Genomic DNA, 288358 nt, shown 5'->3' on the forward strand with positions numbered 1-288358 from the left:
CTTAAACTTAAAAGAAAGGATGAAAAAAATAGTGAATTTTGAACCAATCCTCCTTGTGTGGAAGAAGACTAAAAGTGGGGCGGAAATGTAGGAGCTTAGAAATGAAACATATCTGGGGGCCATTAATGGATTGAAGAGGTAAAACATTAACTCACAACTCTCTTCAATCTTGTTTTCCCTCCCGCCCTGTGAAAAGTGAAAATATGTTACTCGTAAACTTAAAAGCAAGGATGAAAAAAATAGTGAATTTTGAACAAGAGATCTGAGGTGTGTGTACTCCTCCCTATGTGGAAGAAGAATGCAGCCAGGTTAGAAATGAAACATACCTGGGCGCCATTAATGGATTGAAGATCCAATGGTGGGGGATCTGAGGTGTGTGTACTCCTCCCTGTGTGGAAGAAGACTAAAAGTGGGGTGGAAGTGCAGCGAGGTTAGAGATGAAACATACCTGGGGACCATTAATGGATTGAAGATCCAATGGTGGGTGGGTTGGAAATGCACCGAGGTTAGAAATGAAACATACCTGGGGGCCATTAATGGATTGAAGATCCAATGGTGGGGTACTTGGGGGCCATTAATGGATTGAAAATACAACGGTGGGGTTCCATATCAGTCTGCTACTGGTAAAAACTTAATTCACAACACTCTTCAATCTCGTTTTCCCTCTGGCCTTGTGAAAGGTGAAAATATTCTACTCTTAAACTTAAAAGAAAGGATGAAAAAAATAGTGAAATTTGAAACAGTCCTCCTTGTGTGGAAGAAGACTAAAAGTGGGGTGGAAATGTAGTGAGGTTAGAAATGAAACATACCTGGGCGCCATTAATGGATTGAAGATCCAATGGTGGGGTTCAATATTAGTCTGTTACTGGTAAAACTTTAATTCACAACTCTCTTCAATCTCGTTTTCCCTCCCGCCCTCTGAAAAGTAAAAATATGTTGCTCGTAAACTTAAAAGCAAGGATGAAAAAAATAGTGAATTTTGAACCAGAGATTTGAGGTGTGTGTACTCCTATCTGTGTGGAAGAAGACTAAAATTGGGGTGTAAATGTAGCGAGGTTAGAAATGAAACATACCTGGGCACCATTAATGGATTGAAGATCTAATGGTGGGGTTCGATATCAAACTGCTAGTGTTAAAACCTTAATTCACAACTCTCTTCAATCTCGTTTTCCCTCCTGCCCTGTGAAAAGTGAAAGTATGCTAGTTTTTCCTCCCTCTGCCTTATGAAAAGTGAAAATTTAATTCACAACTCTCTTCAATCTCGTTTTCCCTCCCACCCTATGAAAAGTGAAAATATCTACTAGTTTTCTCTCCGCCCTATGAAAAGTGAAAATATACTACTTGTTTTAGAAAGTAAATGAAGATTGGAATTAGGAGGGCTTTGTTACATCAAAATTAAGGCTTAATTTTTTCAAAAATGTTAAAATTTCCCTCCCTAAAAAACAATAAATACAATATTTATAGAGTATTGGGTAGATGTGTAGGTGTAATGTAAGTATGTAAACAATTCTAAATTTGGGCTTAGTTAAAGAATAATAGTAATAATAATAATAAAAGTGAAAATATACTACTTGTTTTAGAAAGTAAATGAAGATTGGAATTAGGAGGGCTTTGTTACATCAAAATTAACGCTGAATTTTTTCAAAAATGTTAAAATTTCCCTCCCTAAAAAACAATAAATACAATATTTATAGAGTATAGAGTAGATGTGTAGGTGTAATGTAAGTATGTAAACAATTCTAAATTTGGGCTTAGTTAAATAATAATAGTAATAATAATAATAAAAGTCAAAAGTATGGAGATGAGTGCAAAAATCTAAATGTTGGCTCAATTAATAATAAAAATAATAAAATTCATTTTTTTATATTTTGATTTTGTCATTAACTTGTGAATAGGTTTTGTTACAATACCATGAGCCAATACCATGGCTTATAAATACCTCAAGCCCAAAAACCATAACTTATTTTACAACCAAAATATTTTATAACAATATGACAAGATTCTTAACCATGGATATTCACCCCCCACTTTACAGTGGATATTATTAACTTGTAAAAAATTGGTTTTGTTATAATACATGGGCCAATACTATGGCTTATCAATACCACATGCTCTAAAAACATAACTTATTTCACAAGCGAAATATTTTATAACAATATGAAAATATTCTTAACCATGGATATTCATTCTCACTTTACCCTGGATATTATTAACTTGGAAATAGACTTTGTTACAATACCATAGGCCAATACCATGGCTTATCAATATCACGTGCCCAAAAAACACAACTTATTTCAAAATCAAAATATTTTATAAGAATATGACAAGATTCTTAATCATGGATATTCACCCCCGCTTTTTCATTGATATTATGAACTTGTGAATAGGCTTTGTTACAATAGCATGGGCTAATACCATGGCTTATCAATACCACATGCCAAAAAATCATATATTATTTTACAATCTAAATATTTTATAACAATATGACAATATTTTTAACCATCGATATTCACCCCCACTTTACCATGGATATTATTAACTTGTAAATAGGCTTTGTTACAGTACCATGGGCCAATAGCATGCCTTATCAATATCACATGCCCAAAAAACATAACTTATTTCACAATAAAAATATTTTAATTTTATTTTATTTTATAACATGTTTTATTTGAAGCTAATATGAAAAGGGTTGTAATTAGTTTTGAGATATATATAAACCCTCTATACTCACAACTACTAAAATTATTCCCATATAAATTAAATTAAGGTTTTAATAAAATTAAAAATGAGAATACTTTTGTATTTAAAGAAGCGAAATCTATATAATACAAATATTAGTAAGAACCAACATATATCTATCTTAACTAAGCATCCAAGTGATAATAGCAAGCAAAGTGAAGGGAAGAGAGGGGGAGGGAGATAGTGACAAACATGGAGGCTGGAGAGAGAGAGGGGGAGAGAGAGTGAGAGAGTGATGGGGAAAGACAAAGAGAAGGAGGTAGGAAGAGAGAGAGGGGAGAGAAAGAAGAAGAGAGTGGGGAAGAGAGATATGGAGTTGGAGGGGGAGGGAGAGATATGGAGTTGGAGGGGGAAATAGAGGGAGGAAAGAACTAAGGCATAGGGAGATAGAGGTGGAGAGAGAGGGAGGAAAGAACTAAGGCATAGGGAGATAGAGGTGGAGAGAGAGAGAGAGAGAAGAGAGGAGGGGAGAGAGAGAATAGGTGGGGATAAAGATAGGGAGAGAAGGGAAAGAGAGAGAGATGGAGGCATAAAGATGGAGGGGAGAAAGAGAGAGATGAAGTTAGAGGGGGAGAGAGAGGGAAGGAAGAAGAAAGACATAGAGGAAGAAACGTAGAGAGAGAGGGAGTGACAAGGGAGCGATGGAGAGAGGAGAGATAGAGGGAAGAGAGAGAGGCAGAGAGGAAGAGGGAGGGAGAGAGAGTGTGTATGTGTGGGGGGTGAGAGAGGGAGAGGGAATAAGAAAGAGACACATAGATACAAATATAGATATTATATAGTATTATATAACCATCCTAGATCCATCTTAACTTGGATCTATCAAGCGCTAAAAAATAGGTTTGCACTTCGAGAGATTGGATCCCTCTCGGCACTAGATAGATCCAGGTTAAGATGGATCTAGGCTGGCTTAATAAGTTTGTAGTTGTATTTGATAAACTAACACTTTTTTTATGGTTGTGTTTGAAAACAATTTTTCCATATTTGGTGTATTTATCATAATAATAATAATCTAATTTTAATTTAAGTTTAAGCTTACCTTTTTTATGCAATGATTTTGTTGTTAGTTTATAGAGATAGACATGTTATACTTTTGGAATTTGAAAAGGAAACATATGCTCTTAACTTGGTTGTATTGAAAACATTTAAGTGTAAGAAAGAAACATGCCCTCTTAACTTGGTTGTATTAAAAACATAAGTGTTCTTGTACACTCGATGGGTGCAAACAAGAGAGAGTATATGGTAAGTGGATTAAATAGTTGAAAACAAATGTTAGTTAAGGAGAAAGTTACAAAAATCTAACAAATAGGCTAGCGTTAGGATATTACTGTTTTGGGACATCTAAAGTTGAAGGTACATTTTATGGAGGTGTAGTCTAAGCCCTTGGGTGTAGGGAAAATATTATGGGTATCTTGGACTTTTAGTGTGTGCTAGTGGTGTCAACTAGTGGTGGAGTGTCCAACCAATGAGCAGGCAAACCTTTTCATTTACAAGGTTGGCACCAATCAAGTATTCTCCCTCTCTACCCAAATCTAAGATGAGGAGTGTGCATAATGGACTTATTATTGTAACAAATTGCAAATATTTGATTATCTTTAAGTTCAGGGGCTTGAAGTGGTTGCCTCAACTTACAAATCTTTAAAGGAACTATGTGTTTTTCAATTAAACCCTTGTGGTCAAGGAGCTTCAAAAGAGGAAGACCTTATGGCTATTTTTAAGGGGGTGTAATGACCCTCGTCTTGTGGTAAATATGTAGATATGATGCTAATGGTCCTGATCTTAGTACATTCAAGTAATTAATGTAAACGTTTTCCTATCACCTTGCATTGTGTAAATATGATAAATATTTTGTGGTTACCCTTATGTACATGTTGAAGTTCCACTTGCATGATTATGGGAAACACTTCTCAGTTATCCTTGTGTACATGGGGAAGATCATAATTACTCTATGCGATAAAAACACCTAGTAATATTTTCACACTAAACACTATACAATAAACTTAACCCTAATATCTTAGTGAAGAACAAGTAACTAGCTAGACTCTGGAAGGGTTTTTGGACTGACTGTTAGTGAAACTCATTACAGTTAGGTGTGCTAATGTGTGGTGAGTGTTAGTGAGTGCTAAGGAAACACAAGGGAGCACTAGGTCAAAATGCATGGAAATGAATGAATAAGAGTGTGTGACAAGGAGTGTCAGTGAGTTCCAGGTGTGGTAAGAGGGGAGTGACATGGTATGTTAAGAAACGCTAAGTCATTCTAGCGTTCCAGAGAGACATGCAGCCAATATGTGCTAAGTGCCAAGGTGTGCCAAATAGTGCTAGGAAGTGTTAGGGAGTGTTAGGGAAACACAAGGGAGCACTAGGTGAAAATAATGCATGCAAATGAACGATTAAGAGTTTGTGACAAGAAGTGTCAATGATTTCAGGGTGTGCTAAGGAGGGAGTGACAAGGTATGCTAGGTAGTGCTAAGGCATTCTAGAGGCCAGGGAAACATGACAAGATGTGTTAGGTGCTAAGGTGTGCCAATGCATGCCAGGGAGAGTTATGGAGTGTCAGGGAAAAACAAGGGAGAACTAGTTTCAAATGCATGGAAATGAATGAATAAGAGTGCATGACAGGGATTGTCAGCGAATTCTAGGTGTGCTAAGGAGGGAGTGACAAGGTATGCTAGGTAGTTCCAAGGAATGCTAGAGTGCCAGGGTGACATGCCAAGATGTGCCAAGTCCTAGGGTGTGCCAATGTGTGTCAGGGAGTGCCATGAGAACACAAGGGAGAACTAGTTCAAATTGCATGGAAATGAATAGATAAGAGTGTGTGATAGGGAGTGTCAGCAAGTTCCAATTGTTTTAAACAAAGTCTTTCGGTAGAAATCACATGAGAGAATTCGTGTCAGCCAAAAAATTCTCTCATGTGATTTCTACTGAAAGACTTTGTTTAATTCATTATGGATAACAGAAGCTTGAATATAGAAAGTTCCAATTGTGTTAAGGAGGGAGCGACAAGGGTATATGCTAGGAAGTGCCAAGACATGCTAGAGTGTCAGGGCATGTTAGGGAGTGGTAGGGTCTATTAGGGAGTGGAAAATCATGCCAAGGAATGCAGGGATGATAATGTGTGCCATGTAGTGCCAATGGATTGTTATATGTGCCAAATGTTATGGAATGTGAAGATGTAAATTATGTTGCTTAGTTGTTTTATGGGCATTGTTGGATGTGAGCCTTGACTTGGTAACTTGTTAAGTGGGATGAGTTAATATTGGACATGAGAAGCCTAAGATGATTTATAGTACATTAGGGGAACAAGGCATAGTCTAGTTGTAGTAGATGTAACTTGGTAAAGTTGTTGTAGTCGATGCAGGACTTGGTTGGGTTCCTAAGTCTAAAAGAAAATAAGGGTAGTTATGAGGGAATGATAATTAAGGAGTGCCATGGCATGCCAAGGAATGAAAAGGCATGTTGACATATGCCAGGTAGTGTCAATGCATGTAAAGGAGTGTTTGGGAGTGTCAAGGAATCATAAGGGAGAACTAGGTCAAAGTGCACGGAAATGAATGAATAAGAGATTATGCCATGGAGTGTCAGTGTATTCTAGGTGTCCCATGGACGAAGTGTGTTAGGAGAATTTCATATTAGGACTTGTAGGAGGAAATCCTACGATTGTGATAAGAGGATGGAAAAAACAGTTTGAGACAAAGGGAGACTTTGGTCTAGGCACAACACTATTTTTTCAATGACTTGGTTGGGTTCCCAAGTCACAAAAAAAGTAAGGTTATCTATGAGGGCATGGAAACTAGGGAGTGCCAAGGTGTGCAGGGAATTTCAAGAAGTGCTAACACATGTTATAAAGTTCCAAGGAATGTTAGGCATGTCAAGACATGCCAAGTGTTGAGGCATGCCTATGTGTAATAGGTTTTAGGATGTGGCACCAACACGTGCTAGGGGTTGCCAAGGAAACACAAGGGAGGAATCGTTTCAATTACATGTAAATGAATGAATGTGCGTGGGAATGTTAACAAGTTATAGGTGTGCTAAGGAGGGAGTGACAACGTATGATAAGTAGTGCCAATAGATGATAGAGTGCTACGAAATCCTACTAGGATGTGACAAGTGCCATGGTGTGCCAATGTGTGCCAAGGAGTGTTAGGGAGTGTTAGGGAAACACAAGGGAGCACTAGGTCATAATGCATGGAAATGAAGGAAAAAGAGTGTGTGGAATGGAGTGTTAGTGAGTTCCAAGTGTGTTAAGGAGGAGTTACAAGGCATGCTTGGTAATGCTAAGGAATGCTAGAGTTCTATGGCGACATGCGGCCAATATGTGCCAACGCGTGTAAGGAAGTGTTAGCTGGGAGTGCCAGGGAAACACAAGGGAGAACTATGTCAAAATGAATGGAAATGAACAAATAAGATTTTGTGATTAGAAGTTTCAGTGAGTTCTAGGTGTGCTAAGGACAAATTGACAAGATATGCTAGGCAGTCTTAAGGCATGCTAGAGGCTAGGGTGATATGCCAAGATGTCATAGGTGCTAGGGTGTAACAACACGTGTTAAGGAGTGCTAAGAAAACACAAGGGAGAACTAGGTAAAAATGCATGGAAATGAATGAATAATAGTTTGTGACCAAGAGTGTCAGTGATGTCTAGGTGTGCTAAGGAGAGAGTGACAAGGTATACTATGTAGTGCCAAGGAATGCTAGAGTGTTAAGGCGGTAGGCCAAGATGTGTCAGGTGCTAGGGTAGGCTAGGGAGTGTTAGGGAGTGTCAAGGAAACATAAGGAAGCACTAGTTCAAAATTCATGGAAATTAACGAATAAGAGTGTGTGAGAGGGAGTTTCAATGAGTTCTAGGTGTGTTAAGGAGGGAGTGACAAGGTTATATACTAGGAAATGCCAAGGTATGCTAAACTACCAAGGCATGTCAGAAAGTGCCATGATGTGCTAGGTAGTGTCAAACCATGCCAAGGAATGTAGGGGATGTTAACGCATGCCACATAGTGCCAAGGCATTCTAAGACATTTCAGGTGCTATGGAATGTCAAGATGTAAATTGTGTTGCTTAAATGTTTTAGACCAAGGTTGGATGTGATGAGACTTGTCTTGGTAACTTGTTAAGTGGGATGAGTGAGATTGTACATGATTACCCTAAGATGAGTTACAAGTAGTTCTTAGGTGAACAAGGCATATGTTGAATTTCCATGACACATGAGAATCTGGGTTTGGCCTTAAGAATTTTTTATGTGAACACACTCAAGTGCCACAACACATCTACTATGAAGAACGAAATCTTCCACGAAAGAAAAAGTAATGGATTGAATGCACATAGTTTAGGGTCTGCGCATCTTCATATGTTAATGCTTATTATTGTGATATACAATAGCCATTTATATGTCTGGTGTAAGACTTCTCTGGAGATTTCTATCCAACAAGAACATCTCCGTGGTAAAAGGTGTACTGTCAGAGGTTGCTCCATCAAAAATAGCAACCAAAAGGGAACTTACTGTGCACACAGATGAAGAATTAAGAATATCGTTATCTATGAGTGTTGATGTGGAGGTATGGGACAAAATTACACAGGCAGCGAACCTTTTTGTTCAACCAATCAAGATCTAAAAAGGAAAATGTGTGATTATATATACATGTGTGATAGTATTTGGAGAAATGCCAACCTAACCCACAAATTTGTTGACATTTTGTTGGAGCTGACCTATAATTGTTCCTAAATTTAATATGCAAATATGCTTCCTTAGCTAAGGCTGAGAATTAATAACTAGGGAAGTGCTCCTTTTAACTGTGCATGCAAAAACTAAATAAAGCAAAGAGTTTCGCTACTCCATGTGCCAGAATGAATCCACTGCCTAAGGTAAGTGCTTTTCCCAGAACAAGATATTAAGGGCTCAGAAAATTTGTTGCTTCCTTCAAGAGAGGTGTATGCCAAACAGAACTAAGCTATCATGCACTATCCTCCAAATTCATTCACCTTTAACAGAAATCTTATGCCCATAAAAAGACAAGAGACCAATATCCAACATAATTCGCTGACCATTTAGAGACCCTTGTGCTCAAACAACGAGATAATAAGGGAATGTCAACAAGGGTGGAATATTTCACCACCGAAATTGACAAGAGATAGAAGGGGTCAAAAACTATCAGACCTAATGCTCAAGAACAAATGAATTAATCCACACTTGGTGATCCAAAATGAATTCAATCCTTCTTTATTTATAGATTTTCCAAAGGGGTTTCATATTCTTAAGTGATTGAGTAAACCTTACTCCAAACCCCAAATTTGGGTTTTTTAATAAGACTTCAACCAATCACCTTCCGAATAAATAAATTTAAATAATAATAAAAATTAACAAAAATTGAATTCATAATGTTAAATTATGGATAAGAAACATAATTTTTTGGTCAAAAGAAAACTAATATGTAGTCAAAGGCAAAATTGAATGTGTAATACCATGTTTGTAGCAGGTATAATAATAAAATAAAGTAAAATAAAAAAACACTAGAACACAAAAACATAAAATATTGAAATTATATTTTTAAATAATTCATAATATTAAGTCCATAGGGTCTTGGATAGACGTGATCGGGTGCTCTGTTAAGGCACTCCTTGATGTGAAGTTACCAATTCAATTCCCTGCCCCAATCGGGGTGATATATTGGACATGATGAAGATGTAATCCCACCAAGCTTACAAAAAACAAAATCATAATATTAAAATAAAATTCTTTCATTTTATTTTTTTGGTAAGTTAAATTTGTATTTGCTCAAAAATCATAATACAATAGAGTCATCGCCGAGTTCAAAATATTGTTGGTCTCAATTTTCCACAAGGTAAACGAGATCTATTGACTGATAGTCTATAAGCAAAGATAACAAACTTAATGTATCTGGGTCTGATCACAAAAAATATTGTTAGGTGTTGAACTACAAAATAAAGCATCATGACAATATATAGAAATAACATAAATTCAAGTATCAAAAGAAGTCATAGGAGCAGGATCTTGAATGTTGGTATTGACGACTGGAGCATAAGGATTAAGCTCACGTTGAAGGTGGCTTTCAAGATGCGCAAACAAGCATCCAAGCAAGCTAATCAAGTACGTTGATATCGTTGCACCCAAGTTATCTCATTCAGGAAGGAGATGATTTTGCTTCGATATTTGTGCTTCTCCTTCAAGACATGTCCCAAAAGAGTTTTCATCTGCCAATGGAGGGTGATGGAATTCAAATACTGATTTTGTCTTTCCCTTGTGTGATCGGTCTTAAGAATCCAGATGGACACCTCTTCCAAAATCTTAGAATCAGAATATGCTTAGCGATCATTTGAGGTCCAAGTTTCTTGCTAGTGAGTTTCATCTCGAATGTCAAGCATAATGACAGAATGGAAGATTAAAATTCTTGCCTGGGCTTGTGGCTAGCTTTGCTGACCCCAACCACCACTGCCCTAGCCACCTCCGCCCCTGCCACTGAGCATGCACTACCGAGGCATTGTGAACCAAAAGTTACAGAGATGGACGAGAGTGAGAATACTCCCCAAGAGCAGACTGGATAAGATGCAAAGAGGGGAAAAGCTAAGGTAGAGCCAAGTCGCCTTCGAAGGACCAAACACAACAAGGCCAGAAGGAGCCTACCAGGGAAATTCACCTGCACACCAAAATAGACCAAGGCACAAAACATAGAACACCGTTGGTGGGATGAAGACACCCACCAAACACCACGTCAAAACAAAGAAGAGAAAAACATAGAACAAGAGTAAAGAGGAAGGCCAATACCTAGAGGAAACAATCACAAAATCTCTGAACATAATAGGAGATAACCATTGTGCACTGAGATGATCCTCCAACTGTATTCCCCTCCCGAGCTAGACTAAATTGCTACATAACATCTCCTGAATGCATTGGAGCAATAACGTCACATACCAAACCCCCATCTAGGGACACAAGCAAGCCACTAAAATTATCCACGATCGAGAGAATTCTTGCTCGCTTACAAATGTAGACCACTGGCCCTACGTCCCAGGGAATCAACAATTCAATTGCATAAAAAATCCATGAGTCTCCATTAGGAGAATTTTGAGGTCTAAAATGGGTCTCCTAAGGAAAACAATAAAATAAAACACATGATTTTTTAAAGAAAAGGAAAGGAAACTACTTTTTTTATTGTATTTTTTTACTCAACTCCTTGTAGGTTCCCACTCAAATTTCAACAGTAAACACCTGTTGGATGCAGGAATAATTTTACATGCATCGAGTACCCACTCAACAAACTTTTGAGTAGATCCATTGTCTAAAAATATGAAAATATGTGAAAAAAGTGTGTTGAATTTATTTCCACATCCAATAGGTTTCTACTCTTGAAATTTGAGTGAACCTGCAAGGAGATAAGTCGAAAATAGAATAAAAAAATAGTTTAATTCTTTTCCCTCCAAAATATTCCTCATGGGGATGACATCACCATATTGAATGCTATTGGTTCTTTTAAAGTTAATTTTGTTCGTACATATTTTGTTTTGAGGTCCATTTTTTACCTCAAAATTCCCCTAGTGAGCAACTGCTCAACATGCAAGTAACCAAGAGTGGGTTGACTCCCTTGAGATTGGAAAGCAAGCAATCTCATCAGAATGGGAGGTGGCCGCACTACGTCACTAACTCTTTAGCTCCACAAGTCGACGACCCCAATGCATCAAAAAGTAGTATGTCATGCCATTGTCTCACAAAATTACCATCTTCCTCTTAATAGGGCCTAACTGAGTGCCAAAGCAAAAATCTTACTAGTAGCAGGGAGAACAACCCGAACTAGAATATATAATCGCCTTCCACATACCAATGCATAGAGCAAACAAGTTCAGGGAAAATGTTCATCATATATAATAAAATTAACACCACATACATTCACATGAGACAAGCAAGCCATACCACCCACTATTAAATGCTGATAACAACATAATAGCAAACACCCTCAACACTCATTTCTGCCTAACACATCACCCAATCAAAAGTTTTACATTATTTTTTAATATTAATTTAAGAACCTTTTATTATAATTTACATTACTAAAATAAGTTCTTTCCAATTACATTATCATTATTATTTTTTAAACACACGCGACTGCATGAGAAAACAACTCTCTTAATTTGTAGCATTTGTCATTTCTCCTTTCGAATATTAATGTCTGTCTTTTTCAATGATCCTCGGACTTTGTGTTGGCTTTATACGCAGGTTCTACTCATTATGCTCCTCGTGGCTGTTTTTTTTTTTCCGAAGGTGGCAAAACCTATCAAACTCAGGTGTCAAACCAACAGTGAGGACAGCCATCTCTGGCTGCTATCCGCGAATGTCGGTTTGACTCATCACCGTTATCAAGGAAAACCACGCCACCTGTAATAACCCGCTGGTGGTCCGTAAGGGAGCAGGCTTTCACTCCTGCCAGATGCCTCTGGGTCTTGGGCCGTTAACCTGTTTCCTTACGTCCGAGGAAGACGAGCTCTTAGCCAAGCAGAAGCAGTTTTACGGCATACTCCAGGCCGATCGTGGCTGTTAATGCCATTCCGTTAAATCTTTTTGGATTTATATAAAGATTTTTTAATGAAAAAATTTAAAATTTTATTATGATGTTAATTTTTGAGATTTAAATATATTTAAATAAAATAAATTGTTATTAAAAAGTGTTATATAAATAAATAGAATAATAATAATTTAAGATCAAAAATATTAATTAAAATGAAATTAAGTAAAGTCTTTCGGTAGAAATCACATAAGAGAAATATTTGACCGACACATTTCGAACCAAGTGTGGTTCATCATCAGAGGATTAGATTGAACCAAGTGTGGTTTATCATCACAGGACCAGATGAAGAGGCAGACCATGGCAAAGGCTTAAACAAGAGCAATGTAGAGACATAATTTCAAGTAACCACTATATTTGAACAATAATATTTAAATTAGGATATTAATTTATTAATATATTAAAAACAAATATTATTCAGTAACGACTATATTAAATGGCTAGTTTTTTAAAAAAATATTTAAATAATGATATTATTTCATTAATTTATTAAAAATATTAATAGGTAACGACTATATTAAATGGCTAGTTTTTTTAAAAATAATATTTAAATTAATTTATTAAAACCAAATATTACTAGATAATGATATTAGTTGATTAATTTATTAAAAATATTAATATGTCACGGCTAGTTTTTGAAAAATAATATTTAAATTAATTTATTAAAACCAAATATTACTAGTTTTTGTGTGATATTAGTTTATTACTTTATTAAAAACAAATATTAATAAGTAACCGCTATATTAAACAACTAGTCTTTGAGAACTAATATTAAAAAAACAAGAAAAACAAAAAACTTTAAAGGAGGGGAGTCAAAAATTAAAAAAACGAATCAACCCAAGATCATTTGATAAATAATTAATGGAAAAATAAAACAAAAATATACACAAGTCAAAAGAAATATATATATAAATAAATAAAAATATAAACATATATATATATATATACCCAAAGAAAAGTAATCAATAAATAATAAATAAAACAGGGTCAACAATAAAATATGAGGCTCAAACCCATTAAACAAATAACAAAAATACTAAAAAGAGTTAAGAACGAATAGGATGATAAAATACATAAAAACACGAAAGATAAAGAAAATAAACTCTAATGAAGAATAAATGAACAACAAATACTATAAAAAGGGCGCCAATACCTACATAGATAAACAAACAAACAAAATAAGTCACAAAAAGAAGCCTAAAAAACTAGGAGGACAAGACAAGGACCCAACTTCTACCAATATTCCAACCATCATCTCTATTCAAATTAAATGAAATTATTTTTTATCATGTGAAAATGAGGTAAGGAAAAATATTGGAAACATAAATATGATGGTAAAGATGGGAGAAACATAAAATATACTAGATAAACCATAAGAAGATGAGGGTGAAAGTGAAAATATAAGTAAATTGCAAGAAATATTGAATACAATATAAATGATGGTGAGAGTGAAATTAGGAGTGGAGACGGGGACAATATAAATATTTCAGAGAAAAAAAGCTTCATAGATTATATTAAGTCAATATAAAAAACCATGATAGGATACAAAAAAGTGTAGCTTGTGAAGCCACGAATCAAAACCATCACTAGACGGAAACATGAGGAGCAAATGTGCATAAAAGCATCTAGAACAGATGACACATAGTTATATCAGAATGAGAGGAGAGCAGGATGAACCATATAACAAAACATCTAGAACCGGTCCCAGATTCAAAGCAATAAAGCATAAGAAAGCATATGCTGATAGAAGCTTGTTGCACCATATCCATCATATATACTGAGGACAAAAAACGCCACAGCCATAAGACGAGCCCAAACTATTTGGGCAGCGTTTTTGGGAGTGAGTCAAAAATTGCAATAATATTATGCAGGATGGACTTATAGGGGATCTTTGAGTCTTTGAAAATTTTGTGATTTCTCCATTTCCATGCGCACCATAACATAATGACGATGAGAGAACGCCTAGGCTCCCTTTGCCTGCACCACCATTCGAAAGCTGCACGGATAGAAACAAAAACAACATGAGGAAAACCAAAAGAGATGGCCAGGTCATACCAGATTTGCTGAGAGGATTTGCATTGGAAGAACATGTGAAGATTAGACTCCTCATCTGCTTCACACATCGAACACCTGCTTGGGCCATGCCAGCTTCTTTTCCTCAAGTTGTCCCATGTCAGGTTCTTATTGTTAAACACTAACCATGAGAAAAGAATCATCTTAAGAGGGCAACCCGATTTCCAAAGAACCGTCGGAAATTTTGAGCTTGTAGGCGAAACCTTTGAAGAAATAATATCAGAATAAATATCTTTTACTTGTGTTATCGCATGATCATTGGACAAGGACCATGCTAGGTGGTCATTTGGCCCTCCACGGTGAATCCCGCTTGCCACTAGAGCATCTTTGACATTGTTCCAAGATGAACTCAATTCGACTGGCAAGCTGATATCAGAGGCATCCTTCCATAAGGGTGTAAGGCCGCTCCAGTCAGAAATGAGCTTGTCCCATGTAAAATAACCAATTCTGTGAAAGGAAAAAATGAGGTTGTCTGGAATGGAAATGCTTCCCCGACAGCATGCAATAGGATCCAAACCAATTATGATATTGTTTCCAGAAAAAATCCTCCACTTTAGATTCTTCAAGAAATATTTCTCGACCTTCCTAAGACTGAGCCATATGGCAGATCCTTGTTTAGTTCCAATTGCTCTTGTCCTGAACCAATATTCCAGACTTTTGCCTTTCATATATTTTTGTTTTACCGTAACACTCCATGGCCCATCCCCAAAAATCCCTCTCTAGAGCAATTTACATAAAAGGGCCTTCCCAAAAGCCTTCAGATCCATCAAACCCCATCCCCCGAGATGCTTAGGCAATGAAATAAAGTCCATTTTGGAGAGATGGAATTTACTCTGTTCAGATTTTCCACCCCAAATAAAATTTGCCGTGATCTTGGTCATCTTTTTAGTAATGCTTGCTGGAAGGACAAATAAATGAGCCCAAAAGACCGCCAACTGCAGTAAAACAGATTGAGAAAGGACGACTCTGCCTGCCAAGGATAGACATCTATGTTCCCATGCCGATATCTTTTTATAGAATCTTTCTATCAGCCATTGCCAATCATTCCTTGAGTAAGCTTTAGCTTTGAGATGAAAACCTAAATATTTGAGGCCTTCCTTGATCGATCTTGACTCAATCCCAAAAAGCTGAGAAATCCAATTCACCATTTCCATATTGGTATCATTGTGATAGAGAAAAGATTTTGCTTTGTTAATAAGAAGCCTAGAGGCTCTTTGGAATCTTTCGAGGACATCCTTTAAACATGTCCATGATGTTCTGCATAACATTGCAAATAAGAGGATATCATCAACAAAGAGGTTGGTGAAATATGAAGTTGTGCCTGCAAATCTTAATAGGTTTGCAATTGTTTTCGGCGACCACTTTATTAATGTGGATGCTTAGGGATTTCATGGCCAGAATGAATAAAAGAGGCGAAAAGGGGCATCCCTGACGCAAGCCACTCTCTGCTTGAAAAAACTGAGAGGGAATACCATTGATAATAACCGCATAGTTGACATTCACTACGCAACCCATGATCCATCGGATGGAGTTTGATCTCAAACCAATCTTTACCAAAATACTTTCAATAAACCCCTAATCTAAGCAGTCGTAAGCTTTGCAAGTCAATTTTCATGATGGCCGCTTCTGTATTTTGAGAAGACATAGTGAATAGGCACTCCTAAGTATTAGCCACAGCATCCAGAATATTGCAGCCCTTCAGAAAAGCGTGTTGGTTCCTAGATAAAAAGGAGGCCAGTGTTCCTTTAATTCTTTCAGCAATAACCTTTGTGATGATTTTGAAAGAGATATTGCATAAGGATATCGATCTAAAATCATGAAAAGATTCTGGCACACCCTTTTTTGGGATTAGGGCAATCAATGTGGAAGAAGTGATATGGTGTATGTTACCAGTCATCCTAGACGCTTCCACCATCCTTAGAAGATCCTGTTTAATGAGGTCGAAAAAGTGGATGAAGAATTCAATTGTCCAGCCATCCAGGCCCGGGCTCTTATCTTTCTTGAAGGACTTCATAATTCCGAGTAGCTCATCTTCTGTGATTGGCTGGAACAAGGCCTCATTCTTCTCATCATCAAACATCTGAGGAACCAAATCAATACCCCATAGAATGTCCCGAAAGGCAATATCTTTCCTTCTGCTGTATTGTTTCTTGAAATGACTGACAGCCTCCTTTGTGATGTCATCTTGAGATACCGCGAGACCTCCATTTCCATCCCTTATCTTCCATATGGAGTTTTTGTCACGTCTGGCATTTGCATAGTTATGAAAAAACTTAGTGTTTTTGTCGCCTTCCTGGAGCCATAAGGCCCTGCTTTTAAGCCTCCAAAAAGATTCCTCTTGCTTCAAAAATTTAAATTTTTTCCTTTCAAGCTCTCTTATGCTACATTTCATGCTGAAAGAGCACGAGTTTGCATCTGATAATTTCAAAAGGCTATCCAATTCCTGTTGGACTGTCTGAAGTTTCTGCCTATCTTTCTCCCTTTTTTGAATTTGCCATTTCTTCACTAGCTTTCTCATTGCTGCCATCTTATCTCTGAATGTTAAAAACGGGGGGAGCTTAGCCTTTGTTGTTAGCTCTTTCCATGCATTGGAAATGTATTCATTAAATGTTGGGTCCTGTAAAAGAATTATGTTAAACTTGAAGGGATATCCCCTTCTGAAGCCCTTTTCCGGCCATGATAAGAGAATAGGTCTGTGATCCGATATAAGTACATTATCCAGTGCTGAAAAAGGCATGCCCATCTTATCTATAATGCTGATGTGTACTAGGAACCGATCAATCCTTTTAGCAATATAGGCCTTATAAGTTCTGCCATTAACCCATGTCGGCTTCATTTCCGAAGGAACGATATCCACCAAATTTTTATTTAGAAGCTCAAGCTTTATGATATCAGCAAGCGGGTCCTTTTTCTTCCCGAATCCCCAGCATTCTTCCGAACTCAATGTTACATTTAAATCGCCTGCAATTAAGAGATGTTCAATATCAAAGATATCTGATGAGAAATTTTTTTCCCAAAAAGGAGCTCTATTTTTATAAGGCGCATAAATGTTTAAGATATTAATAGGAAGATCTATGCCCCTGATGGATGCCGAAATGATGATCCTAGCAAAACATTTATATGCTTTTGATATTCGCCTAGGATCCCATAGAGTTGCCAGACCTCCTAACAATGCTCGAGCCTCTGTAGCCACTATATACCAAGATGGAAGCATTTTCCTGAAGTAAGAAATGGTGGCTTCGCGACTGTGCATAGTTTCTTAGATAAGAATTCTTCCCGGCCTGGAAGAGTAGAAGAAATTCTTTAGCATTAGAAATTTGGGGTCAACGCTAAGACCTCTGATATTCATAGAGATAATAAAAGTCATTTGGAGGATTCCCCAGCCGCGCTTGCTCTAAGAGGTTGTTTCATCTAATATTTCTTTTCAATTTTATTTTGAAATTTATGTTTTATTCAACATTTTTTAATAAGAATTATTAAAAGACATTGAGATAAACTTTAATTTAGATACATGATTTACATAAGTAATTTGAAACCAATGGACATGGTCATAATGGAGTATGTATCAATGACCATCTACAGAATTATGATCTTGTAGCTTTTGAACAAAATGCTATAATATCTATAGTATTCCACTTGTATAGTCATCGATACTAACCTAACAAAAACTAAATTTTACAAAACTTCCACTATTTTTGCCTCTACCACCAAAGTTCACCTTGATTTAACCTTGACCCCAAGTTAGCCATGTGATCAACCTTGGAGTTGTTTGATGTGAGTACATGGAGATATTTCTTCTTAGGGATAAATTGATACAATTGATAAATCTACTTGAAAATATGACTCAACTTTGTATTTGAGGGGAGAGATCCTAAATATAAATTATATTCAATGAATCACCAAAAACAATCACATCTTAAATTCCCATATTCACAATTTGCCTCAAACCCTAATATAAGGCATAGGCTTCAACAACGTTGTTGGAAGTGTGACCTAAACCCCAAGCATGCTTATGTTCTTCTTGATTCTCAGGGCAAAAAATTACCCCCTGACCAACCCCCTCCAGCCACCCGTTTTACCCAACATTCTCTCCATATTTTACCTTATTTTTTTCTCTTATATACTAAGAAACTAGCCTAGGTTCATCTTAACTCCAGATCTATCAAGCGCCGAGAGGGATCAAATCTCTCGAGGTGCAAACCTCTTTTTTTTAGTGCAAAACTTGTGGAAAGGTTTGCACCTCGAGAGATTTGATCCCTCTCGGATCTTGATAAATTCAGAGTTAAGATGGATCTAGGTTGGTTTCAATCGTGGGCGACGACAAAAAAGTATGTGGAAAATATAATTAATTTGCTCATATTAAATATATTTAACATGTCTAAGTTTATATATTATGACAATACAAATGTTGAATACAAATTTATAATATTTAATGTTCAAAAATGCAAATAATAATAAGAATTTAGTCGATGAGAAAATAGATTACAATGTTATTGTTCTCAATCGCTCTTCTTCCGCTTTTCTTGATGTCACACCTGCTACTCTTTCCATCTTTGCATACCGATTATTATTCTCCTTGTTGTGTATTTTCTTTTATTCTTTGTTTCGTCTTTCTTTCTCTATATGCTCTTTGATGTTTTCTATGACATTCTCCTATCTTATTCTTCTTGTAAACTTGTCATTTCTAGTGCCTTTATTTGGTCTTCATGCTCTTCATTTGTCATATCCTCTAGATTGTTTTGTTGATTTTCTCTTTGTTGTGCATTTTCTTCTATTCTTTATTGCACCTTTCTTTCTCTATATGTTCTTTGATGTTGTATATGACGTTCTCTTCTCTCTTCTTCTTCTTGTACACTTGTCACTATTCTTGGTTGTGCATTTTCTTCTATTCTTTATTGCGTCTTTCTTTGTCGATGTGCTCTTTGATATTATCTTTTATGTTCTCTTCTCTCTTCTTCTTGCGCAATTGTCATTTTTGGTGATTTTCTATATCGACTTGTGCTGACTCGTTCTTCATGTTCTTTAATTGTCACTGGTTGTGACTTTTTTTGTTCATATATTCCTTGATATTCTCTTTGATATGCTTGATTATTTTCTCTTTGTTCTTCATTTTTCTTTTTTCTTCTATCTTCTCTTTGTTCATCATACATTTCTTCCAAATTTTCCATTTTTCGTTGTTGTTGTTGCCTAACACGTTCATGTGCCTACGTTCTTATATCATCAACATGCACATTATCCATCTCGTTTTTATGAGAGGATATGGAAAAGTCAATTACTATAACATAGAAATCAATGCATTGTCACAAATAATTATTTTTTTAATATCCACTAAAATCAATGCTTAAATCCATGCATTTAATTTAGAAACAACATAATGCTGAAATTAATACATTTAATTAAGATGATAAATATTTCTAAACGATTTAGAAAACAACAATACCATGGGCCAATACTGAGAAGAGAAAGATAAAGAGAGGGAGGAAGAGAAGGAGAGGAGGGAAGACAATCATAATACGATGGGCTAATACCCTGGGCCATCTATGCTTTTGATTATGATGTTATGGATCTAGGCTTTTAGTTATTATGTTACAATACCATGGCTTACCAATACCACATGCCCAAAAACCATAAACCATAACTTCCTTTAAATCAATTCATTTATTTTAGATGTTAAATATTTTTAAAAGATTTATAAATCATCATAATGTTGAAATCAATGCATTTAATTTAAATGTTGAGTGATCGATGCTGCCCCTGTTAGGGTTTCTGGACAAAAATCCCACCGCTCCTTCCCTCAGCGTCCTCGGCCTCTCTGACCTGCGACGCTGCTGATCTCCTCACCATGGTCAAGCCGTTCGGAGGGGTGGGCTCTGCCCCCCCTCCCTCATCAGATCGCTCTCCTAACAAGTCAGAGAATGCAGAAATGCCAGTCGATCACGGCCCTGACCCAACTAATGGCCCTCATTCAGATCCTGATAACAACAACAATGGAAAAGCTGCTGCAGGTCAGACGACAGCCCCAGACAAAGGAATAGACTAGAATACACTGACGTCACGGCCAAAAGCATTCTATGCAACATGCATTCCTAAATCTGCAGAGCGAATAAAAATAGATCTTCCCAGTGATCGAATCAATGCCCAGATCCAATACATGAGTGATCATGCACTCATAGGCAAGTTCCTCGAATTTTGGCCAACTAAAAAAGCCTTGCATGGCTGGATAGCCTCCAAATGGAAACCTAAGGGTCAAGTCTCTCTGCAGCTAGGACCCAAAGGTTTTTCATTGCTATCTTCACCTGCCTCGAAGATAAAACTCATATATTCGAAGGAGGGTCATATTTCTTCAACTCTGCAGGCCTATATCTTCGGGAATGGAAATCAAGGTTCAATCCAGACAAAGAGGACTTCTCCTGGGCTCCGGTATGGATACGCCTGTATTCTCTTCCAGTGGAATATTGGAATGAGGAAACATTAAAGGACATTGGAAACAACCTAGGAGCCTTCATCAAAGTAGCTGAGGAAACCAAATACCGTAGATACACCTCCTATGCAAGGATCTGCGTTCACATGCATCTCGCCAAAGAACTCACGGATTCGGTAAGTTTATTTCATGATGATTATGAATGGGTACAAACTATAGACTATGAGCACATACCTTTTCGTTGCAGAAGATGCCACGAGCATGGCCATCTTTTTAGGGATTTCCCTATGAATCTTCAATCGAAAGCATCAGCATCAGAGACAAGTAAAGACGCTGAAGGATTCACGAGAGTTCCTAGCCGTAGAAAGCATACCAAGAAACATGCAGTAGCTCCAGAAAATCCCAAGAAACCTGAAACTCGCAATAGCTTTGGAATCTTGTCTTCTCCAATCTTCACGGAGGATCATACTCTCTTCCCATCTTCAGATCCCTCCCCCTCCACCTCTGTGGCCCCCCCCCCCCCACATCCTTCCGCCACGCCTTCTAAGTCCACTCATATCAGCACTCCTGCCTCAACCTCTACTGACAAAATTTTCGCCTCAGAAATAGCCATACAATCTTCAGCCATGGAGGTGGACGCTTCTTTAGCCCACGACAGCAATAAAAGGATAGATGAGGAGGAACAGGACAAACTATCACTCATGGAAGAAGAACCAGAAGGTGAAGATCTAACAGGTCTGGACCTACTCAAATTGGAAGCAGCGTGTCTACAGAAAGATTTCAGTGAAATTCCCCCAAAGGAGATTGAAAGACTTGAAGGAGTTCTGATCAAAGCACAACAAAATAAATATCTCGGCATTCAAGCAGGTAGCCCTTGGGATGGTAAAAAAATTTTGAAAGACATGAAAAAATGAGGGCGCAAAACGGATTTGCAAAGGACTATCATTATTGGAGAAATGCTGGTGGATTCTGGAGAATTCCCCAAGCTGACCAAGTTCTATAAAGCTCTTCCCCATGGTTCCTCATGAAGTTAATCTCATGGAATGTGCGAGGGCTTAACAACCTTGCAAAACATAGAATGCTAAAAAAAATGATTCAGCAAGAAAGGCCCTCACTAGTCTTTCTACAAGAAACCAAAGGTAATAGCACCGCTCTGGAGAAAATTCTAAACAAAGTTTGGACAGGTTGTCGCTCAGTCTCTGTGGATGCATCAGGTGCTTCTAGAGGACTGGCAATCCTATGGAACCCTCAAATCCTCTCCCTTCAAGATTTCCATGCCTCTCACTTTTTCATTTCTGCTACCTTCCACCTCATAGGTACAAGCATCCATGGTCTTCTCACCAATGTGTATTTTCCTCAAGATCTTCAAAAAAAGCTGGATTTGCTGAACTCTCTTATAGCTCTCAGCGCCGGCAGAAGCCATCCTCTATGGATAAGTGGCGGAGACTACAACATTATTACGACGCTGGAGGAAAAATCCGGAGGCCGAGCAAGACTGGAAGGAGACAGCATTGGCTTTAAAGACTTCATATCAAGCAATCAGCTCATGGATCTTCAGACCTCAAACCGTATGTTTACCTGGACCAACAAACGAAGAGGAACTCAGCACATAGCCTCCAGACTTGATCGTTTCCTCCTATCGAATAATGCCATCCATCTAGGCGGAGACTTCCGTGCTTCTATTCTGCCTCAAGCAGGATCAGATCATTGGCCTATAATGCTTAAGTGGACGCGTCCAGAGTAAAAAAGCAACAGACCATTCCGCTTCGAATCCTTCTGGTTCTCCCATCCAAACTTCCAAGATGTGGTAATAGCTGCCTAGAAATCCTTCACTCCCCCTACAGGAGCCAAGATGTTTCAATTTCAACAAAAGTTAAAACATCTCAAGCAAGTGCTGAAAACCTGGAATCGCACTCAGTTTGGCAACATATTCGATCAAAGAAAAGCGTTGGAGCAGCAAATGAATACGCTACAACAGTGTATCATTTCAGAGGGTCAAAAGGACGAATATGCACAACAAGAACAGATTCTCCTAAATCAGATTGAAACTCGCAGGCAGCATGAAGAGACTCTCTGGCAACAAAAATCTAGGATCAGATGGCTCAGGGACGGGGAGAAAAATACTAAGTTCTTTCACAGGTCAACCATTCAAAGGAGAATGCACAATAACATCGCCTTCATCAACAATCAACAAGGGGAACGCCTGGAGAGGCATGAAGACATAGTACAAGAATTCCAAGAACACTTCCAGGACACTCTTAGAGAACCGTCGGGCAGCATAAATCAGGCCATACAAAATATAGTGTAGCACATTCCTAAAATCATTAATGAGGATCACAACAACAGACTTCTCCAGCCTATCTCTCTGCGGGAGGTGGAGGAGGCAATGGCCCAACTCAAGGATGGTAAGGCACCCGGTCCTGATGGATTCACAGCCAACTTCTTTCATGCTTTCTGGGAGCTCATTAAAAAAGAGGTTTGGGAGCTAGTGGATGAATCTCGGTCAATGCATTGGGTGCTCCCCTCCCTAAACACGACCTTCATAGCACTCGTTGCCAAAATGGAAGAATCCAAGACTCCTGACAAATATAGACCAATTTCATTATGTAATGTCATCTATAAGCTTATATCTAAAGTAGTGGCGAACAAACTCAAACCTCTTCTCCCTCTTCTTATCTCGCCAGAGCAGACAGGATATGTAGAAGGGCGCTAGATTCTGGATGGCATCATTCTCTCCCACGAAGTAATCCACTCACTCAAGATATTGAAAAAACCAGGTATGATTCTCAAGCTAGATCTCTCCAAAGCTTTCGATAAACTCAGCTGGACTTATATCAAACACATCTTGTTAGCATTCGGCTTCAATGCTACCTGGACTCGCTGGATAATGAATCTCATCTCCTCCCCCTGCTTCTCCATCCTTCTCAATGGATCCCCCTCCCCTCCTTTTCAACCTTCTCGGGGTATTCGTCAAGGAGATCCTCTTTCCCCCTTCATTTTTGTTCTCATGGCTGAGTGGCTAAGCCGCCTTCTTCATTCTGCTTCTTCTTCACATTCCTTAAAGGGCATTACATTGCATGGCCAGTCCCCTATCACTCACCAACAATTTGTGGACGATAATATGCTTTTTGGTCACCCATCAGTTCAAGAAGCCTCTGCCTTCAAATTCCTGCTCAATCTTTTTTCAGAAGCCTCTGGCACGACCATTAATGCCTCCAAATCCCAGCTCTTTTTCTTCCACACTCCTGTTCTCACTCAGAGGAACATTGCCAGGATTCTGGGTTTCTCAATACCAAGCTTCCGTCGAAATATCTAGGAGCTCCCCTATTTGACTCGACTATCAAACATGCCTCTTGGAGGACCCTCCTTGACAACTTAGAAACTAGGCTCTCTTCCTGGACTTTCCGCTCCCTCAATATTGCCAGCAGGATCATCCTCATCAAATCTATTCTTCAAGCCATGCCTATATATTTGTTCTCAATTTTAACTGCCCCCAAATGGGTTATCAAGAATATTCGCAATCTACAAAGAAATTTCCTTTGGGGCTTATTTGGCCACAACAGGAAATGGGCTCTGGTCAAATGGACAGAAGTTTGTCTTCCGAAATCAATAGGGGGACTAGGCCTGAGGGATCCCCTACACAGCAACAACATCATGGGGGCGCGCATATGGTGGAATTGGATCTCTAAACCGCACACTCCCTGGGGTCGTCTCTGGCAGGCCAAATATGCTCCAGGCAGTTCAAAAAAGGAGTTAATCCATTTTAGCCCAACCACTCATGGCTCGCTAATATGGAATGCTGCCAAGACACATAGTGATTTTGTCCAAGCACACAACTTCTGGGAAATTCACTCATGCACCACTGCGAGATTCTGGGAAGATTCCTGGCAACAACTTCCCAAACTTGCCTCTCTCTTCAACAAACCCAAGTGGCAAGCAACCATGTAGCAAACTGCACAAATTCATGTTCATCAATTCTGGCAGCAACAATCTCCCCAAAGCTTTCATCAATGGAAACCGGCAAACACTTGGCAGGTCAATTGGCAGGAGGAAACCTATGAATAGATTGACCAAGAGCTCAATCTCAGGAAAATCAAACTCTTTGATCAAAAAGACCGCCTGAGATGGGGCTACACTACCAAGGGTATGTTCACTACTAAAGAAGCATACCAAATCCTTCATCACCCCATCCAGTTAATAAAAGATCAAGTCTGGCAACCAAAAATATGGCCTAACGTCTCCACATTCCTTTGGCTTCTCAGCAAAAAAAGAATCCTCACATGGGACAACTTACAAAAACGAGGATTTATCGGGCCTTCTAGATGCTCCAACTGCAATCTTCACTCAGAGGACACTAATCATCTTTTGGATACTTGCCCTCTAGCAGCTCAAATTTGGGAGAGAACAGCACAGTGTAACAGAAGAACAGGCAGAAAATAAGGAGATATAGTAAACACTATCAAAACCTAGCCACGGAAGCCTTTCCAAAGTCCTTTTCTCAACGCTCTCTGGTACCTTTTACTGGGTTTCGTCTATTGGATAATCTGGAAGGAAAGAAACAACAGGATCTTCAAAAATCACAGTTCACCTTTGGACACTCTTTGGCTTTTACTCAAGCAGAATCTTCAAGAAACTCTAGCTCTCAGTAAATGGCAAGACTCAGATATGCCAGTCTCCCCTCAGGAACGACTCATTCTTGCCAACTGGAATTTAGATCTCACCTCCATAGATCTCATCAAGGCCAATAATTTTATCCACTCTGAGTCTGCACACTCTTGGTCTCCACCGATCATCCACCCCCATAAGCTGAACTTCGACGGAGCGGCCAAGGGTAATCCTGGGCCGGCTGGATATGGGGGCATCATGAGGAATACTGAGGGTTTTGTTTTGCATATGTATCACGGTTCGATGGGACGAGATACTAACAACGCAGCTGAGATTGAAGGTTTATGGCAGGGGTTATGCGCAGCAGAAACAGAGAACTTATTCCCTTTAGAGGTTGAGGGGGACTCTCAAATTCTCATAGAAGCTGTCATCCGGATACAATCAGGATCCTCAGCTGCGAAGATAGCTTCGAGTTGGAAGCTAATCAGTAGACTAGAACAAATTGAAGAATGGCTCAAAATCCCTCGCAGCATTTCCTTCAAGCATATCTGGCGTACAACCAACAAGGTTGCAGATAGACTGGCTAATCAAGGGGCCAATCAGCAGCTCCCCTTCTTCTCTGGTCCGTTGAATTGTTCCAATGATTCACAACTCAAAATCGACTGCACTCTTCTGGTGCAACAGGACCTATCCCTCCCGGATCCGGGTGTCTGACGGTATAGGAGGCACATGGCCAAAGGTATGGTTGAGCGCGTGGTTTAACTTCAATGCCACACACCTTCACGCAGCTCTGGTCATTAATCTGCCTCTGCTCCAGCTTAATGTGACTTTAATGTTGCCTGTACATTCACCTACGCTGGTTAATTTCTTGATCATGGCACTTTCAACTCGCCATAATCGCGCTTATTCTCTCCGCTCTGGCTCCTCCTCCATTGCAGTTGCAACGACGCGTTCTCAGCCTCTCTCAGAAGTTAACCGGGCTCTGGTTTGTTGGCGGAGCTTCTGGCTTTGCCTTCAAGCCATCCTCTACCTCCCCTGCTCCGTAGTCCACCTTCCGCTCGTTGCCCTGAGCTCTGAAGCCAAGTTTGTAATTTTCCTTCTCTGCTTCCGCTGCCTTCTTTGAAGCCAGGATTATCACACCCTTCCAGCCATGCCGAAATTACGACAGCGAATGAGTTGCAAAAGGGGCAGCTCGCGCGTGCAAATTGGGCGCCAGGCCGCCTCCTCCCTGATAGACTCTTCAACCTCATGCCCGGACCTTCGTTCAGACAGGTACCCTGCTACTCGGAGTGGACGGGGTAGGGGCAGAGGCTTACAGATAACAACTTCGAGCTCCTTCCAATCCATTACAAACGCCGCTCATCTTCGCTTCCCCTGCAGTCACGGCTCCTCCTCCTTTATGGCCACGGTTACAATCGAGATGAGCGAGCTCAATTCAGGTCAAGGGGCTGGTTCCTTCAGAGTGACTTCAGATAGGCAGGCGGAAGAAGAACCAAGCCCCATCCAAACAAACCTCGATCAGAGCAAAGCCTCAGGTTCTGGTAAAGGTAAAGCTCCTCAAAGTATGAAGCTTCAGGAGAGCTCCTCTGATGATGACGAAGACTACAAATATGCATGCCGCATCACCAAGGAGCTGCCTGACACCTCTCCTGATGCTTAAGCGGGTTGGTTCTTTCTGGCTTTCATGGATTTTTGCCAGCTCGAGAAGGTTCACTCATCACTATCTTAGATATGTTAACAAATGCATTAGCTCACACTGCTAGTTTTTCACACGAAAGGGGCATTCTTCCAGCCTACATCTTCCAATTTTGGTCGAAGTCACAGTCACCTCTGTTTACAGTTATGGGTTGTCGTGTAGCGGTTCACAGCTACCAAGTCTACTTTTACTGTCTGGGTTGTCGTATAGCTCTGGTTTATTTCTCAATTCCAAGTTTTGGCTGTCGTATAGTCCAGGTCTATCTAAGTACTATTATGGGGGTTTCTGTATTTTTTCCTCACTCATGAACAGGCTCTCCACAGTTCTTAAGGGCACTACTCTGCTGCACTTCAGCATACAGATATGCCTTGTTTGTAATCATGCCGCAATTTTGGGCTAGCTCAACGAGGTCACGGCCTCGGTGTAAAGTATTTTTGTATTAATATAGAAGTAGCCTTTTTCAAAAAAAAATAAAAAACATAACGCTGAACTCAATGCATTTAATTTAGCTGTTAAATATTTTTAAAAGATTTAGAAAACAATATAATGTTGAAATAAATGCGTTTAATTTAGATGTTAGCTATTTCTAAAAGATTTAGAAAACAACATAATGTTGAAATCAATGCATTTATTTTAGATGTTAAATATTTCTAAAAGATTTAGAAAACAACATAATGTTGAAATCAATGCATTTATTTTAGATATTAAATATTTCTAAAAGATTAAAACTAATTTAAAGAAGATTAAAAACTAATTTAAAATCTAATTTACTAAGGATAAAAAACTAAATTTAAGAAGTTAATTTACTAAAGATTAAAAACTAATTTATAAAAGAAGTTAATTTACTAAAGATTAAAAACTAATTTATAATTTATTTATTTTTTCTAAAGCCAACATTAAACAAAAACATTATTTTTTTTAGACTATTGTTTTTTCAAACCATTATTTATTTAATAAAATTAATAAGTTCTCTCTTTGATATGTTATATGAGATCAAGATATTGGCATTGCTTGTGAATACCGCTAAAAATGTATTCAAGTTAATGTATCTCTGTCCTCCTATCTCTGTCTCAGTGTTTTTTTGTCTTAGCAGTGAATTGTAAGAATAGTATATGACAGACTCTTTTATAGTTAGTAAAAAGATACTCCTTTGAAAATGGGAAACGTCATATAAAGAGACACCCGTCCATTTGAAATTTTATTAAATGCTTAATTTTATTTTAAATTTAGTTTAAATTTCTAAATGTGTAAAGTGTAGCTAATATTTATTTTTTTTGACAGAAATGAGTAGGTTGATGTATTAATTCTTGGCTCGAAAGCCGTATTTCAGTTTACATAGAGATGCACAGTGATCAGATTTCTCTTCTATCAGGATCCATTTGGTTTCCCCTCCACTGAGCTTGCGTTTTTTACTAGCTGCAGTTCTTACAACTTTATCTATCTTTCCTAGACTGCTAATACAGACAAACTGCTTCATTAAAAGACAATAAAACATTTTAAACAGACTGATTTAAGGTATGGGGTCCCAGCTTTCCTCTCCATCTCTTAGGAGCGTTCCAGGAGGGAGAAACACCGCTTTGTTGGCTTCTGCATCGACTTCTTTATTATTTTCTCTCTTAACATGCAGGAACTCCAGATTCTGGAAAGTGTTTATCAGAACTCTAATTCTGCTGAGGAGTCTTGCTAATCTTAAATCTGATGGAGAGGTTTTATCCACCATGACCTTAATTATGGACTGAGAGTCTTCAAAGATGATTGCATCTTTGATGCCCAGAGAGGTGAGCATCTTGAGTCCTTGAAGGAGGGCCAAGGCTTCAGCTTGGATGCTGGAGTTGAAGCCCACTCCCCAGGCATATCTAGATTCGATTCTGCCATCTGCATTTTTAATGACCCCACCAGCTCCAGAATTGCCGGGATTGCCCTTTGCAGCTCCGTCAAAGAACATAATTTTTCTTACCTTTATTTCGCATAATTCATCGAGTTCTTCAGTATTGAGGCGGATTTGCCATTGCTTTAGGGGAGAAGGAGGCCTGATTTTGTCAACGAATTGGAGGCCCAGAGAATTTCCCCAAGCTGCGTCTTGATCACTGAGGCCTTCTCTGTCCATCTAATCTCCCATACAGTCCTTCAGGTGGCTTTTGATTTTGATCCAGATCATTGCAGGGTCACTCTTTTTGTCATTAAATATCCTATTGTTTCGTTCCAACCAAATGTGCCAACATATGATTTTTGGTAGAGCGAGCCAGGCTGTTTTAATCTGCTGGTTCTGAGTGCCACCAGGATACCTGTGTAACCAATTAGCAAACATATCTGAGCAATGATTGGGCGAGGTAAATTCAGCATTCAGGGGACTTAACGCCGCCTTCCAGAGAACAGATGCGAAATTACATGAAAGCATCAGATGGGCGGCTGATTCTTCATAGATTTCGCACAGAGAGCAGCGCGAGGGACCATTGACTCCTCTTTTGCGCAATCTGTCTTCCGTCAGGATCCTATGATGACCAAGAAGCCAACAGAAAATGTCAATCTTGGGGATCGTAGGATGGGACCAAATCCCCTGCCAGGGTCTCGGGTCAGGCGGCGCGTTTGGTTTCTGAGTGAGCTGCTTATATCCCTGCGAGACAGTATACTTGCCTGGGATCGATCCCCAACCTCGTGTATCTGCCTTGTTGATATTAAGAGGTGCTTTGCCTTTTAGATGATTAAGGAGATTGGAATAGTCTTTAGACAGGTGCGATGGCACCTCAATGTTTCTCCAGCGCTGCCAATTGTTGCTTTCCCACTGTGATAAATCCCACAGTGTTTTGACTCCAGCGATGTCCATCCACTCTTTTAGCAGGGTCAGAGAATAGTCATCCATAATGGGGTCGCTGCCCATAATGTGGTCCTCCCAAATGTTAATACGTTTCCCGTTTCCAGGGATCCAATGCATGTGTTGTTTGATTAAAGCAGAGGCTCTGTCACACAGTTTATGGATCATAGTTCCAGAGGAGGTGATAGGATTGTCAAGACAGTGGTTTCTCTGCCCACGGAAGTACTTTTTCCACAACACAAGCTGAGCCCAGCCTGGATTTGACGCGATTATCCTCCATAGTAGCTTTGTGCTGAAGGCAATATTTTGTTTGTTTATGTTCTTGAAATGCAGACCCCCTTCCATTTTGGGCAGGGAGATTGTTTCCCAGCTTATTAAAGGAATTCTCTTCTCATTAGCTTTCCCTCCTTTCCAGAAAAAATTCCTGATATACTCCTCAATTTTCCTTGTGATGCCAAGAGGAGGCATCATCATTGCAGCCTGATAGATAGGAAGACTATTTAGTACAACTTTTATTAGCACAGTCTTACCTGCTAGGTTGAGCTAGTTGTAACCCCAGGAACAGATTTTTGACTTGATTTTTTCCAGCAGAGGCAACCAGTCTTTGCTGAGGGCTCTTTTTTGGAAGATAGGGAGTCCCAGGAATTTGAAGGATGACCAGGCAAAGGAGGCTGCAAAACCAAAACAGTTAGAAATGTCTTGGATCGTTCTGGCCTTTATATTCTAGCAGTAGATGTGACATTTGCATTTATTGAGATTACTTCCTGAGTCCTCACAATAGTCATCCAGCACTTCCTTGAAATTTTTTGCTGAAGGAAGGGAGGCAGCGCCCAGGAGAAGAGTATCATCTGCGAACAGAGCATGATTTATACTTTTGACGCCTCTTGCGATGTTTATTCCCATTATTTCTTGATCAGCCTGCTTTTTGTTCAAGAGGAAACTAAGGACGGAGGTTTGGAACACGAAGAGCAAGGGTGATAAAGGGCACCCTTGCCTCAACCCTCTGGAGGCCTTGAAAAAGACTGTGGCCCTTCCATTCACCAAAGGGGCGATCCAAGGCTCACTGATACAAGCCTTGATCCAGGTGATGAACCTGGGACCAAACCCAAATTTGTGCAAGACATCCAGCAGAAACCTGTGCCTTACCCTATCAAAGGCACTTTCAAGGTCTAATTTGACCACCATGCCTTTCTCTTTCCGGGTCAAGCTTGAGTGGATTGCCTCTTGGACAAGGATAAAGTTGTCCACAATATATCTTCCCTGAATGAAGCCTCCCTGATTCTCTGGAATGATGGATGGAAGAATAGATTTCAACCTATTGGCAATCACTTTTGTTATCAGCTTGTAACCTATGTTACAAAGGGAGATAGGGTGAAATCTGGAGAAAGTGTTGGCTCCTTTTTCCTTAGGGATAAGGGCTAAGAAAGCCAAGTTGGTACCTCCTCCTATTTTCTGGCAAGCTTGAGATTTCCGAACCATTCTGCATAGATCTTTTTCCACAATCTGCCAGCAAGTTTGCAAGAATCTGGCAGTGAAACCATCTGGGCCCGGAGCCTTGTCGGGCTCCATGGAAAAAAGGGAAGCTTTAATTTCCTCATTAGTGACATCTGCTTCCAATAATTGATTCTTTCTGGCTGAAATCAAAACTAGTACCTCATTCACTAAGGATGACATCTGCCCCTGGTCCTCTTTTTCACTATACAGGCTTTTGAAATGACGGAAGGCGGCATTTTTTATGCTTTGGATATCTCTATGGGTGTTATTCTCTTCCTTAATTTCAGAGATGGAGTTAAAATTTTTACGAGCCTGGGATTGCTTGTGAAAGAAAGCAGAGTTCCTGTCTCCTGCCTTGAGCCAAAGCCTGCGAGATTTGACCCTCCAATACTCTTCCTCGGCCAAGCTTGCTTTTAGTAGCTTTTGCTGGAGCTCAGCTTCCTTATCCAAGACTTCCTTTGTGATCACTTCATTTTCCGCATTCAACTGATGGATCTCTAGGCATTTTTGAATCTTTTTCCTTTCCATTGCTGGATTGGGAAGGGATTTAGCCCAAGTTTTCAGTGCAGCCTTCACTCTCCTGAGCTTTTCTTCCCAAACGAAGAAGGCTGAGCCGTTGACAGGCTGCTTCCATGTATTTTGTACTAGCTGCATGAAGGTCTGCTCCTTGACCCACAGGGGGCTGAATTTAAAAGGAATGGGGCCTTGATCCATATGGGCCACGAGGTCTAGCTTGATGGGCCTGTGATCAGACACACTGCAAGGGAGGATGTGCATTCTAGATTCTAAACCAAGAAGAAGAAAAGAACTTTGAACAAAAAATCTGTCTAACCTTGCAGCAATGTGACCCGGGCCGAGTCTTTTATTGGACCAGGTGTATTTTCCCGATGAGGGTTTGATGTCGATCATGTCCCAATCCTGAAGCAAGTCCTCCACCCATTCGCACGCCGGATCCCTTACTATGCTTCCTCCGTGTTTTTCGGCCAAGGATAAGGTGAGGTTTAGATCTTCGGCAATGATGATATTTTCCAGAGCTTCAGAATCTGCCAATCCTCTAATGGATTCCCAGCAGAACTTTTTCTCTCCAGCGCTGACTGGAGCATACACATTAATAAGGAAAAGGGTCTCATCTGAGCCCACATGCTTCAGCTTTGTGAACAACCAGTGAGAGTTGGCGATCTCTTGAACCTTCGTGATTGGTTTGTGTTCCATAAAGTTCCCAGGCCTCCTGAGGCACCCCGGGCTGAGACAACTTTCCCTTCACTTCTTTTCCATAAATTTTTGCCTTTGTGGAGGAAGGCCTTATCCTCCATTTTAGTCTTCTGGATGAGGAGTATGTCAGGAGAATCGGATCTTATTAGACTTTTAATGGCTTCTTCTTTTATTTTGCTCCCCGTACCCTCCGAACTTTGCCCATCCTCAGTCTCTTCTGAGGGTATCTCTTTCGTTATGACTGTATTTTTTTCGGCTTGCTTTGACTCCGGCGGGGGCTCATTGTGAGATGGTCCTTCATTTTGTATCTTTGTTCCTTGAGAGTTTTTTGTTACTGAACTTAATTGAATAAACTTATTTCCTTGATCCTCCATGTGAGGGTTTTGAAGCCCTGAGCCGTTCTGTGGGGCTTTGGTATTGTTATTGTCGGATCTTGGAGCTTTGTTTTTGGCTCTTTTAACCTGAGTCCATCCTTCCTCCTTACCCTTCTCTGTATCACTGTTCTTCGGACAACCTCTAGCAAAGTGGCCGTAGACGTGGCATTTCCTGCACTTAAACGGGAGCTGCTCATAGTCTAGTTTTTGGACATGCGACCAGCTGCCCACTTTAATCTTTATCGCCTCCGGCAGACCGATCTCCAGATCAACTTCAACACAGATTCTAGCGCAGTCGAATTGATCTTTGTTGTTGGCGCGGTCAATGAATTTGCCTAGGGTATTTCCGATGTGCATGAGGGATTCCCAGTTCCAGCAATGCATTGGCAGATTTGGCAAACGAACCCACACAGGGACGGCTGAGGGGACGTCCACTGTTGGATCGAAATCAGGCGTCCATTTGTTCAGATACAGCCCTTGAGGGCCCATGAAATAAGGGCCATTGCGGAATATCAGCTCCTTGTCTTCTTTTTCAGCGAATTCAAACAGGAAGAAACCCTTCCCCAGAAAATACGAGGTAACTCTACTCTTAATGAGTGGCGCCCAGTTCCTTGCGACCCAAATCTATGTGGATTTGGGAGAGGGCCAGAGCCTAGTGAACTGTCCAACCAATGCACGCTCAGCAAGAGAGAGGGCAACCTGGATCGGCTTCTCGGGAGGAAGCGAGATCTCAGGGATGTCATCCAAGCGTTTTACAAATTTCGCTGCCTCAGTCGTTTTCTTTTTAGGAAGGGATCTCAGCAGGCTGACAAAAGCCTCGGCTTCAGAAGGGGCCGCAGGAGGCTCCATTGGATCAAATTTTTGCTCGTTCCAGCCGAGCTCAACCTTGAGCAGCGGGCATAGCCCCCAGATCAGCTCAGATCGATCGAGGGGCTGGATCCAGCACACCAAAGAAAGGGACTGCGTCGCGCAGAGGGCCGAGGTGGCGGATCAGCAGTCGCCAACCCTAGATCGCAGCACACACACTAATAACATTCCCGTAAAGTGTAGCTAATATTAATTTATATTAAAATAAAAAATATTTGAAACTTATATCTCATCTTTTACAGTTAAAATTAATTAAAATTTGAAAATCAATAACTACACTTCCCCCCTACCAAAAAGTGAACAAAATAAGAACTCATCTTCCAGGATTCACTTTTTAATAAGGTCATATTTTATCTTTTCAATGAAAATTGTTTTAATAAAAAAAATCACTAATAAACTAAATAACTTAAAAATTAAATAACAATTATGTTTTTTTATTTATCATTCTCCACTATTTTTAAATATATTACAGTCTTAAACTTTAACATTATAATGCACATATGTACACGCAGTATAATTATTTATATCCATTTGAATTTCTCCCCAGCTATTCATTCGAAAATTCAATTTACTGTGGAGTTATTTTTACCAAAAATTCAATTTACCAAAAATTTCGTGGAGTTAAATTGAGAATTTTTTTGGTAATTTGGTAAATATCAGATCACTAGTTTATAGAGAGATCACTAGTTTAAAAAGAAAGATACATATGAAAATTTTAATGGTCAAATAAGATCACTAGTTTATAAAGCAAAAACATTTGGAAATTTGAAAGACCAAACAATTATAATGCACATATATACACCTAGTATAATAATTATTTATATCCATTTGAATTTCTTCCCAACTATTCGTTCGAAAATTCAATTTACCGTGGAGTTATCTTTACCAAAAATTTTGTGGAGTTAAACTGAGGTTTTTTTTTTTTTTTTTTGTAATTTGGTAAATATCAGATACTTATGAGCTCGATTAAATATAATTTAACTATTATTTTTGTTGTAGTAATATTATTATTTTCACTACACTCACTCATCTAACAATATAACATATCACAGGTAACACTCACCCATTTAACGCTCTCACATCCACCCTAAACTAGGTTATGCTCTCACATCCACCCTAAATTGGGTTGTAGAGCGCCTCTCCGCACAATAATAGGAAGAAAAATCGAATTGAGAATGAAACCTGCAACACTCAAGTGAAGAGCACCTGAGGCTGCCATAGCTTTGCATTCGTTAATTAGAGCAATCACACATACACAAATGTAATGGTTACATTATGTTCGGGAGATCACAACGATCTCCTAGAAAATAGGATATAAATCTAAACTTAGAAAACAATCAAAACAACCTTTCTCCATTATTTCTAAGTTTTCCCCTTAATGTGGAAAGGATTAATATCAACAACATTTTCACAAGTATTAATATTCAATAAAAAAGTCTTTAGACTGTATCTTCTCTCTAATAAAATGAAACTAAGCATCAACATGCTTTGTCCTTGCATGAAAAATTGGATTATTTTCCAACTTCAACGAGCTCTGGTTTTCACATTTGATAATTGTAGTCTTCTTTTGTTCTTCTCTAACATCTTGAAGAATTATCCTCAACCAAACAACTTCACAAGTTGATGCACACAAAGCTTTATATCTGGCCTCAGTAGATGACAAAGATACAATAGGTTTCTCCATGAAACAATCTCGGATCCAATACTGAATGCATAACCTGTAGTAGTCTTTTATCATCTGGATTACCAACTACTTTGAATCTGAGTAACCTATCAGCTCAACATCAAATGGACCAGTGTATTTAAGACCAAAATCAATTGTTCATTTAAGATACTTGAGTACTTCTTTTGCTACACTCCAATGGATTTCGAGAGGTCTTGCCATAAATTGACTTAACACACTAACAAAGTATGTTGAATCAGGTCTGGTTGTAGTAACATAATTCAAACTTCCCACCGTTTGTCTATAGAAAGTACCATCTACCTCCTTTGAGCTATCATGAAATGCAGTTTCACATTTTGTTGCATTGGAACAAAAGCAGCTTTGCACTGATCCATATTAAACCTTTTAAGTACTTCTCTGACATACTTACCCTGATTAACAAAAGTCTGGCTTGCATCTCTCTACACTTCAAGACCTAGACAATAATGTAACTCACCGAGATCTTTCATTTAAAATACTTGTGACATCTACACCTTAATTTCATCAATCAGTTTGACTAAATTTCTTGTAATAATTAGGTCATCAACATACAAAGAAATCAATACTACATGCCCCATTTCATCAAATTGTTATACAAATTTGGATCACTTTGACTCCTCATAAAACCCTGCTGAAGAAAGAAGGAATCAATCTTCTCATACCATGACCTAGGTGCCTGCTTTATCCCATACAAGGCTTTCTTTAATATGTAAACTAAATGTTCCTACCCCTTTTTCACAAACCCTTTAGGTTGTGTCAAATACACTTCCTCCTTTAAATCACCATTCAGAAAAAGCAAATTTTACATCTAGTTGGTGCAAATTCCAATGGTACTTTGTAGCTAATGCAATTAACAATCTAATGGTATTTAATTTAGCTACAGGTGCAAATGTTTCTGCATAATCAATGCCCTCCTTTTGTGAGTACCCTTTTGCCACCAATCTAGCTTTATATTTATCTATACTGCCATCTGCTTTAAACTTAGGTTTGTACAACCATTTACATTCTATGGGCTCATTTCATTTAGGTAGTTCAGTCAATCCCCGTGTTTTATTTTTAATTATAGATTCATATTCTTCCTCCATTACTTTTCTCCACTCTTCGTGTTCATTAGCTTCGTTAAAACTCATGGGTTTCATGACATTCAAAACACTACTCATCAGTGCATAGTCCTTATACCTTTCACGTAGTTGAATATGCCGAGTAGATCTCGTTCTCACTTCACTATTTTCACCTATGTTTTCTGAAAGTACTTCTCCACTTCTGATTGGGCTCTGACTATAGGTGATGTCTATATCACTGGATTCTTCCTCAAGCTTTTGCTACTCACTATATTATGCTTTTGCTTCTAGTTTATTGTCTTCAACTTCAGGAAGAATGTGCCATCTTTCATAATTGTTATCCTTATTTCCTTCATCTTCCTGCTCATGGAAAATTACATCTCTACTTGCAAACACTTTATGAGTAGAGGGATCAAACATTTTATAAGCTTTAAATTATGAACAATATCCTACAAAAATACATTTGATACCTTTAGCATCAAGTTTCTTTATGTTCTCCTTCAGAATATGTGCAAAGGTCTTACACCCAAATACCCTCAAATGATGAATTGTTGGTTTAAAACATACAAGGCTTCGAATGGGGTCTTAATATCAATATACCTTTTTGGACTTTTGTTCTTTAAATAAACAGCAGTACTAATGGATTTTGCCCAAAAAGCATTTGAGAGGTTCTTACCTTTGATCATACTCCGTGCACACTCCACCAATGTTTTGTTTTTCCTTTTTGCAACACCGTTTTGCTGTGGAGTGTAGGGTACTGTAAATTGTTGCACTATTCCATGATCCTTGCAATACTTGATGAAGTTCCCAAACCTGTATTCTCCCCCTTGATCTGAATGCAAAATCTTTATGAACTTCCCTGTCTACTTCTCTACCATGTTTTTGAATTCTTTGAAATACTAAAAAACATCACTCTTTTTCTTGAGGAAGTACACCCAAGTGTACCTTGTGCAATCATCAATAAACAATAGAAAATAATAGGCACCTCCTAGGGATCTGGTCTGCATGGGTCCACAAACATCATAATGCACAAGTTCTAATACATCTCTTTTTCTCCTATCAGAATTAGAGGGGAATTCATCTCTGTGAATTTTTCCTAATGCACAACCTTCACAAGCAGCATATTCATTCTTTAACATAGGGAGTCCTTCAACCATATTTTGTTTCTGCAGCAACAATAAATCATGATAATTGATGTGACCATACCTCTGATGCCAAAGACTTTCTGTTGACATAGTTGTAGAAGTCAGTGCTTGATGACTTTTGCTGGTAACATCAAGCTTGTATAGGCCTCCAACTCTAACTCCTGAAGCAACAAGTTTGCAGTGATCCAACAAATATTTCACTATGCAATGTGTTTTGAAGAATTCAACCTTCAGATTATGATTTGTAATTGTAGACACAAAGATCAATTTTTTCTTGATCCTAGGCACATACATAACATTATGGATGCACCTGATACTGCCATTTGGTAAAGTCATAGGTATATCTCCATATCCCATGATCTTATACACATGATCATCTCCAAGGTAGATGTTTCCACCATTGCTTATTTCCTTGAAGTTTTCGTACCAGTCCTTATTGCATGTCATATGAATCGAAGCTCCAGAGTCCACAAACCATGTATTAGCATCATCCGTTTCAACAACCAACGCGACATTAGACACAAACAACTTAAGATTTTTGAGATCAGAATTCAGGGCTTCTCCTGCAAAATGTCCTGATTGTCTTCTATGTTTATGCCTAAATTCATCATTTTTCTTCTTATAACAGTCTCTGGCAAGATGCCCACTTCTACCGCAGTAGAAACATTTTATTTAAAAATCATTTCTAACAGACGAAATACCTTTATTTGGTTTTGGAAATGGCCTTTTTTGGGATAGACTCCCACCTTTACTTCCTCCTCCTTGTTTCTCTTTGAAGAACTTCTTCTTTGCCATAAGTGCTAAGTTTGGATTTTGAGGCCTCAAATTATTGCACCTCTCTTCTTCTTGCATCAATATACCAGCCAATTCCTCAAAATTTGGTGCTTTCTCTCTTGCTACAAGGCCTGTAATAAACATCTGATAGTTCTCTAACATCCCATTTAACGTAATTGTTACCAGATTAGTACTAGGTACTGATTCTCCTATATCTCCCAACTTATTGTTCAAAACTTTGATTTTTGAAACAAAGGCATTTACATATTCATTTTCTTCCATTTTAATATACAAGAACTTAATTTTCAAAAAGAGGTCTTGATTTGTATTTTTGGTTTCATATAATTCCATTAGTGCAATTCAGGTTTCACTAGATGTCTTGCAGTCACGAATATGAGGGATTATATTATCTTTAACAAACATTCTTAGTAATACCTTTTCTTTGTTCTCCTGCTTCTCCCAGTCTTGAATTGATGTAGTTTTCGCACCTGCAATAGGTTTTGCTTCTTCTCCCTTTGTGATGGTCCAAGCACCATAGCCTTCCAGCAGTGTCTGCAGCTTGAATTTCTAATTAACATAATTGGATCCGTCCAATTTATTGGCCTCATTCAGGTATGTCTCTACAAGGGGATTAGCCATCTTGACAAAAAATCCCAATTTCCAACAACGCCCAACTTCTTACTTCACAAGCACCACCAGTAGCTCCACGAATCCCTGATTGATAGATCCACGACTCCAACAACGGCCAGGCTCCACAACTTCAAACAAAAAACCAAATGAAGCTCAAGCTAGTTAAAAAATCCACAAAAATGGATTTACGCACTTTTCCTTAATAAATGCTGCCCAAATATGTGCATTCTTTCTTCATAAAAACTACACAATTGCACACTTTTCCTTAATAGAACTTGCACAGATCTGCTCACTTTTTCTTAAGAAAAGCTGCACAATCTACCAAATTTGCACACTGTATAATTAACTGAGGGTGCGCATGTCGGCTCTGACCTTTCTTTGCTAAACAAATCACAACTCGACTCGCCTCCACTGATCTACACCAAGATCCATTGTGCTCCAAATAGTGACTCGATCCTCAAACAAACAATGCAACCTTCCAATGTGATCACGCTGCTCCACGCATAAAGATGACAGATCTTGATTATGCCAGCAAATCTTCACACCTGCACTCACTAGCAGTGGGGGCTCCACACTCACAAGTCTCTCTCAACCACAAAGGCTTACCACATCAATCTCAACCACAAGGGCTCAAATCAACTCTGATGCTCTAATAACAACTAAAAAATAATAGGAAGACAAATCGAATTGAGAATGAAACCCGCAACACTCAGGTGAGGAGCACCTGAAGCTGCAACAACGCTGCATTCATTAATTAGAGCAATCACACATACACAAATATAATGGTTATTGTTAGGGTCAAGAGAAATAAATATAACAAACATTCAAACCAAGTACACCATGATTTACCTGGAAAACCCAATTGGGGAAAAACCAACCAACAATAGCTCTATTATTGTCCTTGGCTAAAACACAACCAAACCGATCAACACCATGAGCTTTCACCACTCAACCATGGCTCACTACAATGGAGAATCCTCTAGCCTTTTAATGGCTTCAAATACATGTAATACCATGAGCTTATTACCATGGGTCACCAATACCAGGTGCCCAAAAAACCACAACTGTTAACCATAATTGTTGACACAACCTCAACTCCATCACAAGGTCAAGTTTATCTAACAATCCCCCCTTTCAACTTGACTTTGGGTTTTTCTTAGCCAAATCTAGCCAAACAACCCAAGTGAGCTAGCCACCACTCACTTCTAGCCCTACCAAGTCACCGTCAAGGTATTTAAGAATTTCACATGTTGTCCTAGCTCAACATGCTTTATCATACCATCACATGTGTCCCCATATCACCTAAGTGGACATTCAGACTTTACCAGTGATTTAATGGGGTACACATGCCTAATCAGGTTTTACAATCATATGCCCATTTACATGACAATTTTTGAACTCCATTAATTTTTTTTAGTTATTATTGTTATCCTGGGTTTAAGCCAACATTCTCTCGTTCCACATTCTTTTCCATACCAAAATTTCAAGCATGTTCTTCCTCTTGAAATTTTTACGACCTCGCTGCGCCACCCCCCCCCCCCACCCCCAACACATATAATTTTCACTTTTCATATGAACCCCACATCGCCATTAAAATAACAAACCCATCACTCCCAAGAATATGGTAAATGATAAAAAATATCAAATTTAAATGCAAGCCATATACCTTTGTAACCATCATGGTTACCACCGACTTTATGTTCATTGCATGATGGGTGGAGCCATTTTCTGACAATTTGATCTCTGCACAGAGATTTGTGTGTGCGACATTCTTGGAGTTTGTTTTTTTGTTTTTTGTTTTTGTTTTTTTGTTTTGTTTTTGTTTTTTTTTAGCGACAATGGCGGGACTGTTTTTCTAGATTGGAGGCTTTTCTTACTCATCTCCAAGCTCCATATTCTTGTGGCTTTGCTTGCTCGTCAGCGTACAGGAATAATGCTTCTTTATTCCTACGAGAAAGTCAGATCATATTCATATCTGCTCAAGCCTATGTTGCACTTCCAAAAAATAATAACTCTTTGCCACAACTGTGTCCAATATGGTGCAATTCTCTGTTGTTGAATTCATGACCGTCTCATCCTCTTCTTTCCTCATTTGGAACAACCCTTGATTACCTAACAACTAGGGCTGGAGAAAGGAGATTCAAAGGCAGTTTTCCACTACCCGCCATTGCCGGTTGCGGCTTCTTTGAAGCCAATGTTATTGGTTTGTTTCTCGTAGCAACGATGGTGTTAGGACCTGCGGTCTGTGCAACGGGCAGGGCAACTCCACCGTGTGAAGTGCGTGCAAAATATGAAACGAAACGAGCCAAGAAACGAGTTTATAAGGTGTTGGGCGAGTTGAGGGGGCGGTCCCATGAGTTGGGCGGGCCGACCATCCTCTTGGGCGAAACAACACATGTTGAACGAGTTGGCTTGGGCGTTTGGTGTCGGTCAGCCAGGTGACACAACCCGCCACCCGCACGTATATATTGGAGGTCGTTTGGAGGCAAACGACCATCATTCGATCAACACGAGTTCGAATAAGGAGTTCTGTAGTGCGTGGATGAGCCCGCACGATGGGCGGAACTCGGGTGTAAACTCGTTCAGAAAAAGTCATTCGGACAGTCGTTCGGGAAAATCGTTCGGACAGTCGTTCGGGAAAATCGTTCGGATAGTCATTCGGGAAAGTCGTTCGGACAGTCGTTCGGGAAAATCGTTCGGACAGTCGTTTGGGAAAGTCGTTCGGACAGTCGTTCGGGAAGGTCGTTCAGAAAAGTCGTTCAGGAAGGTCGTTCAGGCAGAACTCGGGCGAGGTCATTCGGGCGACCCGGGCGAGGTCGTGTGGCGACCCGGGTGAGGTCGTTTGGGCGACCCGGGCGAAGTCGTGTGGCGACCCAGGTGAGGTCGTTCGGGCGAACCAGGTGAAGTCGTGTGGCGACTCGGGTGAAGGCGTGTGGCGACTCGGGTGAACGAAGTTGGGTGAACGGGTAGACGTGCGGACGGGCGGCCGGGCGAGGGCGCGCCGTGCATGCCGGAACGAAGAATCGTGCGGACGGGCAACCCGGGTAGGGCGCGCCGTGCACAACGAAACGGTGAAGTGTTGAGATTGTGAACGAAGGTGTGACTCGTGCGGAGGCGCCCGTGTGTGGCGACTTGGTTATGATGAGACGCACCCAAGTTGGGAAAACAACACGATCATGCGACGAGGTGAACGAAGGGTTGGTGAGTCGTGCGGCGACCGTGCGGAGGCGCCGACAAGCTGGGCAACCGAGTTTGTCGAAGTTGTGAAAATTGGCTAAGTGTAAATTTGGGGTTTCCCAAGATTTAACTTGTACTTGTAAAAGAAGATTATATATATTGATTCAGGCAAACTCATATTGCAGGGAGTTGCCCCTCCCTTTATACTGTTGTGCATTTCTCTTGTATAATGCCATTTATGTGAATGTTATGGGCTTTCACTTATATAAAGGAAACATAATAATACTTGGTAATGAAAAATAAACTAAGTATGGAATGTTAGGCGTAGTCTACAATCGTAAGTATTGGTGAAAAGAAAACGATTGGTAGTGCTGCACCTCGCTATAAGCGGTTGAAAGACTACTGCAGGTGTAGGGGCGTGACAGGTGGTATCAGAGCTGGTGAACTGAATCAAGGAGCTGATTCTATGAAGACTGAAGACTTGGCAGGGAGCTCAAGTTTTGCAGGTGACAGGTGGAATATCAGGGTGATTCAGGTGAATGGTGAAATAGGTTTAGTAGAGGTGAAGCTTAGTGCTTGGACCAAGATGAACGACAAGACATGGCAAGTTTGGAAGAATGTGAAGGGAAGCTCTTGCTTACCTTATATAGGTTGAAGCGGATGAAAGAAGAGAACCCCCGGATTCGAAAAGAACTTGAAGTCTTGGAAAAGAATGTTGAAGACGAACTTCTTCAACTTGGTTCGACAATGGAGCAAGATGAAGTTGCAGATTGTGCTAACAAGGAAGAGGAAGCCGTGATGATCGAGGATGTTGCAAATGTGACAACGATGGAGGATGAACTTGAGATTGATCAAGTTGGACTAGGATCGTGCCGTTTGCAGACATGGATGGATGAGGATACTCACATGGGGGAGCCTCATGATGATGATGTAAGTACTGTTGATACTTGTGTTTCACTTGAGCATTTGGTGGATGGACCGTATGCAGGGAAGGGCAAAATTAGTTTGCCGATGCTAGGGAGGATCTTACCATGGATGGCTATGGTGAAACCTTGTATGGAGAAGCAAGGATTGTCGACTGTTGCAGGACTTGTTGGGGTTGTTTGTGACCTTATGATAGAAGGTACAAAGGCCCGTGACAAGGGAGGAACATGATGATCATTGCGAAGGATTGGGTCATGCTTTAGCCACATGGAGAATTGGCTAAGTGCCCGGCATGACTCATGGACAGATTGAAGAGGGCACACACTTGAGGTATGATGATGCTTGGGTGGACTTCTCATGGCCGAGACCAAGAGATAGTCTTGGTGGAACCTTTAGTGGGGGAGCTATGATGGAAGGGACTAATGATATGATGATGATATGGTTGGGTGATCGAGTTCACTAGACCGAAGATTGCAGGCTTGGATGAGGATGACCGATTGTTGTGATGAGTCTACTTGGTTGGACTACATGGGCAACTTAGTCATGGACATCAGGTTGGAGACATGGAGCATGGCAATCTTATGCAGGGACATGATGCAGGAGCACTTGTAGAGGTGTCACTTATGGGCATCCAATGAGGAGTGCCAAGGCAATGATGTTGTGCAGGTGGACTTGCTGGTGTGACATGGAGATGTTTCACTTATGAGTCGATGGAGAGGTTGTGCACTCTTGTACAACAAGGCCATGGACTTGGATGGAGTTGTGAGCAGACTATGGAGCATTCCTACTACATGGAGAGCTGAGGCATCTTGCAGAGACCTTTGGGCCGAGACTTGTATGCTTGCTAAGATGTTGGTTGGAGATGACTCATGGAGCTCATGATGACATGTGGTTGTGACTTTTAGGGATTTCATATATGGTGGACTTAGAGGATCTGATGCATTGAGGAGCTGAGGTCAGAGACTTTGATGCAAGATGGGGTGCATACTTTCAAGTACATGTATGGGAATGGCTTGAAAGAGTGACTTGACGTGGATGATCGGTATGAGACACTTTGGAGTGATGGAGTTACAACGATAATGATGCCTTGGTGGCAACACTTTGGCATGGGTTGAGCCGAGACTTAACCACCTTTGACACATGGGAGCTGATTGATCTATGATCATGGGCAGCACATGGATAGATGAGATAGGTGTATACTTGTTTCTATGACAGACTTGAGGGATGGCACATTGCAGATATGATGGAGGTTTCTTCATGGACCTAGATGTGGCACATCGAGAGTCAAGTTTGATGAAATGGTCTCTTCATATTGAAGAGGCACACATATGGATGATGATGTTGGGGTAGATGTGGCTGATTTCATGCAGCACATTAGTACCAGACATCATGGACAACATGTTGCAGATGAGATGAGGGCTACTTCATGGACCTGAACGTGGCTTACACTTGTATGGAGATGGATTCTTGATCGAGTTGAGGATGTGACGGGATGTTCAGAGAAACGACTGATGATGGCATGAGGATGTGCATTCTCATGGTTTGAGTGCGACAGTTGGATTAGCTACCCAACTAGTTCGAGTCATGAGGGGATCCAGTGTACAAAGATGTGTTAGCATTGTGTTGGAGTATCATGGCAGTAGTTCACATGAGGATGATACATGATGAGGTCGACACGATATGTCGCAGGAAGCATGTAGCTTGAGATGGGGGGGACCAGCCTTCCACGATGGGGAGCAGCATGTGGAGATTGTGACAGGGTGGTTGACGATCATGGATTGAGATGATTTCCGATGTATGACATACTGATGGGGTGTATACCTTGGTATGGTGATCTTGGTGACAAATGGTTGCCGGGATGAGATATTGTCGAGGACGACAATGACTTCCAGTGGGGGAGGATGTTAGGACCTGCGGTCTGTGCGACGGGCAGGGCAACTCCACCGTGCGAAGTGCGTGCAAAATATGAAACGAAACGAGCCAAGAAACGAGTTTATAAGGTGTTGGGTGAGTTGAGGGGGCGGTCCCATGAGTTGGGCGGGCCGACCATCCTCTTGGGCGAAACAACACATGTTGAACGAGTCGGCTTGGGCGTTTGGTGTGGGTCGGCCGGGTGACACAACCCGCCACCCGCACGTATATATTGGAGGTCGTTTGGAGGCAAACGACCATCATTCGATCAACACGAGTTCAAATAAGGGGTTCTGCAGTGCGTGGATGAGCCCGCACAAGGGGCGGAACTCAGGTGTAAACTCGTTCAGAAAATTCCTTTGGACAGTCGTTCGGGAAAATTGTTCGGACAATCATTCGGGATAGTCGTTCGGACAGTCGTTCGGGAAGGTCGTTCAGAAAAAAGTCGTTCAGGAAGGTCGTTCAGGTAGAACTCGGGCGAGGTCGTACGGGCGACCCAGGCAAGGTCGTGTGGCGACTCGGGCGAGGTTGTTCGGGCGACCCGGGCGAAGTCGTGTGGCGACTCGGGTGAGGTCGTTCGGGCGAATTGGGTGAAGTTGTGTGGCGACTCGGGTGAATGAAGTTGGGTGAACGGGTAGACGTGCGGACGGGCGAGGGTGCGCCGTACACGTAGGAACGAAGAATCGTGCGGACGGGCGACCCGGGTAGGGCGCGCCGTGCACGATGAAACGGTGAAGTCTTGAGATTGTGAACAAAGGTGTGACTCGTCCGGAGGCGACTTGGTTACGACGAGACGCGCCCAAGTTGGGCAAACAACACGATCGTGCGACGAGGTGAACGAAGGGTTGGTGAGTTGTGCGGCGACCGTGCGGAAGGCGCCGACGAGCTGGGCAACCGAGTTTGCCGAAGTTGTGAAAATTGGCTAAGTGTAAATTTTGGGTTTCCCAAGATTTAACTTGTACTTGTAAAAGAAGATTATATATATTGATTCGGGCAGACTCATATTGCAGGGAGTTGCCCCTCCCTTTATACTGTTGTGAATTTCTCTTGTATAATGCCGTTTATGCGAATGTTATGGGCTTTCACTTGTATAAAGGAAACATAATAATACTTGGTAACGAAAAATAAACTAAGTATGGAATGTTAGGCGTAGTCTACAATCGTAAGTATTGGTGAAAAGAAAACGATTGGTAGTGCCGCACCTCGCTATAAGCGGTTGGAAGACTACCGTAGGTGTAGGGGTGTGACAGATGGTGTCCAAGAATGCCAACAAGTCACCATTGTCATCATTTCCAAGCAGGTCAATGGGATTCTGCGAGGCCATCACACCTGCAAATTATACTTAACATGCTTACAATCCTATTGGAAAAACCGTAAAGAAAAAACTTTTACAGGCTATAAATTTGTTGCCCTTGAAGCTTTACCGACGATGGCTTTAGGCCAGAAATTACAATTACTTGTGAAGGTGTCATTGAGGGATGTTGATCCCAAGCAAAATTCTGCTTGCCATGAGAGCCCGTCCGACTCTTTTTCATCAATTGCATCAATTTTTTTTTTTTTAATCATTTCCCCTAATTCAGGATTAGGGCAAGAGGACCAGATCTCATTTCCAGAGAGCACGAGATTGATGAACATTGCATAATATTTTTAAGAGGATGCACACAAACCCCAATTATCGGGACAACTCAGAAAACAATTTCAATAACAGAATTTAACATTTATACCATTGTTTCTCCTTCAATTTCACAAGTTCTATTTTTCTCAAGAGTATTTATGCATAGGCTAAGACAACTATTTCCTGGTGCTCCCAGCCCTAATTTCTCCCATACCGTCAACGTTCTGAAATAACTTGCCAAGGCAGTCGTGTCCTCTATGGGCACTTCAACCTTCCCATGAGCAGACAATTCCAGAACAATAGACTCTACGCTCACCTCAACCATCTTCGTTGCAACATGAACACAAACTTCTCATTATCCTCCACTTGAGCCTTTTCTCTTCTCGGGTACTTGGGTTACTTTTTACCGTGGCTCCAGGGACTTGGTCACAAATCCCTTTTCGTTGTTTGCACCAGAAAACAATGAATGGGATCACACCAATCCCATGCACTCGCATCATGCTCTTCATTGAACCGTTGCTCAACCGACCTTACTCGTTTGTGCAACTAGCCATTGCTTCAACTAGCTATGCTAGTTTGTGCAACGAAGTCCATTTAGCCAACACTTTCATACTTTGCTCACCACGCTCTGATACAACTTGTTAGGGTTCAAGAGAAATAAATATAACAAACAAGCAACAAACATTCAAACCAAGTACACCATGATTTACTTGGAAAACCCTAATTAGGGAAAAAACCAATCGACAATAGATCTATTATTGTCCTTAGCTAAAACACAGCCAAACCGACCAACACCATTAGCTTTCACCGCTTAACCATGGCTCACTACAATGGAGAATCCTCTAGCCTTTTAATGGCTTCAACTACATGTAATACCATGAGCATATTACCACGGGTAGCCAATACTAGGTGCCTAAAAAACCACAATTGTTAACCATAATTGTTGACACAACCTCAACTCCATCACAAGGTCAAGTTTATTTATTTTATGATTTACTTAATTTACTTATTCTAGTATATATTTGTAACATGGTCCACTTACATTTTAATTTGAATATTAATAACCAAATTTTTCTTATATATATATATATATATATATATATATATATATATAAATATAATTTAATATTAACTATACCCCTTATCATAGTCAAACTAGCCGTTATCCGGTCAAGTTGAGCTGTTGTCTTTTTAGCCGTTACAATTGAGTCATGGGATACTCTGCCCTATCTATTTAATGTGCAAAGTGAGATCTGCTCATTCAACTTGTCCTGACGATGAACCACACTGGTTGGTTCGAAACGCGTCGACAAAAGTTTTTCTATGTGATTTTCGCCGAAGATTCTTCAAAAAATTGATATGGATCACAGAAGTCTCAATTCAATAAGGTCAAGTTTATATCATAGTTACATTCTATTCGGGAGATCACAACAATCTCCTAGAAAATAAGATCTAAATCTAAATCTAAATCTAGAAAACAATCAAAACAATCAAAACAACCTTTCTCTATTATTTCTAAGTTATATCCATTATCATATTTAGGTCATATCCAATATTTCCCTCTACCTTCATTTACACACTGAAAAACATTTTAAAAGAGTTAATTTTCATTAAATAATAATTATAAATGAACATACATCCTTAAGTAATACTAATAATAATCAAACTTATCAATTGAAAACCAGTGTACATATATATTTTTTAATTGGAAAGATCTAAATAATTAAAGAGTTGCCTTTAAGTTCGACTTTTTGAAAAGATTTCTGGTTTATTTTCCGATCTAATTTGTTTAGAATCTAGGAGGGATTCATTGAAATCACAAGTTTGATGGGTGAAATCTGCATAATCGAAGTGCCCCAGGGGTTTTTCAGGGCGCTGAATCCATATATGCAGTAAAAAATTCAGTTTAAACAACACAAATAAAGATTTCAGAACAAAATTTTCCACCGGATTATGGCCAGAAATCAACATGAAACTCCAAAAAATCACACTTAAAGACAACTCCAATAATTAAAATAATGAATTCCATCAATTAGGGTTATATTGGGTGTTGGGTGGAATGGTTATCATCTTCCCCAATCATATTCAAATCCCTACTAGTAATATGATGAGCATTAATGACTTATTGTAATGCTTCGTGCCTATGAATATTGTTGTATGATATTTACTAGTAATATGATGAGCATTAATGACTTACTGTAATGCTTCGTGCCTATGAATATTGTTGTATGATATTGACTAAAAATCTTATGAACTTTTAAATAAGTATACTTGTGGACTGGCTTGATACATATAACCTCCTAATAACCTTGAATGGAATGAGATTAAACCTTATAAACTCTTCAATACATATACTTGAGCCAGATTGGTCGCAGTAACCTTGAGTTGAGTAGGAACCTCATTCTGCTGACCATCACAAAATGTTTACATAACCACCGACACAGACAATATTTTTAACGTTAGAGTGAACGCTTTGGTAGTCGTGGAATTGTATTTCGGTCGGGATTGTCGTAGACACGGACATGAACAGGCCGGGTGAGGTTCAAGTGTTCGCCAAATGAAGAGACAAAACAGTTCATAGGGATAACTTTAAACAGTAATTGAAGGGTTCTGCGTTTTCAAGGCGAGATAACGTGGACTCTTGGTCTAAAGATTCGAGCAAGAGACTTTGAAGTCGGTTTTTTTTTATTAACCCGGCAAAATTGAAGAAGCTGTCTCGAGGGTTTTTGACAGTTTTACGTTGGAAGTTTGAGTTTCAGAATGGCAGGAAGCTACAGAAGTCTTCCGACCAGTAATCTGTTGGGGTCTGTACCGGTATGTGAATTTTTTTTTGGTAAATTTGCATGTTTTGGTTTATTTTGCTGTATATATATGTGAATATATATCGTTGTATTTGCCTAAAAACAAGAGAGGCAAATTTATGTATATATAAGTATGCAAATTTGTTGAGACTGGAAATATTAGTAGCCCATTTTGCTCCAACACTTTTAGAAAAAACATGGCCACTTGAATTTCATCACGTCCGCTACTTTTCCATTAAAGGTGTTTGAGAAGAAAGCTAGACACAGGTAGTTTATTAATAGTACACTTTAAAGGTTTTGACAATCCAAACGCTGGTTCTTGGAGTTTCTTAAGTACTACACATTAAATGTTTTTGACAATTTGAACCGCTAGGTTTTTGGAGAGCAAGTCCTTGAATGTTTACTGAAGTGCTTGTTTCGTGCTTGTGTGTTTTTTTTCTTCTTGTATTTGTGATGCTTTTGCAACAAGAATCAAAGTAGCACAGCTAAGGGGGTGGTTCATGGAGGCCTAGGCCAAAGGCAAGGTAAACTCAAATCCTAATCTCCTAGTCGTCGGGTTTAGGAAGTTCAATTCATGGCACATGCTACCCCTTCTCTTCCAGTTTGGAATAAAGATCATCCTGACTTTTGATAGAGCCTCTTGGGGCAATCTGCGAAGAGCGAGAGGGGTTTCTAGCTAAAAGTCAGGCCTTGCAATGAATTGTAATAAGCATATAGAAGCGGAAGTAGTAACGTGCCGACTTATTAAACTCTAAAAATTGTAATTCGAATCATACCCTACTTCGTATTCTAGTGTGGTAAATTCAATTTTTTTGTTGGTAAATTCAAATGTCTTTTGCCGTAATCTATCTGTTAGACTTTTTGAGGGTTTTGCGGCACCTATTCTGGTCAAATTGTCCAGAATCTAACAGGAATTTGTTAGAATTGTGAACTCTCCGCAAACCAAATTCCTGAGGTTTTTCCCAAGGTGCTGAATTCATATGTGAAGTAATAGTTAGACAATGTTTTTTCTTCCTCCAAGGAAAGAAATTGTAATTTCTATTCATTGTGGAAATAGAAATCACACTTCTCAGGTGCTTAACGCACGACACAAAAGTGGAAAAGCATATTCTTGATCAAGTTGAAAACCCCGAGCTCAGTGTTGCATCATCCAGAACATTTAAATACATATCTGTTAGCAGTACCAAAAGGGATCGATACATCTGTCCTCGAAACTGTTTTATAAAACCTGTAAGATCCAGTATATATCAACTGAAAAAAACGTCTGAAGTGCTGTCCTGTATGTCAAGTACAACTCTGTCATGATCTCTAAATAGTAAAAACACATCAAAAGCGAGTCTTAAAAGAATACCTACAGACGATATATCATAATCTGAGCATTGAAGAAACAGGGATTCCATCTTTTATTTCTTCCAAAGCCAAATCACTTTCTGCTAGATTTTGGCCCCCCTTGGAGATAGCGTCAGCTTCAACCTTTAGTTCACTGTAGATATGTGTTTAATAACTCTGTTCAAAGGTTTGTGATACCACCCTTAACTGATCTGCAACGGGCCTGAGCGGAACACTATTGATTTGAGAAATGCCCTGCATCCAATTTATCATCAGGGCAGAATCAACAAATATCTATATGTTTGATATCTCTCTTCAGATTATAGTCAATCAAAATTCTCAAAGCCGTGAATTCTGCATAATTGTTGGAACTCATTCCTTACCTGGCTTTAAACTTTAAACAATGAGAAGGTGAGAATCGAGATAAAGAGAAGTCCTCCGGCACTGCTAAACTCAGGTGGGTCCTACCTGATCCCACCAAAGAAACCCAAGCATAGGTCCTCTTTATAACCAGCTCACTCACCTGGCTTGGGACGGCCTGTTCGATAGGCATTTTGCAGAGCGATAACAATGATCTAACTTGTAACAATTTGTTAGGTAACTGGAGTAAAAATGCATTTAAAGATAGGGTATCTAAGTGGGACATCAAAAATCCAAAAACAATATTTCCAGAAGGTGTGCCATATATCATTGGAAAGGTCTCGAAATATTCTATTTGACTATGTAACTTTCTCTTTCATTTGGATAACCTTTGACATCAATAACAACCCTTTTCAACATGAATAATATTTTTCATTGCCTGAAGGTTTCTCGTGAAAATATGTGCAAAAACAGACATTGTTGATATGGAAGTTGTTACACTCTTACTGTGCTGTCTTGGTGTTGATTAGAGGATTGCTGTTGGGAAGTCAAGACAGGGTTCTCCTCTGGAAACAGAACAAATCACACACAATTCCAGCTTGAAGTTGCGATTGTAAAATCAAATAAGTGAACCTAGAAATGAACAAGCGAATGATAGAGAAGGAGAGTGGTTAGAAAAAGCTGATACAATTGAACCTTCTAGCAAAACTAAATCAGATTCTTGGGCAGGTAATGATACTGGAACCAATGGTAGGTTTTTTGGATTTAAAGGCCAAGGACACACCATACCTGAAATTCAGGATCACAGAAGGATTGGTTACATGACTGAAGACTCTTCAGTTGTACAAATGTCGAACACTGAAAATACTCTAAGGGGTGAATGAACAGATTTCAGAACTTCTGTCTGAGTTGATCAGGAAAGAACCACAATGGGTTTCAGCTGTTGAGGAAAGGTTCAGATACTTGGTTTTGGGAAAACAAAAGCTAGCTCAAGCAGCATTCATGTGCATGTTTTTGGTGTTATGCCAAAGGATAAAAGGGATATGTTGAAGCATCTTGCAGAAAGATGGAGCCTCTCCATATATTCAGCCGGATGGGAACCAAAATGTTTTCTGAGCATACAGGCTATACAGAAGTCAAGAGCGCCAATGCGTAGCATAATGCCCAAAGGTTCACTTCCTACCATAGGGCTTGTGCAATCTCCACCTTTCATTCAGTTGTAGATATGGATCCCAGGCTTGTCCTTGCGTTGTTTGTTGAGAAAAATGGTACCGAGTAAGTGTTTCCTAGTGCATTGACCTTTTTGCCTAGGAAAACACTTTAATGACCTTTTTTTCACGAGACTTTATGAGTTATATTAATGTCATGGAGTAAGGCCTTTTTATGAGGTGGTACATGTGCTATGTACTTTTTAATAAAGTTACTTTTATGTTTTAAAAATGACTTTATGAGAGAAAAAGTGCACATGGTGAAAACATATTAAAGTGACTAGGATTTCTTTAAGTGATGGGGACCACATGAGAGAGGAGGTCAAATGGGGGACTTCATCTCATCCATTGATTTCATGGATTGAGATTTAATCTCAACCCTTGATCACTACATTTAGGTTTTCTCTCTCTAATAAAAGACAAAAATGGAAAAGGCAAGGGTTTCTCTTTCATTCTTCATGAATAGCATTGGAGAAGAGTGTAGGAGTTTGAGAGGAGGTTATGTTGCAAGCTTGAAGGAGAGAAAACGCACTGGAAGAAGGCACAAATCTCGAGTTATCAATTGAGATATACTAGCACATAGTCCTAGAAATCCGTGATAGTTTGCAGGTAGAGATTTGAGGAGGTTGCAGGATGAGTCTTAAGAAGGGTTGCAGGCCGAGTCTTAAGAAGGGTTGTACGCCGAGTCTTAAGGGTTAGCAGGCCAAGTTTTAAGGTGTCAGTAGGCCGAGTTTCAAGGCCTAAGCCTGCGCTGGCTGAGAGGTGGTTGAGAGTGAATTATCAATGTTTTTCTTGTGATGAAAAAGAACAGTTCAAACCTCACTTTTCCTACCACAGTCCAGACAACTGGGCTGCAATTTGAGGAGGTTTGTTAGTGACAAAAACACTCATGTTGAGGTAGAGAAGGGACACTCGGCATTACATTTAAGGCTTGTTACCCACCACCAATGGCTGATCCACATAGGAGAAATTTTCTCCTAGATTTGTCTTCAGTCGATAGCCAACAACCCCTTGCAACCACCTGATAGCTCAATGTGCTACTATTCTCCGCCACCTGAGCCAACCATTGTGTGCCCTCGCTCATCTATTATGATCGTATGTTTGAAGGTGGGCCATCCAACCCCAAAGGTATGATTTTTCATTATGTAATTGGGTGTTTATGCTTGCTTTTCTTGGGCACATTTGGGCATGGATTAGTGGGGGGATTCGGCGGAAAGAATGGGCTTTGACTGTACTCTTGTTCCCTTACCTCAACTTGGGGGTTAATCTTGTATCCTAGTCCCGTGGGATCTCCTTTACTAGCTATTAGCTTTAGGAGTGGCACTACATGGGAAACCCTGATTTTGGTTGCGTGGTCCCGCTTCTTGATACCATATATTTCACTCCCCTTCGCTCATTACAAGCTCTCTTCACATTTTCCTTATTTGGGTCCACATTTGTTCATTGGGTCCACAAGGTGTTACCTCCCCTTCCACTTGTCCACACCTTGGGTCGGGCCTGGAATGATGCCTTGGAGGTTGATGTAGCTAAAAAGAAATAAAAGCATAATATGGCCACATACAAAAGGAAATGTACCACAAAATGCAAAAAATGGTTAGGACAATGAAATTTAGCACGTAGACAAAAGCCAAACATGAGCTCTACCCCTTATCATTATGGCCATCACCCTAGTTCCTAGGGCCCCTATGAGTTCCCCTTGCATCATTAAGGAACCCATGATTGTCCCAACCCCTGGTGGGTGATGAACTGCCCCACCTTAAGAGGGTAATCACTGCTACCTCTTACGCATCATGCTCTCATCCTTGAGCCCCGAGTAGTAAAATGAAGAAAAATCAATAAAAGGCAAAAGGCATATGAAGAAGGGTGGATGTTAAATTTGGACAACTAGGTCCAAACTCCATGTTCTGATGCTCAGATTAAGAGGCTAATATTTTTGTTGGATTCCTCTTTCTAAGAGGTGTAAAATCCATATAAAAATAGTCTTAATCCGATGAGCAGAACTTATATTTTGAATTTATTATTCTTAATAAATTATATGTGCAAAGGTCAGCCAGTTTTGTAATGTAGGCTCACATGCCCAACAGATGTGTCACACACCCTCATTGATGGATATATATATACAGGAAAAGTTGGAGAGAATTTGATCACAACACAACTCACATCTTCCTCTCTCATCCTAAAAAGTACGAGCTACTTGGAGGACGAATTTCAGCCACACGTGGGAAGGACGAAGAGGATTTTTCTGCTGCTAGGGTTTCTGCTACTAGGGTTTCGCAGAAGTTTGACCAGCGTTGACTTTGGTCAACGCTTGGTCCAAACAAGCTGAAAACTTGTGGGAGGTTCGATTTTTGAAGGCCATACTACCTGGCACAAAAATCGAGGTCAAAGGGTTGACCGTTTTGCTGCTGCGTTGACTTTTAGCTTGCTGCCCCTGCTTTGACTTTTCAGGACAGCGTTGACTTTTGTAGAACTGACTTGGGTTGACTCATCTACTGGTTGGAGGGTTGTTGTGACACATGCTGGGCTGGCTGACCAAAGGAGACTTTGCTGGTTGAAGCATCCTGTTGACCGCCGAAACAAACACATACATTTTTCTTGTTTTTGATTTGTCTTTTGTAAGATCTGCTTATATGTTCTATCTGCATTTTGCTTATCTTCTTGTATGATTGCTGTGAGAAAAGTGAAATTGCTCTTAGCATAGAACATCTACAAAACTTTACATGGTATCGGAGCTGAGGTGAAGACAAACTCTATCTATAGCAATCATCATCGAAGGAAATGGATTCCTCTAAGCTTGAATTCAGGGAGAATGACAAGCTGACTGGAAGTGATGACTTCCATGCCTGGAAGATGTTATTAGATCTCAAATTAGAAGATCATGATCTCCTAGATCATGTGACAGGGAAGATTCAAGAACCTCCATCAAATGCCTCTGCTGTTGTTAAACACAAGTATAAGAAGGGAGAAATCAGAGCAAAACTGCTGATCAGGGAATCCATAAATAAGAGTCTGGTTGCCTACATATCTGAACTAGGCACATCCAAGGAGATGTATGACAAACTGATACTTATGTTCCGAGTAAACAATGTGAACCAAGTGCTATTCCTCAAGAACAAGTTGAAGAATATGAAGAAGGGCCGAGACGAGTCTATTCAAACTTTCTTTATGAAGTTGACCGAAACCAGGAACAATCTGCTAGCTATTGGGGAGACAATAGCTGATCGTGAGATGGTTCTCACCGCACTTGGAGGACTTCCATATGAATGGCAAGTATTCACAACTACCATTCTCAACAATAATACCATCCCTAACTTTGATGAGCTTCTGTCTAGATGTATGCAAGAAGAAACAAGGATGAAGGAATTTGATAATGAAAGAAATGCTGCCTATGTTGCTCATTCCCGAAAGAAGAACTCTGGTGGTTCCAAGGACAAAGGAAGGACTAAGACTCAAAAGAAGAAGGGTAAATGTTTCACCTGCCATAGGACTGGACACTATGCTAGAGAATGCCCCTTCCGGAAGAATTCTCCCGATAGTGACGACAACAACAACAACCGAAGGAATGGGAATCAAAGAAATGACAAATCCAAAGGAAAGAGGAAGGCTCACTTTGAAGGAAACCATCCACCTTCTAAAAGGACCAGAAATACCAGGTATGAGGAGTCTAATGTTGTTGATAAAAGAAATGAGTATATTCTAATATCTGCTCTCTCAGCTGCATCTCCGCCCGACACTATGGATGTCTGGCTAATCGATAGTGGTGCCTCAAGACACATCACCGGATTCAAGGAAGCACTTTCTGACATGGTTGAAAGGGATACTAATCTAGAAATTATCCTTGGGGATAATGCCACTTATCCTGTGAAAGGGACCGGGACTGTGACCCTCTACTTGTCTCAAGGACAAGTCCTCCATCTACAAGATGTACTCTATGTACCCAAATTGAAGAAGAACCTTGTGTCTGTATCTGCCATGGAAGACAAAGGATTCAATGTAACTTTCTCTGATGGAAAGGTACTCATGTGGAAGAAGAGCTTCAAGGAAGCTATCTCAATTGGTTTTAGAGTTGGTACACTCTACCAGGTTGGAGGGAGTCCGTTGGGAGCTATGACTTGTGATACTATCCGTCAAACCGAACTATGGCACCGAAGATTTGGACACCTTCATTACAAGGCTCTTCCCGAAGCAAGGAAGGTGGTGACAGGTATGCCTGATTTTGGAAATAATCATAAAGGTGTATGTAAGGGCTGTGCTGAAGGAAAACATACAAGGGGACCTTTCCCCTCAAGTGTCACAAAGACATCTGAGATATTGCAACTGGTCCATTCTGATCTTTCCGGTATGTTGCCTGTAACATCCCTGGGGGGATGTTCTTACTATATGACATTTACTGATGACTTCTCTCGCAAAACCTGGATATACTTCTTGAAGAAGAAGGATGAGGCTTTCATGTGGTTCCGTACCTTCAAAGCCTTGGTGGAAAATATGACCGGAAAGAAGATCAAGATTTTGAGGACTGACAATGGCACTGAATATGAGTCAAATGAGTTCAAAGACTTTTGCAGAGAAGCTGGCATTAAGAGGGAGACTACCACTGCATATACTCCTGAGCAGAATGGTGTTGCTGAACGCAAGAATAGGACTATTGTGGAAGCTGCCCGTGCCATGCTATGTGACCAGGGTCTTCCAAAGTTTCTGTGGGGAGAAGCTGCAAATACTGTTGTGTACATTCAAAACCGATGCCCTCATTCCGCTTTGGACTCCAAAACTCCCGAAGAGGTTTTCTCTGGTAAGAAACCTGATGTCTCACATTTTAGAATTTTTGGATGTCCTGTCTATTTTCATGTGCCGAAAGAAAAGAGAAGTAAGCTGGATGCTACTGGGAAGAAAGGAATGTTTGTGGGATACAGTGAGACTTCTAAGGCATATAGAGTCTATGTACCTGGTCAAAGGGAAGTAGAGATAAGCCATGATGTCACTTTTGACGAAGATGCTTCCCTGAAGAAAGTAGTAGATCTTCCTAGATCTGAAAAAAACCATGAAGAAAGACCTGGAAATCTGGAAGAACCCCAGGATGAGACTATGCCTGATGTTGAAGGGCCAATGGACCCTATTGATCCTTCCCCTTCTCTAGGAAAGAGGCCATCATGGCTCAGGGACACCTTCGAAGATGCTGAGGGTCATGCTGCCCCAAGGGGAACATTCTGAGAAAGCAAGAAGCCGTGTAGATACCAAGGGTATCTAGCTGCCATGAGTACTATTATACAATCTGAACCTGGATCTTTTGAAGAAGCCATCAAGCATCAAGTTTGGAAGGATGCTATGCATGAAGAATATGAGGCTATTATGAAGAATGATGTCTGGGATGTGGTCCCGAGACCGAAGGACAAATCTGTTGTCACCGCTAAATGGCTCTACAAGATTAAACATGGATCTGATGGGAGTGCTGAAAAGTTTAAGGCAAGATTTGTTGCCCGTGGCTTCTCTCAAAAGGAAGGAATTGACTATGACGATATATTTGCACCTGTGGCTCGATATACCACCATCCGATCCATCATAGCCCTTGCTGCTACGCAAGGATGGAGTCTTCATCAGATGGATGTCAAGACCGCTTTTCTGCATGGTGCAATAAAGGAAGAGGTGTATGTAGAACAACCTCTGGGATTTGAAGTTCAAGATCGAGACACTTATGTCTGCAGGTTGAAGAAAGCCCTCTATGGGTTAAAGCAAGCACCCAGAGCTTGGTATGAGAGGATGGATAGTTACTTGATGAAGCTGGGCTTCACTCGAAGCAATGCTGATCCAAACCTTTACTTTAAGGTTGAGGAAGGAAAGCCTCTCATTCTAGTGCTGTATGTGGACGACCTCTTCCTGACAGGTGATGACCCTCTCATTCATCAATGTAAGAGGGAGCTTGCTGCTGAGTTCGAGATGAAAGACCTAGGACTGATGCACTATTTCCTAGGCCTGGAGGTCTGGCAGAGACCTGGAGAGATTTTCATTTCTCAAGGAAAGTATATTGTGAAGCTTCTGGAAAGATTTGGGATGGTGGACTGTAAGTCCGTGTCGACACCAATGGAACTCAACTTTAAGAAGTTGAGTGGCAGCGCTGCAGGGCCTATCTTGGCCAATCCTACTGAGTATCGTCAACTCATAGGAGCTTTGATGTTCTTAGTGAACACCCGTCTGGACATATGTTTTGCAGTGAATACTTTGAGTCAACAGATGGTTGAGCCTCATCATTTTCACTGGGTTGGTGCCAAGAATCTTTTGAGATATCTTCGGGGCACGATAAACCATGGGCTGAGATACACTGCCGGGAGTGTGATACTCCGGGGATATACTGATGCCGATTGGGCTGGCAGTGTGGTGGATCGTAAGAGCACATCTGGATGCTGTTTCAATCTTGGTTCTGCTTCGATCTCATGGATGAGCAGGAAGCAGAAGTCGGTGGCTTTGAGCACCGCGGAGGCCGAATACATTGCTGCTAGTATGGCCTGTTGTGAAGCAGTTTGGTTGAGGAAGCTCTTTAGTGAGCTGTTCCAACATGTGCTAGATACCACTGTAATACTCTGTGATAATCAGAGTGGGATTCGTATGACTGAGAATCCTGTGTTCCACGACCGATCCAAGCATATTGATATCAGGTACCACTTTATCCGGGATATGGTACAGCGAGGCGCCGTAAGGCTCGATCATATAGGAACTGATGAGCAGGTCGGATATTCTCACTAAGCCCCTGGGGAAGGTCAAGTTCCTAACCTTCCGTGAGAGTCTTGGTGTCGTGGAAAGACCCTATGATGTGGGTCCTGTTGGACGATGAGCTCTGGGAGCTCTGGGGGGCTTTGGGGATAGCTTCTCGGAGCTATAAGCACTCATAATGCTTCTGCCCCACCCTTGTGATTATTGAGCTGGTTCGCCACTCATTTAATCTGTGCCCCGTATGCATCCTACCCATTGAGTTCAGGGCTCATGGGAAGTACCTCTCATTTGGCCAATGAGGTGTGGAAAAGCTAGAGACTATTAGCAAAGACTGATGGACGCATCAGAGATTGCCGTACTCTCTATCTAGGATGGCATGGTCCAACCACTTGATCTGGGATCAAGATTTGTGAGGTCTGGGACCTCTGGACTGATTATGTCAGTCGGGGAATGATGTCTTTGTGACTGACCCACTTCTGTTCTGAAATAAAGAAGCCAGCAAAGCAAGTTTCGGCGGGATGACTCACGATGTTAATTGCACTAATAGATGGAGTTCTCCCTAGTTGAGAGGGAGTGTTAAATTTGGACAACTAGGTCCAAACTCCATGTTCTGATGCTCAGATTAAGAGGCTAATATTTTTGTTGGATTCCTCTTTCTAAGAGTTGTAAAATCCATATAAAAATAGTCTTAATCCGATGAGCAGAACTTATATTTTGAATTTATTATTCTTAATAAATTATATGTGCAAAGGTCAGCCAGTTTTGTAATGTAGGCTCACATGCCCAACAGATGTGTCACACACCCTCATTGATGGATATATATATACAGGAAAAATTGGAGAGAATTTGATCACAACACAACTCACATCTTCCTCTCTCATCCTAAAAAGTACGAGCTACCTGGAGGACGAATTTCAGCCACATGTGGGAAGGACGAAGAGGATTTTTTTGCTGCTAGGGTTTCGCAGAAGTTTGACCAGCGTTGACTTTGGTCAACGCTTGGTCCAAACAAGCTGAAAACTTGTGGGAGGTTCGATTTTTGAAGGCCATACTACCTGGCACAAAAATCGAGGTCAAAGGGTTGACCGTTTCGCTGCTGCGTTGACTTTTAGCTTGCTGCCCCTGCGTTGACTTTTCAGGACAGCGTTGACTTTTGTAGAACTGACTTGGGTTGACTCATCTACTGGTTGGAGGGTTGTTGTGACACATGCTGGGCTGGCTGACCAAAGGAGACTTTGCTAGTTGAAGCATCTTGTTGACCGCCGAAACAAACACATACATTTTTCTTGTTTCTGATTTGTCTTCTGTAAGATCTGCTTATATGTTCTATCTGCATTTTGCTTATCTTCTTGTATGATTGCTGTGAGAAAAGTGAAATTGCTCTTAGCATAGAACATCTACAAAACTTTACAGTGGAAAAACAAAGGTTGGGGTAACTCATGTACCATGATTGCTCCCTCCTACATTCATACACCCAATGTGTGGGCCTCCTTCATCGTAGCTACCCCTGTACCATGGCATATGGCTTGGAGCCTTCCCTTTTGCCCCCACTCCGTTCAATCACTATTTCACATGACACCTGCCATTTGATGGATGTACCATGGACTTGCCATTCCCTTAAAGGTTGAAACCATCGAAGAGGGTCCTTCATTAACCTCCCTTGTCTAGGGAGGTAACACAGATAGATGTTCAAAGCCCATTTGGAAGGGCATGCCACTATCAAGTGTCCATTTTTGTCCTTGATTAGCGAGCTTATTTACTCGATTGCACTAATGAATTATTGTACTGGAATGTGAGGAGACACATTGGATCTTATACATGATTGCAGGTGGGTTTCCATCTTGGACTTGACCTCCATATATGAGATCCAAGCCCTCTAGAGGGTCATAATGGCACTTGTAGTGTGAGTGTTGAGAGCCATGGGTTGCTAGACATGCAAAGCATTGATTGCCACACCATAGGCTTCTTCAACGCCACCACATTGCTTATTCATGCTCCAGTTACACTGTTACACAAAGATGATGATGCACTTGGACCACATTGCCCAACCAGCTACAAATTGCATCGACACTTCGCAGCTGATCCAGGACCCAAAGGAGGTTTTGTCTTTCCCGTGGGCCCTGGGGACACGGGAGGGCATGTGTCATCTTCTACCCCTCATTGATGGAGCATTGCCTTGATCTTGAGCCATTTGGAGATCCATTTGGAGCCCACAGAGCCCAACTTGGGGTTTGGAGATGTTCTGCAGCATTTGGAGGGCATCCCCCTCTTATTTATCACTTCTGAGACCCTCACCCTCATACCGCTAGCAATAGGGAGCACTTCGGATTAATGACATGGGCTAAAGGAGAAATTAAATAATAATTAATGTTAAAGATATCTTGGTTGGCTTGTAACCAAGGGTCTTCACATCATTTGTTATGTTTTAGGGGCTTTGTAATTAGAAATTCGAACTCCTAGAGCATGTATAAATCAATGTTGAAAATATCGGTATCGGAAAAATATCGGCAAGGGTCCAGAAAACATCTTATTGGCAATATCAGCGAAAATATCGGCAAAATATTGGCAAACATAAAAAATGCATAATATATTCATTTTTTTCTTCAGATTTTTAAACATATAAAATAATAACAACATGAAATAAACACATTGGCACATAAATATGAAGAAAGCACTGATATATAGGATGTAGTGGATGTAAAATAAAAATGATACATCAAAGACGATACCAAATATGGAGAACCAATACAAAATAACATCACATACATAAAAGTAGCAAAACAAATAAAACTAGCAACTATCTATTTGAGATTAGTGCCCTCTCCCCCTTTTACAGGAAAACATGATGGGTTGTTTGCCAGGCCTGCCGCTAGTCGTAGAAGGCCTTGCCCCTACACCTAATGTCAAATAATGACTGCTGGGTACGGAGCTGTGCTCTCTTATATCTATAGCAGATGGTGCTGATGTTGATGGTCTCACAACTCCTCCTCCTCTCCTCCTCTTCCTCCTTCTCCTCCTCCTTGTGCTGCTCCTCCCCCGAGTCCTCCTCTTGCTGCCCCTGTTCCAATGGTTGCTCTGGCTTTAACCATGCAGGTGACTTCTCCAAGATGGGCATCTCAGATTCTACCCTCCATTGAGACAATACATCAATATTGTCTAAGGAAACGACATCTGGATCCATTGGTGTTTCTATTTGCTTCAGTCGAAGTTGGAGATTGTAATGCACATACACTAAATCATTGAGGCGTGAGAACTCCAACCGGTAAGAGTGTCAAAAAAACTAATGAGTTTTGACTCTTGACACTTGAGGGTCATAAATTAAAATCACAATAAATGTAATTGCTCAACTGAAGGCTGAAGCTCAAAATTATACCTGTTGTGCTTTTTTTAGTGTATTTTCTCAAATACACTCTAATTACGCTCACACCTTGAAGAGCTACATGTTTGACTCAAGATTCTTATGACCAGTTTCTGCAAATTTGGTGCCCTTGCACCATAGCTTCGCCACCAAATATCTACAACAAAATAAAGAAATAAAGAAATAAAAAACTTAAAACATAATTAAATTTTCAAATAAAAGTTACATAATTGAATTTTAAAAATCTAGAATTATAAATAAGTAAATTCTAAATTGAAAATTCTAATGAGTGATGACTTGTCACTTACGTGGTATGAAGAGGGCCATTTCCCTAATAGCATCATCAAAGGTAAATAGGCCAACACAATCTCGATAAAACTGTATCTCGTGATTGATTTTGCTATGAAGCTCAGGTTCAATTACCATCCTCTAAATACAAGAATGGAGCCCTTCCATCACCTCACCATCAAAATCAAAGGCGCATTTGTATGAACATGTAGGATTGAGGAAGAGTGCTGCTGCATGAATGGGTCGATGAAGCATCCCTGTCCACTGACTATCAATCACATCCCATAACATCATATGTCTATCAAGCCCAACATAACCCTTCTCTGCATAATAAGAATGAATGGCCTCCTTGGCCTCATACAAATAAGCCATTGCAAGCTTGTCCCCGTCTACCAATCTCAGAACCTTTACTAGAGGTTCACTAACTGAGCACACTTCTTCTACTCCCTGCCAAAATGAGCCAGTGTACACCATTTTTGCAATGGCTCTCTTGTCCTGTCTCTTGCTATATCTACAATCACGCCACTCATCAGAAACAAATGTTTTCTTCAACTCAAACTGGCATCGAAGTAAAGACTGAAGAGTAATAAAGTTGGTGGCAAAACGTGTGATTGTAGGATGCCACAACTCCTTGTTTCTAGTGTATCTCCTCATGAGGCTAAGAACAAAAGCATGGTTATATATAAACTTGGGGATGCTCCTAGCCATATTAATCACCTCCTTGATGAAGGAGAGTTTCCCCATATTCTCAAGCAGCATCGATACAATGTTCTGCACATGGAGTCCAGAAAAATGTGTGGTGCCTCTCCATAAGCATCCCGCCGATAGAGACATAACTAGTTACATTATCTGTTATGACCAATGTTTTAAAACTCCGACTTCGATTCGGTATCGACTTGGCCGGCTCTATTTCATTGACTCTGTCGTTGTAAAAAATACATTAAATATTTATTTTTTATAAAAACACATAATTTTAAAGATTTTCATTCATGTTTCCAAACACATAGCATTAGAATATAGATAGAAGACAACATATGATCAAAGTAGGCTCATGAATATATCCATTATATCAAAATGGCACCCAGTGCACTGTCCAATACATACACGATGATGATATAGAGATCAAAACAAAAACACTTAACCAAGGAGGCTATAAATGGCCTCTACAACAAAAGTCTGTGACTAGTACTACTGGCTACTGCTAGAGTTGCCAACATCATCTGGCTCAGTGTTACTTGGGAGCGGAAGCGAAAGTGGGGAGCGAGAGCGAAAACCGTAGCGGGAACGACATTTTCAGAAGCTCCCAGTTTGGGAGCGAATCCCAGAGGAGTTCGACAACCATTATCACTAACATCAAGGTACATAGAGGGATTGGTGCTCTTGATTAAATACGAGTTCCATACCCTAATACATGACAAAATTCAATGGAGACATTGCAATCCCCCAATCCTGAAATCCTGAAAAACTGATAAGTCTGCTGGATTTTGAATGAAATCTAAAATTCTACTTTCTCCATATGAAATCTAATGAGGCCGGAACCACTCTCAAACATCCTGAGTCATTTCATGGTAATGTTAAGAATTTAAGTAAAATGATGAAAATGAAGATTAAGGAGAATGTCACTTTTACTTTAAGAATTTAACATTACCATGAAATTTGAATAGCATATCAATACTAGGAGAGGGGAATGGACCCCAAAGACCAAAAAACCAATTAATAAAACCATTTGCAGCCCTCCACACTTAAAAAAAACATAAAAAAAAAAATTGCGTTTTTGGGGTTTACTGGCCGCATGAAGTGACTCGGTTGGTCGACCGAACCGGTTCGACGGCCGAGTCGCAAATTTTTTTACTGGCTCGGACCAACTCGGCCGAGTCGGCGACTTTTAAAACGCTGGAACTTATGACTTGCATTATCTCCCGGATGAACCCATCTAACAACTCACAAGTCACATATCATTGTTGCATCTTTTATATGTGCTGATGCATCCACTGATTTAATAAACATGGTACCTTTAGGACAATGTACCAAGAAATTTAGAAGCATCCTACCCTTCCTATCTGTCCAACCATCAAACATCACTGTGCATCCAGACACTTCCCATGTCTGTTTCAACTCCGCCAATCTAGAGTTGATGTCCTACTTTTCTGCTTGAAGGATTGGCCCCTGCAACTCCTCATATGTAGCACTTTTGTACCCTAGGCCCACAACAACAATAACATCACACATTGGCTGCCAAAATGGATTGGTTTTGGTGATGCTGAGAGGTAAGTCGCTCCAGGAAAGACACCTCCCCATAACTCTATCTGATTCTTGCTTCTCCTTTTTTTTAACCACTGATTTAATGGAAGGTTGTGCTCCATGTCCTATTCGTGGAACAAAAAATGATGACCTCCCACTCCTAGTAACATTAGCACTAGTAGGTGACGCTGTGGAGCCCCTCCCACTATCCTCAGCCTCAAAATTAGAAGAAGATATCTCGAAAGATCTACCTACACGTTCAGCGTTGTTTCTTTCTACCTCTTCCTTCTTTCTGTCTTTTTATCAATTGCTTCAAGAGCTTTTTGTATAAGCTCCGCACTAGAAACTGTACAAAGCCCGCATCATGTCCAGGGAGTCTAGCCAGATGTTATTTCAATTGTGTAATCCCTCCTGTCATCGTGGTCCCACACAATTTGCATGATAAATATGCCCGATTTGTCCCACCATCAGGCTCCCCATACTCCCAAAATGGGTCCAAGGCTTTTGGCATATTTGTAGTGAACTAATTCAAACCCAGGGCACCAAAAAAACAAAAAATTGGCATTAAACACCCATACACAAAAAATAATAAGTAATAACCACCTCATAAAAAAAATTATTTTTTTTACTACATTATTTGCAATGTGAATGAAAAATGGCAATAAGAGGGTGCATAAGAAAGTTAAAAAAAATGAAGCATGTTGTCAAAATATGGAGAAAACCCTTGCATTGGCTCATGGGCATGAAAATCATAGAAAATGGAAAAAAAACAAAGAAGCAAAATGTTGGTAGGCAAAGAGGCAAGCAAGCATAACCCTAAATGAAGTTTGTCTCGCTAATCTTCAATCTTTGATACTCAAGTTTTTTTTAGTTGGTGGTGATAATGGCTGTTTGATCCTCAATACCTCCTTGAAAACCACCACAAAGCTCTTCCCCTTCCTTCTCCAAGACTAAGAAACCAAAATGAGCAAATAAAACTACCAAAATCGCTTTTCTAGCCATGACCCAGCCTGCCCGGCGATATTTGAGGCCGTAGCGCGATATTTTGCCAAAATATCAGCGATATTTCGGCAAGAAAATATTGCCATATTTTCTCAGCAATCTTTCTGAATATTGCTGATATTTCGGCTATATTATCAACACTAGTATAAATACATGAGACTTAGTCTCATTACAAACCATCACTTGGATTTTCAGTTAGCTCATTAGAGATTTTCAACCTGCAATTTGTGGAGCGATTTGGATGGATTAAATGCATTTTGACATTTGGAAAAATTTCGCTATCTCTCTTGGAGCTTCTTGTTGTCATTTTGATGGATGGATATCAGTGTTGCGAACATCTCGATAACATCCCAATTTTATCTCGAAATCACGATTTTTTGGCCTAGTCGATGTTTGCCGATTTTTACCGATATTTTTATGGTATCTTAATTTTTCTGATGTTCGCCGATTTTTACCGATATTTCCCTGATTTGTGCAATTTTTTTGGTTTTCTGGACCCTTGTTGATTTTATCCTGATGTCGATGTTCGCAAATGAATATATTCTTCATTGTTCAGTAAGTGTTATTTAATGCTATATTTATGCTCTAATGAATGTCTAAAGCATGGAATGTTGTCTTATGGTCCTTAATGTGCCCTAATTAATGACATTTTGTTAAAACATTGAAGCTATTGGAAATTTCGCATGTGTTACTCATGGATAATGGATGAATGAATATTCCTAGTGTCGGGAATCACGATTGCCGTTAAACCAAAACTTGCAGGTGTTAGTCAATGATCACATTGTCAAAGATAAGGATCCACGAGAGGCGGTTAGTTCGTGTCACGAAACATACAGGGAGCGTTGGTTTATCTAATAATCTCTCCCGAACGCGAGCGGGTGTGTATCGAACTCATGACCTATGCTCTGATACCACTTGTTGGGAATCACGATTGTTGTTAAACCAAAACCTGTAGGTGTTGGTCAACGATCAAATCGCCAAAGATAAGGATCCACGAGAGGCAGTTAGTCCATGTCGCGAAACACACAAGAAGCGTTAGTTTATTCAATGTCCAACACCTAGAGGTTATATTGCATCTTGCACCCTTGAAACTACATCAAATTTTGCCATCAAAGTATAAATATCTAGAGTAGCTGTGTAGCTGCCTCCATTAGGGCTAGTGAAGTTTCTTCTAGGTCACCTTGAAGAGCGAAGTTCCTAAATCAAGGTCATTTTGTTTCCAATTCTCCCAATAGCTAGGCACTGGTCGTAAATCCTTGATGATCCGTTAAAATTGGCAACTAGGGCCAAAATCCATGTGGGTCATCTTATTAATGGCAACTTATATTTTTCTTGGATCCCTTTCATCGAGAGGTGTAGGATTGATCTAAAGATCATTCGATTCCGATAAGTATTCATGGAGATATGAATTTATTAGTGTTATGGGACAATTCATCAAGGTCGGCCAGCAACCATAAAACCCCACGGTGTTCATCGTTTTAGTATAAATAGAGGTGGCCTTCAAGTCATTTCAACACACTTGGGATCTCTTCCTCTCTACTTGTCTTTGGGTTTTAGTAGGAGGAGAGATCCTAAGGGATAACTCTGCCCTAATCTAGAGGGAGCGCCCTAGGCTTTATGATGCCCTAATGAAGAAGCCCTAGACGCAGGAGGAAAGGGAGGTCTAGCACAGTGAAGGAAGCCCTAACGCTGCCCAATGAAGAAGCAGTAATATGCAGCCATGGAGGGTCGAAGAAGAGACCCTATCTCCTGTCCTAAAGGCACCTATATGCAGCCCTAAGGAGAGAGACCTATACGCTGTTCAAAAGAGCCCTAGCCGCAGTTCTGTTCGTGCCCTAGTCACAGTCCATATACGCCCTAACTGTTGGCCTTATTCTGCACTAGATGTTGCCCTTCATCTGCAATTTAAGAAGACTCTTATACGCTGGAAATAGGAGGCCTCATCTCCCTAGACGCAGTCCTCTAATACGCAATCTCAAGAGGCCTCTATGCTGCCCTAACTACAATCCTCAACGTGATATAATCCGCAGTCAATGAGGGTTCTATGCAGCAAGAGGAGGATTCCTATTCGTTGGAAAGAGGAGCCCTTAACGCAGTCAAAGGGAAGACTATTCAAGCATGCCCCAGTCGTAGCCATGGATGAATCTTACCACAGGTAAAAGATGCCTAATCTGACCTTAGATTTGGATAGCAACAACGTCAAGCTTCAGGCAGATGAGGAAGGTCTGAAAGCGACTTGTATGACATGGAGAAGAGCGCTGAAGGGTATATGTTGAATTCTGTCTAGCAAGGCAGCATATGTTAGGACTGTGTTGATAATAGTACAGTCACTTGGATGGAGAAAAGGATGTGAACTTGATGAAGGTTATGAACAGTAAATTCTATAAGAGAAATCACTATGTTGAAGACCTTGGTTGGAAACCTTTGGAGCAACAAAGAGGACTGTTAGAGGTCAGATTAATATAGGCCTATGTTCAGTGACATTGGTGGAACTTTGTCATCAATAGAAGTGACAACAAACTAACATTGGGACAATTGTATGGTACAACAGCATGCAAGGAACAACAAACTAACATTGGGACCACTGTATGGTACTTAGTAGCAAGTACACCAAGCATGCAATGGTACAACAAGCATGCAAGGGACAACAAGCATGCAAGGGACAACAAGCAAGCAATGAGACAGTAAACATGGACAACATGGTTCAGCCATGACACATGGGACAACAGTACAACATTAGGTGCAACAGTCATGAGGTCCAGCATTGTGATGATGGGTGCAGCATGGTGCAGCACGGTGAGGTGCAACATGGTGCAACACAGTGAGGTGAAGCATGATGATGAGATGCAACACGATGATAGGTGAAGGAGTCACCTTGGAGAATCAGTTGAAGCAGCATGTCTTCAACCGATCTCATGTATCATCTTCTTAGAGATGATCTATGCTCTCGTCTAGATAAGTCAAAGTGTTGACTTCAGTTGTAAATGTACTATCTCTCTCTCTCTCCGCCGAACTATTGAAGAACATATAAGAAGAATTGATCAAGGGTTTCCCCACATTGGGGTTTGTCCTTGGCTAGCGCCACATCTTGTGTCCTCTTGTCTTGGCTTGTCTTTGGCGATTTATATTTATGTTCTATCGACAGTTTACTTTAATGTTGATGTGATTGCTAATCTGGATTCTGGAAAAGATATTGAGCTAATTGTGAAAATTGAAATAAATTGCTCTAGCATAGAAAATATCTAAAATTAACATGGTATCAGAGCTGAGGTGAAGACAAAGCCCAAGCAAGAGTAAAAGAGCAATTGCCGAAGAAGTTGGGAAAGGACAAAAGGATCAATGGATTCCTCATCCCTCTTCTAATTCACCAAGGGTGAAGTCGAAGCAGAGAATATTATCAGAATGGTGCAGCGAAAGTTTCTAATGGCCTACCTGAAGATCACTTCTATGGGAAGTTCGGATCTAAGGGAGGAAGGAAAGGCAGATGCCTTGGTTGAAATAAGTTCGGCCATTATGCGAAGGAGTGTCCGAATGGCAGGGACACATCACTTGATGATGATAACAATCATTCCAGGGACATCTTCAATGATCAGAGGAATGACAGTGCAGGTCATCAAGGAAATGGTTGACTCTTCAAGAAAGCAAGGAACCCCAAGCACTCCATCGAATAGAAGGGTGCTCTCTCTCTAATTTGGTAGAGATGGAAACATTCATGGGATTATACTTGGAGCCGATGCCACCTATCCCGGAAAGGGTGTTACCCCTCAATTGAATGAGGGTAACTCGATTCATTTACATAATCTCTTTTATGTACCTGATCGCAAGAAGAACCTGATGTCCATTTCGGCAATGGAAGTCAAAGGTTTCAGGGTGGCATTCATCGATGGAAAGGTACGTGTATGAAAATGAAATTTTCTAAGATGTTTTTTTCCTCATGGGTTCAGGGTTGGCAATTTGTATCAAGTTGCAGGATGGTCCATTGGGGATCATGTCAATTGACACATCTCATCTATAGCACGAAGGTCTATTATGGGGACCTATCCGATGCGAGTCATATGGTGACTGGGATGCTTGAATTCAAAAAGGAGCATGAAGGTACATGTCTGAGATGTACCGAAGGAAAATCTTACAAGGGACCATTCCCCTCATGTAGCAGGTTCATAGGCTTGGAACAACCCGAGGGGTTTGAGATTCATCGGGAATCTCATTTATGTAGGTAGAAGAAAACCCTCTATGGCTTGAAGCAAATCACCCTGGCTTTGATATGAGAGGATTGATAGTTGTCAGACGAAGCTGAGATTCACTAAGAGTGAAGCCGATCCAAACCATTGTTTGAAGGTTGTGGATGATAGACCTCTCATACCGACACCTTCTAAGAACAACCTATTTCTGATAGGTGCTGACCCTCTCACTTGCAGAAGTAAGAAGGAGTTGGATTCCGTATGTGGAATGGTAAACTGCAAGCCCGTGACTACCTTGAGGATCTTTCAGAAGTTATATGGTGATGATGTCGGACCAGATTTGGGAAATGCCTCTGAGTTTCATAAACTCATTTGCATTGATGTTCTTGGTGAACTTCAGTTCGTATATATGTTTTGCAGTTAGCATGGTGAGCTCATATTTGGTTGAGCCTCACTGGATTGGTGCCAAGAATCTTCTGAGATATCTTCGGGGCATAATCTCTCATGGATTGAGATACATCGCTGGAAATATGAAGTTGCATGATTATTCGAATGCTGACTGGGCAGGCAGTGTGGAGGATTACTAGAGCACTTCTTAGTACTGGTTCTCTTTGGATTCTGCTTCGATATCATGGATGAGCAGAAAGCAGAAGTTGTTTGCTATAAGCACCGCCGAGACCGAATACATAGTTACGAGTATGATCTCGTGTGAAGCTGCCTGGTTGTGGAAGCTCTTCAGTGAGCTGTTTGTACACATGATGAATACCATTGTGATCCTCTATGACAACCAGGGGGGGATTCGATTGTTGAGGAATCCCGTATTCGCTGATTGCTCCAACAGATAGACATCAAATACTACCTTATCTGGGATATGGTAAGTCGATGAGCGAGGAGGCTCCATCACATTGAGACTGATTTACAGGTCGCAGGCATTTTGTCAAAGCCCTGGGGAAAGGTCAAATTTGTGACTTTCCTGAACAATTTGGAGTCGTTGAGAGACCTTCGTATAAGGGTCCTGCATGCTGCATGCATTGAGCTCGGGGGGCTTAGGGGGCTTGGGGTACTTGTTGGAGCAACACACGACCATAGGGCGACTCACCCTCCCCTAATGGTGCACTGTGTACAGGGTGAATAGCTCAGCCTTCCCCTGTGATACCCCGAGGCGACTTTGGGATAGGATGATTCGTTTTCCTGTGAGCCAGGATGATTAGTTCTCCCGTGGGACAAGATGATTAGTTCTCCTGTCGAGGCATCCTACCCATGCAGTCTGGGACTCATGGGAATTACTTCTCATCTGATCAATGAGCAGGGAAATGGGGTTAGGGACCATAGTAACTATCGATGGACGCATCATTGTCTCTACTGTACTCCCTATGCTAGGATGACCTCCAACTGATCTGGGATCAGTATGAGTGGTTTGAGACACTCTCTTGTGATATTGATTTGGGATCAATAAAACTGATTTCGGGTCAGTAAAAGTGATATGACACACTCTCTTCAGATGAAATTGACTTCGGGTTAGTAGAGAATGGTATGAGACATTCTTGATCAATTCTTCTTCTTCATGGTTCAGCGGAGCAGAGAAGGGCTCAGTAGAGCAAAGCAGAGCAGTGCAGGGCACTAATGGCAGAGATAGTACAGTCGGACATATGGATCAGTGGATGGAGTTCTCCCTAGTTGAGAGGGAGTGTTAAAATTGGCAACTAGGGCCAAATTCCATGTGGGTCATCTTATTAATGACAATTGATATTTTTCTTGGATCCCTCTCATCGAGAGGTGTAGGATTGATCTAAAGATCATCCGATTCCGATAAGTATTCATGGAGATATGAATTTATTGATGTTATGGGACAATTCGTCAAGGTCGGCTAGCAACCAAATAAACCCCACCTGTGCTTAACGTTTTAGTATAAATAGAGGTGGCCTTCAAGTCATTTCAACACACTTGGGATCTATTCCTCTCTACTTGTCTTTGGGTTTTAGTAGGAGGAAAGATCCTAAGGGATAACGTTGTCTTAATCTAGAGGGAGTGCGCTAGGCTCTACGCTGCCCTAATGAAAAAGCCCTAGATGCAGGAGGAAAGGGAGATCTAGCACGATGAAGGAAGCCCTAACGCTGCCCTATGAAGAAGCAATAATACACAACCATGGAGGGTCTAAGAAGAGACACTATCCGCTGTCCTAAAAGGCACCTATACAAAACCCTAAGGAGATAGACCTATACGCGGTTCAAAAGAACCCTAGCCGCAGTTCTATTCGTGCCCTAGTCACAGTCCATACACGCCCTAACTGCTGGCCTTATTCTGCACTAGATGTTTCCCTTCATCTGCAATTTAAGAAGACTCTTATACGCTGGAAATAGGAGGCCTCATCTCCCTAGACGCTGTCCTCTAAAACACAATTTCAAGAGGCCTCTATGCTGCCCTAACTACAGTCCTCAAGGTGATATAATTCGCAGTCAATGAGGGTTCTATGCAGCAAGAGGAGGATTCCTATTCGCTGGAAAGAGGAGCCCTTAATGCAGTCAAAAGGAAGACTATTCAAGCATGCCCCAGTCGCAGCCATGGATGAATCTCACCACATCTAAAAAGATGCCTAATCTGACCTCAGATTTGGACAGCAAGAACGTCAAGCTTCAGGCAGATGAGGAAGGTCTGAAAGCGGCTTGTATGACATGGAGAAGAGTGCTAAAGGGTATACATTGAAGTCTATCCAACAAGGCAACATATGTTAGGACTGTGTTGATAATAGTACAGTCACTTGGATGGAGAAAAGGTTGTGAACTTGATGAAGGTTATGAACAGTAAATTCTATGAGAGAAATCACTATGTTGATGACCTTGGTTGGAAACCTTTGGAGCAACAAAGAGGACTACTAGAGGGTAGATTAATATAGGCCTATGTTCAATGACATTGGTGGAACTTCGTCATCAATAGAAGGGACAACAAACAAACATTAGGATAGTTGTATGGTACAACAACATGCAACGGACAACAAACTAACATTGGGATAGTTGTATGGTACAACAGCATGCAAGGGACAACAAACTAACATTGGGATAGCTGTATGGTACAACAGCATGCAAGGGACAACAAACTAACATTGGGATAGCTGTATGGTACTTAGCAGCAAGTACAACAAGCATGCAATGGTACAACATGCATTCAAGGGACAACAATCAAGCAATGGGACAGTAAACATGGACAACATGGTTCAACCATGACACATGGGACAACAATACAACATTAGGTGCATCAGTCATGAGGTCCAGCATTGTGATGATGGGTGCAACATGGTGCAACACGGTGAGGTGCAGCATGATGACGAGATGCAACATGATGATAGGTGAAGGAGTCACCTTGGAGAATTAGTTGAAGCAACATGTCTTCAACTGATCTCATGTATCATCTTCTTAGAGATGATATATGCTCTCATCTAGATAAGTCAAAGTGTTGACTTTAGTTGTAAATGTACTATTTCTCTCTCTCTCTCTGCTGAACTATTGAAGAATATATAAGAAGAATTGATCAAGGGTTTCCCCACATTGGGGTTTGTCCGTGGCTAGCGCCACATCTTGTGTCCTCTTGTCTTGGCTTGTCGTCTGCGATTTATATTTATGTTCTATCTGCAATTTACTTTAATGCTGATGTGATTGCTAATCTAGAAAACATATTGAGCTAATTGTGAAAATTGAAATATATTGCTCTAGCATAGAACATACCTAAAATTAACATGATCACTCTCAAGTCAATGAATCATCTTTCTTTTCACCTCTTTCTCACGCCTTTTCTTCGTCCACTTAAGGATAAGGTGGCCTCTCTAGGGTTTGGTGTGAATTTCGTTAGAGTGCGTTTTCAATTCCGCTTGGATAGATCTCTTGCTTAGTGTCTCCTCTAGTGATCCTCACATTTTGATGCAATTCCTACAGTCGGATCACCGAAAATTTGATGCCCTAGCCATCACACCAAGTGGGTACCCTAGAAGTTAATCCTTTATCTTTGGGACTCTTTGAAGGTTTATGCTTTAGTACTCGTTGAAGTATATCATTCACAACCTTTTCTCTTGCCTACCTTGACCTTGGATGAACTTTTATCTTGTCAAATATCTCAACCCTAAGTTTCGTGTAGTCTCTTTAAAGGGGTTTTTCTTGGAAAGTCTTCCTAGCTTCTCCTAAAGCTTGTACTTTCATTGAACCTTTCCATTGAATGAACCACTTCGCTTCACTTCACTTCAAACCTATCCTGGACACATCTATTGTTAGCCTCACTCTCATATGTTAAAACAATTCTAAGTCCAAATAACTAAATTAATTAAAATCATGAAAGTTAGGATTTAATCCTACCTTTCTAGATTGAGTTTGTACCTCATGGGTAGGAGTCAGTTTAGGCCTAGTTGATTGAGAGATTGTCTCCAATTAGTTAGGCTTCTAGATTAGTGTGTTGAGATAGTTTTTCAACCATAGTGTCCAAGATAGACGTACTATCATGAGACAAACTTCCTCATGTATTTATTTGTACTATTATCATTCTTTGGAGATTACATTTGAGAGTGTGAGGAATGTAATACAGTGAGGCTCTCAAGCCTTTTCCGCCATGTTTGATTTGTGTATATGTCTGCTGCTTATTTTATTAATGTTTTATTAGTTGATTGAATCTCCTTCATGTGGTATCAGAGCCTATGGTTTGCTCTTTGGGATTGGGAGAGTGATAAGATTTGTTTGCAATTGCGTTGTTGAATATATGAGAAAATTGTTGTGTGATAGAGCTATCTTGTCGAAGCGAGAGGAAAGAGTTGCGGGTTCTTAGTGTAGTAGGAGGAAATTTCTACTAAAATTGGTCACCCACCAATCTGTGCAGAAGCTAAAAAATGACGAGTATTATGTTGTAAGAAAAGCCGAACTTCTCACCCATCCTATGCTGTTAACATGGAAGATGAGTTTGATGACAATTCTGGTTCTAACACAACAAAAGGATCTTTGGCAAGCTTTTGGGGAGAAGCAGTAGGCACACGATGCTATGCCCTACTCTCTCCTACTGACATATTGCAGTGTTGAAAGCAGGGCCCGCAAATTGTCCTCTTTCCTTGTTGCCCACCGCTTTATTTCAGCATCCATTGTTTTTGCTAGTCTATTTTTCTCTGCTTGCTCTCTTTGTGCTTGCAAATCACGATCATTCTTTTGTGCTAATGCTTTCGCCGTGTGTTCCAGGGTACGTTGATGTCGTTCCAGCCTAGCTCTTCTCCTTTCCGCAGTTTCGCCGGGAATCTCTTGAAACTTTTCACCAGAGGGAGTATTAAAAAGTGATGTCCAATCATCAGCTGCGTTTGTAGCTAAATTTGATCGCTTATGACTTTACCCTTCACCAGCAAAACCCCTATTCTGAGATTGTACATCAATAGTAGCATCTGAGGTACCTGTTCTTTGCCTCGGTGCACTATCTGTCCGAGCACCCATACCAAAAAAAAAGATTCAAGGTCATTGTCATTTCTCCGTTGCCTCTCTTTTGCTGCTATAGCCCTCTCTGCAACAGCTCTCTTTGCTCGTTCCCTTGCTTTTGCAGCTGCCTTCTTAACAACAACTCTTTCCGTTGCTCATTCTCGAGCCTCAGCATTGGCTCTCTCTACAGCAACACGCTCCGCTCTAAGCCTTGCATCTGCGGAAGTTCTTTCACTACCAACTCTCTCCGATGCTGGCCTTCGTGAGCGTGAGCCTGTAAAAAAGGAGTCAACACTGTCGAGGAGCCAACTCGTACAAGAGTTCCAGCATGACCCTGTTTGACGGATGTGCATAAAGTATTGGCTTGCCTTGAAAAGTCTCTCCAACAAAATCACTTTGTAAGGTGTGCGTTATTTTTTTTTAAGAATAGAACGTGCACAAAATTTTGATTTTTGAATTCATTTCACTTTTATAAAGTGAAATCATAAACATTATTTCACTTTTTTAAGTTACAACATAAAGTGATATCAAATGTTTGGAGGAATAAGGAAAAGAGAGACTTACAAATTGTATTAATCGTTTTAAAAGGGAGGTATGTAAAAATTATAATTTTTTTAATGGAGTGATAAGAAGTGCCTTTTAATTTGTAAAACTTTTTTGGAGTGATAAGTGGTGGATAATTTTGGGAGATATAAGGAGTGGAATAGGAAAGAGGATTAGTGCATAAGGTGCATTAATTAATTAATTAATTAATTTATTTTTATTTTTTTCAGAGAAATAAGGTAATTTCTAAGAGAGGTGCATTAATGTTTTTTTTGGAGAGATAAGGTAGTGATTTTGTGGAGTGAGAAGGTGAAATTATTTTTTTGTAATTTTGGAGTTATAAGTGTTTTGTACTTGGAGTGATAAGTAAAATATTTTTAGAGAAAGTTATTGTTGTAATCCAAAGTAATTTTTTACTTTGAGAGAGATTGAGTTGAACATCTAGTTTTTGAAGACAATTTGCTTCTAAGGAGTTCTAGAACTTTGAGAAGTTTCAATGAAGAAGTTGTAAAGATTAAAGGTTGATGTACTCAAATACTTAATAAAGACATATTTTTTGTGGTGTTGAAGTGTCCGAGATCCGCCTGAAATTGAATAAGGGGATCTTATGTACAACTTGTGTAGTGATTGACTGTGCATTTTTTGTTTATTTTTTGTTGTGTGTCTAGTTTTGACACTACAAATATCTTATTTAAAACACAAGGAGTGTAAAGCAAGTGAATGAAACAAGCACATTAATCAAAGCACCTGAAATTAAGAAGCTGCAACAAACATTCAATCAAGCACAAACAATCACATACATTCGCACAACTACAACACATAATTAAAGTTGGCAGCATCAGCATTCAACATCAACAAGAAATTCAACATCATTCACTCAAGGCAAATCGAGTTAATGAAGTTGAAAACTCAAGCATTCGAAGGCAAAGTCTACATCAACATTCAACGACAATTATTTATTGTGTAACTTGCAATAAATTTTTTGTAAGTCAACTTGTAATCAAAGTAAAATTGAGTTGAATTGTAAGGGTGCATTCTCGGTTGAACCCGACACCCAAGCTTTGAATTGATAGGGAATCAATTAAACCAAGTGAATCCATTGTTTTTTAACTGAGTCATTCAAATCATTGTTTCTCTTGGGTGCGTTTTCGATAGTATTCGACACCCTTCTTTTGATCAATCAAGAGTGTGAGTTCAAGCAAGTGCAAAGTTCACAACATCAAGCGAGCCTGAAACTGAGTGAGTTCAACTCTAAAGAAAGCAAATGTGATATTTAAACAACAATCAAGCCTGTTCATATTTAAAGCAAGCGAGCGTGAGTTCTAGCAAGTTCACATGGCGAAAAACATTATGTTGTTAAATATTATTAACAATTTGATCCTCTCAACCGCTGAAGACATGGTACAAATCAGCAAAGCAACTCTTGCTGATATTTCAATGAATCTACAACAAGCACATGAAACAATTGAGTTCCTTCAACTGGAGTCTCAACTGCAAAGAGATGAGTTGCAACAGAAGAATGATGCTTCCAAGTCTTTCAACTATACAGATGAAGATAAAGATGTTAATTCCAAATCACTCATCCAAACAGCTTCAAGTGTAGAAGTTGTTCGTGATCAAATTGAACTTGCTTCTTCCAAACCAATCATCAAGCTGTGGGAAGAACTCCATTGTAACAAAAATCGACGAGGATTAGGATATGACAAAGATGAAAACAACTTGCATATCCCAGATTGTTCTAAGTCGATCAAGTTCATCAGTGTAGGATTTCTTGATCAAATAACATCAACAAGGCATGAGAAAGTTGAAGACAAACCCACATGCAAACATTGTCAAAGAAAATGTCACATGGAAGTTCACTGTTTTGATCTCCATCATTGTCACCATTGTGGCAAGCAGAATCATTCATCAGAGAAATGCTGCAAACAAGACCAACCTACCAGATTAAAGATCAATTATGCATGGATTGATCCTTGGGAATGGTCGTCAACAGTAAAACGTTTGTATAAGTTTTACAACAGAATTCAATCTCACCTATTGCGGCCATCAGTCAAATGAAGATGGTACTCTCATGCGCATGGAAGTAGGGAGTACAACAATGAAACTCTCCTACACCTGAAGGGGGGGGGGAGTTCAGAATTCAGAAATCAAATGCCGCTGATTGTCTCTCCTTTCAGCTGACAAAGGGAGGAATTACGGGTGGTTGTCAGACTGAAAGTCTCGACAACATCATCAAAAGCAACCAGTGGGCATCTTCAAATCAGCCAGTGGGCATCTTAAAATCAGTCAATCGACATCATCAACAAATCAGCCAGTGGGCATCGTCAAATCCGCCAGTGGGTGTTCATCAACAAATTTGCTAGTGGGCGTTCTCAATATTTTGTCAGTGGACAAGCAAATTCGCCAGTGAGCGTCATCAACATTTTGTCAGTAGACACAGGACGCTGATTGAAAGCAAAGGATAGATGGATCCTTTTGCAGCTTGGCACGTGATGGAGTCGTCAAGCAAAATTTCAGAGATGACTCAGACTTGCAATTGACTCATGTTCTCTTCTGATTGGAGTTTTTTCAACATCCATCTTTGGCGGTTTTTTAGGCAGCGTTTTTGAGGATCAACAGTTTCAACATGAGAACTTGGGAGATGGTACCAGGTTCTTATTTTGGACTTATCATTGGGGGGGAATGTTAGCCTCACTCTCATATGTTAAAACAATTCTAAGTCCAAATAATTAAATTAATTAAAATCATGAAAGTTAGGATTTAATCCTACCTTTCTAGATTGAGTTTGTTCCTCATGGGTAGGAGTCAGTTTAGGCCTAGTTGGTTGAGAGATTCTCTCCAACTAGTTAGGCTCCTAGATTAGTGTGTTGTTGAGATATTTTCTCAACCAGAGTGTCCAAGATATATGTACTATCTTGAGACAAACTTCCTCATGTATTTATTTGTACTATTATCGTTCTGGAGATTACATTTGAGAGTGAGAGGAATATAATACAGTGAGGCTCTTGGGCCTTTTCTGCCATGTCTAATTTGTGTATATGTCTGCTATTTATTTTATTAATGTTTTATTAGTTGATTGAATCTCCTTCATCTATCACAAGTGAGGAATACTGGGACTTCTCCTGTCGGTGAAGATTTGCGATAAAGAAGGGGACTTAGGCTGTGGTGATAGTGGGCCTCTGCCCTAGGGTGTTGTTGTGCCCTCTAGCTTTTGCCTATTTACGAAACAACATTTTTGGCACCGTTGTTGGGGACACGAGACGTGTGTTTGTTCCCATACGACATCATTGATATATCCTTTTGGCAACTCCATTGGAAGAACAGAGTCTTAGTTCTTCATTGAAATTTAAGGTCAATGCTTGTAGGGTGAAGCAAGCATCTCTCTAGGCATCTCTAAATTCACCCTGGCAACTCCTACATGATTGATATGTGTAACCTATTAGGATCTCTTATTTTGATGAATTTCCCGCTTCAGACATCACTGCCATCCTTGGGCACCCTAATCATGTTACTTGGATTAATATACATGAAGTACCCACATTTGATGGTGATCTGCTTTTTTGCAATTAGTCATGTAGCAAGATTTGCTGCATATACCTCATAGGCCGAAGTGGTTCACCACGATGCCCTCATAATGTTGTTCTTGAGATCCCTCCATGGTCATAATTCATGGTTACATAATTGCAAACCTAGGAGAATCTCATCGATTGAAGTGTTTTTTGATAGCTTGCTTGAGCATTTTCAAGCTTGCCAAGCACTAGATAGTTAGGAGGAAGCCTTCATTGAGAATATGGAGGATCATGAAGAAGAGGATTCCCTTGAAAGTAGAATGGAAGATGGTCCCATATTTCTCAAGGATGTTATCTTTGACAATATGCATATCAAGGACCTCGAGGGAGATGACCTTGCTAGCCCCTTGAACATTGATATCAGTGATTACTTGCATATTGAAGAGGCGAAGTGGGAGATAATTGGGCATTGTTGTGATAAGGACCCTATCTATGACACCGATGATGATGATATCAATAGGATCCTTGTCTTTCCTCATGATCCTGGGGATATAGTTGAGTCACATGTGGACCCTTTCCTCAACCCTTCTTACATTATCACTAATAATGATGAGGAGCCTTTCCCCCTATTGAATATGTGAAAATTTCAACTACTGAAATCCTATTGCAACAACTAGAATTAATTCTTCGAACTGTTAAATAATTTAGCAGTTTATTGCTATGACAACAACAAATTAATCACACTGCAATCTTCACAAATAAAAAATACCGCAGAAGATAAACTAGAAACTGAGAAAAGAATGGCACACACACAAAAATTTGACATAGTTATTTTTGGACAAAAGTCCCCGGAAAAACCCGACTTGGGAAAACTGGTGCAGTAGCTAGGGTTTTAAATGTTAAGCAGTAGTGAGAAATTTTGAATACAACTGGATGTCAAAATCTGGCAATCCTACAGAGAAAAACACTGGCAAAAATCTAGTGAGGAATTTTCCTCACCCCACATGCAATCCGAGGTCTGACTACCAACTCCAAGTGAGTCGTCCAAACTGGCTTGCGCAGACCCTGCGTCACCCTAGCGCAGAAATGGAATACATATTGCTTGGAGCAATTGCTCCTCAAGCTGCCCTGTTTGCTGCTCATTGAGAAACTGTCTCTCTGGCACTTTAGAAAATCTTTCCGGCCTTTGGAACTGAAACTCAACTTCTCTCCAAATAATCGATTTGCTTCTAGAGACTTCTACACAACCCCTGTGTCAGCGTCTCTGTGGCTATTTTTGCCTCTCTGCAAGCTACTCTCCGGAATTGGAATCTCTTCATCCAAATTCACTGTCCCTGCCTCTCTGTCTCTGCTTCCCTTCTCTAGCTTGGACCCTTTCGATAATTGTTACTGCTCTCTAGAGGATCAAACTGCCCAATGAAATCGATCTCGAGGTGTCAATTGTGTGTTTTCCATCTACCCATTGACCTCCTTTTATAATATCCAGTTGGGACTCCAATGACCAACATTAAAACATAATCAATGGCTGAAATCATATATGGAATGATTCGTGCGAGTTTCTAGATGATTCACACCTTTCTTAATTAATACTGATTAATTAACCCCTTTTCCTAAGTTTAGACTTAGAAAATATTTAAAAATAGTCTAATAATCTAATTGAGACACTTCTAGGTAGAATTTCCAGAAACGATTTTTGGGTTATGGAGAACTCTTGTGTTTTAGCCTTTCCACAAAGTTTTGAGACTAAAACACCTCCGATGCTACAAAAACTAACACTCCCTCTTAGTGAGGAAGGTGTTCTAGTGCTGCACTATTGCTACAACACCTTGTCCCTGTATCACCCTCTGTACAATGCTGATGTCTGGCCACTGTGACTGATTGACACTGCCCACTAACCACTATGCAACTTTGATGTTGCATTGGTGTTGCTGTTGACGCTGTTGCACTGTTGCCAGCTTTGCATTTGCACTACAACTCCCTCTTATTTGTTGCTGCTGCAACTGCAACAAAGAAGCATCCAAAATACTGAATCAACTGTGTCTGTGTTGCATCTGTCTCCTGAGTATCTAACTACTACTAGTTTCTGCATTGTCCATTGAAGAATCTGTGCTGCTGCTAACTTTGCTACTGAGTCTCCTATTTTGCTTTCAATATTGCAATGCGCTCCTTAGCACCTCACTGCAACTAGTTTGCAATCGTTACTCCGGAATTTGATTGCATCAATTCACACTAATCCATTCTGCGATTGAATATTGTGGGCCCCTACAGCAAGGTAATGATCCATGAGGAGGACACCTCAATGGAATTTGCCCAAACCTCTTCAACTCTGGGACTATAACTCCATATTGCCCCAACTCTCTCCTGGAGGTATAGATGCAAACATGGCGAAATCTTCCTCCAACCTAGAGGACAATTTGTCTATCTTTGCTGTTGTTGCCTCCTGGTCCTACTTCTCTTGCTTGTCCTTCTTCTTGGGAGGACACTAAGTTAGTAAGTACTATAGTGGCCAAACTCGCCACACTTGAAGCACTTGACCTTAGATAGGTCCTTTTTCTTCTTCTTCTCCCCCTGTCCCTAATTGGGACCCTTTGATGCTAGGGCCACATTCTCCTCCTCCTTCTCACCCTTCACTCCCTTGCTGCTGCTTTCGCTGATGGTGCTCTTCTATAGAGCTTGTCCCAACTCCTCCTGTTGTAGGTCAGACTACATCTTGTCCCATCTGGGCAATGTGTCTTGGCCCAAGATACTTTGGACAAAGACTTACCACTCCTCTGAGATACTGTTCAGTGCCAACCATACAAGCTCTGTTGTTTGAGGTGCCCCCCAACGGCTGCAAGCTGATCACATACCTCTTGAATCCTGGTGAGGAAGGGATCTATACCTTCACCCTTTTACATCCTGATGCTCCTCAACTTCTCCTGCAGGAACATCTTCCGTTGCTCGGAAGTGTTTTGATATAGTTGGACGAGAGCGTCCCGCATCTACTTGATAGTGCCTTTGCTAGATATATGTGAAACTCCGTGGTCCCAGACTCCAACCAGGATCAACAGCTTCGCCTTCGCCATCTCCTTCTTGTACTCCTTTAAAGTTTAGTTGATTTGCATCCTGGGGAACTGCCACCACATTATCTAGATTCTACGTAGACTTTCAGGCCGTATTAATCTAGAAGGAAGGACATCTTATCCTTCCAGATGACAAGGTTGGAAGCTCCATCAACCTATCCTGATCTCTTAGCCCAATTGTGGTCATTTCTGAATTTGATCGAAAATCTCCCTCTTCCTCTGCTTGGGTGTTGAATCTGTTATTCACATTCTTTTTTGGAGTGAGAAAAATTGCTTGCAGCAACTGGGAAAATTAGATTTCTAGGCTAGAAACCCTTTGAAAGAAATTCTCTTCCCAACTGGTGCTGATTCTGCTGCAAAACCCTTTTGCGCCCAAACAAGGAATTTGCCCAACGAAAATACTAGACTGCTGCTCCCTCTGCTTGTTGGAACCACTCGATTTGGCAAGTCGAATTTTTCTGCCTACCTGCACTGAAAAAATCAAATTTGCTTTAGCAATTCGCATTGCCTGGCTTGGGCTCTGTGCAACCTCTAGAAATTCGTCCTACTGCTCCTTTTGAACAACGAATTTCTGCCTCTGCTTTTGAGCTTCCCCCTCTGATCAATCTCGCTCTGATACCATGTGAAAATTTCAACTACTGAAATCCTATTGTAGCAACCAGAATTAATTCTTCTAATTGTTAATTAATTTAGCAGTTTATTGCTATGACAACAACGAATTAATCACACTGCAATCTTCACAAATAAAAAATACTGCGGAAGATAAACTGAAAATTGAGAAAACACTGTGGAAGACAAATTGGAAATTGAGAAAATACTGGCGCACACACAAAAAATTGACAGTTATTTTTGGACAAAAGTTCTTGGAAAAATCCAACTTGGGAAAACCAGTGCAACGGCTGAGGGTTTTAGTTATTAAGCAGCAGTGAGAAATTTTGAGTACAACTGGATGTCGAAATCTGGCAATTCTACAGAGAAAAATAATGGCAAAAATCTAGTGAGGAATTTTCCTCACCCCACAAGCAATCCAAGTTCTGACTGCCAGCTCCGAGTGCGCTGTCCAAACTGGCCTACGCAAACCCTACATCACTCTAGCGTAGAATTGGAATACACACTTCCTGGAACAACTGTGCCTCGAGCTGTCCTGTCTATTGCTGACTGAGAAACAGTCTCTTCCGGACTTCGAAAAATCTTTTTGGCCTCTGGAATTGAAACTTAGCTTTTCTCCAACAAAATCGAATTGCCTCTAGAGATTTCTGCACAACCCCCGCGTCAGCCTCTCTGTGGCTATTTCTGCCATTTTGCAAGCTACTCTCTGGAACTGAATCTCTTCCTCTGGATTCACTGTCCTTGCCCCTCTCTGTCTTTGCTTCCCTTCTCCGACTCAAACCCTTCTGACAACTGTTGCTCCTCTCTAGAGGATCGCACTGCCCAAGGAAATTGATCTCAAGTGTGTGTTCTCCATCTACCCATCGACCTCCTTAATCTCCTGTTGGGACTCCAGTGACCAAGATTAAAACATAATCGATGGCTGAGATCATATCTGGATCGATTCGTGTGAGTTTCTAGATGATTCACACCTTTTTCAATTAATATTGATTAATTAACCCCTTTTCCTAAGTTTAAACTTAGGAAATATTTAAAAATAGGCTAATAATCTAATTGAGACACTTCTAGGTGGAATTTCTAGAAACGATTTCTGGGTTATGGAGAACTCCTGTGTTTTAGCCTCTCCACAAAGTTTCGAGACTAGAACACCTATGATGCTACAAAACTAACTAAATATGATCTTATCAAGAGGCGACTTGTTAGACACATCACCTTCTCTCAGCCATGCTTTGAGAATAACGAGCACATAATGTTTTCCCCCTTCAAAAGTGATCATATTACAGAGAAACCTGCTTGTTGTGTCTCTCCGTGTCATCAAATCCTAGTTTCCTTCCCTTCATGACCTTATGGTAACCAAGAAGCATGGCATCATTGAAAAGGACCATGATGAGGATGATATCACTGATGTTTGCCTTCATCTGAAATTCATGAGCTTGATCATTGATATCTCTATCTTTTAGCTAAAAGAGAGAATCCACTGGAGCAAGTTGCATCCCTTCCTTCCCTCTTCATCCATAATCTTCCATATGTGGTCACCTTATTTTCCCACCTCTCACCCTTGTGACTCTCCTTGCTCTTGGATTTGTTGTATGAGTAATCATCAGGGAAAATGTTTTTTATATTGATCTAATGATGTCTTGGTTGCATTGGCTCTATGATTACACTTAGCATTTGTATATTATATACATGTTAGAGTAGGATGCGTTGCATATTGATTTTTGCATTAGAATTTAATGTCATATTATGTTCTCATGCTAGATTATGTGCAAATAAATTTTAGATTAGAATTGCACTTTAGAGTAGATTTCATTCCCTGTTGATTTCAAAGGATGCCATCAAAACATGTTGCTCATTTCCTTTGTCTATGATGTGTAGGTAACAGGTTTGCAGTCCCAAGAGATTGTTGGTGTTCTCATGACCACCTACTCGAGTACATGGTTCATGCACTCTACTGATAGCTCATGTCCCAGTTGGAGCCAGATGTTATCCACCACGAGTGGGTGACCCCTATAGGAGAAATTTTATCCTAGATATGTCTTAAGTCGGCAACCAAAGCCCCTTGTAACCACTTGATAGCTCGATGTGCTACTATTCTCTGCCACCTGAGCCAACTGTTTTGTTATGATCGCTCATCTGTTATGATTGTATGTTTGAAGGTGGGCAATCCAACCCCAAAGGTATGAATTTTCATTATGTAATTGGGTATTTATGCTTGCTTTTCTTGGGCACATTTTGGAATGGAGTAGTGGGGGATTCGGCGGAAAAAACGAGCTTTGACCGTACTCTTTTTCCCTTACCTCAACTTGGGGGTTAATCTTGTATCCTAGTCTCATGCGATCTCCTTTATTGGCTATTAGCTTTAGGAGTGGCAATACATGGGAAACCCTGATTTTGGTTGCGTGGTCCCGCTTCCCGATACCATATATTTCACTCCCCTCTGCTCATTAATGTTGATTTTGGGTAGCATCTGATGTGCTCTAGCTTTGAAATTTTGCGGAGGGGCTAGAATACATGAGATCTCCAGAACCCAGAAATCGTCTGGAGAAATTCCACACGGATGAGGAGTTATTAAAATAATTAATATTTTTAATGGGTTCCTAAGTCTAAACGTAAAATAAAAATATTAATGGGTATTATTAAGAATATGGGTGAGAAACTTCTAAGTGATGAGGATCAACTCTGTTTTAATCTTAGTCGTTGATTAGGGACTTAATCTCAGCCGTTGATTCATCAACATGAAAAGTATAAGAGGAGGCTTGAGGGTTAGTTGGAGATACACTTGAGAGATCATAGAGTTCGATTTTTCTGGGGCGAGGTTTGCTGAGAAAATCGAACAAGTGATCTATTGCAGCAGAGGGGCAGGGATAGTTGAAGTTGGAGGATCTTCTCTGGGACCTCAAATACACAACAAAGAGAGGCAGAGAGACGCCAGAGGAGGCAATGCAGACCCAGGGAGGCTGACGCTGGGCCAGGCAGGGCCCACGCATTTCCAGCTCAGGGGTAGAGCCACCCTCTAGCAGAAATACGAATTCCGTCAGGGAGTAGCAAGATCAACTAAGAAGGCTGACATCAGAGCTCCAAGAGGCAGAGGAGGCAATGCATTGTTGACGCAGTGTCCCAGCGTGTCCACACATGCCCACGCAGCTACTGCGAAGGGGCAACGCAGTTGTAGCCGGGCACAGTCAGTCCAGTTGCCGGAACAAAGAGATTTTTGCCGGGTGAAGTGAGGTAATCTCAATTAGGTTTCTGCTAGTATCTTTTTATCTCTGTAACTGGATTGCTAAGAGGGCATCTAGAGTTGTATTCAAAACTATTGCTTAATAATAGAAAACCCTCAGAGTTGCTGCACCGATTTTCTCGCATTGGGTTTTTTTGGGGACATTTGTCCAAAAATAACGGTGTCCCTTGTGTATTTGTCTCATTTTATTTCAGTTCATGATCTGTATGTATGTGTAGTCTGCAATAGTGTTTTCATTGCTGTTTAAATAATTAAATAATTTGTTGAATGTAAAAACAAGTAGGAGATGATAAACCAGTGATTGCAGTAGGATTTCTGATGTGTAGATTTAGAAATTATCACATGGTATCAGAGCATTGTAGATCATAGGAGACTGAAGACACCAGCCGGGAGATCCAGAGAATTTGCTCCAGAGAAGCAGCTGCCTCGAGTGACAACATCGTTTCAGAGGTAGAGGAGCAGCTGAAGGAGTGACGCAGAGCCAAAGAAGTGACGCAGAGGCTCACATAGTGCCTGCGTCAGCATTTCGAGCCTGCAGAGAGTGACGCAGAACCCGAGAGGAGCCTATGTAGTGACTGCGTTAGCTTTCTGGGCCAGCGTAGAGCCTGAAAGGTTCGAATCATTGAGTTGCCGGTGCTGGTGCGCTGCTGTCGCTGTTGGTGCAGAACAATGTTTGTGGAGACAGAGCCGAGGTAGGGGGAATCACTGCCTTGATAGATTTCTAGCCAAAGAAATCTAGATCCGGGTTGCACCAACAAAGGAGGATTGGAGAGGAGTGATTCGACATTTGGCCAGAGGATTTCCGTGAAGGAAATCAGGACTCAAAGGGAGTCTAGAGGAGCTTGTTCCTTAGAGGGTTTCTTGCGCCAAAGAAATCCAGATCCGAGTCTTGCTGGATTAGCAACAAGAGAGGGAGAAGAGAACCTGTCGTATATTTGTTCAGTAGAGATGGAAGTTAATGGATAGAGGGATCAGGACATATTAGATGGAGTTTCCAATTTTGTTATCTGGAAGGCCAGGATCCAAGCAGTACTAGACAAAAATCGCATCAAGGACTATGCCTTGAAAGTAGTTGCTGTTCCGGTCGTTGATGATCTGTTAAAGAAGTATGAGGAGGCCCAGGCGAAGGCCACGTGCATGATCCTAGACGGGGTAAAAGATCATGTAGTACCACGCATTGTTGAGAAAGAAACGAGGGAGATGTGGGAGACGTTGACCACTTTGTACCAGGGCACTTCCATCCAGCAGAAGATGTTATTAGAAAATCAGCTGAGACAGTACCAAATGCAGAAGGGAGAAGAGATCGATCCCTTCTTCCTCAGGTTGCAAGGGATTAGAGACCAGTTGACTTCCGTGGGGTATACACCAGATCCTGAGTTCATGGTCAGGACTGCTCTGAATGCAATCACCGAGGACTGGAAGACATTTTTCCATAGTATCTTGGCTAGAGCGACTCTCCCTAGTTGGGAGGAGATGTGGGCAACTCTTCGACAAGAAGAGATCAGGAGGTTGACCAAGGTGGGGGGTAGCGGCAAAGGAACCCGGGTCAAGAAGGAGGAGGAGGAGGATGCAGCTCTTGCATAATTGGGACAACAAGGGCAGCAGAAGCGGAAGAAGAAGGACATAACCAAGGTTAGAGGCTTCAAGTGTGGGGAACTTGGACATTATGCCACTCAGTCTTCCTGGAAGAAGGGCAAGGAGGAGGCTTTTGACTCGAATGTTGCTCTAGCGAAAGCTGACAAGGAAGGCGAGGATGATGATTGTGCCATGAGTGCTCATGTGCCTCTAGAGAAGAGGTGGGGCGACATATGGTTGTAGTCGAGAGGACGACATACGGGCAGGATCCTTGAGGTGCCCAAACTCTTTTTATCACATACGGCTACGGGAGCCCTTAATGGTAGTAGCAAAAATGACGGGTGTCGGTTGGAGAGAGGTGTGATGGAACGACAGTGGCAGAGCTAGGTGCCAAAGTCTGAGGCAGTGCAATGGATGTTGTAGCAGTTAGGCACAGAGCAGTTTGCAGTAGTGCAGTAGCAGCAGAGGGTCAACACAGATTAGCAGCAAAGGTAGCTTCAGCATCATGAGGCATCTAGAATGACCAACATGTCAGTTTTTGGGTGAAGTTTCAGTTACTTACTTCTCAGTAACTGAGTTGTAGTGCAACAGTGAGCAATGGCAGTGCTATGGGCAGCATGATGCAACATTTTGAGAGGGAGATGTACATATGTAGCAGTGGCAGTGGTAGAGTCATGGGCGACAGTACATGAAGTAGCAGTGCAGTGGATGAAGGGCATCAGGCCAAGAATCAACAGCATAGAGGACCGATGCAATGGATCAATGTAGTACTTTTGTTGAGAAGTGTTACTAGAACACATTCCTCGCTAAGAGGGAGTGTTGATTTTGGGTTGCATCGGATATGCTCTAGCTTCAAAATTTTGTGGAGGGGCTAGAATAAATGAGATTTCCAAAACCCAGAAACCGTTTGGAGAAATTCCACCTGGATGAGGAGTTATTAAAATAAATAATATTTTTAATGGGTTCCTAAGTCTAAACTTAGGAAAATAAAAATATTAATGGGTATTAATAAGAATATGGGTGAGAAACTTCTAAGTGACAAGGATCATGTTTGTTTTATTCTTAGCCGTTGATTAGGGACTTAATCTCGGCCGTTGATTCATCAACAGGAAAAGTATAAGAGGAGTCTTGAGGGTCAGTTGGAGATACACTTGAGAGAGTAGAGAGTTCAATTTTTCTGGGGCGAGGTTTGCTGAGAAAATCGAACAAGTGATCTATTGCAGCAGAGGGGTAGGGATAGTTGAGGTTGGAGGATCTTCTCCGAGACCTTGAATACACAACAGAGAGAGCCAGAGAAACGCCAGAGGAGGCAGCGCAGGCCCAGGGAGGTCGACGCTGGGCCAGGAAGGGCCCACGCATTTCTAGCGCAGCGTGTAGAGCCACCCTCCAATAGAAATCCAAATTCAGCTGGGGAGCAGCAGGATCGACTGAGAAGGCTGACGTCAGAGTTCTAGGAGGCAGAGGAGGAAGTGTAGTGCTGACGCAGTGTCCCAGTGTGCTCCACGCAGCTACTGCGAAGGGACAACGCAATTGTAGTCGGGGACAGTCAGTCCAGTTGCCGGAACAGAGAGATTTTTGCCCGGTGAAGTGAGGTAATTTCACTTAGGTTTCTTCTTTTATATTTTTATCTCTGTAACTGGATTGCTGAGAGGGCATCTAGAGTTGTATTCAAAACTACTGCTTAATTATAGAAAACCCTCAGAGTTGCTGCACCGGTTTTCCCGCATTGGGTTTTTTTGGGGACATTTATCCAAAAACAATGGTGTCCCTTGTGTATTTGTCTCGTTTTATTTCAGTTCATGATTTGTGTGTATGTGTAGTCTGCAATAGTGTTTTCATCGCTGTTTAAATAATTGAATAACTTGTTGAATGTAAAAACAAGTAGGAGATGATAAACCAGTGATTGCAGTAGGATTTATGATGTGTAGATTCAAAAATTCTCAGAATTACAAACCCTTTTCACATTTTTCCTATCTGGGTCCACAAGGTGTTAGCCTCCCCTTCCCCTTGTCCACACCTTGGGTTAGGCTTGGAACGATGCCCCAGAGGTTGATGTAGCTAAAAGGAAAGACAAAAGCATAATATGGCCACATACAACTGGAAATGTACCACAAAATGCAAAAGATGATTGGGACAATAAAATTTAGCGTGTGAGCAAAAGCCAAACATGAACTCTATCCATTATCATTATGGCCATCACCCTAATTCCTAGGGCCCCTATGAGTGCCCCTTGCATAATTAAGGAACCCATGATTGTCCCAACCCCTGGTGGGTGATGAACTGCCCCACCTTAAGGGGGTAATCACTTTACATCTTACACATCATGCTCTCATTCCCATGAGCCTCAAGCAGTAAAATGAAGAAAATCAATAAAAGACAAAAAGGCATATGAAGAAGGGTGGAAAAAAAAAGGTCGGGGTAACTCATGTACCACGATTGTCCCCTCCTACATATATACACCTAATGTGTGGTCCTCCATCATAGCTACCCTTATGCCATGGCATGTGGCTTGGAGCCTTCCCTTTTGCCCCCACTCCATTCAATCACTATTTCACATGACACTTGGTAGTTGTGGATGTACCATGGCCACCTAATAGGGTCCTTCATTAACCTCTCTTGTTTAGGGAGGTAACACTGGTACATGTTCAAAGCCCATTTGGTGTGAAAATTCCTTGAAATGCAACAATTGGAATTAATTGTCCTAACTAATTAATAATTTATTAGTTTTCTGATTAATATCGAATTAATCACACTGTTCTTCACCAAATAAAATAAACATTGCGGAAATAAAATGTTGGAACTGAGAAATGCTAGCGCACATAAAAATTGAGAAAATATTTTTGGAGAATTGTCCCCGGAAAAACCCAGTGTGGGAAAATCGGTGTAGCAGCTGAGGGTTTTTATTATTATGCAACAGTGAAATTTTGAATACAATAAATTTGGATGCTTGACTATCTTTCCAATCTGAGAGAAATACTGACAAAATCACCTGAGAGAATTTATCGGCGTCTCCAAGCAATCCTGGATCTAACTAACCTCTTAAAAGCAAGTCCTCCAAACCCTTTGCGCTTGCCCTGCATCACCTCTGTGCAGACCCTCACACTCTCAACCCGAAATTGAGCTAATCAAGATGTCCTGCCTGCTACTGACTAGGAAAGTGTCTCTTTGGCCTCCTGGAAAATCCTCCCAGCCTCTAGTAATTGATGACCTCCTCTCCAGCAAAATTGAACTGCCCACTGAAGCAACTACGTAGGCCTTGCGCTGCTTCAAGGAGAAATAATTTGACCTTTTCTCTTGCCTCTCCAGAAAATCTTCCTCTGGACTCACTGTCTCTGCCCCTCTCCGTCTCTGCATTCCCTCTCAGGCTCGGACTCTTCCAGCATAATGCTGCTCTCTGGAAAATCGGATTGCCCAAGGAAACTCACTCTCCAAGTGCGTTTCTCCATCTACCCATCGACCTCTTCTTATAATCTCTAGTTGGGACTCCAACTGCTAAGATTAAAACTGAATTGATGACTGAGATCATCTCCAAGTCGATTTGTGTGAGTTTCTAGAGAATTGTCACCTTTCTCAATTAATTGCTATTAATTAATCAATTTCCCAAGTTAGACTTGGGAATTTTTAATTATTGATCAATTAATTTAATTGAGCCATCTCTAGGTGGAATTTCTAGAAACGATTTATGGGTTTTGGAGAGCTCCTGTGTTTAAGCCTCTACTCAAAGTCTCAAGACTACAAAAACTAACATTTGGAAGGGCATGCCACTATGAAGTGTCCATTTTTTCCCTTGATTAGCAAGCTTATTTACTCTATTGCACTAATGAATTATTGTACAAGAAGTTGAGGAGATGCATTGGATCTTATACATGATTGCAAGTGGGTTTTCATATTGGACTTGGCCTCCCTATACAGGGTCCAAGCCCTCCAGAGGGTCATAATGGCATTTGCAGGGTGAGCGTTGAGAGCCATGGGCCTCTAGACATGCAGAGCATTGATTTCCATGCCATGGGCTTCTTCAACACTACGACATTGCTTGTTTGTGCCCTAGTTACATAGAGATGATGATGCACTTGGACCACGTTGCCTAGCTAGCTAGACATTGCACCGACACTTGGTAGCTGAGCCAAGGCCCAAAGAATGTTTTGTCTTTCCCGGGGAGACATGGAGGGCATGTGTCATCTTGTAGCCCTCATTGATTGAGCATCGATGTGATCTTGAGCCATTTGGAGACCCATGAGACCCATTTGGACCCCACAGAGCCCAACTTGGGGTTTGGAGTTGTTTTGTAGCATTTGGAGGGTACCCCACTCTTATTCATCACTTTTGAGGCCCTCACCCTCATTCTCAACACATAAGGCATCAACGCTAGCATTGGGGGGCACTTCACATTAATGACATGGGATAAAGGAGAAACTAAATAATAATTAATGTTAAAGCTATCTTGGTTGGTTTGTAACCAAGGGTCTTCACATCATTTGTTGTGTTTTAGGGGCTTGGTAATTAGAAATTCAAACTCCTAAGGCATGTATAAATACATGAGACTTAGTCTCATTACAAATCATCGCTTGGATTTTTGGCTAGCTCATTAGAGATTTTCGACCTGTAATTTGTGGAGTGATTTGGATGGATTAAATGCATTTTGACATTTGGAAAAATTTCGCTATCTCTCTTGGAGCTTCTTGTTGGCATTTTGATGGATGAATATATTCTTCATTGTCTAGTATGTGCTATTTAATGTTATATTTATACTCTAATGAATGTCTAATGCATGGAATATTGTCTTATGGTCTTTAATGTGCCCTAATTAATGAAATTTTGTTAGAACATTGAAGTTATTGGAAATTTTGCATGTGTTACTCATGGATAATGAATGAATGAATGTTCCTAGAGGTTATATTGCATCTTGCACCCTTGAAACTGCATTAAATTTTGCGATCGGAGTGCAAATATCTAGAGTAGTGTAGTTGCCTCCATTAGGGCTCGCAAAGTTGCTTCTAGGTCTTCTTGAAGAGCGAAGTTCCCAAATCAAGACGATTTTGACTCCATTATCCCAATAGCTAGGCATTGGTCCTAAATCCTTGGTGATCACTCTCAACTCAATGAATCATCCTTCTTTTCACCTCTTTCTCACTTCTTTTCTTCTGTGAAAATTCTATCACTGCAGCGACTGATTTACTTTTCCTACTTATTTCATCATAAGTTATTTATGAAATTACTTCACAAACATTAAAATAAATACTGCTGCATATATCAAACTGTAATACAGAAACAAACATATGCACACATTGATAGTTATTTTGGACTAATGTCCCTGGAAAAACTCAATGTGGGAAAACTAGTGCAGTAAGGGAGGATTTTATTATTCAACAATTTTCTAGTACAACAAGGTGCCAAATTGGCTTACCCACAGATAGATAAATTTCCAACACTTCTTTTGAATCCAGTGTAGGCCCTACTGACCTCTGTGTAAACCTGAAACCCTCTGCGTTAGCCTACTGAGGCTTTGCATAGCCTCTCTGGTCTTCTGCGTCACTCCTGTAGCCTCTGCGTGGATGACGCAGGCCCTTCTGGCTCTGCGCATTCTCCGCTGCCTCTGCGTGGCTTCCTCTGGCTTTGCGTTTGCCTCTTCTACCTTTGTGCTGATCTCCCATCTCTCTGTTCCGTACTTGTTGCCTCCTGACTGCTCTCTAGACCACTGGTTCAATTTCTCAGCAAACCCCGCTCTAGAAATTGAACTAACTGGTCTCCCTCAGTGTGTTCTCCAAGTGACCCTCAAGCCTCCTCTTATACTTTCCTCGTTGACAAATCAACGACCGAGATTAAGTCCCTAATCAACGACTAAGATTAGATCTGGCTTGATCCATGTCTTTTGGACCATTCTAACACAGTTTCATATTAATACAGATTAATATTTTATTTTTCCTAAGTTTAGACTTAGGGTCTCCATTAAAAATATTAATTATTTTAATATCTCCTGAACTGTTTAGAATCTGCCCAAGTCCTTTATGGGTATTGGAGATCTCATGTGCCCCAACCTCTGCACCAAATATCGTGGCTAGAGCACATTCGATGCTACCCCAAATCAACACTCCCTCTTAGCAAAGATTGTGCTCTAGTAATACTCCTCATTGAGTGTCACACCGTTATCTGGCATCGGTCCCTGTGCTGATGTTAAGCCTCCTTGCCCAACATCCTCTGCACTGCTGCATGCTGTACTGCTGCCCATGACTCTGCTACTGCCACTGCTGCATCTATGCGACAACTTCCTTTGCATCCGTGCTGCTGCTGGTCCTTTCTCCCAACATTGCATCTGCACTGGAACTCCCTCTGCATCTGTGCTGTTGACACACTACTTCTGAAAGGGGTTCTTTACCATCCCCATCTTTTCCCTGAAGTAGTCAAATTTTGACTTTCCAAGGGCCTTGGTGAGGATATTTGCCACTTGTTCCCCTGTAGGAGTGTAGCTCAACTGTACAGCTCCTTGTTGGACACAATCTCTCACAAAGTGACACCGGATATCAATATGCTTTGACCTATCATGGAATATGGAATATTGGATTCTCAGAGAGTTTGATGCAACTCTGATTATCACACATGATCTTGATCGCCTCCATATTTCCTCTGAATAGGTTTACCAACAGTTTTCTAAGCCATATGGCCTCACACGAAGCTGTGCTTGCTGCCATATATTCTGCCTCAGATGAGTTCAGAGCCACGGACTTCTGTTTCATACTGCACCAGGAGGTCATTCTTGATCCAATGTTGAAACAGTACCCAGAGGTACTTTTCCGATCCACTGAACTTCCTGCCTAATCTGCATTATTAAATCCACTCAACCTGATATCCTTCCCCTTGGTGTATAAGAGCCCATAATCAACTATTCCCTGTAAATACCTGAGAACGTGTTTGGTTGCTGCCCAGTGAGCCCTCTTTGGTTCCACCATGAACTCACTGAGGGTGTTGAAAGCGTAGCAAATATCTAGCCTAGTATTGACTAGATACATCAGGGACCCTATGAGCTGTTGGTATAGGGTGGGATCGACATCCTTGTCTTATGATGCATCAATATTCTTCTAGTTGGTGATCATTGGCGTAGCCATAGGTCTACAGTCTCCCATCCCGAACCTTTTCAGGATTTTTGTAGCATACCTCCCTTGCCCAAGGAAGATTTCTCCTTTCTGCTACCAAACTTCCAACCCTAGAAAATAGTGCATTCGTCCCAGATCTTTCATATCGAACTCTTTGGCTAGATTCTTCTTGCAGTCGTTAATGAGTCTGGATGATCCTGTCAGGAAGAGATCATTCACATATAATACTAAGATAAGTGGCTCATTCCTATGACGAGATAGTAGAGATTCGGATCCGCGTCACTCTTGGAAAACCCCATCTTCTGCAAGTAGCCATCTATTCGACCATACCATGCTCTTGGTGCCTGCTTCAGCCCATACAAGGCTTTCTTCAGTTTGCATACATGAGACTTCTTCTCATGAGTTTCAAAGCCCTTTGGTTGTTCAATGTATACCTCTTCTTCTATTACCTTGTTCAGAAATGTCGTCTTGACATCCATCTGATGGATCTCCCATCCCATCTGGTCCTAATAGATGTATACTTGGCTACCGGGGCGAAGGCTTCCTCATAGTCAATCCCTTCCTTTTGAGCATACCCTTAGCCACAAATCTGGTCTTGTATTTTTCAACACTGCCATCCGCAACATATTTGATCTTGTAGATCCATCTTGAACCTACCACAGATCTGTCTTGAGGCGTTGACACCACCTCCCAAACATCGTTTACCATTATGGAGTTATACTCCACCATCGCATCTAGCCAGACCTGATGTTGAGCTGCCTCCTTGAAGCGGGCAAGCTCCCCATCCTGAGCTACTAACGCCTGATACTTGTCTTGCTGTTTTTGCTCCCTTTTGCTATTCCTTGGCTCTCCAATGAAGTTCTCTGCATCACATAGAGTCTGACGAAGTTCCCTGCTGGTTCTTCCTCTGCCAACAGGTGCTTCTGTTCACTCCTCCTCATCCTGAGAATCTTCTTGTTGTGAGGAAGAATTCTTCACTTCCGTTGGTTGAAGAGGCATGACCAACGGATCCTCTTTCGATTGCTCCTTGGAAGGCATTTTGCGAGATCTTCTGAAAGCTCTGTCCTCCATGAACTTTACATCTTGTCGTACTACTACCTTCTTGCTCCCTAGAAGATAGATTCTGTATGCCTTAGCGTTCTCGCTATATCGTACCAGATACCCCTTTTCTGCAGTTTGATCTCGCTATATTGGGTATGTGACAATATGCTAAACTCCCAAATATCCTGAAATTACTGACTTCAGGTGTCTTCCCAGTGAATACTTTCTTTGGAGTAATCTTGTCCAGTGCCCAATGAGGAGTCCTGTTCTGAACGTAGATAGCTGTGTAGCATGCTTCCGTCCATAGGAATTTTGGCATATCCTGATCATACATCATGGCCCTAGTTGCTTCTACAATAGTCCTGTTTTTCCTTTCTACCACCCCATTCTGCTCCGAATTGTAGGGAGCTGTCCACTCTCTTCTGATGCCCTCCTTAGCGCAATAATCAGTGAAGTCCTTATCGACATATTCTCCACCATTATCTGAGCACAAGACTTTTATTTTCTTACCTGTCAGATTCTCCACTAGAGCCTTGAACTCCTTGAATCGACAGAAAACCTCATCCTTGGTTTTTAGAAAATAGATCCAAGTTTTCCTCGAGTGGTCATCAATGAAGGTAAGGAAATACTCGGCATTGCTGAGAGCTTTGACGGACATAGGTCCGCAGATATTTGAGTGTATCAATCCTAGTACACTCTTGGCCCTGTGGTTGCTCCTAGGAAATACCGCCTTGGCATACTTTCCTAGAGCGTATCCCCTGCATACATCATCTTGTTCCGTACTCAGATCCGGAACTCCTGTTACAGTGCTCCTGAGAATTCTTAGAGCTCCATGGTGCAAGTGACCCATCCTTTTGTGCCATAGTTCGTTCAAGTCTTTGTCCCCATGACTGCCTATTAGTGCCATTGGAGATTCTAGTTGTAGTCTATACAACCGATTACTTTTGATCCCGATCTGCACTTTCTTTTTCCAGCTCTTGTGTTTGATGTATACCTTTTCCTTGATGAAGTAGACGTCATAGCCCTTGCCTTGTAGTTGTGAGATGGAAAGTAAGTTCATCCCCAATCTCGGTACATGCAGTGCATTTGTGGCACAGAACCGCTCTCCCGATTCTGTCTGAAAAACTATGGTACCCTTTCCTACTGGAGTACACTTTGCCTTGTTCCCCATGGTGATCTGAAAGTTCATCTTCTCTTCTCGATATTTTGAGAAACACTCCCTAATTCCTGTCATATGCCACGAGGCTCCACTGTCTATATACCATACTTCTGATGATGCAACACTAGTCATGCACGCCACTTTTTCTTCCAACTTGGAAGCCATAGAGAAATCGAAATCTCTCTCTCTTGTGCAATCTTCTGAAAATCTGTGTGAGTCCCCTTAGGTGGATGCCTTTGCATTGTGGTCTCGACCCATAATTTATTTTCCCTTTCTGTCTTTGATTACTTGCTCCGATACCATGTGAAAATTCTATCACTGCAACAACTAATTTACTTCTGTGTGCTGTTTCTTCTTGGGATCTACTTCGATATCCTGGATGAGCAGGAAGCAAAAGTCGGTGGCTTTGAGCACCGTCGAGGCAGAGTATATTGCTGCTAGCATGGCCACATGTGAGGCAGTTTGGTTACGAAAGCTCTTCAGTGAGCTGTTTGGATTTACATTGGATACCATTGTGATCCTGTGTGATAACCAGAGTGGGATTCGTTTATCAGAGAATCTTGTATTTCATGATTGCTCCAAGCATATCGATATCAGGTACCACTATATTCGAGATATGGTGCAACGGGGAGCTATATGCCTCCAACATATTGGTACAGATGAACAGGTCGTCGACATTCTGACAAAGCCCCTAGGAAAGGTCAAATTTTTTGACTTTCCGAGAACGACTTGGTGTCGTTCAGAAACCCTCTGATGAGGGTCCTGTATGATGTATGGAGCTCTTGGAGCTTCGGGGGGGGGGGGGGGCGTGGGGTACTTGGAGTGACATATGATCACAGGGTGACTCACCATTCCCTGGTGGTGTACGTGTACAGGGTAAAAGAATCAAAACTTTCCCTGTGACACCCTGTGGCGACTATGTAGCAGGATGATTAGTTCTCCTATGAGATCTGGATGATGTGTTCTCCATGACGACTATGTAGCAGGATGATTAGTTCTCCTGTGAGGTCTGGATGATGTGTTCTCCACACGACTATGTAGCAGGATGATTAGTTCTCCTGTGAGGTCTGGATGATGTGTTCTCCATGACGGTTGTGTAGCAGGATGATTAGTTCCCCTGTGAGGCCTGGATGATGTGTTCTCCATGGCAATTGTGGAACAGGATGATTTGCTCTCCTGTCGGCCAGGATGATTAATTCTCTGTGGCATCCACTGGATAGGATGATTTGCTCTCCTGTGGACAGGATGATTAGTTCTCTTGCCGAGGCATCCTACCCATGCAGTCTGGGACTCATGGGAAGTACCTCTCATATGATCAATGAGCAGGGAAATGAGGATAGGGACCATAGTAGTACCAATGGATGCATCGCTGTATCTACCGTACTCCCTATGCTAGGATGAACTTCATTGATCTGGGATCAATGATATTGGTCTGGGACCAGTGGTAGGAGTTGTACCCACTATGACATTGACTTCGGGTCGGTTGAGGATTGGTCTGGGACCAGTGGTACACACTCTGAGACTGACTTTGAGTCAATGGAGGATGGTACGATACATCCTTGATCATTTTTTCTTCTTTATAATTCGGACAAAGCAGAGGAGATCAGATCAGAACAGGGCAGAGCAGAACAGAGCAGAGTAGGTAGAATAGAGCAGAGCAGAGTAGGGGTCAAGCTGTATAGGGCAGTGCATTTGATGGATGAATAGTAGTGACCGATAGACGAATTGTAGATGGAGTTCTCCCTAGTTGAGAGGGAGTGTTAAAATTGGAAACTAGGGCGAAACTCCATGTGGGTCATCTTATTCATGGCTGATAATATTTTTATTAGATTCCTCTCGTCGAGAGGTGTAGAATTGATCTAAAGATCATCCGATTCTGATAAGTATTTATGGAGATATGAATTTATTTTGATTATGGAATAATTATCATGCCGACGAGCAACTCATGTAGGCTCAGAAGCCCAGCAGTCACATCTATTCAATCATCAACATTTGTATATAAATACAGGAGCTCTTTTCCTCATTTGGACACACTCTCTTATCACATCTCTCACTTTCCTGCGCAAAAAAGAGGCTCTTCTCCTACTGCGCAGAAAGGGACTCTTCTCTCACACGTGTGGAAGGAACTACGCAGAATTTAGGGCTGCAACTGCAGATTGGAAGTTTGACCAGCATTGACCATCTTTCTCTCTCTCAGAACTGCGCTATAGGTGGAATTGACTCTCCTCAGAAGGCCACATTTTTTGGTGGAGGAATCAAGCCGATCTGACGGTCGGTTTGCAAGATATTGTTTGCCCTAGTTGAAGGCTGATCTAGGGTTTGCTGTTGCTGATGTAAATCAGATTTATGTACTATTTCTCTCTGCTGAATTATTGAAGATAAAAGAAGATTTGATCAAAGGGTTTCCCCATATTGGGGTTTGTCCCTGGCTAGCCACCACATCTTGTGTCTCTTGTCTTGGCTTGTTTTGCTGTCGATCGTTTAATGTTCTATCTGTACTTTACTTAATGTACATGTGATTGCTAATCTGTGGATAATAATAAGAAAAAGAAGTAAACTGCTCTAAGCATAGAACATACCATAAGTTAACAACAACCTTACCTTTTTTACACATATCTTTGGGGTAAAACATAATATTTTCCGAGTCTTGTAATTTAAATTAGGTGGATGATATTATTATTTTTCTAAGTTAGGTGGATGATATTATTATTTTTCATGAAGGTGACATACGGATAATGTATGGATTAACTTCCAAAGTCACAAATAGTGTTGAGAGTATAATTCTGGTCCAGTTAGCTGATTAAACTGTGGCTAGGAGTCTTCTTTATTTGCAAAGCCTTGTGAGAGGGAGCTTTCACTACTTTGACGTATACACACTTCCCCTTCCTTTATATATTTGTTTATTTATTTGGCTCTTTCTAAGTCCTCTTTCTTTATATAGGTGTTTTGCTTTTAGGACTTTTGAAGGAGGTGCGCATGATGAAGTAGTTTCTTTTCTTGAGTTTATTTTGTTCTTCACCTCTTTAGCCTTTTATTTGGCTTGAATTGACTTTATTGAGGCTTGCATTTTCTTTTTATCTTGCTTGGTGTAACGAACAAGGTTCGTATACGCGACGGAATATTCAAAATATCTGGAATATGCAAGTATCCATTATAGGACAAGCAATATTTAAATAGAAATGTTTGAATACAAAAGATATATATTACAAATGAGGGTCCACTTATATACCTAGGCAGGGGCCCCTTCATGAATGGTAATGTCTTTTTAGATATGCCTCTCCAGTGACTAATTATAATGTAACGAACAAAGTTTGTATACGTAGCGGAATATTCAGAATATGTAAGTATCCATTATAGGACAGACAATATTTATATAAAAATGTTTGTATACAAGAAATATATATTACAAATGAGGGCCCCCTTATATACCTAGGCAAATGTCCCTTCATGAATGGTCATGTTCTTTTAGACATGCCTCTTCAGTAACTAATTATTATTTAATTAATTATTATTATGATTATTATTATTTTTATATTCATAACAATTTACGACCCTCTTTTGGATGATCTTTGGTAAGTTAACGATGGTTTAGGGGGATTTTGTCTCTTATGGATGCGATAGAAAGTGTTATTTATGGAAGGGATATGTCACGCTACCCAACCTGATTCCCCAGTAGTACCTGGTCATTTAACTTAATGACACATTTATCCCAAATTAATTATGTCTCGGTGGTTAAAAATAGTAACTTGGTAACATCATTAATAAGTTAAAAGTGATAAAAAATTCCATCTATGCTGACATCCACACAACAAGATGAAACCTTATCACCATTTCAGATGAGGAAGTTAAGCAATGTGATCATGCTAATTCATAATTGAAGCAACATGAAATATCATCTAGCACATTTGAGATTAGGGGTATGGGGAGTGATGCACCACTATGAATGACTAATGAGCACAAGAATGTAACTGATGAATGGAGAATAGGATGTCCAAATTGATAAGTTAATTCCTTCCAAGCAGCGACAGGTCGCATCGATTAAGTGTGTCTCTATGAGGGTTGCCTAAAGAGTAAAAATCATTAAGTAGGATGATAGAATACGATGACTTGATGTCAATAAATAAATAAAAGTTAAGTGTTAGGTCTAGTAAAAGTAAAGGTAAATGTGAATAAGTTTAGTTGAAGTAAATAAGGTGAAATGTTAATTAATTCCTCTAGGTGTTATGACATACTCCCTCATGTTTTGGGGCTTTCACGGTTATGTCCAGACTCCAAATATATGCTTAATGCCTTATGCTATAGTGAATAAACATCTCATATAGTGCATTTTCTCTCTCTTCAATATTTTGTAACATGATCAGTTATTCAAGATGTCTATCACAAGGTCCACATAGATTGCACCAAATCATTCTCCATTTTCCCAATCCAAAGCTTGGAGGTTTGAGAGGTATTTAACCTCAGAACCCCCATATTTTCTCGAATCCCTCCTCACTTAGGTATTCTTGGAGTGGTTAAGCCTCAAAAGTTCTTCAAATTCCTTTCAAAGATCTGTCTTATGAGTTTCCTTTTCCATTCAGTAGTCTACTATCTTTTGAGTGCTCAATTTCTTAGATCACATTACTCTCTGGCCATGGAAATATGCAATGTGCATGCGTGTCAACATATATTAGATTTAAACTCTTGTAACGAACAAAGTTTGTATACTCAGAGGAATGTTGTCATACCAATGTAACGAACAAGGTGTAAATATCCATTATAGGACAATAATATATTATATAAGAATATTTGAATACAAGTGAGATGATTACAATGAGGGTGAGGGCTTGCTTATATACCATAGGTAGATGCCTCTTCACCAACGGTCATGTCCTTATGGACACACCTCTTCATTAACTAATTATTAGTTGATTTATCATTAATCATTATTATTGTTATTTACATTATTTGTATTATTTTATATATATTTTATTTATAACATTACCTTCCTCTTCAAACAACTTTGTCCTCAAAGCTTACTGAAAAAAGGCTTGATCTCTTTTCCCATTTCAAATATCTTCTCATCTCTGAACTTTTATCTTCGTGGATACAAGACGATATTATGCTCTGAGTGATTAGATTTTTTTTTTTGGACTGAGAATGGATCGGACCATCCTAGATTAACCTCCTCTGGAATCTTCCGATCATTATAATTTTGTAATGAATTGTTATCATAGGACTGGATTCTGCAAACTTCAGTATTCCTTGGAACATAAATCTGTTGTTTTCGTTCTGAATGGTTCAAATATGTAGACTGACTTAGTTGTCTGCTCTTGTGATTTGGATGTCGATAAGGAGCTCTTGCAGTTTGATCTTGCCCTAATCTGTTTGTGGTGATTTCCCGATTTACTTCAGGTACTGTTGTTGTTGAGTTGGTTACTGAATCATTACTTGGAATTTCCATTGTTTGAACTGCAACATCTGAATTGGTTTTAACTTCTATAGGTTTCTCATCTTCTTGAGTTATGATATTGACTAGATCGATATTTGTTCCGTTATCTTTAACTTGGATTGTTACAACTGGAGACTTAAATACTTCTTCTTGAGTAAGTTGTTCAAAACTCCTTCATATAAGTGATTTTTTTTTCCTTTGTTCTTAGCTCATAATAATTTTTTAATACTTATAATAATACTTTTCCTTTTCCCTAAAAAAAGGAAAAACTTTGAAACGATTGGACTTCAGAGTTTTTAATTATGTTCAAAATATAGCTTCCTCACTTTAATGCTATTTTAATGCTATTTTCTTTTTAGCTTTTCAATACTCTACTTTTTACTTTGTATATATATATCTTAATAAACTCTATTATTTTTTTTTGTAAGTTTAGTAGGACCTTTCATTCATTCATTTTCAAAGTAGGTTACATCCATAAAAGACATTCTATGGCCTCAACCTGCCCATTGGGAAACCAGGTCTGTTGGCCATCAGAACGCATTATAAGCCATCCAAAATCTGAGGTTCTTAAGTCTGTCATACTCAGCCTTATAGGCCTGAATGTCTAAAAACCAGTTCACCCTTAACATGCTAATAGAAGTACTACTAATCGACATATACATACTCAAAATTTGACAAAAAAGGAAATACTAAAAACTATTCATCTGAGGACTCCATCGGAGCTGGGTCCTTTGCACTAGAACCTGGTAATTTGGATTGAGGAAGGCACGAAATGTGCTTCTCAATATGACCCAGACGAACATTCTGCTGCTGAATTTGAAATTGAACAAGTTGGAACTCCTTCTGAATTTCTTGAAATCTAGGATCAACTTTGATGGAACCTGTTGCATTCATGATAGCTCTGGCTACTATGCTCTTCATCATCCAATAGAGATGGACTGTCTGCTTGTACTGGGTGAGTTGACCATGGGTATGGCCTGGATCAGGGACCAACAAGCGCCAATCCTCCATCTGAATTTCCTGTTCAACCCATTGGTTGAGGTCAACCTCCCAACCCGCTATCATCTTTCGTACCTGCTCAGGAGTACCTGTTGTATATGCTTGGGCTGCGTTGTTGATATGCTAAGCATCTGGTTTTCGACCGCTTCTCGATGGCTTCGACGAAGATGCTCCTCATCCTCCCCGAGACTCTCTCTTATTGCTGTGCTCGCGCTCCCGAGTGCCTGACAGGCCTGTGCTCGTAGATGGTCTAGCCATTTCCGTCAACCCCCTCTGAGTTACAATATTCCTATCTAACCAGACCACTAATCGAGCAGAGACCCTCGACTCATAGATTGGGTAGTCTCTTTGATTAATGAAGCCCTGTTACCAGCGCCATGAAGCCGACCTGAATGTCCTCCCGCAGACGCTGCCTCCCTGCCAAGCTTGCCACCAGATGGGAACCCAAGTGCTTCCTTGCAGCTCTCAAGACCTCACTATACCACAACTCAATTGCATGAAATGCAGTGCAGGCTTCCACCATTTGGAGGGTTATTGCTCAACGACAATTAATGCCTGCCTTAATACCTCATGCCTCCTCACATCGCATCAACCCAATCACACATGCTCTATGGCTGCTGGAGCCATCCCTCAATGTCTTCCATCTAATCACTATTAACGTGAGTCCCAAGTGGGACGGTGAATTGGCACGTACCCTGATTGGGGGAACAAACTCTATCAACTAATAATAGAGTGCCCTTTTTACCTTTTAAAGGGGTGTGACCATATGACACATCAATTGACCATATGGTATAATGTGCAGGCTTGGATCTATCTTACGACAATGGTACATGGGAGGGTGGGAAGAGTGTACGACAACAATTGTGAAAGAATTGGTACCACTATGAGTGTAGGTGATAGTGGTGGTAGAGTTGCGGACAACTCGAAGTAACAGTGATAGCGGCGACTAGCTGGATGTGTGAATATAGCAGTAGGAGCCCAACTGTGGCTATGACTGAGCAATGGAAGAGAGACGACTGTTGTAGCGACTGTGGTTTTGGCTGCAGTGGTGGAGGTGGCCTCTTTGGACGAACGACGTACTGTTGTGGTGTACAAGTGTTTCTTTGATGGCGGCATATGTGGTGGTCTAGGGATTCGTGGGTCTATCGGATGTGTCACTGGAGCGACTATGGATCGAGCGGCTCGAGAATCTTTGATGGCGGCTGCAGCCGCTATGGGACTGTGGCTACGAGAGGGGCTCTGGTGATAATTGGCGATAGCGCAGGTGCGGATGACAAGATAGGTTGCGGCTATAGGGCGGTGGCTTTTGATGTGGCTCATGCGGTGGCCGTAAGATTGTGTCGGTAGTGGTAGTGTTGAGTATTGCGGATGGCCGTGCGGATGTCTTTTAATTTTTTAATAATTTTTTTTTCTAATGATTATTTTTATTTATATGATTTTAAAGTGTTTTTTTTATAATATTTTTTTTAATAAGATATTTTTTTTAATTAATTATTGTATTTTTATTTATTTATTTATTTTTTCAACTATTTTATATAACCATTTTTTTTTCTTTTCTCTTAATATATATATATATATATATTTTTTAATTTCTTTGCAATGCCCAAAGACTTGATGGTGAATCCGATAGAATGGAGAGCCTCCACCTATATAGTGAAATGCTTGATCGCGACGACAACTATGTTGTTACAAACACTTTAATGGCCAATGGCCGGGATCAGAGAACGTGGCTTTGATATCAATGTAACAAACAAAGTTCTTATACTCAGAGGAATGCTCTGCTACCAATGCAACAAACAAGGTTCGTGTACGCAGCAAACTACTTCAGAGGATCTGAAATATGTAAATATCTATTATAGGACAATAATATATTATATAAGAATATTTCAATACAAGTGAGATGATTACAATGAGGGTGAGGGCCTGCTTATATACCCTAGGCAGATGCCTCTTCACCAACGGTTATGTCCTCAGGGACATACCTCTCCATTAACTAAGTACCAGTTAATTTACCATTAATCATTATTATTGTTATTTACATTTTTTGTATCATTTTATATATATTTCATTCATAACAACTCTGCATTTGAATCAGACGTTGGCAAAGTTATTTTTGAGATAAGGAGTTTTTAAAATTTGGTTTCTATTGCTTTGGGGAGTTTTTGGTTCATAATACATATGTCATTGAGAGGCAAAATTCACCATCTCATGGTTCTGTCGTGTTAATTTTATGTACTTTGGTCTGTTTTTTCATACAGTATTCTTGTTAAGGTCAAAAATTGTGGGGTTTCCATAAAAGGACAACTTTGGGATTAATGAATTCTGATCAATTCAAGTTCTGGATAATCTTTAGTGAAAATTCTTTTATACATTTCATAATAGTACCTCTTGCAGTATATGTTGGGGCATAACTTTGAAATTGCATCCAACAACTTTAAATGTTAAAGTCATTTTGGCTTTATTAGGGAGACTAGGTTGGAGCTCCAACAATGTGAGTTATTTCATAGTTTCTTCTAATAGAAATACTTACAAACTGAGAAATTAAGATCTAACTATTAATTCCATTAAAAGATACATGGAATTGATGAAGTACATAAAATGGCTTGTTTTTAATAGCCAGTGAAATCTTAATGCAAATCTTAGAAATAGCCAGACTAATCATTCCTTAACAGACATCTCCTTTATAACTAATATTCACAAAAATGCAGTGATGTGTTTCTTTTTGAAAGAGAATCTTTTATGACCATCCTTTGCTCATATACTAAAATCTTCTGTGCAGGCTGCAGTGGACACATATCATAAAGCGTCACAATTTGAAGGTGGGTAATGCTTCTTGTTTTTATACTCTTAGCTGACATTAATAATTCCTTTATCAGGATCAGACTATATTTTCCATTGAATAATCAGTTTTGGCAATTCTGTTATATTTACTGCTGAGACTGTACAAACTAGCTTGGGTTTCTCACTTATTTGGTTTTTGTAATTTCAATTGTCAATAGTTATTATTAAACGATCAAAGATTTCTAATTCTATGTAATCTTTATTTGAGTCAGTGGACTTAATGCAATATTGGTCTTTAGATGAACAAATTGTTGTTTTAGCCATTGTGTGCCACTTTTTGTCTTTGGAGTGTGTTTCCAGGGGATATCTCTTGAGCATCAAGTCTCAATATATCTTTCAACTCTCATACAGGATGCTCCTCTTTTCTGTTGATGAACAATGTCTAGAAGAGTTGGGTGTGCAAAAATTATTTAAAACACTTGCTAGGATGCATGTGTTTATTTCCATATTTTGTGCATTGCTTTAGTGTAATATTATTAATTGAGTGTCATTTGCTGGTTAGCCTTTCAAGCATTAACCTGTATTCCATAAATGACGGAAGGTTATTGCATGTGCTTACAGAGGAAAATTTACAGATATTTCCGCCCAGTAATGCTCAAGATAGAACGTGGGGTTATCAACCTCCCACTGATGGTTATGGTATGTCCCAACTGCTGATACAATTAGCATTTATGCACTGAAAACCCTTATATATTTTGGAATTGTAGAAGGTAGGTGTTTAATAGATATGAAACTAAGCGAATATGCAAGCTTTTGAAATGTGAATGGTCAGAACTCTTATGGGCAAGCTTTATTTTGGGCATGAAAAGTTGGAAACTTTTTGTTTATAAACTACATGATGAGGTTGACTGTTGTATTAATGACACAGAAAGAACAACACTAAATAAAACATCGCTGTTGGACTTTAGATCTTGATACTATTTGTTCCTTAGAACTAAAAAGGGTGTTCTTTGTTAGTTTTTAGTGTTGTTTTTCAGGTTTATGCTTGTCAAATTGGATATGAATCATGATGACACTTATTTACTTCAATGGACGTGTGTGTGTGTGTCTTAGTATCAGAAAAAGGAAACGGGAAATGACAAGCAGCAAGTTTTTTTAAACAGTGAAAGCAGGAGCATAGAAAGGACAGGAAACATGGGTAGACTTCATATGAAACCTAGGAAACAGGGAAAACCCTAGGAAATGTTTACAAAATCTGGAATGAAACTTTCAAGTAAATCTCTTATCTATCTCTCAAATTCATTATTTGGTTCATTCATAAAGCTATAAAACAGAAAAATCAGTTCTAAAGTACAATTTATCACCATAATTTTAATAGATAAAGTTTAAACAAAATGACTTTTCATTGCCAAGTTAGCATTTGAATGGTCATATCAATATTCAATTCTCATATTTTGTATATCTAAGAAAACAAAATCATAAATGATAAATTGCATAATCATAAATCATGAATGAGTCAATGACAAATAAGTATTTCAAAATTGCAAGACCCTAGAGCAATGTGCTCAAATCTCAACTGCTTTGCTGCTATCAAGTGGTGCATCAAGATCAAGGCCATCATCTGGTGGCTGTGTCTCATGTGTTTGCTCCTTTATTTGTCAGTTTTTGTAGCATCGGATGGTGTTCTAGTCTCAAACGTTCTGGAGAGTCTAAAACACGAGTTCTTGAGAACCCATAAATCATTTCTAGAAATTCCACCTAGAGACAACTCAATTAAATTAATTGGTGGATAATTAATTATTTCCCAAGTCTAACATATAAAAGTTGATTAATTAATAGGAATTAATTGAGAAATGCGAGAATTCTTTAGAAACTCACATGGATCGACTTAGAGATGATCAACCAACAATAAAGATTTAATCGTGGTTGTTGAAGTCTCAACTAGAGATTATAAGAGGAGGTCGATGGGGTTGATGGAGAATACACCAGAAGCAAATACTCAGTGATCAAGGCAGTTCGATTTTCCAGTAGCATGTGATTTAGTAGTGAGATTGAGCTAGTGATCGAGTAGCAGGTGGTAGAGGGGCAAAGAGCAGATTTTTGGAGGAGTTTCCAGTTTCGGAGGAGTCAGGGAGGAGGCCGAGTTTCATCTCTAGGAGGCTATGCAGGAGCCTCAAGAGTTAGTTTGATTTGGCTGAACAGGAGAAGGTTTCAAGTGTCGGAGGTCGGGAAAATTTCTAGAGGGCCTGGCCCAGTGACTTGCAGCAACAACTATAGGTAGAACGACTGATTCAGAAGCAGTTCTAGAGGAGTGCGAGTTTGGCCTGTGTAGAACGCTGACGCAGGGATTTTCTGGAGCAGTTTTTTGTGGTCAGTTGGGGCCAGGATTGCTTGGAGAGGAGGGTAAAATTCCATCAGTAATTTTGCCAGTATTTCTCTTAGAGAGGATCGCCAATTTGGTGTCCATTTTATTGTACTCAAAATTTCTGTTGTTGCATAATAATAAAACCCTCATTTGTTGCACCGATTTTCCCTGATTAGATTTTTCCAGGGACAATTGTCCAAAAATAACAGTGTCAATTTGTGTGTGTGATTGCTCTAAATTCCTCAGTTCCGCATATTTTATTTCTGCAACATAATTTTTATTTGTGAAGAATTGTAGTGTGAATTATTCATTATTTTCCGTAGCAAATAGACTGCTTAATGATTAACCAGTTAGAAGAATAATTTCCAGTCGCTGCATTGCAAGGAATTTTTACATTACAATACTCATAATTGCAAAAGAGAGCAAAGGTTCAAAGAGAAGAAGAAGCAAAGTACAAGTTAAATTAACATAGGGACCCTCAAATCAACCAAGTTTTCAAATGCAGTTGGGAAACCTACAGTGCTCTAGCTCATCCTATGTTTCCATTGATTTGGTATCAGAAGAGTTTTGATCGGATTAGTGGCTCATAGATGAAGAGGGAGAAATTCGTTGTTCAGAGGGAGCAACAACACAATTTCTCCAAGGTTTGAGTAGGGCCTAGCCAGGTAGTGTGAGTAACAGAGCATAAGTTCGATTTCCAGTTGCAGAGTGGCACAAAAAGTTCGAATTGCTTAGAGTAGAGCTCTAGCAGGCAGAGGTGGAGCCAAAAAGTAATTCCGGAGAACAGCGCAGCAAAATTGTTGAGAAGATTTGAGCGGAAGAGGAAGAGAAATTGCACACACAGAGGGAGTTTCTCTTAGAGGGTTTCTACTTTCAAAAATCCATAATTCCTAGTTGCAGTTGGCAATAGTAGTAGACAGATTTTCTCACTCTAGGAAGAAGCGTGAGTAGCAGTGCTAACAATCGAGCAGGTGAAAGAGGGGGATTTCTGTCCCAGGTTGAGTTTTTGCAATGATGGCTTCAATAGGACTCCGAGATCAGGACAGGTTAGAGGGTGCATCAAACTATTGTGTCTGGAAGGCCAGTATGGCATTCCTGTTAGATGAGTATGGTTTGAAGCAGTACGCAGAAAACATTGTTGTACCTACAAATCTAGATCAGCTAGCGAATTACAATAAGAAGATGGCCAAGGTGAAACGGTTGATTCTCGATGGAGTTCGAGATCATATAGTCTCACACGTTGCGGTTAAGAATACGACCAAAAAAATGTGGGATGTTATTGTGACACTATATCATAATCCTTCCAAGCAGTGGAAGATGTTCCTGATGGAAAATCTGATGAATGTTCGAATGTAGAAGAGTAAAGGCATCACCCTCCATCTCACTAGAATTTAGGATATTCGAGATGAGCTTGCAACCATAGGAGAATCGCCTAGGGACGAGATCAGTTGTCTGGATGGGACCAAATGTGGGTAGATCTCACACAAGAGTAGATGAGGTGAGCTCTAGTAAAGAGCTCTATTAACGACAGTAGCACCAAAGGATTGAAGGGTCTGAAGGAGGAAGAAAATGTGGCCCTTGCATCGAAAGAAAAACGAAAGGTCCTAGTCAGGGACAAGACTCACAAGGAGAGAAGAAGAAGAAGAAGGATTTGTCCAAGATTAAGTGCTTCAAGTGTGGTGAGTTTGGCCACTACAGTACCCAATGTCCTCAAGGAAGGACAAGAAGGAAAAGCAGGATCAGGCAACAACATCCATAGAGATCGATAATATTTCTTTTAAGCTGGAGGAAGATTTCGCCATGTATGTAGCTATACCTCCAAGAGAGATGTGGGGTAATGTAGAGCTTTAGTCCCAGAGTTGCAGAGATTTGGGCAAGGTCCAGTGCATATGCAACAAGGAGAGCAGTTCCAGATTGTTGCAGCAGGACCATACCTTTGCTACAGGGGCCCTGTTGCACTCAAATTGTCAAAGTTCCAGGGAAGCGGAAGTACCAACTTTTTCAACAAGGATCGGATCACATATCAGCAGTCCGTGTGTCATGGTCATCCCATTCTGCAAGTTATATATTGTAAATGATCTTAGTAAAACCTTGAGTCTATGTAACAACCTAGGTAAGCCTATAATTTGATGACGAATTCCATTCTAAGAGGTTTTTTAACCTCACTGATTACCTATGTTTTAAAGTTTTTTCCCTCCAGCTTAAACCCCAAAGCTAGGGTGAAATTTATTGTCGAATTATTAGGTGAGTCCTAGTGTTTTTAGTCGAGTCTGATGTAAAAGTGGTTTGGGAATAATTTAAGCTAGTTGGCTTAATTATTTTATTACAAATCACTTGGTTTACTAGATCATATTGTGTTGCAGATGGGTTATGTGTCTTGAGGGTCTAAGCCAAATGTGTATTCCCTCTTTGAGTCTTGTAAATGAAAAATCTTATGTATTAGAGGGTTGGAAAAATAATTAAATCCCCTCATGTGTAAATTAATTAATTTTTCTGACAAAATAAAATTAAATCCTAAGCCAAAAAATTAATTAATTAGAGTCAAATTAAATTGTTTTAGGAAAATAAATTCTCCAAATGGAAAAATTCGTGGGTTTTAAAAGAATCAATATTGAAAGGGGCCAAGGGCATATTGTATATTTCAAGAAAATATGGACCTTTGGACTTTGGTGGTTAAGTCAAAGTCAAATTTTTGAGGAAATTAGCTCAAAATAAACATTTTTGAGCTAATTAAAATGGAATTAAATGATAAATTCAAAAATTCCTCAAAAATAAAAAATCAAGGGCCAAGATTAAAAGATCTTAAAGTGTTTATCAACGACCAAGATTATTTTGACAAAGATCAAAGAAACTAGCCGTTATTTTTCCATTTGGAGGATTTATCTATAAATTAGAGAGTTAGTTGAGTCTCCAGTCATCTTGATCTTTGGCTAGAATTGTTGTTGAAGCATTTTGTAAACTATTGTGCCGTTGGTAACTATTTTTTCTATTATAATAAAAGACTTTTGGGTGCAACTCGAGGTGTTCTTATTCGTTGATCTGTGGTATGTATTGACTACGGGCTTCCTATGTGGTGCTTTATATTATTATTTTGAGATAATACACAGTGTTTGCAGGTACTCAATCCTTGGTCTCCAAGTTCACAGACTGTGGGCAAGGGTTACTTTGCTTGGATCCTTGGTTTTTATATGGTGGACTGAATCTTTGGTAGGGCTATAGTGAGCATGGATTTTTTTGAAGCGTTTTAACCATTCTTTCAAGGAAAAAATATCATAAAAAATATCTTTTCAAAATCTATTTTAAAACCCAAATATATTTTGTAATTCTAATTGTAAATTATTTTTCTAACTTGGGTTGGGGTTTTTAGATTTATTTTGTATATATTTGGAGTTTAGGTATTGTATTTCTCTTTTTTGTAGGTCAGATCAAGGGATCCAGTGAGGGAAGAGCTAGATCTAGGCACTTGAGGGTAAGATCTAGCCTCTTGATAATTTTGTAAGGACTTTCATTGAAGATTTGATGACAAAATTCAGATTTGGAAGAAGAATTTTTTTTTAGACAAGGGTTTTCAGTTTTTGGCCTTCCTAGGACTAGATCTGCCTCCTCCAAGCCCAATGTCTCCCTTCCTTGGCCTATGTCAACCTTCCTTGCTCTCTGCGTCATCTTTTCTACCCTTTTAGGGCAGGTCGTAGCCTTGGGAGGCCAACGTCTCCCCTTCTAGGCCCAACGCTGGGGCCTTAAGGCCTCAAAAGGCCTAGCCGTGGGCCCTAGGCCACACAGCTGCCTTTCTCTTTCCCAAATAACTGCCCTTTAGGCAGGCCGTCCTCCTTTTGGCCCTAGTTTGTCTTCCAAAACCCCAGCATCAAGCCTTTCTAGGCTTTCTTCCTCCAGCGTTGACCTTTTGTGGCCTTTTCCAACCTTCTTGACCCCCGATCTATCATCTCAGCCTCCTTATCCCCAAGCGTTGGCCTTCCTTGGCCTAGTTTCGACTTTCCTTAGCCATTTTTTGCCCTAGCTTGACCTGAAACCCTAATCTGAATTTTAAAGGCTAAATACTTGTTGGTTTTGTAGGTTTAAGGTCTCAAAATTCATATTTTTCAAGCGACAATCTGATCCCAAAGTTTTAACGAATTTCAACCACGGGACCTTCAAGGCCTTGGGCTTAGGGTTTGACCTCTAAACCCTTGTTTTGCTTTAGTTTTATTACAACAATCAAATCATTAATAATTCAGTCGTAAAATCACATAATAAATGGTCAAAATTGGTCAAAGTTGATAAATCTTGATTTTCATGAGTTTTGGCCACTTGGGTATCTCAAATTTGGCCTAGATCTAAACTTTTTGCTTGCTGGAATTTTCTGCGTAAATTGCTGAATCAATTCTGCAAAATTTTCTGAATCAAATACTTAAAAAGGAGGACTAAGAAATTTGAATTTTCAATTTCCGGCAAATTTTACTATTTTTGGATATATTAGGGATTGTTTTATGCATTGTTGGGTTGTTGATCTGTCATTGTTTCACCGTTGTAATAAACATATTAGTTCTGAAATTTATGAATCAGATCCTCTAAATCAATGTTGCACAACTCGTACTCGTATAAGACTCGTCCACTCGTATAAGACTCGGGAACGACCTATATAAGACTCGTCAAAATACAAAAAAACCTTAAAATATGGTAAATTTTAAGCACAAAAAGAAACTAATGACAATTCTAATCCTTATAAGTTATAAAAACGACAATATATGCAATAATTCATAACATCATCTCATCTCTATAAGTTTTTTGAAATTACTAAAAAAACATAATTGAGAGAGAAATTAGCAGAGTACAAATTAGAACTAAAATTCCTATCGTTTTCAAAAGAAGGAACATCCTCCGGATCTCTACTATGACTAGGGCAAACTCTTTACTTCTAGACTTCTTTCAAAGTTTTTGAAGTAGTATAGGAGCATGTAGGAATATTGCATGGCTAGAACCATCCTCTAGAATCTAGAAGCATGATGTACATAGAGTTCTAGACACTCATGAAGATGTAGCATTTATAATAAGAATAAAAAATGCATCGGTAGAAATATCTTCTAGAATATAAGAGCATGGCAGATATAGCTCAAGATATTCATGTAGAAGGAGCATACCTAGTATAGGACTTCATCCATGATAAAAGAAGATTGATCATGATTAAGAATCTTAGAAGACCTCCATGATCAAAAGAAAAGAAACATTTGCAAGGTAAGGTTCTTTAAGATCCTATAATGGAATCTTCAAAGGAAGGTTAATGAACCAAAGTAGATGTCTCATCAGGAATCCCATTCATGGGATTCAAGAAAAGGATGATATGCAGGCAAGCTAAGATGAAGCAAGAAGGGCCACACCAAGGACAACCAAATGAAGCTAAGATGATCAAAGGAGAATCAAGATGAGGTATGTATACATCAAAGTTTAGTCATGTTATCATTTGTATATTATTGAGTCATGGGAATAGTTCTATAACATGATCAAGTATGAAAGAATCTCTTTCACCAAGGACATGCTCGAAGGCATGTACTACATTGCAATGAAGGTCAACAAAAGAATATGCTCACATAAGGAGTATAAGATCGCTGACTAAGAAGCAAGAAGAAATGCTGACTAGTCCAGGAAGCAAGCAATGAAGAAATGCTCTCACAAGAAGCATTAGATGGTTGACCTGTCCATCTGAAAAGAAGCAAATGAAGAAAGAGATCAAGCATGTGAAGAACACCATGATCACCGAGAATCACTATCTAACAAAATGATTTGAAGATATCTCCAGAAAGAAGGCAGGACAACTCTGACAAAGAATGAAAGGACCCATGACACTTATGAAGGCCTTGGAGATATGAAAGATAAAGATAACTAATTCTACTCTACAAAGCTGTCGTGATGAATAAGCCATCCAACAAAAGAAAAAGCAACGTTGAAGCAATATCAAGTTGAAGTCTTAAGGGCTACCAGGTCAAAGCATGGAAACAAGCATGTACAACGAAACATCCATGAGACGAATATTCCGAAGCATGGACAAGATGACAAGAAAACCTGATGTATGATAGGAAAGCCACTTTCCACGAAGGAAGTAATGACATGACTAACTAGGGAGGAAAGTGATCGATGGATGGTGCCCTACCTAGAACAAGTTCAAACAAAGACTTCATGACATCAAAAAAGGAAGGAGATCAAGCAATTGAAGGACCCACGAAGAAGAAGTTGTTGATGAAGTAAAGAGTCCCCAGTTAAGAGGCAGCTCTAACAAGTCCCTAATCAAGAGGGAGTTTTGAATCACCCCTAATTACAAAGGAGTGACAATTGTGTTTTTCCATTTCATGGGTCATGCACTAGACCGGGACTAACAACCGTAAGTCTAGATGAAGGCCATGAATGGAAATGTAGACACAAGATAGACACTACATTCTTGTCTTCAATTGGGGAGAAAGAATGGGAGGATTGGGTAATCATCTGGCATCTGATACTCTTTGAGGATGTGTAGGGCATCCAAGACAAGAGTAGGCAAGAGGACCGATATTCTTTGACGGTTGGGAACCCAAGATAAGAATAGTCCTAGAAGGTCATACTTGCAGAACACCCGGGTGGGTATGTACCTTGAGAGACAATGATGAAGGCGTCTATAAAAATCATTGGTCTCGCAACCATTCTAGCTCATGGTCTCATAAAGAGATGGAGTTGTTAGTCAAGGCCTTGCATTATGATATGATGTTATCCGGTTTCTCTTATGTGAATTCTTCAAAGATTGATATTAGCCAAACACCTTGTAATGTTGTATGAATACCTCCCTAGTTAAGAGGGAGTGTTGAAAGAAGTGTAACTAGGTTCGGTCTTCATAAATGTAAGTTTGACTTTTGTGTTTATTCAAGAAAAGAGAAATTATTTGTCAGTGAGTTTCTTGTTCATTGAATTAGGTCAAGCACATGTTTAAGTGCTTCTAGGAAGTCAAGAGTCAATGTATTTATGTAAGACCCTTTGAGGGCATGTTACACTATGTATAAAATAGTATAAAGGTCAAAGGAATACCTCCAAGACAAGTGCAAGTCCTCTCCATGCAGCAACGTCCTCCTCAAGAAGCAAAACAAAGAAAATATTGAAGAAATAGTCAAGTCGGCCTAAGGACAGCTAGTCGGCCTACAAGTCAGCCTAAAGGAGGGACAATCCTCTATATATAGAGGCTGTCCACTCCTCCAAAGATAGTGAAGATTATCTCTGAAATCAGCGAGTAAGTGCAGCCAAGTAAAAGGTGGAAAAGTCAAGTTTAAGGGAGCCTCTAGAGCAAAGAAGGAGGAAAGATAACTGAAGGATAAAGGACTGTTTTAGGGTAAGCTACAGCCACACGTGCGAGGAATAGAAGGGCTAACTGCGGTCACTACAACAACAACATTAAGGTTTCTCATCTATCATTGTTTGGGCTTCAAACTAGGCCTATTAGGCCTCCTATCCAAGCGAAGAGGGAAGGACATCAAGCGAAGTAAGAAGGAAGAAAACCAAAGTATAAGGCTAGAAACAGTCACACATGCGAAGTACAATAGGGCAAACCTGCAGCATCACATCAGCTAGAAAGATGTTCATGAACTATCATTGTTTGGGTGAAAGATCAAGTCTACAAAGCCTTCCAAGTCTAGCGAAGGAGTCTCTATCTATAGCGAAGGAAAAAGAGCCCTAATTCTCTAGGGTTCCTACTATACATAGCAAAACTAGGGTTGTTGTTAAGATTGTAGACCTATCTCAAGAAGAACCTCGTTGATCAAGGAAAGGGTGTCTTCATGAGTGAAGATCATCTCTAAGAAAAAGAGGAAGCATATCACATCAAGAATCTCACATGAGCAAGAACTATCTCTAGACAAAGATCAAGGAAGGAGGACGAAGTACCGGGAAAAAAGTGCAGAACGAAGAAAGGACTTGACTTGTTCTTGGAGGACATCCTAACTAGGGGTCTAGGGTTTGGCACTAGTCAATAAAGAAGCTTCAATAAAAGAAACTTACTAAGGGGTTTTCCTCTCAAGAGAAGAGAGGTTTTGGCCGTGGCAGAGAGCCAACATCTTGTGTTCTTCTTTTTATGTTTTGGTAGTAGTTTGATGAAGTAAACACATATGCACTAATAATAATAAGAAGAAGAATAAGTTAATAAGGAAAAGTAAAAATACTCCACAAATTGTTATTAAGTAACGAAGAATCACACTACACTACTTTGCCCTAGATTCTTCAACACATCTTAGGGCTTCTCTAGGAGCTACATTGCATACCATTTCTAGTTGGAGCAAGCTTCTCTTAGGGCGCAAAAGGAAATTCGAAGGGGCTGAGAGAAGGTAGCAAACAATGGAGTTTTGGCTGGGGAATTTGCAGAGATTTATCCATAGGGAGAGCAAGTTTTTCCTTGGTGATTTGCAGGGTTGAGAGGTGCATTTTGGAGGGCCGAATTTATCTATTTTAGGGGTTTCTAGACTGCTATTGCGCAAACATTTTGACAGGGATATTTGGGGAGTTCGGGCTAAGGAGAAATAAAGAGGCTTGGAGGAGTGATTTGCAGGGGTTGGAGTTGATTTTTCTAGTAATTGATTGGCCTTCTACAACAGAATTATTTCTACGGGTGTTTTTCCAGCTAGTTAGAACCATACACATTTCTTGGGGTCACGGGGCACGTTGGTTTCAGCCCAAACCCTTTATGGGTTTTTGTGGGTTTCTTGAGAGGAGTCTCTGGCTAAATTTAATAGAATTTTTCGGGCAATATTCGGGGCTCAAATCCTCATCCTTATAGTGGGGCGAATTGCTAGTTAGCTGGGGAATCTGCATCACTTGGTGGGCTCAATTTTGGCTTGCAGTTGGGCCAAGCCCTTTCTAGATATTACTGGGGTTTTGGAGGGGAGCTTGTGGCTGCAATTTTAGGGTGATCCGAGCATTCTTGAGGGCAGAATCTTCAGTCCCAGTCCAACAATAGTAGTAGTAATTTTCTGGGTAGTGCTTAGTGCTAGTTTGGGCCAGTATTTCCTCCAAATCAGAGTTGTACTACATGGGGTTTTCATAGCGTGCATAACAAGCCCAGGTTCCAAAATTTCAGCTCATTTTATATACTCTTTTATCATAAAATAAATAAAATGGCTCAAATTGTGTTGTTGGACATTTTGGTGTTTTAATTATTGTGTATGAGTTCCAGTTTATTTTTTGCTCCTATTCCATTGCTTGGTATTAGTTGATAAATTCCAATTAGGAATATTACTGTGGTATCAGAGCACGATCTTGGCGAGCTGTGGGGTAGCTACCAAGGTCATGGATGTTTTGGCCATGCATGCATAGTTATTGGTGAATTTATGGGCACTCTGATGACACAAAAAGGGAAGAGTACATAGGGGATCATGGAGGAGTTGATGAGGCAGAACCAACAATTGAGGAGGAAAAACCAACAGGTCCTAGAGAGGATGCAACAAATGGTGGGGATGTTGAGTCATACCTAGTAGAGAAGCCATGTGCATGCGTGCATAGCCCAGGAATACAACACCCATACGTATGGCCAATTTGGTTGTCCTACCATGCCTCATTTTCTGGATGAGCCAGAGGAGAAGCATGGGTCAAGGACGAGATCATATTGTAGAGGAGGGCAGTTAGAGAGTGAGACCCCGGGGCGTTTCCGCTGGTGGAGACCGGGCTTTAGATGTCAAGAGCTTGAGGAGGAGGTTGAGCATGAGGACACGTAGGATGGTGAGGGGCACATTGACATACCCGGTGTGGGGCAGGAGTCAACATTGTTGGAGACCTCTTTGATAGCACCAATTAACACCTTGATGGAGAGAGTAGAGCATACACCCATACGTTCCCAGCTGAGGTGCTAGGAGACACAAAGGTCCCTAGAGCCTTGACTGAGTTCCCAGATAGCAACCAGCTACAACACCATGGAGAACACACACAGGGATGTGAGTTAGTCATGGAGGGGCGGGTTGTGACTCATGATGAGCCTATGGTGGAGGAGAACGAGCAATCATCTTTTGGGCCAACCACCGATATAAAGCATACAAATGCATAAACCGTCACTAAAGCCACAATACTTCCAAACAATAGCTCTCTTAATGGGACTTGTAGCATTGCTAGGCTACCTCTACACAATGGAGAGGGAGATGTAGAATTACCTCGATAGATTTTATGTACCGACCAGGTTAGTGTGACGAGGCGACATGAGCTACACAAGGAGCAACATTTGCAGGATGGGCGACTGGTTTTGTGTATGGTTTTTCGTGCGTTCGGGCCCTCTCTTAGGGTTGGATGGCGAGTGATATTGAGTTGGTATCCTGTGGAACTGGTTAGGAGGTTAGATGCATCCATGGCCATAGTTCAGCAGAGGCTATGGATTACCAGAGGGCCTAGAGGGCCAAATTGTTGTTGGGATCCATGTGGGATTTTCCATCACATCGTGGAGTCAATAGGTGATGTTAGTAACTGCATGATGGACTCAGTGGTTGGGCGCACACATTGTTTCATATCCCCGGTAGAGTTCCTGACAACACTAGTGATAGGATGGATTGGCAGGGGAGAAGGAAAATTTCATGAGTTGTCATGGCATGTTGGGGGTACATGGGATTGTAGGATGATTAGCCTACTCTGGCAAGAGTTGGTAGGAGGAGGTGGCATCGGCAGGCCACTAGACAGGGTATTGTATGGAGACGGTGCTCTTTCACTGGTATATTGGACATAAGAGCTACTGAGGATGGGCTCAATAGTGTTATTCGTGTTAGCATGTGAGGAGTTAGGCCGCTTAGGCCTATCTAGGCAGATGAGGAAATATAGCTCACATCGTGGAGGACTTGCTAGCAGAGTGGTATTAGAGATGGCGACCCTGACAGGATGCGGAATGATGCCTATGGAATCAGTCTTAGACCTTGATATCTAGGCGTGTATAGGGGTATGTAGTGGTGCACAACAGTATGCGGAGGAGCACGAAGGTGTGCAGTGGTGCGCAGTGGTGTGCAGGGTTGCATCATGGTGTAGGAGGAGCAGTTCACATCTTAGTGCATTCACTCATAGAGTGACAGACACATTGATACAGGAGGGATACCAATTGAGTTGGGATGATGTAGCAACATGTAGCAAGGTCCGACAATGCATAGAGATGTGTGATTGGGTGCATTTGTATGCCAGGAGACACGAGGATACATGGTTATATTCAGTAGTGTGCGAGGTTGCATTGCAGACAGAAGGAGTGCTACTAGCAGGGAGATTCCTTGATGAGGATGTCAAGCATGTCATTGGGGTGGACATACCCAGGTTGGGAGAACGGATTAGTCACAGGATGGGTCGGGAGCGTCCACACGGGTTCTTAATCATACCCATCGGAACCCACACATCTTCCACTCGTTGCCACCACGTGCAGTTGAGGGGATCCTTGATGTGTTTGATCTAGACCCATAATGTGGATAGTAGGACTTGGGGGCTTTTCCTGAGACAATGCTATGAGATTCAGTGCCTCAGGGGCATGATAGATATTCTACAGTGGAGGATCAGGGTCGGCGTGCGAGTTGACAATGACAAGTTGGGAGATGAGGCGATATTTTGCGGGGGTGGAATATTGTTCATCACTAAACCTACACTTGGGTAGTTGGTCATGAGGGAGACATGTGCCACTCTTTCCACAAAGCATGTCAATATCTTGCATGAGCAGAGGATAACATGTATGATTGAGGCAGTTTTCCAGTGGGCGTCCGGGCTCCAGACATTGTATTGGCACATTATCGAGAGGGTGGATGGTAGACTTAATGGTGATGGTTGGAAGGAGCAGGATGGATCCACAGACATTGAGTCGATTGCGAGTATTAGAAACCCATCTATTGGCTGCATTCAGGGGTAATCTATTTGGCACATGTGGTTTCCAGTGGTCATCAATACTACGTAGTGGCAGGCACAGGGCAATTTAGCATGTATTAGATTAGTTCATGATATATGGAGCATATATTTTGATTGCATGCAGGGACTAGAGACGAGGCACAGATGGATTCCAACAATTTTCAGAGCTATGTTGCAACTGGTCTGGTTATGGGTCCGAGGATTCAGTTGGTTGATAGATCACTTTGTCTCATGATGAGCGGAGTCATGGCATAGAGTGATCTAGTTTACTCTTGGGTTGACACATGGGGGTCCGCGAAGGCCTTCATCGTATGCCGAGGTAGGCTTTCCCTGTTGCTGCATAGGTCCAGGGTTAACTTTGGATGGATAGGCTTTAGCATCATGGAGATTCCTGGGCGAGATGTATTTGGCATTTGTCAGTATTTCACCATTGGGTTCTGTTGTCGCACAGATTGTTTAGGCAGTGCGACAATGCTTAGACCGGGGGCTGTCACCCTGATCCCCGATCTCTCTGTTTAAGCCATTTCCCTATAGCAGGCTAAGTGGGGTAGACCCTATGGGATAAAGAAGACCAACTGGGAACTAGCTGGCTTGGGATACACAGCAGGGGGAACAAGCACTTGATCGATTTTAGAATTTGATTAGATCTTTAAATGCTTAAGACCAGTGCCTTATGGAGTTAATGAAAACCAAGTAATTAATTAGTTGTCGCTGCTTATGAAGTAATTTAATGATTGCTTGAAAATATTTACAAAATTTCCAACATGTAACGAGCATTATATAATCCAAGCAATGATTGATTTCACCAAATGCAAGATATGCAATAGATGCACAAAGCTTTAGCAATTAAACTTCAAAAGATCAAATGCTTTAAATAACCATAAAATTTAAATGCTAACTAGTTACCACTTTCATATAGCTAATCTTTAGATCAAATTTAAGTGTGTTTGACTATATAAAAATGATAAACATTAATTTCACATTTAAAATCTTTTAGCCTTAGCGAAAAGGATACACCCAAAATTGTAAATGCGACAAATCGCTAACTAAATGTGATAAAGTATTTCAATTTTTTTTTTAATAAAATAAAAGCTAAATTCTAAAATAAGACCAAAACAAAACCTAAAAAAACTTTTTATGATTTTTTTTTGTTTAACTAAATGAAAAACTAGACAAAATAACTCAAATCCTAAATATTAATCTTTATGCTTTTTTAGGATTTTATTATTTTTTATATTTATTTTTTATGATCAAAATCAAAATAAACAAAAGTATCTAAATCTAAACTAAATGAAAATGAAATTTAAAACAGACAATAAACATATACAAATTAAATGAAATTTAAAACTAATTTTTTATATTAAAATCTAATTTGAAAACTAAATATACTAACCCTAAGCTAACTCAATTTTTTTTGGAAAAGTCAAAACCTGCATAAAAGAAACAAACTAAAAATGTGAGCTTATTGCTTGTGTGCAGGTCAGAAAAGTTCGACGGCGGCAGGGAGGCTAGCGACGAGAGATCCAGTGGACGTTTTGCAAAGGACGCTTTGCAGGTAGAGGCAATTTGGACAACGAAGGTTCGATTTGGAGTGGCAGCAGCGAGGAGAGGTAATGCAGAAGGGGCAGCGTGAGAAATAAACGCTAAGAGGTGAGAGCTGCGTGAGGTAATGTGCAGGTAACGAGGGAGCGGCAAGTTTGGAAGGGATCGCAGAAGGAAAATGCGTGGAGGGTGCTGGAGGAGTGCGTGAGCAGAGAAGAGATGACTGCGTGAGGAACGGAGGGAGAATGAGTTGAATGAAGAACGCAAGTAGGCGGAATATTAAATAGAAGATCAGATGAGATGGAGCAGAGGAATTCGTTGCAGATTAGGGACAACAATGAAGGTAGTGGGGTGGATTGCGTGGAGGAACTAAGGATACTCCGATGGACCTGGGGTTGAATAGTTAAATGCAGTAGAGCTGGAGTGAGGGGAGAAGGGGCTGCGTGAATACGTAGGTCTTGATGAGGATGGAAGATTTTCAGTGAGGAAACCGCGTGGGAGAAGAGTTTGAATAGCGGCGTAAGGAGAAGTGTGGGTAGCACGCAGCGTGAAAATGGAGCAGGTTTTGGAACAGCGTGAGAATGGGAAGAGAAAACGCGTGGAGGTGAAACAACAATCCCCCGACCTGTCTTAAAAAAATTCGAAAATTTTTCTATGAAATGAAACCCCAGGATGTAATAGCATAATTTTTTTTTCGAAATTTTCTATCAAAATGAAATCTCAGGCAGCAAACAAATAGCCTGGAAAACCCCCACGATTCTTCAGAAACCTTAAAAAAATTTGAATCTTTTTGCTTTAGATTTCCTTGATGAAAACCGCACAAGAAATTTCCAGATCTGAAGTAAATATTCTTGCTAGGCCAGATATTGCCTCCCAGGGCATAGATCTGGCTTTGGACAAAATGTTTTCTTCTGATTTGCAACTTGCAATAACAAAAAACCGAACACCCAGAAATAAAATGTGCAAGAAACAAAACTAAAAAACCCTAAAACCAGCTAAATAATTACAGTATTCACAGTTTAAAGGCTCTAAATAGCCAGATTTGTCAGTATGCCATAGAAATATATATTTTTTTAAGATTTTAAGTTCGATATGAGGTGCTTCATGAAACCCTTCATGCATTCACAACATAAATTCTAATGATTAGCCCGGGATCAAAACCAGCTGGGCTCTTTAGAAAATGCAATCCAGGAGTTGGCTGGTTCAGCCGAGAACTTCCCCGAACACCCGGTAAACTCAAACTCAAGGATTTCTTCCACAGCTTAATTCAACCATTAACAAAGAGGGAGAAAATGATACTAAAATCCAGATCTAATGGAGAGACCTGCCATCATATTCAGAAATTTAACAACCGTTCAAACCCTAGCGACTAAACAAGATACCTATGTTTAAATCACTCTTCATAAAGCTATCATCAATGGCTGAAATTAAAATCATGCACAGCAATAAAACATCTTACAACATTTCCGGAAGAGTAACACTAGCAAGATTTCAACCCCAAAGTCTTTCTTTATTGCACATGAAAAATGTCTACAAGAGAGCTTTGTTTAGCACACGACTCTAAGATTGAATGATCTCAAATGACCCCTGACACCCTATTTAAAGATAAATTTCTCAACGGCTAGTTCGAGTGATCCATGTCAAAGTGATCTCGACCGTTGATGAGGATCAAAATCTCTTTTAATCTCATCCGTCGAAATTTTAAATGCATCTTAATATATTAAAATTTTGCACTTATTTCCTCAAAACTTTGACTTATTATTATTTTATTTTTATTTTTATTTTTAATTTTTTTTAATTTTATATATATATATATTTATTTTATAATTTATTATTATTATTTGTTGTTTATTATTATATTATTTTTTAAATATTTTATTTTTATTTTTGGACCCTCGAACTTAGCCTTTGGGAATTTTACCTAGGACCTAGGACCTATGAGGGGATTATTTATTTTCTAATCCTCAAGACACATTACATCATGACTTTTACAATTTTACATCTCAAGGGGGAAAACCCATTTGACATAGACCCTCATAGACTACCCAGTCTTGCGACACAAATATAATCTAGCAGATCAAACAATTTGTAATAAAATAACCTAACCAAATAGTTAGGATTATTCTCAAATCACTTTTACATAGACTCGATATAGCACACTAGCACTCCCCTAAGATTCTAATGACAAAATCCATTTCGGCTTTGGGGTTAGGCTGAAGGAAAACTCTGCCGATCATGGATCGATGAGACAAAAAACCTTCCAGAACGTAGATCATCATTAGAAAAATAGGTTTACCTTGGCAATTACATACATGACACAGATTTGCTAGGATTATTTACAATTTATACATGCAGACTGGGTTTACAAAATAACATGATCAGGCTGATGATGATAGTCCAATGGCACAGACACGTCGATCAAGCACTATCCCTTTTGCGAAAAAAAGGGGGTGTATTGCTATGGGTCGTTGACACGTAGTGGTCAACATCTGGCTCTACTTGGGGACACATTGCTGCACTGTAGGAATGTGAGAATTCAGAATCCACATCCACGCAACACACAATAAAACATAAGTAGCATCCATCCAAAAATAATCATATAACATTAATCATAGGAAAGATATAAGCTCTTCAAACATGAAAAGTAAATCTAATCCTATAACAAAAATGAAAATGCTGAAAAAAACAAGTAGGGTTAGAAATACAGAGGATGCCCCATGGCATCAGATGCGTTCAATATAGTGTATACTGAGCATTTTCCTGCTTTCAGGCAAATCTGTAGGCTGCTTTTCGGATGTGCCATGTCCAATTCTGCATACGGTAGGACTTTTTCCTATCCGAAAATCAAGTTGCTTGCGGCCATCTGATGCATCAAATCACTTTCTCGTTCTCTTTCTCTTGCGTTTTTTCTTTGCGGAACATTCATCTTCAAAACTCTCAGATGAAGTATGTAAGATATGTGTGACATGTCTTTCTTCATTTTGCATATGATCTTTATTGTTTTCAATTTTATCTGGGTCACCTTCAATTAACCACCTTTTAATCGAACCAATGACCTCATCATAATAAGATGGAGCTTGTTGCAGCAGATAAGGAGGCTTTTGATCTATTGACTTTTCCTGGTTTCTTTCATCCTCTGACCGCTGTTGAAATTTTTGTACCTGTATTGTAATGGCATCCATCTAGGTAGAGTGTTCAACCTTCATAGCACTGATTTCCCTGGCATGGTCTTCTTCCATATCTTTTATTACTTCGTTCTTTTCCTTTATGGTCATCAAGCAATGTTGCATAGAGTTTATCTCTTTCTTATGATTTGCTTGCATGGTAGTCAACTGATTATTATAATCGAATGTCATGATAGTCATTTCTTCATCCATAGTTAATAACTTGTTTTGCATAGAATTAATTTCCCTATCAGATTAGCTTTCATGGTTTCCATTTCCTTATCTCGCTTTTCAAGGTGGGTGTATAAAGTTCTCATATCATTGGCATAATCAGTTACAAATTTTTGTTGATTTATCTCTATATTTTTTACTAGCCGCAATAGTTCTATAATTTGCTTCTGATTTTCCCTTTCATTGTCGACACTGATTTTACAATTTGTCCCTGCTTTTCCACTATCATGGATTTGATCTGCAATAATACAGGTGGATGACACATTCTGATATGAAGAATTGTCTTGAAATCTTTCTTCGACAACTGGACCCTTCATAAGATTACTTTCATTTTGTTGCATAATTTTAGGGGCACAAGGCAAGCTATCTTGATAACCATATCTATCTTTAAAAGCATTGACAATGTCTTGTAAACAAGTGAAGAGTCTTCAGGACAATTATTAAACCAATTCAAAGCATCACCCTCTAAAGAAAAGACAAAAAGACGCATTTTGACATGTTCATGATTATACTCATGAGGCCTACAATATATGAACATTATACGAGAAAAACTGCGTAGATGCTTTCTAACAACGACTGAATCACCACCCGAGAACAAAGACAATTTAGAAATGGCCATCTCCGGAATATCATGGAGAACATCAGTAAAATGACACAGAGTAAACAAATAATCCATGATGAGGGACCAAATGGATGATAGAGAGAGATCTCTGCTCAAGAAGATCAAGCGATGAAAAAGTGGAGTTGCCACTTGAACATGAATCTAACTCTAGGATCCAAAAGGCAACAAACAACCAGATATAAGGGAGGCTTCTTGTCTGGGAAAAATAAATGAAAAGAAATGGAGTCGCCACCCAAACAAGAAACACACTAAGAAGTCCAGGTGCTAAAGGTTTGATTAAAAGATATGACGAAAGATAGGGCGATGAAAAAAGATCAAAATGATGCCAAAAAATGTTGGCCATTTGACAGGCTAATGAATGGCGGAAAAGATGAGATGATTGAAAAGATGAATGTCAAGCGGACCAAGGACAGAAAAACTCTATCCCTGGCAACTACACTAGAAAATGTTGTCGCACAGATTGTCTAGGCAGCGTGACAACGCTCAGACCGGGGGCTGTCACCTTGATCCCCGATCTCTCCGTTTAAGCCATCTCCCTATAGCAGGCTAAGGGGGGTAGACCCTATGGGAAAAAGAATACCAACTGGGAACCAGCTGGTTTGGGAGACACAGCAGGGGGAAACAAGCACTTGATCGATTTTAGAATTTGATTAGATCTTTAAATGCTTAAGACCAGTGCCTAATGGAGTTAATGAAAATCAAGTAATTAATTAGCTGCTGTTGCTTATGAAGTAATTTAATGATTGCTTGAAAATATTTACAAAATTTCCAACGTGTAACGAGCATTATATAATCCAAGCAATGATTGATTTCACCAGATGCAAGATATGCAATAGATGCACAAAGCTTTAGCAATTAAACTTCAAAAGGTCAAATGCTTTAAATAACCATAAATTTAAATGCTAACCAGTTACCACTTTCATATAGCTAATTTTTAAATAAATTTTAAATGCTAACCAGTTACCACTTTCATATAACTAATCTTTAGATAAAATTTAAGTGCGTTTGACTATATAAAAATGACAAATATTAATCCCACATTTAAAATCTTTTAGCCTTAGCGAAAAGGATACACCCAAAATTGTAAATGCGACAAATCGCTAACTAAATGTGACAAAGTATTTCAAAATTTTTTATTTTTTATTTTTAATAAAATAAAAACCAAATTCAAAAATAAGACCAAACCAAAACCTAAAAAAAACTTTTTATGATTTTTTTTTATTAAATGAAAAACTAGACAAAATAACTCAAATCCTAAATATTAATCTTTATGCTCTTTTAGGATTTTATTATTTTATTATTTTTGATATTTATTTTTTATGATCAAAATCAAAATAAACAAAAGTATCTAAATCTAAATTAAATGAAAATGAAATTTAAAACAAACAATAAATATATACAAATTAAATGAAATTTAAAACTAGTTTTTTTAATTAAAATCTAATTCTAAAAACTAAATATACTAACCCTAAGCTAAAACATGAAACGTAACTCAAAAAAAAAATGGAAAAGTCGAACCCTGCATTAAAGAAACAAACTAAAAATGTGAGCTTAATGCTTCTGTGCAGGTCAGAAAAGTTCGACGGCGGCAGGGTGGCTGGCGATGAGAGATCGACAGACATTTTGCAAAGGACGCTTTGCAGGTAGAGGCAGTTTGGACAGTGAAGGTTCGATTTGGAGTGGCAGCAGCGAGGAGAGGTAACGCGAGAGGGGCAGCGTGAGAAATAAATGCTGAGAGGTGAGAGCTGCGTGAGGTAATGTGCAGGTAACGAGGGAGCTGCGAGTTTGGAAGGGATTGTAGAAGGAAAATGTGTGGAGGGTGCTGGAGGAGTGCGTGGGCAGAGAAGAGATGACTGCGTGAGGAACGGAGGGAGAATGAGCATAATGAAGAACGCAGGTAGGCAAAATATTGAATAGAAGATCAGATGAGATGGAGCAGAGGAATTCGTTGCAGATTAGGGACAACAATGAAGACAGTGGGGTGGATTGCGTGGAGGAACTGAGGATACTCGGATGGACGCGGGGTTGAATAGTTAAATGCAGCAGAGCTGGAGCGAGGGGAGAAGGGGCTGCGTGAATACGCAGGTCTTGATGAGGATGGAAAATTTTCGGTGAGGAAACTACGCGGGAGAAGAGTTTGAATAGCGACGTAAGGAGAAGTGTGGGTAGCACACAGCGTGAAAGTGGAGCAGGTTTTGGAGTAGCGTGAGAATGGGGAGAGAAAACGGGTGGAGGTGAAACAACAATCCCCGATCTGTCTTTAAAAAATTCGAAAAATTTTCTATGAAATGAAACCCCAGGATGCAACAGCATAAATTTTTTTTCGAAATTTTCTGTCAAAATGAAATCCTAGGCAGCAAACAGAGAGCCTAGAAAACCCCCACGATTCTTCACAAACCTTAAAAAAATTTGAATCTTTCAACTTCAGATTTCCTTGATGAAGACCCCACAAGAAATTTCTAGATTTGAAGTAAATATTCCTGCTAGACCAGATCTTACCCTCCAGGGCCTAGATCTCGCTTGGGAAAAAATGTTTTTTCCCGACTTGCAACCTGCAATAACAAAAAACCGAATACCCAGAAATAAAATGTGCAAGAAATAAAACTAAAAAACCCTAAAACCAGCTAAATAATTATAGTGTTCACAGTTTAAAGGCTCTAAATAGCCAGATTTGTCAGTATGCCATAGAAATATTTTTTTTTAAGATTTTAAGTTCGATATGAGGTGCTTCAGAAAACCCTTCATGCATCAGCAACAAAAATTCTAATGATTAGCCCGGGAATAAAACCAGCTGGGCTCTTCAGAAAAGGCAATCTGGGAGTTGGCTGGTTCAGCCGAGAACTTCTCCGAACGCCCGGTAAACTCAAAATCAAGGATTTCCTGCACAGCTTAATTCAACCATTAACAAAGAGGGAGAAAACGATACTAAAATCCAGATTTAATGGAGATACCTGCCATCATATTCAGAAATTTAACTACCATTCAAACGCTAGCGACTAAACAAGATACCTGTGTTTAAATCACTCTTCATAAAGCTATCATCAATGGCTGAAATTAAAATCATGCACAGAAATAAAACATCTTATAGCATTTCCGGAAGAGTAACACTAGCAAGATTTCAACCCCAAAGTCTTTCTTTATTGCACATGAAAAATGACTACAAAGGAGTTTTCTTTAGCACACGACTCTAAGATTGAATGATCTCTGTTGACCTCTACTGGTCAACTACCCATGCAGTACATCCCCCTTTTTGCCAAGAAGGGGCAGCACCTGATCAGCATGTTCGTGCCATCCTGCCATCATCAACAACTTGATCTTTTTGATTGTAAACCCAGTCTGCATGTATTGATTGTAAATAATCTTAGCAGACATGAGTCATGTATGTAATTTGCCTAGGTGGACCTAATTTTCTGATGATAATCTACATCCCGGAAGGTTTTTCGTCTCACCGATCCACGGATCGGCAGAGTTTTCCTTCAAACCTGACCCCAAAGCCGGGATTGATTTTGTCATTAGAACTTTAGGAGAATCCTAGTGTGTTGATCTGCTAGATTATAGTTGTGTCGCAGAACTGGGTGATTTGTGAGGGTCTGTATTAAGTGAGTTTGTCCCCTTAAGAAGTAAATTTGTAAAAGTCATCATGAAATGTGTCTTGAGGGTTGAAAATGTTTTAAATCCCCTCATGAGTCCTAGGTCCTAGGTGATGTTTCCGAAGGCTTAGTTCGGTGATCCATAATAAAATGAATTAAAAAATTAAAAAATGAATAAAAATAATAAAATAATAATAAAAAAATTAAAAAATTGAGCAAAAAACCCTAACTAATAAAATAATAATTTTTTAAGTGAATGCATTTTTTAATAATAAATCGACGGATGAGATCAAGAGATGTCTTGATCCTCATCAACGGTCGAGATCATTTCAGCATGGATCACTCGAACTAGCCGTTGGAGACATTTCCTTTAAGTAGGGTGCTAGGGGTCATTTTCAGATCATCTGATCTGTGAGTCTGTACTGAAAAAGCTCTCTTGTAATCTGATTTCTGGTTAATAAAAGAAGACTTTGGGGTCCAAATCGTGCTGGTGTTACTCTCTGGAATTGCTGTGAGATCTTTAATTTTCTGCATATTTCAGTTTTCAGCCATTAGTCATAGCTTGTTTTTAGAGTATTGTGAGCACAGGTATCTTGTTCACTTGCTAGGGTTTGAGTGTTGCTAGGGTTTCTGAAATAATGGCAGGTATCTCCATTATTTCCTGAGATCTAGCAGCATTCTCTCTCTCTTTGCTGATGGTTGCTTGAGATGTGCAGGAAAACCTTTTAGTAGAGAATATTGGTGGGCGTTTGGGGAAGTTCTAGGCTGAACCAGCCGACTCCCACAGGCTTTTCTTGCAGAGCCCAGCTGATTTTGGCCCTGGGTTAATCATTTAAAGTTTATTTCCTGTTTTGCATGAGAGATTTTCTTTCTGTTCACAGCAGAATTTAAGTTTTCTGATATTTCGAAAATATTACTGTGCCTATTGATGAATCTGGCTGTTAAGGGGCCATATCTGTAAATTAATCAGTTGTTTCAGGGTTTCAAATTTATTTTTGGATCTAGGGTTTCAGATTTTTCATTAGGGTTTTTGTTTTTCTTGAAATTGCAGGTATAGGGTTTTTCTCCAGAGGTTTCTGAATGATAAAAACAGAAAGTTTTGTGATCAGGTTGCCAGATTTCAATTATTATTACGCTTCACTGTTGTCATCATCCTCAGCTTTTTCAACCGCTTGTGCACCTACTGTTACTGGGACTATTCAGCATCATTATTATTTCGATTTGCAGTCTCAGATTCTATCTATCGCTTGTCTGATCGCATGCATACGAAGTTTCGAAGATAATCAGTTGTTGGCTGGGTAAAAATTTTCTCTTGGGCGGCTCTCCAAAAAGAGGCATCGAATGCCAGGTAATCTATTAAACGGCTTGCTGACAGCGCATCACTGTGATCCCATACCCTTTCCGCCTGCAAGCCTTGCCTCATCAACGTATTTCCACGCTTGCATTCCTTTTTTTTTACGCTGCAGCAGTCCCCCTCTTCTGATATCGTTCAGGCTTCTGCGTAATATCAAATCTGGGTGTCTATGCACCTGAATCACCTAACATCCACCAATGAGCACGCAATTGTAAAACCCTCCCACGCTCTTCCTATTCACCTGAGTGTGAATCCGCTGCCCAAACCTGCGTTCTTCCTTTCTGCTGCAACTACGTCCATCCACGCTGCTATTCTACTGTATGCCAAACTTGCGTACGTCCCTTTCTCTGAACTCTGCAAACAACAAAGGCAAACGTGACTCTTCTGCGCCCGCGTCTTCCGCTGTCTACTATCGAACTTTCCAGGTGCAACGATAAACAAAATTTCAGTTTCAAAGTTTTTTGCGTGTGGTAAATGTAATATAGGTAGAAATATAGTTTAGTTCTGCTTCATATATGCGTAGGAATATAGTTAATTCTATTTCATATATAGGTTAGAGTTTGTCTATATAAAATGTGTTTCAAATAATAATAAAAAATAAAAAAGGATTTCGATTTTTTATTTTTAGATTGTAATTAGATTTTGATTTTTTCTTTTAGTTTAAGTTAGGTTTTATTTTATTTAGGTTTTAATATAGTTTTAAATTTTGTTATAAAAAAAAAAGAAATAAGAAATAAAAAGTTTTTGTTAGATTTTTTAATTTTAATTTAATTTTTTGTTTAGTTTAGTTTTAAAAATTTTCCTTAGTTTAGTTTTTTTTTTTTTTTTTAGTTTTAAATCATTTCAAAAAATAAAAAAAATAAAAAATTTTCAAAAAAAAAAAAAAAATTTTTTTGTGGAAAATTCTCTTTGTCAGATCCAGTCATTTTCGGGATTCGTCATCTTTCATGCTGAGATCTAAATTTTCAAAGTCGAGATGCGAAATTGATATCTGGTTAATGATTTATGATACGTGGTGGTTTAAAACATTCATCTTTTAAAAAACTTTCAGTTGCTGGATATCGTTTTGGTTATTCTTAAAGCATTGTCTTTTAGCTGATGCCTTTGATGACAAATGATTGCTGTTCACGGTTTGTTTTTCTACATCATCTAACAAGTAATCGTTTTAATAACAAACTCTTAAGGCACTGGTCTGCTAAATTAATCAAATCCATCGAGTGCTTTTTATATCGTATCTCGTGTCTCCCAACCAACTGGTCGACAGTTGGTCTCATCATCTCACAGGGTCTACCCCCCTTAGCCGCGGGAGACAGGCTTAAACGGAGGGACCGGGGATCAGAGTGACAGCCCCTGGTCTGAGCGTTGTCATGCCAATCTGCGCGACAACAATCTCAAATGACCCCTGACACCCTATTTAAAGATAAATTTCCCAATAGCTAGTTCGAGTGATCCATGTCAAAGTGATCTCGACCGTTGATGATCAAAATCTCTTTTAATCTCATCTGGCGAAATTTTAAATGCATTTTCATATATTAAAATTTTGCATTTATTTCCTCAAAACTTTGACTTATTATTATTTTATTATTTTAATTTTTTAATTTAATATATATATATATATATATTAAATTTTTTAATTTTTAATTTTTTTATTATTATTTATTATTTATTATATATATATATATATATTTTTTTTTTGGACCCTCGAACTTAGCCTTTGGGAATTTTACCTAGGACCTAGGACCTATGAGGGGATTAATTATTTTCTAACCCTCAAGACACTTTACATCATGACTTTTACAATTTTACATCTCAAGGGGGAAAACCCATTTGACATAGACCCTCATAGACTACCTAGTCTTGTGACACAAATATAATCTAGCAGATCAAGCAATTTGTAATAAATTATCCTAACCAAATAGTTAGGATTATTCCCAAATCACTTTTACATAGACTCGATATAGCACACTAGGACTCCCCTAAGATTCTAATGACAAAATCCATTCCGGCTTTGGGGTTAGGCTGAAGGAAAACTCTACTGACCATGGATTGGTGAGACAAAAAGCCTTCCAAAACGTAAATCATCACTAGAAAATTAGGTTTACCTAGGCAATTACATACATGACACAGATCTGCTAGGATTATTTACAATTTACACATGCAGACTGGGTTTAGAAAATAACATGATCAGGTTGATGATGATAGTCGAATGGCACGTACACGTCGATCAAGCACTATCCCTTTTGCAAAAAAAGGGGGTGTACTGCTATGGGTCATTGACACGTAGTGGTCAACAGGTTCCAAGACAAGAGGATACAGTATGTGCATGATGGGCGGTCAGTTGTAATCAGAGTGGTGCAGCATCGACATGGTGGCATCTTTTTCAGATTAGCATGGGACCTTGGTATCGAGGGATTCATTTATGACAGGATGGTGCAAGGATTCAGGATCACTCAGTGGCACATTTGAGACCCTGATATTGTTTGCAATGACAGTTTGGTCAACAGAGAGAGAGCGCTTGTTCGAGCATTGCTTGAGGACAAGCGATTTTTGGTGGGGAGGACTGTAATATCCCCAATTTTGTGAGCATGGGAGTCACTAAGGAATTTTGCCCACTTTTAGTAATATTAATTAAAAAGGGAAAAATATTATTGGATAAAGTTGGTTAGTATTATTTTATTAGAGAATAGCGACAAATTATTATTTTATGAAATGGGGGCAAAAGTGACTTAGTGGAAAATGGCCCCCACCAATAAAATAATATTAAAAATGGAGTCTAGAGGCATGAGGAGAGATTATAAGAGGATGGGCTCATTTTATAGATTATTTTTAGTCATTTTACAATTTCAACATTAGTTCTCTTTAGCTGCTTAGCCAAGACAACTGTGTTGTTCAACACAAGGGATTTTCGAGCAAGAATTCCACCGCTACCTTCAGTGAACTTCGAGTGTCACCATAGGGGAGTAAGAATGAGTCCATCTCAGGGCTTCTCTAGGAGCTACATTGCATACCATTTCCAGCTGGAGCATGCTTCCCTTAGGGTGCAGAAGGAAATTCAAAGGGGCCGAGAGAAGCTAGCAAACAATGGATTTTTGGCCGGGGAATTTGTAGAGATTTATCCATAGGGAGAGCAAGTTTTTCCTTGGTGATTTGCAGGGCTAAGAGGTGCATTTTGGAGGGCCGAATTTATCTATTTTAGGGGTTTTTGGACAACTACTGTGGAGACATTTTGATAGGGAGATTTGGGGAGTTCGGGGTAAGGGGAAATAAAGAGGCTTGAAGGAGTGATTTGCAGGGGTTGGAGGAGATTTTTCCAGTGATTGATTAGCGTTCTACAACAGAATTATTCCGACAAGGCGTTTTTCCAGCGAGTTAGAACCATACACGTTTCTTGGGGTCACCAGGGCACGTTGGATTCAGCCCAAACGCTGTATGGGTTTTTGTGGGTTTATTGAGAGGAGTCTCCAGCTAATTTTATAGATTTTTACGGGCAATATTCGGGCCTGAAATCCTCATTCTTATAATAGGACGAATTGCTAGTTACATGTGGAATCTGCATCACTTAGTGGGCTCAGTTTTGGCTTGGAGTTGGGCCAAACCCTTTCTGGGTATTTATGGGGTTTTGGAGGGGAGTCTGTGGTTGCAATTCAAGGGTGATCCAAGCATTCTTGAGGGCAGAATCTTTAGTCCCATTCCAACAGCGGTAGTAGTAATTTTCTGGGTAGTGCGCAATACCAGTGTGGGCTAGTATTTCCTCCAAATCAGAGTTGTACTACATCGGGTTTGCATAGCTTGCATAGTAAGCCCATGTTCCAAAATTTCAGCTCATTTTATATACTCTTTTATCATAAAATTAATGAAATGGATCAGATTGCGTTGTTGGACATTTTCGCCTTTTAATTATTGTGTATGAGTTCCAGTTTATTTATTGTTCCCAGTCCATTGCTTGGTATTAGCTATTAAATTCTAATTAGGAATATTACAAATTAGAGTTGAAATAGAGGTGGCATTGGCATAAGCTTGGAAGGATAGCTAAAGTAGAAGTCTACATGGTTGTAGCAGTGATCATAATAGAAAGAAAGTAGCTCATGACATCTCCATTAGAAGCATATAAGGACAACCAAAGTAGCAGTATATATGGTTTAAGAAAGTCATCTAGCATGATAGAAGATAAAAAAATCATCATACATCATCATCATTGGAAAAGAGCATTTGCAGAATAGCGATCGTCTAGATCCTTCACTAGAATCTTTTTAAGGAGGTTCACCTCTACTTGAAAGAAGTAAGTGTCTCGTTGATAGTCTATTGTCCACCTTGTGTGGGATCCATTGGTAAGGTATGATGATGAAGATGTAGCATGTTGAGTCGGCTAAAGTATTTTCATTTTCAAGCAAGGAAAGGAAGCTGCTAGAAGGAAGTCTAGATGACCAAAAGAAGCAAAAGATATGTATATGTTTTGATAGAGTCATGTTATCATATAGTTGCAGATAACTTGGTTGAATTGCTCTATCCTGTGTGCATAATCGAAGAAGAAGGATCTCTTCCATTAGAATGATTCATGAAGGCATGTAGACAATGTGCCTTGAACTGTTCTACATATTGATAAGATGAAATCAACATAATATGATCTCATATGGTATGAGATGGTTGACAATCATGGTTCCTATGTTGAAAGAACCATGTAAAGAAGATCTTGAGGAAAACAATATGTGAAGAAAAGAAAAGAGTTTGTGAAAGATGCAACTATTGTCACGTAAGATAAGTGATGAACATCTGATAACTAGAAGAATTAGATATGAGATCTCCATGGAGAAGTTATGAAGACCCTGATAAAATGTAAAAAGGAAGAAGACCCTTGATATTGGATGTCTTGGAGATGGGGTCATACAGGTGCAAGATGTTGATGTTGCAAGAAGTTGTTTTCGTGATAAAAGGCCATCATAAATGGTAATTTTGATTTGATGCTCATTTTGATGTTTGAAAACATCTACTTGGGTTGAAACAGGGCTACCGAAAGAGAGTTGTAGAAGTTACCTACAACTAGTACTCATGAGAATGGGTGAAAGAATCATGACTTGGAAAAAGTGGTTGTATGGAGGAAAGCCAGATGTGGACTAGAAGATCACTTTCCGATGAAGAGAAGGATGACATGACTATTGGTTCAACCCTATGGCTCGTTGAAAGAAAGTGATGTAGAAGATCGTTGATGCCCTGCGAAGAAGTTATGATGAAGAAGGCTCCATGATGAAAAAGATGAAATTCATGACATAATGTTGAAAGAGGAGCCCTACAAGCAACTGTTAGTACCATGATCTCCACCAAAGAGTAGATAGAGGTTGTTGGAAACAAGTTCCTAGTTGAGAGGGAGCTTGGGCAAGTCCCTAGTTAAGAGGGAGTTTGAGTGTATTCCTTTTATAGGAATGAGTATATTCTTCCTAGTTCAGAGGGAGAGATAGACACATCATTCTTGTCTTCGTGTTATGAAGAAAGAATGGAGGATTGGGTAAGCATCTCAGATTGATTCTGATACTCTTTGAGGATGTAGTAGGGGATCCAATAGGCAAGAGTAGTTGAAGAGGAAATTCCTTGAGGATGTGTTATTCTAAGACAAGAATTATCCTAAAAGGACATAACCTTTGAACACCTAGGTGGGGTATGTGCCTTGAGAGAAAATGATGATGGTGTCTATCAGTCATGTGTCTTGCTAGCATTGTGCTCTGATCTTGTGGAGAGATAGAGCTGTTAGTCAAGGCCTTGCTATGTGACAATGTTGGTTGGTATGATGTGTTAATTTTAGGTATGTTTCTATGCTTAGAGCAATTTATTTCAATTTTCACAGTTAGCTCAATATCTTTTCCAGATTAGCAATCACAACAGCATTAAAGTAATCTGCAGATAAAACATAAACATAAATCGCAGAAGACAAGCCAAGACAAGAGGACACAAGATGTGGTGCTAGCCAGGGAAAAACCCCAATGTGGGGAAACCCTTGATCAATTCTTCTTATATGTTCTTCAATAGTTCAGCAGAGAGAGAGAGAAAGAGATAGTACATTTACAACAAAAGTCAACACTTTGACCTATCTAGATAAGAGCATAGATCATCTCTAAGAAGATGATACAGGAGATCAGTTGAAGACATGCTACTTCAACTGATTCTCCAAGGTGACTCCTTCACCTATCGTTGTGCTACACCTTGTCATCATGTTGCACCTCATCGTGCTGCACCATTTTTCACCCATCATCACTATGCTGCATCTCATCATGCTTCACTAATCATGACTGTACGCATCATTGTACTGCATCATGTGCTTGTTGTCTCATGTGCCATTGTTGCACCACGCTGTCACACTGCTTATCCCAATGTTTAACACTGTTGTACCTTGCTGTCACACATGTTGTTCCAATGTTTAGCACTACTGAACCAAGCCATCATTGTAACATTGTTGCTTCATGCTGTCATGGCTACTAGCATTTTTGTCCCACTGTTAGTGACAACTGCTCCTAAGATAGCTTGCTGCACCAAGCTTTATTACCTAGCTATCCCATTTACCTTGCTCCAACAGGCACCCTTGTTGTTGCTGTTGTCGCATGTATCATACCATTATGAACAACCACCAATTTGACCTCCACTGACTGCCCAACAATCTGGTCCAAACTGATCCTCATCTAGGATCCAACACCTACAAGAAGTGTCATAGACAACATACCTTAACTCACTGTTTTGAGGTCTGATTAGTTTGCTGCAAACTAGGCCTGGTTAGGGCATATCACAGTCCCTTTGCTAGCCTTCTTTTCCGCCCATATTTGCTCCAAGGTGATGCCACTGCCCTTCCTTGTTGGGATGTGACCCTTCACAATAATCCTGGGCGGTTCTAGTCCTTACAAGGTCCACGACTTGCCCTCACAGCGAGCTTCCATAGATTTGCAACAACCTGGTTAAGGGGTTGCCCACCTCTAAACAGTCTCTTCTAGCCTCGGCCCTCTAGCAAAGCTTCACGGCCCTCCTTCCAATAATTCGGTTACCTGAAGTGGCCTTGAGACAGTCCTTCAAACCCTCATTGGAAAGTTGCCTTAGCTGCGACCTAGTCATCCCTTTACTTGGCCTGTTACACGAGAGAACAGTCATCAAATACATCCATTGCTCGACCTCCTTAATATCACGCTGTCTAGAATCTCCTCCGCCCTCTTAATCTGATTGCGGTAGGCTTTAGACCAATGTGGAAAAGTCGAAGTCGGGATAAAATCAACAAGGGTCCAAAAGTTGACAAACTCGTTAAAGTCGGGAGTTTTTTGAAGAAGTAGCAAAAAAAAAAAAAACACAAAAATATTCATTTATTTTCATTTTTTTTAACATCTAGTGTATCCACAGTTCATTAGGGCTTGTAGTCTGCAACATCAAATCTGCAATCTAACCCATGAGAAATAGACAAGAACAAACATATAGCTTACTAGTTGAAGTAGCCCATCTAGATCAACCCTCTCTACATTTTTTGTCCTTGACACCTGACCGGTCCTTTGCCTCATTTGCCATCAATTGCTCACTGAGTATTTGCTGCTCCAAAATACACAATATACTCAATCCTAGCCAAATCTACTTCTCAAGTGGATTTGACCACCAAATCACTGTACAATCAACATCAAAGTATATCATCAAGTCACAATGGTTTGGCCCTTCCAAGACACTAAATACTAGTTGTCCAAACCCTTATTGTTCAGCCTCCTCACATCAAACCCTCCTTGACTGCAGTTAGGGATTGTGTGTGTGGGTCTTCGTTAGATAACAACATAGATAGAATTCCTTGACTACGTCTAGGTGTCATGATCCCTTGAGGACAACATTTAGATCTCTCCTCCATAACTGTGTTGAGAGCTAGATCATCCTCCTTAGGACTACGTTAGGGCTACTTCCTCCTAGATTTCTCTCACACTGAAACCCAAGACAAGTGGAGAGAAATCAAGAGAGAAGTTGTGTTAAATGACTCTCAAGTCATCTCCTTTTATACTAAAACATTGAGCACATGAGGGGTTTATTTGTTTGCTGGCCGACCTTGACGAATTGTCTTATAACACAAATAAATTCATAACTCCATGAATAATTATCGGAATCGGATGATCTTTAGATCAATCCTACCCTCTCGATGAGAGGGATCCAAAAAAAATATCCGCTACCATAAATGAGATGACCCACATGGAGTTTGGCCCTAGTTGCCAATTTTAACACTCCCTCTCAACCAGGGAGAACTCCATCTGCTGATCCATATGTCTGATTGTACTATCTCTGCCATCAGTGCCCTACGCTGCTCTGCTCTGCTCTGCTGAACCATGAAGAAGAAGAATGGATCGAGAATGTCTTATACCATTCTCTATTGACTCGAAGTCAGTTTTATTGCTCCCAAATCAATATCACAAGTGAGTGTCTCAAACCACTCATACTGAACCCAAATCAGTTTCATTGATCCCAGATCAATGTAGGTCATCCCCAGATCAATGTAGGTCATCCTAGCATAGGGAGTATGGTAGATACAACATTGCGTACATCAGTAGTACTACTATGGTCCCTAACCCCATTTCCCTTCTCATTGGCTAGATGAGAGGTACTTCCCATGAGTCCCAGAGTGCATGGGTAGGATGCCTCGACAGGAGAACCATTCATCCTGTCCCTAAGTCGCCTCGGGGTATCATAGGGGAAGGCTGAGCCATTCACCCTGTACACAACGCACCAATAGGGGAGAGTGAGTTGCCCTATGGTCACTTGTTGCTCCAAGTAGTACCTCAAGCCCCCCGGAGCTCCCAGAGCTCAATGCATGCATCATGCAGGACCCTCATAAGAAGGTCTCTAAACGACTCCAAGTTGTTTAGGAAAGTCACAAATTTGACCTTTCCTTGGGGCTTAGACAGAATGTCTGCGACTTGTACATCAGTCTCAATGCGATGGAGCCTCCTCGCTCATCGACGTACCATATCCCAGATAAGGTAGTATCTGTAGTATCTGATGTCTATATGCTGGAGCAATTATAAAATACGGGATTCTGCAACAATCGAATCCTCCCCCATGGTTGACACAGAGGATTACGGTGGTATCCATCATGTGTACAAACAACTCGTTGAAGAGCTTCCGCAACCAGGCAACTTCACACGAGATCATATTCATAGCTATGTATTCGGTCTCAGTGGTGCTTATAGCAACCGACTTCTGCTTCCTGCTCATCCAGGATATCGAATTAGAATCCAAAGAGAACCAACATTCAAAAGTGCTCTTGCAATCCTGCACACTGCTTGCCTAGTCAACATTCGAATATTTATGCAGCTTCATATTTCAGCAGTGTATCTCAATCCATGAGAGATTGTGCCCCAAAGATATCTCAGAAGATTCTTGGCACCAATCTGGTGTGGTTGAACCATATATGAGCTCATCATACTAACTGCAAATCATATGTTCGGACAAAGGTTCACCAAGAACATCAATGTGAATGAGTTTGTGAAACTCAGAGGCATTTCCCAAATTAGGTCCGGTATCCCTACCACATAACTTCTGAAAGTTAAGCTCTGTCGAGGTAGTCGCAGGCTTGTTGTTCACCATTCCAAATCCAGAATCTAACTCCCTCTTACTTTTGCAAATGAGAGGGTTTGCACCTTACAGAAATAGGTTGTCCTCAGAAGGTGCCAGTATGAGAGGTCTATCATCGACAACCCTCGAGCAATGGTTTGGATCAGATTCACTCCTAGTGAATCTCAGCTTCATTAGACAGTTATCAATCCTCTCATACTACGCTCGGCGTGTTTTGCTTCAAGCCATAGGGGTATTTCTTCCACCTGTATACATGAGATTCCTAATCATGAATCTCAAACTCCTCGGGTTGTTCCAAATCTGTGGACCTGCTACATGAGGGGAATGGTCCCCTTGTAAGATTTTCCTTCGGTACATCTCAAACATGTACCTTCATGCTCTTCTTGAATTTAGGCATCCCTGTCACCATCTGACTCACATCGGGTAGGGCCCCATAAGTAGACCTTTGGTGTTATAGATGAGATATGTCAATTGACATGATCTCTAATGGACCATCCTGCAACTTGATACAAATTGCCAACCCTGAACCCATGAGAAAAAGCATCTTTGAAATTTATATTTTCAAACACGTACCTTTCCATCGATGAATGCCACCCTGAAACCTTTGACTTCCATTGCCGAAATGGACACCAGGTTCTTCTTGTGATCATGTACATAAAAGAGATTCTGTAAATGAATCGAGTTACCCTCATTCAATTGAGGGGTAATATTCCCTACACCCTTTCAGGGATAGGTGGCATCGACTCCAAGCATAATCCAACGATTGTTTCCATCTCTACTAAATTAGAGAGATCACCCTTCTATCTGATGAAGTGCCTTGAAGCACTACAATCAATAAACTAGATTCCCAAAGAGTTTGAAGGAGAGGGCCAATACAAGATAACGCTTCTTTATCTTATCAAAAACAACATTTGATTCTTCATACCTAGGGTTCCTTGCTTTCTTGAAGAGTCAGCTATTTCCTTGATGACCTGCATTACCTGTCATTCCTCTGATCATTGAAGATGTCCTTGGAATGATTGTTATCATCATAAGGTGATGTGTCCCTACCTCAGAGACTCCTTTGCATAATGGCTGAACTTGTTACACCCAAGGCATCTGCTTTTCCTTCCACCCTTAGATCTGCTTTGATTTCACCCTTGGTGAATTTGAAGAGGGATGAGGAATCCACTGATCCTTTTGTCCTTTCCGAACTGTCTTCGGTGATTGATCTTTCACTCTTGCTTGGGCTTTGTCTTCACCTCAGCTCTGATACCATGTTAATTTTATTCTATGCTTAGAGCAATTTATTTCAATTTTCATAGTTAGCTCAATATCTTTTCCAGATTAGCAATCACATTAGCATTAAAGTAAACTGCAGATAGAACATAAACATAAATCGCAGAAGACAAGCCAAGACAAGAGGACTCAAGATATGGCGCTAGCCAGGGACAAACCCCAATGTGGGGAAACCCTTGATCAATTCTTCTTATATGTTCTTCAATATTTCAGTAGAGAGAGAGAGAAAGAGATAGTACATTTACAACAGAAGTCAACACTTTGACTTATCTAGATAAGAGCATAGATCATCTCTAAGAAGATGATACAAGAGATCAGTTGAAGACATGCTGCTTCAACTGATTCTCCAAGGTGACTCCTTCACCTATCGTTGTGCTGCACCTCGTCATCATGTTTCATCCATCATCACTATGTTGCATCTCATCATGCTTCACTAATCATGACTGTACCCATCACCATAATGCATCATGTGCTTGTTGTCTCATGTGCCATTGTTGTACCATGCTGTCACACTGCTTATCCCAATGTTTAGCACTGTTGTACCTTGCTGTCACACATGCTGTTCCAATGTTTAGCACTGCTGAACCAAGCCATCATTGTAACATTGCTGCTATCATGGTATCATGGCTACTAGCATTGTTGTCCCATTGTTAGTGACAACTACTCCTAAGATAGCTTGCTGCACCAAGCTCTATTACCTAGCTATCCCATTTACCTTGCTCCAACAGGCACCCTTGCTGTTGTTGTTGTCCCATGTATCATACCATTATGAAAAACCACCAATTTGACCTCCACTGACTGCACAACAATCTGGTCCAAACTGATCCTCATCTAGGATCCAACACCTACAAGAAGTGTCATAGACAACATACCTTAACTCACTGTTTTGAGGTTTGATTAGTTTGCTGCAAACTAGGCTTGGTTAACGCATATCACAGTCCCTTTGCCAGCCTTCTTTTCTGCCCAGATTTGCTCCAAGGTGATGCGGTTGCCCTTCCTTGTGGGCATGTGACCCTTCACAATAATCCTGGGCGGTTCTAGTCCTTACAAGGTCCACGGCCTGCCCTCACAACAAGCTTCCATAGATTTGCAACAACCTGGTTAAGGGGTTGCCCACCTCTAAACAATCTCTTCTAGCCTCGGCCCTTTAGCAAAGCTTCACGACCCTCCTTCCAATAACTCGGTTACCTGAAGTGGCCTTGAGACAGTCCTTCAAACCCTCGTTGGAATGTTGCCTTAGCTGTGGCCTTGAGACAGTCCTTCAAACCCTCGTTGGAATGTTGCCTTAGCTGTGGTCTAGTCATCCCTTTACTCGGCCTGTTACACGAGAGAACAGTCCTCAAATACATCCATTGCTCAACCTCCTTAATATCACGTTGTTCAGAATCTTCTCGGCCTTCTTAATCTGATTGCAATAGGCTTTAGATAGCCTGGTTAGGACAACGTATGGGATGGCTGAGTCATCACTCATTATCTAGGGCACCTAACCCTCCTTGACTGCGGTTAGGGATTGTGTGTGTGGGTCTTCCTTAGACAGCAGCGTAGATAGACTTCCTTGACTGCGGCTAGGTGTCATGATGCCTTTAGGACAACATTTAGATCTCTCCTCCATAACTGCGTTGAGAGCTAGATCATCCTCCTTAGGACTGCGTTAGGGCATCCTCTTTAGGACTGTGTTAGGGCTACTTCCTGCTAGATTTTTGTCACACTAAAGCCCAAGACAAGTGGAGAGAAATCAAGAGAGAAGTTGTGTGTTAAATGACTCTCAAGTCATCTCCTTTTATACTAAAACGTTGAGCACATGAGGACTTTATTTGGTTGCTAGCCGACCTTGACGAATTGTCTTATAACACAAATAAATTCATAACTCCATGAATACTTATCGGAATCGGATGATCTTTAGATCAATCCTACACCTCTCAATGAGGGATCCAAGAAAAATATCAACTGCCATAAATGAGTTGATCTACATGGAGATTGGCCCTAGTTGCCAATTTTAACATGATGAGATGCACTGGTATAAGCTGAGAAAGTAGCTTATGAGATGGTTTACCAATCCAACTCTCCTTATGAGAATTCTTCAGTATGGAAATGTCCAAGTACCTTCTATGGATTATGAATACCTCCCTAGTTAAGAGGGAGTGTTGAAATATGTAACTAGGTTCAGTCTTCATAATGACATATGTAATCTGATTTTATAAAGAGAGAGAAATTTATTATTGTCATTCTTGATGCATGGGTTTTATGCTCAAGGTTATTTTTTTTTTGTAGTTCAAGCACCCGTTGAGTACGTTTAGGGCTTGTTATTAAGTCAACAAGTCATTGTCATGTATGGAAGACCCTTTTGGGCATGTTGTATATTGTAAAGAAAATTTATGTAAAGTTAAAAGTGTCAAATAGACCCTCCAAGACCTTGTCAAACAAGAAACATCAATTTGGCCTTCAAAAATGAATAAGTCGGCCTCATGAAAGGGCTATTCAACCTACTAGAGAGACTATATATAAGAGAGTTCAACTTCATTTGGAAGAACATCCATCCAAGCAACAACAAGTTCGATCAAGGAAGAGAAGAAGACAAGAAAGAAGCCTCATCACGTAACGGAGAGAAGAAAAGAGAAATCAAAGTTTTTGGATTTGTATTAGGGTTCTAGCTCTCACACGTGCAAGGAGCTAGGGCATCATCTCACTACAACAAGATCAAGTGCTAAGTGAAGCCAAGTTTGGGTATCAAGAGAATCTACTTTGAAAGCTGAAATCTTAAGGAGAAGAGATCAAGTCAAGCAAAGTAAAGAAGGATTCAAATCTACCCTAGACAACCACATGTGCGAAATTGCGGTAACTATTGGGGGCTGAAAATTATAGGTTAATGTTGTTGGGGTAGTTACTGGAGTCGAAATTGTTGGAGAAATTGTTGGGGTCAAAGTTGTTGTTGCAAGCTGTGGAATAGAAGCTCATCAAAGAAAGGTTTGACTTGGTCTTGGAGGGATCTTTGACAAGGGTCTTAGGTCTTGGAATTTGTCATTTGAAGTTCTATAAGAAGAGAAGAGTTCTTGTGGGTTTTCCTCTCAAGAGGAGAGGTTTTGTCTCTAATTTACAACCTACCAGTGTTGCAGGGGAGCGCCCCCCGATCCCGCTCCCAATCTGCGCTCCGGGCGGGAGCGTGCTCCTTAAAATTTTTTTCGCTCCCTGCCTTTTCGGGAGCGTTTTGCCTTTTTTTGCAATTTGTTTTTGTAGTAATGTTCGAAATGCAATTGTTTTTGAAAGAAACAAATAATTTTTGAGTGGGGTAGCTTAATGATCAAGTCTATGTCCCTAGTATTAATATGCTATTCATGGTAATGTTAAATTCTTAAAGTAAAAGTGACATTCTCCTTAATCTTCATTTTCATCCTTTTACTTAAATTTTCAACATTACCATGAAATGACTCAGGATGTTTGAGAGTGGTTCCGGCTTCATTGGATTTCATATGGAGAAAGTAGAATTTTAGATTTCATTCAAAATCCAGCAGACTTATCAGTTTTTCAGGATTTCAGGATTGGGGGATTGCAATGTTTCCATTGAATTTTGTCATGTATTAGGGTATGGAACTCGTATTTAATCAAGAGCACCAATCCCTCTATGTACCTTGATGTTAGTGACATTGGTTGTTGAACTCCTCTATCATGACCCTCCCAAAAATGTACGCATCACTCAAACAAAATCTTGTCTTGACATGCTATGCTTTTTCTATCTTATGTTAATGCTTGGAGGGTGATATTAATGATAAAGATCCCTATACAGATACAAAGGTAATGACAAAGATACCTTTGGATATTAATGCTTAGAGGGTGATATTAATGACAAAGATCCCTATACAGATACAGAGGTAATGACAAAGATACCTCTGGATATTAATGTTTAGAGGGTGATATTAATGACAAAGATCCTGATTTTCCAACAAGATTAAAAATTAGACATTTCTCGTGGTGGCAAGAAGCCGAAGCATAAGAAATAGATAATAGATTTACTTCTATTTTCTAGTTTCTAGTAGTTTTTATAACTATCGACTTTTTCATATTTATTATGATATTTTTTTAAACAATATATGACAATTTAAGTTTGACGTTGGCAATTATAACTCATTAGTAATGAATTATGAATATGATGCTTCATGAAAGTTGAAAGTTGTTTCATTTCATTTCATTTTATAACATTTCATTTCATGTTAGATATTATTTGTTGTAATGGTTACACTTAGCTTACAAGTACAACTTTGGTGATCAATGATGATAAATGTTATATATTGAATTTTGAAAGCTTGAAACTTTAAGATTGATGAATCATGAGGCTCAATATGTTGTATGTTGCTATGTTACTAACTTGTGGACGTGGTTGATGAAGATTATAACTTCTAGATGATTGTTGTTATATGGTTCAATCTATGTTTTTTTTTTATGTTTTTTATATCTAATTCATTATTCTACATGTTTTTGTTGACATATATGTATCAAAATATAAAAAATATAGAAATATATATATTATATAAAAAACGCTCTGGCATTCTCTCCCAAACCGGGAGCTTCTGAAAATGTCACTCCCGCTCTTGTTTTCGCTCCCGCTCCCCACTTTCGCTCCCGCTTCCAAGTAACATTGCAACCTACATTTTGCGTCTCCTTGTCTATTGATCTTCATTGTTTGGTAGTTGTTTGATGATAAAAACACAATAATAATCAAGTTAAAGAAGATGCTAATTGAGTAAGAAGACATCATAGGCAATTATCAAAGTAAGAGAAATCACCTAATCTAGCTACCCCTAGATTTCTCAACACAAAGGAGGTGAGTATAACCTAGGGCACACCACTCTTCATGCAATCAATAGTTAAAATATGCATCTAGTGGCTATTGGAAGACTAGCTACCATGAAAATATGTGCCAAGGATAGGAGCACTCCATACAAATGATGAGTAAGCATGTGACATGTGCCATCCAGATCCTAGATAAGTTAATATAACCAAGGGCGCTAGCTAGCGCCTCATAGAAACTTGTGCCAAGGGGTAAAATGCATTGTAGAGTATTCCCATGCCTCTAAATGTTTAAAACAATGACTTGAAGGGGAGTTCTCTACTCAATCATGTCAACAACTATCCAAATGATGCCATGCTAGTGACAAACCACTACCGTTGCCTAGGGAATTCCCCCACCAAGGAACAATGTGTCCATTGTCATCAATAATGTATCACCATAAGCTTCCATAGGGTAGACAACCACAACAAAGAGTGTATAATTTGGGAAAGAGGGTGTTGTTGAAGGAAATGTAACTAGGTTCGGTCTTCATAAATGTACTTTTGATATTTGTATTTATTCAAGAAAAGAAATATTATTTTTATAATATATGTCAATGAGTTTCTTGCTCATTGAAATAGGTCTAGCACATGTTAAAGTGCTATAGGTGAGTCAAATAGTCAAAAGAAAATGTTGAAAACCTTAAGAGCATGTTGCACCATATATATGTTTGTATAAGAGTCAAAGAATGTCACTTCCAAGCAAAGTCAAGTCTCCTCCAAAGCAAAGAGACCTCCAAGCAGCCATCTGAAGCAAAGATAGCAAGTCGGCCTAGAAACAGTCTTCAAGTCGGCCTAAAAGGAGGGACAGTCCTCTATATATAGAGGTTGCCCACTCCACTATAACGTCAAGAAATCACCTCTGAAATCAGCGAGCAAGGAAGACCGAAAAAGGGTAAAGAAATACGAAGTAGAAGGAGCCTCTAGTGCAGTGAAGAAGGAGAGACCTAAACCGAAGTTGAAGGGACTGTTTTTAGGGTGAAAACCAGTCACACGAGCGAGAAATAGAGGACAGTCTGTGGTCACTACAGCAGCAAGATAACAGTTACATATATTTCATGGTTTGGGCTAGTAACCTAGGCCTATAAGGCCTCCTACTCAAGCGAAAAAGAGAGTCTCTCAAGCGAAGGAGAAAGGAACCAAAGTATAACCTCCCACACGTGTGAGAAATTAAGGCTGCAGTGCTGCCATATCAAGTCTGCAACTACATCTCAAGAAAGGGCTTGGTTGCAGGAAGGATAAAGTACTCTTCATATGTAAAGGAATCAACCGAGGTATAAAGAGGAATATCTCTTATAGAAGATACCTAACAAGGACTACTATCAGTTGCTGGAAGAAGGACGAAGTGCCGGGGAGCAAAGTGCCAGAAGAAGGAAGACTAAGTGCCAGGGAACAAAGTGCAGAAAGGAGGAGGGACTTGACTTGTGCTTGGAGGACATTCTAGTCATGGGTCTAGGGTTTGGCATTGATAAATAAGAAGCTTCAATAAGAGAAATTTACCAAAGGGTTTTCCTCTCAAGAGAAGAGAGGTTTTGGCCCTGGCAGAGAGCCAACATCTTGTGTTCTTGTTCTTATGTTTTGGTAGCAGTTTGATGAAGCGCACACACATGCATTAATAAGAAGAACAAGAAGATTAAGCTAACAAGACAAATTGTAAAAAGACTTCACAAATTGTTATCAAGTCAAAAAGAATCATACTAAACGTAATTGCCCTAGATTCTTCAACAGGTGTGAGGAGAAATTTATGAAATATAGAGGAACCTTGAGGCTGTGCATCTAGTGTTTTTGAGTATCTGATTTGGTAATAAGGCCATTCCTCAACTACATGAAGTGCTGAAAATCGAAATCCATCTTAGGACTAAGGTCCTTGGGAGGGACTATTGAGGTGACATGTATGTACTCCCTATAAGTGTCTCTTCTCATCACCATGTTCAACCTCTGTTTGGATAGTAGGATGTGTCTAAGTGGATCAAGAGAGTACTTGAAAAGGAGGAACAAATAAGTCTTAGAGAACCAACATTGTCGCCATCCAAGGGGGAATATTGCAAAAAAACAGAAGGCAATCTTCTCTGAGGAGCAAAGTTCTAGGAAGGCTTGGTGCTCTCCCACCACAGTTGATTCCCTTAAAGGTCATAACCTGTGTAGAAAGGATGCCAATCTGAAAATAGAGCCAAGGTGCTCCAAGCTCACCTTGGAACAGTTCTTTTATAATGGAATATGTATTGTAATTGGAGGATCTTGATTCACTCCATCCTCTCCTAGTCATCTCTCAACAAATTATGTTTCTAGACCTAAGAGCCATAAAGGATAATGGGTCTGGTGGCTGTGTCCAAGAGGTGCATCTTGGATAAGATATCATAGAAGTGGAGCTCAAAGCATAGTCTCTCAAGTAGGGCAAGAGATCCATATCCCTTGCAGAGTTGGGACTGAAAAGCACGCTCAAAGCTGAAACACTGAACCACCAAGTAAGTGTAGGTCATGGTCATCTTGATCTCCCTCCCTCAAAAGAGTAGGAAACACCCCCACTTTACCAACGAAGACCCCATTGACCTTTATTCTGTATTCTCCATATTCATGATTCTTTTGAATGATATGGAATTGAGTTATATTCCCTAGTTGAAATCTTCACATTTCTTTTTTGTTTATGTTCTATGTTATTCTAGTCACCTTTTGTTGCTTTATACAGAAGGCTATGTTTTAATTTATATATTTTTCTCCAAGAAAAATGATCTTATCTAAGAAAGCTCAGCATATCAATGTAATCTGAACTGAAGTATATGCTTTGTTTTATTATAGTGTTAATTTTGGTTGAATGAATGTGATTCACCGGTATTAAGCATAATGTAGTGCATCATCTCAAAGGAGTGAAATAGAAAAATTATAAACAAGGCTCTTTTCTTTGCTTAAAGCAGATCCATATGCTCAACCTGGTGTGGAAGATGAAGGTGTTGAACAGCCAGAAAGTGGATGGAAAGGACTTTTTAGCATTGCAACTTACAGGCCTTATTTCAACATAGATACATTTGATGTCATAGACAGAAGTATGTGCACATTATATCCCCACCGTGGAGACTTTTGTGAAAAGGTTCAACATAATCCTGACATGTGAGTTTTGTTGATTATTAAAAAATGCATTCCTAAAGTTGAAACACAAAACTTATGTTTATTTTATCCCAACATTTGATTATCTTCTCATCTATGTTGGGAAAGGAAGTAATCATGAGTTATTACCATATTGATATATAGTTCGGTGACAACTCTTAGTTTCACATTGTAATATAAGAAGAAAATTCCCACGAAGTTCTTGATTTTTTATGATTATCTTCTGTGGAAAGCCACCTGAAACTGATTAAGAGGTATGGTAAATGTTTGGGCTTCCTTATTGTTATTGCATTAACTTACTGTAGTGATTTCCTATTTCCTATATTTATATATGCTTTGCAGCCTTGCTGAGATTACCCTTTTAATTACCCATAAGGATCTGAAAATTTATTTAGTTGAGTGACATTCTTAATTGTGTTCATTTCTTTGAGGTTACCTTGCATAAGTCAAATACCATTACAGAATCGCAATAACATCACAGACATCCAATGAATCAGATTAAATCTGACAATGCAATAGTAAACAATTATCTCCAACTTTTCCTCTTACAGTCTCAAATTTTAAGAAAAAACCCTACTTGATTTGAACTCTCCCATGATGCTGCTAGTACTTAAGGTTATGAATGTTAATTTGTACTTGGGAAAAAAGAGCCCACGTGATCTTAAAGCAGTGGCCCACCTCAGGGACCTAATAATGCCATACATGAATAAAATAAAGACAAAAGTGGGCAAGTCTCTGCCAAGGTTAGCAAGGAGAAAGTGCCTTACACAGACAAAAAGAGTGCCACCCCACATAGGACCATTGCAACCCAAATTCCCATCTTGGCCAAAAGAGGCTATAGATGTTCTCAAGGTTTAACTGGGCAGGAAAGTCAGAGGTTACAAGCACAAGTTTATCATCAGAGGAGACAAAATGTTCAGCAAAGGTAGAAGGAGACAGGTTTTAGGAGCACTGAAGGCAGGCACAAAAGGGATGATTGATACTGCTCTGAAAACTGCTAAATGAGGCTTTTTAACTGGTAGACTAATGGAAGCTAACGGACTTGTTGCTATTGTTTCATATGATTGCTGGCAGTTGAGACTGCTAGTATTTTAGGGGTAAAGTTCATATTGATGTAATATTATGTAAAAAAGTCTTAGTGTCTATGGTATATTTTGTGATTATTAATCGCTTAAAACAAAAGAAGAGGGAGTTACTTAGGTTTGAGTGGCATGTAGATAGGAATGTGTAGAGTCATAGGAATGCATAGGGACCTTGGAAAAAGGTATAATTACATACCTTCTATCAAGCCATGTATCATCAAGTCTTCTTTGTATTGTGTTAATTTCTTAATTCCAGATCTGGTTTTACTTCCTAACAATTTTATACCCAGAAAATATTTCTGCAATTACTGAATATAAAACATACTGGAATTTTTAATAGAAAATCAAATAGCAGAAGCAAACACATAGGAAATCTTTCACACAGCAAATAACCCCCCAATTACTCTTCACTTTTATTGTGCCAAGAGGCGTTCTACAGCCCAGTATAGGGTATATGTGTAGGCATGAGATGTGAGATGTTAGATAATTTTTAAATTCATTTTTTTTTTTTATATTGTAATTTTGTTTTTTATTAATAAAAAAATTAGCAACAATTTTTTATATAAAAGAAGATATAATATACATATCACATTAAAATATATAACTATTATAAGTTATAACATATAAACAGTTCTTATAAATTAACATCCATTTTACCATATAAATTAAAATAATGATTCCATAACCATATTTAAATTTAATTAATAAGCGGATAAAAATTTAATATTTACAATATAACAAGATTTTTAATCATGAATATTTACCATGGATATTATTAACTTCTAAATAGGTTTTTTTACAATACCATGGGCCAATACCCAGAAGAGAAAGATAGAGAGAGGGAGAGGACGGAAGAAAATCATAATACCATGGTTTTATCAATACCATGGGCCATTTAGGCTTTTGATTATTATGTTATGGATCTAGGCTTTTAATTATTCTATTACATACCATGGGCCAATTCCATGGCTTATCAATACCATCTTCCCAAAAACCATAACTTATTTCAAAATCAAAATATTTTACAAATAATTTATTTTAATTTAATTTTGTAACATTTTTTAATTAAATCTAAAAGCAAAAAGGTTATAATTACTTTTGAGGTATATCTAAACCCTCCATCCTCACAACTACTAAAAATATTCCCATAGAGATTAAATCGGGATTTTAATAAATTAAAAATGAGAATACTTTTTTCCCCCAAGGAAAAATTGTAATTTCCTTTAATATTTGAAAATTACACATTGTAGATGCTTGAAGAAGCATATGCTGTAGGATGGGGCAACTCGCCCTTCAGTTATACAAAGTACAAAAACCCCCCTTAGGGAGTGTTGATAGTAAGTGCATAATTACATGTCAAAATATAATATAGACAATATAGTGTTCAGTAAGAATATGTACAAGGGAAGATAAAAATAAATAAAGAAAAACAAGCCCTCACAGCGCCTAAGGTTTGATGTCAATATATGGCCGATGATAGTACTGATACTATTCCATATCCTGCTGCTCCTGAATCAATCATGTACCCCTAGGCCGGACCGCAACCTCCTTGGAAAGCTGGTCGGAAATCTGGTTACACTCCCTGTAAATATGATGACATACAATGGTGTCAAATTGGGCCCTTAAACAAAGTGCATCATCCAATATATGTCTCAAAGTATATGCATGACAATTAGATATATTGTTGAACCAATTTATAATGATCTTGGAGTCACCATAAACTTGTAGATGCCTACACTGTTTTTCTAAAGCAAATTGCAGGAGATGTTTGAGGGTGATCAATTCTGCAAAATTATTAGTCCCATTACCCAACCCCATCTGTATTTTGAAGAAGTGGGTCTCGGTTAAGTATAGTAAGGCACCCCCCCACAACCCATAGCTTGTGCAGACCCATCAAAATAGGCCCAGGGGATACTCTTGTCAATGACTTCAGTGGTGATGGTGCGCTGGGGGGCAGGTCTATCCTCATCAGGAATAAAGGAGTAAATGGACAAGACACGGGCAGATGCAAGGTGCCAGAGGGGTAATGTATTGCTGAAAATGAGCTTGTTCTAAGCTAGCCAGATGGTCCAGTAGACTAATAAAGGGAGATTCCTAGCTTTAAGTGGCCTAACCAATGACCACCATGATTGCCAAGCCTCAAGAATGGTATTGCCTTGCCAGTTGATGGGTAATGGGAGAGAGGTATGAATCAGAGCCCAAAATTCCTTTGTAATGGGACAATGGAGGAAGAGATGCTCAATAGATTTAGAGTCTTGTCGGCATAAACAACACCATGTGGGTCCATAAAAGGATCGCTTCATAAGGTTATCTCCAATGGGAGCTTTATGACGAAGGACTGTCCACATGAAAAGTCTTGTGCGAGGGGGTGCTTTCAACTTCCAAAGTATATTCCACCACCAGTCAATTACTGGTGGCCTGTGTGCAGAGAAAATGATAGGATATCCATCCTTGGGAGTGTATATCCCATGCTTCGCCTGTGCCCATATCAATTCATCGTCCCCGTCAATGATCCTGACATGTGATTTTGTAAGGGCATTTGTATAACTGAGCCATTCTTGATGCCATATGTCAGGAATTCCAAGTTGATTAGCTGATTTCCAAGCCTGAGAAAATAAATTAGTATTCCCAGGATCTGTAATTTGATCAAGATGTGTGATGCCAACATTTGATAAAAAGATGATCAAATCATGTGGAAGTCGATAGGCATTACCACTGCCAGTCCAAGGGTCCAACCCCACCCGCACTGAGGAGCTCGACCTGATCCTCCAGGTCAATCCGTCACAAATATATGAAATAGAGTTGAGAATCGCTTTCCACATCGCGAATATGCCTGTCTTGTTCCAAGAGGGAAGCCATATCCAATTTAGCGTTTGAAGGGGCCAAATGTATTTATGAAATACAACCTCAGTCCACAGGCTATGTGCAGTGAGGATTTGCCAGCCCATTTTGGCTGCCAGGGCAGTGGAGAAAAAAACTAGATTTTTTAATCCCCAACCACCCCATTTCTTCGAGAGGGTTATCATCTCCCAACAATCCCATGCATAGATTTGACCATCATGTCTTCCCTTCCATAAAAATCTATGGGAGGGCCATGGACATGTAGTAAACTGGAGTCGCCTCCAAAACAGATTTAATAAGTACTAGTCTTCCAGCCCTGGAGAGGTATTTGTGATGCCAAATATTGAGTCTGCGTTCAATCTTTGCAACCAGCCAGGTCCAATCTGCGATCCTGTAATGGAGGGGCTTAAGTCTGAAACCAAGGTACTTAAGGCCATCATCCAAGGATTGGAGAGTATAAGGAAATCTATGGAGAGCATATTGGATCTCATTGGGTGAACATCCAGAAGTTGTGATGGTGGATTTTCGAGCATTGCACTCCATTCTAGTTGTTGTGCTAAAAAGAAGCATAACAGAGTGTAAATCTGTCAGATCCCCAATACCTCCATTAAGAAAAATAAGGACATCATCTACAAATAATAAATGTGTTAAGATGCAATTATTGGTAATCTTGATGCCCTGTAGCCGTCCTAATCTGTGCTCTTCAGAGATGAGGCGACTAAGGCCTTCCATAATAAGAAAAAATAATAAAGGAGAGAGAGGACAACCCTGTCTAAGTCCCCTTTTGGCATGAAAAAAAGGAGATGTTGAGCCATTGATGAGTACACTAAAGGAGACCTTTGTGATGCAGCACATGGTCCAATTGATAAACTCTAGAGGAAATCCCAGATGTGTTAATAGCATCCGCAGATAAAGCCAACTAGTACGGTCAAATGCCTTTGCAAGATCAATCTTGAGAATCATACCTTTCAGTTTCTTTGTTTTGATGGAATGAAGTACTTCTTGGGTCGTGCCAATAGCATCGTGAATCTGGCAATTATTGAGAAAAGCAAATTGTTCAGGTGAAATGTGAGCAGAGAGAATGGGTCTGAGCCGATTGGCAATGATCTTGGTAGTGATTTTATAGATGCAGTTGCAGAGGGAAATAGGTCAGAAATCATTGAAGGATTCAGGACAATCAGACTTTGGTATGAGAGCAATGAAAGTGGAGTTGAAGGCCTCATACATGCGCCCAGAGGTACGACATTCCTCAATGATGCGAAGTAAATCCTCCCCCAATAAGTCAAAGAATGCAAGATAGAACTCAATCGGCCAGCCATCTGGACCAGGACTTTTGTCCTTAAACCACTTAAGAGTGTTCTCCATCTCCCCCATCGAGACTGGCTTAAGAAGATCCTCAACATCCTCCTGTTCCACATAGCGAGGAAATAAGCCTGCCACTCTTATAATTTCTGCCAATGATGCTTCTCGAGGAGCTCTATAAAGATTCCTGAAGTGAGATGAGCCAAGAGAGGCCAATTGATGAAAGGTGTGAACTCTCTGTCCTTGATCATTAGTCATCTGCCAAATGGTGTTTATAGCTCGACGCCCATTAGCAAATTTGTGATAGAATTTAGTGTTATCATCACCCTCTTTCGACGAAATTGCTCTGCTCCGACGTCTCCAAGGTTCCTCTTTATCCTCCAAAATTTTGTCCGTTCAATTTCTAAGGAGATGAGATGTGACTTTGAATCATCAGACTAGTACCCCCTACCATATTCATCCTCAAGGCTAGCTATCTCAGTCTCAATAGAAAGGAGGGTGTTATCATCCTACAGTTGCTTGTTATGGGCCCATCTCATAGATATTCGCTTGATATTTGTGAGATTGTTAGAGAACCCCTCCGAGATAGATCGGCCCGAGATGGGGGGGTGTGCCTTCCAAAAGTCGAAGACAAGGCGAAGATAGTCAGGATCCTTTAGCCAAGTAGCATTGAATTTGAAAGGTGCTTTTGGTTTATGTTCAAGTCCATTGATTTCAAGATAAATGGGTGAGTGATCTGATAATCCCCCCGTTCCAACCCATTGTTTGTAGTTGTAGATGTTTCCAATCAATCTCTCCTTAATGAGGAAACGATCCAATCTGCGAGCCAACATTGCCTCCCCAGTCCTTCGGTTCCTCCAAGTAGGTTGAAGTCGAGCCATGGGTATGTCAATAAACTTGTGCTCCTCAAGGAGTGATTCAAAAGAATCAGATAGGGGATCGATCTGGGCATTGTGTCCCCATGATTCAGCGTGTCCAATGGAGAAATTAAGATCACCACCCAAGATTATATTATCAGCTTGTAGAGGGCTAGATTTGAGGAGATGTTCCCAGAAGGTAGCCCTATTATGGCAGGGGCCATAGACATTAATCAGTCGGATCTCTAAACTCAAGTCAGAAGAGAATATATCTGCCCCTATGTAGCCATAACCTCCCCAAATATTTGATAGTTTAACCAATCTAGGGTTATATCCAAAAGCAATACCCCCAGATCTCCCTCGCACATCAAGAGCATGAAAAAGCCATCCAGGTACTAGAGATTCCAAGGCAGGTATAATCTGATCAATAAGCCCAAGGGTCTCCTGTAGAAAAATAACATCCACCCGCTCGGTATCCAGGAGTCTTCGAAATGCTAGTTTTTTAGCAGGACTAGCTAACCCTCGGCGACTAAGCGAAAGCCACTTCATGGGGGGGAGGACTCCAGGGTATTTTGTGCTCTAAGAACCCGATCAATTTCTAGTTGTCGACCAGCTACAACATCTATACTAGCTTGATGAATAACTTTTGAGATGGAAGATGGGCGTCCCCGAGAAGGCTTAGGGGGCAAATGGGGGGAAATGATACCTATTCCACAGGAATCCTGAACCGATGGACGATTCAAGGATCAAAGGTTTGTAGGAATGGGAGGGGTGAGAGGAATCTGCAGCCTCTGAAAGAGAAGCCGACAGGGGGGGATTTGACAAGGAGGGGGGAGTATTGGAAAAAATAGTGCAGGGTTGAATCAAAGGGCAGGTCAAGGAGGGGGGACTGGTGCAAATGCAGTGTTACAATGTGTAGATGAGGATAACCACAGAGATGCAGAAATAAAAATAGAATTGACAATGGAGCAGAGGTGGGGATTACCCGAAGAGAGCGCAACAACAGCCACCGCCCGAGCCCTGGTAAGAGGAGGCGAGAGAGGCTGAATTGGAGTGGTGTCACGCTTCTTCTTGCGTGCCTTAGCAATTGTCAAGGGAACAAAGCCAAAAGGAGTGTTTTGATCATGAGAACCCGGAGCAATCACATGTGCCTCTGTCTGATCCTCAGGAGAAGTAGAGTGCTTAACCAAGGGGTAGTCCTTATATAAATGCCCTACCTTGTGACAGCGCCGGCACCTGAAGGGCACCCCTTCATAATCCAGTATTTGAATATGAGTGAAGTGTTTCCAGTATAGGGTTATCTGCTCCTCCAACCCTTCCCTAGTATCCAAGTGAACCAAGATACGAGCCAGAGACATGTTGTAAGAGGTAATGTAGGATTTGTCATGATCAAGGTAGGTACCTAGCGCATTATGCTTGAAGATGTCATCAGACCAGAAATGTAGTGGAAAACCGGGGAGTCTCACCCTTAGAGGTCCGACCCCCAATTGCTCCTGCTCTAGATCAAACATAGGGCTCCATCTCTTGAGCAGGACAGGGGTGAGTTCAATATGCCAATACTTAGAGAGAACCCACGATGTGTAGTCAGCCTGTTGGAAGCGAAGAACGAACTAGCCTCGCGCAAGGGTAGTAACAGATGGTAGCTCAGAAAGAATATGCTCCCAAATCTCAGTGATCCATTGTCGAAGTCTGGCTATCAAATAAGTGCGGCCTTAGACCCACCCTACCAGAACCCGGTCTGCAGTATCCACTACTTCCCCCATCTGTATTCCTTCCCCAAAGCAGAGTGAAACGTCCTTGTTCTTTGCCTTAACACACTTAGATTTCTTCACTTGCTTCAGTTGCTTGCCGGCTTGAGGACCCGAGGAGGGCTCAGGAGGAAGTTCCTGCTCATCTGCCTACTGATTTGTATATCCTTCCGCTGAGCAGTTCGACATCCCTTTAAAAAACCTAGAAGTGGGTGGTTCGGTTACCAAGTGGCTATTCGGTCGATCAATGGATGGCCTAGAGGATATAAAAGGGGGTAGGGTTACTGGCATAGAGGAAGAGGGGAGAGGGGGATCACCAGTAGAGAGAGAGAGGGGATAGCCCAACAGGTAAAAAGGAGAGGCAAGGTCTATGCAGGTAGCCAGAAAATGTAGGGATGCTGGAGAGGGAGGAGGGATATCTGAATCCGGCCAAGGGAGGGAGACATCAAGCAAGGAATCCACCAGACATGAGGTGCTTGGGTCTGTATGAATCGACATGGTAACTGCCAAAGAGTAACCGTCAAGGGTCGTAGGGGGCGTAGACAACGACTCTTCCAAAATCGGTGGAGGTGTGGTCAACCAGATGGGGACCGAGGCAAACAAGTGTTTCGTATAATCCACCAAATCCATCTCCATTCCGCCGTCTTGCCGACAAACCGTGAAAAGTTAGCAGGAACCGCGCCAGCTGCTAGGTCGGAGAATAAACAGAGTGTGCGAGTACCCCAAAGAGTCCACAGGAAGGGCGTCAATGTAGTTGGTATGCAAGGTATGCAAGGAGAAACCCTAACCCTCCTCTATGTAGGTTCGAGTGACATGCAGCCACGCCATCGCCTTAGATCATGTACTCTTCTTGTACTAAAAAATGAGAATACTTTTATATATACATATGTGAAATTTATATAATGTAAATAATATTATAAAGAACCAGGATAGATGCATCTTAACCAAGGGTCCAAGTGAAGAGAGAAAGCAAAGTGACTAACAATGATAGAGGAAAGATAGTGCATGATTCTTTTAAGTTTTGTATTATTATATTTTCTTTGACATGATTGATCCAAAATATAGGCTTAATATTTTGCAACCAATTATGTTTTTAATTTAGATACTTTCTTAAATACAATACATTGGGATCATATTTAAGAGAGAGAGTGAGATGGATGGGGAATAGAGTGGGGGAGAGAGGAAGAAAGAGAGGAGGAGAGAGAGATGGATTTGGAGGGGGAAAGAAAGGGAGGAAGAACAAAGTTATTGAAAGATAGAGGTGGAGAGAGAGAGAGAGAGAGAGTGACAAGGGAGAGATGAAGATGGAATGAGGGAGAGAGGAGACGAGGGAAGAGAGAGAAAATGAGAGGATAGAGATAGGGAAAGAAGGGGAAGAGAGAGACAGGGAGACATAGATATGGAGGGGGGGGAGAGGGGGAGAGCGAGAAGGAGAGAGGGAGGGAGATAGTGATAGAGTTGGAAGGTGGAGAGAGAGAGAGAGAGAGAGAGTGCGAGGGGGGGAGAGACAGAGGGCGGTTGGAGAGAAAGGGAGAGAGAGGAAGGAAGGAGAGAGAGAGGGGGAGAGAGAGATGGAGTTGGAAGGGTAAGAAAGACATAAAGAGAGAAAGGTGGAGAGGGAGAGGGATTCACAAGGGAGAGATGGAGAGACAATGAGGGAGAGAGGAGAGCAAGAGGGAAGAGAGATGGAGAGGGAGTGTGTATGTTTCGGGGGTGAGAAGGAGAGACAAGGGGAGATAAAGATATAGATGGAAGGGGGAGAGGGTAGAAGGGAGAGGCAAAGAGAGAGAGGGAGGAAGAGAGATAGATATGGGGAGAGAGTGTGTATGTTTGGGGGCTGAGATAGAGAGACAATGGGAGATAGAGATATAGATGGAGGGGGGCGAGAGGGAAGAAGAGAGAGATAAAGAGAGGGAGAGAGAGAGAGAGAGAGAGAGAGTGAGAGAGAGATGTGTTTAGGGGGCTGGAAGGTGGAGAGAGGGAAGAAGAAAGAGACACACAGAGAGACATAGAAGCTAGATCTAGAAAGTCATGAATATTTTGGTTTTTCACTAAAATAGATGTATTGATTCAGTGTAATTGTTGATTTCTAATCCTATCTGATCGCTTGCACTAGATGCAGTGATTTCAATGTAGATGTTGATTTCTAATCCTATTTAATACCTTACACTAGATGCATTGATTTTAGTGTAGATGTTGATTTCTACTCCTATTTGATTGCTTGCACTGGATGCATTGGTTTCAGTGTAGATATTGATTTCTAATCCTATTTGATCACTTGCATTAGATGCATTGATTTTAGTGTAGATGTTGATTTCTAATCCTATTTAATACCTTACACTAGATGCATTGGTTTCAGTGCAGATGTTGATTTCTACTCCTATTTGATTGCTTGCACTGATGCATTGGTTTCAATATAGATATTGAGTTCTAATCCTATTTGATTGCTTGCACTAGATGCATTGATTTCAGTGTAGATGTTGATTTCTAATCCTATTTGATTGTTTGCACTAGATGCATTGATTTCAGTGTAGATGTTGATTTCTGATTTGATGCAACTAGATGTATGATGTACATTAATTTCAAAATAATTAGATTAATAGTGTGCATTGATTTCAGTGTAAGCACATCTCTGCCCCCTCCATCTATATCTCTACCTCCCATCGTCTTTCCTTTTTTATTTGCCTATCTCACCCCCCAAACATACACATTCTCTCGCCATATCTATCTATCTATTGTAACATTGTCACTTTGTGCTCTAAATTTTTATTTCATCATTTAAGTGACTAACAGTCTCTCTCATCTCTCAACAATCTGAGGTAACTAAGAAAATTTAAAATTAAATTGACCAAATTAATCTTAGACATATTTAGCATATTTAAAATGATCAAAATAAGTAGATGTTCAACAAATTTTGTATGATCGTGCATGACTGAAACTAGCCTAGATCCATCTTGTTGAAAAATGTAACTAGGTTCGGTCTTCATAATGACATGTGTAATCATGATTATATGTAATTGATGTAAAGAAGAAAATAAAATTATGTTGTAATGCTTGAGTCATGGGTTTCATGCTCAAGGAATTTTATTTATAGTTAAGGCTCCCATTGTGAGCCTTAGGGTTGGTCATCAAGTCATAAAGTCTTGGAAGTCAATGTCATGTATTGAAGACATGTTACATATTGTAAAAGTAATTTTGATTGTGTCAATAACCCTCCAAGACCATGCCACAAGCTCTCCTTGAAGTCGGCCTAAGGATGATTCTAAAAAGGCATGTCGGACTTGTCACAAGTAGAAGTCGGCCCATTTTTTATGGACAAATCACTATATATAGGGCAACTCGGCGTCATTGAGGACATTCACTCGACCGAGCAAGGAAAAGAGAAATAGAATTGTGAAGATCTCAAGAAGAATCCTATCACCAAACGAAGAAAAGAACATAACAACGATTGCTTTTTTGATCTGTTTTGGGCTAACACCTTAACACTTGCGAGGAAAGGATTGTCTATTGCAGAAAAGGGCCGAGGCTTATACAGTCCATCTAGAAGTTGAATCAAGGGAAGAAAAGAAGATACTCATCAAGCCGAGTTGCAAAAGGAAGTCCTTTTGCCCAAGTGAAGGAGATCAAGATATGAAACTAAGTCAAGTACTGCAACTAGGGTTTCTAAAGAAGGGTCGAGAGTTGAAAATCTGAACCAAGGAACTGAAATCTGAAGGATAGGCAAAATAGTGGGAGCAGAAGGAAGTTTGACCATCGTTGACTCAAGGAAGAAGAAATCCAACTTAGAAAGTTTGTGACTTGGTCTTGGAGAGGTTGTTGTGTCAAGGGTCTTGGTCTTGGTATTCGTCAATTGAAGTCTCTATAAGAAGAAGAATACATTTGGGTTTTCCTCTCAAGCTCGAGAGGTTTTGGCCTTGGTTCTGGTAGTTGTTTGATGAAGAAGAACACTATAATAATCTAAGCAAAGAAAAGATCCTAATCCAAAGAAGTAAAATGCACTCACAAGCAGCTATCATTACAAGAGAAATCTCCTAATCTTAATGCCCTAGATTTCTCAACACATCTTAACCCTGGATCTATCAAGTGCCGAAAGTTATCAAATCTCTCGAGGTGCAAACCTTTCCTCAAGTTTTGCACTAAAAAAAGAGGTTTGCACCTTGAAAGATTTGATCCTTCTCGGTGCTTGATAGGTCCGGGGTTAAGATGGATCTAAGCTGGTTATCTAAATAATGAGGGCTCCCTTATTGGGAAAATGGCCCACAATGAAAGCACTGAAAATTTACCGCAATTTAGAATCAAGCTTATTAGCCTCTAAGAAAACTCAATCTACACCAAGTCCCAAACCACTTAAGATCAACATTTGAGATTAACACAAATTCATTAAAGTAAATAATTTACTTTTCCGTAGTTTCTTTTAGCTCAATGGCCAACATAATCAATTATGTGTTTTTCCTAAGTTAGACTTAGGCTAAATTACAAAAGCAACTTATTCAATAAATTAATCAGTTATGCGAAGGACATTTTGTTGATTTGTGTAGCTTGGGAGGTACTCCAAGCCCTAGGGTTTAGGGTTTGGAGGGCAAAGCACCACAAGGGTAGCTTGTGGGCATGGAACCCAAGTGTGGGGTTTTGCACCCATCGTGATTTGGGCCAAATTGTGATGGAGATATGACAGTGATGGATGAGAATGATAGTGCTCGGCGATATGATTCCAATGCATCGAGCATCGGCTGAATTCGAGTTGAAGTTGACAAGGCAATTATTGGTTACCAAGTCATGTAGGCTTGGTGTAAAAACAGTCCAATAGATGTGTCTCTTCAAATGATTCATTGGAGCCCCTTAAAGGTCTATAAATTAAGCGTGTAGATATGTTATTTGAGTATCCAAGTTTGGGCAACACACCAAAGGGAGCTTTGAAATTTCGTGGAGGAAGCCGCAACAAAAGAAGCCAAAAGGACAATGTGAGGGAGCCAAGGTACAACGTGGGTATTTTCTGTGGTAAGACCGAAGTATTGTAGGAGACAACAGATGTGTCTTAGGGTTGTTTTGAGGCGTGATTAGGTGTTGTCTTAGGTGCGGATTGCTGGGCAGGGAAGGCTGCAAATCTGGAGAAGAAAACGGTGTTGTTTGAGGATTGTTAGGGCCAATGTATAAGGGAGCCGCAACTACAGCTAGCTGCTGGGCTAGGCCGCAGGCCATAGCCAGCAGCTAGAGGCCACCTAGGTGTTGTGTTTGAACTTTGAGGTTAATACAAGCACACAGGGGCAGTGTAGGAGTGGAGGCATCTTCCCTTGGAGGATTGCAGTCTTTAGAGGTTTGTCTTGTTGAGTTTTGTGGAGGAGTAGGGCTGTAGGTGATGCCCTAACCAGTGGTGCAGCAAGGTGAAACAACAATGTTTGGAGATGTGTATTGGGTCAAGTTCGTGACCAGATTGGATCATGTTTATTGCAGCCTGTTGATGACATGTGTATGACATTCCGAGGTGGTGAATTGTCATACTAGGAGCAGATTCAACAATGAGTGGATTGGGTGTCATAGGTTTGTTGGAGGGCAGCGTGTTCTTGATTTGGGTAGCATCGGAAATGCTCTAGCCACGAAATTTGGTGGAGAGGTTGGGGCACATGAGATCTCCAATACCCAGAAAGGGTTTGGGCAGATTCTAAAAAAAATTAAGAGATATTAATATAATTAATATATTTAATGGATTCCCTAAGTCTAAACTTAGGGAAAATAAAATATTAATGTGTATTAACATGAATTTGTGTTAGAGTGGTCCAAAAGACATGGATCAAGCCAGATCTAATCTTAACAGTTGATTATGGACTTAATATCGGCCGTTGGTATGTCAACAGGAAAAGTATAAGAGGAGGCTTGAGGGTCACTTGGGGAATACACCAGATGATCAGTCATTCTATTCTCTAGAGCAAGGTTTGCTAAGAGAGATAGTATCAGTGATCGAGAGAGCAGCTGAGGGGCATTGAGTACAGAGAAACAGAGAAGGCAGAGATTGTGCTGGGAGAGTAGCACAACAGCCAAGGAGAGTGACACAGAGCCAGCAAGGGCTCACATCGGGCCACGCAGAGGCAACCAAGTGTTGCGCAAAGCACCAGAGAGGCTAGTGTATCTGACGTAGAGGCCTAGAAAGCTGACGCAGGGCCAATGTGAGACAGAGAGGGGTTGACGCAGTCCAGATTGGGTAGACGCTGGGGTTGCAGAGCAGTTTTGTGTTGAAGAGTTGCCGGAAGGATTTTCCGAGGTGTCAGCCAGGAGATTTCTCTCAAACTATGAGGTATAACTGCTAAAGAAATTCTCTGTTGGGTAGGCCAGTTTCAGCGCCCAGATTGTACTCTGATATTGGTTAATAAGAAAACCCTCAGATAGCTGCACCAATTTTCCCGCTTTGGGTTTTTCTGGGGACATTGGTCCAAAAATAATGGTGTCATGTGGTGTGTTTGTTCATGTTTCTTTTAGTTGTTGATCTGCAATATGTTGAGCATGCATTGGTGTTTATTTTCAATTTACTTTGTAAATAACTTGTTAAAGAAAAAATAACAAGTAGGTAGGAATGAATCAGAAAAAGTGCATGAAGGGTTTCACTAAGTAAACTTAGAAACTTCAACACGTGTTGGCTACCCAAAGTAGCCCTAGAGCAACAAACAAGAAGGATGTTGTTGGTGCGTGACTGGGCGAAGGATTGCAGCCTTACGGGTAGCTCTTTGATGGATGAAAGAGGCTACTAGAAGGCAGATTGGAGCTCGGGAATTAGGCCTACCCAGAGAGCAGTTTGATGAGCCCGTGTTCATTGTAGAAGAAGCGACTTGCAACAATGTTAGGTGGCAGCCCTCCGGGAGTCTCGATGTGTAGATGCCTTAATGGACTAAGGCACTACTAGTGAGCAGTACAGGAGCAAAGGACCGACAGTTAAAGATACGATATAGAAGTTGCAATGACATTTGTCATTGTATCTTGTATACCATAGACTGTTGTATTATTCAGATTTGGTTTAATATAACGAAGATTAGGATTGTACAATTTTGTTAAAAAGTGTGTATATTTGTGCATATGTGATTTACTGCTTTATATTTCGGCTATGCAAAGTAGTTTATGGTTGAGATTCTTGGTTTGGTAGTGTCAGTGATTTTAAGACTCTAACCTAGACCCAAGGTCGTTGAAATTCAACATGGTATCAGAGCGTGTCTGAGCTACTTTGGAAGTAAGTAAATATGAGTTGTGCGCAACGAAGTATAGCGTGAGAGGGAATTGGTCACATTGTGAGTGAACCATTCACTACAATGTCTAAGTTGCAGGCAGGTCTTCGATATGAGAACAGGTTGGAGGGGTTGTCCAACTATAGTCCTTGGAAAGAAAGGATCAAGTTGGTCTTACAGGTCAATAGGCTCTGGGAGTTTGTTGAGAAAGAGATCATGAAGCCAACCGACCCTAAGGAGCTGGAAGTATATGAAGATTTGGATGCGAGGACGATATTGATCATCCTAGATGGCATGAGGGATGCCCTAATACCTCATTTGTCTGGGAAGAACAATGCACATGAGATGTGGATCAGTGTTGCACACATCGCGATCGGGATTTAATCGGCGCCGGGAAAAAAGCGGAAAAAATCGTTAAAATCCGGAAAAAATCGGAAAAAAGCGGGAAAAAATCGTTTGGCACAAAAATATTCATTTTTTTTCAATTTTTTTAATATCTAAACCATCTACAACATAAAATAAATACATTGACACATAAATATGATAAAAAAACTAATATATAAGATGTTTAATATCATTTCTAGCGCTAAAATCACACATAACATTGAATCATGTCCTGAATAGTAAGTCCTGAGTCCCAAGTCCAACTCAGCCTCAAAATATCAACAAAAAATATGATAATGTATCTCATCATGTCATAATGTCATATACAATAAAATGAAAGTCTAATCCTATTGATTTCCTCTGCCCCTCTTGCGAGAAAATGGCACAACTTTCTCTTTCCCTCTAGATGTAGAAGCTGGTGCCTGTGGTGGTGGAAATGGCAGTGGAGTCTGACGTGCTCTAGAAGCTGAAGAACTAGTAGTAGCAGCTACAGGAGGCCGAGGTGGACGGAGACCACGTCCTCTGGTAGTGGTAGCCCGGGTAGGCGGTGTCACCTCCTCCTCCTGCTCCTCCAACTCCTCCTCCTCCTGCTCCTGCTCCTGCTCCTCCTCCTCCTCCTCCTCCCCCTCCTCCTCCCCCTCATCCTGCACTAACCAATCCTCAGTGGGATCCATGAGAGGCCTCTCGGTCTCAACCCTCCATTCAGCAGTGGTGTCAATCCCATCCAATGAGATGGCTTCCGTATCAGGTGTCTTCTCTAGTTGTTTCACCCACAATCGAAGATTGTAGTAGACATAGACCATGTCATTAAGTCTATGGGACTCCAACCTGTACAAAGTTCATGAAATAATAAATTAATAATTAATAATTAATATTATAAAAAAAATATTGTTTAAAACTTTAATGAATTCAAAAATTTATTTGGAAATTTGCAATATTTTAAATGTTTAAGTGTTAACCTATTGCGCTTCTTGTTGTGTATTTTTTCAAATACACTCCAATTGCGCTCACATCCCGAGGAGCTGCATGTTTGGCTGAGGATGCGTACGGCAAGATTTTGCAAAAGGGGTACTCTGCCACCATACATCTTCCACCATGCGTCTACAACAAAATTACAAATAAAATTTTAAATAAACATAAGAAAAAAATGGAATTTGAAGAAACAATAAAATTTGAAACAAAGTTACAAAGTACAAACTAAAAAATACCTGGCATTTTAACCGTCCTATCAATGACAGCCATCTCAAAGCCAAATGTGCCACCTGACAACTTATATTGCTCAATTTGTCTAGAGATCTCCATACGTTCTTCTGAAGATCTCACCATCTTCTGGACACAGGTTAATAATCCTTCCACGACCTCAACATCAAAATTAAACCCACATGCATAAGAAAATGCAGGGTTCAGGAAAAGCCCCGCAGCATGAATTGGACGATGGAGTGTGTTGTTCCATCGCTCATCAATGACCTTCCATAGAAGGAGTTGTCTCTGGAACCCATCATCTCCCTTGTCATCATAGTAGGACCGAATGGCTTCTTTGGCCCTGTCCATGGCTTCATACAAATAGCCCATTGCGGGCTTCTCACCATCAACCAACCGAAGAACCTTTACCAAAGGTTCTGTAACAGCGCACACCTCCTGCACTCCCGCCCAGAAGTCTTCCTGGTATGAAACTAGTCTGCAGACGGCCTCTGCTTCTGGTTTGCGGCTCATTGACGAAGCACGCCACTCCTCTGAAAGAAACATTCTCTTCAAATCCCACATAGAATTCACGAGGGATTGAAGAGATATGAAACTCGTCGCAAACCGTGTAATGGCGGGGCGCACCAACTCTTTGTTGTTGGTGAATCTTCTCATCAAGCTAAGCACAGATGTGTGATTGTAAATAAATTTTGTGATGCTTTTTGATGAGTCAACAACCTCTTTGACAAAGGGAATTTTCCCAATGTCCTCTAACATCAAATCAATACAATGGGCAGCACAAGGTGTCCAAAATAAAGCAGGATGCCTGTCCATAAGCATTCTACCAGCAGCAACATAATTTGCAGCATTGTCCGTTATGACTTGGACAACATTTTCTGCACCCACCTCCAAAATAAACACATCCAGCAAATCACATAAAGTTCTTGCATCTTTGATTTGATGAGTTGCATCAACAGATTTGATAAACATAGTCCCCTTGGGACAACTAACCAAGAAGTTTATAAGGGTTCTCCCCTTTTGGTCAGTCCAACCATCTGACATATGCATCCTGTTTGTGCCCATGATGCCCTAAAATCCTCCAATCTTTGGGTGCAGTCACGCTTTTCATCTTGAAGAAGCCGGCCTCTGAAATCATGAAGAGAAGGGAGTTTGTACCCCGGGCCAACACTGGCAATAGCATCAACAGTAGGTTGGAAAAATGGATTATTCCTTATAATGCTGAAAGGAATATCACTCCAGAGGAGAAATTTTGTCATCAACTTGTCAGCTTTTTCTTTTTCAGTTCTTTTTAGCATTGAACCAATAGTTGGTTGTGAACCAGGTGTGGTTCGAGGAACAAAATATGATGATGCAGCTACCGGATTGACTGACGCTGCAGTAGAACCTGTGCCACTTGGCCCACTTCCGTCAGCTGACCTTTTTAGTTGCCTTTTGAGTTCTTCTTTGGCGTCTCTAGTGTGCTCTAATTCTCCCAATGCTCTCATGGCTTTTTGGATAATTTCAGCATTTGTCTTTAGACAGGGCCCCACATCACGTCCAGGGATTTGTGCAAGGTGGAACTTCAACCTCTACACCCCCCCGAATATTTCCTTTCCACACAACTTGCAATACAAGTTTTGTCTATCATTCGGAGTTTTAGGGTCACCATATTCCCAGAAAGGATCCAATTTCCTTGGCATGTTTGTTTTTGAATTTTGAATTTGCAAACCTATGGAAAAATAAGGATTAGGAAATAGGAATTTAGGATTACATAAATGATAATACAAATTACAATTTAGCATTTGCAAAATTACAAGCTAATTATTTCCAAAATCCCAATTTCTAAACCCAAGTTACCCAACCAAATGCCAAAAAACAATGAAAATTCAAAAAAAATAAACAATGTTTAAAAAAAATGAGAAAATAAAAATAACAAATTGGTTCTCATAGTCATAGCAAATTACCCATCCCAAATCAATGAAAAATTTCAAAAAATTCTTTAAAAACAATGAAAACCAAAGTTTTTATAGAAGCAAAACCAAAAAAAATTAATCTACATACCTCTTTTATGGACAAATTGGTGATCTAGGCTTGGATTCCTCTTAAAAACGCTTCGATTCGCTCCCAAATCCGACGGAAACCCTTCAGCTCCTCTCCCTCACCTCTTCTCCTCCTCCTCCGCGCGCAAACAGCAAAATGACATAATAAAAATCGATTTTGCATATAAAAAGAGCGCTGCCCCCGTGCCCTGCGATTTTTACCCAAAAAATCGCGATTTTTTCGAAAAAATCGCGATATTTTCAAAAACTCGCGATTTTTTCGATAAAAATCGTTATAAAAAAAAGTGGCGATTTTTATGCATAAAAATCGCGATTTGAATCGGGTAAATGAAAAAATCGCGATTTTAACAACACTGATGTGGATGGCTCTTCAGAATTTGTTCTAGAATAAGAATGAGAACCAGGTACTGGTATTGGAGGATAAGTTGAAGTCCACCAAGATGATAAAGGGTGAAAGCGTGACCTCGTATTTGACGAGATTGTCTCAGGTCAAAGATGAGCTTGCTGCCATCGGTGTGTCTACCTCAGATGGAGATATGGTAAGGATTGCCTTGAAAGGGTTCATCGAGGATTGGAAGCCCTTCATCAAAGGGATCGTTGCCAGGGAGAAGCTGCCAGACTGGGATAGGCTGTGGGATGACTTCATTCAGGAAGAGTTGTGAGATGAGGATCTTCATTCGAAGAAGAAGGCTTCAAATGATGACATGGCACTTGCATCGTGAATGAACGGTAAGCAAAAGGACTTGAGTAAAGTCAAGTGTTTCAACTGTGGGGAGATGGGTCATTTTTCGTCGAGATGTCTGATGAAGAAGGGAATTGATGAGAAGAAGAAAGGAAAGCAGGTCGTCGGTGTTGCCTCTTCAGCTGAGATAGATGGTATCTCTAGAAGATTAGAAGAGGTGGACTTTGCTATGATTTCTCATTTCTCGCAGGGTACTGTCATTGAGGATGGATGGTACATGGACAGTGGTGCGACAAGGATATGACAGGGTCACAGGAGGTTTTTGAGACTCTAGCTAAATGGGACTCGAAGTTGCACATGGTGTTGGGCGACAAGTTTTAGTTGGAGATCTGAGGATCGGGTGTTGTGCCATTCAGGATGGAGACAGGACATGTGATGCAGGTCCAGGATGTATTGTTCATACCAAGACTTAGATATAGCGTGATTTCCGTCTCGATGATCGATAGGAAAGGGTTTGAGGTCTTGTTCCAGGATGGGAAGGCAAGACTCAGGCCTAAAGGCTCTAAGTCCGATAGGATTGTACTCAGAATTAGAGAGCATGGTCTTTATAAGTTGACAGGCAAGACTATGGATGATGGAAAGAAGCAGGTGGAGCAAGTATAGGTTCCAAAGAAGCAGGAGCAGGTGCAGGGATAGGTTCCAGAGACGCAAGAGCAAGTGTAGGTGCAGGCTTCAGAGGAGCAGGTACACCTGCCCAAGAAAGTCCAAGTTCCAAATACTCAGAGGGACTCTAGTTTGAGAGGGAGCTTACAGATTCAAAGGGAGACTCTGCAACCCAAGAAGAGCGCATGGTCAGTGGGGAGTAAGGGTGCTCCTACAACTTCCAAGAAGGAATCATGGAGAGAGTGGAAGACGTTACAAGAAAAGAAGCAGGGTGCTTCCAATAGTGACACCGACACTTCCAAGAAGGGCATAGTTCACCGTACAGGGATTGCTCTGATTGTGAGTGCCAGGAGTTGGGCAAGTGTTGCGAGCAGGGTTGCGGGGGAGTGCCCCCCCCTCACGATCCCACTCCTAATTCACGCTTCGGGTGGGAGCGACTCAGGAGCGAGTTGAGAGCGCGAGGAGCAGGTGCAGGGATAGGTTCCAGAGACGCAAGAGCAAGTGTAGGTGCAGGCTTCAGAGGAGCAGGTACACCTGCCCAAGAAAGTCCAAGTTCCAAATACTCAGAGGGACTCTAGTTTGAGAGGGAGCTTACAGATTCAAAGGGAGACTCTGCAACCCAAGAAGAGCGCATGGTCAGTGGGGAGTAAGGGTGCTCCTACAACTTCCAAGAAGGAATCATGGAGAGAGTGGAAGACGTTACAAGAAAAGAAGCAGGGTGCTTCCAACAGTGACACCGACACTTCCAAGAAGGGCATAGTTCACCGTACAGGGATTGCTTCGATTGTGAGTGCCAGGAGTTGGGCAAGTGTTGCGAGCAGGGTTGCGGGGGAGTGCCCCCCCCTCACGATCCCACTCCTAATTCACGCTTCGGGTGGGAGCGACTCAGGAGCGAGTTGAGAGCGCGCTTCTGACAAAAAAATTCCGCTCCCTGGTTTTTTCGAGAGTGAAGTCGGGACGATCGCTCCCCCATTGAGAAAATTGCTCCCGACCGACGAAAAGGAAAGCCCGCACGATGGAGAGGGAGGGCGACAATGGCTTAGAGAGAGGGGGAAAGGGAGGGAAAAGGAGAGATGGGAGAGGGAAGGGGAGGGGGGGGGAATAAATAGACCCCCTCCCCTCCCATTATTCACTTCATCCCATTGAGAGAGAGAGAATTTGAAGCAAGGAGAGGAGCTTAGTGAGAGAGGAGCTTGCAAGGGGAGATTGGAGCTTGGGATTGGAGGCCCAAAGAGGTAGGATCCAATGTTGCAGTAATTGTTATTGGGATAATATCAGGGAGGGAAAAAATTCGGAAAAAATCGAAAAAAATTGTAGAATACAAAAATATTCATTTTTTTTCAATTTTTTTAATATCTAAAGCATCTACAACATAAGATAAATACATTGACACATAAATATGATAAAGGAACTAATATATAAGATGTGTAATATCATTTCTAGTCCTACATCACACATAATAGTGAATCATGTCCTGAATAGTAAGTCCTGACTCTTAAGTCCCAACTCAGCCTCAAAATATCAACAAAAAATATAATAATGTATCTCATATCATGAGTCATAATGTCATATACAATGAAATGAACCAAATAACTAAAGTCTAATCCTACTGATTTCCTCTGCCCCTCTTGCGAGAAAATGCAATAGCTTTCCCTTTCCCTCTAGATGTAGATGCTGGTGGAGTTGGAAGTGGACTCTGTTGTGCTCTAGAAGCTGAAGAACTAGGAGCTACAGGAGGTAGACCACGTCCTCTATTGGTGGCACGGGTACCCCGGGTAGGTGGTGTCACCTCATCCTCCTGTTGCTCCTCCTCCTCCTCCCCCTCTACGCCTTCCACTACCTCCTGCTCTAACCAATCATTGGCAAACTCCATGAGAGGCCTCTCGACCTCAACTCTCCATGCGACAGTGGTGTCATTCCCATCCATTGAGATGGCCTCCATATCAGGTATCCTCTCAAGTTGCCTCACCCACAATCGAAGATTGTAGTAGACGTAGACCATGTCATTAATTCGCTGGGACTCCAACCTGTACAAAGATCATGAAATAATAATTATAAAAAATATTGTTTAATGAATTCAAAAAATTAATTGGAAATTTGCAATATTTGAAGTTTTACGTTTAACCTATTGTGCTTTTTGTTGTGTATTTTTTCAAATACACTCCAGTTGCGCTCGCATCCTGAGGAGCTACATGTTTCGCTGAGGATTCGAATGGCAAGCTTTTGTAGATGGGGTACCCTGGCACTATACATTCTCCACCATGCATCTACAACAAAATTACAAATAAAATTTTAAATAAACATAAGAAAAAAATGAAATTTGAAAGTTGAAGCAAGTATGAAATTATGAACTTGAAGAGACAATGAAATTTGAAACAAACTAAAAAGTACCTGGCATTTTAGTCGTCCTATCAATCACAGCCATCTCAAAGCCAAATGTGCCACCTACCATCCTATATGTCTCCATTTCTTTGGAGATTTCTGTACGTTCTGCTGGAGATCACACCATCCTCTGAACACAAGTTAAGAATCCATCCATGATCTCAGCATCAAATACGAATCCACATGGGTAAGAAAATGAGGGGTTCAGGTAGATCCCTGTAGCATGAATGGGACAGAGTGTGTTGTTCCATCGTTCATCAATCACTTCCCATAGGAGGAGTTGTTTCTGAAATCCCTCATCTCCCTTATCAACATAGTAGGTCCGAATGGATTCTTTGGCCCTGTCCATGGCCTCATACAAATAGCCTATTGGGGGCTTCTCACCATCAACTAATCGAAGAACCTTTACCAAAGGTTTAGTAACGGTGCACACCTTCTGCACTTCCTGGTATGAAACTAATCTGCATATGGCCTCTCCCTCTGGTTTACGGCTCATTGTCAAAGCACGCCACTCCTCTAAAAGAAACATTCTCTTCACATCCCACATAGAATTCAAGAGGGATTGAAGAAATATGAAACTGGTGGCAAGCATGTAATGGCGGGGTGCACCAACTCCTTGTTGTTTGTGAATTTTCTCATCAAGCTAAGCACAGATGTATGATTATATATAAATTTTGTAATGCTTTTGATGAGTCAACAATATCTTTGACAAAGGAAATTTTTCCTATGTCCTCCAACATCAAATCAATACAATGTGTAGCACAAGGTGTCCAAAATAAAGTAGGATGCCTCTCCATAAGCATCCTGCTAGCAGCAAAATAATTTGCAGCATTGTCCATTATGACTTGGACAACATGTTCTGCACCCACCTCCAAAATAAACACATCTAACAAATCACATAAAGTTTGTGCATCTTTGATATGTGAAGATGCATCAACAGATTTCATAAACATTGCCCTCTTAAGACAACTAACCAAGAAGTTTATAAGGGTTCTCCCCTTTTGGTCGGTCCAACAATCTGACATCACAGTGCATTCTGTTTGTGCCCATGATGTCCTAAACTCCTCCAATCTTTTGGTGCAGTCAACTTTTTCATCTTGAAGAATTTGGCCTTTAAAGTCATCATAAGAAGGGATTTTGTACCCTGGGCCAACAGTTGCAATAACATCAACAACAGGCTAGAAAAATGGATTATTCCTTGCAACGTTGAAAGGAATATCACTCCAATGGAAAAATTTGCCCAACAACTTGTCAGCGTGTTCTTTCTCAGTTTTTTTAAGCATTGAAATGATAGATGGTTGTGAACCAGGCGTGGTTCTAGGAACAAAAAATGATGAGGCAGCTACCTGGTTGGTTGTAGATATTGATGTTGAAGTAGAACCAGTGCCACTTCCATGTTCACCTGAGCCTAACACCCTCTTTGCTAGTTGCTTCATTTCTGCTTTGGTCTCTCTCTCATGCTCTAATTCTTCCAATGATCTCATGGCTCTTCGGATGATTTTCGGATTTGTATTTGTGCAAGGCCCTACATCAAATCCATGGATTTGATTTGTGCAAGTTGATACTTCAATCTATAAACCCCCCCACATATGATGCCCACACAACTTGCAAGTCAAGTTTATTCTATCAAACCCTCCATCCGGGTCACCAAATTCCCACAGAGGGTCTAATTTCCTTGGCATGTCTGTAACTTGGTTGAACTCTTGACTCTTGAGTTTTAATGTAAGATGAAGTTTGAACTTTGAAGTTGAACTTATGGCACAATAAGAATTGCAAGTTACAAAAATTAAATTTTTTTTACATACATGAGTAACATGACTCAACACATTGAATTTTTGACAATTTAAGAAACAAAGAAACCTCAACTCAATCCAAAATGAACTCTCTCCACTCTATGCAACAAAAATGAAAAAAAACACCATCAAATCAACTCAAAATTCTTTGATAAACAATGGGTTATAGAAACCCAAACAAAAACAAGAAAAAAACCAAAACAAAATGGCCAAATTTGGTGTCCATACCTGGAAACCACGGTTTGCCGGAGAAATTTGATCCAAAGATGAAGTTCTTTTGCTTGGGATGCTAAAATCTCCAAGCTTCCTCGTCCTCAACTCCCAATCCACGCCTTCCAGGGTTCCTCTCCTCCTCAACTCTCAATCCACCAGGGTTTTTCTCCTCCTCAGCTCCCAATCCACCAAGGTTTTTCTCCTCCTCAGCTCCCAATCCACCAAGGTTTTTCTCCTAGGTCACTCCCAATCCACGCCGTTATAAAACCCGCTGTCTGCCGCCCCCGCGATAAATTCAGTTTGAATTGCGATTTTTTCATAATAATCGCGATTATGTCAAGTTATTGCGATTTTTTGCAAAAAATAAAATAAAATTAAAATAAAATTAAAAAAATTGACATAATAATTGGGCGATAATATTGCCATTTTCAAAAAATCGTGATTTTTCGATATTATCACGATTTTCACAACACTGGTAGGATCTACACTCTAATCTAGCATTTTTTTTTTTCATTATTAAAAAAATATATATATCTCTATTTCCCATACCCATTCCTCCAGTTTTTTGCAGATTCAAAACTTCAAATTTCAAACATCATGGTTATATGGCTTGGCATTTTCTTCTTCTTGGTTCCTCTTTTGGTTATTATGGTGTTGGAAAGTAGAAAAAGGAGGGTTGAACATGAAGAAGAGGATGAAGAAGTGGGTTATAGTGGATTTGATGAAAACCTCGGAGAGGGGTACCTTGGTGAGGAGGAGGAGAGTGAACATGATTCAACCCAAAAACTAAACAAGACCAAACCCCATTGTGGAAATATGTTACTAGGCCTGAAGCAAGGAAAGGGGGTGGAACCATTAAATTTCATTGCCCCCATTGCAACAATAATTACATAGGTTCATACACTCGTGCCAAAGGGCACCTTTGTGAGAAAAGTCCATGGGATGGAAATAAACAAATAGGAATCAAAACTTGTGCAAGTGTGTCAGCAACAGATAGAGCCAAATACACAAGGGAAGAGGAGGAAGTCCAATACAAACCTAAAAAATCAAAGGGTTTCTTTGAACCAAGCTCACAATCACATCAACATGCACAAAGAACTCCTTCAGCATCCTCCCATGACAGTGGATATGGAGGCACGGGGTCACCAAACATCTCTTTAAGGTGTAGAACCATATCAGATTTCCTTGATGAAGGGTGTAGGAATGATGTGGATTCAAAAGTTTACTGGTTTTTCTATGTATGTGGGATACCATTCAATGTTCTTCGCTCACCTTATTGTAATGAAATGGTTTCTGCCATAAATGATGTCCTTAAAGGATACAAGAGCCCTGGGTATGACAAGGCTTGAACCGTTCGACTTGATCATGAAAAAGCAAAAATATCACATTCTTTGAGTAGAATGACAAATTCTTGGACTGAGCATGGGGTGTCCATTGTATCTAATGGATGGACAAATGTAAAAGGCAAGCCATTGACAAATGTGCTTGTTGTGTCTATTAATGGTGCCATCTTTCTTTCAGCATATGATTACTCAGACAAATTCAAGACCGACATCAACATTGCAGAACCATTACTTGAAACAATTGAACGTATTGGGCCATACAATGTCATCCAAGTCATCATTGATAATGTTGCTAATTGTAAGGGAGCGGGAGCAATTATTGAGGATAAATACCCCAACATATTTTGGTCTAGGTGTTTGGTTCACATAATGAACCTTTTGATGCATGATATTATTAAGAACAAAAACCAGCAATACAAATGGATTGGTGATTTGTACAAGAGAGGCAAAAAAATGATAAAATTTATTACAAATCATAGCAATACCCATGGGTTTTTCCACAGTCACTCAAGATTGGAGTTGTTGAAGATTGAGAAGACTAGATTTGCTAGTTGTTACCTCACCTTCATGCGCCTTTTGAAGGTAATAGAGTCATTGGCTAGCATGGTATCAAGTCCACACTGACAGGTATTAAACGAAAGGGCTACAAATGCAGCTGACAAGCAAGGTTTTGAACAGGTGGAGGAGATCGCTCTTGATGGTCATTTTTTGGCACATGTGAGGCAAGTATTGGAATTCACCAAGCCCATTTATCACATGATTCGTTTTGCATATACAAATAAACTAGTGATTGGGGAGGTGTATGAGCAGATGGATACCATGTTGGGGCAAATAAAAGATATTGTTCAGAAAGATGATCCCAACTTGTATACACTGATTCCCAATTGTGTGTACATGGTGGAATAAACTCATTGTTCCACTACATGCCTTGGCGTATATCCTTATGTCAAAATACTACTCTCCATCTTGGTTGGGCCAACCTGCACTTGGGGGTGGGGTTAGGGTCAAACCCCATACAGATCCATAGGTATCTATAGGATATATGGAAGCATTAGACAAGTTGGTACCTAACAGGGAGGAGTGTGCTAATCTGCGTCTTGAATTAGGCAGATACTTTAGTTGCACTGGTTTGTTTGGTTAGTTGCATGCAATGGAAGATAGAGATATATTTGATGCTCTCACATGGTGGGAAGCATATGGCGGCAAGGGACTTCTCCCAAAATTGGCAAAAAACTCTCTCACAGGTTGTAAATAATTCTTTTGCAAAGAGGTGTTGGAGCACCTACAGCTTCATACATAACATGAGAAGAAACGGACTCAATGAAAACCAGGCAAAAAACTTGTTTTATGTGCACTACAACTTGAGGTTTTTTAGTCATTACTGTGATTGGGCTTATGAGGATCCAGCATATAAAATTTGGGACAACCACCCAGAGAACGATAATTTGGAGGATGGCACTATACATCTTGAAGCACTAGAAGAACTTATGAGAGATGAAGATGAAGCAACAACCATGCCATCCCCACCATCCAATAGTAGTGCTCGAGTTTCAAGTCTTTTTCCTTTGTTGTCGCCGCCTCCATGTACATCCACACGTGGAGGGCATTTGCCTCCTGGTTCTAGTCGTGGGAGTGTGCGGGAGGAGACTCCTAGAAGACCACCATGACCTGCTAAAAAATTAGACATTATTCGTGGCGGCAAGAGGAAGATGTAGATGATAGATTTACTTGTCTTTTCTAGTTTCTAGTAGTTTTTACAACTGTTGACTCTTTCATATTTATTAGGATATTTTTTGTAAACAATATATGACAATTTAAGTTTGAAGTTTGAAGTTGGCAATTATAATTCATTGGTAATGAATTATGAATATGATGCTTTGTGAAAGTTGTTTCATTTCATGTTAGATATTCTTTGTTGTAATGGTTACACTTAGCTTACAAGTACAACTTTGGTAATCAATTATGATAAATGCTATATATTGAATTTTGAAAGCTTGAAACTTTAAGATTGATGAATCATGATTCATGAGACTCAATATGTTGTGTTACTAACTTGTGGATGTGGTTGATGAAGATTATAACTTCTAGATGATTGTTGTTATATGGTTCAGTCTATGTTTTTTATTTTTTTGTATCTAATTCATCATTCTACATGTTTTTGTTGACATATATGCATCAAAATATAAAAATGTATATTATATAAAAAATGCTCCCAAACCGGGAGCTTCTGAAAATGTCGCTCCCACTCCCACTCCCAGTAACCTTGGTTGCGAGCTGTGACGATGATGACGAGAGACTTCCTAGTATTGGAAGTACCTCCCTCACTAAGAGGAGTATGGATTTGTGTAGCTTGGGAGGTACTCCAAGCCCTAGGGTTCAGGGTTTGGGGCAGTGCACCACAAGGGCAGCTTGTGGGCTTGGAACCCAAGTGTGGGGTTTTGCACCCATCGTGATTTGGGCCAAAACTGTGATGGAGATATGACATGTGATGGATGAGGATGATAGTGCTTGGTGATACGATTCCAACGCATCGAGAATCGTTCGAATTCGAGTTGTCGTTAGAGAGAAATGATTTTTTGAAGTTGCAAGGTAATTATTGGCTACCAAGTCATGTGGGCTTGGTGTAAAAATAGTCCAAGAGATGTGTCTCTTCAAATGATTCGTTGGAGCCCCTTAAAGGCCTATAAATTAAGGGTGTAGATATGTTATTTGAGTATCCAAGTTTGGACAATACACACCAAATGGAGCTCTGAAATTTCATGGAGGAAGCCACAACAAAAGAAGCCAAAGGGACAGCGTGAGGGAGTCAAGGGTTAGCGTGGGTATTTTCTGTGGTAAGACTGAAGTGTTGTAGGAGACAACAGATGTGTCTTAGGGTTGTTTTGAGGCATGATTAGCTGTTGCCCTGGGTGCAGATTGTTGGGCAAGGAAGGCTGCAAATCTGGAGGAGAAAACGGTGTTGTCTAAGGATTGTTTGGGCCAGTATATAAGGGAGTTGCAGCTACAACTAGCTGTTGGGCTAGGCCGCAGGCCATAGCCAGCAGTTAGAGGCCACCTAGGTGTTGCGTTTCAGGTTAATACAAGCACACAAGTGCAGCGTAGGAGTGGAGGCATCTTCCCTTGGAGGACTGCAGTCTTTAGAGGGTTGTCTCGTTGAGTTGCGTGGAGGAGTAGGGTTGTAGGTGATGCCCTAACCAGTGGTGCGGCAGTGCAGTAAGGTGAAACAACAGTGTTTGGAGATGTGTCTTCGGCTATGTTTTTAAAACCGGAACCGGTGATCGGACCGGTCCACCTAATGAACCGGTTTACCGACCGGAACCGGTCTAACCGGGACTGGTTTGGTCTAAACGAACCGGTTTTAAAAAAACATTAAATAATTAATTTTTAATGAAACAAAACTATTTTTAAGATGTAAAACCATGATTCCAAGCCAATAGAGACAAAATATGCAAAGTTTGCTCATTTATATACCATGTAAAGGTGAATATATCAAAATGGCACCGAGTGCAATACATATCATCGACAAAATAGCAAAATACATAAGAAATGAGGCTCTAAATGGCCTATAAAGTCCAAAAACAATGTTGCAAGCTATGAGGCCATTGGCCTACAGTCCTACTACAAGTCTACAGTGTACACATGATCAATCATCAAGTTCATCACCACTACTAGACACAGGATCATCATTAGGAGCTACATAGACATCATCTGGTTTAGAGTCTGAGGATGCCTCAACCTGATTTGCAACCTCAGTATCAATGCCACCAATGACAATAGAAGTGGAAACAAAACCTTTCCTAGATTTGAAGTTTACCGTCTGTCTAGCAAGGACCGGTAATGTGATGTTAAAGCAACCATAAAAAAATGCTAAGGCATTTTAAGTGCAAAGGGAGAAATGTTACAGATAAAAGAGTCACTCGTAATTCTGAAGATGTACATGACATTTTAAGCTTTCAATTACTGGGACAAGGTGAGAATGCTTGAGGGAGGACATTCCAAAGGAATATGGAGTCACATGGGGTGTTTTATTTCAAAATTGTACAAAAACAAGCATAATTGTGGGCACTTGGGATTTGGGGGAACACCAGCTTAAGAGGAAGTTTGATTGTTATTCAGGGGGTTTAAAGATCACATACAACATCGTGGGAATGTCTTTTAAGCTAGGCAACATAAATTTACCAAAAAGAAAAAAGATGGGATCCAAAGTATCATGTTAAAAAATACACGAGATTGAAAGAAATAATTAGTTTAAAAGAAAGATATACTTTCGTGCAGGAAGCAATGGAGTTTGCACATAATAATGAAGACAACTGTAATCTTATTTAAGCCTTAGAGTTTGTCAACTTTGACTCTTTCTACAAGAAAAGCAGTTAAATATAAAATGAGGATAATTGAACCTCTAACAATGCTCCAGAAGAAAAAGAAAAAATAGTGTAATGGCGGTTAATGCTCACATGAGTTATTAGTTGTTAACACAAAATTCACAAATTTATTGTAAATGATCATGCACATTTGTGAGCATACCCTTTGGTTCCATGGTTCAAGTTCATGCAAAGTTCAGCTTGAGAGTTCTTTGAGATTCAGAACAAGACAACACAACATCCGAGTGATGCCTCTTAGATAGCTGAGTTTGTGCCTGAATTAACCCTAGATCCTGCACAAAGGAACACAGGTGATCTGTTGATTACAAACTATTTCGTTTGAAGAGCATGCCTAAAACCGGCCGGTTCCGTCCTAAACCGGTCGGTTTTTCACTGGTTAGGGCAAAAACTGGGCGAAGGGGGCCTTCCAACCGGGTTTTTTGGCCGGTTTAGACCGACGGCCTTGCTAACCGGCCGGTTAGACCGGTAACCGGTTTTTTAAAACGGTTTTGAAAACACTGGTCTTCGGTCAAGTTCGTGACCAAATTGGATTATGTTTATTGCAACCTGTTGATGACATGTGTATGACATTTCGAGGTGGTGAATTGTCATACTAGGAGCAGATTCAACAGTGAGTGGATTGGGTGTTATAGGTCTATTGGAGGGTTGTGTGTTGGCTACCCAAAGTAGCCCTAGAGTAGGGGACAAGAAGGATGTTGTTGGTGCGTTATTGGGTGAAGGATTGTAGCCTTATGAGTAGCTCTTTGATGGACGAGAGGCTACTAGAAGGCAGATTGGAGCTTGGGAATTAGGCCTACCCAGAGAGCATTTTGATGAGCCCATGTTCATTGTAGCAGAAGCGACTTGCAACAGTGTTATGTGGTAACCCTCTAGGAGTCTTGATGTGTAGATGTCTTGATGGACTAAGGCACTACTAGTGAGCAATACAGGTGCGAAAGACCGGCAAGACAAGATACGACATAGAAGTTGCAACAACGTTTGTCATTGTATTTTGTATACCATAGATTGTTGTTATGAATTAAATATTCATAACTATATATACAGGATTAAATTAAATAATAAAGTATTAAAATATCAACAAATTAATAGTTTAGATTTAGATTAACATTAAGCTACTTAATTAAGTTTGAAGAGGCATTAGTCAAAAGACATGCCTCTCTACGCTGACATGGCCAGGCAACTCCTATATAAGGAGAACCGCCATGGCCATGTAAAGGCATTCATTCATTCATATTAATAAAAATATTTAATATACATATAAATTATGTTGTACTTCCATATATTTAAAATTTTAAAAAATCAAGCGTACAAGAATCCTTGTAGCAGTGGTATCAAAGCGCAATCTCCTGGCAACACCCCCACGCGACCCTGTTGCCTGTCAGGCTTTGTGGGCCTCCCATACCTCCGCTGTTATCTCCCTAAATTTACATGCCCTCAAATCTCTTACCTTCGTAACCAATCACTCCACAAATTATCCCACCGTCGAAATTCCCTGCTCGTACCATCAACCTGAGCCGCTGAAGAAAGCCACGCACGCCGCTGCAAACGTCACCACTCCCGCGGCTCTTGTATCATTGTTAACGTCGACTTCGTTGTTCCAACGTTGCCTTCCAACGTTGCCTCGTCCGCCGCGTTTACAATAGTTAGCCATTGATCGTGGCGTAAATCATTGCCAGACATGGTCCCATACGTCACACCTTTTTTATCACGTCGTTCGATATATAAATCATGGTCAATACATTTATAAAGTTTGATATCATGGGTAATATAGAAGTTGGTCGATTTAAAAAATTCAAGAAGAACTCGATAGTCTGCGGAAATGCCTTGACGATGTTGAATGGAAGCAAGATGATTTTGGGAAGACTCAAAACGACATGGCATAGAATATCTGAGCCATAAAAGACATGGTGAGCCAGTCTAATATAGGAGCCAATCCACCCTCAACGACGCAAAGTCCCCGGACCCCGGAAGACAAAAATTCTCCAAACCATGGATTTTTGAGGCATGAGCAGCCGAGAATACTGGAACTACACTTCGAAGGAAGCCAATATTATACTGAGTCTTCCGGAAGGAACCATCTTAAAATTAAAAACGAATTACCTAAGTATGATGGTAAGGACCATAAAGGCGCCATAGTATGGGTAAATAAGATGGACGCCATTTTTTTAGCAAACCCACTACTTGGTGAGCAAGAAAGGATCATGATTGCATCCAACTACGTAGAAGCAGAAGCGTATGATTGGTTTCTGTTGTGGTCTTCTAAATGTACAGGTTACTCATTCAATTGGCAAAACGTGAAAAACATCTTGCTGAAAAGATTTCATGAAGAGGAAGAGGATGATGTATACGAGAGATTTGTTCACCTCAAACAGAAAGGAACGTTGAGTGAATAAACTCACGAATGAGAAGTGTTGGTGGTAAGGCAAAGAGGATTTTCGGATGAAGAACTATTAAAAATGTATCGTTGTGGCCTTACAGGTTATATTCGGGAAGAATTAAAATTACATAAACCCAAAACCATTGGAGATGCCAGACACACAGCTATAATTATCGAACGAAAATATAAACTCCATAAGGCACCACATGTCAACAACGAGAAAACAAACAACTACTCCAAGGGGAAGTCAGGTAAACCATCGTCAAAGAACACTAGCAAGTATGTTCCACCACCAATGCAAAATGAAGGAAATGTGCACTGTTGCTTTCCGGAAATTCTTACTGCCCCGGAATCACCTTCCTGCAAATCATCTTGCCTCGCTCTGCCTCTAAAACCCCCACTCGCTCTGCCTCCGTAAACAAATCCAGCCTCTGGCAACTGAAATGTAGTCTCCTCTAGCAACTCACACTAGGAAATCTTGCTACTCGCACGAGCTGTAGCAGCCTCCTTTGCAGATGAATTCAACCTCTGCCTCCTATCTCCTAGACAACTAGAAACCCTCTTAGAATTTTTCTGGAAATTCCAGCTACTGAAAAACTTTGTGCGCTTTTCTCTTCCTTGCCCCAGGGCTAGATCTGCATTGCGAATCTTTGATCTACTCACTAGAAACCCTTTTCGACAACCTTATTGCCTGCTGCTACTGCTCTGAGACAATTTGCACTTTTCCTCCGAAATGGACTGGAAATTGAATTGTTGCCTCTTTGCAATTCACACTCCCTGGCTAGTCTGCGTAGATTTGGTTCTATGTGCTTCAGATCTCCCTCTGAACTGCACAACCCTCACTTACAGAGCCTCTAATCCAATCTTAACTTCTTCGATACCATGTGAAATTTCCAGGATTGCAATTAACTAGATATTATTCTTCTAACTTATGTAATTTATTTGTCTTATGTAATTAATATTACGGCAAATAGCGAATAATTCACAATTGCAATCTTCACAATAGAAATTCTACGGAATATAAAAACTGGAATGAGAAAATATGCACGCACACATAAAAATATGACAGTTATTTTTGGACAAATGTCCCTGGAAAATCCCAAAGGGAAAACTAGTGCTACAACAAATAAGGGTTTTATTATTTTCTTCAGCTATTTAGGAAATTACAACTGGATGCCCATCACTGGCAATCCTCTAACAAATATTGATCTCAACTGGCAAAATAATCAGGAGATAAATTATCTCCCTCTGCAACTGGATCTGTCTCTCTCTTGACAACTTGCACTTCCTGGCTATTCGCACTGCTTGACTAGAAATGCACATTGTTACCTTCCAAAAATTCGTACAGCCCCTGAATCTCCTTCTTGCAAGTCGTCCTACCTCCCTCTACCTTTGAAACCCACTCGCTCTGCCTTTGAACAATAGATTTGGCCTCTAGCAACTGAAACGTGGTCTCCTCTGGCAACTTGCACTGGGAAATCTGGCTACTCGCACTCGATGTAGCGGCCTCCTCTGTAGATGAATTTGGCCTTCTTTTCTTGTCTCCCGGACACTGGAAAATACAAAGGAAATCTCCTCCGAACTCCTGCTCCCAAATCTTTGTTGATCCCTCTACGTTTGATGCTTTCCTAGCTTCATCTGTGCCATTGCTAAATACCTGTAACTGGGTAGTTGAACTGCCCAACTCACAACTGATACCTTCTCCAAACCCTTCGACTTGCTCTTATAATCTCTCGTTGGAGTCTTAATGACCACAATCACATCTCAACTAAGGGTTTAGATCATTTTGACTTCATCAATAGAAGTCTCCAGAGAAAAATCAAACTTCTTTAATTAATTCACTTTAATTAACCAATTTTCCTAAGTTAGACTTAGGAGCTCTTTAATTATTGGCTAATTAATTTAATTAAGGCGTCTCCAAGTCTTGTCTCATGAAACCTTTTCTGAATTTTGGAGATTTTGTGTTCCTTAGTCTCTTAGACATCATAGATACTATAGAACACCTACATGTTGCTATCCCAAATAAAAACTAACAAGACGTTGATCAATTGTTTGCATATGGTGAAAGGGAAGTTGATCTGAAAATGGGGCACTTAGGCTTCTTGTCTAACTTACAAGAACCTCTCCCACTTCCAAAGTTTATTTATTCCCAAGTCTTTATGATTAACCAATGTGGAATTAAATATGTGCTTGAAAATAAGGTGTCTGCTTATGTTTGTTTTAGAACTGTTTATTTGCTTTTAATATTTTGTTGTTATGCTGATACAACATATAGATATAACAATAAACAATGCAGCAATAAAACAAAACACACGTAACAACAATTTAATTAGCAGTTCGCCCAAAACTCTTGGGCTACGTCTCCGTGAGCTCTAGTCAACTCAACTAAGCTCTCTGGGATTTTGGCAAAGTCCTTTTTACAAGCTCTTGGCTCAACTCCACTGTTTTACACAGAAACAATGGGTTTAGACACCATTTTATCCATGGCCCTTGAAGCTCTCAGTTTTCTGGCTCTCGGCTCTCGCTCTGGCTCTCAGCTCTTGCTCTTGGCTCTGGCTCTTGGCTCTAGCTCTTGGCTTTTCGTTCTCTCTGCTCTCTTTGCCTCTGCTTCCTGCTTTGGCTTAGCCTTCTGCGCTCCTGTCTTAGCACTGCTTCCCTGTCTTTGTCATTCTGTGGCTTTTAAGCCAATCAGCGCTATCTGTTAGTTTCCTCTTCTGGGCTCTCTGGCTCCCGGCCTCTGTCCGCTCAAATCCCCCTCTGAGCAATAGCAATCATTGCTAAACGCCTTAAGGGATGGTGGCCACCTGTTCCGTAACGGAAGGACCATCGACGCCTTTGAAATCCTCAGAATAGTCATTCTGTGTTTACACAGAGAAATCCACTAAAACACGGGAGAATCCGCCAATCTGTCGTTTATCGGACCTGAAATATCATTAAATCCGTCCTATATTCTATCAGGTCCGCCTTTAAATTGCTATCGCAAGTCGCATAGGTGCGGGTTCCTTTGTATTTGGGTTTATTGTTAAAAATCACAAATATAAAGAAAATCCCGACAAAAGTCCTTTTTATCGGACTTGAAAACTTATCGCATCCTCCCTATAATCGTATCGGATCTGCCTTTGGCTGCTATCGTAATCTCCACCGTCGATCTGGGTGTTCTCCGATCCAACGGTCATCATGCAATTTCGGGCGGCTTAGGAGTACGGAGGTTACCCGCCCGAAAAGGCGGTTTTCCTCTCTCCTCTGCCAGCCACGTGTCGACCAGTCTATGGGATTGGGTGGAGCAAGCCCAAAACCGTTTATCGCTTGAGGCCCACCCAAAATCCGCCTTTATGGAACTCAAAATCTATGCAATCGGGCTTAGAATTCCCCTTAGGGTCCGTAATATCGCTTCGAGTGTCATTCCTTTGTATTTCGGTTTTTACACTGAAAAACGTTAATACACAGAAAAATCTGAATTTCTGAATTTCAAAATTTATGAATCACGCTTATGAATCCGTTGGGTCCAGCAATCACCGATCGCATGTATCGGCCCCGCTCCTGTGTGTTGCTCTGATGCGATATTGCGATGCGACATGTCGCAATTTATATTGCAAAGTCCCGGGGTCTTTCCATATGGCATGGCCTATGCTGACGCCGATATTGACGATCGCAATATCGCTCGGCACGTGGTCCCGCCTTAAGTCCCATGCCCTTGCTGATGTCGGTCTGCCGATTTCAGTGATTGCAGTATCGCATCGGCCCGGTCCTTATGTTATATTGCATGTCTGCCTCCGACCCGATATGTCAGGGATCGACGATCAGGGGTTTCTCCCCTTTCTGCTTAAATCCGCTCTTTTGCCCTGGTCCGATGCGATTTCCCTTTATAAGGGTGTTTTTTGCCCATTTTAGAGGATTTTTCCTCTTTTTCTAAAGAACATAGGGCATCTTATTTTGGTGATAACTTCTACATCCTAAGTCCATTTTTGCCCATTCAAGTTGCAGTAGATTCAGAATGAAAAGATCTCTGCAATGGACCTATGTCCATGTAGGAATTTACAGGGTAAGTTCCTCAGAAAGAATACCAAGAGGACACCGCTCACAACCAGATCTCAAATCAATACACCAGTATTTTTGACGTGGTTAAAACCCTCAGAGTGCAAGGAGGGAAACAGTCCACGGCCTGTCCCAACGTGGGTACAGACAATTTATTAATCAAAGAATGAAAATTTACATAAGCTTCTCTCATGCACGGATTACCCGAACAATGACCCTCCATGCGCTTTAAATAGAACTCATGGACCAATCGGGTGTCAAGCCACGGATCAAGTGTCGGTAATACCGAGGTGAGAGTGAACCGTCGGATCACTACATATCGTGACCGTCGGATTGTAAGTTACAAAATGTACAACGGTAAAGAAACACACTTTACCTAACTCTAACCTAACTCTATACTAGACCAAGTTGAACTTAACTATATCCTATGTGTCGGAATATCCTAACATCCCCCCTTAAGAACAACTTGGGATAGGATTGAAGGATTTACAAATATGACACAATAGGAGAAGGAAGGAGGCACTAGAGCCTATCCCCCCTTAGTGACAACTTCCTGAACTCCAAGCATATATCGAAGTTTAGTGAACTTCGCCTCTGTGAGAGCCTTTGTGAAGATGTCTGCAACCTGATCATCTGTTGGACAATATTGCACTTCAAGAACATGGTCATGAATGAGCTTTCTGATGAAGTGCATGTGTAGTTCAATGTGTTTGCTGCGCTGATGCTGGACTGGATCTTTGCATAGCTGAATGGCACTTTGATTATCACACCAAAGTGTGGTTGGATGCTGCTGCTCAAAGCCAAACTCTGATAGGATCTGACGAAGCCACAAGGCTTCCTTACTAGCTTCCACGGCACCACGATACTCTGCTTCTGCTGATGAAAGAGAAATGGCAGCCTGTTTCTTACAAGCCCATGTAATAGGTCCTGAACCAAGAGTGAAGACATAACCGGCAGTAGACTTCCGATCATCAAGGTCACCAGCCCAATCAGAATCAGTGAAACCAACTAACAGAGGAGCTGCTTTGGCACTGTAATGAATCCCAAACTGTACTGTACCTCGAACATAACGAAGTATTCTTTTAGCTGCTTTCCAATGACTTTCACGGGGGTTTTGCATAAAACGAGCAACAAGGCCAACAGCAAAGGAAAGATCAGGACGAGTATGGGTTAAATACAAGAGTTTTCCGACAAGTTGACGGTATAAGGTAGCATCAACTTCAGGAGAAGTACAAGAGACTGAAAGTTTGACTCCAGACTGAAAGGGAGAAGTGGCTGGCTTACAGTCTTCCATGTGAAAATGACGAAGAATATCACAAGCATACTTGGACTGGGAAAGGAAAATACCCTCTTGGGATTGCAAGACTTGAAGACCGAGAAAATAGTGTAAGTGTCCTAAGTCTGTCATTTCAAATTTCTTTTTAAGGCTGGACTTCACATGGTTTATAAGGTTGGGATCACTACCAGTAAGAATAAGATCATCAACATAAAGAACAAGGATGATGAGAGAGTTGCCCACTTTCTTGGTGTAGACAGTATTGTCAGAATGACACCTAGAAAAGCCAGATTCTAAAAGAAAGCTATCCATTTTGGCATACCAAGCTCGAGGAGCTTGCTTGAGGCCATAAAGGGATTTCTTAAGTCGACAAACGAGGCTGGAGTCTGTTTGTATGAAGCCAATGGGTTGTTCCATATAGATTTCTTCCTGCAAGTCACCATGCAAGAAGGCAGATTTAACATCCATTTGATGGACTTCCCATTTTAAAGAGGCAGCAAGGGAAAGAACAAGGCGGATAGAGTTCATTTTGGCAACTGGAGAGAAGGTTTCAGTGTAGTCAATGCCTTCAACCTGTGAAAAGCCCTTAGCAACTAGACGAGCTTTATGTTTATCAACTTTCCCATCTGGTCCATACTTGGTTCTGTAAACCCATTTGCATCTAACAAGTTTGCGTCCCTTTGGTAGAGGAACAAGATCCCATGTATCATTTGTCATCAATGAATGATATTCTTCATTCATAGCTGTTTCCCAATGTGGATGGCCTGAAGCTTCTGCAAAAGTGTCAGGATCATGATTTACTGGAGCTTGAGCCAGTAAAGAAGAGGCTCTTTCAAACTGAGAACGTGTACGTCGCTGATCTGTAGGATCACCGGCAAGATCACCTGCTGCATCCCGAGTAGCACGGACCCATCTTGGAAGTTGAGGATCCTGAGAAGGTGGGGAAGGATTATCATCCTCGCTTTCATCATCAGAAGAAGAAATGTTTTCAAAGATAGAAGAGATAGGAAGAGGTGGCACATCCGCCGGACTAGGCTCGCAGGCCGATTTATTTTCATCAAATTTTACATCTCTTCTAATGATAACATTTTTGGACTTAAATGGAATAAGTCTATAGCCTTTTACATCTTCAGAATATCCAACAAAAGTACATTTCTCACTCTTAGGTTCTAAGGCTTTATGCTTTTCATCTGGAATATGGGCCCATGCTTCACTTCCAAACACACGAAAGTGACTTACATCTGGTTTAATGGAACTCCAGGCTTCTTCTGGAGTGATATTCTCTAGAACCTTAGTAGGAGTGCGATTGATTATATAATTTGCACAATTAATTGCTTCGGCCCAAAAACTAAGACTGAGTCCTTTAGATTGCAGCATACAATTAGCCATTTCCTTTAAGGTGCGATTTTTCCTTTCAGCTACACCATTTTGTTGTGGAGTGTATGGAACAGTATGTTGCATTTGAATTCCATTTTCGGTGCAAAAGTTGATGAATGCATTTTTAACATATTCTCCACCATTATCAGTTCTTAGCTTAAGAATTTGATGTCCAGATTGTTTTTCAACGAATGCTTTGAAGGCCAAAAAGGTGGTAAATACTTCGCTCTTGAGTTTTAAGAAGTATACCCAAGTGCGTCTGGAGAAATCATCAATGAAAGTTAAGAAGTACTTGCAGCCAGAGAATGAAGCAACAGGAAGAGGACCACATAAATCACTGTGCACAAGCTGTAAAGGGGCTGAGGCGTGCCAAGAGGCACGTTTGTCAAAACTGTCCCGATGATGTTTTCCGAGTACACATCCGGAACAAACACCATCTTTGCAAGATACCATAGGAAGACCTGTCACCATGTTTTCTTTACATAGATGCTGAAGGGAGCGATAGTTTAAGTGACCATACCGCTCATGCCAAAGTTTGCTCACTTCATCATTATGAGCAACAAATACTGAGGGAAGATGGGATGACCCAAAGTTGTGAAACTTATACAACCTTTTGGAATCATCAGCAAGACCAGTAGCTAGAATCTGTTTAGGATCTTTTAGATCCTTGATTACAACATCATGAGGTGAAAATTCAACAATTTTACCTTCACCTGAATGAGTTATCTGATAGACAGATAGAAGGTTGCAGGATAAGTTTGGAACACATAATACATCATTGAACTGACCATTGTCTAGATGAACAGTTCCAGTCCCTACAACATTAAGAGATCTATCATCACCAACATATATATTTTTGGTGTTACAATCATTTAAAGAAGAAAACATGGCTTGGTTTTTGGCCATGTGACAAGAGGCTCCAGAATCAATGAGCCACTCATGAGAATGAGAAGAAGAAGAAGATACATTTAATGCATAACCAGACTGAGATGATTGACGATGACATGCAGAAAATGCCGTTCCGGAAGTTGAAGTTGAAGTAGGCTCCAGATGGATGTTATGTTTCTTCATTGCGGCTTCCAAGGCTTCCATCTTCTTAAAGCATTTAGATTCTAAGTGGCCATCTCGATTACAAAAGTTACAATGTCTGTCAGTCTTCTTCCATTTGTTTTTATTGGTCTTGTCATATTGCTGAAATGATCTTTCATCTTGAGGCTGAGTTGGTTTAGGACCATTCCTTTGAGGATAAGACTTCTTAGGATTCTTTGAATTTGGTTGCTGCTGGGCGGCTAACGCTTTCGAGGAAGAGTTTCCAAGATTAAGAAGACCAAGGTGTAAGAGTTTTTCTTGTTCTCTTATTAAGGAATCACAAAAGGAGTCAAAGGAAGGGGGCTTGTAGTCTTTGCCTTGACAAATGAAAGCTTCCCTGGTAGAATGGAAAGTGGAAACAAATACAGAGTAGGCTGGTCCCAACTTAGTAAGGATGGAATAAATAAGGTTACCATCTTCTTTCTTAACTTTAACACCTTCCAAGAGATATCTAAGGGTCTTGAATTTGGACAAGAAATCTTCAATGCAAGAAAAATTATTAGGATCCAAAGTAAGCAACTCATTCTCAAGTTGATGGGCTCTAATTTCATTTTTAATCCCAAAAACTTTAGCAAGTTTTTCTAATGCTTCATGAGGAGTTTCAATTTCTGCAATGTGGAATCTAAGATCAGGAGAAACAGACATTCCTATCAAACCACGTGCTTGATCTTGTCGATTTTCCCATTTTTCGGCCTTGTCTTCATCTTTGGGTTTCTTCTCTTGGTCTGTGGCTATTCTGAAGAGACCTTTACTTCTAAGTAAATCTCCCATGTAGGCTACCCATTGGAAGTAGTTAGTGCTGTCAAGAATGACTTGGCATGGACTTTCCATTTTTTGAAAAACAACTGAAGCTGAAGATGCTGAAAGTAAGTGGTCCAATGGATAGATCTCGAAAAAATAGGCGGTTTTAAAAAAAACGGCTCTGAAAAAGGCTTCCGGATGAAGAAGTTATGGCTTTTTGAAAAAAAATTGTTGACGTTGCCGGCAAAGTGCGCGAATGTGCGGGAATGAAAAAATCCGCCCCCACAAAATGGAGACTTGAACCCAAGACCTCTACTCTCTTAAAAGGTCTTTGAACCAATTGATCTATACAAAATATTTGAGAGAGAGAGAGAGAGAGAGAGAGAGAGAGAGGGGGGGGGGGCCTCGATTTGCGTGCTTGCCTTGGGAAGACTCTTTTCCCCTACAAAACACAAAACACAAAACCCAACACGAATATCCAAAGAAAAACGAACCTTACGGCTCGAAGTTAGCTTTAGCCAAAAAACTAGAAATTTAAAAAAAAATCTCAAAGTTAGCTTTTAGCCGAAAAACTAAATATTTTTCTCAATGTTTCTGATTTTCCGAGATCACACTAAGGTGCAGGGAAAAGAGCATACGCATGAGAAAAATCCTTTCTTTCTGTTTCTGATTTGCCCAGATCGCACAGAGTCGCAGGGCAAAGAGCATACGCAGAAATGAAAGGTATAGATCCGGAAAAAAAAAGGCTAAATAAACCGAAACCGAAATAAGCAGAGAGAAAATGACAGTAAACTGCAAAAAAAAAACTGTATACCTCCCGATCTGAAAAATGACGCAGCTAGGGCTACCGGAAACCTTTTCGCGTGAAACGAAAGGGGTTCCTCACTGAAACAGATGCTCCGAACGCAACAGAGCAGTCCTCTCGGCCCGAAAGCAGTCAGAAACAGCAGATCTAGGAAACGACAGCCGCATGCAGTTCTACCGGCTTCAGATTTGGATCACCAACGGACGCGGCCCTCAAATAGCTCTGATACCATGTAGGAATTTACAGGGTAAGTTCCTCAGAAAGAATACCAAGAGGACACCGCTCACAACCAGATCTCAAATCAATACACCAGTATTTTTGACGTGGTTAAAACCCTCAGAGTGCAAGGAGGGAAACAGTCCACGGCCTGTCCCAACGTGGGTACAGACAATTTATTAATCAAAGAATGAAAATTTACATAAGCTTCTCTCATGCACGGATTACCCGAACAATGACCCTCCATGCGCTTTAAATAGAACTCATGGACCAATCGGGTGTCAAGCCACGGATCAAGTGTCGGTAATACCGAGGTGAGAGTGAACCGTCGGATCACTACATATCGTGACCGTCGGATTGTAAGTTACAAAATGTACAACGGTAAAGAAACACACTTTACCTAACTCTAACCTAACTCTATACTAGACCAAGTTGAACTTAACTATATCCTATGTGTCGGAATATCCTAACAGTCCAGGAATTTCCTTAGAATTTCATTTTCCTTTGTGAGGAACACTTAGACTTGGGAGTCTATCCAAAATCAATTTTGGATCACGCCTTCTCACTAAAAGAACTTCTGGTCTCCAAAAGACTGATATATTGATCTGAACAGTAAATGAGAGTAACAACACCCTCTTCTTTCGCCTCCACACACTTGCCTTGCATAGTGCCTTTGAATTAAAGTCTTTGACCACTTCCCTTCCTGGATGCGTTGGTCTTCCTGGGAAGAACTGTCTTCCTCCTTGCCTTCCTGCAGAACTTTTGCTGAAATGGTCATAGAAGGTGGTTTGAACTTCTTTGCCTTGATCATTGATCCAAGGTGGCTCAAACAAATGTGAAGTTCATCTGCTCCACAAAACTTTCATTTGTATCTGTTTGACAAGTTGTCAACAACAACTGTTAACAACAACAGAAATACAGACAACAACTGGATGGCCTAAACTCCTGCTTCAACAAAAGAAACAGATTTCACAGCTTGTGAACACCTCCATGTCTTACATCTGCATACAAATGATGGACTAGATGACAAGCCCACAAAACATGCCTTTAAACAAATGACTCTTCAAGTCAAGCATGTAGAAAAAGACTATTAGGAATCTTTTCAAAAGATGAAACACTTCATTATTATCTCCATCTTGGAGACCAAATTAACTTCTCCCAAGTCAACGTTGCATCACATGCATGTCAAAGCAATCAACCCTACAAGTTAATTACACATACATGTTCAAAACAAGGAAAACATCAACATCCCTGTGTCCATGCACATCATGCTTATGCATGCATTTCGTCCTTCAACTTTCACTTAAGTACACTGTAATTTCGAAGCTGAAATTGAATTTAATGTTGCAGCAATAAAGTGAGTCTCCTACTCAACTTTTCCTTTCACCTTCTTGGTAAGAATCTGCAACTTGCATCTCATTAACTAAGAAATGCAAATAGATGCATCAATAGACATGCAACCTTAATTGGATAAGAACTCTAGCCATTTCTCAACAATCCCTTTCAAAGGTACTACCTTTGTTTGCACATCAGCATCAACATGTGAATCATCTTGAGACACATCATCCATGGAAACTTCCTTTCCATTTCTGCCATCTTCTCTTTCCACCTTCCTCAGCTTTTGTGGAAGCATTGTTGGATTCAGAGTCCAACACCTTTCAGCACGATGCCCTTGCTTATGGCAGTAAGTGCAACACATGTGCATCCTCTTGACAGCATAATTTGCCTTGTCCAATGGACCTTTGGCTTTTTGCTTCTTTTTCTTCAAAAGTTTCATGTATGTGGCCATTCTCTTCTAACATCCAGAAACATTTTGGTTGTCCAAACCACAAAAGGAACATGCAATTCTTTTCCCATATCTATGTGGAATTTTATCATGCTTTGCACAATCAAAAGGAAAATGTTTAAAACCGGATTTATACCTGCCTCTTTCACCTTTATTGCCTTCATGAGGTGGTGAAGCAAATGAAAAAGTGGCTCCCTTTGGAACACCATTAATCTCTTCAAGGCTATTAGAGTCTCCACAACTCTCTGGTTCAAGTGTGTGCTTCTGAACACCTGCATCCTGCAAATGATGTTTCAAGCCATTGCATTCCTCCTTAATACAATCTTCACACTCTGCAATGCAACTCCTTCTTGAAGCTATTTTAATGGCCTTCATGGTAGCTTTGGAACTTTCTCCATAAGCTTGTCCATAGCCAAGACCCAAATACTTAGGCTTTTCCTCAATTATTATTGGCTCAACTATACCTTGCGCATGTCTATCCAAGCCTTTTCTGTAGAAATTTCTCATTTCCCACCCCGGTTTTCAGTTTCTCCTTATTTCACCCATAGTTAAATGCCTTTTCCCATAACCATACATTTAACAAGCTGGAAAAATAAATTTGCTGAAAACACAAATTCTGGAAATTTTACAGAATGCTGGAAATTGTAGAAATAAAAATCAGCAGTAATAAAAGCCATTAAAACACATTTAAACACTGAGATTTTTGGTCAATGTGACCCTGGAAAAACCCCCTACAACTCTTGGGGAAAACCAGTTTGAGAGCTCTTCTTTATTTCTAGAAAATGCCTTTTTACAGTAAGAGAAATATTCAGCAAAAATCAGCAAGCAAACTTTTACAACTTATCTCAGCCTTGCTGAAACTCCGTCCTGCTGAAACTCCGCTGTACAGACTTGCTGAAACTCCGCCCTGCTGAAACTCCGCTGCTGAACCTCCGCTGCTGAAACTCCGCTGTTGAACCTCCGCTGCTGAAACTCCGCTATGCTGAAACTTCGCTCCGCTGAAACTCCGCTGCTGAAACTCCGCAGCTCACTGTCCAAAAATCTCCCTTGCTCTCTTGCTCTCCTTCTCTCAATCTGCTCATGAAAGAATTGAATGACCTTTTCCTCCTTTAATCTAACCCCAAGTGACTTTTGGGTGATCCCTAAATCCAATGGCTGAAATAGATTGAGATCTAAGGCTGAAATTAAATGCTCATTTAAATCTCACTTTTTATTTTTTTAATTCACCCCACTTTAATAAAGACCCACTTAGTCATTTATTTCCAAAGTCACTTTTCCTTTCTAATTTTTCATTGACTTTATAAAAGTCACTTTAAAATTAGACTTAGTAACTTTATCACTTAAAGTCACTTTTAAATTAGATTTAACTTTATAAAAATTATAAAGTTACTTTAGGAGAAAAATTAAATTATTTTGGACACTTTTCCTTAGGCCAAAGATCAAAGCCTAAGGGAACCACCTGTTTTCCGGTACCAAATTTCAACACTCCCTCTTACCGAAGAAAGTGTTCCTCACCACACCCATCTTGTCTCTGAAGTAGACATGCTTGCCCCGTGGTAAGGCTTTGCTAAGAATATCTGCAACCTGCTCATCAGTGGAAATATACTCAAGCTTCACAGCTCCCTTCTGAACATAGTCTCTGATGAAATGATATTTGATCCCGATATGCTTTGACCTGTCATGAAATACTGGATTCTCCGTGAGTTTAATGCAACTCTGATTATCACAGTAAATCACTGAAGGTCTCAACGGCTGACCAAATAAGCCAAACAACATCTTGCGAAGCCAGATAGCCTCACAACAACCTAGACTCGCTGCCATATACTCTGCTTTCGCTGAACTCAGTGCTACTGACTGCTGCTTCCGGCCGAACCATGACACTACTGCTGAACCCAACCCAAAACAGTGCCCTGAAGTGCTCTTCCTATCAGAAGCACAACCTGCCCAATCAGAATCAGTGTATCCTGCCAATCTCACTCCATCTCCCTGCCTGTAGTCCAGACCATAATCCACTGTCCCCTGCAAGTACCGCAAAATGTGTTTTGCAGCCACCCAGTGAACCTTCCTAGGCTCACACATAAACTGACTCATCGTGTTGACTGCAAAACAGATATCTGGTCTAGTGTTGACCAAATAGATCAAGGAACCAATCAGCTGCCTGTGCAATGTGGGATCCACCGACTCGGAATCCGAAGCATGAAGCTTCTTCCAGTTGGTGATCATCGGTGTCTACATGGGTCTACAATCCTCCATGTGGAATCTGCTAAGGATGTCCACAATATACTTCCCCTGCCCCAGGAAGAAATGCCCCTCCTCCTGCCACACCTCCAAGCCCAAAAAGTAATGCATCAAACCGATGTCCTTCATATCAAACTCCGTCGCAAGATCTCTCTTGCAGTGCTCTATGAGTCTCTCTACACCTGTAATGACCAAGTCATCCACATACAGCACCAGAATGAGAGGCTCCTCACCAATCATAATAAAGTAAAGGTTTGGATCTGCCTCACTCATTGTGAAACCCATCCCCTGCAAATATGTATCTATCCTGGAGTAACAAGCTCTGGGAGCTTGCTTCAGGCCATAAAGGGCCTTCTTCAGTCTGCACACATGGGACTCCTTCCCATGCACCTCAAAGCCCTGTGGCTGCTCAATGTACACCTCCTCCTGTATGAAGCCATTGAGAAATGCAGTCTTCACATCCATCTGGTGGATCTTCTAACCCATCTCTGCTGCTATCAATATAATGGAGCGGATCGAAGTATATCGAGCCACGGGAACGAAGGTCTCCTCATAATCAACTCCATCTACCTGGGAGAACCCTCTAGCCACAAACCTTGCTTTGAATTTCTCAATGCTGCCATCTGCAGCATGCTTTACCTTGTAAAGCCATCTGGAAGTAACCACGGATTTGCCCTCAGGCCTCGACACCACCTCCCAAACATCATTCTTCATGATAGAAGAATACTCCTGCATGGCCTCTCTCCAGACTTACTGGCTAGCTGCCTCCTCATAGCTAGAAGGCTCAGAGTCAAGGATGCTGGTAACCATCGCCATATAGCTACAAAACCTCTCAGGTGGTCTACTCTCTCTGACCGGCCTCTTCGGCTCAGCAACAGATGAGGCATCTCTCAAGGTGTCCTGAAGCCACTTGGGCTTCCTCTTCCCTGAGCGCACTTCTCCCACCGAAGAATGAAACTCCTCCTCCTCATCATCATCAGGAGCCTGAACTCCTGATTGTCTGTCTGTTGTCCTCTTGCCTGCACCTGAACCTGTAGAAGTTGAGGTACCGTGTGAACTGTCCATCAGTGGACTCCCTAGTGAACTGCTCTGCATGCTGCTCGGAGCACCACCCCTTTGGCTCGGTGAGCCAGTGCTCACTGACGGACCTGACATCCTCATAGATGTACCTCCTGATCCTCCTGATCCTACTGATCCCTGCCCACTGGATCTCTGCGACTGACTCAACTGTTGCTGAGGGTCTGGCTGATCCAGATACTCTAACTCCCGTGACCTCCTAAAGGCCATGTCCTCAAACTTCACATCCCGTCTGACAACAACTCTCCTCTGTGCAGGAATGTAAATCCGAAAGGCCTTTGAGGTCTCACTGTAACCCACAAAGATACCCTTCTCTGCGGTGGGCTCTAGTTTGGTCCTCTTCTCCTTGGGTATATAGGAGTATGTAATACATCCAAAGATATGAAGATGACCAATATCAGGCTTCTTCCCAGAGAAAGCCTCCTCCGGAGTCATGTGCCCCAAGGCACGATGCGGACTCCTGTTCTGCAAGTAAACAGCTGTGTTGCAGGCCTCTGCCCACAAGAACAATGGCAACCCCTGATCATGTAACATGGCTTTGGCAGCCCCTATGATGGATCTGTTCTTCCTCTCTGCAACCCCGTTTTGTTGGGGGTTGTAAGGATCAATGAACTCCTTCCTAATGCCTGCCTCCGCACAATAGTCAACAAACTCTCCAAGGGTGTACTCTCCTCCATTGTCCGACCTCAGGAACTTGATCTTTCGACCTGTCTGTGTCTTCACAAGAGCTCTGAACTCCTGAAACCGCTTGAAGACCTCACTCTTGGTCTTCAAAAAATAAATCCAGGTCCTCCTGAAGTGATCATCAATGAATAAAACATAGTACTCATATCCACTCAAGGAAACATGAGACATCCGACCGCTCACATCGGAATGAATCAAATCAAGTATCCCAGTCGCTCTGCTGTCACTGCTGGGAAAAGGGGATTTGGCAAACTTGCCCATCGCACAACCTATGCAAGTATCAAAGTGATCAGTACTGAAATCTGGCACACCTGTAGTGATCTCCTGCAATGTCCTCAAGGCTCCATGATACATATGTCCCATCCTGCGGTGCCAAATCTCACACAGCTCAGAACTGCTAGCTCTGCTGTCGGTACTACTGCTCAATGCCAAAAGGGGTTGGAATGCAAACTTGTACACCTTTGCATGGCGTACACCTATCACTGTAGTTGAATCAGCTGGAGTGCCCCTGGGATACATCAACACCTGTCCTCCCCTGAACAGTACCTCATATCCTCTGTCCTCCAAAGCTGAGACGGATATGAGGTTCTTCATCATCCCTGGCACATAAAGAACATCTGACACTTTCAAGGGAGGTTTGGACTCCCTCTGAAATGTCAGTGTCCCCACCCCGACTGCTCTAACAACTCTGTCATCACCGAGTACTACCTCTATATCAGTGCCACTCTCTGAAAGCTCTGAGAAGTACTCACGGACTACTGTCATGTGACGTGAAGCTCCACTGTCCACATACCAGATACCTGAAGATGCTCCGCTAATCGAGGGAAAAGCATGCTCCCTCTGAACCTGTGTGGCAGGTGATCCTGCACTAAAGGACTCACACGTAGTGAACGCAAACTCCCGGTCAAAACGACCTGCAAAGTCCGCAATCTCTGCTGAAGCTGCCACGTCCTGGTTCTTCCCCTTCTTCTTCTTCTCCGGACACACAACTGCATAGTGTCCCATCTTTTGACAATTCCAACACTTCACCTTGGAATAGTCCTTCTGTGTGTTCCCCTGTTTACCTTTACCTTTGTCTTTGCCCCCACCACTACTTGTGGAAGCCTGCTTCTTCCCTTTGCCTTTCTTGCCTCCTGCCACTAGTGCTACATCCTCATCCTGCTCAACTGGCTTGGCTGCCCCAAGCTGACCTTTCCTGATCTCTGTCTGAATGCAATCATCCCAAAACCTCTCCCATGTGGGAAGGGTCTCACGTGCACAAACCCCATCAGCAAAGTTCAACCATGAACGGGGGAGGCCATTCACTACAATCCGCACCAACTCAGTGGGTGGAATGGCCTCTCGAATCGCTGCCAACTCATCTCTCACATTAGTAATCTTTGTGAGATATCCAACTCCACTATCATTACCCATCTTAATGTTCTTCAGCTTCTCTTTCAGGACCATCTTCCGGTTCTCATTGGTACTCTGGTAGAGATTGGACAATGTTGTCCACACCTCATGGGCATTGCTCTTTCCTCTCACATGAGGAATGCAATGGTCTTTGATTCCGTCTAGAATCAGGCTCGTACCCTTGTTGTTCTTTCTATTATAAGCTGTCAACTGAGTAGCATCAGTGGGCACAACCACAGGGTTCTGTGTGGTATGCACCATGATATCCCAGACTTCTGCCTCCTTAAAGATACTCTGCATTCTCTCCTTCCAAACGCTGTAATTTGTATGCCCATCCAGCCTATCCTCCACCTTCAATCCCAATGACATCCTGCTGTCCTAAAACTGAAAAATAGCACTGCTGTAGTAAAGATAAAACTGCTGTTTATAAAAAAAATCAGCTTGCTGGAATTTTATGAGTGAAAAAACAACAACTGTAATTTTTCCTTTTGCTGTCCCAAACTGTCCTTCAACACTCAAGCTCTGATACCATGTAGAAATTTCTCATTTTCCACTCTGGTTTTCAGTTTTTCCTTATTTCTCCCATATAGTTAAATGCCCTTTCCCCTAACCATACATTTAACAAGCTGGAAAAATAATTTGCTGAAAACACAAATTCTGGAAATTTTACAGAACGCTGGAAATTGCAGAAATAAAAATCAGCAGTAATAAACAGGGATTAAAACACATTTAAACACTGAGATTTTTGGTCAATGTGACCCTAGAAAAACCCCCTACAACTCTTGGGGAAAACCAGTTTGAGAGCTCTTCTTTATTTCTGGAAAATGCCTTTTTACAGTAAGAAATATTCAGCAAAAATCAGCAAGCAAACTTTTACAACTTATCTCAGCCTTGCTGAAACTCAGCCTTGCTGAAACTCCACCCTGTTGTAACTCCGCTGTACAGACTTGCTGAAACTCCGCCCTGCTGAAACTCCGCTGCTGAACCTTCGCTGCTGAAACTCCGCTCTGCTGAAACTCCGCTACTGAAACTCCGCAGCTCACTGTCCAGAAATCTCCCTTGCTCTCTTGCTCTCCTTCTCTCAATCTGCTCATGAAAGAATTGAATGACCTTTTCCTCCTTTTCCTCCTTTAATCTAACCCCAAGTGACTTTTGGGTGATCCCTAAATCCAATCGCTGAAATAGATTGAGATCTAAGGCTGAGATTAAATGTTCATTTAAATCTCACTTTTTATTTTTTTAATTCACTCCACTTTAATAAAAACCCACTTAGTCATTTATTTCCAAAGTCACTTTTCCTTTCTAATTTTTCATTGACTTTATAAAAGTCACTTTAAATTTAGACTTAGTAACTTTATCACTTAAAGTCACTTTTAAATTAGATTTAACTTTATAAAAATTATAAAGTTACTTTAGGAGAAAAATTAAATTCTTTTGGACACTTTTCCCTAGGCCAAAGATCAAAGCCTAAGGGAACCACCTGTTCTCCGGTACCAAATTTCAACATTTTCCTTCATAGTCCATCTTGGACATTAGCTCGGAACCTATGCCTTTGGTATGTTTTTCAAAAGAACCAATATAAGCATTGTTAGAAGAGTTTGAAGACAAACTGGAATGGTTTACCTCTTTTTCAAGCTGATAGTTGACCAAGCCTTCTTTGGCAACAAAGAGCTGTGACTCCAACTCGTGCATCCTCTTCACGTTCATATTTGCAATATGAAGTTGCCTCTCCATTTCCTGCAGTCTGTCAGAAAGCAACTGCTTCTCTTCCTTCATGGAATTCAACTACTCTCTAAGTATGTTGCTCTCTCTTCCATCCTCATACATTTCTCTCACCTTGTCCATCATGATGAACAAGTCTTGTTTCAAGTCTCCATCATAGAGTCTTGTGATGAAGGGGGAATTTGAAGATTCACTTGTAGAAGTTGTCATTATATCAATGAACAAATGAACTTCAAACAAGATTAATAAAGGGCTTTATAAGCAACCTTTTGCAACAAACCTCTTGTGCTTCAAGGATTGCTTTGAGGTCCTTTCGAATAGAAGAATGCCTTTAGCCCTTCTTCCTTCTTGTCCTTCCTGGGCTGAGCTATCAACATCTTTCCCTTCACCTCTGCAAACTCAAACAATAGTTAGTTTGCAAACAAGCATACAATCAACCTCTGACTGTTTAAACACTTTTTAGACAAGCAATCTTTGCTCTGTCAATCAAGCATTCTGATATAACCTTCTTTGAAGGTAGAGTTAATCAATCTCAGGCTCCGATACCACCTGATTTGAAAATGGGGCACTTAGGTGTCTTGTCTAGTTTACAAGAACCTCTCCCACTTCCAAAGCTTATTTATCCCCAAGTCTTTATGATTAACCAATGCGGAATTAAATATGTGCTTGAAAATAAGGTGTCTGCTTATGTTTGTTTTAGAACTGTTTATGTGCTTTTAATATTCTGTTGTTATGCTGATACAACATATAGATATAACAGTAAACAATGCAGCAATAAAACAAAACACACAGAACAACAATTTAATTAGGAGTTTGCCTAAGACTCTTGGGCTACATCTCCGTGAGCTCTAGTCAACTCAACTAGACTCTCTGGGATTATGGCAAAGTCCTTTTTACAAGCTCTTGGCTCAACTCCACTGTTTTACACAAAAACAATGGGTTTAGACACCATTTTATCCCTGGCCCTTGAAGCTCTCATCTTTCTGGCTCTCGCTCTGGCTCTCGGCTCCGGCTCATGGCTCTTTGTTCTCTATGCTCTCTTTGCCTCTGCTTCCTGCTTTAGCTTAGCCTTCTGCGCTCCTGTCTCAGCACTGCCTCCCTATCTCTGTCATTCTATGGCTTTTAAGCCAATCGGCGCTATCTGTTCGTTTCATCTTCTGGGCTCTCTGGCTCTCAGCCTCTGTCTGCTCAAATCCCCCTCTGAACGTTAGCAACCATTGCTAAACGCCTTCAGGGATGGTGGCCACCTGTTCTGTAACGGAAGGACCATCGGCACCTTTGAAATCCTCAGAATATTCACTCTGTGTTTACACAAAGAAATCCACTAAAACACGGGAAAATCCGCCAATCTGTCGTTTATCGGACCTGAAATATCATTATATCCATCCTATATTCCATCCGGTCCACCTTTAAATTGCTATTGCAAGTCGCATAGGTGCGGGTTCCTTTGTATTTGGGTTTATTGTTAAAAATCCCAATTATAAAGAAAATCCCGACAAAAATCCTTTTTATCGAACTTGAAAACTTATCGCATCCTCCCTATAATAGTATCGGGTCCGCCTTTGGCTACTGTCGTAATCTCCACCGTCGATCTGGGTGTTCTTTGATCTAATGGTCATCATGCAATTTCAGGCGGCTTAGGAGTACGGAGGTTACCCGCCCGAAAAGGCGGTTTTCCTCTCTCCTCTGCTAGCCACGTATCGACCAGTGTATGGGATTGGGTGGAGCAAGCCCAAAACCATTTACCGCTTGAGACCTGCCCGAAATCTGCCTTTACAAAACTCAAAATCTATGCAATCGGGCTTAGAATTCCCCTTCGGGTCCGTAATATCGCTTCAGGTATCGTTCCTTTGTATTTTGGTTTTTACACCGAAAAACGTTAATACACAGAAAAATCCGAATTTCCGGATTTCAAAATTTATGAATTGCGCTTATGAAATCCGTCGGGTCCGGCAATCACGGATCACATGTATCGTCCTCGCTCCTTTGTGTTGCTCTGATGCGATATTGCTTTGCAACATGTCGCAATCGCATATCGCAAAGTCCCGGGGTCGTTCCATATGGCATGGCCTATGCCCACGCCGATTCGTCGACGCTGATATCGGCGATCGCAATATCGCTCGGCCCGGGGTCCCGCCTTAAGTCCCATGCCCTTGTCGATGCTGATCCGTCGATTTCGGTGATCGCAGTATCACATCGGCCCGGTCCTTATGTTATATCGCATGTCTGCTTTCGACCCTGTATGTCAGGGATCGGCGGTCAGGGGTTTCTCCCTTTCCTCTTTAATCCGCACTTTTGCCCTGGTCCGATGCGATTTTCCTTTATAAGGGTTTTTTTGCCCATTTTAGAGGATTTTTCCTCTTTTTCTAAAGAACATAGGGCATCTTCTTTTGGTGATAACTTCTGCATCCTAAGTCCATTTTTGCCCATTCAAGTTGCAGTGGATTCAGAATGAAAAGATATCTGCAATGGCGCTATGTCCAGGAATTTCCTTGGACTTTCATTTTCCTTTGTGAGGAACACTTAGACTTAGGAGTATCCAAAATCCATTTTGGATCAGAAGTTCTCCCTTGTTGTAATTTTCTGAAGAAAACCCTTTTGTTGAAGATAATAAAAGACACACAAAGCTATAGGTTTTACCTGGAGTTGGGGTTTCCTAGGTATATCTTGTGTTCTATGTGTTGAATGTGTTTGTCTTCAAATTTATTAGTTATTTTTCGTTCTGTGTGCTAAGTTGGAAAACTCAATGTATCTGCAATTTAAGTTTCCAGTGAAGCAGTTGTTTGTATTTCTGGTTTTACACTTAGAAAATCATGAATCGTTTATTGGGTTTTAAGGAAATATAACACCCACCATACATGAACCTAACCATTTGGAGACTTAAGCAAAAGTATCGTCATTGTCCACTCCCTCTTTCTGGGTGAACCCTCTTGCCACAAATCTCACTTGTACTTCTCGATGCTGCCATCCGCTACATGAATCATCGCCTTGGAAGCATTTGCAATGGACCTATTCTTCATTTACGCAAACCCCATTTAGGAGGCCATGGAGAAGGAAAAATCATAGCCGAGCAATCATTTTCTAGTATCTACAGCATACAAAAGGGCAAGAGGCTAACCAAAAAAAAAATTCAAAGGACAAAAAATATGATTGGAAGTACTTATCTCTTAATCAAGGAAGAAATTGCCGAGAGTTGTAGGGAACTGTCAACTCCCTCTTGATCTCTACCTCCTTGTAGAAATTATTGAAGTCCTTGGAGGTATACTCTCCTCTATTATCTAACCTCAAAAATCTTGAACATTTTCTTTGTCAAGTTTTCTGCCTGAGCCTTGTGTTATGTATAAATTAATTAAAATTTAATTTCTAAACTAAGGGGCACGATCAAAGATCATGGCCCCTCATGTAATGGCACCTAATTTTTAATTTAAGTCGGGGCCTTCCACCATTGTAATCATCATCATTCAAGTTATTAATAAAAATATATATATTTCTGTCAATCACTGAGCATATTCGCTCCATCTGGTATCAGAGCTGCATCACGCATCCTTTGAGCATTGTTACATTGCCCAGCGGAACCGCATTTTGTTTTGTCACCTGCGTCTGGTTCTCCACATTCGTTGCTACATTCTGTTCTACCATCGCATCTTATTCTCCACATTTTGTTGCCGCATTCAAACATTCTGTTGTTGCACAGATCGTTTGGGCAGCGCGATAACGCTTAGACCGGGGGTTGTCACCTTAATCCCCGATCTCTTCGTTTAAGCCGTCTCCCGAGGCTAGGGGGGTAGACCCTATGGAATAAAGGAAGACCAACTGTGGACCAGTTGGGTTGGGAGACACAGCAAGGCAATTTAGCACCTGATTGATTTTAGAAATTAATGTACCAGTGCCTTATGGAGTTAATGATTAAATGATTATTTATTAAATGTTGTAGAAATATGAACCTTGTAAAACAATCATTTATCATCAAATATCTCAAGCTATTCAATAAAATCACAAAGCTTTAATAATGATCTAGCAATTAAACTTCAAAAAATCAAATGCTTTAAGTGACCATAAAATTTAAATGTTGACCAGTTACCACTTTCATATAGCTAACTTTAAATAATCATTTAAGTGCATTTAACTATAGAGAAATGGAACCTAGATACCACAAAAGACAAAAAAAAAAAGAATTTTCAATTTTTAGTTAAGCTTTTCAAAATTTTTAATTTTTATATAATTTTATATTTTTAAATAAAACAAAACAAAACTAAGCAGAAACTAGACTAAATGAAATTTAAAATTATTAAAACTAAATCCTAAAAGAACTTTTTTATTTTTTAAATTTTAAAATTAAAAATCAGAATAATATGATGATTTGAGATTTGTATAAAGTTTGGTGAATTTGTGAATTCTAGGGTTTTGGAGTTGAACCTTAGTTGAAGTAGAAATCTCTAATGAATGTTAACTATATGATAACTTAAGATGCGTGATAGATTTGTTGAAATTTGAATTTTTGGTTGAGATTGATGATTGCTCGGAAATCTAGGGTTTGCAACTAACCCTAGTAATAGTTGGTCATGTTAGTCACTAATTGATGGTTGATTGGAAAACTAGGGGTTTGGAACTAACCCTAGTGGAAGCTAGTTAGGTTAATGACTAAGTTGTGGTTGACTGTGATTGATTATTTTGTATGAATCCCTAGTGAGAAGTCTAACATATGTGCTTTGAAAGGTTGTTAGATGCTTTGTAGATCTATGTTTGTGTGAATTGTTTCTAGGGTTTGCTATATGTTGTAGTAAGGTATGTCATACCTTTGGAAGACACATTGAAACCCTAGATGGAATGAATGTTGTTATGAAGTAGTCTAGGGTGTATAAAGTCCCTAGCAAGATGTTGAAGAGTATATGTCTCTTGTTTGTAAGTCTGGATATCTGATATGAATAAAGTTGAAATGCTTTCGTGATTTTGATATGGCTAACATCATGCTTCTATAGTTTTGGTTGTACTTGCTATTGAAATTGTGCAGGTATACAATCTTCAACTTGGTGAAGATACTTATTGATGTGATAAGCATGATGGTGATGATGATAACTCTGATGAAATGGTTGGAAGCCACGAAAGATTCTCCAATGTCAAAAAGAAGACGTTGATCTCCCGAAGGAAGCATGAATAGAAGAGATGTCTCTAAGATTAAGAGGGAGTCCGGATGAAGAGGTGCTTCCTAGTTGAGGGAGGGCATAGCCATTAGAGCAAATTTTAGCTTAAAAGTGCCCATGAAATTTTCACGTAATTTCCATGTCATAATATGTAAACCAATTAAAATCCTTTAAATTTAAAAAGAGGTACATGTAAATATTTTGGAGGGAAAAGAAGAAACATTATTTTTTAATTGTATTTTTGGCTTATCTCCAACGAGTACACATTATGCATACTTTGATAAGACCCACATTGATAAAAATTGAAGATACATTAAAAAAACGTGTTCTCAATTTTTATCAATGTGGGTCTTCTCAAAAGCCTGCATAATGGGTACTCGTTGGATGCGGAATTAAAAAAATAGTTTTCTTCTTTTCCCTCCAAAATTCATAACTCTAATTTTCTTATTTTATTATTTTTCCTTAGGAGGCCCCTTCTAGGCTGAAATTTCCTCTAATGTTGGTATTAATTGAAGAATGAATTTCAGAGGATATGTTCTGTCAAAGATTTGGTTGATAGTCTTACTATGGAAAATTGAGAAGCAACATCAAGTTGTCTGTAGGACCCCAGAGGTTTATATTTGATTATGTACATGTGAAAGTATATTATTGATTGGGGTTGTGTTTGTACAAGCGAATTTCTCGAAGGATTTGAAAGCATGTTGGTTACCAATTAGTTTGATTGGGAGAGATTGGTTGTTCTTGATCTGTTGGATCAAGGGGCATTGAAGCTTTGTGAGTGAAGCATTGCCTCGGAGGACATCTGGTCGGCACATTGTGTTGATGTCTAGAAATTGGAAAGGTGTTGTTGATCAAAGAGCTCTGTTTTGGATACACACCTGGATTTTTGGTTTGATGGTTAACAAGTAAGCCTGATGGTACCTAGAGGGGCTGAAAGCTTGAGTCCATCTTAGTTCCACCTAGATAAATTGCCTTGGTCAGGAATCTAGTCCTTGGCATTACGGTGCCTAAATTGTTGAGTCACTGTTTGGATAGATTGCCCTGGTCAGGATTCTATTCCATGGCATTACGGTGCCTAAAGTTCTTCATGATTCATATAGTTTGAGATCTTCCATTGTATATGTAGTATGTACATTATGAATACCTCCCTAGTTAAGAGGGAGTGTTGGAGAATGTAACTATGTTCGGTCTTCAATAATGTATTTGAGTCATTATGCAATGTACTTGTCAAAAGAATAAATAAGAGAATTTCTATTATTGTTATTGTGACTTATTAAAGCATGGGTTTTATGCTTGGGTCACCATGTTTTAGGTCAAAGTCCCCATTGAGGACTTCTAGTATTTATTATGAATCTATAGAATTATTTTACATTTAAAGAGACCCTTCTTGGGCTTTTGAATCATGTAAAAAGGTTAAGTATTGAGTCAAATATGAATTATGGATCCTCCACACCATGTCGGCCTAAGGACCCATTCGACCCCACAAGAAGCCTATAAAAGGAAGCACATCGAATTCATTTGGAGCATCACTCTCTCATCAAGTGCGAAGTTCTCTTGTAGCTTGGAAAAGGTGCAACGTCTGTTGTCGGGAAACCAAAGTGAATTAGAGTTTGGAGGAGTCTAAGGAAATAAGGAAAATCAAAATTCTAGTGGTGGTCTCTCTCTGTTTCGTGCTTTGGATTGGGAGATCGAAGTCTTCCAAGTTGGACTATTGCCGGAAGCTGCCAATTGTCGTAAGTTGTTGGGAAGAGGTTGAACCTCTAGAGGCTGACTTGGTGTGGAGGGAAGGTCTGGTCTTGGTCTAGGGTGAAGCGTCTCAAAGAATACTATTGAAAGGAAGAATTACTTTGACTAGGTTTTCCCTTCGAGGGGGGTTTTGCCTGAGCATGTACCTACATCTTGTGTCCATTGTTTTATGTGATGTTATCATAATAATAAGAAACATCACTAGTAAAGAAACAAGACCCATATACTATTTTCCCGACCAGCGCGTCTGAGCACCTGAGCCTCCCGAGATCTGAACCGTCTCACTCCAGCGCTCCCGCCAGCCCTAGGCTCCCATGGATCCCCGGGATCCACCAGGGGGGGATCCAGCAATGCAGCAAGCCTTTTCGAACCTGATCAAATCTCTGCCACAGCAAAGGCCAAGACCGACGGCTACCAAGTTTGTTAAAAAACTCGATGTGCTTCAAGAAGTTCTTCTGCCCCCGACCATTCCACGCATGGCAGCAATATCTCTTGCAAAGAAAGGACTAATCGGCCAGTTTACAGGATTATGGCCCTCACCCAAAACTGTGCAGCGGTGGGTGGAGAGAAACTGGGCAGACAAGACTCAGGGAAAAATCTCAATAAGGTTTTGTGGCAGAGGTTACTTCACCTTCCACTTTGAAACCAAGGAGGACAAGGATTTGATATTTAGAAATGGACCTTACTTCATGGACTCTCGGGGTCTCTATCTCAACAAATGGACCCCGGACTTCGATCCAGAACTAGATATTCCAAGCGCTGTCCATGTCTGGGTCAGGATTCCTCACCTTCCCCTACATTGCTGGGGAGATGATTCGGTCAAGGCAATAGGAAACGCGGTAGGAAAATATATAGATCGCAGTGAGCCCAAGGACAACATGCAAGCCTGTGCGCGAATTTGTGTCGAAGTCGATCTGGGGCGCGGCCTACCGGAAGCAATCAAATTGAAGGTGGACGACTGGTGCCATATCCAACAGCTGGACTACGAACAGATACCCTTCAAATGCAAGGTATGTCATGAATACGGTCACTTTGCTAACAGATGCCCAAAACTTATAAATGTTGAATCATCAGAGCAGGAGGACCAGTGGGAAACGGTGAAAAGGAAAAAATCTGCCTCATCCTTCAAACAATCTGAAACTGAACTACCGGGACCATCTCACCACCATCCTTCCCATCCTCCTTCATCTCATCAGCACCCACCCTCATCCTCTCACCAAGCCCCCCCTCCCTTCCCCTCCTCTCCCCCGCGTTCTTCTGATCCCTCCATCCCCCCTTCTTCCAACCCTTTCGCATCCCTTTCTGAAGAAGAACCAGTTCAGGATCCCTCATCAGATCAGTAAAACCCCTCATCCCCTCATCCTTCTCCGCCCTCCCCGGACACTACTTCAACAAGAATCACAAGAAGCTTATCAAAAGACCTAGGAGCATCTAGTGAGATTCCTAAAAAACATGGGCCAGGTAGGAAGTCGGCAAAACAGCATAGAGAAGAAAGCGCGCAGAAGGATATAGCAATGGGATCACAAACTCCGATTGAAACCTACATCCTAGGAATCTCGGACAAGGAAAACAACATCAAAGGCAAAGAGAGGCGAGCACCTCTGCACACTACCGGTAAATCATGATGAAAGTGCTGTCTTGGAACAGCAGGGGACTAGGGCACCCCTCCAAAAAAGCTGCCCTCAAGGAGTTAATTCAAAGTGAAAAGCCTGATATATTACTCATCCAAGAGACAAAATTAGAACAGTCTGAAATCAGCAGACTCATTGGCCAACAAAATCAGTACGGTGGCTGCACCAGTGAAGCAAGAGGAGCTTCAGGAGGCATTTTAACAATGTGGAATATCAGCAAATGGAGCTGTAGCTCTGTCAAAACACAACAGCATTGGATAAGTGTTAAATTGGAAAGCAAGGACAATGGCATTGATGTTAAAATCTACAATATCTACTCTCCTAACCATTACAGGGAAAAAGAAGTATGTTGGACCACCCTAGAGGAAGATTTAGAAGAAGATCACGGTAACAACCTCATCCTAGCAAGGGACTTAAACCTGGTCATGCACTCAAATGAGAAAAGAGGAGGGAATTTCAGCGCTGATCATTTCCGAAACCGGCTGGAACACATCATGCAAGAAAAAGACTTGGTCGATTTAAAGCCCAAGAATCGCAGGTATACTTGGAGCAATAGGCGGTTGGGAGCATGTAACATTATGGAAAGACTTGACCGTTTCCTTGTTAACATCGCCTTTCTGTCCTCTTTCTCCAACGGGCAGTCTGACATCCTCAATACTTCAGCCTCGGACCACTACCCCATCACCCTTACTCTGCAAAGCCAAAGCCACCTCGGCCCCCTCCCTTTCAAATTCTCCTCTCTTTGGAATCAAATTCCTGCTGCCCGAGATACAGTTAAACAAGCTTGGTCTCAGCATGTGGAGGGCTCCCCAATTTACATTTGGGAAACAAAATTGAAGCAAACAAGGCAAGCACTCAAGTCATGGGCAAAGACCAACTACAAGGAACCCGAGGCATTAAAAAAGGATATCAAACAAAATCTTGAAAAAATACAGCAAACTATTGAAGCGGAAGGACTCACCCAGCAAGCACGACAAGAAGAGATCAGATTATATGCAGAGCTGCGCCAAACAGCTAGAGACGAGGAGATCAAATGGAGATTAAAATCTAGGCAGACCTGGCTGCGTGAAGGTGACAAAAACACCTCTTACTTCCATAAACAAGCCACAATCAGGAAGGCAAGAAACACAGTTAGCGCAATCAGAGATAGTGAAGGGAACAACCATGAGACTCAAGACTCCATAAAAGCTGCTGCAACCTCCCACTTCAGATCTCTCCTTACAGAGGACAAAAATGAGGAGGACTTCTCCAATTTCCTCCAACATATGACCAAAGAAGTCACTCAAGAAATGAATAACAGCCTCACCCAAGATGTCGAGGAGGATGAAGTCAAAAAGGCAGTCTAGAGCCTCCATCCGGACAAAGCTCCAGGTCCTGATGGGTTTCCTATCAGCTTCTTCAGAGAATATTGGCCAATGATTAAAAAAGACCTCCTCAAGATGATTCGTTGGGTCCTTAGGAAAGGCAAACTAGGGGGCTATACCAACTCAACGTATCTAGCTCTCATCCCAAAAGAGAACAGGCCGACCACTTTCTCCAGATTCCGGCCCATTTCCCTTTGCAATTCCGCTTATAAAATAATCACAAAAATCTTGTCTTCAAGACTCAAGCCTATACTTCCTTCCTTAATTTCTGAAAATCAGGGAGGTTTTTTAGCCAACAGGCACATCTCTGACTCCATTCTTCTGGTTCAAGAAGCCATCCATTCTAGCCTTAGTCGAAAGGAAAAAGGATTCATCCTTAAACTTGATCTTGCCAACGCCTTCGATAGAGTCAGACACTCCTTCCTTTTTGCTGTTCTGAACAAACTGGGATTCAATACCTCCTTTATAAATATGGTCAAAGCTTGCATCTCTAGTCCCTGGATTTCTCCTTTGGTGAATGGAAGACCTTGTGCAGCCTTTCAATCCTCCCGGGGCCTTAGGCAAGGCTGCCCCCTATCCCCTTACCTATTCATCCTCATGGCTGAATCCCTTAGCAAAGCCTTGGATTACAACCGAAGAATAGGCCTAATCACAGGTATCCAATTTGCGCAGGGCACAAAGAATATTAATCATTCCCAATTCGCTGATGATACCCTCCTGATGGGTGGAGCTTCGAACACCATTGCAAGGCGCTTCAAAAAGATCATGGACCAATTCATGGACTACTCTGGAGGAAGAATCAATCAAGTTAAAAGCTGCATCTATGGATGGAATGCAACAGCTCACACCATTCAAAGCATTGCAAAAATATTAGAGGTCTCATACAAGCTCGAATGGAGTCATTTCACCTATCTAGGGATGCCGGTGAGTATGGGTCCCCTAAAGACTGAAACTTGGAACGAAATCCTCGACAAAATCAAAAGGAAAATTCAACAATGGGGAACCATGTGGCTGAACCCAGCAGGACGTCTTGTTCTTCTCAAATCAGGTTTGATTTCTCTCCCCATTTACCGTTTTTCATTGTTACAAGCTCCAATGATTTTCCATCATAAATTGGAAAAGGCCCTTCGACATTTCCTCTGGCAAGGAGGGAAATCGGAGAAGAAAAAGTTCAACCTGGTGGCTGGAAAAATGTTATCCAGCCCCAAGAAAAAGGAGGCCTTGGAATAAGGTCCCCAAAACTTTTGAATTTAGCTCTTGGGGCTAAAATTGTTTGGAGACTAATCACAGGGGACACAGCTTGGTGGAAATCAGTTTTAGAAGCCAAGTATCTCAGCAGCACTAGGCACAAGCTTCTAGAAACTAATATACCCAACAGAGACAGCTCCAACATCTGGAAATTATGCAAGAAAATAATCCCACTCATGGCCCAATACATCTCCAAAGTACCAGGAGGGGGAAGCAGCATCAGTATTTCTAAAGACAGAATCCTAGGTCAGAGCCCTATGGGATCCAATACAGAAGCAACTCCAGCCATAAACTGGTTAAACAACAGAGGAATTTGGAGCTTAGCCCAAATCACTAAGTGGGGAAGCTCCTCCCAAGCTTGGATTGGTTGGACTTTGCCGGACTATCCAAGGGATTTGGAAACAAGTTTCAAAGCTCTAAAGGACCAATTGCACAACAAGGCTCCGATTCATAAAGGAGGCAAAGATAGCTATCGCTGGGACCCCACGGGAACCATGTACACAGCCAAAGCAGGGTATCACCATTTATGCGAAAGTGCCTACCCTCAGGACATCTGGAGCCATTGGAGATTGGTTTGGAAAGCGGAAGCCCCCCCTAAAGTAAAATTTTTCTGCTGGCTCCTCCTGAAAGGAAAGATCTTAACAACTGAGAACCTAAAAAAAAGGGGCATCCTAGACCCTTCCAGGTGCCCAAATTGTCTTCAAGATGAAGAAACAATGCAGCATCTGTTTATGGACTGCCAAGTGGCCGCAAAATGTTGGAAAGAGATCGCATCAGTAGGGGGAGCAGAATGGAATCCTAAGTCATCCATAGCAGAGACAGTCCAAAATTGGAAGAAACTTTGCCCATGGAAGAGCAAGAAAAGTACACTATCACAGAGGATATGGAATACTTTACCATTAACTCTTCTATGGAGCATATGGTTAGCTAGAACCAAGAAAGTTTTCCAAGACAAAGGACACAACTCCAGAATTATGTGTCATAAAACCATCAGCTTAGCGGTAGAAGCTGTTACAATTCGCACCCACAGCAAAATCAACCTCAGCAACTACAGTGCAGAAGAAAGAAATTTGATTAATTATGGTAGCATCATCAGCGCCCAAGATCAAGAAAAAGAAAATTCGAGCCTGAAGGAGTCAACTACAGCTTGGAAGTTGAGGCCTAAGGAAGAAGAATTTGCTCTATGGCTGAGCAACTGCAACAGATATTGCCTCTTTTTCGATGGTGCCTCAAAATCTAATCCTGGCCTTGCAGGCGCAGGAGGCCTCATATGCAACGCAAATGGAGAGCCTATCTTGCACTTCGAATGGGGATTGGGTGATCTCTCTAACAATCGGGCCGAAGGTCTGGCCTTATTCCAAGGACTCAATCAAGTGATCCAACTGGGCATCAAGAAAGTGAATGTTTTTGGTGACTCTGCAATTATTATCCGGCTCATGGAGCAAAAGCGGAACTCACCAAACATACTGCTGCAACAAATCAACAACAGGAACCAAGTTCTACATAACATGCTGGAGGAAGCCCATTATTATCACATCCTAAGGGGTCTCAACAAAAAAGCTGACCACCATGCCAACAAGGCCTGTGATCGACCCAAAGGCCAGCTAAGCTGCAATGATAACTTAACTATCCAATCGCTGCCATGAAAGACGCACATCAAATCAGCATGCGGGGCACCCTACCTAATAGAATCTGCCACAGCAACCAAATCACCAGAACAGAGGTCAGAACAGACCAGATCAAAAGGAATTGTATCAGAAGCTGGATCAAAATCTCAGTTCAAGGCAGGGGAATCAAGATCCACAGAACAGAAAATCGTCCTAAATCGATCACAACCAAGATACGAGCAGGAATAGTCAGGGGAGCATCGGGATGTGCAGATCCCTCTCCCGCCTTTGTACCCATAGAAATTCGTTATATACCCCTGTAACGCAACAACAACAACCCACAGTCGAAGTTCATCGCAGTAAGCTTGAGAGAGGAGTCTATTTTGCAGCATATCTCTGTAAGTTAGAAAGAGGAAATGCAGTAGAGCGTGATAGAGGATCCGTTTTCACCCTGTCAAAAAGTGAGAACGCTGTCGAGCTTAACCGACCCAGTGGTAAGCGTGACAGCTTCAGGCATTTAAAATGCATTCTTCTAAGTGCTCTTAACACTACCGAGAGCCGGAGTAGATCTACTCCTATTAGTAGCAAAGCGATTCGACAGCATCAAGAATACAAGCAAAGAAACAGTGCCACTACCCAGGCAAAGAATTCAATGGAACGCCCAGAAGATTGCTTCCATTGCCGGGACCTGAATGTGGAGTTTGAAGAAGTCCGAGTTCAACAGAGAGCCTTGGAGGACCAGGTCCGCAGCTTGGAGAATCGGTTGGAAGAGCAAGTCAAAATCATTCATGATAAGTATAGAGCAGAGATGGCCCTCTTTCTGCACAGGGTACACTCACTGCATGAACAATTCAGTACTCTACACAACAGATGCAGCCACGCTGAAGAGCGGATCGAAATACTCAAGGATATGATGGACAAGAAAGATGCTACATCCTCCTCCAGCGCCAAGCCAATCGAAGCTGACCAGGATCCAGAGGGATCAACTGCAAGAAAGATGAGCCACATCGAGATTGATTAGTCATGTTTTGTAAATGTAAATTTTGGGGACGGCAGTATGTCAAAATCTATAGTAGTATAAGTAACAATAGGATCAGTCCAACCAAAGTAAGAACCAAGGAAAAATTCCTTTTTGTAATTCCTTGGCTTCAAAATGCTCCTGAAGCATCTTATGTAAGGCACTTAGCCTCCTCCTTTTTTCAGATTAATACATAGCACCCGACCTTTGTCTAAAAAAAAAATAAGAAACATCACTAGTAATTATCAAGATTGAGAAAATCTTTATTGCCTTTCTGATTTTCCAACAAGGGTCATGATCAAAGATCACACCCCCTCATGTAATGGCACCTAGGTTGTATTGAAGTTAGGGCCTTCCACCATTGTAATCATCATCATTCAAGTTATTAATAAAAAATATATATTTCTATAAATTACTGAGCATATCCGCTCCACCTTGAATCCCGCTGAAGATCTCATTGTTGGCCTTCATGGGAGAAACCATTAATGAATGTCAAAAGAAGCATTGTTTTCGAAGTCCATCTGCAATCTTATCAAGTTTAGATTCCTTTGTCTTCTTATGAAGTTGATGTGTCCATCATCATCATCAACATCGACTATTGATGCATGTTGTTGTTTCCTTCCTTTTCTTCTGAAGACACTGGGAGGCATAGTGTCCAAAATCATGACAGTTGAAGCACGTGATATTTGACATAACCTTCTTCTTCTGAGTTTCTCCATCCTTAGGTCCCTACAAGCTATCCTTGGACAACAATTTGGCCTCCTCTTCAACGCAATCAGTCCATAACTTATCAAACTTGGACAGTTTTTCTCGTGCATAAATTCCTTGAACAAATGGATCCCATGAGGAGGGAAAATCAATTGAGTCACTATAACAAGCTTTGCATCATCAATGGTATCTCCAATGGTTCTAAGTTCATCTCTCAAGTGAGAGACTCTCATAAGATAAGTGACAACAAAACCTGATCTAGTCATCATGACACTCCGAAGTTGATGCCTCAAGGTTAGCTTCCGACTAGTGTTGCTATGCTCGTACAATCCCAACAAAGCATCACACACTCTTTTGGCTGTCTTCAACTCAGCAACATGTAGAATCAAGTGGTCGTTTGTGGAATCTATCAAGATTCTCTCAGTCTTGGCCTCATTCTTCTTATACTTGGCTTTATCCTCAACTCCCTCTAGCTCTAGAATGACTCCCTTCACATAATCTTGAAGGTCATGTTCTTCCAAGATAAGAAGTATCATGGTCTTCCAAGAAGCACCATCCAACCTATCTTCTACTCCGAAACTTGGCACCATTTTGACAAGAGATCAAAAATCCAAACGAGCCGTTGATTATTGTATCTTACACTTTACTTCAATGGGCGCTCTTTCAACAAAGCTTTAATAAGTGATACATTGATACCATGTTGAATTTTCTACAAGATGTACAGTAGATGCAATTTTCTGTCAAATAATTATTTGCTAATGATTTTTCTTACAGTATTTATGCCATTTCTATCATTGAATAATTACACTAGGAAAATTTCAACAGTGAATGCAGCAGAAATAGTAAAGATCATAGAAAGACAGCCATGCACAATAGAGACAATATATTTACCCTAGCAAATCCAACCTTGGAAGAAAACCGAACAACTTTTCTTAGGAGAAATTATTCTTCAGCAAGGTTTACAAATCAGCAATTTGTCTAGAAATCTGTGCCAATATCCAAGTCAAAATACCAGCAAACCTGGTCAAAATCAACAGCTAGTCAATGCTGGTCAAACCAGCGAAAAAGGTCAAATCTAGTCAAACTTTTGGCCTAGTCAATTTTAGCCCTGCGGTCAACTCCTACAGTGAACTCTCCACGTGCAGTCAAAGTCAGCCTGTTTTGTGGTCAAACTTGGTCAAGCAGCTTGGTCAATCAGCTGTGAATTACTCTGTCAAACAGGTTGGTGAAGGGTTTAATCAAAGGGCCATATCAAATCGTCCTCCTTCCTCACACGTGCGGCTGTCGAAGAGAAAGAAGATAGACCTCAGACAAATTAGACTAGACTTGCTCTTTGTTGGTTAACAAATGAGGCATCACATCATCTATTAGTACTTGTCAAATGGGGTGAAATAACCCAAGGGACACAACCCTTGATATGCTGGGCCAACTAGTCACTTAAAAAAAAATAAAAAATCATAATTTTCCTAGGTCGACTTGAAAACTATTTAGCCATATAGGAATACCGTTCGTTGCTACACAAAAATCAACATGCTCTTGGTTTGTGAACTCAAATGGAGACATTTCCCCATTTTCCCTTTTGGGGATGCACTAAGAATTCTCCTCTTAAATAAGGAAGTGCTCTCCTTGAAAAGGGAACTCCAAGGCACTCCCTAAAAAAACTAGAATGCCTAGATGCCCCCTATTGAAATACGTAACTAGGTTCGGTCTTCATAATGACATATGTAATCATGATTTTATGTATTTGATGTAATGAGAAAAATAAATTTATTATTGTTGATCTTGAGGCATGGGTTTCATGCTCAAGAGGAATTTATTTTATAGGTCAAGCTCCCATTGAGAGCTTCTAGGGCTTATGAGTCATTGTCATGTATGAAAGACCCATTTGGGCAAGTTACATATTGTAAAAGAAAATTATTTAAGTCAAAATAGAGTCAAGGAACCCTCCAAGACCAAGTCAAAATGCATGCAACAAGTCGGCCTTCTCAAAAGTCAAGTCGGCCTATTTGATGTGACAAGAAGCCTATATATACAAGGCTAGTCAACCACTTTGAAGAGCATTCAAGCAAGATCACAAAAGTTCGATCATTGGACAAGAAAGAGTCTCACATCAAGCGAAGAAGAGGAGGTCAAGAAAGAAGGAAGAGTGAAGTGATTTTGGAACTGTTTTGGGCTAATTTTGTTCACATGCACGAGGAGATTAGGGTTTATCCTATTGCAGCAAATCAGAGGTACAGTCAACTCAAGGAGGCCAAAACAAGTCAAGGAAAAAGGGTATCTTGCAGGCCAAAGTCACAAAGAGACTAGCACAAGCCAAGCAAAGGAGGAAAAGGGCTAAAGTTGCCCTAATTCTGTCACACGTGCGAAAAGTACAGTCATCTCCAGGGGGGCGAGAATTGCAGTCAAGAAGGCCGAAAATATCAGACTAGGGTTGCAAGGCCAAGGGTTAAGGACAAAGGAAAGGCTACAGCAGTATCAAGAAGAAGTTGACTTTGACTTGAGGCAAGGATTGATTTGGTCTTGGAGGGGTTGTTGATCAAGGGTTGTCTTTGGTAATGGAATTCATCAATTGAAGATTCTATAAGAAGAAAAATTCTCGTGGGTTTTCCTCTTAGTTGGAGAGGTTTTGGCACTGGCTGATAGCGTACACACTGTGTCCTATTGTCTCATTGTTCTTTATGCTTTGGTAGTTGTTTGATGATAGAGAACTCTAATAATAATAAGTGAAAGAAGAAGCTAACTAAGTAAAATAAAAACACATCACAAGCAGTTATCAGGAAGAGAAATCTCCTACCTTGCTGCCCCCTAGATTTCTCAACACCCCCTTTGACTAAATGGGATAGATGATTTGTGATCATCATGTTATGTTATATCATTACACGTATCATTTAGGATCTATTATGTTTGCTATTGATGCATTGTTTGTTATTGGTGGTATGAAGTTAGAACTAGCCACAGCATTATTACATGTACGTTTTTGTGCTTGTTTCTTCACACTGATTTGGACTGTTTAGTTCAGTACTTTAAGCTTGAACTCTAAGAGTTGGTTTGTGGTTATTTAGTTTCAAAAAGAAAAAAGAAAAAAATCCCATACAAATTAACACTTCTTATTGCATCCATTCAGCATAGTATGCATATCTCCAGGCCCTGAATTAATTTTGATGTCGTATTTAAATTGTTGACTCCAAACTTCTCATGTTGTCGTTGATAACTTACTGAGCCTCAATCAGGTGATACAGGTATGGGCCTCTTTGGATTTCCACAACTCTTGTATTTGCGGTAACGGCACTGGGAAATTATGCTTCCTATTTGTCTTCCATAAAGAGTGAAGATAAAATTGACTGGCATTATGACATTAATTATATGAGCTGGGCTGCGTGCTTGATTTATGGATACATCTGTTTGGTACCCCTCGGATTTTATTTCCTCCTCCGTTACTTGGGCATATCAACACCCTTGGTGCAGCTGTGGTGTCTTTATGGGTATTCTCTGTTTATCTTCATTCCAGCTTCGGTATGCACACGTTTTATCTATGCATTATGATTTTCAAATATGTACTATTTAATGTCTTCAAGGTAGTAATAACTGCTTGTTTGCTGTTTGGCAGATTCTGTTAATCTTCCCAACTGAGTTTTTAAGATGGACTGTTATTGCTCTTGCTGGCTTAGCGGCAGCAAGCTTTGTAGCAGTGAATATGCGATCTTGCATGAGTGGAAGTGACAAATGGATTACAGCATGCATAAGTGCATTTTTAATGCAAATATTCTTGGCCTTTGTAATTAAGCTTTGTTTCTTTGTATAAATGGAAGGGATTTACTTGATAAATTTAGTTTAATATGCATAGTAGGGATTCTTTAGTAAATCTAAGATGTTAACTCTCTTTCGAGGCACTTTATATGATATATTGAAAGGAGTATCAGGAAAGAAAGTGACATTTAATAAAATACATGCATGCGTTCGGGAATTTACACATTGCTGCTGCAGTAACCTGTTTCTTTAATATTTAGTAGATATGGACGTGAAAAACTTATCCCAACGTGTCTTTTAAGGGAATTTTTTTTTTTGGTATTTGCAATGGCTCTAATGGGTTTGACATGGTTTACCAGTGAAGCTCTGTTCTGAAAAGAGTTTACTTTGAATTTTTCTTTAAATAAGTCTTAGTTTTATAGTTTCTCACCTTAAGCTTCTACAGAAGGTTGTTGGATAAGGAAGCTGGCAAGAGTTGATGTAAGATTTAGCATTGGGAATGGGTAATATCAACAGTAATCTGACAGGTAAGCATGAGTAGAGTTAATAAGAAGTGCTGGAAGTCATTGTATTTAGAAGGGCAACGGCAACAACTGCCAAGTGAGCTGTTTCCTCGATTATCAGTTGAGTGTTGCTTTTGATGATGATGCTCTCTGTGATGAGCCTCACAATATTTCTTCGAGAAAACAAAAGTAACATTCTCCAGCAGTTTTGCCAATAAAACAGCCCACGTGTTCAGAATCATTGTGTATGCTTCGTATTCTCTGCTGAATACGGTTTCCTTCTGGAAAAGCCACCAAGTTTGACAGCTTTGGGTCAGGAAGAAGTGTACTAAACCTGGACTGTGTGCGATTTAATAGTGTGGACATTAGAGTTGCTTTGGAGATTTTTCCATTTCCAAGTTGAAGTATCAGATCAAAGAAGAAATTAGATTTTCGTATTCAGAACACTATTATAGCAACTATCCAATTTCCACTGAATCGTCTAATGGGAAATTAGTCCGAGCCTACGTAGAAGCAGTGTAACACAATCATATCAGTACTTTTGGAGGGGTTCCTATTTCCGCAAGCCAATCTTCGGATGTTTATCTTTATATGACGTTGTTTCATGTGGCATATGGATGTTCTTCAAGTTTCATCTTCACTAGTGACAAAGCTAGACTAGCCCTCGGGTGTGTGGTCTAATGGCAAGTTGTGAGATGATCGAAATTGTATTGATACTGAGACCCAGGTCTAAAACACCTCGAGTGGGTGTGAATTAGGCTAGGAGCAAGTCCTTGGCGATTTTGACAGAGTGGAATTACCCTTTCATAGCACATCCGTGAAAGTGTTTCCAAAATAGAAATCACTGGAACTGTGATAGAAAAGGTTTTATTTGAGAAGTTAACTGTGGAATAAATGGCACCGATCAAAAGGGAACATCATCTGGTTTTGTTCAGTGGGGATGAGATATATTCCAATAAAGAAATAAAGGATATTGTTCTAAATCAAATAGAATTCGTTTAAGAGTGTTTCGTTTGATGAAAAGTTTATAAAACATTCATGTGTTGTATTTATGGTATATCAGACATCGGCAAGAAAGTTTTGTTAAAGGAGAACCTAGTAGTGAAATCAATCCCTGTAAATGATGCTTAATTTTAGGATATTTTGTGTTGTTATTGAGCAATGGCCATTGCAGTTGCTTTCTTGTTGCCACTGCTGTTTTTGCCATTGAAATAACCGTTGGTGGTTGCATGCATTTTTTTAGTTCATTTGCTGGTTTTAAGTGCTCAGTTTATAAGTCGTGTAAGTTGTAACTGTGTTTTGGCCTATGGTCTCAGTGGCAATTTAATAACAAGGTCTATATATCTATATTAAACAGTTGGGTTTTGTTTGAAATTCTTTGATTCCAAGTTTGGACCATGGTTGATTTTAGATTGCAAAGTTATAAAACAATATGATTTGGTTATATAGCATTTTCAAAAAGGACTATGAATGCCAAAATAATGTTCTACAATGAATCGAAATCTTGCCGTCTTTCTCGTCTCCGTAGATAAAAATCTGCCCTTTGTCATCCTTGTTTTTGAAAATCAATAATTTCATGTGCGGTATATATTTCCTAGGTGATTTAGAACTGGAAAGGGTTTGTCATCATCCTTATTGGCCTTTAAACTACATCATTAACAAAAAAAACCAGCCCTAATGCACTTTAAAATAAATTACATCATTAACAAGAAAATTTCATTATACATATGTATCCAAGAGGACCCTTGTAAAAAGTAATAATTATAATAAATAGAGCAGATTTCGGTATTAAACTAAGTCACAACAAATTAAAGCAAATTGTGTTGTACTCAGCTTTGGTTAATGCAATTTCAATAAATTAAAGCAAACTGCAATCTGCTTTGATTTGGTTCATGTGTTTTGTTTGCTCTGTACTTTGTTGCCATATTACTTTACAAACTTGATTATGAGTAGAGTTGCTTGACTCATTCCTTTATTGATTAGATGGCACCTAACATTGACAACTCCTTTATAGATTCAATACCATCTGGCATGACATAATTCTCATCTCCAATTCCTAAACTCATTTTGCTTCTTACTATCAACGATAATTTTGGTAGTATTTACACACCCATTAAGCTTCTAGCAGAACATTCCTAAACTCACTTTGCCTCTTGCAACCAACTATAAGCTTTTACATGCACCCTTTTCGCTTATATGAATGGTTTATTGAAGTGATAGTCAATGAAGGCCTCACTCTTTTCTACAAATTACTTGTAATTGATGTGTGTTTGTGTAAATAAACAGAAGAAATTGTATTATATAACATAAAAAATAACTAAAAAACAGAAACAGTTATGGCAAGGTCTAACAAAAGGTTGGCAGTAGATGTTGTCAAGGATCAGAGCCTTCAAAGTCATTCGAAAAGCATAGCAAAAGATCGGGTTAGAATCTAGGGATTGTTGCCACACAATCTAGCAGGGGTCCTATGAGGGATTCCAAAGGGACTACTACTAGACCAAGTGACAACAATAGGAGGACCCATTGTCACCTCAGTCAATGTCCCCTACTCTTTATGGACTTTCACTGATGGGAGGATTCCTAGCGTGAAGGAAATCAGTAGATGGGATAAAGTCAATGATGAGATACAATGTGATTTCCAAAGGTCATTCAAGGGAGAGACTCAAATAATAGCTTGTTTGCTTCAAAGGAAAGGTAAAGGCTCTCCAAGAAAGGCTCAAAGGGAGGCTTAAACCTAGGGAATAGGGATATTTTCTTATGAAGGATATCCTAGACCTAAGACTGTCTAAGGAAACAAGGTTCTTCAAGTGGCCTTGTAAGATAAAGAACAAACTATCATATGGGACCAAAAAAAGGAGCCTTGGGAAGATCCAAGTTTGAACTAGGGTTTGAATGATTTTTAAGAGAGTATCTAGTTTAAGTGATGATAAGGGAAGGTCACAAGAACAATTAACTTTTGTTGAGTTTTTGAGTAGGTAGACTTTCAAAAGCCCCGGACCAAAGATGCAAGAGATTAGTCTTTAAGTTTGAGCTAGGGTTTGATTTTTCTTTCAAACAAACTATGGAAATGACCTCAAATGTTGAGGAGCACTAGAGGAGACAATAGCGCATTAATCTATCCAATTAGTTTTTCAACGGCAAGCCCCTAATGAATTTCGCACAAGGCCCTGGTTGGTTGTATAGGGTTAAGGATGAAATTTTGGGAAGGTGAAAAAGATGAAGCTTTTAGGTGATCACCAAGGGGACAAGGATCAGTGCCTAGCCTATTGGGATGAATGGAGTTAAGATGGATTTGATTTTGAGATTCTCGCTCTACCAAGGAGCCATTTTTGCAACTTCGCTAGCCTAGAGAGGTAATAGTTAGGTCATAAAAAGGAATTTACACTTCATTCACAAATTTTGATGGAGTTCCAAGGTAAAGGTGCACAAACCAACCCCTAGGAACATCCGTTGTTCTTGTCAAATGAATAACATATGCATTGTATCAAGATTCCAAGTGTTTCATGAATTCACATTAATTTAGAGCACTAGTAAGATCATGACATAACATTACATACGTTAGACATGTATCAATAAGAAAATTCGCATGAAAGAGCACTTAGATGACAAGAAGAGTATATCCATCCATCACATTTGCAAAACCGAAGCTTTGAGATAAGATAGCAATAACCCAAACATCAAAATGCATCAAGAAAATTCCAATTTGTCCATGAATAGTAGGTCTGAAAGAGAAGAAATCCAATCCAAGTGATGATGAATGATACAATGAGACTCTTGTATTTATATGAGCCTTAGGAGTTAGAATTATGCCTAATTAGCCTAATGATGGCGGTAGAATAAAATAATGTGCAAAATAACACTATTTTGGTGACAAGCCCACCAAAGCTCCAAAACTAAATGACAAACCTCTCAAGAGGGCCGAAATGATAGAACAATAGCTAATAGGGTTGTTGGAGGCCAAATCAAGTCCCTCATGTGTCATAAGGAATAGGAGGGATCCAACAACCATGATAAAGGGGGTGGCCCCTTAATCTCCAAGCAAATAACTTGTGGTACTCCCAAGTGGTTGTGGGGCACAAAGACTGGCCTCATGGGACTTCAATTGGATCAAGCAAGTATGTGCTCCATCGGTAAGGGTTGGAACGATGATACAAGCCCTCCCTTGTCTCCCTAGGTGAGAGAAAACCCCATCTGGGCCCTGGATCCACTACCAAATGTGTGGTGCGAGGGTGTAGCCAACTGGGCAATATGGTCCAAGTGCATCATCATCGTCGAATAACTAGGACATGAGCAAGCAATCATGTGGTGTTGAACAATCCCATGGCGTGGCTATTTGCTCTTTGTTGTGGTGGAAGCCCATGGCTCTCAATGCTCACCCTACAAGTACCATCATGACCCTCTAAAGGGCTTAGATCCTGTATAGGGAGGCCAAACCCCAAGATGAAGACCCACTTGCAATCATGTATAAGACCCAATGCATATCCTTACCTTCCAGTATATTGGTGCTTGATTTGACCCTCCTTAAAAAACTCGACCTTCGTAGGAATTTTCCTATTTATGTTGACCTAAGTTAACTTCTTGAGATCATATTTGAATCTTTATCGTTTACTCCTAGCATACCAAAAAGGGAGGATTAGTAAACTAAATTAAAATGAAATATAAAGAATCGGGAATGAGGTTAATGATGTAAGTGACATCATTTAGGAAATGTCACAATCCATAGATATGCATATGTATTACTTTATTATGATTTTAATTTTATTTATCACATATAAAACATAATAATTAAATGTTAACTAATGCATATCACTAAAATATGATTAACACTTTTATTCTAAACTAAGAACTCCTAAAAATGGGCAAACATTATCCACAAAAGGGGGAATTAAATATACAAATGAATTGTTTCTTATGTAAATCCTTTAATGTCCATATATTTAGGAGGGTTGACTTTCCTAAAAAATGAATGTATGTATGTAATGAATATTGAAAAATAGGTTTTCATGAAGATTAAATCTCTATTTTTACCTCATATGATATTACCATTAATCTCATCATGAATTACTCACCAAATTTTAAGCTTCACTTTTACTTCCATATATCTAAGTTTTTCATGAAGATTAAATCTGTGTTTTTACCTCATATGATATTACCATTAATCTCGTCATGAATTACTCACCAAATTTTAACCCTCACCTTTACTTCCATATATCTAAGTCTTGGGTGCAAAACAAAGTTCAAAAATCATTCATGTAAATATAAATTCTGAAAAATGTATAAATAATATAAACCATTTTTATTAACCTTATTAGCCTCTTCTTACGATTCCAAATAAAGTTGAAATCCACACATTAAAATCAATGTCTATGAAATTGCAAAAGTTTATTTTTCCTAATTGAAAAATGAAATTTACTCACCCAAAGATGTACTCCATACATATTTAAATCAATGACTATGAAATTGCAAAGGTTTATTTTTCCTATTTGAAAAATGAAATTTACTCACACAAAAATATTTACAAAGTATTTGACATGTGAGTTATGTAGGCTTAATTATTAAAATAAATAAAAATTCACGTGAAGCAACACTTAAGCAACCATACAATATAGAACAAAAACTAAAATATAAATAACATGAGATTAAACCTTATTGCATTAAATGAAAGTAGGTATTATAATATATATTGAATCATAATACAATATAGAACAAAAGCTAAAATATAAATGACATGAGATTAAACCTTATTGCATTAAACAAAAGTTGGTATTATAATATATATTAAATCATAATACATCAACGGAGGTCTATGAAACCACATGTCCACATATTTAAATCAATGACTATAAAATTGCCAAGGTTTATTTTTCCTAATTGAAAAATGAAATTTACTCACACAAAGATGCACTCCATACATATTTAAATCAATGACTACGAAATTGCAAAGGTTTATTTTTCCTAATTTAAAAGTGAAATTTACTCACACAAAAATGTACTCAATATTTTAGGGTCGAATTATAATTGAAGAATTCTTACGATGATTATTAGAAATCAAATGAAAATTATCAAACCGTTTTACAAAGTATATGACATGTGAGTTATATAGGTTTAATTATTAAAATAAATAAAAATTCACGTAAAGCAGCACTTAAGAAACCATACTATATAGAACAAAAGCTAAAATATAAATGACATAAGATTAGAACAAAAGCTAAAATATAAATGACATAAGATTAAACCTTATTACGTTAAACTAAAGTTGGTATTATAATATATATTAAATCATAATACATGATCAAATTAATGCTTAGGGCCCACTGACCTAACATCATTCATATGGATATCATCAGTTCAAAATTAGAAGGTTAATTCACTGTCTAATGAGAGCCCTTCTTGAAATGAGAGCCCTTCTTGTCTAATTACAATATTTTTCAAAATATTATATCAGTGCACACTTTCTATTTTACGTTTGTTTTCTTTGGTTACCTATACTAGTTTATTTCGAGAAAATTAACAAACTAATAACTAACTTGAGCATTGTTGATTTGTTATTACAAGTAATGAACTCATTCCCTGTCCATATATACTATTGCAGATTACGTGATTTCTGTTGTTTTTTTATGCACTATTGAGGAGCAATGAAATATTTATTTTTGTCTCATTAGTAGTGCAACAAATAGTAATACTCAAAAAGTTGGAGTATTTTTGTTGGTTTTTATTTCCTTTGTTTTAATCTTTATTTATGTTTTATGTCATATATTTTGGTATGGTTAATTACTTAGCTTGCATATTTGAATCCTTCTTTGACTTATTATAAGTCTCCTTTTCACCTATAACCTAACCACTCTTCCTTTAAATGACACACTTTCATATCATTAACATGTCCATATTTATTTGTGGAATTAGAAAAATCTATTTAAATTACATTAAACAGGGAATACCCCCTATGGTGGAAGGGAGGTTAGCCCTTGTCACCTAAAGCGGGAGGGTTTTAAACCCTCAGTGAATGTCTTCTCAGGTTGTTGTCGGTTACTAGGACAATCTTAAAAACAACATTCTTCTGGCATCGTTGTTGGGGAGTGAATAGTCAAAGTTTTGTTTTCTTGGTAACTAGATTAATCGGTTAAGTTTGTGATTTGCTAGTGAAAAATTCATAGTTGCAGGTGCCTTAAAGGTTTTCAAGTATATATTTCTTTTTTTTTTGTTCACCTAGAGACTCTTTGGTTTCTTAATGCCTTTTTTAATGCCTTCTATTTCTAAATAATTTGCTCCACTTAATTTTTGTAATATACCAAGTTTTCCAAATGAAATGCCCAAGATAGATGTGTGGGATACTGCCCCAATTTCATGAAGACGAAAATGATGATCCTGTACAACACCTCATAAAGTTCCATAACTGCATTCCAAAGATTGGTGTTTAGGATGAGGACGTATTGATGAGACTTTTCATGATGTCCTTAGAGGGAAATGCACGACAATGGTATAGGAAACTTCCTCCTAGTAGTATTTCATCTTTAAAGGAAATCCACACCATTTTTCAACTATGTTTCCCTCTAATTCACTTATTGAAATTTGTTGTTGTCTAGATAAACATTTTGATAATTCTCATTTAGAGCTTCAAGAAAATGAATCTTACGTTAATGAGGAAGTTGAATGTCAGCGGAATGAATCTCATGATCCTAAAGAGATATGTTTACCTTCTTTTGGTTTACCGAATGAATGTTTGAATGGACTGGGTATAACATTTAGTTTTGACCATCAAGAAAGTCTTGAAGAATCTAACAATTTAACCATTAATGATAAATCTGATTTTTATTCATTTGATTTTCTTAGTGGTAGTGTTTATAAAGATTGTAAACCATGCAATATTGAAGAATGAATTGTGCCCCCAATCTTATTACCATCATATATCTATCATTATGTCGATCAATCATCAATAGCAGAAGATCTTTGTTCATCTAATGAAATGGCATGTAATGGTACTTTTAGTGCTTTTGATTATGTTGTATATGAGTCATGTCGATTTTTCAAAACTACCCATATATGACGAATATGAGAATGAAGAATTGGCTTCCCCTCACCTTTTTGAATCAAATGAAAATCTATTTATAAGTGTAAATTCACAATCATTCTGTTAGTTCGATTCTTCAGATAAAGATGAGCATATTAGGCATAAGGATTTAATTGATTTAACATCACTACATAATAACAAACATGTTATAAGTTGGAAGAGATCGGGAGATGTTGAAAAGTATAACTAGGTTCGGTCTTCATAATGACATGTAATTGTGATTTTATGTAAAAGATGTAAAGAAGAAAAATAAAATTATTATTGTAATGCTTGCTTCATGGGTTTCATGAGGAATAGATTTTATTTTAGTTAAAGCTCCCGTTAAGAGCCTTTAGTATTTGTCATAAAAGTCAACAAGAGTCAATGTATGTATGAAGAACCCTTCTTGGGCATGTTACAAATGTATATGAGTTTATAGGATTGTCAAGTAACCCTCCAAGACAAGCACAAACTATCCCTCTTCATCTTGGCCTCAAGATAAAATAAAGATCTCATGTCGGCTTCACCTAAATAGAGACACAATTGGTCGTATGATTCATGTCAGATTATTTATGACAGAAAGACTACTATAAATAGGCACCTCGACCTATTCCATAGAGACACAATTCGGATAACTCTCTTAAATTCAGGTGGATAGTTGCAGTGACTAGTTCAGATATCATTTCAAGAAAGAAGCTTGGATAAGGGTACACAAAATCTCGGTCTAATTGCAGAGATCACAGTGTGGATTGGAGCAGAGAAGTTAGACATAGTTTTGGTCACATATCACAGTATGGATCAGTGTTATTCCAAATGACAAGGTTCGATATAATCACAGGAATGAGGTCTCTCTATTTTGGTGTCATTACAATTAAGAAAAGATACAATTTCGTTGTTATCTCTACTTCATTCCCACCTTAAGAAGAAGCTCGGATAGGAGATGATCTCAAGTGCTACCACAAAGAGAGGATCACATTGAAACTAGGTGTAATGACAGTCATGAGGTCTCAGGGATACTACACTGAAAGGGTCTTAGTGCCATGACAAAGGAAAGATAATAATGCAAAACACGATGACATGGATCCTAGTATCCTAACACAGTGAGAGGGAGAACGAATAGGATGACTTGATGGAAGAATATATGAAGGAATAATATTGACTGTCAAGAGAACTTGTGTCTTGGTCTTGGAGTGGCAAGTAGGTCAAGGGTCCCAATCTTCGTATTTGTCAATTGGAATCTCTAGAAGAAGAATTTGTGTGGGTTTTCCTCTCAAAGAGTGAGAGTTTTTTTCCCTCATTGATAGCCTACATTTTGTGTCTCTTGTCTATTTATGTTCATGCATTGGTAGATGTTTGATGAAGAACACTAATAATCTAAGTAAAAGAAGATCTCAATCGAAAGAAGTAAAAAGCACTCACAAGCAATTACTAATTGAAGAGAAATCACCTAATACGTGATGCCCTACATTTCTCAACAGGAGAAACCATTAGAGGAAATTTCAACCTAAAAGTGGCCTCGTAAGGAAAAATCAAGAAATTAATAAAAAATGACGTATAGACAATTTTTTAATATTATTTTACTTTTATCTATGTTCCACAATATTTATTAGTGTGAGATTTAGTAAAAAATATAATATATTTTTTCTAATTTTTTACTTTTCTCGAAATCCCTTAAAATAGTGCACTTTTATTAAAACAATTGTCTATATATATTTTATATTTAAATTTAACTGCCTATATTTATATTTTATATTTGACTATATTATATTTTATATTTGAGCGTGTGTATATATTTTATATTTGATTACATTTATATTTTATATTTGACTGTGTGTATATATTTTATATTTAACTATTTTTTTGGCGTTTTTTAACGACATTATCTACTAAAGCCACAATTTTGCCCGAAATATATTTTTGGTCGGAATCAGGTAATTTGTCCTTTCTGAACTATTTAATTATTTTATATTTAACTATTTAACAACGTAGTCTAACTTATAGACGAAATAGTCTTTTTCACTGGAATTAACCAAAATCCAACAATACAATTTCAAGATTCTTTGTTGTTTAATGTAGGAATTTATAGGGTAAGTTACTTGGATAGAACACCAAAGGACACCGCTCACAAAAAGATTACAGATCAATACACCAGTATTCTTGACGTGGTTAAAACCCTCAAAGAGAGAAACAGTCCATGGCCTGAGCCAACGCGGCCACTTTAGGCAATTTATTAATGTAAAAGAAATAAAAGTTGCATAAGCTTCTCTCATGAAAGGTCACCTAACAAATGACCCACCATGCTCTTTAAATATAGATCATGGACCAATCGGGTGTTAAGCCACGGATCAAGTGTCGGTAATACGGAGGAGACAATGAACCGTCGGATCACTTCATGTCTAGAACATATCATGACCGTCGGATTGTAAGTTATAAAAGTGCATACTAAATAAACACACTTTACCTAATTATACATTAGACCAATTTGTACTTAATTATTTCCTTTGTGTCGGAATATCCTAACACCCCCCCCCCCCAAGAACAACTTGGGATAAGATTGAAGGATGTACAAAGATGACACAATAGGAGGAGGAAGGAGGCATTAGAGTCTATCCCCCCTTAGTGACAACTTCTTGAACTCCAAGCATAAATCGAAGTTAAGTAAACTTCGCCTTTGTGAGAGCCTTTGTAAAGATGTTTGCAACTTGATCATCGGTTGAAAAATATTGCACTTCAAGAACATGGTCATGGATGAGCTTTCTGATGAAGTGCATGTGTAGCTCAATGTGTGTTGTGCTGATGTTGGACTAAACCTTTGCATAGTAGAATGGCACTTTGATTATCACACCAAAGAGTAGTCGGATATTGTTGTTGAAAACTAAACTCTTACATGATCTGACGAAGCCATAGGGATTCCTTACTAGCTTCAATGGCGCCATGATACTCTACTTCTACTGAAGAAAGAGAAATGGCACTATGTTTCTTGGAGGCCTGTGTAATAGGTCCAGGACCAAGAGTGAAGACATAACCTGCAATAGACTTCTAATCATCAGGGTCACCATCCCAATCAAAATCAGTGAAACCAACCAATAAAGGAGATGCTTCTGCACTGTGATGAATTCCAAACTAAATTGTAACTCGAACATAAAAAAAGTATTCTTTTAGCTTATTTCCAATGAATTTCATGTGGGTTTTGCATAAACTAATCAACAAGGCCAACAGCAAAGGAAAGGTCAAGACAGGTATGGGTCAGATACAAAAGTTCTCCAACAAGTTGACGGTATAAGTTAGCATCGACTTCAGGGGAAGTACAAGTGACTAAAATTTTGGCTCCAGACTGAAAGAGAGAAGGGGTTGGCTTACAGTATTCCATGTGAAAGTGGCATAGAAGATCACAAGCATACTTGGACTAGGAAAGGGAAATACCTTATTTGGATTGCAAGACTTGTAGACCAAGAAAATAATAGTCTCCTAATTATGTCATTTCAAACTGTTTTTAAAGGTTGGATTTCACATGGATTATAAGGTTGGGATCATTACCATTAAGGATAATATCATCAACATAAAGAAAAATAATGATAAGAGACTTACCCACTTTCTTGGTGTAGACAGTATTGTTGGGATGACACCTAGAAAAGCCAGTATCTAAAAGAGAGTTATCCGTTTTGGCATACCAAGCTTGAGGGGCTTGCTTGAGACCATAAATGGATTTCTTAAGCCGAAATACAAGGCTGGAGTTTGTTTTTATAAAGCCAAGAGGTTTTTCCATGTAGATTTCTTCATGCAAGTCCCCATGCAAGAAGGTGGATTTAACATCCACCTGATGGAATTCCCATTTGAAAGAGGCAGTAAGGGAAAGAACAAGGTGGATAGAGTTCATTTTGGAAACAGGGGAGAAGGTTTCAACATATTCAACGCCTTCAACTTGTGAAAAACCCTTAGCAACAAGACGAGCTTTATGTTTATCAACTTTTCCACACGATCCAAACTTGGTTTTGTAAACCCATTTGCATCTAACAAGTTTTCATCCCTTTGGAAGAGGAACAAGGTCCCATGTATCATTTGCCTGTTGATCTGGATTTTCATTGATATCAATATGGAAATATTCTGGATATCAATAGTGATGTGAAGCCAAGCAGAGCAGATCTGTGAAGCAACAGGAGCAAGAAGCCAAAGAGGAGAAGCCATCAAGAAGCAAAGAGGAACACATCAGTTGTGGAGCATAAACAGTGTTATCGGAAGAGCTAAGAACCCAATCTAAGAGACAAAGCATGGAAACCCTTTAACAAAAGTTCACAGCGCATCAAAGTTAATGTATTGGCGGTTTATAGGCGACTTTATCACTTTATTATGCATCACAATTGAAAATTTGTGATTGCGATTTGAGTTGCGGACTCGATTGTTCTAATAGAATAGCTCTAATGTAATATCGCGTCTGCCACTATCAGAAGTCATGTATTGATAGTCATAAATGTCATCCCCTAAAACCTGCGAGTGCGATACCATTATGGACCTGCTACATCATTGTAATAAAACTCAAATAAATATTGCATCTGTCGCATCGGAAGTTTCATATCGTGAGTCTTAAAGAGTTGTCACCACTTAAAACCTCCCGATTGCGATATTAATGCAGACCCGAAATAGGTTATGGTAACAACCATATACAATATTGCATCTGTCGCATGATCACAAGCCATAAGGTTTATTATGTATCACCGCCCCAAATCTGTTGATTTCAATATGTACTGTGAACCCGATGGTTCCATTACAATACGCCATAATACAATATCGCATCCACCATATCACAAGTCATAAAGGGATGTCACAATAAAAACATCGATTGCGATATAATATGCGGACTCGATAGCTCCATTAAAATACACCTTTATGTAGTATCGCGTTCAGGTATCGGAAGTTACACAAATCATAAAGGGTTGTCACCCTGGACCGCCAATTGCGATAAACCCTTGAACCTCTGATTGTGATAGAAGTTGTGGATCTGACGGATCTATTGACAATTGTTTAATGTTATATCGTGTTTGCCTCATCGGCAATATGAGTATTAAATATGTTACGTCAGTAACATCAAAATTTGCGATTGCGAGACTTTCACGAATTGTGATTGTGGGATTTCAGAAGATTGTGATTGCGATTAATAACATACCATGTGGAACCTCCATGTGGGTCTTAGATGAATATTAAAAAGGGCCTCTCTGATATATTTTGTAGCAAGAGACCTCCAAAAGTTGCGATTGTGATTAGCAGTGACATGGCATGTGGGGACCGCCATACTTCTATTATAATATGGTTATAAGCCTCTCTGGTCTCCCCGTAAATAAAAAAAGTTGGCCTCCCTCCAATAAACGTGTCTCTCAAGTCATTGGTGAAACTTGTATAAGTACAAGTTAAAATGTTTCACTAAAGGTATCGATCGGGCATCAGGCACAGAGAAGAATTAAAAAGTTCACAACTCGTGAACTTAGAAAGACATAGGAAGTTGAAGGTCGAGGAAGTCGAAGGTTGAGAAGATGAAGGTCTAGCAAAAGACAAAGGTGCAGCAGAAGTCAAAATTCGAGCAAAGAAGGAAGCAGAAGACAGAGCGGGAAGATAATCTTTAACTTGATTCATCTTGGAAGGTTTGGACCCGAGGTTAAGCCATAGCGCAAAAAGCGACCTATTGCAAAGACTACAAGGACATGTTTTGATAAAGAAGTCCTTGGAAGCAGTGTAATACAATCAAACATTTCTTGACAAAGTAAATCTATAGGGTCGGAGCCCTTGGGGTTGGTGCCTCTGAATTGGAAGGATTGGTGTCCTTAGATTTGGTGCTCCTAAATTCAAGGTTGGTGCTTGGTAAGATAGGGTCAAAGCCCTAGAGATTGGAGCCTCATCAAATTCCAAGTTGGTGCTTGGAAAAACTCATCAGATATAGTATTCAATCTTTTTCTATATTTAATAAAATCATTTCTTTGATTAAAATTGTAAAGAACCTAAACTTGTAATAATAACAATTGAAAATAAATACTGATTCACCCCCCTCTCAATATTTCCAACAATTGGTATCAGAGTCAGCTTCTTTAGAATCAGCCTAACAACTAGAAGAATGATTCTTAGTTATAATGAAGAATCAAGAAATGACAGCGGGCTTCCCTTATTTGATGGTACTAATTTTGGTTTTTGGAAAAAGAAAATGTCTTACTACTTAATGTCCCTTGGACCTAAAGTTTGGAACGTTGTTCTGAATGGGTACAATTCCCCTCCCACTCTTCCTATTGATCAAGATGAAAGGAAAGCGTACATTGCCAATGCCAAAGCTCTAAATTCCATTACTAGTGGAATTATTGATTCTAAGTTTATGAAAGTCTTGAATTGTGACTCAGCCAAAGAAGTATGGGATAAACTGGTTAGCTTATATGATGGGGACTCCAAGGTTAAGAAGGAAAAGCTTCAAACTCATAGGAGGCAGTTCGAAAGTTTGAAAATGGATGATGAAGAATATATTGCATCATACTTCCTCCGAGTAGCCGAAGTAGTCAACTCTCTTAAAGGATTGGGAGAAAAGATTGAAGAAAGCATTGTTGTTCAAAAGGTCTTAAGATCTCTCCCAGATAGATTTGACTCCAAAATAAGTGCTATAGAAGAAATGAAGGAACTAGACACTCTCAAAATGGATGAACTTCATGGAATCCTCACTGCCTATGAGATGAGAAAAGGAATCCCAAGTTCTAAAGATGCAGCATTCAAGGTATCAAAATCAAAAAAGGGAAAAGAATGGAATACCAGCAATGATGACTCCGATGTTGAATCTGAATTGGCGCAATTTGTACGAAGACTAAAGAAGGGATCCAAGCTAAAAGGTAAGTATCCTCTTATTTGTTTCAACTATGGAAGAATAGGCCATTGCACTGCAAAATGTCCTCATAAGCATGGCAATGATAAAGAGGAAGGAAGGATATACAAAAAGAAAGGATTTACTAATAAGAGATTCCTCTCTAAACAAGATGAATCTGATGAGGATGAATATGTGGCCATCGAGAATAAATCATCCAAAGATATATTCCATCACAAAGAAAGTAATGATGAATCAGATGAAGAGAATGACTATGTTGGAAGCAAGGAACTTGAAAGGAACTCCTGACTTTGGTCTTTGGTATCCCAAAATCACAAATACTACAGTGACAGCTTATACCGATGTTGATTGGGCTAGAAGCATGGATGATCGTAAAAGCACTAGTGGAAATGCATTTTTTATGGGAGATTGCCTATTAGCTTGGATCAGCAAAAAACAATCATCTATATCTCTCTCTACAATTGAAGCTGAATATATAGTCACAGCTGACTGTTGTACATAAATACTATGGATGAAGGAAGCTTTGAAGGATGTCAACATAGAAACTAAACACCTAATCACCATGTATTGTGATAACACAAGTGCTATCAGTCTTAGTAAAAATGCAGTGATGCACTCAAAAACCAAACATATACTAATCAAGTGTCATTTTCTCCATGAATAGGTGGCTGAATAAACATCAAGTTGGAATATATCAATACCAAGTAACAGATTGAAGATATTTTCACCAAACCTCTTCCTCGAGAATCATTTGAACATCTTCGTCAAAAGATGGGGGTTATTGATATAGCATCAGATTAAACCGATTCTTAAAATGCAGTTTCACAGGGGGAGCAGTTTGAAAGGAGGAATGGCTCGACAGGGGGAGTCCTTGTGCACTCCTTTTCCATTGATGTCAAAGGGGGAGAGAAGAAGAATATTGCCACCAATGACAAAGGGGGAGATTATTGATCTCGATTGTCATTGATGTCAATATGGAAATATTCTGGATATCAATAATGATGTGAAGCCAAGCAGAGCAGATCCGTGAAGCAACAGGAGCAAGAAGCCAAAAAGGAGAAGTCGTCGAGAAGCAAAGAGGAACACATCGACGGTGGAGCATAAACAATGTTATCGGAGGAGCTAAGAACCCAATCTAAGAGACAAATCGTGGAAACCCTTTAACAAAAGTTCACAGCACATCGGAGTTAATGTATTGGTGGTTTATAGGCAGCTTTATCACTTTATTATGTGACAATTGAAAATTTGTGATTGCGATTTGAGTTGCGGACCCAATTGTCCAAATAGAACAGCTCTAATGTAATACCGCATCCACCACTATCGAAAGTCATGTATCAATAGTCATAAATGTCATTGCCCAAAACCTGCGAGTGCGATACCATTATGGACCCGCTGCATCATTGTAATAAAACTCAAATAAACACTACATCTGTCGCATCGGAAGTTTCATATCGCAAGTCTTAAAGAGTTCTCACCACGTAAAACCTCCTAATTGCGATATTAATGCGAACCTGAAATAGGTTATGGTAACAACCATATACAATATTGCATCCGTCGCATAATCACAAGCCATAAGGTTTATTATGTATCACCGCCCCATGTCTGCCGATTGTGATATGTACTGTGAACCCGATGGTTCCATTATAATACGCCATAATACAATATCGCATCCACCATATCACAAGTCATAAAGGGATGTCACAATAAAAACGCCGATTGTGATATAATACGCGGACTCGACAACTCCATTAAAATACACATTTATGTAGTATCACGTTCGAGTATCAGAAGTTACACAAATCATAAAGGGTTGTCACCCTGGACTGCCAATTGCAATAAACCCCCGAACCTCAGATTGCAATAGAAGTTGTGGATCTAACAAATCTATTGACAACTGTTTAATGTTATATCGTGTCTACCTCATCGGCAATATGAGTATCGGATATGTTACATCAGTAACGTCAAAATTTGCAATTGCGGGACTTTCACAAATTGTGATTGCGGGATTTCAGAATATTGTGATTGTGATTAATAATATACCATGTGGGACCTCCATGTGGGTCCTAGATGAATATTAAAAAGGGCCTCTACGATATATTTTGTAGCAAGGGACCTCTGAAAGTTGTGATTGCGAATAGCAGTGATGTGGCATGTGGGAACCGCCAGACTTCTATTATAATATGGTTATAAGCCTCTCTGGTCTCTCCGTAAATAAACAAGTCAGCCTCCCTCCAATAAACGTGTCTCTCAAGTCATTGGTGAAACTTGTATAAGTACAACTTAAAACGTTTTAGTAAAGGTATCAATTGGGCATCAGGCACAGAGAAGAATTAAAAATTTCACAACTCGTGAACTTGAAAAGACAGAGGAATCCAAAGGTCTAGCAAAAGATGAAGGTGTAGCAAAAGCCGAAAGTTGAGCAAAGAAGGAAGTAGAAGACATAGCGGAAGGACAATACTTAACCTGATTCATCTTGAAAGGTTCAGAGCCAAAGTGAAGCCATAACGCAAACCACGATCTGTTGCAAAGACTACAAGGATAGGTTTTGATAAATAAGTCCTTGGAAACAGTGTAATACAATCAAACATTTCTTGACAAAGTAAATCTATAGGGTCGGAGCCCTTGGGGTTGGTGCCTTTGAATTGGAAGGATTGTTGTCCTTGGAGTTGGTGCTCCTAAATTCAAGGTTGGTGCCTTGGAAAGATAAGGTCGGATCCCTATAGGTTGGAGCCTCATCAAAGTCCAAGTTGGTGCTTGGAAAAACTCATCAGATATTGTGTTCAATATTTTTCTATATTTAATAAAATCATTTCTTTGATTAAAATTGTAAAGAATCTAAATTGGTAATAATAACAATTGAAAAGAAATATTGGTTCACCCCCCTCTCAGTATTTCCCACATTTCCAATAGTGAACGATATTCTTCATTCATAGTTGCATCCCAATCTGGATGGCCTGAAGCTTCTGCAAAGGTGTCAGGATCATAATTCGTTGAAGCTTGAACCAGTAAAGAAGAGGCTCTATCGAACTGAGAACGTGTATGATGTTGATCTGTAAGATCACCTGCAAGAGCACCTGTTGCATCCCGAGTAGCGCATACTCATTTTTGAAGCTGAGGAGATGAACAAGGATATCGAGAAGATGGGGGAGGATTGTCATCCTCGCTTTCATCATCTGAAGAAGGAATATTTTCAAAACTAGAAGGGATAGAGAGAGGTGGCACATCCGCCGAACTAGGCTCGTAGGCCGACATATTTTCAGCAAACTTTACATCTCTTCTAATTATAACATTTTTGGTTTTAGGTTGAAGTTTATATCCTTTGACATCTTCAGAACATCCAACAAAAGTACATTTTTCACTCTTAGGTTCTAAGGCTTTATGTTTCTCATCTGGAATATGGGCCCATGCTTCACTTCCAAAAACACGAAAGTGACTTACATCTAGTTTAATTGAGCTCCATGCTTCTTCTGAAGTGATATTCTTTAAAACCTTAATAGGAGTGTGATTTACTATGTAATTTACACAATTAATTGCTTTTGCCCACAAATTAAGACTAAGTCTTTTAGATTGAAGCATACAAGTAGCCATTTCCTTTAAGGTGTGATTCTTCCTTTCAGCTACACCATTTTGATGTGGAGTATATGGAACAATATGTTGCAATTGAATTCCATTCTCAGTGCAAAAGTTGATGTATTTGTTGTTAAAATATTCTCTGTCATTATCAAATATTAGCTCAAGAATTTGACTTCACTCTTGAGTTCTAAGAAGTATACCCAAGTGCGTCTCGAGAAATCATCAATGAAAGTTAAGAAATACTTGTAGTGAGAGAATGAAACAACTAGAAGTGGACCACATAAATCATTATGCACAAGTTGTAAAGGGGCTGAGGCATGCCAAGAGGCACGTTTTTCAAAACTATCCCAATGATGTTTTCCGAGTACATATCCGGAACAAACACATCTTCGTAAGATACCATAGGAAGACATGTCACCATATTTTCTTTACATAGATTTTGAAGGGAGAGATAGTTTAAGTGACCAAATCACTCATGACAAAGTTTGCTCACTACATCATTATGAGCAACAAATACTGAGGGAAGAGTTGATGACCCAAAGTTGTTAAACTTATACAACCTTGTAGAATCATCAGCAATGCCAGTAGCTAAAATCTGTCTAGGATCTCTTAGGTCCTTAATTACAATATCATGAGGTGAAAATTCAAGAATTTTACTTTCACCTGAGTGAGTTATTTGATATACATATAGAAGGTTGCAGGATAAGGTATCAACACATAATACATCATTAAATTTACCATTGTCTAGATGAATATTTATAGTCCCTACAACACTAAGAGATCTATCATCACCAACATATATATTTTTGGTGTTACAATCATTTAAATAAGAAAACATGGCTTTGTTTTTGTCCATGTGATAAGAAGCTCCAGAATCAATGAGTCACTCATGAGAAGGAGAAGATACATTTAGTGCATAACCAGACCGAGATGCTTGACAACAACATGCAGAAAGTGTTATTCCTGAAGATGAAGTTGAAGGGGAAGAGTGCTCCAAATGGATGTTATGCTTCCTCATTGCTGCTTCCAAGGCTTCCATCTTCTTAAATCATTTGGATTCTAAGTGGTCATCACGATTACAAAAGTTGCAATGTCTATCAGTCTTCTTCCCTTTGTTTTTAGTTGCCTTATCATTTTGTTCAGTTGATTTTTCATTTTGAGACTGAAATTACTTAGGACCCTTGTTTGGTTTAGGACCATTATTTTTAGGATGTTGCTTCTTAGGATTCTTTGAATTTGGTTGTTTTTGGGCTGCTAAGGATTTCTTAGAAGAGTTTCCAGTATTAAGAAGACCAAGATGTAAGATGTTTTTCTTGTTCTCTTATTAAAGAATCACAAAAGGAATCAAAAGAGGGGGACTTGTAGGCTTTTCCTTGAGAAATAAAGGCTTCTCTAGTAGAATGGAAGGTGGAAACAAACACAGAGTAGGTTGGTCCTAACTTAGTAAGAATGGAATAGATAAGCCGATCATCTTCTTTCTTAACTTTAAAACCTTCCAAGAAAAGTCTAAGGGTCTTGAACTTGGACAAAAAATCTTCAATGGAAGAAAATTTATTGGGGTCTAACGTAAGCAACTCATTTTCGAGTTGATGGGCTCTAATTTCATTTTTAATTCTAAAAACTATATTGAGTTGTTTCATTGCTTCATCGAGGGTATCAATTTCTATGATATGGAATCTAAGGTTTGGATAAATAGACATCCATATCAACCCACGTGTTTGATATTGCTTATTTTCCCATTTGGTTTGCTTATCTTCATCTTTAGGTTTCAACTCTTGGCTTGAGGCTATTCTATAAAGACATCTACTTTTAAGTAAATCCACAATGTAGGATAGCCATTGGAAGTAGTTGGTGTTGCCAAGAATAACTAGGCATGGTATTTCCATTTTAAAAGAAATTGAAGATATAGATACTGAAACTAAGTGTTCCAATGGAAAGATCTTGAAAAAATAGGTCGATTAAAAAAAAAACAGCTCTAAAAACAGCTTCTAGATGAAGTTATGATTTTTTGAAAAAAAAATTGTTGAAGATGTTGATAAACCACGTGAATGTTGGAAAGTGAATGATAATGTGATATTTAAAAAAAAAATCCCCCATCTTTCCAAACTTACTCTAATTAGCACACTTTTAAAAAAATATCATTTTATTTGACCCACTTTTATAAATAAGTGAAATTCACTTTTACAATGGTACTTTATGAACTATCCACTAAATTGTAACTTGAATAAAAGATAAAGTGACGTTAGAATTATAAGTGACTCACTTTTTATAATGGGTGAGAACACTTTTACATTAAGTAACTTTAAGACATAAGTTACATGGGCTTTTTGAAAAAGTAACTCAACAAAATGAAAGACTTGAACCCAAGATCTCTATTCTCATAAAGTAACTTTGAACCAAGTGAGTTAGTTTAAAAGGATATTAATATTTGGAAAAGAGAATTTTTTTTTTTGACTCAATGAATCTTTGAATCTTTGGAGTACGTACTTGCTTGAAAAACTCCTTTTTGCCTACAAAACAAAAAAAAACACACAAACCAAAACAAACCCGCAAAAGTAATCCAAGTCTTATGGCTTAAAGTTAGGTCTAGATGGAAACTGTTAGGCCCCTATACTACGAGTGTAACCCCTTATTGTTATTAGTACAACCCACTTATTATATTGATGTACCCATGTAGTGCCTATATTGTTACTAATGTGCCCCATAGAAGCCCACTATTGTTATTATTGTTCCCTTACATTATTATTGTTATGTCGGCTCTGATTATGTTTTGACCCCTTAGACTCCTATATTAGAAAGGAGGTATTTTCATTTGTATCATCCAAGAATTGTTCATTTATGTAATGTAAAGGGGGTTTCCCCCTCTAAGAGGCTGAATTCTAAAGCATTGATCTATTTTTTCTGTCTTTTCTTGAGCTGGTTTCATAACATTTGGTATCAGAGCATTGGATTCTAGGGTTTCGCTGCTCCAAACAGGTCATCGTGGAATTTTCGCTATAACTTTTTCTCTGTGACGTTTCAGAAGTCGCAAAAAAATCCATTTGAGAAGAAATCGCGCTGAACCTTGGGTCCGAATTTCAGAGATTTTCGCGTGATATTTGCGGAGATATGATCTGAGGAAGTTGGTCTTTTTGCAGACTCCTGAATTACATTCAAAATAGGTGACCTGGGGAAAATCGTCATAACTTTCTCTCTGGGGATCGGATTGAAATTTCGTAAGAAGGTACAGAAAGAGGACGGGCTGTAGTTTCTTGTATATCGTTTTTAGAGCCAAAGGTCGAAAAATTGACACGTGGAACTTCATACAATTTCGCTCTTCTGGAAAGGTCTATAATCAGGTCATCTTGGGAGATTGTGCATAACTCTTTTTTGGAGAATCCAATTTGGATCAGACTAGTGGCATTGGAAAGAGGACACAGAGGGCTACTATAGGTAGAAATTTCAGAACTTAAATATCCAAAAGTACAGAGTTACAGTCGTTTCAATATCGAGGTCCTAAAATCAAGAAAAAGCAAGATGAGGAAGTTTGATGGCAAGGATCCGGTAAATTGGATACTTCAAATGGAGCAATATTTTGATCTACATGGTGTACCACTGTTACAAAAGGTATGTATTGCATCTTCATATTTATAACCGGATCAATTTTTATGGTATAAAGGGCTTTGTTCTCGTAAACAACTTGTTACGTGGTCAATTCTCACGGAGGAAATGATAGCACATTATGAGGATACAAAGAGCAACACCTTCTTTAGAGCAACACCACAACAATTGGAAAGAGTAAAAAGGCTTTGTGACATATTTGAAAGTAAAATTATGGCAACAAGGGAATCTACCCCTCACAACTTTAAAGATGGACATGTTGTTTCTCCTAGCCTTCCACAACCGACAAGGGTTACACCACAACAATTGGAAGAAAAAAAGAGAAAAAGGGCTTTGTTACAATTGTGATAGCAAATGCACTAAAGGTCATAAGTGTGCTGAGAAGAAATTATTTTACATAGAGTATGAAGAGGAGGAAGAAAAGGATCAAGAAACATCAAAAGAAGAGGATATATGCGAGGACCTGACCCCAGAGAAAGAAGAAATGAATCAGAACATATCTTGTAAACTATTGGCAAGAATGATCACTCCTCAAACTCTCAAGATAGAAGGACATATCAAGAAGAAAAAGGTGCAAGAAGTGAAATATCACATCAAGAAAGAAGAAATGAATCCAACCATATCTTGTAATTCACTGGTCGGAATTACCACTCCTCAAACTATCAAGATAGGACATATCAAGAAGAAAAATGTTCAAGAAGTGAAAGATCACATCGAGCGTCAAGAAATGAATTCGACCATATCTTGTAAAGGATTGGAAGAAATCACCACTCCTCAAACTCTAAAGATAGGACATATCAAGAAGAAAATGGTTCAAGCAGTGAAAAATCACATCGAGCATCAACAACAAGTTCTCCAACTTTTAAAGGATAACGCCACTTCGGTGCAAAATCAAATGAAACAATTGGTAGATCAACGTCATAGTGAAAAATGTTTTGATGTAAGCGATTGGGTATATTTACTGCTACATCTAAAGCAAGCTATTTATGACAAGGAAATGTTGGCAATACTACATGCACTTAAAAAATGGCGACCTTACCGAATGGGAAGACTCTTCAAGGATGAGGATGTGGAAGCATTGTTTTGTGCTATTTCTATTATCCAACCAGATTGGATAAACGAAGCAAGGGATGAATGGAAGAAGGACAAAGAAGTATGGCCACTTATTCAAAAGTTGCAAAAGATCCCAATTCAAACAATATTTCCAGATATGGAAAAGAAAGGAAAAATCATATTGGAACCTGGAGCAGTCACAGAAACAAGAACCCTACAGCTACGAAATCGATCAATTTCAGAGTATCTCATCAAGTGGAAGAACTTACCTGCTGAAGATTCCACATGGGAGGACAAGAATTTTATACAGAAGCATCAAGAACTACTCAAGCGTTGAGGACAACGCTTTTTGAAGGAGAGGGGCATGTTAGGCCCCTATACTACTAGTGTAACCCCTTATTGTTATTAGTACAACCCACTTATTATATTGATGTACCCATGTAGTGCCCATATTGTTACTAATGTGCCCCATAGAAGCCCACTATTGTTATTATTGTGCCCTTACATTATTATTGTTATGTCGGCTCTGATTATGTTATGACCCCTTAGACTCCTATATATAGAAAGGAGGTCTTTTCATTTGTATCATCCAAAAATTGTTCATTTATGTAATGTAAAGGAGGTTGCCCCCTCAAAGAGGCTGAATTCTAAGGTGTTGATCTATTTTTTCTATCTTTTCTTGAGCTTGTTTCATAACAGAAACTATATATTTTCCTCAATGTTTCTAATTTTCCGAGATCGCACTAAGGCACAATGGAAAAGAGCATACGCATGAGAAAAATCTTTTATTTATGTTTCTAGTTTGCCCAGATCGCACAGAATCGCGGGGCAAAGAGCATACACAGAAATGAAAGGTATAGATCCAATAATAAAAAAAAATTATAGAGGACTATAAACCGAAATAAATAGAGAGATAAATAACTAAAACCGCAAGTAAAGATTGTATACCTTAAATCTTAAAAATGACGTAGCTAGGGCTACCGGAAACATTTTCGTGTGAAACGAAAAGGGTTCCTCACTGGAGCAGATGCTCCTAACACAATAAATCAGTGCTCTCAGCCCGATAGTGGTCAGAAATAGTAGATCTAGGAAACGACAGTCAGATGCAGTTGTACCGGCTTTGGATTTGGATCACCAACGAATGCGGCCCTCAAATAGATATGATACCATGTAGGAATTTACAGGGTAAGTTCCTTAGATAGAACACCAAATGACACCGCTCACAAACAAATCACAGATCAATACACCAGTATTCTTGACGTGGCTAAAACCCTCAAAGAGGGAAATAGTCCATGGCCTAAGGCAATGCGACCACTTCAGGTAATTTATTAATGTAAAAGAAAGAAAAATTACATAAGCTTCTCTCATGAATAGTCACCAACAAATGACCCTCCATGCTCTTTAAATAGAGATCATCTGACCAATCGAGTGTTAAGCCACAGATCAAGTGACGTAATACCGAGGAGAGAATGAATCGTTGAATCACTTCATGTCTAGAACGTATCGTGACCATCGGATTGTAAGTTACAAAAGTACATACTAAAGAAACACACTTTACCTAACTATACACTAGACCAAGTTGTACTTAATTATTTCCTATGTGTTGGAATATCCTAACATTTAAAATACATTTTTGAATGCATAAGTGGATTCAGCACTCTCAAAAACCCCTTGGGCACTCGAATTATGCAGATTAAACAATTTAAACGCAAGTTTTTAAAAATCTTTGTCGAATTTTGATTAAAATTAACCAGAAAAACATATTGTAAAAAAGGTCATTTCGTCTATAAGTTAGACTACGCCCTATTTAAATATTTTATATTTAATTATATTTAACTATTTCATATTTAACTGTATATTCTATATTGTTTGCTAGAATCCGACAATTTGTCCTTTTTGGAATACACTTTTTAATTATTTTATATTTAATTATATATTTTACACTTTTTGGCCAGAATCCAATATTTTATCCTTTTCGAAATACGTTTTTTAAATATTGTATATTTAACTATTTTTTAACTATCTAACTATTTTATATTTAACTATATTTTATATTTTTGGCCGAAATCTAGTAATTTTTCATTTCTAGAATGTGTTTTAACTATTTAACTATTTTATATTTTATATTAAACTATTTTTTAATTATTAGATAGGAGGAATGACCTGTTGTAGAGTTTTAGTGAACACAACGTTTCGGACTACCAAGTGAGTCCATCATCAGGGGATGCGTCAATAGATATTCTTCAGATCTTAATGATGTATCCATGAGCTAGATTTAGGTTATATATATAGGAAATTGAAGAAAAGATGTAAGAAAATAGGTCGGCTAGATTTTCATTTAATTAATTAATTATTATTCTTTATTTAATTTATTTATTATGATTTTTTTATTTTTTTATTTTTTTTATTTTTTTTAATTAACTAATTAATAGGTTTATAAATTAATTGATTTTATTATTTACTTACTATGTTTATTAATTTTATTTAAATATATGGTTTAATTGATTTATTAATTTATTTATTAATTTGATTGATTAATTAATTTATTAATTTGATTGATTAATTAATTAATTTAATTAATTAGTTAATTAATTAATTAGTAAATTAATTAATTAGTTGATTAATTAATTAAAGGGTTGATTAATTAATTAATTTTATTAATTATTCTTTATTAATATGTTTATTAATTTATTGTATTATTCACCCGGATGCGGGTGATCCCTCCAGCTATCAATGAAAAACCACAACGGACACACAGCTGGCCCCATGGATGGCAGGCCGGCGGACTACATGGTACAGGCCGTAGGTAGATTTAACAGGTTCAAGGTGAGCGAATTAACTCTGTTGCAACCTCAAAGTTGGCTCGAATTCATTTCGAGCATGGCGACTATGATAGCTCTCTGGTTTCGGGCTTTGGATCAGCGCAATGCCATTAATGCTTCAGGGTTTTATAGGGCTATGTCGCCTCAGTTCTGGCGCATTGTCATTTGGGTTTGGCTGCTTGATCGGCACTGGAGACGCCCTGAGATTTTCAGAGCTCTCTCTACTCCTGGTCAACTTCATTTCATTTGTCTTCATTGGTTCTCTGCCCTCGCAACCATGCTGCGTAGAAGAGGCATCCCTCGTAGGGGAAGTAATTCAGGAAATAGAGGAGGTCGTGCTCGTCCCGTGCCTCAGATTGTTGATCCTATTACATCTGCTCCGCCCTCATCTCCGACGTCGGAACCGGATAGGTCTCGTCCGAACAACTCATTTCAGACCTCCAGCTTCTCCTTCCAGAGTCAGCTCAATAGACCCATTGTGACAATCAATTTCACAGTTTTTGTCTCTGAAGAGGAGGGTAATTCTTCTAGCTCGGCTCCTTCTGATTACGCTCCTTCACAAGACGACAACATCTTGCTCGGGGACCTATCAGGACGAGTTTATCATGTGGACCATAGGCAGGAAGTCGCCCCGGCTCCGGAACAGACTCAGCAACCGACTCCAGCTCAGGAAGACGTTTTAATTTGCGGACCCTCTCAACGAAATTCCGGAGTTCTGCACCTGGTTACTCATCCGGATGGCGAACCAGTTCTGGATGAAGATGGTTTCGTTACCTGGCTTGCCTCCACCAGCCAGGAAAAGGAGGACACGCCACCTTTGCCAGGACATGTCGGTTGAGCACAGTAACTTCTTGCCGGGAGGCTCTCTTGCTCATACGTTTTGTATTTTTGTTCTTATGGTTTTGAGTCGGAAGTTAGTGGTTGATGACTGGTCTACTCTTTCATATGATTATGCCGGAGGTTTTTTTGTACTGGCCGTCAATGCAGGCCAAGAAAATTGTAAGTATGTTAAATCTAGTCAGCAGGACTACATTGTAATTTTGACTGAAGGGCTAAATTGTAAAATCCCTGTTTTTCTGGCTGAGGACTGGCTTAGGCCTCCTCTGAGGACTTAACCTTACTGTACATATTTTTTCACTTTCTTAATAGAATTAGCATTTACAGAGGAAAAAAAAAAAATATTGCATTATTCACTTGTTAGTTTGATTAATTAATTAATTTTTATTTTGTTGATTAATTGTTATGTTTATTTCTTTAATGTAAAATTAGTTGATTAATTTATTTATATATATATATATATATATATAATAATTAGATTAATTACTTTTATTAATGTTTTTAACTACTAATCTAATTTGTTTGATTAATTAAAATTAATTTATTAGCTTTAATCATTTATTATTTTTAATATGTCTCTAATTTTATGTATTTATTTCGTGTTTGATTATTTATTGATTTTATTTACTTGATAAATTTATTTAATTTTTAATTAATAAATCTTAATAGGTTTGGTGAGTTAATGCTATAATATTATCTATCAATCCTAGATGTAATTTTCATTGATTAATGTTATCAATTGATTATGGGTGAATTGATCACTACTAATTTATGTTTATGATGATGATAATATGAGAATTGATGTTTTTGGAGATTATTATATTGATATTTTTAAGAGAGGGAATATGTTAATTTAAGGGATAAGGGTTAATTATTGATTTTTAAGATTTTCAAGTAAAGGTTTCCATGTGTTACTTAGCTTTAGTCCTAATTAATGAACGTGATATCTTGGAATATTAGGGGGCTAGGAAACCCTGCCAAAACCCTAGCAGTGAGAGACATAATTAAACAACAATATGTGACGGTGGTATTTCTTCAAGAAACAAAATTTAAGGAAACAGAGGTCCTCAGAGTAGCTGGAAACTTTTGGAAAGATTGCTCTGGGTCCGTCCATTCGTCTATAGGATCCTCTCGAGGGCTCGGTATTTTTTGCTCAAAAAAGAACTTCTCCCTGGTGGAAGAAATAAAAATGAAATCCTGGGTGATGGCTCTCTTGGAGGAAAGAGATATAGGGGAAACACTCCCTTTCACAAATATTCATGCGGCAGTTCTATACAGTGAAAAGGCTAAATTCTAGGACTCTTTAGAAGTCCTAAATGAGAGGAACCATCATCCCAATAGTGTGATGGGAGGTGACTTTAACACCATCCTAAATATCACAGAGAAAAGAGGAGGGACTTTTGTCAGGGACCCGTTCGAAGATAGAATGGAGGAAAAAATAGAGAGTTGGGATATGATAGATATCAAGCCCAAGTCTGGGAAATATACGTGGTCCAACAGAAAATATTGAGAACACTTTATAGCAGCTCGCCTAGACCGCTTCTTGATTCACAACAGTTGGCTTCTCAAAGTTCTTGATTGTTCTTCGACTATAGAAGTGCAAGGAGACTCAGACCATCGACCCATCACGATCAACTTGGAGAATATAGAAACCCTAGGTCCACTTCCATTCAAGGTTAATGCAAACTAGAGCATCTCTGAATAGGTTGGCGAACTAGTGAAGTGGGCTTGGTTGTCTCCAATTCAGAGCTCCCCGAGTTTTGTCTGGGATTCCAAGTTAAAAAAATGTTAAAAAATAATTGAGGAAGTGGTTGAAAGAGAATTATCCACCTCCAAGGAAAAAAATGAGAGATAAAGTTCAATAAGTAGACAAGCACTATAAAATGATGGAGGAAGCACAGGTAGAAGAAAAACATATCCAAAAGGAAAAGGACCTCTCCAAACAGATTTATAATTTAAGTCGACAACAAGAAAATCTATAGAGGTTAAAATCTCGCATCCTTTGGTTAAAAGTGGGGGACTCCAACACATCCTTCTTTCGTAAACAAGCCATGTTTCGAGAGAATCGAAATAGAATAAGGGAGATAAAGACTAAAGGAAGGAAGAAGGTCATCACCTTTACAGAAATAAAAATTGAGGTCTTTAACTTTTTCAAAGGTATTCTCAATAAAGATCATATCCCTCTCGATAGTGCTAATGATTTTCTGCGGGAAATTCCACAGGTAATATCCCCATCTATCAATTAGTCTCTTTTAGGCGAAATAATGGAAGAAGAAGATCGAAAAGTGGTTTGGTCCTTAGCCCGAGAAATCACTAGGCCCATATGGCTTATCCATCTGCTTTTATCGACTATACTAGAACATTATCAAAAAGGATATTATTAGAATGTTGAACCATAGCAGAGTCAAAAATAAGATTGGAGGAAGCACTAATTCATCCTTCCTTGCCTTGATTCCAAAGGAATCCAATCCCTCATCCTTCTCAAGATTTTGCCCTATCCCGTTGTGTAATTCTTCCTATAAAATCCTGATGAAAATCATAACCAATAGGATTAAGCCTCTTCTTCCTTCCTTCATCTTTGAGAATCAAGGTAGGTTCATGTAGCATCAGAATATACTCGATAATATCATTCTGGTTTAGGAGGCAATCCACTCTAGTAAAGAAGTGGGAGAAGCTAGAATGGTTATCAAACTGGATATGGAAAATGTGTTTGATTGGGTAAATCATTCCTTTCTATTTCTTGTCATGGAAAAATTAGGTTTCAACAATGAATTCATTTTATGGATTAATGCTTGTATTGGTTCTCCTTGGATTTCTCCTTTGATAAATGGACGAACGTCCCATTTCTTTGAGGCCTCAAGAGGCCTTTGGAAAGGATGCCCTATGTTGCCTCTTTTATATATAATTATGGATGAAGAGCTGAGTTTCAACCTTGATTCTGAGAGTTTGGATGGATCTCTCCCTGGCCTAAGCATTGCAAGTAATGGTCGTGAAATAAATCACTCTCAGTTTTTTTATGACACCCTCTTGCTTGGAGGTGCCTCCTTAGCAATTGCCTTAAGATTCAAAAAGATTATGGATTGGTATCTCCTTTTATCTGGGGGATTGATAAACAAATTGAAATGTCAATTGATTAGTTGGAACTGCGCAGAGGCGACTCTAATCGAAATCGCTCACTTGCCGGGTTTTCCAATGGATGTTAATCAAATATATTTTTCCTATCTTGGAATCCCCATTTCCTTCAAGCAAGCTGCAGGGGAAGATTGGGATCTTGATAGTCAGGAAATGAGGAAAACAGTGCAATCCTGGGGAGTAAGGTGGCTCAACTTGGCGAGGAGAGTTATTCTCATCAAATTTGTTCTCTCCTCTCTTTTGATGTACCTGGGAGTTGGCCTTTTAGCGCCAAAGAATATAAATCAACAAATAAGTAGGCTAATTCAAAAGTTCTTATGGAAAGGGAGCAAAAGTAACAACCACAAACTCCACCTTGTCAATTGGAATTTGGTAAGACAACCAAAGATATTAGGCAGATTAGAAATCAAGGACCCTGAACTTATGAATCTGTCTCTTGGGTCAAAATTGGTATGGAGACTCCTCTCAAACTCCAATGAGTACTGGAAAAAGGCTTTTACAAGAAATTATTTTCACAAAAATAATCTTATTAGACCGGAAGGAGAACTATGGGAAGGTAAAGGCTCAAAAATATGGAGATTGTGTAAAGCTTCATCACCTTTCATGGTGGAACGTCTAGGTTGGCGGCCAAGAAATGGGAAACATATTCACCTATGGAAAGATCGCTCTCACCTGTCTGAACTCGTCTCCAGTCCTGGGTTTGTGGAATTCTATAAGTGTAAGGGAGAGCATGGTTATAACCGTCTTGCGGACATCTCAAGTTGGGACGATAAAGGTAGGTGGTGTGGGTGGTTGGATTTGGACTTGCCCATCTATTTGTTGAATTATTGGCATTCCGTGATCAATCGAATAAAGGGGTTTGTGCATATCATTACAAGCAAATTGGAAATTCGGGTATGGCTGGGAGGAAAGAGTAAAATATATATAGTGAAAGATGGTTACGCTCTTCTCATTTAGAATACTTCCTCCTCCCCACCTTCAAAAATCTGGGGAAATTTTTGGAACAAGGATGGGCTTCCTAAGGTCAATATATTTTGCTAGGGAATGGTGCACGAAAAAATTCTCACTGCATAACACTTAAGGAAAAGGAACATACATGGTCCCTCCCATTGTTTGTTATGTGATAAAGTGGAGGAAACTATCAAGCATTTTTTTTTCCTTTCTCTATGGAAACCTGGAAATTCGCTTTAGTGCCCTTGGTACATCCTCCCTCCATTGTTGAGGATTGGAATGAGATGCTTATACATTGGAAACACAAATTCCCCTTCTCTAAGAATTCCCTCTCAATGTGTTGTTGGATAGTGATTCCCAAATATCTATGTTGGTCGATTTGGCTCTGTTGAAACCAAGCGATCTTTCAATATTGTTGTATTCCAGAATTTGCAACAATCAAAGGAATGGTGCTTCTTTTCAAGGTGATTTCCTCTAGGGGGTTTGATGATTCAGATTTGAACGTCTTAATGAAAAAGAGTGGCTCGGATTTCTAGTTCCAACTCCCAAGCTCTCAGTTCAAAATCTCATGCCATTCCTCCTTTCTGTATTAAACTAATTAGGGAGCCTTTGTTGAATGGAAAAGAAATATTGGTCAGGTCCAATTCTATTTTGATGGATATTTGAAAGGTAACCCTGGGGAGGCTAGAGCGGGAGGGGTGCTTTTAAACCTCCAAGAAAATACTAAAATAAAGTTCACATGGGGACTTTCCAAAGCCACGAACAATCAAGCCGAAGCGCTCTCCCTCTAGCAAGACTTGAAAATCAGCATCTCGAAGGGCATCATGAATTTGATCATTGTTGGTGATTCCATGGTGGTTATCCAAAAATGTTTGAGTCTCGCCAAGCATGAGAACCTCGTTGAGTTTGAAACCTCTCCAATTCTTATAAGGATAATGTATCTCCTTAGGAAAATTGAAAAATTCAAAATTTTCCATGTAAAAAGAGCCAACAACCAATTGGCGGATGCGCAAGCCAACATTGGAGCGGAGTTAGAGAAAGGTTCCATAAGAATTAACAACATATGTGATATATGTCATATCCCATAAAGTTGTTTTATAACACAAGCCCTTTGGAGTACAGCTGGAGTACGGGACCTCATAAGAATATACAGGTAGTTAAGATGGACAACATTCTGAGGTTTCGTTGTAGAGCATCGGGAGAGGGGATGGTAGGTTGGAAGTTATTACATAAGTGGGTTCGTGGTAGTAAGGTGCCCATGAACCACGACAAGTGGGCATTCAGTCCTTGGTTATTTTCCTAGTTAATAAATATGACTTCAATCGAGGGCAAGGTTGGTACCATCGCATTTCAACCAAGCAGGATTTGGCGGTGATGGAGATGGAGGGAAGTGGCTTCACCATGGTGCAGAGACGATATTCATTTATGGTTGAAAATATTGGAAGGAATGTTGGGAAGGACCAGGCACTTATTTATAGTTGTTAGTTGAGGCATATAAACCATTATATATCTCCGGTGCAAGGGAGAATAGCCAGGAAAATGGCCTCAGCGAGAAATGGAAGTGGCAGCGACGCAGCGGAGTTTGGGTGCAGTGGGAATATAGGGGATATAGTTGATAGTTCCTATGAGAAAGTTGTCAAGGAAATCGTGAAGAAAATTAATGAAAATATGGCGGTCTTGTATGCTCAAATGCCTAGTCTCGGTAAGGATATGGAATTTCTCCAAAAATCCATGGAACTCTTGACTACAGACGTTATGAACCTAATTCATAAGGTGGATAGTATTAAAGTGAAGGTGGAGACAGCCATCGTTGGTGTGCTGAAAGAAGTTTTAGGTTTCGGTGATGGCTCTGCTCTTCAAGCTGAGGGTGTCGTTGGCACTTCAATCATGGGGCAGGCGAAAATGAGGAACTGGTTATGCCTCTTAAAGAGGCTCTGAGAGAATTTGACCCTGGAAGTTGTGGGTATCATTTGTCTCTTTCTTTTTTAATCTATGTTTTGTCGAACATTAGTGTAATATGGAGTTTTTTGGAAGGTTTACAGTATAAAATATGTAATGAATATATATGTGAATAACATAGGTAGAAATACGGTCTCTCTACTTGTTAATCTGCTGAACATTCTAAGAGTAAGCTCTCCATGACTGTAAAGGACCTAGCCCATTTCCAGCTTTATTAATAAAAAATTCTACCCATTCTTTAAAAAAATAAAATAACAAACTTGTTTATGATGAACATATTGTGCTACAAGAAGATTATACTCTGGACCTTATGGTTGTTAATTTGTTGAATTTTATTATTATTTGTTTATTTTTTAACGTGGACATGACTAACGCAATGGAAATATAGGATAGCCATGAGATAGAGCCACACAAAATCCCTTCTCATGAGCAGGTTGTTAATATTTCAGGATTCTTTCCATTAGATGTTCATACAGGGCTGCACGATTTTGTTGAAACTTGGATGAGTGGATATTTCCAAAGAGTTTCTTCTTGTTTTCAATCAAACCTGAGCATATTCCTCGAGGTCCTAGTAAAAGAATTTATCCCCTATTTTATTCAATAGTTAAATATATTATTATTATTGATCAAAATGAAGCCTAAAATGAGGAAGTTTGTCATTGACAAGATTTATGTTTGGTTACACTAGATTTTCAACTTCTTCGATAAATATTGTCATTGAGATACATTGTATATAAACCATGTACATAAATAAACTTTTTCTTACTTATGCTTCTTATATTTAGGATGAATAAAGATGGAATTCTTAACGTCTTAAAAAATACTTAGATGATCATAGCTAGAATGGAATACATATCTATGAGTCCTTAGTATGCACCATATTAAACAAGTTTTTTAGTACATATTTAAATACTTTCTTTGTAAATCGAAGTTGAGGGGTAATTATCTTTCTAAAGGGCTCAAATCTCAATATCTCTAACAATGTTAAATTCATATAGATAATTTTTTACCACATATTTATTTTCATACTGCTTACACATAAATACCAAGGGATTTCATTAACTCATAAGTGTTAGAACTATAAACCATAGGGTTAGAATTTCATAAAATTTAATTGAAACTTTGGTGGGACTAGTTAGTCATAATCACAACCGTGCATGAGACCTTCTCTTATCACAATACTAGCCTAGGGATAGGAATCTATGTTTTATTGGGTGGGGCATGCTAATATCTACGTTGATGCTATAGGCACTCACTGGTAACGGAGCAAGATTAGTGGCACTAGATTAAAAACTAGTGTGCAATCCTCCCACTCCTCCTATTGAGGTAACTTATGATGGGGTATGCTGACATATTCATCAGGGCTATGAATTCTCGTTGGCAGCAGAGCAAGGTCAGTGGTATTGGACTAATACCAGTGTGTAATCTTCCCATCATGTAAGAGAAAACACACATATTCAATTAAAAGTGCATATTTGTTAAAATAAATTGAATAAGGCCTCTAACAAGAAGAGTAAACAAGAATTCATAAAGTTCCTTATCTCGGGATAGTGGATGACTCCATTGGAGCTATGAACACTCGCTAGTAGCGGAGCGACATCCGATTCTATAAACTCATTTTATGCACACAAAAAGGGGAACAAAGCTCTGATAACCAGTCTCCATAGTTTCAATAAAACCTTACTCCGAAATGAAATTCATTCTTATGAATCTTAATTAGTGTCATGATTTATGCAATTTCTTGATCATCAACTATAAGCAAGTATGACCTATATATGTGTCAAAATTCTCTTAGGGAATGAGACATATATCAATTTGTGATCGTGTTGCCTAAACGATTATCGTGGTTACCCCACTACACTGGATATACAAACAAATGCCTTATATATATGAATAATTATTGAACTCATTAATCTTTATATACTAGGGTCTCATGTGGCTTATCTTTGTTTCATTCTCGTTATCAATCAACTGAAAATTTAAGATGTGAAGATTTTCCTTATATTTCTTTATGTTTTCTCGTTGAGTTTCCTTTTTCCTGATGAATTGTCTCTGTGCCCAATGAAAAGAATTTTGTTTGTAGTTCTTGATACCTCACAAGGAGGCATCATCCCCAGTTGGAGCCGGATGAGCTTGATTTGACCCTCCTTAAAAATCTCGACCTTCGCAGGACTTTTCCTATTTTCGTTGACCTAATTAAACTTCGTAGGACCATATTAGACTCCTTATCATTTACTCCTAGCCATACCCAAAAAGAGAGGATTAGAACACAAATAAAATTAAATCTAAAGAATGAGGAATAAAGTTAATGATGTAAGTGACATCATTTAGGGAATTTCACAATCCATAGATAAGCATGTGTCTTGCTTTATTATGGTTTTAGTTTTATTTATCACATATAAAACATAATAATTAAATATTAGCTAATGCATTTCACTAAAATATGATTAGAATTTTTATTCTAAACTAAGAGCTTCTAAAATTAGGCAAACATTGTCCACAAAAGGGGGAATTAAATATCCAAATGAATTGTTTCTTATATAAATCCTTGAGTGTCCATATATTTAAGATGGTTCCTAAATAATGTTTGTATATTCGTAATGAATATTGAAAAATAGGTTTTCATGAAGATTAAATCTCTATTTTAACCTCATATAGTATTACCATTAATCTCATCATGAATTACTCACCAAAATATAACCTTCACCTTAAATTCAAGATATGTAAGTCTTAAGTGCGAAACAAAATTCAGAAATCATTCATTCAAATATACATTCTGAAATATATATATATATATAAACCATATTTATTAACCTTATTAGCCTCTCTTCCTACTATTCCAAATAAAGTTGAAATCCACATATTTAAATGAACGACTATGAAATTACAAGGGTTTATTTTTCCTAATTGAAAAATAAAATTTACTCACACAAAGATGTACTCCATATTTTAGGGTTATATTATAATTGAAAAAAATTTACCGTGATTATTAGAAATCAAATAAAAATTATCAAATTATTTTACAAAGTATGAGACACGTGAGTTAAGCAGGTTTAACTATTAAAATCAATAAAAATGCACGTGAGGACTTTGCAGCATGTAAGAAACCATACTATATAGAACAAAATCTAAAATATTAAATCCAATGAGATTAAAGGAAAGTTAGTATTATAATATAATTAAATCATAATACATCAAACAGATGCCTACAAAACCATATGATCAAATTAATGCTCAGGGCCCATTGACATGACATCATTAATATGGATATCATTAAGCCAAAAGTAGAAGGTTAATTCACCATTAAATACCCACCCAATGTGAAATGGGATCCCTTCATCAAAAAATAGATCTATGGTTGGAATGCATCATGTCAAAAATCTATGGTTGGAAATAGATCTATGGTTGGCATGCATCATGTTAACCTCCCTATAATTTTGTACCCTATATAATATTTCAACCTTTGATGTACAACATCTCTAATCCTAGGTTTTATTAGGCTCGCACCTTAGCCAGGGATTTTAATGGTTTCTCCACTATAAATTCAACTCGTTAATGTTTTGGTTAAGGGTTTATTCTAATTTATGTTTACCTACATAAATTCATATACATGAAATATATTTTAGAAGCTAAGGATTTTATTACATGATTAAGGAGGATTTATGGTGGTTTACTATGAAAGCCATCAAATAGATTCATGTGAAACAAATTTCAGAATTTTGTTATATTATAAAGGATTTACTTAGAATTTCTATGAAGAATTGAATCGAGAAGCTACTAAATAGACTTACATATAATATGTATTTTCAATATTTAGGATTTATTAAAAACTCGTTGATTTCTTTGGGGAGTTGTCCAAATAAAAAGTATCCATGTGAGAGCATTTTGTAAGTTAAGGATGGAAAATATTTTTACCGCGACAATTTGTGGAGAACATGAGGTATGTAAATGTTGTTTATCCAAGAAGTGAATTTAAGAAATAAGGTAAGAAAAAAAAAACCATTTATTTCATGTACGATTTTTTATTCAATTATTTAAAGGACTAATTCTTATTTTGTGTTATACGGGTTATTAATTATGGAATGATTATAATCTGAGTTAAATTATCTCTATGGAAGACTATAGGAGGAGATCGTTAAAATAATTCAAGCCAAGAATGTGTGGAGTTCTCAAGTTCAAAGTCAAAGGGGAAAGAACTAAATTTTAAACCATTTCCGAGAGACAAAAAAACTCCTTTCGAATAATGATTTTCAAAATTAAATTTTCTTTTTATTTGACCAAGTAGTTAAAAAGTTATTGAAATAGTTATCGCAACTTTTGTATAAAAAACCTTTATTTTCTCATTCTATGGGGTTTTGTCTCCAGAGGCGTCGAGACAAATATTTTAGGGTTCAATTACACATGTTTTACGAATCGATATACAAAGCTTTTAGAGGTTCTATCATAAGCATTTCTGAGTATATTTTTATTTATGTGTCCCTATTTTCTCTTATTTTCGTTATTTGCTTGTAATTTAAATTTGTGTGTTATTCTTTGTTCTGCTCAAGAATTATTCGATTCATGTATTCACATTGATATGCACATTATTTAGAATATATAGATTAAAGTATTTAATTGATTTGTTGTTTAATTAGATGAGTTAGTGCATGGCACTTCTGATTTAATTACAATATTTTTTTAAATATTATATCAGTGCACACTTTCTATTTTATGTTTGTTTTCTTTGGTTACGTATACCAGTTTATTTCGAGAAAATTAACAAACTAATAAATGACTTGAGCATTGTTGGTTTATTATTACAATTAATGAACTCATTCCCTGTCAATATATATTATTGAAAATTATGTGATTTATGTTATTTGTTTATGCATTATTGAGGAGAGATACAATACATGATATTGATCTTTGTCTCATTAGTAGTACAAAAAATAGTACAATACTCGAAATGTTGGAATATTATTGTTAGTTTTTATTTCCTTTGTTTTAATATGTATTTATGTTTTATGTCATATTTTTTGGTATGGTTAATTACTCAACTTGCCTATTTGAACCCTTCTTTGACTTGCACGTCCTTTGTTATTATAAGTCTCATTTTCACCTATAGCCTAACCACTCGTCCTTTAAATGACACACTTTCATATCATTAACATGTCCATATTTATTTATGGATTTAGAAAATCGATTTAAATTACATTAACCAAGGAATACCCCCTTGTGGTGGAAGGGAGGCCAACCTTTGTCACCTAAATCAGGAGGATTTTAAACCCTCAATGAATGTCTTCTTGGGTTGTTATCAGTTACTAGTAAAATCTGAGAACCAACACACTACAACAATTTCATTAATGCAACTGATTAAATGAGCTTACAAAATAGGGGCACAAGTGGACACTTCACAGTGGCATGTCCTTCCATAACGGACTTTAGAATGTACATATGTCCCCAGGTTCAAGAGGGAGGTTAATAGAGGACCCTATTAAGTGGTTTCAACCTCTAAGGGAAATATAGTTCCATGGTACATCCGTCAAATGGCAAGTTTCATGTGAAATAATGGTGGAACGGAGCGGGGTAGCAGGGAAGGACTCCAAGCCATATGTCATGGCACAAGGGTAGCTATAATTAGGGAAGCCCAGACATGGTTGCATATATGTTGGAGGGAAAAATTGTGGTACATGAGTTACCCTGACCATTGCTTTTCAACACTTCTTCATATGTATTTTTCCTTTATCATTTTTTATTTTTATAATTACTCGAGGCTCTAGGGAATGAGACCATATATGAATGATATAGCAATGAATACCCCCTTAAGATTGGATAGTTCATCAGCCACCATGGTTTAGGACAATCATGGATTCCATAATGATGCAGGGGGCTCATATAGGGGCCCTAGAAACCACGGTGATGGTCATGATGATAAGAGGTAGATCTCATGCTTGGCTTTTTGCCACACACTAAATTTTTATGTCTCAGCCATCTTTTTCATTTTATGGTACATTTCTTGTTGAGAGTGGATAATTATGCTTTTTACTTTACTTTTCGTTGCATCAACCTCTGGGGCATCGTTCTAGGCTAGACCCAAAGTGTGGAGAAGGGCAAGGAAAGGCTAACTCCATGTGGACTCAATGGAAAAATGTTGACCCGAATGGGAAATATGTGAAAAGGGGTTATAATGAGCGAAGGGGAGTGATGTATTTGGTGTCGGGAATCGAGACCACGCAACCAAAATTGGGGTTTCCCATGAAGTGACACTCCTAAATCTAGTAGCAAATAGAAGAGTGTTAATTTTTGTTTGCTTGGGAGGTACTCCGAGCCCTAGGGTTCAAGGTTTGGATCTTCGAGCACCACCAAAGCACTTGTGGGTGTGAAACACTAATCTGTGGGATTTGCACCCAAACATGTGGATGTGGATCCGTGACTATATTTTGACATATGATGGATGGAGATTATAGTTCACGTCGAGATGAATCCAACGCATCAAAAATCATCTGATTCCGAGTTGTAGTTGAAGAGAAATGAATTTTTGAATGTAGAGTGTGGGTTTAGTCAAGTCGGCCTAGCTGTTGAGAGGCTTCTTGACATGTTGGCAGCCCTCTTTCTATCATTCGTTGGAGCCCTCTTGTTGGATATAAATAAGAGGTGAGTTTGAAGTTATTTGATAGATCCTAAGTGCATTCTCATCATGGGAAAGATATGAATTGGACAGCGATCTGACGCAGCTAGGACACAAGTGGGAGTCGAGTTTGGAGGAGATTCTTTGTGTTTGAGTACAGTTTCCTTGGGAGAAAATAGTGTAGGTATAATGCATCATGTGTGAGGGCTAGAAGGACCATTTGGTAGCTATTCTTCATGTTTGATATATGTCCTTCTTACAGAACAGATTCGTTGGTGTAGAGATAAGTTCTAGTCATTTTTGTGCATGTTTTAATGCTATTTTTGGGCCGCAGAGATAGTAGGGATGATGGGAGATCCATGTATGTTGTTTGGTGATGCGTGGGGCATAGGGAGGCTCTCCTAGTGAGGCCACATCTTTCTATAGCAGGTCGCAACCCAAATAGGGGTGTTTTCCATTTGGTTTGGAGGATATACCCTTGCTAGAGCAGTCGTGGGTTTGCTGGAGTGTTTATGTAGTGACATGAGGTCTTAAAGGGTGCAAAACAAGCCTAGTATGGCATCAAAGGAAGGGAATCTTGTTTGGAAGGTATAACGGAGATTTTTATGCAAGGTTTTAGGGTTGGTTAGTGTTCCCTAGCCAAACTTACAGGCACATAGAGTATAAGGAAGGGTGACAGCAACAGATTGTTGTAGACGTCTCCTTGGTGATGAGGATGCTAGTGGATGGGAGGTCCTAGAGTTGGATAGTTGAGGACTTCTGAGGAGAAAATTATATCAACATTTGTTTGAGCGTCACGTCAAGAGGAGCAGCAAAAGGTTGTAGATATTTATGTCCACTTGAGTTGATATAATTTGCAGGTGGATGGTGTTCTAGGAGAGGAAAAGTTGAGGAGTTCGTTGGTAGCCAAGAGGATGGGTGATCCTAGTGTGAGAATTACCTAGCGAGAGGCACATGCTACAACAAGGATTGGTCACTCGTGGTTTATTGGAGGGAAACGTGGGAGTGAACCAAGTGTGGACAGTGCATTTGGAATTTATGGTATGTTGGAGGGCAGTGTGATAGTGCCCAAGTTGGAGCCTGGTGTGCAACACCTTGATGGACTAAGGTGGTTTCTAGAGTGGTAGAGGAAGAGCTCAAGGGTCTAATCATCCAGGAGAAGTTTTGAGGATCCCTATACTTGTGTTTGGGGAAGGACATCTACAGCAAAATACGGGCAGTCCTCCTAGCATGTGTTCATTGTGGGAGATGGACATCTTTCAGTGATAGGTGGAATCCCTTTATGCACTATGTTATTCTTCATTGGAGCAATGCGGGAAGACTATAGTGGGTTAAAGTCCCTGAATGGTTGAGGAGCAGCAGTGGACAAATGATAGTTGTTCACAAACAAAGTTATGAATAACTCTATAGGAGTCTCATTGTGTTGTTCACTTGATGGACTAAGGCACAACTAGTGAGCAAATTGGATAGTTGAAGTTTAGTAGCCAGATGGACTTGGATCATTGATAGAGGCAAATTTGTGATGTTGCAGATCGGGAGACGAAGGATTGGGTAGGTACAAGGTATGACTGAGAGGAGCTGATAGAGTGTGCTACATCAGCCAGATGGTCAAAGGATCTTTTTGAGGGTAGATTGGTTGTCGATGGATTGACACCAAGCCCTAATTTTGTATTCTTGTACTAGTGGATATTTGAGGGACATTATCCCTGGTACGGGAGCCCTAGATTGTTGTATTATTCAAGTTTATTAATATAATGAAGTTGGGTTATTGTACAAACATTAGAGGAAATTTCAGCCTAAAAGTGGCATCCTAAGGAAAAAAAAAAGTGCCATTGAGACAGTTTTTTAATATTAATTTACTTTTATCTATGTTCCACAATAAATAAATAAATTGTAAGCTCAATAGGTCCTTTCTATTGATTTTTTTCAAAAAGAAGCAGATTACATCCACATTTCATATGATTAGGTGGACTCAACCTGCCCATTGGGAAACTGGGTATGTTGGCCACCTAACAGCGTGATAAGCCATCTAAAAGAAAAAATAATGAGTCTTGTTATCCACGCTAAATATGTTTTAGTGTCCTTATATTTCCTACAATCTAAATAACTATAAACATAACTGAAAACATTCCTAAAATTTTGAGATTGTTGCATACAAAAACTACAACAAGGGGTGCACCATCACACTATTTGTCTTTAGTTGAATCAACAGGAGCAGGGTCCTTCACACTGGAGCCTGGCAGCTCGATGTGAGGGATACATGGGATATGCTGCTCGATACAGCTAAGGTGACTATTTTGTTGCTGCAATTGAAATTGGATTTTCTTAAACTCCTTATTATAATTCGGGTACCCATCAGATGACATAGGCATGCCTGTTGGGATTTGCTCTAGATATTTAGCCAGAAGGCTCTTCATCATCCAATATAAGTGAATTGTTTGCTTGTATTTGGTGGATCTGCCTCGAGTATGTCTGGGGTCTGGTACCAAATTTTTCCACTCGTCCAATTCAATTTCCAAAATTTCCTCTCTGTTTGATCTCCTCTTACCATTCTGCAATGAGTTGTCTGAACGAGGTAGAAATGCCCAAATAGTAAGTGTGGGCCGCTTCGTTAATGATCTGGGAGGCAGAATTACGCCCATGCACCGTTCCCCATGATGAACTGAGTTGACTAGTCACAGGGGGTAATTTCCTTTGTTTACCACGATCGCGGGTTCCCCGAACATTCTTCCCTTTACCAAAGGCGGTACGAGCCATTTTGTTGATGAACCTACAAGGCAGATGATTGGCTATATGTATGTCTGGAAGCATACCCATACATAGTCTATACTTGGGAGCAAGAGGTTGTCAAGGGTCTCTCTAGACCTGGGCACCTATCAACAAAATTACATAAGAGGTCAACAAGATTAGGAGCCAATTCAAGTGCATGTTGTCAACAGGCGACCAGCGTTGAACTAGAGCCCTGAGCCATCCATTTTTTGAATCGTGCCCGCAAAGGTTTCGAACTGTGCTCGCAAAGGTTGGGCCTGCAATTCCAAACTGAATTTTCCACTGACCAAAACTTGGAAGGTTCCAGATCAAGCCCACATATATTCATTTCAAGCAAAAATCATGTGCCTCAGAGGTAGAGAGAGTAACAAAACCCTGAGCATCCCATAGCACAAACCCCACACAAAGCCATGCGCAATAAACAAATTCCATAGACCATTGACACAAGAACACAGTAGATATGAGACTCTTCACACGGTACAGACGCAACCATGAAACTGCGCCCACAAAGGTCAAACCTGTAATTACAAATAGAAATTTCCACTGACCAACACCCTAAAGGTTCCAAGCCGAGCCCACATATATTTGTTTCAAGCAAAAATCTTGTGTGTCGAAGGTAAAGAGAGTAACAAAACCTTGAGTGACCCATAAGCCAGACCCCACACAAGCTCATGCGGGATAACCAAATTCCATAGACCATTGAAACAGAAAAATAGTAGACATGAGACTCTACACAGTTTTGACCCAACCGTGAAGAATTTCAGAGAAATATCCTTCAACACCCACCAAACTAACACAATTCCATTCACTCTAGAGACCAGAAGATAGAGACAGTGATCCATAGAAGCAGGGATAACATAATTTGGACTGGAAGCATACCCGTGACAGGAACCTTGAACTAGAATACGTTGAGCTAGTGCCCGGTGAAGCTTCTCGATGAATGCCTTCCCCGGGACGATGAGCAGCTTGAACCAAATCCACAACAAACAGATCACACAGACAAACTTACCAAACTTGACGAGGGAAAATTTGAAATCTACCACCTTGTAAATGGCTCTGCCACCTTCCGGGGCCGCATTAAAACCCTGCATGCACACCACCACCTCTCCATGTGCTTCGTGCATGTCGGAGGTGGCACGAGATTGCCATAGGATTTGCATGTTAAACCATGGGCAGGAGTGTACCCATGGGATCCTAACTCACACCCCAATCGGGGATATGTTCCACAAGATTTATTAGCATGAGATTTAATAAAAAATTAATATATTATTTCTAATTTTTTACTTTTATCGAAATCCTTCAATATATGGCACTTTTATTAAAATAACTATCTATATATATTTTATATTTAAATTTTATTATCTATATTTATATTTTATATTTAACCATTTTTTAGTTTTTTTTTAAATGGCATTGTCTATTGAAGCCAAAATTTTACCTGAAATAAAATTTTTTCGCTAGAATCTGGTAATTTGTTCTTTCTGGAATACATTTTTTTAACTATTTAACTATTTTATATTTAAATATTTTATACTTAATTATATTTAAATATTTTATACCTAATTATATTTAACTATTTAAATGTTTTATATCTAACTATATATTTTATATTTTTTGCCAAAAATTTGGTAATTAGTCTTTTTTGGAATACGTTTTTTAACTAATTTTAACTATTTAACTATATTATATTTAACTATATATTTTATATTTTGGTCGGAATCCAATAATTTGTCCTTTATGAATACATTTTTTAACTATTTAACTATAACTATTTTTTTAACTATTTAATTGTTTTATATTTTATATTTAACTACATTTTAACTATTTAACTATTCTATAATTTAACTATAATTTTATTTTATTTTTAACTATTTTATATTTAACTATATATATATATATATATATATATATGCTCTCCTTGGGTAGTTCAAGTGGCGATGGTTGTGGAAATGAAGTCTCACCAAATCGAAGATCTTGGGTTCAAATCTTTTGCTACCCTCCCCCTGTAGCGAGGTGAATAATGGACATTTAAAGATGAAAATCGGAGAGTCCTACCAAGCTTAAAATATATATATATATATAACTATTTTTTTGGTGTCTTCCTAGGCATGGTTATTAATATCGAATGGGCCCGCATTTTTAATTTATATTTTCTTTTGACTAATATCAATATTTACATTGCATTAATAACTTTTTCGATATTCTAATTCATATGTGTATGTAGGTAAATAACATTAATAAAAATATTTCACGAACACCCAAATTAATAATAAAATATTTCACTGATACCCAAGTTAATAATAAAATTTTTCAGTGATACCTAAATTAATAATAAAATATTTCACGGATACCTAAATTAAACAATATAAAATTATTTAGGACATGTACCTATTTTTAAATTTAAAGGATTTTAATTGGTTTATATATTATGACATGGAAATTATGTGAAAATTTCATGGGCATTTTTATGCTAATATTTTTTCTAATTATTGTGTACAAAGTTGTCTATATTTGTGCACTAGTAGATTTACTATTGTTTATGTTCTGTCATAATATGTTGTGATACTTGGTTTGGTGTGCACATCATAGCAGCTCAAAGGGAGTTGAGATTGTCTAGATCATGGAGCAGAGGGTTCAGCTAAAGACATGGAGATGTGGTCTTGACTAGCTTGGCAGCAAGATGGAATGGGAGTTCTTGTGGATTAGTGGTGAGCCCGGTGAACAACAGTTTATTGTAGGGCAGGTTGTTGATTGTGGACTTCCCATGACTTGCCATTGATGGTTGGGTCAGCTCAAGGATTTCTTTGGCATGGAAGAGATCAATATAATTGAGATTTCTTGATGTGATGAACTGCAAATTGGCAGGCTAGTTTCTTCATTGGATCGCGGCGTTGTAGGCCCGATATTGGAGTGATTTACACGCGTGGCGTTTGATCCAGGAGGATGAGTGCTTACAGGACTAAGTTGGTGGAGATCATGTAGGATCAAAGGGAGTCTAGCCTCAGAGGGAGAAACCCTATGGAGGTTTGGGATCTTCAGGATCATATGTGATGTGGTAGAGACACTGTCGATATTGTCAGGTTCATTCTACAGAGCATGTTGCAGTGATGGATGCCAAATGGGCTAGTGTTTCTCATGTTGATGATGGTTATTTTCTAGTCTTGGAAGTACCTCCCTCGCTAAGAGGGATTGTTGATTTTTGGTAGCTTGGGAGGTACTCCAGCCCTAGGGTTCGAGGTTTGGAGGTTGGAGTGCCACCAAAGCACTTGTGGGCATGAAACCAAAGCCTATGGGATTTGCACCCAAGCATGTGGGTGTGGATCCGTGACGCATCAAAAATCATGTGATTCAGAGTTTTAGTTGAAAAGAAATTATTTTTTCAATGTAGAGTGTGGATTTGGTCAAATCAACCTAATTGTTGAGAGGCTTCTTGACAGGTTGGAAACCCTCTCTCTATCATTCGATGGAGCCCCCTTGTTGGATATAAATAAGAGGTTAGTTTGGATTTATTTGATAGATCCTAATTGCATTCTCATCTTGGAAAAGCTTTGAATTGGACAGCGATTTGATGCAGCTAGGACACAAGTGAAAGGAGCCGAGTTTGGAGGAGATTATCTTTGTGTTTGAATACAGATTACTTGGGAGAAAATAGTGCGGGTCTGAGGCATCATGTGTGATGGATTGAAGGACTGTTTGAAAGCTATTTTTCTTGTTTCATATGTGTCCTTCTTGCAGAATAGATCCGTTGATGTAGATGTAAGTTCTGGTCATTTTTGTGCATGTTTTAGTGATCTGTTTGGGCCGCAAGGATAGTAGGGTTGCTAGGAGGTGCGAATAGGTTTTTTGCTGATGTGTAAGGCCTAGGGAGGCTCTCCTAGCCAATCCATATCTTTATGTAGAAGGTTACATCCAAAATAGTGGTGTTTTTCCTGTGGTTTGGCAGATAGACCCTTGTTGGAGCAGTCGTGGGTTTGTTGGAGTGTTTATGCAATGACTTGAGGTCTTTAAGGGTGCACAACAAGGCTAGTAGGGAAGAAAAGGAATGGCACCTTGTTTGAAAGGAAAACACAGAGGTTTATGCAAGGGTTTAGGGCTAGTCAGTGCGCGCTAACCATCCTTGCAGGGGCACAGAGTACAAGGCAGGGTGACAGCAGCAGGTTCTTATAAATGTCTCCTTGGTGATGAGGATGCTAGTGGATGGGAGGTCCTAGAGTTGGACAGTTGAGGACATCCGAGGAACAAATTATATCAACAGTTGTTTGAGTCTCATGTCAAGAGGAGAAGCAAAATGTTGCAACTATGTATGTCCTCTTGAGTTGATATAATTTGCAGGTGGATGGTGTTCTAGGAGAGGACAAGTTGAGGAGTCTGTTGGCAGCCAAGAGGAGGGGTGATCCTAGTGTGAGGATGCCCTAGAGGGAGGTAGATGTTGCAACGAGGTTTGGTCACTTGTGGTTTGTTGGAAGGCAGCATGAAAGTGGACCAAGTGTGGATAGTGGATTGGGAATTTATGGTCTATTGGAGGGAAGTGTGATAGTGCCCAAGTTGGAGCCCAGTGTGCAACACATTGATGGATTAAGGTGGTTGCTAGAGTGGCAGAGGAAGAGCTCAAAGATCTAATCATCCAGGAGAATTTTTTAATAGCCCTAGACTTGCGTGTGGAGAAGGGCATCTACAGTAGAAGATAGGAAATCATCCTAGCCCATGTTCATTGTGGTAGATGGACATCTTGCAGTGATAGGTGGAATCCCTATGTGCCCTATGTTAGTCTTCATTGAAGCAGCGCAGGAAGACTATAGTGGGTTGAAGTCCCTGAGTAGATGAAGAGCAGTAGTGGGCAAATGAGATTTGTTCACAAATGGAGTTGTGAACAACTCGATAGGAGTCTAGATGTGTTGTTCCTTGGATGGATTAAGGCACAACTAGTGAGAAAATTGGATAGTCGAGGTTTTGTGGCTAGATGGATTTGGATCATTTATAGAGGAAGATTGGTGTTGTTGTAGATCAGGAACCGAAGGACCAGAAAGGTATAGGGTATGACTGAGAGGAGATAAGAGAGAGCGCTACATCAGACAGATGGTCAGAGTATCTTTTTTAGGGTAGATTGGTTATCGATGGAATGACACCAAGCCTCAATTTTGTATTCTTGTACTAGTGGATATTTGAGGGCCATTATCCCTGGTATGGGAGCCCTAGACTATTGTATTATTCAGGTTTATTAATATAACGAAGTTGGGTTATTGTACAAAATTGTGTAAAAAATATCTATATTTGTGCGCTAGTATATTTATTGTTGTTTAAATTTCGTTGTAATATGTTGTGATACTTGTTTTGGTAGCGTCAGTGATTTATGATTCTATCCTAACACCAATATCTTGGGAAAACAACAAGGAGATCCTATGGGACTATGATAGAAGACTAACCACCAAGTTTGACAAGGGACAAGAGTGCATACCAAGACCATTCTTTCCGATGAATCCCCCCACTAATCCATGTCCAGATAAGTCCATGATATGTTAGCCTCACACTCACAATCAATAAGTCGAAAATAATAAAATTATGAAACTTGGAAAATATAATTCCTACTTGTCTTTGATTTGCTCATCAATTCTAGAATGAGTTTGTTCCTAATACTTGGGAGTTTTTTGAGGTCTAATTGGTTGAGAGATTTTCTCCAACTAGTTAACCTTCTAAATTAGTGTGCGGTTGAGATATTCACTCAACCAAGAGGTAGCATGTCCAAGATAGTCTATCTGGAAACATAGTTTAATGTATATATATTGTACCATCATTATGTGTGAATATATATTCAGGATTAAAATCTTTTTCTACCATATTTTTGTCTCTTGAATAAGTTTTTATTTTATTTAATTATCTTTAATGGGTATCAAAGAGTGGTGAGGAAAGATAAATTTAGTATGGGTGAGCAAGTAAGAATCGTATAAAAAGAAATAGGGCAAGCAGAATGTACAAAGATATGACGATGATAAGCTGGAATTGTTTGCTTTAGTTACTACTACACAGAATTATTGTGGCCTGCGAGTCCCCACTGCCATTGACAGCCTGCATCGATTCGTCCTTTTTTAGGGGGAAAACTCCTAAACGACCATACGAGACTTCGAGGAGCTTAAATTTGTTGTCTGGACCAAAATATTACTTTAATTTTCCCGTTCCATTGGCTTTGGCTTCATCCGGAGCATATATATTCAATTTTGTTGCGCCCTTGTGCGTCACGAGGTCGAAACCAGCGTCTTACAATCGAGTTGTCGAGAGGCGTACTAGGTTCGGAGTTTTCAAGCGTACTGAGTTATGAGATTTGTCTTAGTGTTTTTAGGTTTTGGGCCTTTATAAACGTCGCTCGCAGTGGTCAGGGAAGCAGGAAGCGGTGGATAAAAGGAGGCTTAACGTGGCTTTTAGAATCAGTTGTTTTACACGTTTTCGTTGAATTCGAGAAGTTTGAACGAAACAGACAGGTTGATGAAAAAGACAGACATTGGTTATGGCATTCGGTCATTTTTGGAGAAAACTAGTAAAGAGAACAGGACTTTGTTAGAGATTCTCGAGTTCAAAGTTTTCCTATTATGTAGACTGTGAGGTGACATGTTCAAAGCCGGTTAAAGAACATTTTCTTATCAAAGCCACCATATTCCTTTCCTTTGGGGTCTGATCTTTCCATGATAGTCTCCTATGGGAAGGTATTAGACAATGTATGAAGTGTTGCATTCATTTATCTTTGTGTTGGTTGTGAGTGTTGCAAGGCCGTGGATCTCTGTGTTTTGTTTTAGCCAAACCATGTCACGATGGCCAGCTTTAAAGGACCTGCTATTAATCAACAAAGGCAGCGTGGAAGCCATTTGCGTAGAGGACTATGTTAATGATTGATGCATTGAGAAGTTCTGTTGCGGTACGTAATCTCTCCAACGAATTGTTTTAAGGTGTGATTTACGAATTCTTTTAAGGTATGCTTTGACCTTTGAAAGGAGAATTCATAAAATCTTTTTAATGGAATTTTAAAAAGAATTAGAAGGAAAATTTAAGGGTGGTGTGTATTTTACTTGAAATTTGTAATTTTAAAGGAGAAATGAGGTATAGTTTGGAATATTTAGAGTGATGAGTGATTTGTATTTTGGAGTCATAAACTTAAATATATATATATATATATATATGTAAATTTTTGGAGATATAAGGTGTAATTTATTTTTGTAATTTTGGAGTGATTTGTAATATGGAGTGATATGTGAATTTTATTTTAAAGGAAGGTCATTGTTGCAATCCAAATTAATGTTTTACTTTCAAAGAGGGTGAGTAGAATCATTAATTTCAAGATTGAAGACCAAAATTGGTAAAGGAGAAAAATGTCTTCAAAGTGCAGAGCTAGAAATTAAATAATTGCAAGAGTGAAATCATGAATTGCACAACAAAATTGAAGTACTTGAGTGGAAGTTACAGCAAAATCAAAACATAATTAATCAAATGACTAGCACATTAGAAGCAACAAAAGATCTTCAAAATGAACTAGATATGAAATAACGACTCATTAATTCACTCCTGATAAAATTGAGACAAAAACAAAATCTACTTGATGCAAGATGTACAGAAAAGATAAATGTAGTCTATGACACAGAAGACCTCATCCAAACAAAACGAAATTGTGAAACAGATGACCTCATTTAGTGTGTTGATGAAATTTGTCACACAAATAATCTAATCCACTAGGTTGATGAAATTTGTGGCGTAGATGATCTCATCTAGCAAGTTGTGCTACTAAATAAAATTGACGCAACTAGTTGTACTGGAGATCTAATTGAAAAGTTTGGTGCAGCATGTGATACAGATCAATTGTTAATAGAGATGATTGATACTCAGTGTGATGCAGAAGACTTAATTAATCAAGCACAAAATATTAACAGCAGTGGCAGGGTCTTTCCAAGATGGTGATCAGACCTTGGGAAAAACTTATTTCAACAAAGATCGACATGGTTTGGGATACAACAAAGAAAACAATTTTTATGTTCCATATTTCTCAAAACTAATTTAGTTTGTAAGTGCAGGATTTCTAGAAAATACCTAGAATCTTGTTAAGTGTAACCATTGTAAAATAAATGGTCATATGGAGAGTAAATGTTTCGACCTCCATCCTTGTCTTCATTGTGGGAAGACAAATCATCTATCAGAGAAATTTTGAATGCAGAAGAAGACTAAAATGACAGTTAATTATGGATGGATAAACCCTTGGAGATGGAATCTAGAAGTAAAGAAGTTGCATAAGTCCTACAATCTACTCAAGATAGAGGTAAAGATAAAGTTTCCTGAAGAATTGAACAAAATTAAAAAGAGAAACTCTCCTACACCTTAAGTGGGGGAGTTCAAAAATCAAATGCAGATGATCGGTGGTCAAACAAAACCCACCTATTGTCTCTCCTTTCAATTTGACAAAGGGGGAAATTGATGATGAAATTTAAATTGAATTGATGATGATGGTTGTCAGACTGAAAGTTTCAATAACAACATAATTTTCCAAGGGGAATCAAAATTTGTCAGTGGACAAGCGATCGGGATGTTGATTGAGAGTAAATGTGGGCATTTTTGTTTAGTTTGATGGTAATTGGACCCAGCAAAGGATAGATGGATCCTTTTGCATTGCATCTTGGCATTAGATTGAATCGTCGAGCATTTTTAGGGGTGTATCAAGCTTGCATTTGATTCACTTCTCTTGGTTCACTCTCTTCATGTTGGAGTTTTCGGCATCCAATTTTGGCGATTTTTCAGGCAATTTTTTTATTGAGGCTCAGCTCAGCAGTCTCAGCATGAAGTCTTAGAGATGGTCCCAAGTTCTTAATTTGGAATTATGATTGAGGGGGAGAATGTTAGCCTCATAATCACAATCAACTAGTCCAAACTAATAAAATTATGAAACTTGGAAAATATAAATTCCTACTTGTCTTTGATGTGCTCATCAATTCTAGAATGAGTTTGTTCCTAATACTTGGGAGTTTGTTGAGGTCTAGTTGGTTGAGAGATTCTCTCCAACTAGTTAGCCTTCTATATTAGTGTGTGGTTGAGATATTCACTCAACCAAGATATTTCACGTCTAAGATAGACTAACTATCTCGAGACATAGCTTGATGTATATATATTGTATCATCGTTCTTTGTGAATATATATTCAGGCTTAAAAGACTTTTCCACCATGTTTTTGTCTCTTTGATATTTTATTTTATTTTCATTTAAATTATCTTCATCATAAGTAAGCAAAAATACCCAATTATGTAATGAAAATCCATACCTTCAGGGTTAGAAGGCCCATACTCAAACATACAATCATACCAATGGGTGAGGGCACATGATGGTTGGCTCAGGTGGCAAAGAAAGGTGGCACATTGAGTTATCTAGTGGCTGCAAGGGGTTGTTGGCTGTCAGCTGAAGATAAATCTAGGAGAATAACTTCTCCTATGGGTATCACCCACTAGTGGGTAACAAGGCTTCTAGCCCATATGATAGTGACAAATAAATAATGGAATCTTGATATTTTTCAAAGAATATAAATGATGTTCAACATTTGTGATATAAGCATGGAGAAAACAGAGTAAATGGTGCCTCCCTAGAGGCATATTAACTTGTCTTATGCCATAATATGTGTAAGTGCTAGGGAAAGTGCATTAATTGGAAAACTATAGGTGTGGCGGGTAAGAGGGCTCTAACAATTGCTCATAGTCCTTGATCACAATGGTTGCCTCTAGAAACTTGTAATTTTCTTCACCAAGACCAATTATCATATTTTGAATGCTTCCTTTATCTCTGCTATGTCCTTTTCTCTCTCATTCATGCTTGTTACTTGCTAGATTAGCTATTGGGTTCTATTGTTGCATGGATATCTCTTGTCATGGCAAGGTGTAATAATATAGGGAGATTTTTGCCTTGGGTTAGTGTCAAGCAACTAGGTTTTTTTCCACAAAGAAATATTTTCTCATTCAACAAAAAAAAACAAATATCTCATTAAATGGCATAGAGAAAGTGTAATGGTATAATCCCAATAATAACATTGTTTATTTAATGATAAATGAAATAGTAATCTAGCAACGCAATTTCATATCCCAATCAATAAAAAATTCCAAATTCAGTAGAACTAAGCCAATGAGCAACTCTGATTTATCTTCTAAATTACCTATCCTATTGTGCAGTCTGAAACAAGTACACAATTGGTACTTCCTTGTGAGTATTTTAGATTATATCTGTTATAGGAAAAATTACCGAGGATTCTAAACAAGGTCGAGTACCTACTAGAATACTTGGTTGTTTGAGATGAAGAATGAACCTTGTTTCACCTTCCAATCTTTCTCAGAAAAATTCGCGAAAATTGTCACGGGATCTTGTATTGCTTGGAATGATACAAACCCTATCCTTTGATCTACTTAAGTGATTCTCTGTCGATATATCTTTCTTCATAAGATTACCATGGATCAGATACAAGGCGAATTTTCATGAACTCAAACTGAAGAGGTTATGATCTGCCTCAATGCACTTGGCATGTTGGCCTCAAAAGTCCTTTGTTGCCTCAAAGAATATGACTTACTGACCTCAGATTAACCTCGGCTGCTTCATGGATTTTGGCCTGCTAGGCTCAGATAAATTGTGGCTACCTTAGGGATGAACTTGTGTATATTCTAGCTTCAGAGATATCTAATCCACTTAGTAGTGCTCCATTGTTTTTTCTTCAAAATAATTCATCTCTCTCCAAAATGAATGTGGTTTCCTTTCCTTAGCATTTTCCACCAAAAAACCCTTGAAATCTTCCAGATGTATGCCTTCATGTATACTAGAATGGTAAATAAAAGATGAAATAGATTGATTTGCCTTAGACTTCCCCACAAATACTTCATTGTTTCCTCAGATAAATTCTTCATGTTTCCAGAACAAAAGGTGACTAGGTAGGGTGGGATCACCTCCACTGAAACTAGTCAAAGAAGACATGGGGTCTTAGAATCCTCAAAGCCTCAAGCTCAAAATAAACAGAGACAAAACGATCCAAATCAATGATGACTCAAATGAATCCAACCCTATTGTATTTATGGATTTCTTTGAGGGTATTTTTCTCCTTAATTAATTAAGTGAGGTTCACATCAAACCCCAACTTTGGGATTTTTCACCCCAACTGCCCCAAACTTGCCCAAGCATTGGGTATTTTGGGGTTTTCCCCTTTATCGAGGACTATAGCCTACAAGGATCAATAGCATACTTCATCCTTGGGCCCATTAATCCCTCGGGGACATTACAGCCCCCCCTTCCCGACATTGTTTTTCCCCAAGAAATGGCAAACTTGGGTGCTACAACTTTTTCTCATCGATAAAGCACTGTTGCACATTAGGTCTGATACTTGGGGTTATCACTTTGATTGCTTGGTCTCAAATGGTTTTGAACATCAATTTTGAATGCCTCATCCCCTCTAGTTTTCCAAGAACCTTTTGATGACATAAAGCTTCCTTAACTTTAAACAATCTTGTCGATTTTATTTGACGAGCTTCTTCTAACAGGTTTATCTTTTAGGGGTTTTTTTGTTTGGCTCTTGCAGAAATGATTCTTGATTTGACTTAGTCTTTATGTAGCATCACTCTCATGTTTACAAGTGTATATTATTACAAGAACTTTAATAATAATATATTATAATACACATATAGATATTAATAAAATTTGTTTTATATATATATATATATATATCTTGTAGGGGTTGTTTTTGTTTGGCTCTTGCGGAAATGATTCTTGATTTGACTTGGTCTTTATGTAGCATCATTCTCATGTTTCCAAGTGTATATTATTACTAGAACTTGAATAATAATATATTATAATACATATATAGATATTAATAAACTTTGTTATATGTGTGTGTGTGTGAACAAACTTATAATTAATATATGTTAAAATGTATATTATAAAAGAAAAAATAAAAAACAAACCCACATTACACATTGTAAACATGTATATAATTGTTGGAAATACTGAGGGGGGGTGAATCAGTATTTCTTTTTCCGACTATTGTTTTACACGTTAAAACATATATATTCAGAACACAAGATGAACAATAATAATAAATGTTTTTATTAATATAATCTTTGCAGAAAAATAGATACAATATATAAGTGGTTGCAATCAGTTTCCAAGCACCAACTTGGACTTTTGTGAGGCTCCAACCTCTAGAGCTCTAACTCTATTTCTCCAAGGCAACAATCTTGGACTTAGGAGAAGCAACTCCCAAGGACTTCAATCCTTCCAGTTCCTGAGGACACCAATCCTTCTTACTTCTAGGGCACAAATCCAAAGGACTCCAATCCTTCTTACTTCTGAGGCACTAGCCCCAAGGACCCCAATCCTACTTACTTCTGAGGCACCAACCCCAAGGGTTCCGACCCAATCTTGTCAAGACACATTTGATAGTAATGTTCTGCTCTCAGAACTCTTCATTACTGAGTTCTATCTGTTTATAGCTTCATTGTAGTCTCCATGCTACAACATCAATGACAACCAATCTTCTTATGAAGGAGTCTTTACAACTCTTCATACTGTCCACACAGAGTCTCCAATAGCCTTCGTGCTCTCTAATAATGTCTTCACACAGCTTTAGTCAGTCTACTGTTAGCTGCACTAAGCTCTGCATAAAGAAAAACTTCCTGTTCAAGCACCTGCTCTAATGTCACAGTGAATTCTTCAGCATGACTGTTTCTCTGCTCGCTACTTCTCCTTTCAAACAATGTTAGACAAAACTTTATTCACTACATCTCAGAGTTATTCTTCATACTCCATTGTATACCTGACTAGTTCATCATTGGTTTGAGTCTTTCACAGGGTGATACGATCAACAGAGATGCTCATCCTTTGAGTGCCTCCTGTCCTGTTGGTCCTTCAGCCCTTTCCTGTTCTGCTGGACCTTCCTCCTGCCTCTGTTTCCTCTAGCTTATTTTAACAGCGTTCAACCACATTATGTTCTTTGTTTTTCCTATTTTATGCGCTCCTAATGCCTCTGACTATTGATTTCTTCTTTTTGTTGGCTCTTTGGTTTCCTCAACGCTCGCTTCAGCTCCCTCTACGTTGGCTTACTTCTCTAGCTTCCCTCCTCTCCATTGATTTGGATTTTCAGTTTCCTCTGCGTTGGCTTTCCATTCAGTTTCCTGGTTTTTCAATCGTTGTGTGTTAAAAAAAAAACTGTAACAAAGCCCCATTTTTTCAATGATAACAAGCATACACAGAGGCGGCATTGTTTAATGGACATGCCACGTCCCAATTGCAATCGCAATCGGCTTTAGTTCAGCCTCCTGAACTATTTGGAGCATTCCTTAATTTATTTTGCCTCCAAACCCCGCGCAAGGAAAATATTCAAATACACAGGAAATATGAGAAAAACCACGAGCGAAGCACTAAAGGCGGACTTCAAAAGGATTACTCTCGCATCTATAACTACTTCGGGTCCACCTTGTAATCGCAATCGACAGTCCCCGATGGCCAATGGCCAATGGACGTGATATATATATCAATCGACACTTTTGAAACAGCAAGGCCTTAAGCTCTTGCGATATGGCAGATGCGATATCGTATTAAGCCCAACTATAATGTTGCATCGGGTCCGGTCTTGCAATCGCAATCAGCGCTTTGCGGAGGACAGCCCTTTGGGCATTTATTGCGATGGGCGGATGCGATATACAATAAAACCATTTCATAATGTAAAGCGGGTTCACACATATCACAGTTATATGATATCCACATATATATCAAAGTCGGAGGTTTTGGGGTGATGGCATGGTAGAACCCGCCGATTTCATTGTCGCAGATATATATATATATATATATATATATATATAGGCCATTTACACAATCGGAGGCGAAAGGAGTGGAGATATATAGATATATATATATATATATATATATCTCCACTCCTTTCGCCTCTGATTGTGTAAATGGCCTATATATATATATATATATATATATATATATATATATATATATATATATATATATATATATATGTTTTGGCCGCTGATAGTGTAAATGCACACAACACACACACACACACAGATATATTAGTTTTCTGCCTTTAACTCTTCCGCATTTATATATGTATTCCGCTCTTTGGCACTTTGGCATGTATTACTCCTGATAAGACTCCTCCAATAGCTCTGTTTTGCTTCCTCCATTGCTCTGATAACTTTGTTTTGCTTCCTCCATTGCTCTGATAGATCTGTTTGCTTCCCTGTATACCATTTGCTCCTCCGATATATTTTATTATGGCATATATATATGGCTCCTCCTGTAGCTTCGATTGTGGCTCCTCTGGCTTGGAAATGTCTTTCAAAGTCCTCCTTTGTTAACTCCTCTTGCTTATGGCTTGGCTATCATGATTGCCTTGCTCCTGTCTCTTCATGGATCTGCTCTGCTTCCCCTTGGCTTCATATCATCATCTGGTATCTAGAATATTTCCATATTGACATCAATGACAACCTAGGTCAACAATCTCCCCCTTTGTTATTGATGGCAATATTCTTCTTCTCTCCCCCTTTGACATCAATGGCAAATAAGTTCTTTGGGACTCCCCCTATCAAACTGCTTTTGTTCTTCATGAATGGTAGATTTTCATGGGTCTGTGACTTCCCCTGCCATAGTGCTCTTCTTTTTTACTCAAGATAGAAGGATTGATGTTTTATCATCAATTAGCACATTATTCCCTCTTCATGTCTCAGAACTACTTTATCATGGCCTCTACAATACTTAAAGGATGATCTACTTCAATGCTTTCAATCAGATTGCAGATAGCCATACACCAAGTGTCCAAGTTCAAGTTTTTATGCTTCAATCCAGATTGCTATCTCCATAGTCAGAATTGAGAGGCCTTCATAGTCCAAATCAAGAGAAAATGCCACTAAAATTTTATTTCTTGTTATCTTTCTTCAAATCCGAGTTCCTTTGTGTCTTTGTGCTTCTCCTTGAGTCACTGCCATCCAGTATTCAACATTACTGCATTTGGATGAAGTGGTGAGAGGTTGTGCCTTACTATAGCTATATTTTCTCAGTGACAAGTCTTAGCATAAGTTATATTTGACTGCACAACATTCTCCTTTCTATGAGCCATCTTTTCCTTGTGTTCTTGTACATATCTCAGCAAGTTATTTCCTCTTAGCAGATTTAGATATCCAGTCTGTGACTGGCTTTTAAATACATTTGTTGATTTGCATCTTCATGCAATGCTTCAGTTTTGTTATATGCTGCCAGTTGTTCTTACTTCAAACTCCATTCTAGATGTATCTGTTTGTTTGAAGGTTGCCTCTATTAGTGTCCAGAATTTATCTGTTCTCACATTAAATCCCTGAGTCAAGACATAAACTTCTATGATAACAACACCATAGTTGTTTGCCCTATTTCTTTAGTATTAGATGACATTCTTTGTTGTTCCAAATACTACTTAGAGATTAAGTGGAAAGCATCTTTAACAATAGTCCAAGGAATGGTTACAAGATCGTGTTCTTCAATGGAGTACTCATGAGAAGTGATCTTTATCAAATAATGATTGTTAATATAGCTTCAACTAGGATTTCATAAGGACCCTTTCACTAATAGCTTCTGCAATAATGATCGGGAATGACAAGCTCCCCCTAACTATATGCATCATTTCTTTTGGCAGAGTCTTCCCATCAAATGCTTAGATTGTCAAAATTCAGGCCAATGACATATGTTGTTGGCTGGAGAGCTCAAGGGACTTTCGGATTGTATTTGCTTCCTTCTCCATACTTGTGTAACTTTCTTCTTTTGCATGGTTCTAGCTTGTGTGAGAGCCCAAGTTAAGTTACAATCACGTGCCATATGACCAATGTTATGACACTTAAAGCATTCTACATTGTTCATGAATAAGAATTCATGATTTCTTCCTGCAAAATTGTTTCTTGGAGATTGTTGGGGACCATAATATCTATCTCTATAAGATGGTTGGGGACCATAACATCTATCTTTATGATATGCTTTACAGTCTTTTGCCATGTGACCAAATTTTGTACAAGAATAACAATAACCAAAAAATGAACTTTGGTCCCTGGGAGATGGAGATTTCCTTGATGTACTTCTGAAGCCTTTATGCCTTGAGATCCTTTGGTGATAACCATTGCTTCTTGCATCTTTGACATCATCTACATTTCTTCTTGGAGCAGGATTCCTTCTTGGAGCAGGATTTCTCTCCTTGCCTTTGCTGGAACTGGGAGCATCACCATTTTTTTCTGGCTTTTTCACATACCTTTTGTTTGAGGCATTATCATTCTTGTTTGAGGATTCACCTGCATACCCAAGACCTGATTTATCAAATGGACATCTGTGATAGCTGAGCATGTCGTCCAAGGCCTGAGAGCTCTTCAAGATTTTGTTCATCCCTTCAACCTTTTTCTGAGGAAGACAAAATCTTCTTCCAATCTTTCACACTCATTATTCTTCTTAGCAAGTTGTTTCTCAGTTTCTTCCTTGATACGAGTAGCTTCATCTGCTTCTATTTTAAGGGAGATGACATCTGACTTCGTTTTGAAGATTTCTTCATCCTTTGCTTTTAGTTTACAGATCATGGTGTTTCTTTCCTTTCCTGCTTCATCAACCTGTCTTTCTACGATTTCCAATGCTTCCATTGTCTTCTCAACTCCTTGTGCATGTTTCCTGACTTCTTGTAGTAGAGATTTGAGAGAGGAGACCTCTACCTTGTACTGACCAATCTATTCTTCAAGTTTGTTCAATCTCTTGTGCCTTTGTTCAAGTTGACTTGACAAGGTATCTTCTCGTTTCTTTTCTTTATCCAATTGATTTGTCATGGATATGACTTCTTCAAGATGTTTTCTTTTGCTTTGATGAAATTCCTTCTTAAGTTTGGCAAGCTCTTCATCCCTTTCTTGTACTTGAAGCTTGACAAGGTCAACTTTCTCCCTTGTTTGATCTTGGTCACCATCTAGTGCTATCTTCTTAAGTTCCTTATTTTCCTTTTTCATATTTTTAATCTCTTCCATGGCAGCCATAAGTTGAGCGAGGAGATCTTCTCCAAAATCTTTTTCATTCTCTTCATCTTCTAGGTCTGCTTTGGCCTTGATGTCATCATTCTCACTTTCAGCTTCTATGATGGGTTCTGGATTTCCTTCTTGATTTCCATCATCTTCTTGACTGATGGTCATGGTCAATTCTCCTTTTGAGTGAAGGTCATGAATTTTGTCCCATATACCCTTTGCTGATGAATATTTTCCTAGATTGTTCTTTATAGAACCAGGTAGACCATTCAAGATTGCCTTCATTGCTTTTGTATTGTACTCCTTGGATTCTTCATCCATCCTGCTATCAACAATCACTGATTTCCAGATCTCAATGCCTTGAGTCTGTAAGAAATTCCTCATTCTTGCTTCCCATATATTAAAGTTCCCATTGAGCCTTGGAGCCTCCTCAAATTGATTGTCTTCTATTTTAGCAATAGAGGGAGACATATCCTTAGGAGGATTGAAGACTTTCTTCCTTGACTTCGCCATTTGTGTTCTGAAGATCAACCTTCAAGCTGTTAGGCTTTGAATGAAGGTACTGACACTGATACCAATTTTTGGAAATACTGAGGGGGGGGTGAATCAGTATTTATTTTTCCAACTATTTTTTTACCCATTAAAACATATATATTCAGAACACAAGATGAATAACAATAATAAATGCTTTTATTAATATAATCTTTGCAAAAAAATAGATACAATATATAAGTGGTTGCAATCAGTTTCCAAGCACCAACTTGGACTTTTGTGAGGCTCCAACCTCCAGAGCTCCAACTCTATTTCGCCAAGGCAACAATCTTGGACTTAGGAGCACCAACTCCCAAGGACTTCAATCCTTCCAGTTCCTGAGACACCAGTCCCAAGGACACCAATCCTTCTTACTTCTAAGGCACCAATCCAAAGGACTCCAATCCTTCTTACTTCTGAGGCACCAGCCCCAAGGACTCCAATCCTACTTACTTCTAAGGCACCAGCCCCAAGGGTTCCGACCCAATCTTGTCAAGGCACATTTGATAGTAATGTTCTGCTCTCAGAACTCTTCATTACTGAGTTCTATTTGTTTATAGCTTCACTGTAGTCTCCATGCTACAGCATCAATGACAACCAATCTTCTTATGAAGGAGTTTTTACAACTCTTCATACTGTCCACACAGAGTCTCCAATAGCCTTCGTGTTCTCTGATAATGTCTTCACACAGCTTTAGTCAGTCTATTGTTAGCTGCACTAAGCTTTGCATAAAGAACAACCTTCTGTTCAAGCACCTGCTCTAATGTCACAGTGAATGCTTTAGCATGACTGCTTCTCTACTGGCTACTTCTCCCTTCAAACAATGTTAGACAAAACTGCATTCACTACATCTCAGAGTTATTCTTCAAACTCCATTGTATACCTGATTAGTTCATCATTGGTTTGAGTCTTTCATTGGGTGATACGATCAGCAAAGATGCTCATCCTTTGAGTGCCTCCTATCCTGTTGGTCCTTTGGCCCTTTCATGTTCTGCTGGACCTTCCTCCTGCCTCAATTTCCTCCAGCTTATTTTAGCAGCGTTCAACCACACTTTGTTCTTTGTTTTTCCTATTTTATGCGCTCCTAATGCCTCTGACTATCAGTTTCCTCTTTTTGTTGGCTCTTTGGTTTCCTCAATGCTCGCTTCAGCTCCCTCTACGCTGGCTTACTTCTCTGGCTTCCCTCCTCTCCATTGATTTGGCTTTTTGGTTTCCTCTATGATGGCTTTCCATTCAGCTTCCTAGCTTTCCGGTCGTTGTGTGTTAAAAAAAACTGTAACAGAACCTCATTTTTTCAATGATAACAGGCATACACAGAGACAACATTGTTTAACGAACATGCCACGTCCCAATCGCAATTGCAATCAGCTTTAGTTCAACCTCCTGAACTATCGGGAGCATTCCTTAATGTATTTTTGCCTCCAAACCTTGTGCAAGGCAAATATTAAAGTACACAGGAAATATGAGAAAAACCATGAGCGAAGCGCTAAAGGCGGAATTCAAAAGTATTACTCTCGCATCTATAACTGCTTCGGGTCTACCTTATAATCGCAATCGGCAGTCCCCGATGGTCGATGGCTGATGGCCGATGGACGCGATATATATATCAATTGTGTTACAATCGGACCATCGGGTTCGCGGCATATATCGCAATCGGCACTTTCGAAACGGCAAGGCCTTAAGCTCTTGCGATATGGCGGATGTGATATCGTATTAAGCCCAACTATAATGTTGCATCGGGTCTGGTCTTGCAATCAAAATCGGCGCTTTGCGAAGGAAAGCCCTTTGGGCATTTATTGCGATGGGCAAATGCAATATACAATAAAACCGTTTCATAATGTGCAGCAGGTCTACACATATCACAGTTATATGATATCCATATATATATATATATATATATATATATATATATATCGCAGTCGGGGGTTTTGGGGTGATGGCATGGTAGAACCCACCGATTTCACTGTCGCAGATATATATATGTTTTGGCCGTCGATAGTGTAAATGCACACACACACACACACACATATATATATATGAGTTTTCTGCCTTTAACTCTTCCGCATTTATATATGTATTCCACTCTTTGGTACTTTGGCATGTATTACTCTCAATAAGACTCCTCCGATAGCTCTGTTTTCGCTTCCCTGTATACCATTTGCTCCTCTGATATATTTTATTATGGCATATATTTTTCTATGGCATACATATATATGACATATATATATGGCTCCTCTTGTAGCTCCGATTGTGGCTCCTCTTGCTCCAATGTGGATCCTCTGGCTTGGCAATGTCTTTCAAAATCCTCCATTGTTAACTCCTCTTGCTTATGGCTTGGCTATCCTGATGGCCTTGCTCCTATCTCTTCATGGATCTGCTCTACTTCCCCTTGGCTTCATATCATCATCTGGTATCTAGAATATTGCCATATTGACATCAATGACAACCTAGGTCAACAATAATATATAATACAGCTTGAGTGGACATAATGGTTAAGAGCATGTGTTTCCTCCTAAGAAGTCACAGGTTCAAAACCAAGGGGGGTATAGTATGTATGCTTTCATAGACTTAGCAATCAAATCGTTGCGCAGAGGTGAATCCCTTGTCCCACAAACAAGGGGGTCTCATACACCAATTTGGTTTCTGTCTTGGCAGTGTCCTTAAAATTGGATAATAATTATTATTATATAATACATAACACATTACAAAAGGCATTTTTTTCATAAATCGACATTTTCTATTATCACAAGAAATTTACATCGTGAGGAGCTTGGCTTCAAAACACCACTGGCCACAATCTTACTAGACTTGTTGGCTAGATAGTAATGGAAAAAAGACATTGACATCAGCAAAACAAAACTTAAATACCATACGCAAATTGCCAAAAGAACTAGAACCGTCCAAGGATCAATTACAACCCACATTCATAATTAGTCTGCAAGATTACCTTGCACTAGGTCATCTAAACCATTGCCATGAGACTAGTGAAAGGCTTCATGGACATGAGCCTCCATGTGTGTCATCCTTCCTTCAAATTTGTCCATCCTCTCTTATAGTTGCTCCTAACCTTGTCGAAGGGAGACCAATCGATCCCTCGTATGCCACTGATTGTGCTAGTGGTCATTCATGAAAATGATGACCTCATTTTAATCATCATGTCGATCATGGGCTAGTTGCTCCACCGTTGTTGTCACCTAGTGAAGTTTCTCTACTAAAAAGTCAAATGGCGAAGGTAGATCAGCACGACCCAGCGAAATTGCCTATTATTGCTCCAACTCCTCCCCAACATCCTGTTGTTCCACATAGTGAGTAGCATCTTGACCACGCATACCAGCATCTTAATGGGCCTGCCCACATTGGCGCTACATGGTGCTTCAACTAACCACTCTACTCATCCCACACACAGAAATCAACCCAACGTCTCTGTTGTCAAGGCGAATAGCCTACCAGAATTCCCAACTCACCCAAAACACCTTACCACTCCCCATACAGACACCCATATAGCAATACTTTCGTCGGCGTCCAGATAGCAGCCTTGTAACAATATGTGTTAATACTTCAACCCCTCTCTGGTAAAGTAGTCCCCCTTCAAAGACTCCACCAACTCATACTTCTACAGACACCCCCTTCTTAATAAAAGACTTCCAAACCCACTCCCATAGAATATAATGTCGCAAATTATCATCCTGCCTCCCCACCAACCCTCCAGAGACAGAAGACTACAGAAAGAAAGTGTAAAAGCCACACTGAGAATTCCACCACCACTCCCCATACAGACGCCCATATAACAAAACTTTCGTCAGCGTCCAAATAGTAGCCTTGTGACCTATAATATGCATCAATACTTCAACCCCTCTCTGCTAAATTAGTCCCCCTACTGAGACTCCACCAACTCACCCTTCTACAGACCCCCCCTTCTCAATAAAGACTTCTAGACCCACACCCAGAGAATTTAATGCCACAAATTATCAGCCTGCCTCCCCTCCAACCCTCTAGAGACAGAAGACTACAGAAAGAAAGTGAAAAATCCGCACTGAAAATTCCACCAACCTCGATGGTTGGTTGGCCAAACCCCAAGATTCTCCAAACACCCCTATAGAGACCCTATCAATTAAGAATTGAACTAGAGAAATTTGAACAAAAACTTGGGACTTGTGCCACCAAGAGAGGGAAAGTCTCCATAGTTGGTTTGAATGATGCTCTGTCATCTGTGCAACCCTCTCACTTTATTACATTGAATTCACCCACACAGAGCACCTCCTAAAGCGGACCTGGGTCTCAAATGATTATTCCTTGGACCACCTCCCAAACTATATTTTTTTTTTCACTTACTGGTTCACGGATACCCGGGTCAGTGGGTAGCCGCTACGTCCAGGGTTTTAAACACTGAGTGGACGCCACCCGAAGGGCATCAACACCCCTCGGCCTATTTACTGACCTAACCCCAAGAGCTTTCGAGCTCCCAAACTATATTACCTCCATTAGTTTTTGAATCTCTATTGATCTTCCCACACACAGGACAAAGGTTAGGGTATGGTTTCAACAAGTAGCCACCCTGCACTCCAAGGATTAAAATCTCCCCCATCAACTCACTGCCCATAACCAAAAACCAACTGTCGAGACCCACGACCAACCAAACCATACAAATAAACTTCATATATTCTCGAAACTTCTAAATCATCGCACCATCCATAGCGTCTTTGACACTCTACATCATTTAAGTGCCGGGGAGAACATGTTTATTACCTAATTAACCTTCATCACCTCATTCCTCACCCCCCATCGAGGATACAAAAGACATTATTATTCCTGCCGCGGGACAGGACATTATGCATTTGATAATACGTGGACTTTCAATTAATCAAGCTTTGACTAAAACTTTAAATACCAATATATAAGTTAAACTTTACAACAACAAAAAAAAATATATATATATATATATATATATATATATATATTTTTAAAAATATTTAAATTTTATTTATTGAAAATTTAATTAGTTAACTTTGTTTTGGTCTTATTATACAATCATAATAGATGTATAGTCCTCAGTTCATTGGCACTTGGAACCTGTGTTTTTCAACAACAACAAAAAATCAAAATATGTACTATGTACTTTTTTAACTTTTACTTTCAATTCAATAAAAAGTAATAACTATATATAATTTAATATGTTTCTCTCCTTTGAATATATATGTTTCCCAATATATTATAGTAATTTGAACGAGTTGTTAACCATAACCCAGCATGCAATAAATACAACTACCAAGGCAAGGAAATTCACATCCTTCAACAATTGGAAGTAGAAGCATTATTAATGCTAATCCCTTTCATATAACTAGTTGGAGATATTACTTGATGACATGACAAATCGAAGTGACACAAATCCTTTTTATATAACTAGTTGGAGATATTCCTTGATGACATGACAAATCGAAGTGATGCGTAGTTTTGCATGTGTCCCACGTAAAATTGTCAATATTTTTCATTTTACATGGTAAATAAAAGGCAAATAATTAACCTACAAAGAATAAAAAGATAAATAATCAATAGGTCAAAAATTAAGATATATTGACTCGTATTAATATATAAGAAATTATATATTATTATATATAAATTAAATATTAATAAATATCAAAACATTTAAATTATGATATATTTTACATTATTAAAATTTAAAAAGAAAATTATAATAGGAAATCCACTATTATTAATTATCTCAAAACGCACTTCTATTACTATATTTCTCAAGTAAGAAATAATAATAACCAACTTGCCCCCGATCGGGGTGATGAAGAGGGATGGCACGAACAGGAGGACAACGCAAGGGAGAGGATCGTCAGGACGGCCACCTACTGCCCTCATCATAGATCAAATGGCCGTGGTGGCGTCTTGCATGCCTGCGAGAGTTTCGAGGCAGCGTAGTGGCAGGAGAGTGGGGGGAGAGGAGGTAAGAATTGGCGACGATAGTGGGATGGGACGTGGGCCTGATGGGAAGGGGAACATGAAGGTGGCAAGGGAGGGAAGAGAGCTTAGTATGCAGCGAAGGGAGGAGGAAAACAAAGCAGTGCGGGAGTTGGGATCTTCTGCGGTCGAGCGTGTTTACGGGTATGTTTACTTCAGCTCATCTCTTGAATTTCATTCTGGCATGCTTAGTATGGTGGAGGAGGAGGGAAAGATGGGAATTACAGGGGAGGGGCTGCGTATGATAGGTCTTGCAATTTACCCTGCCATGCATAGTAAGGTGGAAGAGGGGGGTAAGCTGGGAATTGTAGGAGAGGGGCTATGTCTGAACGGGACAGAGGTATGCATGGTGAGGAAGCACGAGGACCAGAGATTAGGCATGGTGGGGAATTGTATTAGCAGGGCAGAGGGTCAACCCAAGAAAACTAAGAACCTTATCCATATGGAGGACAGGAAGCTAGAGGGCTTGCCCATCTACCTTAGTCCTTGGGGGGAGAGACCATCAATTCTCCAGAATACCGGGGGAGGTCAGAGTGGGGCTAGAAGGACAAGCAACAAGGAAATGCTCACTGATGGGCAGATTGTAGCTCCTAGAAAGCTAACTTTTGTTGTTGATAATTGCAAACAGGAGACAATAAAGGAAAAGATGGCTCACCTGGGTAGAGACAGGGGTCGTGGAGGCAGAGGGCGATAGAGCCAGCCGGGCAGAAGCGATCCGTCAACCTCGACGCCAGCAAGTCAGAGGCGAGGAAGGAAATCCATGAGGACGGCAGTCCAAGAAGCCGCTCGCGCTTATAGAGAAGGGACAGATGCTGACATTCATCAGCTAATCCAGGAGATGGAAGACAGCGTAATGGAAGAGGATTCTGAACCAGAGATGGAGGAATGGGGGGATATTATCCCCGATCCAAGGCACACTGGAGGCAGAATGACGCTTTACAGGCAAGCTCTACATGTGTACTGGGTGTTGAAGCGTTTACTAGCTAAGGCTCTGGAGCAGGTGGCGGGAGAAATGGCAGAAATAGCCCAAGGCATGCCCAATATCAAAAAGGACATGAAAAACCTACAGATTATTATGATTATGCAAGACAGTAAGTTGGATGAGATCCAGCAACGGTTGATGAAGCTGTCTCCAGCACCAGGCGACTCGACGGCAGCACCTGCTAATGTGGAATCTGACAAAGATGACCGGAAGGATTAGTTATTTTACAGTTTCTAGTTTGATCATTTTGCGGCTAGCTTTTCTTTTCAGACGTTTCTATGTTAGTTTGGAGCATGATTAGTGTTTTTAGATGTGCAGTTTACTTAGCTTGGATTGAAAGACTGATTAAATTTTGTTATTGGATGGCATATAACAGACTTAGGTGGCCAACAGACTTGGCTTCCCATATGGGCAAGTTGAGGCCACCAAACTGTTGTATCTGGAACAACTTATTTTTATAAATAGAAAAGGAAGGCACTACCCTAGCTTACAAAAAAAAAAATAACCAACTTAGAAATTTCTTATATTAATATTAAACAAAACAATGTTTATTGTTTAAACAAATTGAAATGAACCATTAAATTTTATGTAATTAAATATTGAGAAATAAACACGATTGTATGATAAAATATTTACTGCTAATCTATATTAGAAACATCATTATAATAAATATCATTTTTATTAAAACAAAACCAAATAAATAAAAATAAATAACAAAGAAAAACTCTTCATATATCATTTTTATTAAAACAAATTCAAATAAATATAAATAAATAACAAAAAGCTTTCCCTAATTTATAAAATGAATAAAAAAAATTGCTCTCAATCTTTTTATATCACAATTCATTAAATTATATTTTTAATTAAATAAAATAATAATATTTGATATAAAACATTACAAAATATAATCCATTCTTTTGCATTTTTTTTCACTAAAATTTTACATGAATTTGATATAAAACCTATCACAATTCATTAAATTATATTTTTAATTAAATAAAATAATAATATTTGATATAAAACATTACAAAATATAATCCATTCTTTTGCATTTTTTTTCACTAAAATTTTACATGAATTTGATATAAAACCGGATTGAGTTAAAATACCAAAGTATTTAAATTATACACTTTCAACATTTAAAATTCAAATTATCAGACTTTCAATTAATCAAGCTACATTTAGCCTTGTCAATCCAAATCTAAATTTAGTCTTTTGAAATATTTCCTTGGTCCTCCATTATTTAATAATTACAATTTTATTCAAGTACACATATAATATAATCTGTGGATATGAAAATTTTCATATTCAGTCATGTTAGTTTTCCTATGGATATGTAAATTTTCAAAGTTAGTAGTGTTTTTAATTATTATTTTTCCAATAGTTTGTATAATAAAGTATTAGTGTTTATATTATTATAGTTTGTGATTTGCATTTGCATAATTAAGGTTTTAGAATATATTATATTTAAACATTAGTTCTATACAAAAATTTTATGTGATTTTATATATTAACCCAATTCATGACACAATCCTGCTACCACTTGTCATTGATATTGACAAGAGTACTTTTCTTCATCTTAATCGTGTATGTCATTGCATTCAACTTCTTCATTGCTCTTATCAATGTATACCTAGGCTCCAATTGTATTTAATACTAAATTTTCATATATATATATATATATATATATATATATATATATATATATATATATGTTAAATCCTACGCGTGAGCGCATGACGCGATGGTCGGGGCGGTTCGTTTGCATGCCCCCCGACTGCGATCGAGTCCTGCAGAGTTGCGGCTGCAACATA

The 288358-nt window shown here is 39.5% G+C and overlaps 2 protein-coding genes across 3 annotated transcripts; both read left to right on the forward strand.

The window, feature by feature from the left end:
• The first annotated feature begins 21883 nt into the window (after nucleotides 1-21883).
• Nucleotides 21884-22537, forward strand: LOC149147527 (uncharacterized). The gene has a single exon (XM_089441863.1). The coding sequence runs from the start codon at nucleotides 21884-21886 to the stop codon at nucleotides 22535-22537; it is 654 nt and encodes a 217-aa protein (XP_089297989.1).
• A 26680-nt stretch (nucleotides 22538-49217) lies between these two features.
• Nucleotides 49218-219643, forward strand: LOC149147528 (uncharacterized). 2 transcript variants are annotated; one of them, XM_089440560.1, is made up of 6 exons: nucleotides 49218-49606; nucleotides 106725-106764; nucleotides 107348-107425; nucleotides 150020-150215; nucleotides 218852-219125; nucleotides 219220-219643. In XM_089440560.1, exons 1-6 carry the CDS (start codon nucleotides 49553-49555, stop codon nucleotides 219412-219414), a joined length of 837 nt encoding a protein of 278 aa, XP_089296686.1. In that variant the 5' UTR covers nucleotides 49218-49552; the 3' UTR covers nucleotides 219415-219643. The 2 variants fall into 2 exon arrangements, with proteins under 2 accessions (XP_089296686.1, XP_089296687.1); XM_089440561.1 differs by having other exon boundaries at nucleotides 49225-49606; nucleotides 150023-150215.
• The last annotated feature ends 68715 nt before the right edge of the window (nucleotides 219644-288358 follow it).

Source organism: Pinus tabuliformis, chromosome 9 (assembly GCF_031772625.1).
Source record: "Pinus tabuliformis cultivar Carrire ecotype Pingquan chromosome 9, CPIR1, whole genome shotgun sequence".
NCBI classification, from domain to species: domain Eukaryota; kingdom Viridiplantae; phylum Streptophyta; class Pinopsida; order Pinales; family Pinaceae; genus Pinus; species Pinus tabuliformis.

Coding starts and splice junctions, on each gene's coding strand:
- LOC149147527 (XM_089441863.1), top strand. CDS start 21,884: ATGATTCAGCAAGAAAGGCCCTCACTAGTCTTTCTACAAGAAACCAAA.
- LOC149147528 (XM_089440560.1), top strand. CDS start 49,553: ATGGCAGGAAGCTACAGAAGTCTTCCGACCAGTAATCTGTTGGGGTCT. Junction 150,216..218,851: donor GTTCAACATAATCCTGACAT/GTGAGTTTTGTT, acceptor CAGGTGATACAG/GTATGGGCCTCTTTGGATTT. Junction 219,126..219,219: donor TTATCTTCATTCCAGCTTCG/GTATGCACACGT, acceptor GCTGTTTGGCAG/ATTCTGTTAATCTTCCCAAC.